At 52.0% G+C, this 258,169-nt stretch overlaps 1 protein-coding gene across 5 annotated transcripts; it reads left to right on the top strand.

Moving 5' to 3' along the window:
* The first annotated feature begins 15,260 nt into the window (after nucleotides 1–15,260).
* LOC140403345 (oncoprotein-induced transcript 3 protein-like) lies at nucleotides 15,261–177,449 on the top strand. Of its 5 annotated transcripts, XM_072491242.1 has the most exons (9): nucleotides 15,261–15,530; nucleotides 62,623–62,702; nucleotides 95,086–95,134; nucleotides 102,975–103,119; nucleotides 120,452–120,528; nucleotides 120,621–120,785; nucleotides 163,100–163,366; nucleotides 167,848–167,937; nucleotides 176,176–177,449. In XM_072491242.1, the coding sequence occupies exons 3-8, from the start codon at nucleotides 95,089–95,091 to the stop codon at nucleotides 167,904–167,906; spliced, it is 759 nt and encodes a 252-aa protein (XP_072347343.1). In that variant the 5' UTR covers nucleotides 15,261–15,530; nucleotides 62,623–62,702; nucleotides 95,086–95,088; the 3' UTR covers nucleotides 167,907–167,937; nucleotides 176,176–177,449. The 5 variants fall into 5 exon arrangements, with proteins under 5 accessions (XP_072347343.1, XP_072347344.1, XP_072347340.1 ...); XM_072491243.1 differs by lacking the exon at nucleotides 62,623–62,702; XM_072491239.1 differs by lacking the exons at nucleotides 15,261–15,530; nucleotides 62,623–62,702 and adding an exon at nucleotides 33,308–33,404.
* The last annotated feature ends 80,720 nt before the right edge of the window (nucleotides 177,450–258,169 follow it).

Genomic DNA, 258,169 nt, shown 5'->3' with positions numbered 1-258,169 from the left:
ACTCTGTATCTAACCCCGTGCTGTACCTGTCCTGGGGGTGTTTGATGGAGACAGTGTAGAGGGAGCTTTACTCTGTATCTAACCCCGTGCTGTACCTGTCCTGGTGGTGTTTGATGGGGACAGTGTCAAGGGAGCTTTACTCTGTATCTAACCCCGTGCTGTACCTGTCCTGGGAGTGTTTGATGGGGACAGTGTAGAGGGAGCTTTACTCTGTATCTAACCCCGTGCTGTACCTGTCCTGGGAGTGTTTGATGGGGACAGTGTAGAGGGAGCTTAGCTCTGTACCTAACCCCGTACTGTACCTGTCCTGGGAGTGTTTGATGGGGACAGTGTAGAGGGAGCTTTATTCTGTATCTAACCCGGTGCTGTATCTGTCCTGGGAGTGTTTGATGGGGACAGTGTAGAGGGAGCTTTACTCTGCATCTAACCCCGTGCTGTACCTGTCCTGGGAGTGTTTCATAGGGACAGTGTACAGGGAGCTTTACTCTGTATCTAAACCCCGTGCTGTACTTGTCCTGGGAGTGTTTGATGGGGACAGTGGAGAGGGAGCTTTACTCTGTATCTAACCCCGTGCTGTACCTGTCCTGGGAGTGTTTGATGGGGACAGTGTAGAGGGAGCTTTACTCTGTAACTAAACCCGTGCTGTACCTTTCCTGGGAGTGTTTGATGGGGAAAGTGTAGAGGGAGCTTTACTCTGTATCTAACCCCGTGCTGTACCTGTCCTGGGGATATTTGATGGGGACAGTGTAGATGGACCTTTAATCTGTATCTAACCCCGTGCTGTACCTGTCCTGGGAGTGTTTGATGGGGACAGTGTAGAGGGAGCTTTACTCTGTAACTAAACCCGTGCTGTACCTTTCCTGGGAGTGTTTGATGGGGAAAGTGTAGAGGGAGCTTTACTCTGTATCTAACCCCGTGCTGTACCAGTCCTGGGGATATTTGATGGGGACAGTGTAGATGGACCTTTAATCTGTATCTAACCCCGTGCTGTACCTGTCCTGGGAGTGTTTGATGGGGACAGTGTAGAGGGAGCTTTACTCTGTAACTAAACCCGTGCTGTACCTTTCCTGGGAGTGTTTGATGGGGAAAGTGTAGAGGGAGCTTTACTCTGTATCTAACCCCGTGCTGTACCTGTCCTGGGGATATTTGATGGGGACAGTGTAGATGGACCTTTAATCTGTATCTATCCCCGTGCTGTACTTATCCTGGGAGTGTTTGATGGGGACAGTGTAGAGGGAGCTTTACTCTGTATCTTACTCGGTGCTCTACCAGTCCTGGGAGTGTTTCATGGGGACAGTGGAGAGGGAGCGTTCGTCTGTATCTAACACCGTGCTGTGTCTGTCCTTGGAGTGTTTAATGGGGACAGTGTAGAGTGAGCTTTTCTCTGTATCTAAACCCTGTGCTGTGCCTGTCCTGGGAGTGTTTGCTGGGGACAGTATAGAGGGTGTCATGATATTCAAACACACACATCATGATAGACACACCAACAGACAAATCAGAACACACAACACCACAACCAATGACAGAAAGATATAAAAGCACAGACACGACCCCCGGTGGTCAGTATTACCTGCAGAGGAGAACCAGGACACATCTATTGCCAAACACACTCAGGGAGACAGCACGTGCAGAGTATCCAGAACGAACTGTATTATAAGAGTTATAATAAAATAGAGTTGTACCACATACAACTGTGTTGGCTCATCTGTGCACCAGAGCACCCAACACCACATGGTACAGGAGTGGATCGATACCTGCCGGCATACCTCAGTGTACAGAGACAACCAGCAGTGCCCAGGCATGATGTACGAGCTCCCGGTTCCGCAGGCGCTCCAGTGCGACGGCGACCTCCACGAAAACTGGCGGCGATTCCGGCAAATGTTCGAGTTGTTCCTGGTGGCAGCTGAACTCAAAGACCTGGATGATAAGGAAAAAATTGAATTTCTCCTCACCGTCGCCGGTGCAAGGGCAAGAGCAATGTTCATAAGGTTCAGGTTCTTCAGGAGGCAGCAAAGGCACGATTACCAGGCAGTCCTGGGCAAATTCTCCAAGTACTGTGAAGAATACGCAATCCAATCGGCACTTAAAGGTAAGAAAAGCTGCAGTACTCACCTCGTGGCTGGGATCCCAGGGGCCGAAATCCCGGGCCTGAGAAAAGGCTGGGTCGAGGTCGGCCGCCATCTTGCTAAAGGTATCACGCTAGCACAGTTGCGCGAGAAGTGCGCAGAACCGGAAGCTTCGTTTGCGCATGCGCGAGATGCTGCGCATGCGCAGTCAAGAAAACGGCCATCGGTAAAGGAACAGCGATCTGAGCATGCGCAGTCGCTTCCTACGTGCTACATACCGAGCGTCAGGATGTCAGAGGCCCCAGACTGCACCAATTTAAAAGGGAAACGTCCCAAATCCAATTTAAAAGGGAAATGTCCCAAATCAAAAAAACAAAAATCTGTTAAAGCTGTAAAACAACCTTCCCTCACCTGGAATGACAGCACAGTGCCGCAAATTGACCCAGGAGATGAATTTGACCTCCGAAGAACCCTGCAACAAGCAGTTACCTACGCACAAGCCGATGATTCCGACCTCGAATACTTCGATGACGATTTTTACAGTGTTTCCGGACCTCGCGAGCCCAATGATAGCTCCGTGGTCCTATATGACTATGACTCGGACGAACCTTTCGTGTTGCACATTGGCGGCCCCCACATTGAATCCGACGCAGATGCGGATTCATTTTTCGGATTTGAGGATCTTCAATCCAGCAGATATGACGTTCCAACTTATCAGTACCGGATGATGCTGCAGCCTGACATTAACAGACAGGGAGCGGTGCAAGCACATGGAGAGTGCCCTGCTGCCACACAGAGCGTGGTCCACGTCCCGCTTAACGTTCCCGACTCTATGAAAGAAGACATGCAAGACTCCAGAGTGCAGTCCTCGCATGAACCAGAAGTGACTCCAGTGTCACAAGCTTCCACAGCAAGCTCGTGGACAGACTCCACAATTGCAGAAATGCAAGACTCCAGAGCGCAGTCCTTGCACGAACAAGAAGTGACTCCAGTGTCACAAGCCTCCACAGAGAGCTCGTGGACAGCCTCCACGATAGAAGCAACGCAAGACTCCAGACCGCAGTCCTTGCACGAACAAGAAGTGACTCCAGTGTCACAAGCCTCCACAGAGAGCTCGTGGACAGCCTCCACGATAGAAGCAACGCAAGACTCCAGAGCGCAGTCCTTGCACGAACAAGAAGTGACTCCAGTGTCACAAGCCTCCACAGAGAGCTCGTGGACGGACTCCACGATGGAAGGAACGCAAGACTCCAAAGCACAGTCCTTGCAGGAACAAGACCATGAGGGTCTAGCAACCTCTCCTGACCAACCAGCGGCAGACGATGCAAGTCTGCCATGCTCACGTGAACAGCAAGAAGGCTATAACAGCCTACCATGCTCCACTACACAGCAGCATGACCATGACGGTCTCTCATGCTACAATGAAGGGCACAGCGCTGAAGACTGCTCAAGCCCAACTGAAGACAAGCCAAAGGAATCGCCTCGTCCAAGCCCGAAGAAAAAAGGTTTATGCGCTGACCTTCAGGATCATTATAGCCGAACAGAGATTAATAATGCTGCACGGCCACAGAAGGATGCTGAGGATTTGCTAACGAAATTAATTGAATGTTTAACTTGCAAGGAGCAGACTGAGAATTGCCAGTGTTTTAGTACGGATCGAAAAAATGGACAAGACATTGATCCTCAGGTAATGGAAATAACACAACCTGAATCATATCTACAGCAGGGACAAATGTCTCCCTTCAACACAACACCGCAAAATCCCAACTTCGGAGACCAGCAGTTAGTCAGTAATGACTCTTCAAACCTTGAGGGGAACATTAATTGCATTGAACCTATACACGCTCCACTGATTATTGAGCAGAACATTGGAGCAAGAATCCTGAGGACACCGACATCGAGTAGCCAGATAACGAATTTAAAACCCACAGCAGTGTCAAGTGAACCAAGTGTGCTTTCCACTAATGGTGAAGATGCAGATAAGGTCGACCCGATTATCCATTGTACCACACTAACCCCAGTGATTAAGCAGTTATGTATGGGGAGTATAAGGTGGGCAATTGAGAACAGTAAAAGAGAGACTGTGACCATGCCAGTCCCAGCAAAATCAGACCCAGAGACCATGAAGGCATGTACATTAGACAAAGGTACACATGAGGCACCTGAGAAGAAAAGTGAAACGGAATGTTCTTTGGAAAATAGTACAATGTCGATAGAAACATTGGATCCTATATTCGAGACCATACCTATGGGAGAATTTGGGGGTAATAAACAAGGTTCTGCAATGTCTGGGGGAAGATTTAAAATTCCAAAGAAGAAAAGCCCAAATGAAGGACAACGGCAAGACAATGACAGTCCACCGACATGGTGTGCACCACCAGATGAAAACTCTGACAATTTACCCAACCCTAGTGAACAGCAAGCTGCTCATGAGGATCTATCCACGGGATGTGAGACGAGTGACGACAGCATCCCACTTCCCATGCAAAAGGTGCAAGGTGACAGACCTCGCCTAGTGCGTACCGAGGCACTCGACGATCACGGTGGGACCACTGACGACTGCGGTGGCAGCGCACCGCTTCCACCCTCGATGGCTCGAGCCTCTCCACTGGTTGGTGCAGTCCTGCATGTTCCGACTCCAGAAGTGCAGCTTCAGGGAATCTCGGCTGCCTCCAGTGAACCTGTTGGGACTCCGGACGGGGGGCATCGACGGAAGGCAGACCGGACTCCAGATGGGGAGCAGCCATGCGCCGACTCTGATTCGCGCATGCCAGACCTTGCTCCGGACGGGCGGTGTCGCGGCCTCGGTGATGGCACGCTCAGGGTGACGGCGGATGCCACGGCGACAGGGAATGGATCGCGTGGCAGTCCCACTGGGTCGGCAGTGGCAACCAGCACCGGCGGTCCAAGATGGACACATCAATTCGCGCCATCGCCAGACGTTGATGCGAGCAACAATTCTCTCTCCAAGGCGACATGCTTCGACGTTTCTCTGCGGAGTCGCCCTTCCGGCACAGCAGGTGGCCGGAACCAGCGTACACGGTCTCGGCCAACTTCCACATCTGGCACAGTCATCGCCTTGCATGATATTAGTGATGGTGCTACTTCGATGGCAACGACCCATCGGCTACAAGATGCCGTCCACCACAAACATAAAAAGAAAAAGACTCCACCTTGTTCCTGGCATGCAGGGCGGATGGATTGGTGCGTAGGCGCAATCAGCGAGCTTTGCGCCGCCTTCCACGCTCGCAACTGAACCGTACGCACACGCCGGATCCTCCACTGGTTCCCAAGGATGACTTCGTGGAGATGCCACGGATCATGCCCCTTCCATCGCCACCAGAACCAAACCACAGCCAGGGCACCACTAACAAAGATGTTGAATGTTATATTTGCAAGAATGAAAAAAACCAAGCACTGCATGAAGTACAACAAATGGTAAAGTAGAGACTTCGGCAACAGCATCACCTCCAACAGTCCAAGGTGAACCAGTGTGACCCCAAATCTCCACAGCTGAACCGGCTTGAGGACCAGCCCATTCTTGAGGCGGTCACCCATTAGACTGGACTTATAACGCTGTTCATACGTTCAAAAAGTCAAACACTTCTGTATTATAACCTGTTGTTGTTTATTGTTCCAGATATCGTCTGACCGGACCAATGTTCAAGTTGTTTTTTTCTCTCGCATCCAAGTTTTGTTATGGTACAACCTTGTTAGTGTGACGCACCCGACATCGCCCCATGTAAATAGTTACGTCATAAACACACGCTGTACACAACACACACACACACTCTTAGATGCACTCACAACACAATTATATTTATAACCACGTAGGCACATATCTTTGTAAAAAGGGGGGATGTCATGATATTCAAACACACACATCAAGATAGACACACCAACAGACAAATCAGAACACACAACACCACAACCAATGACAGAAAGATATAAAAGCACAGACACGACCCCCGGTGGTCAGTATTAGCTGCAGAGGAGAACCAGGACACATCTATTGCCAAACACACTCAGGGAGACAGCACGTGCAGAGTATCCAGAACGAACTGTATTATAAGAGTTATAATAAAATAGAGTTGTACCACATACAACTGTGTTGGCTCATCTGTGCACCAGAGCACCCAACACCACAGAGGGAGCTTTACTCTGTATCTAACCCCGTGCTGTACCTGTCCTTGGAGTGTTTGATGGGGACAGTGTAGAGGGAGCTTTACTCTGTATCTAACCCCGTGCTGTACCTGTCCTGGGAGTGTTTGATGGGGACAGTGTAGAGGGAGCTTTACTCTGTATCTAAAACCCGTGCTGTTCCTGTCCTGGTGATGGGGACAGTGTAGAGGGAGCTTTACTCTGTATCTAACCCCGTGCTGTACCTGTCCTGGGAGTGTTTGATGGGGACAGTGCAGAGGGAGCTTTACTCTGTATCTAAACCCGTGCTGTACCTGTCCTGGGAGTGTTTGATGGGGACAGTGTAGAGGGAGCTTTACTCTGTATCTAACCCCGTGCTGTACCTGTCCTGGGGGTGTTTGATGGGGACAGTGTCAAGGGAGCTTTACTCTGTATCTAACCCCGTACTGTACCTGTCCTGGGAGTGTTTGATGGGGACAGTGTAGATGGTCTTTTAATCTGTATCCAACCCCGTGCTGTACCTGTCCTGGGGGTGTTTGATGGGGACAGTGTAGAGGGAGCTTTACTCTGTATCTTACTCGGTGCTCTACCTGTCCTGGGAGTGTTTGATGGGGACAGTGGAGAGGGAGCTTTACTCTGTATCTAACCCCGTGCTGTACCTGTCCTGGGAGTGTTTGATGGGGAGAGTGTAGAGGGAGCTTTTCTCTGTATCTAAACCCCGTGCTGTGCCTGTCCTGGGAGTGTTTGGTGGGGACAGTGAAGAGGGGGCTTTACTCTGTATCTAACCCCGTGCTGTACCTGTCCTGGGAGTGTTTGTTGGGGACAGTGTAGAGGGAGCTTTACTCTGTATCTTACTCGGTGCTCTACCTGTCCTGGGAGTGTTTGATGGGGACAGTGGAGAGGGAGCTTTACTCTGTATCTAACCCCGTGCTGTACCTGTCCTGGGAGTGTTTGATGGGGACAGTGTCGAGGAAGCTTTTCTCTGTATCTAAACCCCGTGCTGTGCCTGTCCTGGGAGTGTTTGGTGGGGACAGTGAAGAGGGGGCTTTACTCTGTATCTAACCCCGTGCTGTACCTGTCCTGGGAGTGTTTGCTGGGGACAGTAGAGAGGGAGCTTTACTCTGTATCTAACCCCGTGCTGTACCTGTCCTGGGAGTGTTTGATGGGGACAGTGTAGAGGGAGCTTTACTCTGTATCTAACCCCGTGCTGTACCTGTCCTGGGAGTGTTTGATGGGGACAGTGTAGAGGGAGATTTACTCTGTATCTAACCCCGTGCTGTACCTGTCCTGGGAGTGTTTGATGGGGACAGTGCAGATGGAGCTTTACTTGTATCTAACCCAGTACTGTACCTGTCCTGGGGGTGTTTGATGGGGACAGTGTAGAGGGTGCTTTACTCTGTATCTAAACCCGTGCTGTACCTGTCCTGGGAGTATTTGATGGGGACAGTGTAGAGGGAGCTTTTCTCTGTATCTAACACCGTGCTGTACCTGTCCTGGAAGTGTTTGATGGGGACAGTGTAGACGGAACTTTACTCTGTATCTAACCCCGTGCTGTACCTGTCCTGGGAGTGTTTGATGGGGACAGTGTAGAGGGATCTTTACTCTGTATCTAACACCGTGCTGTATTTGTCCTGGGAGTGTTTGATGGGGACAGTGTAGAGGGAGCTTTACTCTGTATCTAACCCCGTGCTGTACCTACCCTGGGAGTGTTTGATGGGGACACTGTAGAGGGAGCTTTTCTCTGTATCTAAACCCCGTGCTGTGCCTGTCCTGGGAGTGTTTGATGGGGACAGTGTAGAGGGAGCATTTCTCTGAATCTAGCCCCGTGCTGTACCTGTCCTGGTGATAGGGACAGTGTAGAGGGAGCTTTACTCTGTATCTAACCCCGTGCTGTACCTGTCCTCGGAGTGTTTGATGGGGACAGTGTAGAGGGGGCTTTTCTCTGTATCTAAACCCCGTGCTGTGCCTTTCCTGGGAGTGTTTGATGGTGACAGTGTAGAGGGAGCATTACTCTGTATCTAACCCCGTGCTGTATCTCTCCTGGGAGTGTTTGATGGGATCAGTGGAGAGGGAGCTTTACTCTGTATCTAACCCCGTGCTGTACCTACCCTGGGAGTGTTTGGTGGGGACAGTGTAGAGGGAGCTTTACTGTGTATCAAACCTCGTGCTGTACTTGTCCTGGGAGTGTTTGATGGGGACAGTGGAGAGGGAGCTTTACTCTGTATCTAACCCCTTGCAGTGCCAGTCCTGGGAGTGTTTGATTGGGACAGTTTAGAGGTAGCTTTACTCTGTATCTAACCCCGTGCTGTACCTGTCCTGGGACTGTTTGATTGGGACAGTATAGAGAGATCTTTATTCTGTGTCTAACCCCGTGCTGTACCTCTCCTGGGAGTGTTTGATGGAGACAGTGTAGATGGAGCTTTAATCTGTGTCTAACCCCGTGCTGTACCTGTCCTGGGAGTGTTTGATGGGGACAGTGTAAAGGGAGCTTTACTCTCTATCTAACCCCGTGCTGTACCTGTCCTGGGAGTGTTTGATGGGCACAGTGTAGAGGGAGCTTTACTCTGTATCTAACCCCGTGCTGTACCTGTCCTGGTGGTGTTTGATGGGGACAGTGTCAAGGGAGCTTTACTCTGTATCTAACCCCGTGCTGTACCTGTCCAGGGAGTGTTTGATGGGGACAGTGTAGAGGGAGCTTTACTCTGTATCGAACCCCGTGCTGTACCTGTCCTGGGAGTGTTTGATGGGAACAGTGGAGAGGGAGCTTTACTCTGTATCTAACCCCGTGCTGTACCTGTCCTGGGGGTGTTTCATAGGGACAGTGTACAGGGAGCTTTACTCTGTATCTAAACCCCGTGCTGTACCTGTCCTGGGAGTGTTTGATGGGGACAGTGGAGAGGGAGCTTTACTCTGTATCTAACCCCGTGCTGTACCTGTCCTGGGAGTGTTTGATGGGGACAGTGTAGAGGGAGCTTTACTCTGCATCTTACCCCGTGCTGTACCTGTCCTGGGAGTGTTTGATGGGGACAGTGTAGAGGGAGATTTACTTTGTATCTAACCCCGTGCTGTACCTGTCCTGGGAGTGTTTGATGGGGACAGTGTAGAGGGAGCTTTACTCTGTAACTAAACCCGTGCTGTACCTTTCCTGGGAGTGTTTGATGGGGACAGTGTAGAGGGAGCTTTACTCTGTATCTAACCCCGTGCTGTACCTGTCCTGGGAGTGTTTGATGGGGACAATGTAGAGAGATCTTTATTCTGTGTCTAACCCCGTGCTGTACCTCTCCTGGGAGTGTTTGATGGGGACAGTGTAGAGGGAGCTTTACTCTGTAACTAAACCCGTGCTGTACCTTTCCTGGGAGTGTTTGATGGGGACAGTGTAGAGGGAGCTTTACTCTGTATCTAACCCCGTGCTGTACCTGTCCTGGGGATATTTGATGGGGACAGTGTAGATGGACCTTTAATCTGTATCTAACCCCGTGCTGTACCTGTCCTGGGAGTGTTTGATGGGGACAGTGTAGAGGGAGCTTTACTCTGTAACTAAACCCGTGCTGTACCTTTCCTGGGAGTGTTTGATGGGGAAAGTGTAGAGGGAGCTTTACTCTGTATCTAACCCCGTGCTGTACCAGTCCTGGGGATATTTGATGGGGACAGTGTAGATGGACCTTTAATCTGTATCTAACCCCGTGCTGTACCTGTCCTGGGAGTGTTTGATGGGGACAGTGTAGAGGGAGCTTTACTCTGTAACTAAACCCGTGCTGTACCTTTCCTGGGAGTGTTTGATGGGGAAAGTGTAGAGGGAGCTTTACTCTGTATCTAACCCCGTGCTGTACCTGTCCTGGGGATATTTGATGGGGACAGTGTAGATGGACCTTTAATCTGTATCTAACCCCGTGCTGTACCTATCCTGGGAGTGTTTGATGGGGACAGTGTAGTGGGAGCTTTACTCTGTATCTTACTCGGTGCTCTACCAGTCCTGGGAGTGTTTCATGGGGACAGTGGAGAGGGAGCGTTCGTCTGTATCTAACACCGTGCTGTGTCTGTCCTTGGAGTGTTTAATGGGGACAGTGTAGAGTGAGCTTTTCTCTGTATCTAAACCCTGTGCTGTGCCTGTCCTGGGAGTGATGCTGGGGACAGTATAGAGGGTGTCATGATATTCAAACACACACATCATGATAGACACACCAACAGACAAATCAGAACACACAACACCACAACCAATGACAGAAAGATATAAAAGCACAGACACGACCCCCGGTGGTCAGTATTAGCTGCAGAGGAGAACCAGGACACATCTATTGCCAAACACACTCAGGGAGACAGCACGTGCAGAGTATCCAGAACGAACTGTATTATAAGAGTTATAATAAAATAGAGTTGTACCACATACAACTGTGTTGGCTCATCTGTGCACCAGAGCACCCAACACCACATGGTACAGGAGTGGATCGATACCTGCCGGCATACCTCCGTGTACACAGACAACCAGCAGTGCCCAGGCATGATGTACGAGCTCCCGGTTCCGCAGGCGCTCCAGTGCGACGGCGACCTCCACGAAAACTGGCGGCGATTCCGGCAAATGTTCGAGTTGTTCCTGGTGGCAGCTGAACTCAAGGACCTGGATGATAGGGAAAAAATTGAATTTCTCCTCACCGTCGCCGGTGCAAGGGCAAGAGAAATATTCACAAGGTTCAGGTTCTTCAGGAGGCAGCAAAGGTACGATTACCAGGCAGTCCTGGGCAAATTCTCCAAGTACTGTGAAGAATACGCAATCCAATGGGCAAATAAAGGTAAGAAAAGCTGCAGTACTCACCTCGTGGCTGGGATCCCAGGGGCCGAAATCCCGGGCCTGAGAAAAGGCTGGGTCGAGGTCGGCGGCCATCTTGCTAAAGGTATAACGCTAGCACAGTTGCGCGAGAAGTGCGCAGAACCGGAAGTTTCGTTTGCGCATGCGCGAGATGCTGCGCATGCGCAGTCAAGAAAACGGCCATCGGTAAAGGAACAGCGATCTGAGCATGCGCAGTCGCTTCCTACGTGCTACATACCGAGCGTCAGGGTGTCAGAGGCCCCAGACTGCACCAATTTAAAAGGGAAACGTCCCAAATCCAATTTAAAAGGGAAATGTCCCAAATCAAAAAAACAAAAATCTGTTAAAGCTATAAAACAACCTTCCCTCACCTGGAATGACAGCACAGTGCCGCAAATTGACCCAGGAGATGAATTTGACCTCCGAAGAACCCTCCGACAAGCAGTTACCTACGCACAAGCCGATGATTCCGACCTTGAATACTTCGATGACGATTTTTACAGTGTTTCCGGACCTCGCGAGCCCAATGATAGCTCCGTGGTCCTATATGACTATGACTCGGACGAACCTTTCGTGTTGCACATTGGCGGCCCCCACATTGAATCCGACGCAGATGCGGATTCATTTTTCGGATTTGAGGATCTTCAATCCAGCAGATATGACGTTCCAACTTATCAGTACCGGATGATGCTGCAGCCTGACATTAACAGACAGGGAGCGGTGCAAGCACACGGAGAGTGCCCTGCTGCCACACAGAGCGTGGTCCACGTCCCGCTCAACGTTCCCGACTCTATGAAAGAAGACATGCAAGACTCCAGAGTGCAGTCCTCGCATGAACCAGAAGTGACTCCAGTGTCACAAGCTTCCACAGCAAGCTCGTGGACAGACTCCACAATTGCAGAAATGCAAGACTCCAGAGCGCAGTCCTTGCACGAACAAGAAGTGACTCCAGTGTCACAAGCCTCCACAGAGAGCTCGTGGACAGCCTCCACGATAGAAGCAACGCAAGACTCCAGACCGCAGTCCTTGCACGAACAAGAAGTGACTCCAGTGTCACAAGCCTCCACAGAGAGCTCGTGGACAGCCTCCACGATAGAAGCAACGCAAGACTCCAGAGCGCAGTCCTTGCACGAACAAGAAGTGACTCCAGTGTCACAAGCCTCCACAGAGAGCTCGTGGACGGACTCCACGATGGAAGGAACGCAAGACTCCAAAGCGCAGTCCTTGCAGGAACAAGACCATGACCATGAGCAACCTCTCCTGACCAACCAGCGGCAGACGATGCAAGTCTGCCATGCTCACGTGAACAGCAAGAAGGCTATAACAGCCTACCATGCTCCACTACACAGCAGCATGACCATGACGGTCTCTCATGCTACAATGAAGGGCACAGCGCTGAAGACTGCTCAAGCCCAACTGAAGACAAGCCAAAGGAATCGCCTCGTCCAAGCCCGAAGAAAAAAGGTTTATGCGCTGACCATCAGGATCATTATAGCCGAACAGAGATTAATAATGCTGCACGGCCACAGAAGGATGCTGAGGATTTGCTAACGAAATTAATTGAATGTTTAACTTGCAAGGAGCAGACTGAGAATTGCCAGTGTTTTAGTACGGATCGAAAAAATGGACAAGACATTGATCCTCAGGTAATGGAAATAACACAACCTGAATCATATCTACAGCAGGGACAAATGTCTCCCTTCAACACAACACCGCAAAATCCCAACTTCGGAGACCAGCAGTTAGTCAGTAATGACTCTTCAAACCTTGAGGGGAACATTAATTGCATTGAACCTATACACGCTCCACTGATTATTGAGCAGAACATTGGAGCAAGAATCCTGAGGACACCGACATCGAGTAGCCAGATAACGAATTTAAAACCCACAGCAGTGTCAAGTGAACCAAGTGTGCTTTCCACTAATGGTGAAGATGCAGATAAGGTCGACCCGATTATCCATTGTACCACACTAACCCCAGTGATTAAGCAGTTATGTATGGGGAGTATAAGGTGGGCAATTGAGAACAGTAAAAGAGAGACTGTGACCATGCCAGTCCCAGCAAAATCAGACCCAGAGACCATGAAGGCATGTACATTAGACAAAGATACACATGAGGCACCTGAGAAGAAAAGTGAAACGGAATGTTCTTTGGAAAATAGTACAATGTCGATAGAAACATTGGATCCTATATTCGAGACCATACCTATGGGAGAATTTGGGGGTAATAAACAAGGTTCTGCAATGTCTGGGGGAAGATTTAAAATTCCAAAGAAGAAAAGCCCAAATGAAGGACAACGGCAAGACAATGACAGTCCACCGACATGGTGTGCACCACCAGATGAAAACTCTGACAATTTACCCAACCCTAGTGAACAGCAAGCTGCTCATGAGGATCTATCCACGGGATATGAGACGAGTGACGACAGCATCCCACTTCCCATGCAAAAGGTACAAGGTGACAGACCTCGCCTAGTGCGTACCGAGGCACTCGACGATCACGGTGGGACCACTGACGACTGCGGTGGCAGCGCACCGCTTCCACCCTCGATGGCTCGACCCTCTCCACTGGTTGGTGCATTCCTGCATGTTCCGACTCCAGAAGTGCAGCTTCAGGGAATCTCGGCTGCCTCCAGTGAACCTGTTGGGACTCCGGACGGGGGGCATCGACGGAAGGCAGACCGGACTCCAGATGGGGAGCAGCCAAGCGCCGACTCTGATTTGCGCACGCCAGACCTTGCTCCGGACGGGCGGTGTCGCGGCCTCGGTGATGGCACGCTCAGGGTGACGGCGGATGCCACGGCGACAGGGAATGGATCGTGTGGCAGTCCCACTGGGTCGGCAGTGGCAACCAGCACCGGCGGTCCAAGATGGACACACAAAATTCGCGCCATCGCCAGACGTTGATGCGAGCAACAATTCTCTCTCCAAGGCGACATGCTTCGACGTTTCTCTGCGGAGTCGCCCTTCCGGCACAGCAGGTGGCCGGAACCAGCGTACACGGTCTTGGCCAACTTCCACATCTGGCACAGTCATCGCCTTGCATGATATTAGTGATGGTGCTACTTCGATGGCAACGACCCATCGGCTACAAGATGCCGTCCGCCACAAACATAAAAAGAAAACAGACTCCACCTTGTTCCTGGCATGCAGGGCGGATGGATTGGTGCGTAGGCGCAATCAGCGGGCTTTGTGCCGCCTTCCATGCTCGCAACTGCACCGTACGCACACGCCGGATCCTCCACTGGTTCCCAAGGATGACTTCGTGGAGATGCCACGGATCATGCCCCTTCCATCGCCACCAGAACCAAACCACAGCCAGGGCACCACTAACAAAGATGTTGAATGTTATATTTGCAAGAATGAAAAAAAACCAAGCACTGCATGAAGTACAACAAATGGTAAAGTAGAGACTTCGGCAACAGCATCACCTCCAACAGTCCAAGGTGAACCAGTGTGACCCCAAATCTCCACAGCTGAACCGGCTTGAGGACCAGCCCATTCTTGAGGCGGTCACCCATTAGACTGGACTTATAACGCTGTTAATACGTTCAAAAAGTCAAACACTTCTGTATTATAACCTGTTGTTGTTTATTGTTCCAGATATCGTCTGACCAGACCAATGTTCAAGTTTTTTTTTCTCTCGCATCCAAGTTTTGTTATGGTACAACCTTGTTAGTGTGACGCACCCGACATCGCCCCATGTAAATAGTTACGTCATAAACACACGCTGTACACAACACAAACGCACACTCTTAGATGCACTCACGACACAATTATATTTATAACCACGTAGGCACTTGTCTTTGTAAAAAGGGGGGATGTCATGATATTCAAACACACACATCATGATAGACACACCAACAGACAAATCAGAACACACAACACCACAACCAATGACAAAGATATAAAAGCACAGACACGACCCCTGGTGGTCAGTAAGAGCTGCAGAGGAGAACCAGGACACATCTATTGCCAAACACACTCAGGGAGACAGCACGTACAGAGTATCCAGAACGAACTGTATTATAAGAGTTATAATAAAATAGAGTTGTACCACATACAACTGTGTTGGCTCATCTGTGCACCAGAGCACCCAACACCACACGCCCTGTCCCCACAACCCCCGACATTCCTTTCTAGATTCTGTCTAACTCAGCCTCGGGTATATTCAATGACACAGTCTCCCACTCTCTCTGGGATAGAGAATTCCAAAGATTCACAATCGTCTGAGAGATGGAATTCCTCCCCATCTCCGTTTGGAACAGGTAGGATTGGACGGAGCCTGGAGTGGACGGACCCATCTGGCCGTGACCATGTGTATCTCCGCTGCGCTCCCTCTGCAGGGTTGCTGAAGTTGCCTCCCTGGAGCAGAATACCCAGTCCGGGGGAACGACAATCGTTTCCTCCTCACCAGATGGATGGCCCGTGGGACCACCAGCTCGACCAGCGTCTGTAGTTGCTGAGGTGCGGAGTGCCACATTCCAGCAGGAACAGTGGGTCAGATTTAACGTTGGTCAGGTAACTCAGGGGAGCGACTCATCGCAAAGTGTCTTTGATGCTTCACACATTAATTGATGCAATTTTAAAACCCATTTTTACACAGGGGACTTGCCAGTGTCAGAGTCCGGAGTGTGGACACGTGCGAGCTCCAGTTGTTGGATGTGCTGCACACAGGCTGGGCTGAGAAAACAGCTCTGGTCAGTATCGGGCCTGTACCCCTGACTGGGAGACAATGGGGGGGGGGGGGGGGGGGGGCCGGGGCCCTGCCCCCATCATTGTACTCAGTGGGTGTTCGGGTCTCAGGACCGTCTTCACCTGGGGTGTCCCGATCCTGGGGCTGAAATGATCAAGTCCCAAACATTAAACTGGTCAAATTGCAAAATAATTAAAGTTGTTGTTTTAGATACACTGTCCTTTCCCCCTCTGGGACTGGGTCACAGTGTGTTAGATACACTGTCCTTTCCCTCTCTGGGACTGGGTGTCACAGTGTGTTAGATACACTGTCCTTTCCCTCTCTGGGACAGGGTGTCACAGTGTGTTAGATACACTGTCCTTTCCCCCTCTGGGACTGTGTCACAGTGTGTTTGATACACTGTCCTTTCCCTCTCTGGGACTGGGTGTCACAGTGTGTTAGATACACTGTCCTCTCCCTGTCTGGGACTGGGTGTGAGTGTGTTAGATACACTGTCATTTCCCTCTCTGGGACTGGGTGTCACAGTGAGTTAGATACACTGTCCTTTCCCTCTCTGGGACTGGGTGTCACAGTGTGTTAGATACACTGTCCTTTCCCTCTCTGGGACTGGGCGTCACAGTGTGTTAGATACACTGTCTTTTCCCTCTCTGGGGCTGGGTGTCACAGTGAGTTAGATACACTGTCCTTTCCCTCTCTGGGTCTGGGTGTCACAGTGTGTTAGATACACTGTCCTTTCCCTCTCTGGGTCTGGGTGTCACTGTGTGTTCAATACACTGTCCTTTCCCTCTCTGGGACTGGGTGTGAGTGTGTTTGATACACTGTCCTTTCCCTCTCTGGGACTGGGTTTGAGTGTGTTAGATACACTGTCCTTTCCCCCTCTGGGACTGGGTGTGAGTGTGTTAGATACACTGTCCTTTCCCTCTCTGGGACTGGGTGTGAGTGTGTTAAATACACTGTCCTTTCCCTCTCTTGGACAAGGTGTCACAGTGTGTTAGATACACTGTCCTTTCCCTCTCTGGGACTGTGTGTCGCCAAAATGAAAGAACCTATAATTTATGGGATCTTAACCTGTCGAACTACGCCAAGTTTGGGGGAAGCTTAGTTGATGAATCAAGTCCTGGCGCAATACGACAAGTTGTAAGATTTGTACTATTTCTGGACTATGCCAAGTTGTTCGATTCCTTGTATTATTCGACTGTGTATAGTTGAAGGAATTTATATTATCTCTGCTATTCGGTTATCAGTAGCACTTTGCGAATACTGGAACTCAGCAGAAATTTGCAGTTAAAACTTCTGAGGTGCCAAAAAGAATTGTTTTATTTGTAGTCGCTTGATTACAATTTGAAAGTCATTTAAAAGGCAATTCGTAGACAATTCGAAGCTTTCAGAGAATTACAGACATTATCTTTCTTTGCTTAGGCAGACAGCTCGAAAGTAACTTTTAAAAGGTCAAAGTCTGGCAATGAAACATGAAGAGAGAGAGAGAGCTAATCTTCAGCTAAACTCAAACTCCAAGTCAAAAGTGGACTAACATCACTGACACAGACTGGTAGACTGACAGAACACCCAAAAGACATCTCATAAGATGGAGACTATTAAGGACAAAACTGACTAAACTAACAGAAAGACAAACTGACAGAATCAAAGATAGAATTAAGGACAGACAACACCAAAAGACAACACAGCACAACACACGAGACAACACAACAACACTAAAATGGCGGGCGGAAACTTTTCAGTTATACACTTTCATATCTGTCTTAAGTCATCTAATTACACCCCAATATAATCCAAATTGGTTTGGGTTAGACTCAAACACATTTGATTTGATGGCAAGCCGTCCATCTTCAATGTGCAACATTAGCTTTTCGGACCCAGCTGTTATCTGCATTGAGAACAATGGTGCCTTCATGTTGCTATGGTATTCAGTCCTTGTCCTTGACAATTAGCACACGCAGTGTCAAATTGTCTTGCAACTATGCTGTTCTAATGTCACACTGACTCTGAAAATATGCATTTGCCAGAACAACGGACCTCAGTAAAAGTGAATTATGCTGTATAAATGGGTATTTAAATCTGGGGCTCAACATTTATGCTTAAACAGCTATCTTTTACCTATACTAGTTGTATTCAAAATACCTGGCTTCTTCAACAGTGCGCTAGATACACTGTCCTTTCCCACTCTGGGACTGGGTGTCACAGTGTGTTAGATACACTGTCCTTTCCCCCTCTGGGACTGGGTGTCACAGTGTGTTAGATACACTGTCCTTTCCCTCTCTGGGACTGGGTGTCACAGTGTGTTAGATACACTGTCCTTTCCCACTCTGGGACTGGGTGTCACAGTGTGTTAGATACACTGTCCTTTCCCTCTCTGGGACTGGGTGTCACACTGTGTTAGATACACTGTCCTTTCCCTCTCTGGGACTGGGTGTCACAGTGTGTTAGATACACTGTCCTTTCCCTCTCTGGGACTGGGTGTCACAGTGTGTTAGATACACTGTCCTTTCCCACTCTGGGACTGGGTGTCACAGTGTGTTAGATACACTGACCTTTCCCTCTCTGGGACTAGGTGTCACAGTGTGTTAGATACACTGTCCTTTCCCTCACTGGGACTGGGTGTCACAGTGTGTTAGATACACTGTCCTTTCCCTCTCTATGACTGGGTGTCACAGTGTGTTTGATACACTGTCTTTTCCCTCTCTGGGACTGGGTGTCACAGTGTGTTAGATACACTGTCCTTTCCCTCTCTGGGACTTGGTGTCACAGTGTGTTAGATACACTGTCTTTTCCCTCTCTGGGACTGGGTGTCACAGTGAGTTAGATACACTGTCTTTTCCCTCTCTGGGACTGGGTGTCACAGTGTGTTAGATACACTGTCCTTTCCCTCTCTGGGACTGGGTGTCACAGTGTGTTTGATACACTGTCTTTTCCCTCTCTCGGACTGGGTGTGAGTGTGTTAGATACTCTGTCCTTTCCCCCTATGGAACTGTGTGTCACAGTGTGTTAGATACACTGTTCTTTCCCCCTCTGGGACTGGGTGTCACAGTGTGTTAGATACACTGTTCTTTCCCCCTCTGGGACTGGGTGTCACAGTGTGTTCAATACACTGTCCTTTCCCTCTCTGGGACTGGGTGTCACAGTGTGTTAGATACACTGTTCTTTCCCCCTCTGGGACTGGGTGTCACAGTGTGTTAGATACACTGTCCTTTCCCACTCTGGGACTGGGTGTCACAGTGTGTTCAATACACTGTTCTTTCCCCCTCTGGGACTGGGTGTCACAGTGCGTTAGATACAGTGTCCATTCCCTCTCTGGGACTGGGTGTCATAGTGTGTTAGATACCCTGTCCTTTCCCCCTCTGGGACTGGGTGTCACAGTGTGTTAGATACACTGTCCTTTCCCTCTCTGGGACTGGGTGTGAGTGTGTTAGATACACTGTCCTTTCCCTCTCTGGGACTGGGTGTCACAGTGTGTTAGATACACTGTCCTTTCCCCCCTCTGGGACTGGGTGTCACAGTGTGTTAGTTACACTGTCCTTTCCCACTCTGGCACTGGGTGTCACAGTGTTTTAGATACACTGTCCTTTCCCTCTCTGGGACTGGGTGTCACAGTGTGTTAGATACACTGTCCTTTCCCTCTCTGGGACTGGGTGTCTGTGGTAATATGTATTGGGGGTCATGTTGGACTGGAAGCCCTAATGTCATTGGCTGACAGATCCCGGGTCCTGGTTGGCCGTTGACCTCTAGCTCCGCCCTGAAGGCGGAGTATAAGAAGCCGGAGTCCTCCCCCGCAGGCCATTCTACTATCGAGCTGCGGGGGAACAGACACGCTTAATAAAGCCTCATCGACTTCACTCTATTCGTCTCACCGAGTCTTTGTGCGCTACAATTTATTAAGCGTGCCTAAAAAGGACTATGGAGCTCAGGATCATTCCGGAATGCCTGAGGATCAGCCCCCACGCAGTGAACGCGGCAGCAGCCTTCAAGCACTGGCAGACTTGCTTCGAGGCCTACCTCAGAACGGCCACCGGCCGGGTCACAGAAGACCAAAAACTACAGGTCCTGCACTCGAGGGTAAGCATGGAGATCTTCTCCCTCATCGAAGACTTGGAGGATTTCCAGACGGCGTTCGCAGCACTGAAAAGTCTCTCTGTCCGCCCAGTTAACCAAATCTACGCTCGCTACCAGCTCGCAACGAGACGGCAAAGTCCCGGAGAATCGATGGACGAATTCTACGCCGCGCTGCTGATTTTGGGACGAGCCTGCAGCTGCCCTTCGGTGAACGCAAATGAACACACGGACATGTTAATGCGCGATGCTTTTGTGGCAGGTATGAATTCCTCCCAAATCCGCCAAAGACTTCTAGAAAGAGAGTTGCTAGGACTCTCAGAGGCCCGGGCCCTAGCAGCCTCCCTAGACGTGGCCGCGCGTAATACCCGTGCTTACTGCCCCGACCGCGCGGCAGCCCATTGGGCTCCGTACGTACCCGTCGCGACAAACCCACCACCACCCCCGGACACCCCACAGGCTTGCGCGGTCCAAACGCCAAGTCGCACCGGGGGTGCCCGCTGCTATTTCTGCGGCCAGGCGAAACAACCCCGGCAGCGCTGCCCGGCCCGCGCAGCGATCTGCAAGAGCTGCGGGAAAAAGGGCCATTTCGCGGTTGTGTGCCGGTCCCGCGAGGTCGCCGCTGTCCCGGGAGACCAGGGAGCCCTGCAAGCCGTTTACGCTCCCCAACCCCCCCCAGCGCATCATGTACGACCCGCAGGCGCAGCCGCTCTGGGTCCCGACCACCGCGGTCCCGGGAGAACAGGGAGACCTACACGCCGCTTACGCTCCCCAACCCCCCCCGGACCCCATGTATGACCCGCCGGCACTACCACTTTGGGTCCCGACCACCACTCCCCACGGAGAAGAGGGAGTTCTGGCCGTCTCTAACGCCCCCCTAACCCCCCCTCCCCCGCACCCCATGTATGACCCGCCGGCGCTACAACTTGGGTCCCGACCACCGCTGTCCCCGGAGATGAGGGAGCCCCGCGCGGTCCTAACGCTCCCCAACCCCCCCAGCGCCCCATGTGCGACCTGCAGACGCCGCCATTTTAGGTCCCGGCCACCACGAGGGGAGGAAGGGCTCCGCCATCTTGGACCACCCCAAACCTCTACGACGCGTGGGGGTGGCCATTTTGTCCACCACCGCCGCCATCTTGTGACCCCCCCAGCCATGTGCGATGCATGGGGGCGGCCATTTTGTTCATCCCCGACTCCATCTTGGACGGCAACAACGGACCCTACTCCACTACTACAACCACGTCTCGCTTCAATTACGCTCGATCAAGCTCAGCCCCGGACACTCCAGACGACGACGACAACGGTGCTAATAAACGGCCACGAGACACCATGCCTAGTCGACTCCGGGAGCACGGAGAGCTTTATCCACCCCGACACGGTAAGACGCTGTTCCTTGACCACCTATCCCAGCGCACAAAAGATTTCCCTAGCTGCAGGATCCCACTCTGTACAGATCCAAGGATTCTGCATAGTTACCCTAACGGTGCAGGGGAGGGAGTTCAAAAACTACAAACTAAACGTCCTTCGCCAACTCTGCGCCCCCACCTTACTGGGATTAGATTTCCAATGCAATCTACAGAGCCTTACGTTCAAATTCGGCGGCCCAATACCCCCACTCACTATCTGCGGCCTCGCAACCCTCAAGGTGCAACCCCCGTCCTTGTTTGCGAACCTCACCCCGGATTGCAAACCCGTCGCCACTAGGAGCAGACGGTACAGCGCCCAGGACCGGACCTTCATTCGGTCCGAAGTCCAGCGGCTACTAAAGGAGGGCATAATCCAGGCCAGCAATAGTCCCTGGAGAGCGCAGGTGGTAGTAGTGAAGACAGGGGAGAAACAAAGGATGGTCATTGACTATAGCCAGACCATCAACAGGTACACACAACTAGACGCGTACCCTCTCCCCCGCATATCCGACATGGTCAATCAGATTGCCCAATATAAAGTCTTCTCCACCGTAGACCTCAAATCCGCCTACCATCAGCTCCCCATCCGCCCAAGTGACCGCAAGTACACAGCCTTCGAGGCAGACGGGCGATTATACCATTTCCTAAGGGTCCCATTTGGCGTCACAAACGGGGTCTCGGTCTTCCAACGGGAGATGGACCGAATGGTTGATCAACATGGGTTGCGGGCCACGTTCCCGTATCTCGACAATGTAACCATCTGCGGCCACGACCAGCAGGACCATGACGCCAACCTCCAAAAATTCCTCCAGACCGCCAAAGCCTTGAACCTCACGTACAACGAGGACAAGTGCGTTTTTAGCACCAATCGGCTAGCAATTCTGGGCTACGTAGTGCGCAATGGGATAATAGGCCCCGACCCCGAACTTATGCGCGCCCTCGTGGAATTCCCCCTCCCGCACTGCCCAAAAGCCCTGAAACGCTGCCTGGGGTTTTTTTCAGACTACACCCAGTGGGTCCCCCAGTACGCAGACAAGGCCCGCCCCCTAATACAGACCACGACCTTCCCTCTGTCGACAGAGGCTTGCCAGGCCTTCAGCCGCATCAAAGCGGATATCGCAAAGGCCACGATGCGCGCTATCGACGAGTCCCTCCCCTTCCAGGTCGAGAGCGACGCCTCCGACGTAGCTCTAGCGGCCACCCTTAACCAAGCGGGCAGACCCGTGGCCTTTTTCTCCCGGACCCTCCACGCCTCAGAAATCCGCCACTCCTCAGTGGAAAAGGAAGCCCAAGCCATAGTGGAAGCTGTGCGACATTGGAGGCATTACCTGGCCGGCAGGAGATTCACTCTCCTCATTGACCAACGGTCGGTAGCTTTCATGTTCGATAATGCACTGCGGGGCAAAATCAAAAACGACAAGATCTTAAGGTGGAGGATCGAGCTCTCCACCTTCAACTACGAGATTTTGTATTGTCCCGGAAAGCTGAACGAGCCGTCCGATGCCCTATCCCGCGGCACATGTGCCAACGCACAAATTAACCGCCTCCAAACCCTCCACGAGGACCTCTGCCACCCGGGGGTCACTCGGCTTTTCCACTTTATCAAGTCCCGCAACCTCCCATACTCCTTAGAGGAGGTCCGTACAGTCACAAGGGACTGCCACATCTGCGCGGAATGCAAACCGCATTTTTTCAGGCCGGTTGGTGCGCACCTGATTAAGGCTTCCCGCCCGTTTGAACGCCTTAGTCTCGATTTCAAAGGGCCCCTCCCCTCCACCGACCGCAACGCATATTTTTTTAATGTGGTGGACGAATACTCCCGCTTCCCATTCGCCATTCCCTGCTCTGACATGACCGTGGCCACAGTCATTAAAGCCCTGAACAGCATCTTCACGCTGTTCGGTTACCCCGCATACGTCCACAGCGACAGGGGGTCCTCTTTCACGAGTGACGAGCTGCGCCAGTTCCTGCTCAGTAAGGGCATAGCCTCAAGCAGGACGACCAGCTACAACCCCCGGGGGAACGGGCAGTAGAGAGGGAGAACGGCACGGTCTGGAAGGCCGTCCTACTGGCCCTACGGTCCAGGGACCTCCCAGTTTCACGGTGGCAGGAGGTCCTCCCGGACGCTCTCCACTCCATCCGGTCGTTATTATGTACGAGCACTAATCTAACGCCTCATGAGCGTCTCCTTGTCTTCCCTAGGAGGTCCTCCTCTGGAACGTCGCTGCCGACCTGGCTGGCGGCCCCAGGACCCATCCTGCTCCGAAAGCATGTGCGGGCACATAAGGCGGACCCGTTGGTCGAAAGGGTTCACCTCCTCCACGCGAACCCGCAGTACACTTACGTGGAGTACCCCGACGGCCGACAGGACACGGTCTCCCTGCGGGATCTGGCGCCCGCCGGCAACACACACACCCCCCCGACACCATCAACCCAACCGCCCCCCCTTCCTGCCACCGCCGCACCCCGTGACCACCCCCTTCCCAGGAGGATCGGTTCCCCTCCCCTCAGGCCCGACCAAGAATAAAGCCCAAGCTGAAACCGTAAGGCTCCCGGAGACGACAACACCTGGGACTGGGTGTCACAGTGTGTTAGATACACTGTCCTTTCCCCCTCTGGGACTGTTGTCACAGTGTGTTAGATATACTGTCCTTTCCCCCTCTGGGACTGGGTGTCAGTGTGTTAGATACAGTGTCCGTTCCCTCTCTGGGACTGGGTGTCACAGTGTGTTAGATTCACTGTCCTTTCCCTCTCTGGGACTGGGTGTCATAGAGTTTTAGATAAACTGAGATTATTTCTCTGCTGTCTCCAATTCTCACATAGAGCAATGAACAATACAGGCCCTTCGGCCCTCCAAGTCTGCGCTGATCACGTGATCCTATCTGGACCAATCGCCTGTATCCTTCTATACCCAGTCTGTTCATGTGCCTATCCAGTTAAGTCTTAAAGGTGGCTAATCTGTCTGCCTCAACCCCCTCACTGGGCCGTGCATTCCAGGCCACCAACACCCTCTGTGTAAAAACTTTCCCCGCACATCTCCACTGAACCTTTTCCCCCCTCACCTTGAGCCTGTGCCCTCTTGTAATTGTCATTTCCACCCTGGGAAAAAGCCTCCAACTGTTACCCCATCTGTACCCCTCATAATTTTATAAACTTCTATCAGGTCGCCCCTCAGTCTCCGTCTCTCTCGGGAGAACAATCCCAGTTTATTCAACCTCTCCTCATAGCTAATACCCTCCATACCAGGCAAAATCCTGGTAAACGTTTCCTGCTCCCTCTGCAAAGCCTCCCCATCCTTCTGGCAATGCGATGACCAGAATTGGACACAGTTTTCCAAATGTGGCCTAACCAACGTTCTACATAATTGTAACATAATTTTTGAGCTTTTGTCCTCTGAAAGCAAGCAGTCCGTATGCTTTCTCCATCACCATTTCACCTGTGCTGCCACTTTGAAGGATTTGTGGACCTGCACGCCCAGATCTCTGTGTCTCTATGCTCCTGATGGTGCTGCCATGTATTTTTTTTCAATAAATAGAGTATCCAATTCATTTCTTCCGATTAAGGGGCAATTTAACGTGGCCAATCCACCTACTCTGCACATCACGGACAGTGACCCAGAGCCGGGATGGAACCTGGGACCTCGGCGTCGTGAGGCAACCGTGCTAATCACTTGCGCCACCGTGGAACTCATACTGCCATGTATTCTGCAGCTCCCACCTGAATTGGACCTGCCAAAAACCCAAACCTTTCATTTGTCCGGGTTAAATTCCATCTGCCATTTCGCTGCCCAATTTTGCAGCCGATCTATATCCTGCTGTATTCTCTGACTATCCGCAACTCCTGCAATCTTAATATCATCGCAAACTTGCTAATCGGACCCGCTACATTTTCTTCCAAGTCGTTTATATATATTACAAAGAACAGAGGTCCCAGAACTGATCCCTGTGGAATTCCATTAGTTACAGATCTCCATTCGGAAAAACACCCTTCCACTGCTACCCTCGGTCTTCTGTGGCCAAGCCCGTTCTGGATCCATCCAGCTAGTTCCCCCATGACCCCATGACCCCATGTGATCTAATCTTTTGCACCAGCCAGCCATGAGGGACCTTATCAAATGCTTTGCTGAAGTCCATGTAGACAACATCCACAGCCCTTCCCTCGTCAATTATTTTTGTCACCGCTTCAAAACATTCAATCAAATTAGTGAGACATGACCTCCCTCGTACTAAACAATACTGTCTGTCGCTAATCAGACCATTTACTCCCAAATGTGCAGCGATGCTGGGCGGGATTCTCCGAGCAGAAATCGCGCTCGGCGCGGGGGCGGAGAATGGAACATCAGATCCGCGATCGGGTCGGAAGCCTTGCCACGATTCTCCACGGTCCGGTGAGTTGCCGCCAGTCGGGCGGCCCAAGTTGATTTGGCGGCGATCGGGGGCCATTGAAAGAGGCCCTCACAGCGATTCTCCGCTGGCAACTGGCCGAGTTCCCGCTGGCGTGGTTCCCTCGTGGCTCCACCTGGCGGGAGCTCGGAGTGGCCACTGCGGGCAGAGTCCGCAGCCGCCCTGGTAGGGGGCGGGGGGATCGGTCACTGGGGGGGGGGGGCCTCCAGGGCGACCAGGCTCACCATCAGGGGCCACCGTCGGCGGGCACACTCGATCTTGGGGGTGGGGGGGGAGGGAGGGAGGGAGGGGGCCTCTATTGTGGGGGCCGGCCCGCTGTATGGGTCCGCCATGTTACGCGGACCCGTGACCGGTCGAGCAGGGATCCGTATCGGCAGCTGTGTGGACTACTCCGGGGCCCTGCGAGCCCACTTCAAAACGCAGAATCCCTCTGGACTGTCACAGAGCGATTGGCGCCCGTTTTCCCGTGGGCGGGTGGTCATTGCCCCATTATCAGTGAATTCCGTCCCCTATCTCTGAGAACCTTTTCCAACATTTTCACTGTCACTGACGTCAAGCTCACTGGCCTATAATTTCCCGGATTATCCTTGCAACCCTTCTTCAATAACGGTACAACATTGGCGACCCTCCAATCGTCGGGGATCTCACCTGTGGCAATCAGGACACAAAGATTTGTGTCAGAGGCCCAGCAATTTCATCTCTTGGCAGACAGGCTGCTTGCATCCTATCCACTTTACAACTGGTTTTCCGTGTTCCAACTTGACTTGTGTCCATTCCTCTGACGTGTTTCGAACACATTCTCCACAATTATCATAAATGAGTGATTAGGAACAGGAAGTGGAATGTTCGGAATTGGGCGTCACGGTGGTTAGCACTGTTGCCTCACAGCGGCAGGACCCGGGTTTGATTCCGACCTCGAGTGACTGTCTGTGTGGAGTTTGTACCTTCTCCCTGTGTCAGCGTGGGTTCCCGCCGGGAGCTCCGGTTTGCTCCCACTGTCCATAGATATGGATTGGCTTTGCCATATTGGCCATAGGTGGCGTTACGGAGCTGGGGTGTGCTGTGGGCCGAGGGAGGGTGCTCTTTCAATGGGTCGGTGCAGATTTGATGGGCCAAATGGCGTCATTCTGCACGGCAGGGATTCTATTGTATTCTTATTGAAATAGCAACACTCCTGGTTCATGAACCGCTCCGTCCCTTTTAACCAGAATCAGTCCGCTCAGAGAGTAGTGGTGGGAGGGAGTGTCTCAAAATGGAGAAAGGTGACTAGTGGTGTTCCACAGGGATCCGTGTTCGGACCACTGTTGTTTGTGATATACATAAATGATCTGGACGCAGGTATAGGTGGTCTGATTAGCAAGTTTGCAGATGATACTAAGATTGGTGGAGTTGCAGATAGCGAGGAGGACTGTCAGAGAATACAGCAAAATATAGATAGATTGGAGAGTTAGAACATAGAACATAGAAAATACAGCACAGAACAGGCCCTTCGGCCCACGATGTTGTGCCGAAGCTTTGTCCTAGATTAATCATAGATTATCATTGGATTTACAGTGCAGAAGGAGGCCATTCGGCCCTTTGAGTCTGCACCGGCTCTTGAAAAGAGCACCCTACCCAAACTCAACACCTCCACCCAACACCAAGGGCAATTTTGGACATTAAGGGCAATTTATCATTGGCCAATTCACCTAACCTGCACATCTTTGGACTGAGGGAGGAAACCGGAGCACCCGGAGGAAACCCACGCAGACACAAACAAGAACAAAGAACAAAGAAATGTACAGCATAGGAACAGGCCCTTCGGCCCTCCAAGCCCGTGCCGACCATACTGCCCGACTAAACTACAATATTCTACAATTCCTGGGTCCGTATCCTTCTATTCCCATCCTATTCATATATTTGTCAAGATGCCCCTTAAATGTCCCTATCGTCCCTGCTTCCACTACCTCCTCCGGTAGTGAGTTCCAGGCACCCACTACCCTCTGCGTAAAAAACTTGCCTCGTACATCTACTCTAAACTTTGCCCCTCTCACCTTAAACCTATGCCCCCTAGTAATTGACCCCTCTACCCTGGGGAAAAGCCTCTGACTATCCACTCTGTCTATGCCCCTCATAATTTTGTATACCTCTATCAGGTCGCCCCTCAACCTCCTTCGTTCCAGTGAGAACAAACCGAGTTTATTCAATCGCTCCTCATAGCTTATGCCCTCCATACCAGGCAACATTCTGGTAAATCTCTTCTGCACCCTCTCTGAAGCCTCCACATCCTTCTGGTAGTGTGGCCACCAGAATTGAACACTATACTCCAAGTGTGGCCTAACTAAGGTTCTATACAGCTGCAACATGACTTGCCAATTCTTATACTCAATGCCCCGGCCAATGAAGGCAAGCATGCCGTATGCCTTCTTGACTACCTTCTCCACCTGTGTTGCCCCTTTCAATGACCTGTGGACCTGTACTCCTAGATCTCTTTGACTTTCAATACTCTTGAGGGTTCTACCATTCACTGTATATTCCCTACCTGCATTAGCCCTTCCAAAATGCAATACCTCACATTTGTCCGGATTAAACTCCATCTGCCATCTCTCCGCCCAAGTCTCCAGACAATCTAAATCCTGCTGTATCCTCAGACAGTCCTCATCGCTTCCGCAATTCCACCAACCTTTGTGTCGTCTGCAAACTTACTAATCAGACCAGTTACATTTTCCTCCAAATCATTTATATATACTACAAAGAGCAAAGGTCCCAGCACTGATCCCTGTGGAACACCACTGGTCACAGCCCTCCAATTAGAAAAGCATCCCTCCATTGCTACTCTCTGCCTTCTATGGCCTAGCCAGTTCTGTATCCACCTTGCCAGTTCACCCCTGATCCCGTGTGACTTCACCTTTTGTACTAGTCTACCATGAGGGACCTTGTCAAAGGCCTTACTGAAGTCCATGTAGACAACATCTACTGCCCTACCTGCATCAATCATCTTAGTGACCTCCTCGAAAAACTCTATCAAGTTAGTGAGACACGACCTCCCCTTCACAAAACCGTGCTGCCTCACATGGGGAGGACGTGCAGACTCCGCACAGACAGTGACCCAAGCCGGAATCGAACCTGGGACCCTGGAGCTGTGAAGCAATTGTGCTATCCACAATGCTACCGTGCTGCCCTTAAGAACAAATAAATCTACACTATATCATTTTACCGTAATCCATGTACCTATCCAATAGCTGCTTGAAGGTCCCTAATGTTTCCGACTCAACTACTTCCACAGGCAGTGCATTCCATGCCCCCACTACTCTCTGGGTAAAGAACCTACCTCTGATATCCTTCCTATATCTTCCACCTTTCACCTTAAATTTATGTCCCCTTGTAATGGTTTGTTCCACCCGGGGAAAAAGTCTCTGACTGTCTACTCTTATCTATTCCCCTGATCATCTTATAAACCTCTATCAAGTCGCCCCTCATCCTTCTCCGTTCTAATGAGAAAAGGCCTAGCACCCGCAACCTTTCCTCGTAAGACCTACTCTCCATTCCAGGCAACATCCTGGTAAATCTTCTTTGCATCTTTTCCAAAGCTTCCACATCCTTCCTAAAATGAGGCGACCAGAACTGTACACAGTACTCCAAATGTGGCCTTACCAAAGTTTTGTACAGCTGCATCATCACCTCACGGCTCTTAAATTCAATCCCTCTGTTAATGAACGCGAGCACACCATAGGCCTTCTTCACAGCTCTATCCACTTGAGTGGCTTCTTTCAAAGATGTATGAACGTAGACCCCAAGATCTCTCTGCTCCTCCACATTGCCAAGAACTCTACCGTTAACCCTGTATTCCGCATTCATATTTGTCCTTCCAAAATGGACAACGTCACACTTTTCAGGGTTAAACTCCGTCTGCCACTTCTCAGCCCAGCTCTGCATCCTATCTATGTCTCTTTGCAGCCGACAACAGCCCTCCTTACTATCCACAACTCCACCAATCTTCGTATCGTCTGCAAATTTACTGACCCACCCTTCAACTCCCTCATCCAAGTCATTAATGAAAATCACAAACAGCAGAGGACCCAGAACTGATATCTGCGGTACGCCACTGGTAACTGGGATCCAGGCTGAATATTTACCATCCACCACCACTCTCTGACTTCTATCGGTTAGCCAGTTCGTTATCCAACTGGCCAAATTTCCCACTATCCCATGCCTCCTTACTTTCTGCAGAAGCCTACCATGGGGAACCTTATCAAATGCCTTACTAAAATCCATGTACACTACATCCACTGCTTTACCTTCATCCACATGCTTGGTCACCTCCTCAAAGAATTCAATAAGACTTGTAAGGCAAGACCTACCCCTCACAAATCCGTGCTAACTATCCCTAATCAAGCAGTGTCTTTCCAGGTGCTCAGAAATCCTATCCTTCAGTACCCTTTCCATTACTTTGCTTAGCACCGAAGTAAGACTAACTGGCCTGTAATTCCCAGGTTTATCCCTATTCCCTTTTTTGAACAGGGGCACGACATTCGCCACTCTCCAATCCCCTGGTACCACCCCTGTTGACAGTGAGGACGAAAAGATCATTGCCAACGGCTCTGCAATTTCATCTCTTGCTTCCCATAGAATCCTTGGATATATCCGGTCAGGCCCGGGGGACTTGTCTATCCTCAAGTTTTTCAAAATGCCCAACACATCTTCCTTCCTAACAAGTATTTCCTCGAGCTTACCAATCTGTTTCACACTGTCCTCTCCAACAATATCGCCCCTCTCATTTGTATATACAGAACAAAAGTACTCGTTCAAGACCTCTCCTATCTACAGGCAGCACGGTAGCATTGTGGATAGCACAAATGCTTCACAGCTCCAGGGTCCTAGGTTCGATTCCGGCTTGGGTCACTGTCTGTGCGGAGTCTGCACATCCTCCCCGTGTGTGCGTGGGTTTCCTCCGGGTGCTCCGGTTTCCTCCCACGGTCCAAAGATGTGCAGGTTAGGTGGATTGGCCATGCTAAAATTGCCCATAGTGGGGTTACTGGGTTATGGGGATAGGGTGGAGGTGTGGACCTTGGGTGGGGTGCTCTTTCCAAGAGCCGGTGCAGACTCGATGGGCCGAATGGCCTCCTTCTGCACTGTAAATTCTATGAAATTCTATGATCTCTTCAGACTCAATACACAATCTCCCGCTACTGTCCTTGATCGGACCTACCCTCGCTCTAGTCATTCTCATATTTCTCACATATGTGTAAAAGGCCTTGGGGTTTTCCTTGATCCTACCCGCCAAAGATTGTTCATGCCCTCTCTTAGCTCTCCTAATCCCTTTCTTCAGTTCCCTCCTGGCTATCTTGTATCCCTCCAATGCCCTGTCTGAACCTTGTTTCCTCAGCCTTACATAAGTCTCCTTTTTCCTCATAACTAGACATTCAACCTCTCTTGTCAACCATGGTTCCCTCACTCGACCGTCTCTTCCCTGCCTGACAGGGACATACATATCAAGGACACGTAGCACCTGTTCCTTGAACAAGTTCCACATTTCACTTGTGTCCTTCCCTGCCAGCCCATGTTCCCAACTTATGCACTTCAATTCTTGTCTGACAACATCGTATTTACCCTTCCCCCAATTGTAAACCTTGCCCTGTTGCATGTACCTATCCCTCTCCATTACTAAAGTGAAAGTCACAGAATTGTGGTCACTATCTCCAAAATGCTCCCCCACTAACAAATCTATCACTTGCCCTGGTTCATTACCAAGTACTAAATCCAATATTGCCCCTCCTCTGGTCGGACAATCTACATACTGTGTTAGAAAAGCTTCCTGGACACACTCACAAACACCACCCCATCCAAACTATTTGATCTAAAGAGTTTCCACTCAATATTTGGGAAGTTAAAGTCGCCCATGACTACTACCCTATGACTTCTGCACCTTTCCAAAATCTGTTTCCCAATCTGTTCCTCCACATCTCTGCTACTATTGGGGGGCCTATAGAAAACTCCTAACAAGGTGACTGCTCCTTTCCTATTTCTGACTTCAACCCATACTACCTCAATAGGGTGATACTCCTCGAACTGCCTTTCTGCAGCTGTTATACTATCTCTAATTAATAATGCCACCCCCCCACCTCTTTTACCACCCTCCCTAATCTTATTGAAACATCTATAACCAGGGACCTCCAACAACCATTTCTGCCCCTCTTCTATCCAAGTTTCCGTGATGGCCACCACATCGTAGTCCCAAGTACCGATCCATGCCTTAAGTTCACCCACCTTCTTCCTGATGCTTCTTGCATTGAAGTATGCACAGTTCAACCCATCTCCGTGCCTGCAAGTACTCTCCTTTGTCAGTGTTCCCTTCCCCACTGCCTCATTACACGCTTTGGCGTCCTGAATATCGGCTACCTTAGTTGGGCAGAGAAATGGCAGGTGGAGTTCAATCCAGGCAAATGAGAGGTGATGCATTTTGAAAGATCTAATTCAAGAGCGGACTATATGGGCAATGGAAGATTCCTGGGGAAAAATTATGTACAGAGAGATCTGGGAGTTCAGGTCCATTGTACCCTGAAGGTGGCAACGCAGGTCAATAGAGTGGTCAAGAAGGCATACAGCATGCTTGCTTTCATCGGACGGGGTATTGAGTGCAAGAGTCGGCAGGTCATGTTACAGTTGTATAGGACTTTAGTTCGGCCACATTTGGAATACTGCGTGCAGTTCTGGTCGCCACATCACCAAAAGGATGTGGATGCTTTAGATAGGGTGCAGAGGAGGTTCACCAGGATGTTGCCTGGTATGGAGGGTGCTAGCTATGAAGAAAGGTTTAGTAGATTAGGATTGTTTTCGTTGGAAAGTCTGAGGTTGAGGGGGGACCTGATTGAGGTTTACAAAATTATGAGAGGGCAGCACGGTAGCACTGTGGATAGCACAATTGCTTCACAGCTCCAGGGTCCCAGGTTCGATTCCGGCTTGGGTCACTGTCTGTGCGGAGTCTGCACGTCCTCCCCGTGTCTGCGTGGGTTTCCTCCGGGTGCTCCGGTTTCCTCCCACAGTCCAAAGATGTGTAGGTTAGGTGGATTGGCCATGAAAAATTGCCCTTAGTGTCCAAAGTTGCCCTTCGTGTTGGGTGGGGTTACTGGGTTCCGGGGATAGGGTGGAGGTGTTGACCGTGCGTAGGGTGCTCTTTCCAAGAGCCGGTACAGACCCGATGGGCCGAATGGCCTCCTTCTGCACTGTAAATTCTATGAAATCTATGTATGGACAGGGTGGATAGCAACAAGCTTTTTCCAAGAGTGGGGGTGTCAATTACAAGGGGTCACGATTTCAAGGTGAGAGGGGGAAAGTTTAAGGGAGATGTGCGTGGAAAGGTTTTTACGCAGAGGGTGGTGGGTGCCTGGAACGCTTTGCCAGCGGAGGTGGTAGAGGCGGGCACGATAGCATCATTCAAGATGTATCTAGACAGATATATGAATGGGCGGGGAACAGAGGGAAGTAGATCCTTGGAAAATAGGTGACACTTTTGATAAAGGATCTGGATCGGCGCAGGCTGGGAGGGCCGAAGGGCCTGTTCCTGTGCTGTACTTTTCTTTGTTCTTTGTTCTCACTTCCTCCATGTTCACTGCACAATATTGCTGATGTAAATCTTTTTTATTCTTTCCCAGGTTGCTGGGATCCCTGGCTGGGCTCATTTACTGCCCATCACTAACTGCCCCTTGTGAAGGTGGTGATGATCTGCTCTCTCCAGCCCCTGTGCTCCATGTGGTGTAGGTACAGCCACCGTGCTATTAGGGAGCGAGCTCCGGGATTTTGACCAAGTGGCAGTGAAGGAACGGCGATGTAATTCCAAGTCAGGATGGTGAGTGACGTGGAGGGGAATTTGCAGGTGGTGGTGTTCCCATGTGTCTGCTGTCCTTGTCCCCCTCGGTGTTCAGCGGCCGTGTGTTCGGAAGGTGCTGTCTGTGAAATCTGATGGAAGAATGTCACTATCTGCTGCATTTTACACTGAACCTGGGATTCTGTTTCAGATATCGTCACTCCAATTTCTGTAAAGACTCAGGCTGCTCAATGACACACACAGGTGTAAAAAAATAAACTCTCTCCACATTGTTATATCGACCTTTCCAGGTAAATCTGAGGAGAGGTATTGAGAATGTCGCCCTTAACACTGTCTCCATCTATCACTCCCAGGACACATACAGCATTGGGTTAGATAGAGAGCAAATCTCCCTTCACACTGTCCCAACCATTCACTCCCAGCGCAGCGACAGTATGAAGTTAGGAACACAGTAAAGCTCCCATTACACTGGATGTCAAAGTTGAAGTTACCCTATTCTTTCCCTCTCTGGGACTGGGTGTCACAGTGAGTTAGATACACTGTCCTTTCCCTCTCTGGGACTGGGTGTCACACTGTGTTAGATACACTCTCCTTTCCCCCTCAGGGACTGGGTGTCACAGTGTGTTAGATACACTGTCTTTTCCCCCTCTGGGACTGGGTGTCACAGTGTGTTAGATACACTGTCCTTTCCCTCTCTGGGACTGGGTGACACAGTGTGTTAGATACACTGTCCTTTCCCTCTCTGGGACTGGGTGTCAGTGTGTTAGATACACTGTCCTTTCCCTCTCGGGGACTGGGTGTCACACTGTGTTAGATATACTGTCCTTTCCCACTCAGGCACTGGGTGTCACAGTGTGTTAGATACACTGTCCTTTCCCCGTCTGGGACTGGGTGTAATAGTGTGTTAGATACACTGTCCTTTACCTCTCTGGGACTGGGTGTCACAGTGAGTTAGATACACTGTCCTTTCCCTCTCTGGGACTGGGTGTCACAGTGTGTTAGATACACTGTCCTTTACCTCTCTGGGACTGGGTGTCAAAGTGTGTTAGATAAACGGTCCTTTCCCTCTCTGGGACTGGGTGTCACAGTGTGTTAGATACACTGTCCTTTCCCTCTTGGGGACTGGGTGTCACACTGTGTTAGATACACTGTCCTTTCCCTCTCGGGGACTGGGTGTCACATTGTGTTAGATACACTGTCCCTTTCCCCCTCTGGGACTGGGTGTAATAGTGTGTTAGATACACTGTCATTTCTCCCTCTGGGACTGGGTGTCACACTGTGTTAGATACACTGTCCTTTCCCTCTCTGGGATTGGGTGTCACAGTGTGTTAGATACACTGTCCTTTCCCTCTCTGGGACTGGGTGTCACACTCTGTTAGATACACTGTCCTTTCCCTCTCTGGGACTGGGTGTCACACTGTGTTAGACACAATGTCCTTTCCCTCTCTGGGACTGGTGTCACAGTGTATTAGATACACTGTCCTTTCCCTCTCTGGGACTGGGTGTCACAGTGTGTTAGATACACTGTCCACTCCCTCTCTGGGACTGGGTGTCACAGTGTGTTAGTTACACTGTCCTTTCCCTCTCTGGGACTGCATGTGAGTGTGTTAGATACACTGTCCTTTCCCTCTCTGGGACTGCATGTGAGTGTGTTAGATACACTGTCCTTTCCCTCTCTGGGACTGGGTGTCACAGTGTGTTAGATACAGTGTCCATTCCCTCTCTGGGACTGGGTGTCACAGTGTGTTAGTTACACTGTCATTTCTCCCTCTGGGACTGGGTGTCACACTGTGTTAGATACACTGTCCTTTCCCTCTCTGGGATTGGGTGTCACAGTGTGTTAGATACACTGTCCTTTCCCTCTCTGGGACTGGGTGTCACACTGTGTTAGATACACTGTCCTTTCCCTCTCTGGGAGTGGGTGTCACACTGTGTTAGATACACTGTCCTTTCCCTCTCTGGGACTGGGTGTCACAGTGTGTTAGATACACTGTCCTTTCCCTCTCTGGGACTGGGTGTGAGGATGTTAAATACACTGTCCATTCCCTCTCTGGGACTGGGTGTCACACTGTGTTAGATGCACTATCCGTTCCATCTCTGGGACTGGGTGTCACAGTGTGTTAGATACGCTGTCCTTTCCCTCTCTGGGACTGGGTGTCACAGTGTGTTAGATACACTGTCCTTTCCCTCTCTGGGACTGGGTGTCACAGTGTGTTAGATACACTGTCCTTTCCCTTTCTGGGACTTTGATTTACCTACTACTGATGTGAGGCTCACCGGCCAATAGTTCCCGGGATTTTCCCTGCTACCTTTCTTAAACATCGGTATAACATTATGTTTTGTCCCGTCCTCTGGGACCTCACCAGTAGCCAATTAGAAGACAAAGATATCAGTCGAGACCCCAGCAATTTCTTCCCTTGCTTCCCTCAGTATTCTGGGGTAAATCCCATCCGGCCCAGGAGACTTATCTCCCTTCCATTTTTTTAAAGACCCAATAACTCCTCCTTTTTGATGTCAACATGACCCAGAATGTCCACACACTCTACCCAAGAATCATCTTCCACAAAGTCCTTTTCTTTGGTGAACACTGATGCAAAGTGCTCATTTAGTACCTCGCCCATTTCCTCTGGCTCAGCACATAGATTCCCCCCACTTTCCGTAAGTGTCCAATCCTTGCTTTTTACATATGAATAAAATGCTTTGGGATTCACATTAACATTGCAAAAGCCTCTTTTTCTTTTTCACAAGGTTCACAATATCACTCGTTATCCAAGGCTCCCTAAAGTTCCCATATATATCCTGCGTTCTCTCAGGAATTTCCTGAATCTTAATCAACTGTCGCTTGAAAGACTCCCACATGTCCAATGCTGATTTACACTCCAACAGCACCCAATCCAAATTCTTCAATTCCTGCCTCATGTTATCGTAATTTGCCTTTCCCCAGTTTCGCTCCCTAACCCGAGGGTTACCCTCATCCCTGTCCAAATGTGCCCTAAAATTACGGAATTGTGGTCACTGTTCCTGAAAGGTACATCTGCTGAGCCTCAACCACCTGTCCAGGCTCAATCCCCAATTCCAAGTCCAGTACCGGCCCTTCCCCAGTTGGACCATCTGCATATTGCATCAAGAAGGCTTCCTGGGTACACCTTACAAACTCTGCCCCATCCAAACCCCGAGCACTAAGAGAGTCCCAGTCAATATCGGGGAAATTAAAATCCCCGACCACAACAACCCTGTTACTTTTGCACCTGTCCAAAATCTCTGCTCCTCTATCTCTCGCTGGAAGTTGGGGGGCCTGTAATAAACCCCCAACATTGTGATTGCCCCCTGCCTGTTCCTCAGCTCTACCCAAATTGCCTCATTGTATGAGCCCTCCAAGGTGTCCTCCCGCAGTATGGCTGTAATCTCCTTAACCAGTAATGCTACTCCCCCACCCCTATTACATCCCCCCTATCTCTCCTGAAGCATCTGTATCCTCCAACGTTCAGCTGCCAATGCTGCCCTTCCTCTAACCACGTTTCTGTGATAGCCACAACATCATAGTTGCCAGTACTAATCAGTGCTCGAAGTCCATCTGCCTTACCTGCTGCACTTCTGGCATTGAAACAAAAACACTTCAGACCACTGGGCAGTACGGTAGCACAGTGCTTAGCACAGATGCTTCACAGCTCCAGGGTCCCAGGTTCGATTCCGGCTTGGGTCACTGTCTGTGCGGAGTCCACTGTCCAAGGGCCGGTGCAGACTCGATGGGCCGAATGGCCTCCTTCTGCACTGTCAATTCTATGATTCTATGATTTGAGCAGACGGTGATATTGTTCTTCTCTATTTTTGTTCTCGATTTGTCAAGTTCATCAGATATTGGAGCGGAATTAGGTCATTCGGCCCATCGAGCTGCTGCACCATTCTCTAATGGCTGATATCTTCCTCATCTGCTCCCTGCAATGTTACAGACCACGAGCTGGATTGTGAAATCAGCCAGAGCATCTCCTCCCGAGATCACATGACCTCGGAACAGGAATAGACAACTTACCCTCCCTCGCCGAAACACCCTCAACCCTCCCTCGCCGAAACACCCTCAACCCTCCCTCGCCAAAACACCCTCAACCCTCCCTCGCCGAAACACCCTCAACCCTCCCTCGCCGAAACACCCTCAACCCTCCCTCGCCGAAACACCCTCAACCCTCCCTCGCCGAAACACCCTCAACCCTCCCTCGCCGAAACACCCTCAACCCTCCCTCGCCGAAACACCCTCAACCCTCCCTCGCCGAAACACCCTCAACCCTCCCTCGCCGAAACACCCTCAACCCTCCCTCGCCGAAACACCCTCAACCCTCCCTCGCCGAAACACCCTCAACCCTCCCCTCGCCGAAACACCCTCAATGTGATCATGGCTGATCCCATCCTGGCCTCAAGTCCACCGTGCTGCCCGTTCTCCATAACCCTTCAACCCGATTAAAAACCTGTCTAACTCCTCCTTAACTTTACTCACTGTCCCTGTATCCACCCCACTCTGGGATAGCGAGTTCCACAGGTTCACAACCCTTTGGCAGAAGTACATTTTCCTCAAATCTGTTTGAACTTTGCTACCTCCTATTCTCAGATTATGACCTCTTGTTCAGAATGCCCCAGAAGAGGAAGCACCAGCTCCACATCTACTTTATCCAGACCTTTTAGCATCTTGTATACTTCAATTTAATCTCCCCTCATTCTTCCAAACTCGAGAGAGTATCGACCTAAACTGTACAATCTCTCCTCATACGACAAACCCCTCATCTCTGGAATCTAGTGAACCTTCTCTGAACTGCCTCCAATGCCGCTACATCTTTCCTCAAATAAGGGACCAATACTGTGCACAATACTCCAGGTGCGGTCTTCCCAATGCCTTGTATAGTTGCAACAACACTCCCTTCATACTCAATTCCTTTTGCTATAAATGCCAACATTCCATTTGCTTTCCTTATTATCTGCTGTACCTGCATGTTTGTTTTCTGTGACTGATGTACGAGGATACCCAGAACCCTCTGCATCGAAGCTCCCCGAAAGTTCTCTCCAATTAGACAAGAAGCTGCCTTTCCACATCTCCGACCAAAATCCATGACCTCACACTTATCCACGATAAACTCCGTCTGCCACATTTTGGCCCACTCTCCATTAGTAAGGTTCTTATTTCCTCATTGCAACTTACTGTCCCACCTATTTTGTGTGATCTGTGGATTTGGCTACAGAACCTTCTATTCCTGTATCCATGTCGTTAATATAGATTGTAAATAGCTGGGACCCAAGGACCGAACCCTGTGGCCCCCCCACTGGTTACATCTTGCCATCCAGAGAAAGAGCCATTTATCCCAAATCTGTCTGCTGTCCATCAGCCAGTCTTCTATACAAGCTAATAAATTACCCCTAATCCCACGTGATCTCACCTCGTTAATTAAACCTTTGGTGTGGCACCGTTTAAACGCTTTGCGGAACTCCAGATGTACAACATTTACAGCATCCCCATTTGCATGTGATATAGAATCATAGAATCACAGAATTTACAGTGTTGAAGGAGGCCATTCGGCCCATCGAGTATGCACCAGCCCTTGGAAAGAGCAACCCACTGAAGCCCACCCTGTCCCCGTAACCCGCTAACTCCAGCTAACCTTTCTTTTGGGACACTAAGGGTAATTTAGAATGGTCCATCCAACTGCACATCTTTGGACTGTGGGCGGAAACCGGAACACCCGGAGGAAATGCAATCAGTCACGGGGAGAACGTGCCGACTCCGCAGTCAGTGACCCAAGTCGGGAATTGAACCTGGGACCCTGGAGCTGTGAAGCAACAGTACGAACCACTGTGCTACCATGTCGCCCTTCAAAGAACTCACGCAAATGAGTCAAACATGATTTGCCCTTCACAAAACCATGCTGACTCTGAGGGATAGAGCTTTCGCTTTCCAAATGTCCTGATATTACATCCTTGATCATTGATTCCAATAATTATCCAACAACAGATGTTGAACCATCTGCTCTGTGATTTCCCACATTCTGCCTCCCTCCCTTTTTGAATAAGGGGGTTACGTTCGCATTTTTCCAATCCACTGGAACGTTTCCCATGTCCATGGAATTTTGGAATGTCATAACCAATGGATCCACTATCTCCACTGCCACTTCCTTTAACATAGAACATAGAACATAGAACATAGAACAATACAGCGCAGTACAGGCCCTTCGGCCCACGATGTTGCACCGAAACAAAAGCCATCTAACCTACACTATGCCATTATAATCCATATGTTTATCCAATAAACTTTTAAATGCCCACAATGTTGGCGAGTTCACTACTGGAGCAGGTAGGGCATTCCACGGCCTCACTACTCTTTGCGTAAAGAACCTACTTCTGACCTCTGTCCTATATCTATTACCCCTCAGTTTAAAGTTATGTCCGCTCGTGCCAGCCATTTCCATCCGCGGGAGAATGCTCTCACTGTCCACCCTATCCAACCCCCTGATCATTTTGTCTGCCTCTATTAAGTCTCCTCTTAACCTTCTTCTCTCCAACGAAAACAACCTCAAGTCCATCAGCCTTTCCTCATAAGATTTTCCCTCCATACCAGGCAACATCCTGGTAAATCTCCTCTGCACCCGCTCCAAAGCCTCCACGTCCTTCCTATAATGCGGTGACCAGAACTGTACGCAATACTCCAAATGCGGCCGTTCCAGAGTTCTGTACAGCTGCAACATGACCTCCTGACTCCGGAACTCAATCCCTCTACCAATAAAGGCCAACACTCCATAGGCCTTCTTCACCACCCTATCAACCTGGGTGGCAACTTTCAGGGATCTATGTACATGGACACCTAGATCCCTCTGCTCATCCACACTTCCAAGAACTTTACCATTAGCCAAATATTCCGCATTCCTGTTATTCCTTCCAAAGTGAATCACCTCACACTTCTCTACATTAAACTCCATTTGCCACCTCTCAGCCCAGCTCTGCAGCTTATCTATGTCCCTCTGTAACCTGCTACTTCCTTCCACACTATCGACAACACCACCGACTTTAGTATCGTCTGCAAATTTACTCACCCACCCTTCTGCGCCTTCCTCTAGGTCATTGATAAAAATGACAAACAGCAACGGCCCCAGAACAGATCCTTGTGGTACTCCACTTGTGACTGAACTCCATTCTGAACATTTCCCATCAACCACCACCACTCTGTCTTCTTTCAGCTAGCCAATTTCTGATCCACATCTCTAAATCACCCTCAATCCCCAGCCTCCGTATTTTCTTCAATAGCCTACCGTGGGGAACCTTATCAAACGCTTTGCTGAAATCCATATACACCACATCAACTGCTCTACCCTCGTCTACCTGTTCAGTCACCTTCTCAAAGAACTCGATAAGGTTTGTGAGGCATGACCTACCCTTCACAAAGCCATGCTGACTATCCCTGATCATATTATTCCTATCTAGATGATTATAATCCCCTCCAAGACTTTACCCACTACAGACGTGAGGCTCACCGGTCTATAGTTGCCGGGGTTGTCTCTGCTCCCCTTTTTGAACAAAGGGACCACATTTGCTATCCTCCAGTCCCCTGGCACTATTCCTGTAGCCAATGATGACATAAAAATCAAAGCCAACGGTCCAGCAATCTCTTTCCTGGCCTCCCAGAGAATCCTAGGATAAATCCTATCAGGTCCCGGGGACTTATCTATTTTCAGCCTGTCCAGAATTGCCAACACCTCTTCCCTACGTACCTCAATGCCATCTAATCTATTTACCTGGAGCTCAGCATTCTCCTCCACAACATTATCTTTTTCCTGAGTGAATACTGACGAAAAATATTCATTTAGTATCTCGCCTATCTCTTCAGACTCTACACACAACTTCCCATCCCTGTCCTTGACTGGTCCTACTCTTTCCCTAGTCATTCGCTTATTCCTGACATACCTATCGAAAGCTTTGGGGTTTTCCTTGATCCTTCCTGCCAAATACTTCTCATGTCCCCTCCTTGCTCGTCTTAGCTCTCTCTTTAGATCCTTCCTCGCTACCTTGTAACTATCCATCGCCACAACTGAAACTTCACATCTCATCTTCACATAGGCCTCCTTCTTCCTCTTAACAAGTGATTCCACTTCTTTGGTAAACCACGGTTCCCTCGCTCGGCACCTTCCTCCCTGCCTGACCGGTACATACTTATCAAGAACACGCAGTAGCTGATCCTTGAACAAGCTCCACTTATCCAGTGTGTCCAACACTTGCAGCCTACTTCTCCACCTTATCCCCCCCAAGTCACGTCTAATGGCATCATAATTTCCCTTCCCCAAGCTATAACTCTTGCCCTGCGGTGTATACTTATCCCTTTCCATCCTTAACGTAAACGTTACCGAATTGTGGTCACTGTCCCCAAAGTGCTCACCTACCTCCAAATCCAACACCTGGCCTGGTTCATTACCCAAAACCAAATCCAATGTGGCCTCGCCTCTTGTTGGCCTGTCAACAAACTGTGTCAGGAAACCCTCCTGCACACACTGTACAAAAAACGACCCATCTAATGTACTCGAACTATATCTTTTCCAGTCAATATTTGGAAAGTTAAAGTCTCCCATAATAACTACCCTGTTACTTTCGCTCTTCTCCAGGATCATCCTCGCCATCCTTTCCTCTACATCCCTAGAACTATTTGGAGGCCTATAGAAAACTCCCAACAGGGTGACCTCTCCTTTCCTGTTTCTAACCTCAGCCCATACTACCTCGGAAGATGAGTCCCCATCTAGCATCCTCTCCGCCACCGTAATACTGCTCTTGACTAGCAGCGCCACACCTCTCCCTCTTTTGCCTCCTTCTCTGAGCTTACTAAAACACCTAAACCCCGGAACCTGCAACATCCATTCCTGTCCCTGCTCTATCCATGTCTCCGAAATGGCCACAACATCGAAGTCCCAGGTACCAACCCATGCTGCCAGTTCCCCTACCTTATTTCGTATACTCCTGGCATTGAAGTAGACACACTTCAAACCACCTACCTGAACACTGGCCCCCTCCTGCGACGTCAAATCTGAGCTCCTGACCTCTATACTCTCATTCTCCCTTACCCTAAAACTACAATCCAGGTTCCCATGCCCCTGCTGCATTAGTTTAAACCCCCCCAAAGAGCACTAACAAATCTCCCCCCCAGGATATTTGTGCCCCGCAGGTTCAGGTGTAGACCATCCTGTCTGTAGAGGGCCCACCTTCCCCAGAAAGAGCCCCAGTTATCCAGAAATCTGAATCCCTCCCGTCTGCACCATCCCTGTAGCCACGTGTTTAAATGCTCTCTCTCCCTATTCCTCATCTCACTATCACGTGGCACGGGCAACAACCCAGAGATAACAACTCTGTTTGTTCTAGTTCTGAGCTTCCATCCTAGCTCCCTGAAAGCCTGCTTGACATCCTTATCCCCTTTCCTACCTATGTCGTTAGTGCCAATGTGGACCACGACTTGGGGCTGCTCCCCCTCCCCCTGAAGGACCCGGAAAACACGATCCGAGACATCACGTACCCTTGCACCTGGGAGGCAACATACCAAACGTGAGTCTCTCACGCTCCCACAAAATCTCCTATCTGTGCCCCAGACTATCGAGTCCCCAATTACTAATGCTCTGCTCCTCTCCCCCCTTCCCTTCTGAGCAACAGGGACAGACTCCGTGCCAGAGGCCCGTACCCCATGGCTTACCCCTGGTAAGTCGTCCCCCCCACAAGTATCCAAAGCGGTATACTTGTTTCTCAGGGGAACGACCGCAGGGGATCCCTGCACTGACTGCTTCTTCCCAGTCCCTCTTACAGTTACCCATCTATCTCCAATCTTTGGTGTAACTAATTCCCTGAAGCTGCTATCTATGACCCCCTCTGCCTCCCGAATGATCCGAAGTTCTTCCAACTCCAGCTCCAGTTCCCTAACTCGGTCTTGGAGGAGCTGGAGATGGCAGCACTTCCTGCAGGTAAAATCAGCAGGGACACTAACGGCATCCCTCACCTCAGACATCCTGCAGGAGGAACATTGCACTCCCGCACTCCCTTCCCTGCCATCCCTCTAACTTTCTACCAAGATCTGGCTAACAACTAAATTACATTTTTTATATTAAAAAAAAATATTAATAACAATAATAAAATATGGTACTTACCTCACACCAAAGGGGTTTATTATTAGGTTAGAGGAGGAGGGCGGGTGGGAGACACTACACGTGTAGTGTCTCGGGTTTCCTCTCCACCGGAATTTATTGGTGAGGGTCTTCCCAGAAGTCCGCGGGTCGACTTCCTGTTCCCACCTTAAACACTAAAATTAAAAAAAAAAAAAATTTAAAGGAGAGACTTACCTCCCAGAAATCACTTCCGCACTGCCCCCGCTGAAATGGACTAGCCTGCTCCGCTCCTGCTGAAATTGACTTGGCCTGCAAGGTAACAGTGACCACAATTCAGTAAGTTTTAAAGTACTGGTGGACAAGGATAAGAGTGGTCCGAGGATGAATGTGCTAAATTGGGGGAAGGCTAATTATAACAATATTAGGCGGGACCTGAAGAACATAGATTGGGGGCGGATGTTTGAGGGCAAATCAACATCTGACATGTGGGAGGCTTTCAAGTGTCAGTTGAAAGGAATACAGGACAGGCATGTTCCTGTGAGGAAGAAAGATAAATACGGCAATTTTCGGGAACCTTGGATGACGAATGATATTGTAGGCCTCGTCAAAAAGAAAAAGGAGGCATTTGTCAGGGCTAAAAGGCTGGGAACAGACGAAGCCTGTGTGGCATATAAGGAAAGTAGGAAGGAACTTAAGCAAGGAGTCAGGAGGGCTAGAAGGGGCCATGAAAAGTCATTGGCATATAGGGTTAAGGAAAATCCCAAGGCTTTTTACACTTACATAAAAAGCAAGAGGGTAGCCAGGGAAAGGGTTGGCCCACTGAAGGATAGGCAAGGGAATCTATGTGTGGAGCCAGAGGAAATGGGCGAGGTACTAAATGAATACTTTGCATCAGTATTCACCAAAGAGAAGGAATTGGTAGATGTTGAGTCTGGAGAAGGGGGTGTAGATAGCCTGGGTCACATTGTGATCCAAAAAGACGAGGTGTTGGGTGTCTTAAAAAATATTAAGGTAGATAAGTCCCCAGGGCCGGATGGGATCTACCCCAGAATACTGAAGGAGGCTGGAGAGGAAATTGCTGAGGCCTTGACAGAAATCTTTGGATCCTCGCTGTCTTCAGGGGATGTCCCGGAGGACTGGAGAATAGCCAATGTTGTTCCTCTGTTTAAGAAGGGTGGCAGGGATAATCCCGGGAACTACAGGCCGGTGAGCCTTACTTCAGTGGTAGGGAAATTACTGGAGAGAATTCTTCGAGACAGGATCTACTCCCATTTGGAAGCAAATGGACGTATTAGTGAGAGGCAGCACGGTTTTGTGAAGGGGAGGTCGTGTCTCACTAACTTGATAGAGTTTTTCGAGGAGGTCACTAAGATGATTGATGCAGGGAGGGCAGTAGATGTTGTCTATATGGACTTCAGTAAGGCCTTTGACAAGGTCCCTCATGGTAGACTAGTACAAAAGGTGAAGTCACACGGGATCAGGGGTGAACTGGCAAGGTGGATACAGAACTGGCTAGGCCATAGAAGGCAGAGGGTAGCAATGGAGGGATGCTTTTCTAATTGGAGGGCTGTGACCAGTGGTGTTCCACAGGGATCAGTGCTGGGACCTTTGCTCTTTGTAGTATATATAAATGATTTGGAGGAAAATGTAACTGGTCTGATTAGTAAGTTTGCAGACGACACAAAGGTTGGTGGAATTGCGGATAGCGATGAGGACTGTCTGAGGATACAGCAGGATTTAGATTGTCTGGAGACTTGGGCGGAGAGATGGCAGATGGAGTTTAACCTGGACAAATGTGAGGTAATGCATTTTGGAAGGGCTAATGCAGGTAGGGAATATACGGTGAATGGTAGAACCCTCAAGAGTATTGAAAGTCAAAGAGATCTAGGAGTACAGGTCCACAGATCACTGAAAGGGGCTACACAGGTGGAGAAGGTAGTCAAGAAGGCATACGGCATGCTTGCCTTCATTGGCCGGGGCATTGAGTATAAGAATTGGCAAGTCATGTTGCAGCTGTATAGAACCTTAGTTAGGCCACACTTGGAGTATAGTGTTCAATTCTGGTCGCCACACTACCAGAAGGATGTGGAGGCTTTAGAGAGGGTGCAGAAGAGATTTACCAGAATGTTGCCTGGTATGGAGGGCATAAGCTATGAGGAGCGATTGAATAAACTCGGTTTGTTCTCACTGGAACGAAGGAGGTTGAGGGGCGACCTGATAGAGGTATACAAAATTATGAGGGGCATAGACAGAGTGGATAGTCAGAGGCTTTTCCCCAGGGTAGAGGGGTCAATTACTAGGGGGCATAGGTTTAAGGTGAGAGGGGCAAAGTTTAGAGTAGATGTACGAGGCAAGTTTTTTACGCAGAGGGTAGTGGGTGCCTGGAACTCACTACCGGAGGAGGTAGTGGAGGCAGGGACGATAGGGACATTTAAGGGGCATCTTGACAAATATATGAATAGGATGGGAATAGAAGGATACGGACCCAGGAAGTGTAGAAGATTGTAGTTTAGTCGGGCAGTATGGTCGGCACGGGCTTGGAGGGCCGAAGGGCCTGTTCCTGTGCTGTACATTTCTTTGTTCTTTGTTCTTTGTAAGTAAGTTGTTAATCAGTACTTACCTCACCCAGGCAGCGACCTTTTAAACTGTCCCCTCTGCCTCGCAGCTCCCGCGCTTTTTCAAATTCCCGCGCTGTTTCTAAGGTCCCGGCTCTCACTCCCGAACTAAACAGCTGACCTGCAAGGTAAGTAAGTTAACACCCTAGGATGTCGGCCATCAGGCCCTGGGGACTTGTCTGCCCTCAATCCCAAGAATTTGTTGAGCACTGTTTCCCTGTTGATGTTGATTGTTCCAAGTTCCACTCTTTCTATTCCCTCTGAAATGCCCGTTCCTATAGGAATGGTAGTAGTGTCCTCCACTGTGAAAACTGAGGCAAAGTATTGATTCAGCATCTCTGTCATTTCTGTGTTCCCCACAATTAACTCACCAGTTTCATCTTCCAAGGGACCAACATTAACCTTAGCGACTCTCTTCCCTTTTATGTACCTGTGGAAGCTTCTGCTGTCCTTTTTGATATTTTGAGGTAGTTTTGTTTTGTAAATTACCTTAGATTCTTTTATTCCTTTTTAGTATCCATTGTTTATGTTTGAAAGTTTCCCAATCTTCCAGCCTGCCACTGGCCTGTGCAATATGATAGAACTTAGTTTTGTCTTTATAATCTCCTTGACCGCCTTGTTCAGACATGGATGTTTTTTCCCCTCTTCCCATCTTTCATCCTCACTGGGATATATTTTAGTTGAGGAATTGACTATCTCCTTAAACAACTGCCACTGCTCCATGGAGCATACCAGAATGACAGGGAGTGGGATAGCTTGATCTTGGTTTCGGACAATGCTCGGCACAACATCGAGGGCCGAAGGGTCTGTTCTGTGCTGTACTGTTCTATGTTCTCTGATCATTCACTGTCCTACCTTTTAGCCATCCTGCCCAGTCTAGCCGGCCCAAATCTGTCTTCAAGCCTAGGTCATATCTTTTGTTTAATTCCAGAACACTAGTGTGGGACTCCACTTTCTCTCTCAAACTGAATCTTGAACTCTACCAGACTATGGTCACTACTTCCCAGTGGATCCTTAACTATGAGCTCATTATGGGTGACATGGTAGCACAGTGGTTAGCACTGTTGCTTCACAGCTCCAGGGTCCCAGGTTCGATTCCCGGCTTGGGTCACTGTCTGTGCGGAGTCTGCACGTTCTCCCTGTGTCTGCGTGGGTTTCCTCCGGGTGCTCCGGTTTCCTTCCACAAGTCCCGAAAGACGTGTTGTTAAGAAATTTGGACATTCTGAATTCTCCCTCTGTGTACCCGAACAGGTGCCGGAATGTGGCGACTAGGGGCCTTTTACTGTAACTTCATTTCGGTGTTAGTGTGAGCTACTTGTGACAATAAAGATTATTCATTAATTAATCCCTCCTCATTACAAAATATCAAATTGCCAGTAGCCTCCTCCCTGGTTGGTTCCCAACGTACTGTTCCAGGAAACAATCTCGGATTCATTCAATGAACTCTATTCAGTTTCCAAATATTTGTCCGTGTTCCAACTTCCTTGTTACATTTCTGAGATGATCATTGAACACATTCTGCACAATTACCACAAATTAATGAATAGTAGAAGAGGAATGGTTGGAATTGGGCGGCACGGCGACAGTGGTTAGCACTGTTGCCACACAGCGCCAGGTCCGGGGTTTGATTCCCACCTCGGCTGACTGACTGCGTGCAGTCTGTACGTTCTCATGTCGGCGTGGGTTTCCTCCGGGTGCTCCGGTTTCCTCCCACAGTCCACAGAGGTGCTGGTTAGGTGGCTGGAGAATCTGAGGAGAGATATTGAGAAAATCTCCCTGAAGACTGTCTCCATCTTTTTTTAAGTGCGGGATTCTCTGAACCTGGGGCTGTGTTGACGCCGTCGTAAACGCCGTCGCGTTTCTCGATGACGTCAACATGGCCTCAGGAGCAGCAATTCTGACCCCGACAGGGGGCCAGCACGGCACTGGAACGACCCACTACCGATCCCGGCGTCAGATGGGCGCCGCTGGTCTGTGCATGCGCAGTGGGGTCGGTGCGATTGCCGCGCATGCGCAGTGGGGCCGGTGCGATTGCCGCGCATGCGCAGTGGGGCCGGTGTGATTGCCGCGCATGCGCAGTGGGGTCGGTGCGATTGCCGCGCATGCGCAGTGGGGCCGGTGCGATTGCCGCGCATGCGCAGTGGGGCCGGTGCGATTGCCGCGCATGCGCAGTGGGGTCGGTGCGATTGCCGTGCATGCGCGGTGGGGCCGGTGCGATTGCCGCGCATGCGCAGTGGGGCCGGTGTGATTGCCGCGCATGTGCAGTGGGGCCGGTGCGATTGCCGCGCATGCGCAGTGGGGCCGGTGTGATTGCCGCGCATGCGCAGTGGTTCCCTCATCTGCACCGGCCCCGACGCAACATGGCGTAGGGCTACAGGGGCTGGCACGGAACAATAGAGGCCCCCAGCCCGAGAGGCTGGCCTGCTGATCGGTAGGCCCCGATTGTGGGCCAGGCCACAGCGGAGGCCCCCACCCCGGTGTCGGACACCCCCCCCCCCCCCCACAAGGTCGTCCCTGGATCCATTCACGCCGAGGTACCAGCGGGTAAGACCAGGTTAGAACGGCGGCAGCGGGACTCAGGTTTTTTTGTGCGGCCGCTCGGCCCATCCCGGGCTGAGAATTGCCAGGAGGGCCCCGTAAAGCGTCCCCCGACCGGCACCGCGCCGACCGCGCCAGCACCAATGGGAGAGATTGTCCGCTCTCTAGAGAATCAGCGGACCGGCGGCGGGGCAACATGGCGCGATTCGCGCCCGTCCCGGCGATACCCGTTCCGGCGCTGGGCTAAGAGAATCCCGCACAGAGTACCCAATTCTTTTTTTTTTCCTGTTAAGGGGCAATTCAGCGTGGCCAATCACCTATCCTGCACATAATAATAATAATAATCTTTATTGTCACAGGTAGGCTCACATTAACACTGCGATGAAGTTACTGTGAAAAGCCCCTAGTCGCCACATTCCAGCGCCTGTTCGGGTACACGGAGGGAGAATTCAGAATGTCCAAATTGCATAACAGCGCGTCTTTCGGGACTTGTGGGAGGAAACCGGAGCACCGGGAGGAAACACCGTGGGTTGTGGGGGTGAGACCCACGCAGACACGGGGAGAATGTGCAAACGCCACACGGAGAGTGACCCGGGACCGGGATTAAACCCGGGCCCTCCATGTTAGACATTTTAGTGGCTGTGAAATGAAGAGTCTAAAGTTCTTTTCCTTTTCACCAAACACCATTTATTTCACTTCCACAGCCTCTGCACAAAACTCTTAACAACGCACCACCTGGCAGAGGCCACCTGAAGCCCCTTTACATATCAGTGTCAATCATTGGCTACTGAACATAAATGAGACAACTAATTGCAATGTCTCTTAACCCATTACTTAACAGTCTCCCCTTCCTTGGAGAAAAAAAAAAATTAGGTGAAAACAAAATTTCAAGAAACTCAAAAACACACACATATGATGTCCCCCTTTTTTTTTTGTTTAGACGAGAAAGAGAAAAAAAAAGTCACAGAAACAAGCGCCCTTCATTAACAACATCCAAAAGTTTCTGTGAACTCGCCCCTCTTTTCGTAAAACAGTCTGACAGTTGATAGCTCCTGTCGACCCATTTAATTTTTGTTATTTCCCCTCTGTCCAACATCTGCTTCAAACTTGCGATGTCTATCCGTAACCTCTTTTCATTGACACTTTTTGTAGAGTGCACATTTTCCCACAGGGATTTATTGTCAATGTGACAGTCAATAGGTATATTACCCAAATCCCCGAATCCCAAAATTTCTGTCAATATCATACTTCTATAAAAAGCCATATCCACCGCCTCTACAAGGCTTCACATCTCAGCAGCCAAAGTGCTTTTTACCACTCTACTTATTTTCTTTGTTTCCCACACAAGTGGGTAACATTTACCATTGTTCCCCAAAAGGAAAATTATAAAACCTCCTGCGCTTGAAACCCCATCACATAAATTTGCTTAGGACGCATCACTATAAACTGAGTTTCAAGTGCTTAAGGTCACCTAAAACCGGGAACTTCAAAACACACTCCTGCATTTTTAGTTTGGCCAACGCTTTATTTGCTCTTATTATGTCTTTCACTTTGGGATCATTCATTTTTGTACTGAACTCTTAAGACATCAAAACTCACATCCGGTCTAGTCTGTCTACCTAACCAGTTCAGTTGCCCAATTAAACTTCGTAGTTGCTCCTTTTCTATCTTTGAAACCATTGCGTCTTTTTGTGAAACTCGGCCACGACTAATTGCTATAGGGGTGATGCTTTCCAAATAAGATTGCTGACATAAAGTTGCCCCTAATTTAGTCTGTCCAATTTCCAGTCCAATATATTTAAATGCTCCGGAAGCCTGACTTCCAACCCTGAATTCTTTCCTCAAACCAGAGATTACAATAGCTTCAAAATCACTAGTCCCACCCCACAAAAAATCATCGACATCCATCATATAAATGCCAGAAAGATTTCCTTTATAGTGCCAGTAAAACATTGCAGGATCTGCTTTCAACTGACCTTACCGGAAAATACCAGACTCTAGATGCATCACTTAATCCATACACACATTTGTTCAACTTCCAGAGTGCCCCTTCTGTGTTAGCTGCTTCTTTAGGAGGATGGAGAAAAATGTCTCTCTGGAGCTGATGCCCCTGCAAAAAGGCAGCTTTTATATCTATAGATTTGCATTCCCATGCCTTTGTGGCTAATAGAGCCAAGAAGATCTTTAAAATAACCTTTCCTGCTGTAGGTGAATCTACCCTTAAATCCTAATCTTCTACGTTTTCTTCAAATTCCCTTGCCACGAGCCTGGCCTTTGCCTTATAAGTTCCATCCGGAAGAACCTTTTCCGTGCAAATCCATCTGTTGGATAGAGCTTTTTGTCCCCTATCCGGTACTTCCGTGTGTACCCCAAATTCACTCCAACTCTGCAATTCTTGCTGTTTAGCTTCTTTAATAGCTTTTTCATCTAATTTATTCGAAACCTCAAAAATCTCACGTGCATGTGGGCTTCTACTCCTCTTAGTATTCGTAGTCTTACTCATGTTCCGAGATCTTGACAAACTACGTCCCCTCTCCCTCCTGGTATCTCGTTCTGTACTGCTACTGCTTGATCTTTCCCTTCTGCTGTGGGATGTCCTTTCAATAGTTCTCGACCTTTGCCTGCGGAGCTGTTCACTATCCGATGTACTATCTGAACTGGCACTGCGTTTGGGTGCCCTCCATTTTTGAACTTGGTTTTCCCAATCCATTGTCTTGACTCCTTCCCCTGAATGCTGTACATTCAACCAATGTTTATACTTTCCAGTGGCCTTCCCTGCTCTACTAATAACAGTTGCATCCTTCCATTGACTAGACCCTTCAGGCAAGCATATCACTTTTGTACCAACTTTTGGCAGTTGCCCTTTCGGAAAAATGGCCTGTTTTAATTCATCAGAAGTGTTGTGTTCCTCCACAGAAACCCTGTCTATATCAGTCAATTGGTCCTCATAGTTCTGTAACACATGCGTACCAGATGACTCTGGTTCCTCGTCATGTCTGTCTGCTCTGTCTAAATTTGAAAATTTGTAATCTGTACCCATTATCCTTGATGAATGGACCCTAACAGTTTGATTACCATGTTGCAAAATAATTGTTTTGCCATCTATGCATATGGTCTTCCCTGGGCCTTTCCATTCATTAGAATTGTCTCTCTTATAGTATACCATGCCTCCTTGCTGAAAAACGGCATCTGATGGCCGTATGTTATGTCTTAAAGCGCTGCGAATTCTTTCAGAGACTTCTGCTTCCAAAAAAGCTTTTCTACTGCTATGTAATGCATTTAAATGTTCAGAAAACCCAGAGCTAATTGTAGTCCCCTCCCAAGCTGGAGGCTGGTCATCCAAAATGGACGGAATTTTAGGATTTCTACCAAACACTAATTGATAAGGACTATAGCCCCCAACCATCTGCAATGAATTCTTTGCATGTACTGCCCATGCTAAAGCTGAATTTAGCCTGCAATTTGGTCCATCTGCCAAAATTTTCCGAAGCATGTTATCGATGACAGCATGATTTCTTTCACAGACACCATTACTAAATGGGCTTTCTGCAGCCGTATTCATAACTCTGATATTCATGTGTCTGATACACACATCCCTAAACTCATCATTAGCAAATTCTCCCCCATTGTCCGTAAGGAATTTTGCCGGTGGACCCATTCCTGTCCCTATCCATTTTTCCACAATTTGATCCCGAATTACTCTCTTTTCTTTACTTCGTACAATCGTTGATTGACTAAATCTGGTTGCTAAATCTACAAAACGCAAAATAAAGATATTATTTGCTTTATCCCAGATCTTAAGGTCCATGGCCAAGATGAATTTAGGTGAATTGGCCAATGATAAATTGCCCTTAATGTCCAAATTGCCCTTGGTGTTGGGTGGAGGTGTTGAGTTTGGGTAGGGTGCTCTTTCCAAGAGCCGGTGCAGACTCAAAGGGCCGAATGACCTCCTTCTGCACTGTAAATTCAATGATAATCTATGATTAATCTAAGACAAAGGTTCGGCACAACATCGTGGGCCGAAGGGCCTGTTCTGTGCTGTATTTTCTATGTTCTATGGCCACAATGTCATTAAAATCTCTGGCCAAAGGTATGGTTACTATCGGTCGTGCTGGTGTCCTTCTGTACTTCCTACAAACTTCACAGCGGTCACTAACCTGTTCTATCAGTTTAGTATAGTTGTCATCCCTTAGCCCTGCATCCTTTAATAAATTTTTCAGCCTCCGATTAGACGGATGTGCAAATTGCCTATGCAGTTTTAATACCACAAGCTTTTTATCAGCTAAAGTCCCATTTTCAACTGCCTTTAACACACCCTTAACCACTCTACTTGAAAATTATTTGTCAGTAATGGAATACAATCGTGTCCCGACTGTGTAAATTGTAAGTCCACAGTCTTTCCAAAAACTGTTGCCTTATCCTGTTCCATATCCAGTTTCATGTGTGCTTTCTTCATCGATGGTCTGCTCAGAAGCAAAGGTATCTCACTTGATACAACATCCGTGCGAATGAAATGATTCACTCCGGCAATATTGCAAGGGATCACCACTCTTTTCAGCGACTTCAGAGTATTATCATCCCCAAACCTGAAACTTGTGGAACTTTCAAATTCCTTAACCTTGTTACGATTTTCAGCATTCAAAGAGTCCAGGTAACATTTTAACCAGTCAATTCCACACACAGTAGATGTGCAGCCACTGTCCAATACAGGACAGTTGAAGGATTCTGCAACCAACACCCTCATTACCGGCGTAAAACTGCTTGTCAATAGGACAATGCCTTCTTTCTGGTCACTATGCTTTTCTTCTTCTGACTCTTCTGTGTCATGTGTCGCTTCAAACACTCTATCATAACGAGTTGGACAGTTGAAAGCATAATGGTATTGACAGTCACATCGAAAACATCGATTTATCATGCCCCGTGCATTTCTGGGGTTCAGCTTCCTATTGTAGGTCCTAACTGGGTTTCTGTCTTCATAATTTCCTTGTTTCGGTCTCTGTCTATAGTCTTGAGCCTGTTCGTAGCCATACAATTTCGCTATCCTGTTACTAGTGTATCTTCCATATTCTGCCTTATTGCAGGCTGACCTACTTGGGTCATCAGAGCCATCGGAATCGAATGTTTCCCCAGAAACGTTTGTCATCTGTTCGAATAAGGTATTCTTATCAGTAAACTGAACTCCTGTCAAAACCAGGAGCCTATCCATGTTGCTCACTCTAGCACAGTCAAGTAATTTAAAGGCCAACACAGACTGTGGAAATTCCAGGTTGTGTTTCTGCAGCCTTTTATATAGTCTGCCAAATTCCACTATATAGTCTTCCATGGAGATATCCTCCATTTTCCGGAACATATCAAAATCCGACCATGCTTCATACGCACTTAACAAGTCATCTTTCTTATAAATCTTATCCATATAATGTAATAAAGTCTCCAAACCTTCTTCTGAGTCTAACTCTTCCAATTCCAGCTCAGAAAGCACTTTGTTTCGGATTTTACTGCCATATGGTAGAGAAAGAGCCAATGCCATACCTTGTTTTCTCTTTCCCAAAGCAGTAACTTTAGTCCACATAACTACTGCACTTCTCCATTGGTCGTACGATTCCCTTTCAGAAAATAAGGGGGGATAGTCATATCCAGCCATCGTTATCCTGCGTTCAGCCATGTCTCTTTTTTTTTCCTTCTCACTCACTCCTTGGTTTGATCAGGAAAAGTTGCATCTTTCAAACCTTCACATTTGCACAGAAACCATCCTCTGCTCCCATTGTTCGACGTTTTAGAATCTGTGAAATGAAGAGTCTAAAGTTCTTGTTCCTTTTCACCAAACACCATTTATTTCACTTCCACAGCCTCTGCACAAAACTCTAACAATGCACCACCTGACACAAGGGCCACCTGAAGCCCCTTTACATATCACTGTCAATCATTGGATACTTAACATAAGTGAGACAACTAATTGCAATGTCCCTTAAACATAATTACTTAATTATAATTTAGAGGGACATCTAAGCCAGAGATCGGAGAGTACTATATTTAGCTTTCACATTTCTATTAGAAATCTAGTGCTAGGAAACAGATAGTTAACAGTAACTTTGAAATTAAAAAAATATATATTCAAAAAAAAATTTTAATTTAAATTTTAATTTTAATTAATTGACGCAATGTCAGTTAGAGGGGTGCTGTGCTCTGACTGTGAGATGTGGCAGGTCCGGGAGGCTTCCAGCGTCCCGGATGGCTTCATCTGCATAAAGTGCACCCAACTGGAGCTCCTCACAGACCGCATGGTTCGGTTGGAGCAGCAATTGGATGCACTTAGGAGCATGCAGGTGGCGGAAAGCGTCATAGATCGCAGTTATGTAAATGTGGTCACACCCAAGGTGCAGGCAGAGAAATGGGTGACCACCAGAAAGGGCAGGCAGTCAGTGCAGGAATCCCCTGTGGTTGTCCCCCTCTCGAACAGATATACCCCTTTGGATACTGTCGGGGGGGATAGCCTATCAGGGGAAAACAGCAGCAGCCAGAGCAGTGGCACTTCAGCCTTACTTCAGTGGTAGGGAAATTACTGGAGAGAATTCTTCGAGACAGGATCTACTCCCATTTGGAAGCAAATGGACGTATTAGTGAGAGGCAGCGTGGTTTTGTGAAGGGGAGGTCGTGTCTCACTAACTTGATAGAGTTTTTCGAGGAGGTCACTAAGATGATTGATGCAGGTAGGGCAGTGGATGTTGTCTATATGGACTTCAGTAAGACCTTTGACAAGGTCCCTCATGGTAGACTAGTACAAAAGGTGAAGTCACACGGGATCAGGGGTGAGCTGGCAAGGTGGATACAGAACTGGCTAGGCCATAGAAGGCAGAGAGTAGCAATGGAAGGATGCTTTTCTCATTGGAGGGCTGTGACCAGTGGTGTTCCACAGGGATCATTGCTGGGGCCTTTGCTCTTTGTAGTATATATAAATGATTTGGAGGAAAATGTAACTGGTCTGATTAGTAAGTTTGCAGACGACACAAAGGTTGGTGGAATTGCGGATAGCGATGAGGACTGTCGGAGGATACAGCAGGATTTAGATTGTTTGGAGATTTGGGCAGAGAGATGGCAGATGGAGTTTAATCCGGACAAATGTGAGGTAATGCATTTTGGAAGGTCTAATGCAGGCAGGGAATATACAGTGAATGGTAGAACCCTCAAGAGTATGGAAAGTCAAAGAGATCTAGGAGTACAGGTCCACAGGTCATTGAAAGGGGCAACACAGGTGGAGAAGGTAGTCAAGAAGGCATACGGCATGCTTGCCTTCATTGGCCGGGGCATTGAGTATAAGAATTGGCAAGTCATGTTGCAGCTGTACAGAACGTTAGTTAGGCCACACTTGGAGTATAGTGTTCAATTCTGGTCGCCACACTACCAGAAGGATGTGGAGGCTTTAGAGAGGGTGCAGAAGAGATTTACCAGAATGTTGCCTGGTATGGAGGGCATTAGCTATGAGGAGCGGTTGAATAAACTCGGTTTGATCTCACTGGAACGAAGGAGGTTGAGGGGAGACCTGATAGAGGTCTACAAAATTAAGAGGGGCATAGACAGAGTGGATAGTCAGAGGCTTTTCCCCAGGGTAGAGGGGTCAATTACTAGCGGGCATAGGTTTAAGGTGAGAGGGGCAAGGTTTAGAGGAGATGTACGAGGCAGGTTTTTTACGCAGAGGGTAGTGGGTGCCTGGAACTCGCTGCCGGAGGAGGTGGTGGAAGCAGGGACGATAGTGACATTTAAGGGGCATCTTGACAAATACATGAATAGGATGGGAATAGAGGGATACGGACCCAGGAATTGTAAAGATTGTAGTTTAGTCGGGCAGCTTGGTCGGCACGGGCTTGGAGGGCCGTAGGGCCTGTTCCTGTGCTGTACATTTCTTTGTTCTTTGTTTGTTCTTGTTTAACCCTTTACTTAACACTCCATGCCGTGAGGCAGCTCTGCGCCACCGCGCCACTCAACACCGTCTCCAAACCCCTCCACAGACGCTCTCTTTATCTTCCCCAGCCTGAGGAACTCTGCCGGGTCCCTCATCCACACCCCCGGTTTCGGGCCCCCGAGTCCCTCCATTCCAATAAGATCCGTCTCCGGGATACCAGGGAAGCAAAGGCTAGGACATCGGCCTCGATCGCCCCCTGGACGCCCGGATCATCCGGCACTCCAGAGATCGCCACTTCCGGACTCGGGACCACCTTCACCTCGAGATCTCCGACAAAACGTCGGCAACCCCCCTGCCAGAACCCCCCAAACTTCAGACAGGCCCAAACCTTGTGGAGATGATTCGCGGCCCAACCACACATCGCCCACACCTGTCCTCCACCCCTTCAAACAACAGCCCATCCTGGCCACAGTCAGGTGTGCCCTGGGGACCACCTTCAACTGAATAAGGCTAAGCCTGGCACACAACGAGGATGCATTCACTCTCCTCCAAGCCTCCTCCCACACCCCAGCCTCCACCTCCCTCCCCAACTCTTCCTCCCACTTCCACTTCACTCCCAGATCGGGGCTCCCTCCCAACCCATCAACTCCTTCTAAATTTCCCACACTTTACCCTCACCTCCCCCTGTTTTTGACACCACCTTGTCCTGTAGCCCCTGGGGTGGCAGGTGAGGAAATGACGGCTCCTGCTTCAGGAAAATGTCCCTCACCTGTAAATACCGGAACACATTCCCGGCGGGCAATGTGAATTCCTGCACCAACCCCTCCAATCTCGAGAGGCTTCACCCATCGAATACGTCCCCAAAACGCTCAATCCCAGCCTGTTTCCACCCCCAAAACCGCCCATCCAGCCCCCCAGAGCAAACCTATAATTCCCACAGATCGGTGCCCAAACTGAGGCCCCAACACCGTCGGCATCAAACACTGTTGCCCGTTGTGTCCTTACTTAATTGGCTCTGTTTTATAACCTTTGCTCTAGAGTTGCCAGGTATCTTTATGATACCACCACGAGGTTCAAGTTCAAGTGCTGATCAATAACTCAATACACCAGTTAGTAAGTTTCAAATCAAAACACATTTATTATACACAGTCAATCACTACTCATGTATAAAACTCTACTTACTAGACTATCTCTAACACTAAAAGGCCTATACTTAGCTTTGGAACTGGCCCACCAGGTCAGGGGAACAAATGGCCTTTCGTTCGAATCTGAGTCTGGTATGGACTGATAGCTAGGATCACCTATCTCGTAGCGGGCGTTGACTGGAGACTTACTTGGTTGGTGCAGCTGCTAGGCAGGTCACGGTCAAGGGTTGTTTCGAGCTGCTGAGAAGCCCTGCCAAGAAGGACGAATTGAACTTGGGGACTCTATTTTATAGTCCCCATGGGGCTCCGCGCCGTTCGGGGCGGATCCCGTACCTGGTTCCAAGTGATTGGACTAGGTTCTGAGCACTTGGATCGATTTATCCAATACTGGAGCTGTTCCCTGATCTCTGGGCGGTTCCTAACTGTCCGTTGGCCTTCCTTTGTCTTGGCTCCTGCTGGCGCCGAGGAGTCTGGCTTGGCTTTTTTTTATCTTAACTGTTTCCAATTGTTCCCGGGGATCGCTCATCAATATGTCGATGGTGATTAGTTTCAGTGCTTTCTGGGTTCCTGCAAGTTCTGATAGACAGGAAACTTTGCACCTGCTTGTTTTCCCTGCGTTTGACTGAATTTCCCATCATTCTTAGCGGATCTCCATTTTAAAGTCGGGAAGTGGACAACCCAGGTGGCTACAGTTAGATACACTCTCCTTTCCCCCTCTGGGACTGGGTCACAGTGCGTTAGATACACTGTCCTTTCCCTCTCTGGGACTGGGTGTCACAGTGTGTTAGATACACTGTCCTTTCCCTCTCTGGGACTGGGTGTCACAGTGTGTTAGATATACTAGGCAAAAGTGTATCTAACACACTGACACCCAGACCCAGAGAGGGAAAGGACAGTGTATCTAACTCACTGTGACACCCAGTCCCAGAAAAGGGAAAAGAAAGTGTATCTAACACACTGTGACACCCAGTCCCAGAGAGAGAAAGGACAGTGTATCTAACACACTGTGACACCCAGTCCCAGAGAGGGAAAGGACAGTGTATCTAACACACTGTGACACCGAGTCCCAGAGGGGGAAAGGACAGTGTATCTAACACACTGTGACACCCAGTCCCAGAGAGGGAAAGGACAGTGTATCTAACACACTGTGACACCCAGTCCCAGAGAGGGAAAGGACAGTATATCTAACTCACTGTGACACCCAGTCCCAGAGAGGGAATGGCTAGTGTATCACACACACTGTGACACCCAGTCCCAGAGAGGGAAAGGACAGTGTATCTAACACACTGTAACACCCAGTCCCAGAAAAGGGAAAAGAAAGTGCATCTAACACACTGTGACACCCAGTCCCAGAAAAGGGAAAAGAAAGTGTATCTAACACACTGTGACACCCAGTCCCAGAGAGGGAAAGGACAATTTCCTTCCCCCCTCTGGGACTGGGTGTTACAGTGTGTTAGATACAGTGTCCTTTTCCTCTCTGGGACTGGGTGTCACAGTGTGTTAGATACATTGTCCTTTCCCTCTCTGGGACTGGGTGTCACAGTGTGTTAGATACACTGTCCTTTTCCTCTCTGGGACTGGGTGTCACAATATGTTACATAAACTGTCCTTTTCCCCCATCTGGGACTGGGTGTCACAGTGTGTTAGATACACTGTCCTTTCCCTCTCTGGGACTGGGTGTCACAGTGTGTTAGATACACTGTCCTTTCCCTCTCTGGGACTGGGTGTCACACTGTGTTAGATACACTGTCCTTTCCCCCCTCTGGGACTGGGTGTCACAGTGTGTTAGATACACTGTCCTTTCCCTCTCTGGGACTGGGTGTGAGTGTGTTAGATACACTGTCCTTTCCCTCTCTGGGACTGGGTGTCACAGTGTGTTAGATACACTGTCCTTTCCCTCTCTGGGACTGGATGTCACAGAGTGTCAGGTATACTGGGCGTAATTCTCCCCCAGCGGTGCTATGTCCGCCGACTGGCGCCAAAAACGGCGCTAATCAGACGGGCATCGCGCCGGCCCAAAGGTGCGCAATGCTCCGCATCTTTGGGGGCCGAGCCCCAACCTTGAGCGGCTAGGCCGGCGCCGGAGGGATTTCCGCCCGGCTAGCTGGCGGAAATGGCGTTTGTTGCCCCGCCAGCTGGCGCGGAAATGCGGCGCATGCGCGGGAGCATCAGCGGCCGCCGACAGTTTCCCGCGCATGCGCAGTGGGGAGAGTCTCTTCCGCCTCCGCCATGGTGGAGGCCGTGGCGGAGGCGGAAGGGAAAGAGTGCCCCCACGGCACAGGCCCGCCCGCGGATCGGTGGGCCCCGATTGTGGGCCAGGCCACCGTGGGGGCTCCCCCCGGGGTCAGATCGCCCCGCGCCCCCCCCAGGACCCCGGAGCCCGCCCACGCCGCCTTTTCCCGCCGGTAAATACCAGCTTTGATTTACGCCGGCGGGACAGGCAATTTCTGGGCGGGACTTCGGCCCATCCGGGCCGGAGAATTGAGTGGGGGGTCCCGCCAACCGGCACGGCCCGATTCCCGCCCCCGCCCAATCTCCGGTTCCGGAGACTTCGGCGCGGGCGGGGGCGGGATTCACGGTGGCCAACGGCCATTCTCCGACCCGGCGGGGGGTCGGAGAATGACACCCCCTGTCTTTCCTCACAATGTTCTAGTCGGCAGCACAGCAGCGCAATGTTTAGCACTGTTGCTTCACAGGTCCAGGTTCCCGGGTTCCATTACCACTTGGAACACGGTCTGTGCGGAGTCTGCACGTTCTCCACGTGTCTGTGTGGGTTTCCTCCGGGTGCTCCGGTTTCCTGCCACAAGTCCCGAAAGACGTGCTTGTTCGGTGAATTGGACATTCTGAATTCTCCCTCAGTTTACCCAAACAGGCGCCGGAATGTGGCGACTAGGGGATTTTCACAGTAACTTCATTGCAGTGATAATGCAAGCCTATTTTTGACACTGATAAAGATTATTCTTATTATATATCTCTTCTCTCTGCGAGCTCTCTTTCCTTGTTTCTGGTATACAAACATTTATTCTGTGTTCCAACTTCCTTGTGTACATTCCCCTGTGGTGATTATTGAACACATTCTGCACAATTACCACTCGTTAGTGAATAGCAGTGGGAAGTGGAACGGTCGGAATTTATCGGAACAAAACACTCCTGGTATTGAAAAGGATGGACTGTCGGAAAAGGGCTATTCAGCCATGGATAACTATGGAAACCAAGGAGGGAATCAAATTGAAAGAAAATGCAAACAAAGTGGCAAAGCTTAGTGGGAACAAGAGGATTGGGAAATCTTTAAAGATCAACAAAAAGCCAAGAAAAAAGCTATAAAGAAAAGGAAGTTAGAATCTGAGAGCAGACTCGCTCCGAATATAAAAACTGATAACAAAAGTTTCTCAAATATATTGAATGTAAAGATGTGAAGGTGATCATTGGTCCATTAGAGGATGAGAAGGGAGATTTAATAATGGGATAATAATGAGGAAACAGCTGCGGCATTGAACAGTGGAAGACACAAATACCATGCCAATAATTGATGGCAAGGAGGCTACAGCAGGCTAGGACTGAGAAACCATCATTATCACATAAGGTAGACAAGTCTCCTGGCCCTGATGGAATACATCCCAGGATACTAAAAGAGATGGCGGGGGAAATAGCAAATACGTTCGTGGTGATTTACCAAACTTCGCTGGATTATGAGGCGGTTCCAGGAGATTGGAAAATAGCAAATGTGACGCCCCTGTTTAAAAAAGGAGGCAAACAAAAGGTGAATAACTATAGGCCGGTTAGCTTAACCTCTGGTGGGGACAATGCTTGAATCTATCATCAGGGATGAAATAGTGAGACATCCGGACAGAAATTGTCCCATTGCCCCTGGTCACTGTCTGCGTGGAGTTTGCACATTCTCCCCGTGTCTGCGGGGGTCTCACCCCCACAACCCAAAGATGTGCAGCTTGTGTAGACTTCCCACACTAAATTGCCCCTTCATTGGGAAAAAACCTAATTGGTACTCAAAATTATCTTCTTTTAAATTGTCCCTTTGGGCAGACGCAGTGTGAGATCATGAAAGGCGGGGCCTATTTAATTAATTTACAAGAACTCTTTGTGGACATTACGAGCGGGGTGGATTGTGGGGACCGGTGGATGTGATGTACCTGGATTTCCAGAAGGTATTCGACAAGCTGCTGCGTAAGATAAAGGTGCTCGGCATTACGGGTAAGTTATTAGCCCGGATAGAGGATTGGTTAACAAACAAAGCAAAGAGTGGGGCTAAATGGGCGTTTTTCTAATTGGCGATCAGCGGCCTCAGGGATCAGTGTTGGGACTGCAATTGTTTACAATTTACATCGATGATTTGTAATTGGGGACCAATTGTAATTTGTCAAAGTTGGCAGATGACACGAAGATGAGTGGTAGAGCAAAGTGTGCAGTGGACACTGAAAGTCTGCAGAGGGATCTCGATGGTTTAAGCAAGTGGGCAAGGGTCTGGCCGATGGAATTCATTGTTGGGAAATGTAACGTCATCCATTCTGGTGGGAATAATAACCAAATGGGCTGTTATTTAAACGGTAGCGAATTGCAGCATGCTGCTGTGCAGAGGGACCTGGGTGTCCTTGTGCATGAATCGCAACAAGTTTAATACACTGGCCTTTCCCTCTCTGGGACTAGAAGCCAAGGACACAATCTCAAACTAAAGGGACGATCCTTTAAAACAGAGATGAGGGAATTTCTTCAGCCAGAGGGTGGTGAAACTGTGGAACTCTTTGCCGCAGAAGGCTGCGGAGGTCAAATCGCTGAGTGTCTTTAAGACAGAGATAGATCGATGGGCTGAATGGCTTCCTTCTCCACTGTCGCGATCTGATGACTCTGTGGATCTCACTCACTTTGCTGTCAATTTTGTCCATTTTGTGCTTCAATAAATCTTTGCTTAATCCTTTCCTTCAGCACCCATCAGAAAGCCCCTCCCCCCAGCTCCACACCCACAGTAACCACGGAGACCCTGAAGACCAACAACGAGACCTCAGGTAAAATACAAGCAACAACATTTCCTGCTGATGAATTGGGTGGATGTATATTTTTGGAAAGGAAGAGTTTATTTTGATGATTTGTGTCATGTTTAGTTTAATTGTGTCTTCACTGGAGTCAGTGAGTGGGACTTCCCGGACATTCAAAAGAACAAAGAAAAGTACAGCACAGGAACAGGCCCTTCGGCCCTCCCAGCCTGCGCCAATCCAGATCCTTTATCGAAACCTGTCGCCTATTTTCCAAGGATCTACTTCCCTCTGTTCCCCACCCGTTCATATATCTGTCTAGATGCATCTTAAATGATGCTATCGTGCCCGCCTCTACCACTGGTGTGATTGCGGTGCCACTGACTGAGCCCCCTCCCCCTGCCGTGGGGCGGAGGGTGTAAACACCGGGAAGCCCCATTGACAGCGATGGGACTGAAAGATCCTGCCGCTGGCCAATGGCCTCAGGAGCCACAAAACAGGCTGTGGGATGGCCGGGAAAATCACCCCGTGTCCCGCAGATTCTCTGTCAGGTTTCCACAGTTGCACAGATCACCAGACATTTATCAGGGCTGGGTTATCCCCCAATCCACATCAACTCACAAACAACAGGGGACAATTCCAAAAAGGTTTTGATTGGTGGTTGGAATGTGTGAGGGTTGGTGGTTTAACTGGGCGTGGATTCTGGTGTCAAATGGTGATTCACATTTTGGAATCCAGGACTGTGAGTGACAGGGGCTGGATTACATTACCCAATGCAGAGCACATGCCACAGGACACAGTCACATTTCCCCCTCCAGCCAGACTATTGGGTAAGCTTTGTTCTCCAGGGAGCAAATCAGAATTCTGGTCCAGTCCGTTTCCCTTATAAGTAGTCAGAGGCTGCCATGAATAGCATTCAACACTGAGCAACAGGCAAGCTTACAGAACCTCCTCCAGCTCACACGGGAACACCTCCTGAGGCTCCGGTAAGCAGTCAGGTATGAATTAGTATTTAGACTGTGCTGAGAGGTGTATCACTGTTTTTAAACATGGGCTCAGGTCTGTGTGTGTTCTCCAGTCCCAATACAGAGCTGCTGAATGACCTGAGTCATTGAGGAGACTAGAGATGGATCTGGATGATGAATACAGCAAGTCACAAACAAACGTGGTTTAACCATGGATGGTGGTGGGGGACAGGAGGGCAGTGCGGTGCTGGATTCAAACAAGAAACATGAACATATTGCGGTTAGAGTGTAATATTTATAAAGGATATAAAATGACAGGAAGCTCAAATGTTTGTGGTAATACTTTGAGTCACAGAGACAGAGATAAACCCACTCCCAGAGAGAGACTTTACTCACAATAGATAGGTGAACTTAATAGGATTCATTTTGGGAGAAAAAATTTGAATGCGGATCACAGGGTCAACGGCAGGGTTCTGAGGAATGTGGAGGAACAGAGAGATCTTGGGGTTCATGTCCACAGATCTCTGAAGGTTGCCACTCAAGTGGATAGAGGCGTGAAGAAGGCCTATAGTGTGTTAGCGTTTATAGTGTGTTAGCATTTATTAACAGGGGGCGTGAGTTTAAGAGCCGTGGGGTTATGCTGCAACTGTACTTGACCCTGGTGAGACCACATTTGGAGTATTGTGTGCAGTTCTGGTCACCTCACTATAGGAAGGATGTGGAAGCATTGGAAAGGGTGCAAAGGAGATTTACCAGGATGCTGCCTGATTTGCAGGATAGGTCTTATGAGGAAAGGTTGAGGGAGCTAGGGCTTTTCTCTTTGGAGCGGGGGAGGATGAGAAGCGACTTAATTGATGTTTATAAGATAATGAGGGGGATAGATAGAGTGGACGTTCAGAGACTATTTCCTCGGGTGGATGTAGCTGTTACAAGGGGGCATAACTATAAGGTTAAGGGTGGGAGATATAGGAGGGATGTCCGAGGTAGGTTCTTTACTCAGAGAGTGGTTAGGGTGTGGAATGAACTGCCTGCTGTGATAGTGGAGTCGGGCACTTTAGGAACTTTCAAGCGGTTATTGGATAGGCACATGGAGCACACCAGAATGACAGGGAGTGGGATAGCTTGATCTCAGTTTCGGACAATGCTCGGCACAACATCGAGGGCTGAAGGGTCTGTTCTGTGCTGTACTGTTCTATGTTCCATGTCTACAAACCCACTCCCAGAGAGATAAACTCATTGTTTACTGTCCTACTATAAGGATCTGATTAGGTTCTCGAGGGTTACAAGGCAGCCAGGAAGGAACTCAAAAATGGACTGAGGAGAGCTAGAAGGGGGCATGAAAATCCCTGGCGGGAAGGGTTAGGGAAACCCCAAGGCATTCTACACTTATGTGAGAAATAAGAGGGTGATCAGAGTGAGAGTAGGGCCGATCAGGGATAGTGGAGGGAACTTGTGCCGAGAGTCTGAAGAGATGGGGGAGGCCCTCAATGAATACTTTGCTTCAGTATTCAATAGAGAGAGGGACCTTGTTGCTCATGAGAACAGTGTGAACCAGGTTAATAGACTTAAACAGGTTGATATTAAGAAGGAGGATGTGCTGGAAATTTTGAAAAGCATCAGGATAGGTAAATCCCCTGGGCCTGACGGGATATCCCCAAGGTTACTACGGGAAGCGAGGGAGGAGATTGCTGCGCCGTTAGCGATGATCTTTGCGTCCTCACTCTCACTGGAGTAGTACCGGATGATTGGAGGGAGGCAAATGTTTTTCCCCTATTCAAGAAAGGGAACAGGGAAATCCCTGGGTATTACAGACCAGTCAGTCTGTGGTGAGCAAAATTTAGGAAAGGATTCTTATAGATAGGATTTATGATTATTAGAAAAACATAGTTTGATTAAAGATAGTCAGCATGGCTTTGTGAGGGGCAGGTCATGCCTCACAAGCCTCATTGAATTCTTTGAGGATGTGACGAGACACATTGATGAAGGTCGGGCAGTGGATGTGGTGTATATGGATTTCAGTAAGGCATTTGATAAGGTTCCCCATGGTAGGCTCATTCAGAAAGTTAGGGGGCATGGGATACAGGGAAATTTGGTTGTCTGGATACAGAATTGGCTGTCGGAAAGAAGACAGCGAGTGGTAGTGGATGGAAAGTATTCCGCCTGGAGGTCGGTGACCAGTGGTGTCCCGCAAGGATCGATCTGGGACCTCAACTCTTTGTGGATTTTATAAATGACTTGGATGAGGAAGTGGAAGGGGGCTGAGTAAGTTTGCCGATGGCACAAAGGTTGGGGTAGTTGTAGATAGTGTTGAGGATTGTTACAGGTTACAACAGGACATTGACAGGATGCAGAGCTGGGCTGAGAAGTAGCAGATTGAGTTCAACTTTGATAAATGTGAAGTGATTCATTTTGGAAGGTCGAATTTGAATGCTGAAAACAGGATTAAAGGCAGGATTCTTGGAAGCGTGGAGGAACAGAGGGATCTTGGGGTCCATGTACATAGATCCCTCCAAGTTGCCACCCAGGTTGATAGGGTTGTTAAGAAGGCGTATGGTGTGTTGGCTTTCATTAACAGGGGGATTGAGTAGAGCCGCGAGGTTTTGCTGCAGCTTTATAAAACCCTGCTTAGACCACACTTGGAATATTGTGTCCAGTTCTGATTGCCTCATTATAGGAAGGATGTGGATGCTTTGGAGAGGGTGCAGAGGAGATTTACCAGGATTCTGCCTGGACTGGAGGACATGTCTTATGAAGAGAGGTTGAGGGAGCTAGGGCTTTTCCCACTGGAGCGAAGAAGACAGAGAGGTGTACAAGGTGAGGAGAGGCATGGATCGAGTGGATAGCCAGAGACTTTTCCCCAGATGAAATGGCTGTCACGAGGGGACATCATTTGAAGGTGATTGGAGGAAGGTACAGGAGAGATGTCAGAGGTTCTTTACACAGAGAGTGGTGGGTGTGAGGAATGCACTGCCAGCAGAGGTGGTGGAGTCAGAGTCATTCGGGACATTGAAGCGACTCTTGGACAGGCACATGGACAGCAGTAAATTGAAGGGGTGGAGGTTAGGTTGATCTTGGATTAGGATAAATGGTCAGCACAACATGGTGGGCTGAAGGGCCTGTACTGTGCTGGACTGTTCTATGTTCTATCAAAGAGAGACTTCACTCACTATAGATAGACAAACTCAATATTCACTATCCCACACCCAGAGAGAGAATTCACTCACTATAGATAGATAAACTCAATGTTAACTACACCAATCCCAGAGAGAGACTTCACTCACGAGAGAGATAAACTCAATGTTTACTGTCCCACTCCCAGAGAGACTTCACTCAATATAGATAGATAAACTCAATGTTTACTGTCCCACTCCCAGAGAAAGACTTCACTCACTAAAGATCGATAACCTGAATGTTTACTATCCCACTCCCAGAGAGAGACTTAACTCACTATCGATAGATAAACTAAATGTTTACTATCCCACTCCCAGAGAGAGAGTTCATTCACTGTAGGTAGATAAACTCAATGTTTACTATCCCACTCCCAGAGAGAGACTTCACTCACTTAAGATCAGTGATAGTCAGCATGGCTTTGTGAAGGGTAGGTCATGCCTCACAAACCTTATTGAGTTCTTTGAGAAGGTGACTGAACAGGTAGACGAGGGTAGAGCAGTTGATGTGGTGTATATGGATTTCAGCAAAGCGTTTGATAAGGTTCCCCACGGTAGGCTATTGCAAAAAATACGGAGGCTGGGGATTGAGGGTGATTTAGAGATGTGGATCAGAAATTGGCTAGCTGAAAGAAGACAGAGGGTGGTGGTTGATGGGAAATGTTCAGAATGGAGTACAGTCACAAGTGGAGTACCACAAGGATCTGTTCTGGGGCCGTTGCTGTTTGTCATTTTTATCAATGACCTAGAGGAAGGCGCAGAAGGGTGGGTGAGTAAATTTGCAGACGATACTAAAGTCGGTGGTGTTGTCGATAGTGTGGAAGGATGTAGCAGGTTACAGAGGGATATAGATAAGCTGCAGAGCTGGGCTGAGAGGTGGCAAATGGAGTTTAATGTAGAGAAGTGTGAGGTGATTCACTTTGGAAGGAATAACAGGAATGCGGAATATTTGGCTAATGGTAAAGTTCTTGAAAGTGTGGCTGAGCAGAGGGATCTAGGTGTCCATGTACATAGATCCCTGAAAGTTGCCACCCAGGTTGATAGGGTTGTGAAGAAGGCCTATGGAGTGTTGGCCTTTATTGGTAGAGGGATTGAGTCGGGAGTCGGGAGGTCATGTTGCAGCTGTACAGAACTCTGGTCCGGCCGCATTTGGAGTATTGCGTACAGTTCTGGTCACCGCATTATAGGAAGGACGTGGAGGCTTTGGAGCGGGTGCAGAGGAGATTTACCAGGATGTTGCCTGGTATGGAGGGAAAATCTTATGAGGAAAGGCTGACGGACTTGAGGTTGTTTTCGTTGGAGAGAAGAAGGTTAAGAGGAGACTTAATAGAGGCATACAAAATGATCAGGGGGTTGGATAGGGTGGACAGTGAGAGCCTTCTCCCGCGGATGGATATGGCTGGCACGAGGGGAAATAACTTTAAACTGAGGGGTAAGAGATATAGGACAGAGGTCAGAGGTAGGTTCTTTACGCAAAGAGTAGTGAGGCCGTGGAATGCCCTACCTGCTACAGTAGTGAACTCGCCAACATTGAGGGCATTTAAAAGTTTATTGGATAAACATATGGATGATAATGGCATAGTGTAGGTTAGATGGCTTTTGTTTCGGTGCAACATCGTGGGCCGAAAGGCCTGTACTGCGCTGTATTGTTCTATGTTCTATGTTCTAAGATCGATAACCTCAATCTTTACTATCCCACTCCCAGAGAGAGACTTCACTCACTATAGATAGATAAACTCAATGTTTACTGCCCCACTGCCAGAGAGAGAGACTTCACTCACTATAGATAGATAGACTCAATGTTTACTATCCCACTCCCAGAGAGACTTCACTCACTATAGATAGATAAAGTCAATGTTTACTATCCCACTCCCAGAGAGAGAGGCTTCAATCACGATGGATAGATAAACTCAATGTTTACTATCCCACTCCCAGAGAGACTTCACTCACTATAGATAGATCAACTCAATGTTTACTATCCCACTCCCAGAGAGACTTCACTCACTTTAGATAGATAAACTCAATGTTTACTATCCCACTCCCAGAGAGAGACTTCACTCACTATCGGTAGATAAACTCAATGTTTACTATCCCACTCCCAGAGAGACTTCACTCACTTTAGATAGATAAACTCAATGTTTACTATCCCACTCCCAGAGAGAGACTTCACTCACTATAGATAGATAACCTCAATGTTTACTATCCCACTCCCAGAGAGACTTCACTCACTATAGATAGATAAACTCAATGTTAACTATCCCAATCCCAGCGAGAGACTTCACTCACTATAGATAGATAAACTCAATGTTTACTATTCCACTCCCAGAGAGAGAGGCTTCACTCACTATAGATAGATAAACTCATTGTTTACTATCCCACTCCCAGAGAGAGTTCAGTCAATATAGATAGATAAACTCAATGTTTACGATCCCACTCCCAGAGAGAGACTTCATTCACTATAGTTGGATAAACTCAATGTGTACTATCCCACTCCCAGAGAGAGAGGCTTCACTCACGATAGATAGATAAACTCAATGTTTACTATCCCACTCCCAGAGAGACTTCACTCACTATCGATAGATAAACTCAATGTTTACTATCCCACTCCCAGAGAGAGACTTCACTCACTATAGATAGATAAACTCAATGTTTACTATCCCACTCCCAGAGAGACTTCACTCACTGTAGATAGATAAACTCAATGTTTACTACCCCCCTCCCAGAGAGACTTCACTCACCATAGATAGATAAACTCAATGTTTACTATCCCACTCCCAGAGAGACTTCACTCACTATAGATAGATTAACTCAATGTTTACTATCCCACTCCCAAAGAGAGACTTCACTCACTATAGATAGATAAACTCAATGTTTACTATCCCACTCCCAGAGAGACTTCACTCACTATAGTCGATTTTGGCGTGAGAACAGCTGGTGAGTCAGTTTCAGTGGGAGCATTGCGGAAGTGGTTGCTGGGAGGTAAGTCTGTCCTTTAAAAGCACTTGTCTTTGCAGGGGCAGGCCAGTCGATTTTGGCGGGAGAACAGCTGGTGAGTCAGTTTCAGCGGGAGCATTGCGGAAGTGGCTGCTGGGAGGTAAGTCTGTCCTTTAAAAGCACTTGTCTTTGCAGGGCCAGGCCAGTCGATTTTGGCGGGAGTGGAGCTGGCTGGTTAGTCAATTTCAGCAGGAGCTGAGAATTTTTCTTTCTTTTTTTTTTAAATTAGTGTTTTAGGCGGGAACAGGAAGTCGACCCGCGGACGTCTGGGAAGACCCTCACCAATAAATTCTGGTGGAGAGGAAACCCGAGACACTACACGTGTAATGTCTCCCACCCGCCCTCCTCCTCTAACCTAATAATAAAACCCATTGGTGTGAGGTAAGTACCATATTTTATTATATTATTATTATTTTTTATAAAAAATGTAATTTAGTTGTTAGCCAGATCTTGGTAGAAAGTTAGAGGAATGGCAGGGAAGGGAGTGCAATGTTCCTCCTGCAGGATGTTTGAGGTGAGGGATGCAGTTAGTGTCCCTGCTGATTTTACCTGCAGGAAGTGCTGCCATCTCCAGCTCCTCCAAGACCGAGTTAGGGAACTGGAGCTGGAGTTGGAAGAACTTCGGATCATTCGGGAGGCAGAAGGGGTCATAGATAGCAGTTTCAGGGAATTAGTTACACCAAAGATTGGAGATAGGTGGGTAACTGTAAGAGGGACTGGGAAAAAGCAGTCAGTGCAGGGATCCCCTGCGGTTGTTCCCCTGAGAAACAAGTATACCGCTTTGGATACTTGTGGGGGGGAAGACTTACCAGGGGTAAGCCATGGGGTACGGGCCTCTGGCACGGAGTCTGTCCCTGTTGCGCAGAAGGGAAGGGGGGAGAGGAGCAGAGCATTAGTAATTGGGGACTATATAGTCAGGGGCACAGATAGGAGATTTTGTGGGAGCGTGAGAGACTCACGTTTGGTATGTTGCCTCCCAGGTGCAAGGGTACGTGATGTCTCGGATCGTGTTTTCCGGGTCCTTAGGGGGGAGGGGGAGCAGCCCCAAGTCGTGGTCCACATTGGCACTAACGACATAGGTAGGAAAGGGGACAAGGATGTCAGGCAGGCTTTCAGGGAGCTAGGATGGAAGCTCAGAACTAGAACAAACAGAGTTGTTATCTCTGGGTTGTTGCCCGTGCCACGTGATAGTGAGATGAGGAATAGGGAGAGAGAGCATTTAAACACGTGGCTACAGGGATGGTGCAGGGGGGAGGGATTCAGATTTCTGGATAACTGGGGCTCTTTCTGGGGAAGGTGGGACCTCTACAGACAGGATGGTCTACATCTGAACCTGAGGGGCACAAATATCCTGGGGGGGAGATTTGTTAGTGCTCTTTGGGGGGGTTTAAACTAATGCAGCAGGGGCATGGGAACCTGGATTGTAGTTTTAGGGTAAGGGAGAATGAGAGTATAGAGGTCAGGAGCACAGATTTGACGTCGCAGGCGGGGGCCAGTGTTCAGGTAGGTGGTTTGAAGTGTGTCTACTTCAATGCCAGGAGTATACGAAACAAGGTAGGGGAACTGGCAGCATGGGTTGGTACCTGAGACTTCGATGTTGTGGCCATTTCGGAGACATGGATAGAGCAGGGACAGGAATGGATGTTGCAGGTTCCGGGGTTTAGGTGTTTTAATAAGCTCAGAGAAGGAGGCAAAAGAGGGGGAGATGTGGCGCTGCTAGTCAAGAGCAGTATTACGGTGGCGGAGAGGATGCTAGATGGGGACTCTTCTTCCGAGGTAGTATGGGCTGAAGTTAGAAACAGGAAAGGAGAGGTCACCCTGTTGAGAGTTTTTTATAGGCCTCCTAATAGTTCTAGGAATGTAGAGGAAAGGATGGCGAAGATGATTCTGGATAAGAGCGAAATTAACAGGGTAGTTATTATGGGAGACTTTAGCTTTCCAAATATTGACTGGAAAAGATATAGTTCGAGGACAATAGATGGGTCGTTTTTTGTACAGTGTGTGCAGGAGGGTTTCCTGAAACAATATGTTGACAGGCCAACAAGAGGCGAGGCCACGTTGGATTTGGTTTTGGGTAATGAACCAGGCCAGGTGTTGGATTTGGAGGTAGGAGAGCACTTTGGGGACAGTGACCACAATTCGGTGACGTTTACGTTAATGATGGAAAGGGATAAGTATACACCGCAGGGCAAGAGTTATAGCTGGGGGAAGGGCAATTATGATACCATTAGACGTGACTTGGGGGGGATAATGTGGAGAAGTAGGCTGCAAGTGTTGGGCACACTGGATAAGTGGGGCTTGTTCAAGGATCAGCTACTGCGTGTTCTTGATAAGTATGTACCGGTCAGACAGGGAGGAAGGTGCCGAGCGAGGGAACCGTGGTTTACCAAGGAAGTGGAATCTCTTGTTAAGAGGAAGAAGGAGGCCTATGTGAAGATGAAGTGTGAAGTTTCAGTTGGGGCGATGGATAGTTACAAGGTAGCGAGGAAGGAACTAAAGAGAGAGCTAAGACGAGCAAGGAGGGGACATGAGGAGTATTTGGCAGGAAGGATCAAGGAAAACCCAAAAGCTTTCTATAGGTATGTCAGGAATAACGAATGACTAGGGAAAGAGTAGGACCAGTCAAGGACAGGGATGGGAAATTGTGTGTGGAGTCTGAAGAGATAGGCGAGATACTAAATGAATATTTTTCTTCAGTATTCACTCAGGAAAAAGATAATGTTGTGGAGGAGAATGCTGAGCCCCAGGCTAATAGAATAGATGGCATTGAGGTACGTAGGGAAGAGGTGTTGGCCATTCTGGACAGGCTGAAAATAGATAAGTCCCCGGGACCTGATGGGATTTATCCTAGGATTCTCTGGGAGGCCAGGGAAGAGATTGCTGGACCTTTGGCTTTGATTTTTATGTCATCATTGGCTACAGGAATAGTGCCAGAGGACTGGAGGACAGCAAATGTGGTCCCTTTGTTCAAAAAGGGGAGCAGAGACAACCCCGGCAACTATAGACCGGTGAGCCTCACGTCTGTAGTGGGTAAAGTCTTGGAGGGGATTATAAGAGACAAGATTTATAATCATCTAGATAGGAATGATATGATCAGGGATAGTCAGCATGGCTTTGTGAAGGATAGGTCATGCCTCACAAACCTTATTGAGTTCTTTGAGAAGGTGACTGAACAGGTATACGAGGGTAGAGCAGTTGATGTGGTGTATATGGATTTCAGCAAAGCGTTTGATAAGGTTCCCCATGGTAGGCTATTGCAAAAAATACGGAGGCTGGAGATTGAGGGTGATTTAAAGATGTGGATCAGAAATTGGCTAGCTGAAAGAAGACAGAGGGTGGTGGTTGATGGGAAATGTTCAGAATGGAGTACAGTCACAAGTGGAGTACCACAAGGATCTGTTCTGGGGCCGTTGCTGTTTGTCATTTTTATCAATGACCTAGAGGAAGGCGCAGAAGGGTGGGTGAGTAAATTTGCAGACGATAATAAAGTCGGTGGTGTTGTCGATAGTGTGGAAGGATGTAGCAGGTTACAGAGGGATATAGATAAGCTGCAGAGCTGTGCTGAGAGGTGGCAAATGGAGTTTAATGTAGAGAAGTGTGAGGTGATTCACTTTGGAAGGAATAACAGGAATGCGGAATATTTGGCTAATGGTAAAGTTCTTGAAAGTGTGGATGAGCAGAGGGATCTAGGTGTCCATGTACATAGATCCCTGAAAGTTGCCACCCAGGTTGATAGGGTTGTGAAGAAGGCCTATGGAGTGTTGGCCTTTGTTGGTAGAGGGATTGAGTCGGGAGTCCGGAGTCGGGAGGTCATGTTGCAGCTGTACAGAACTCTGGTACGGCCTAATTTGGAGTATTGCGTACAGTTCTGGTCACCGCATTATAGGAAGGATGTGGAGGCTTTCGAGCGGGTGCAGAGGAGATTTACCAGGATGTTGCCTGGTATGGAGGGAAAATCTTATGAGGAAAGGCTGATGGACTTGAGGTTGTTTTCGTTGGAGAGAAGAAGGTTAAGAGGAGACTTAATAGAGGCATACAAAATGATCAGGGGGTTGGATAGGGTGGACAGTGAGAGCCTTCTCCCACGGATGGATATGGCTGGCACGAGGGGACATAACTTTAAACTGAGGGGTAATAGATATAGGACAGAGGTCAGAGGTAGGTTCTTTACGCAAAGAGTAGTGAGGCCGTGGAATGCCCTACCTGCTACAGTAGTGAACTCGCCAACATTGAGGGCATTTAAAAGTTTATTGGATAAACATATGGATGATAATGGCATAGTGTAGGTTAAGATGGCTTTTGTTTCGGTGCAACATCGTGGGCCGAAGGGCCTGTACTGCGCTGTATTGTTCTATGTGCTATCCACAATGCTACCGTGCTGCCTTTTCTTTTGGGTTTTGTATGGATTGGTTTTGTACCAAGTTTTGGGCCATTGCTCAGAGTTGTCTGTGGGTTAACTTTGTTTTAATTGGGGGATGGTGAGTGGAATTTTCTTCTTTGGGTTTGTTGGGGATTGTAATTTGCTTATGTATGTTCGAACGGCGGGGGGCGGGGGGGGGGGGGGGAGATCAGTGGGGGGTAGAATGCTTGGCGCCATGGCCAGGGGCTACCAGGCTAGCTGGGCGGGCTGGCTCACGGAATCGCAGTGGGGGGCGAGCAAGTAATTTGTTTGTTACGGGGGGTCGGGATTGTTGTTTTGTTCTGAGAACTGTTCTGCTGACAGGGGAGGGACTGGCGCGTGGAGACAAAGAGGAGGTCGATGATGGTGGACACCCGAGGGCGGGCTGGAGGCTGGCCTAAGAAGGGTGATGGTTGATCGGCGGTGGGGGGGGGGGGGGGGGGGCGGGGGGGGGGGGTTATTTGATAAAATTTAACAGGAAAAAAATGCAGAAAATGAATATGTTATCATCCTCTAGAAATTGGAGGCTCACCACATTTCACCCAAACATTACAATTAAAAATGTTAAAAAATATAAGACACTTAAAAATCAATTAATTGACAAAGCTTCCAAATACGACCTGCAGGCACTTTGTTTTGGAATGTTTAAAAACCAAGGTGAGGAAAGTTGCCACCTCTTGGTTGAAGTTAAAGCTGTAAGAGACTTCCACTTCATCAGCATCAAAGTTCAGAACACAACCAATCACATCATTCTCCCCCAACTTATGCTTTTAACAATGGCGGCTGCTGCAGCCTCAAAAAGGCTCCAAGCAGATTTTTGACAATGGGGCCGCACTGTGCAGGCGTGCCCGCTCAACGGGTGGGGGAGGGCTGATTCTGAGTCACAGGGTCCGTGTGTTATCCGTGTTCTAACTTGCTTCTTTACATTCCTCTGCGATGGTTAGACAACATTCCGCACAATTACCATCAATTAGATCTGTTGAGCCGCTCGCAGAAAAATACTTTTCACTGTACCTCGGTACACGTGACAACAAACAAATCCAATCCAAATTTATGAACAGGAACTGGACACGTTGGAATTTATTTAATCAACAACATTCCTGGATTATTAACCTCACTTTGTCTTTTAACCAGAAGCAACATCTTCCCTGCTTGTTCACCTCCTATATGCTCCCTTTTTAAAAAATTCTCTCCTTTGTCCATCAAACGCTCCCAGGACAGGTACAGCACAGGGTTAGATACAGAGTAAAGCTCCCTCTACACTGTCCCCATCAAACACCCCCAGGACAGATACAGCACGGGGTTAGATACAGAGTAAATCTCCCTCTACACTGTCCCCATCAAACACTCCCAGGACAGGGACAGCACGGGGTTAGATCCAGAGTAAAGCTCCCTCTACACTGTCCCCATCAAACACTCCCAGGACAGGTACAGCAGGGGGATAGATACAGAATAAAGCTCCCTCTACACTGTCGCATCAAACACTCCCAGGACAGGGACTGCACGGGGTTAGATACAGAGTAAAGCTCCCTCTACACTGTCCCCATCAAACACTCCCAGGACAGGGACAGCACGGGGTTAGATCCAGAGTAAAGCTCCCTCTACACTGCCCCCATCAAACACTCCCAGGACAGGTACAGCACAGGGTTAGATTTAGAGTAAAGCTCCCTCTACACTGTCCCCATCAAACACTCCCAGAAAAGGTACAGCACAGGGTTAGACACAGAATAAAGATCTCTCTACACTGTCCCCATCAAACACTCCCAGGACAGGTACAGCACAGGGTTAGACACAGAATAAAGATCTCTCTACACTGTCCCCATCAAACACTCCCAGGACAGGTACAGCACGGGGTTAGATACAGAATAAAGCTCCCTCTACACTGTCCCCATCAAACACTCCCAGAAAAGGTACAGCACAGGGTTAGACACAGAATAAAGATCTCTCTACACTGTCCCAACCAAAAACTCTCAGGACAGGGACAGCACAGGGTTAGATACAGAGTAAAGCTCCCTCTACACTGTCCCCATCAAACACTCCCAGGACAGGTACAGCGCGGGGTTAGATATAGAGTAAAGCTCCCTCTACACTGTCCCCATCAAACACTCCCAGGACAGGGACAGCACGGGGTTAGATCCAGAGTAACGCTCCCTCTACACTGTCCCCATCAAACACTCCCAGGACAGGTACAGCAGGGGGATAGATACAGAATAAAGCTCCCTCTACACTGTCGTATCAAACACTCCCAGGACAGGGACTGCACGGGGTTAGATACAGAGTAAAGCTCCCTCTACACTGCCCCCATCAAACACTCCCAGGACAGGTACAGCACGGGGTTAGATATAGAGTAAAGCTCCCTCTACACTGTCCCCATCAAACACTCCCAGAACAGGTACAGCACAGGGTTAGACACAGAGTAAAGATCTCTCTACACTGTCGCCATCAAACACTCCCAGGACAGGTACAGCACGGGGTTAGATACAGAATAAAGCTCCCTCTACACTGTCCCCATCAAACACTCCCAGGACAGGTACAGCACGGGGTTAGATACAGAGTAAAGCTCCCTCTACACTGTCCCCATCAAACACTCCCAGGACAGGTACAGCACGGGGTTAGATACAGAATAAAGCTCCCTCTACACTGTCCCAATCAAACACTCCCAGAACAGGTACAGCACAGGGTTAGACACAGAATAAAGATCTCTCTACACTGTCCCAATCAAACACTCCCAGGACAGGTAAAGCACGGGGTTAGATACAGAGTAAAGCTCCCTCTACACTGTCCCCATCAAACACTCCCAGGACAGGTACAGCACGGGGTTAGATACAGAGTAAAGCTCCCTCGACACTGTCCCCATCAAACACCCCCAGCACAGGATTAGAATATAGAGCATAGAACATTACAGCGCAGTACAGGCCCTTCGGCCCTCGATGTTGCGCCGACCTGTGAAAGCACTCTAAAGCGAATCTACACTATTCCCTTATTGTCCATATGTCTATCCAATGACCATTTTAATGCCCTTAGTGTTGGTGAGTCCACTACCTTTGCAGGCAGGGCATTCTACACCCTTACTACTCTCTGAGTATAGAACCTACCACTGACATCTGTCCTATATCTATCTCCCCTCAATTTAAAGCTATGTCCCCTCGTGCTCGACATCACCATCCGAGGAAAAAGGCTCTCACTGTCCACCCTATCTAATCCTCTGAGCAACTTGTATGCCTCAATTAAGTCACCTCTTACCCTTCTCCTCTCTAACGAAAACAGCCTCAAGTCCCTCAGTCTTTCCTTATAAGATCTTTCCTCCATACCAGGCAACATTCTGGTAAATCTCCTCTGCACCCTTTCCAATGCTTCCACATTCCTTCCTATAATGCGGCGACCAGAATTGCACGCAATACACCAAATGCGGCCGCACCAGAGTTTTGTACAGCTGCAACATGACCTCATGGCTCCGAAACTCAATCCCTCTACCAATAAAAGCTAACACACCGTATGCCTTCATAATAACCCTTTCAACCTGGGTGGCAACTTTCAGGGATCTATGTACATGGACACCGAGATCTCTCTGCTCATCCACACTGCCAAGAATCTTACCATTAGCACAGTACTCAGTCTTCCTGTTATTCTTCCAAAAAGAATCACCTCACACTTTTCTGCATTAAACTCCATTTGCCACCTCTCAGCCCAGCGCTGCAGCTTATCTATGTCCCTCTGTAACTTGTAACCTCCTTCCGCACTGTCCACAACTCCCACCGACTTTAGTGTAATCTGCAAATTTACTCACCCATCCTTCTACGCCCTCCTCCAGGTCATTTATAAAAATGAAAAACAGCAGTTTTCCCAAAACAGATTCTTGTGGTATACCACTAGTAACTGGACTCCAGTCTGAACATTTCCCATCAACCACCACCCTTTGTCTTCTTCCAGCTAGCCAATTTCTGATCCAAACTGCTAAATCACCCTAAATCCCATGCCTCCGTATTTTCTGCAATAGCCTACCGTGGGGGACCTTATCAAACGCCTTACTGAAATCCATGTACACCACATCAACTGCTTTACCCTCATCCACCTGTTTAGTCACCTTCTCAAAGAACTCAATAAGGTTTGTGAGGCACGACCTACTCTTCACAAAACAGCGTTGACTATCTCTAATCAAATTATTCCTTTCCAGATGATTATACACCCTATCTCTTATAAACCTTTCCAAGATTTTGCCCACCACAGAAGTAAGGCTCACTGGTCTATAGTTACTGGGGTTGTCCCTACTCCCCTTCTTGAACAAGGGGACAACATTTGTGATTCTCCAGTCTTCTGGCACTATTCCTGTAGACATAGATGACTTAAAGATCAAAGCCAAAGGCTCAGCAATCTCCTCCCTAGCTTCCCAAAGAATCCAAGGATAGATCCCATCCGGCACAGGGGACTTATCAATTTTCACATTTTCCAGAATTGCTAACACCTCCTCATGAACCACAAGCCCTTCTAGTCTAGTAGCCTGAATCTCAGTATTCTCCTCGAGAACATTGTCTTTTTCCTGTGTGAATACTGACAAAAAATATTCATTTAGCACCTCTCCTATCTCCTCGGACTCCAAGCACAACTTCTCACTACTGTCCTTGACTGGCCCTACTCTTACCCTAATCATTCATTTATTCCTGACATATCTATAGAAAGCTTTAGGGTTATCCTTGATCCTACCTGCCAAAGACTTCTCATGTCCCCTCCTGGCTCTTCTTAGCTCTCTCTTTAGGTCCTTCCTAGCTAACTTGTAACTCTCGAGCGCCCTAACTGAACCTTCATGTCTCATCTTTACATAAGCCTCCTTCTTCCTCTTGACAAGTGTTTCGACTGCTTTAGTAAACGGCGGTTCCCTTGCTCGACCACTTCCTCCCTGCCTGACAGGTACATATTTATCAAGGACATGCAGTAGCTGTTCCTTGAACAAGCTCCACATTTCCATTGAGCCCATCTCCTGCAGGTTTCCTCTCCATCCGATGCATCCTAAGTCTCACCTCATCGCATCATAATTGCCTTTTAATAGAACATAGAACATAGAACGATACAGCGCAGTACAGGCCCTTCGGCCCACGATGTTGCACCGAAACAAAAGCCATCTAACCTACACTATGCCATTATCATCCATATGTTTATCCAATAAACTTTTAAATGCCCTCAATGTTGGCGAGTTCACTACTGTTGCAGGTAGGGCATTCCACGGCCTCACTACTCTTTGCGTAAAGAACCTACCTCTGACCTCTGTCCTATATCTATTACCCCTCAGTTTAAAGCTATGTCCTCTCGTGCCAGCCATTTCCATCCACGGGAGAAGGCTCTCACTGTCCACCCTATCTAACCCCCTGATCATTTTGTCTGCCTCTATTAAGTCTCCTCTTAACCTTCTTCTCTCCAACGAAAACAACCTCACGTCCATCAGCCTTTCCTCATAAGATTTTCCCTCCATACCAGGCAACATCCTGGTAAATCTCCTCTGCACCCGCTCCAAAGCCTCCACGTCCTTCCTATAGAACTGTACGCAATACTCCAAATGTGGCCGGACCAGAGTTTTGTACAGCTGCAATATGACCTCCTGACTCCGGAACTCAATCCCTCTACCAATAAGGGCCAACACTCCATAGGCCTTCTTCACAACCCTATCAACCTGGGTGGCAACTTTCCCCCCAGATATAACTCTTGCCCTGCGGTATATACCTATCCCTTTCCATCACTAAAGTAAACGTAATCGAATTGTGGTCACTAACACCAAAGTGCTCACCTACCTCCAAATCTAACAATTGTCCTGGTTCATTACCCAGTACCAAATGTAATATGGCCTCGCCTCTCGTTGGCCTATATACAAACTGTGTCAGGAAACCCTCCTGCACACATTGGACAAAAACAGACCCATCAAAAGTGCTCTAACTATAGCGTTTCCAGTCAATATTTGGAAAGTTAAAGTCCCCCATAACAACTACCCTGTTTCTTTCGCTCCTATCCAGAATCATCTTTGCAATCCTTTCCTCTACATCTCTGGAACTTTTCAGAGGCCTATAGAAAACCCCTAACAGGGTGACCTCTCCTTTCCTGTTTCTAACCTCAGCCCATACTACCTCAGTAGACGAGTCCTCATCAAACGTCCTTTCTGCCATCGTAATACTGTCCTTGACTAACAATGCCACCCCTCCCCCTCTTTTACCACCTTCCCTGAGCTTACTGAAATATCTAAACCCCGGCACCTGCAACAACCATTCCTGTCCCTGCTCTATCCATGTCTCCGAAATGGCCACAACATCGAAATCCCGGGTACCAACCCATGCCGCAAGTTCACCCACCTTATTCCGGATGCTCCTGGCAGTGAAGAAGACACATTTTAAACCACCTTCCTGCCTGCCGGTACACTCCTGCAACTTTAAAACCTTACTCATGACATCACTACTCTCAACCCCCTGTATACTGGAGCTACAATTCAGGTTCCCAAGCCCCTGCTGAACTAGTTTAAACCCTCCTGAAGAGCATTAGCAAATTTGCCCCCCAGGATATTGGTACCCCTCTGGTCCAGGTGTAGACCATCCCGTTTGTAGAGGTCCCACCGACCCCAGAATGAGCCCCAATTATCCAGAAATCTGAAACCCTCCCTCCTGCACCATCCCTGTAGCCACATGTTCAACTCCTCTCCCTCCTATTCCTCGTCTTGCTATCACGTGGCACGGGTAACAACCCAGAGACAATAACTCTGTTTGTCCTGGATCTAAGTTTCCACCCTAGCTCCCTGAATTCCTGCCTTACATCCCTATCCCTTTTCCTACCTATGTCGTTGGTACCTATGTGGACCACGACTTGGGGCAGCTCCCCCTTAAGGATCCCAAAAACACGATCCGAGACATCACGCACCCTGGCACCTGGGAGGCAACACACCAACCGCGAGTCTCTCTCGTTCCCACAGAATCTCCTATCTATCCGCCTAACTATGGAGTCTCCAATGACTAATGCTCTACTCCTCTCCCCCCTTCCCTTCTGAGCAACAAGGACAGACTCTGTGCAGGGACCTGTACCCCATGGCTTACCCCTGGTAAGTCGTCCCCTGGTAAAGTTGGCCAGGGAGCAGGAAGGGGTTAAATGACAAGCTGATCATGCTATTATGTATTTTCTTTTATTCCCTTTTCTTCTCATGTACTTAATGATCTGTTGAGCTGCTCGCAGAAAAATACTTTTCACTGTACCTCGGTACACGTGACAACAAACAAATCCAATCCAATCCAATCCAATCCAACAATTCAGCTTGCTGTGCTGAAAGATTATCTGGAAGAGTGTCTGCCTCTCTGGTTCCATGGGGGGGGACACAATAGCATAGCCAGAGCAGCATTTCCCTTTGTGATTTCTGAGCGCTGACCCACTCTGGGTTGGTCAGGGAGACCTGACTGAGGTCTGCGCGTTACTAGGTGGGTAACCGTCTCACAACAGTGTGCCATCTTCAGTGTTGGGTAGTAAGGTACCAGGGTTAAGGGTTGTACATTGTTTAATAGATAGGTTAGTGTTTGTCACAAGTTCTACTTGGGACCTAATTGTCCGTGCTGGAGTCAGGTGCTGGGTTGCGCATTTAGTGAGGGGAATTTCCAGTGAGTGGGGCACATGTAGAGCGGCCTGGGTCATTCAGGGTGATCACCTGGGCTTGTTGTCCTGCATAATCTGCAGCGGCTAGGGCTGACAAGCAGCCGGGCAGGCCTCTCGCCATGGCCTCTAATTGAATGCTAAAATAAGCGACTGGTCTCTGTTTGCCTCCGTGATCCTGGGTGAGCGCAGATTGGGCGAACCCGGATTTGGGTTGTACGAAAAGATGACAGTGTCTGGCGTAGTCTCGGAGGCCGAAAGCGGGGCAGAGGTCAGTGTCGAGTTGGGTGTTCTGGTCTACAAACAGGCCAACACGCTGGAGATGGGGGTAACACTATTTTATTAACTACTCAACTGTAATAACATACTGTAAACGTGGGGATCTGCATTACCAGCTTACCTGTGGACCCTGTCCTATCACTAGCTGGGTGAGGCACTCAGCACAGGGTGAATGTCTGTGATGCAGGCTGTGAGCTCTGTGCTCTGTGCTGGCTGCTGCTGGAATGAGCGGGAACTCTCCTGTCCCCCGTCTATATAGTGCGTGTGCTCTCACTGGTGATTGGCTGCGATGTTGTGTATGCTGCTTGGTCCGACTGCATGTCCATCAGTGTGTGTGTGATTGCACCATGATATGCTGATGTATATCATGACAGTCAGAGTCTGTTTCAACGCCAGAAAGGAATTGTGTGTCTTTGGTCCACGTTAAGGCTTCAGGTCGCGCTGTCAGGACAAGATCCAAGAGAGGAGTGAAACTGACTATCCACTGGCGACAGTGACTTTTCATCCCAAGGAAATGTTTAATTTCCCTGTTAGTCGCCGGGAATGGGGCTGAGCACATGGCTCCAATCTATCTTGGGATAGCCGGCTGGTGTCCTGGAAAAGCTCACGGCCCAGGTATCGGCCCTTTCTGATACGAATTGCAATTTTGCTTTTGATACTTTATGTCCCTTTCTTGTGAGGGCGCGTAATAGAACTACCAAACCGTGTTTCACAAGCCTTTTTACTGGGTGACGCTATGGGTAGTTCATCGACATGTTGAATTCGGGTGGACCCTGCGGGTATATCTTCCAAATCTCTTTTTAGGCATTGGGAGAATGTTGTCGGACTTTCAATGTATCCTTGGGGTAATCTAGTCCAGGTACACTGCTGGCCACGGTAGGTAAAAGCAGACAGAAATTGCGAGTCCTGATGTGTGGGGACCGGGAAGAATGCCGGGCACAGATCAACAACAGTATAGTAGCCTGACCCTCCGGGAATACTGGTCAGCAAGGTCACTGGGTTTGGCACTAGATTTTTTTTAAGTCTTCTGGATGTTAAAAGGAGAGCTTACAGATGACTTAGTGTTATATTGTTTGGGGGTTGCATTTGAATTAATGGTTGCTACGATGTTCACTGTTTGTTTCAAAAAGGTTAACTTGAATTCATTTTGCTTAAAAAATCATTTCCCATTTCTGCTGTACACCTGTAGAGTGGGCCGTGTGCGCCCCATACCACAATCTATTAAAAGTTGTGGGTCAGGTGAACTCCATGATACAGTCCATAATACACCAGCAGCAGTGCACACCTCCCTGATAAACTCAATTAATTCAATGCTCGGTTCGAGCAGGAAACCATCAAACCGCTGTCAACTGCCCGAGCAGCCCTGGACACACCCATACTCACCATCACAGCTTCCGAAGTCAGATCGGCCTTCTTGAAAGTGAACTCTCGGAAGGCGTGCACTCAGACCTGTGCAGGCCAGCTGGCAGATGGGTTCACAGATCTTCAACCTGTCCCTACCCCGTTCCGAGGTCCCCACCTGCTTCAAGAAGACCACCATCATACCGGTGCCAAAGAAGAACCAGGCAACGTGCCTCAATGACTACTGTCCAGCGGCCTTTACATTGATCGTAATGAAGTGTTTCGCGAGGTTGGTCATGAGGTACATCAACTCCATACTCCCAGAATGCCTAGATCCACTGTAATTCACATACCGCCACAACAGGTCCACAGCAGACACCATCTCCCTGGCCCTACACTCATCCCTGGAGCATCTCGACAACAAGGACTCCTACATCAGACACCTATTCATTGACTACAACTCCACCTTCACCACCATAATCCCAGCCAAGCTCAAATCAAAATTCCAAAACCTAGGATATGGCTCCTCATTCTGCAACTGGATCCTCAACGTTCTGATCCATAGACATCAATCGGTAAGAATAAACAACAACACCTCCTCCGTGTTCCCAATACCAGGGCCCCACCTCCCATTCATTGACTCTGTCTACACCTCCCGCTGCCTGGGGAAAGCGGGCAGCATAATGAAAGACCCCTCCCACCCAGCTTACTCACTCTTCCATAAGACCACACAACATCGGAGCAGAATTAGGGCACTTGGTCAATCGAGTCTGCTCCACCATTACAATATAAATATAATCCAAATATAATCCAACTTCTTCCATCTGGCAGCAGATACAAAACTCTGAGAACACGCACTAACAGCTTCAAAAACAGATTCTTCCCCGCTGTAACCAGACTCCTAAATGACCCTCTTATGGACTGACCTGATCTCTCCACACATCTTCTCTACTGAGCAGTCCTACACTCCGTGTGCTTCACCCGATGCCTGTGTCTCTGTATTTACATTGGGTATTTGTGTCTGCCCGATGTGTTTTATTTTCATGTACGGAATGATGTGTCTGAGCTGCATAGGAGGCAGGATGTGCCTCGCTAGTGAGTCTGCGAACATGTCCCGTAGGTGTGGGGGGTTCGGACGTGTACAGCCCTCGGTAAAACGTCTCGACCTCACGCCACACAAGACGCCAGGCACACGGACTAGCAATGGGGACCAAATTCGCACCTCAATACGCCAACATCTTCACGCACAAGTTCGAACAAGACTTCTTCTGCGCACAGAGAACCTTCAACCGACTTTATACACCAGATACATCGATGACATTTTTTTCCTTTGTACCCATGGCGAAAACTCACTGAAACGACGACACAGTGAGTTCAATAAGTTCCATTCCACCATCAGACTCACCATGGACTAATCTCCAGATGTTCAAGACATTTATCAGGGCTGGGTTATCCCCAATCCACATCAACAATAGGTTGTCATGATATCCACATTAACATATCATGGTGCAATCACACACACACTGATGGACAGGTAGATGGACCAACCAACACACACACAACATCGCAGCCAATCACCAGTGAGAGCACACGCACTATAAAACAGGGAACACCACAGTTCCCGCTCATTCTACCAGGAGATAGCTCAGAGCACAGAGCTCACAGCGCGCCACTCAGACATACACCATGTGCTGAGTGCCCCTCTAAGATAGTGCTAGGGCTGGGTCCACAGGTTAGCTGGTGAAGTACGAACCACAGCCAGAAGTTAACAGTTATTATTGAACAAGTTTGTTTGTGTATCGGAACACCCAACACGACATGATACCAGGTCTGGAAACTCGCCAGCGACTGTGAGACCTACCTGCACCTCTTCAGAGATCCGCCATCCTGCGCCATGGACATCATCAGCCCGCCGCAGCCGCTCCGAATCGCTGGAAATCTTGGCGTCAACTGGAAGCTGTTTAAACAGCGCTTCCAGCTCTTCCTAGAAGCCACAGACAGGGAGAATGCATCGGACACCAGGAAGATGGCCCTCCTCCTCTCCACGGCAGGGCAACACGCCATCCTCATCTACAACTCCCTGGCATTCGCGGAAGGCGAGGACAAGACAAAATACAAGACGGTCCTTCTAAAATTTGAGGAACACTTCAGCGTTGAAGTTAATGAGAGCTTCGAGAGGTACCTCTTCCAGCAGCGCCTGCAGGGTAAGGCTGAGCCTTTTCCATCTTATCTAACACACCTCCGTATCCTCGTGCAGTCCTGCGGCTATGAGGCCACCTCCAACTCCATGATTCGGGATCAGATAGTTTTTGGGACACCTCGGACACCCTACGCCAGCAGCTCCTCAAAATAAAGCGCCTCACCCTAGCCACCGTCATCGAAACCTGCGTCCTCCACGAAAACGCGACCAGCCGGTACTCCCAATTCCAGGCGGCCGAATCGGCGCGGCAGGGGTCCTACGAGGCCGAGCGGGTCCAGTCGATCGCGTTCCTCCCGGCCCGCGGCCCGGACGAGGGCAGCCATTTTGCGCGCTTTCCAAGGCCTCCCGCGCTTGTACGCCCCAGAAGAGGGGACGTCGACGCAGAGGGAAGTGATGCGCAGTCGCGCTCTACACAGGACCGCACCGCGCATGCAGGGTAGCGCAACGAACGACATGACATCACGACGTGCGCCAACTGTGGATCTGCACACTTAAAGCGGCAATGTCCAGCCAAAGCGCGACAATGCCTCCGCTGTGGCAGGATGGGCCACTACGCTGCCTGCTGTCGAGCAGCTCAACCTGCCAACTCTCCGCAATTCCGCCAGCCTCGCAGGGACGTGCGGGCCATTCAGCCCCCATACACCGAGTCTACCCTGACGACGTGCAGACCGGTGATACCGACGACCGGGAACCCTTCCGCGTCGTGGTAATAGACAGGAACCGGATGTCCCCAAGTCGGACCCACCAGCCGATGCCAGTGCACAGCATTAATCCGGGCGATGAATGGTGTGCCACCCTGACGGTCAACCCGAATTTGTCGCCCACCTAATAGACTGGACTTAGGAGCCTGTTTGCACATTGGACTCACTGCATTGTTGTGCAATACTGTTAATGTGTTTCTTTCTTGTCGTTTCAGGAGTTCTCTTTTGATATTTGATGATTGCATTTGTTTTGTTCGTGGTACAACCTCGTTGCTCTGTTGCACCCGACACCTTCCTATGTATATAGTTTAGCCTCATGTACATGTTGTAAATATTGCACACACATACTCAGCCGCACTCAGTACACACCAATATTCATTACCATATAGGCACATATCCTTGTGAAAAGGGGGGATGTCATGATATCCACATTAACATATCATGGTGCAATCACACACACACTGATGGACAGGTAGTTGGACCAACCAACACACACACAACATCGCAGCCAATTACCAGTGAGAGCACACGCACTATAAAACAGGGAACACCACAGTTCCCGCTCATTCTACCAGGAGATAGTTCAGGGCACAGAGCTCACAGCGCGCCACTCAGACATACACCATGTGCTGAGTGCCCCTCTAAGATAGTGCTAGGGCTGGGTCCACAGGTTAGCTGGTGAAGCACGAACCACAGCCAGAAGTTAATAGTTATTATTGTACAGAATAATAAAACAGCGTTGTACCATCTACAACTGTGTTGGTTCGTTTGTGTGTCGGAACACCCAACACGACATAGGTGACAATTAAAAACTTGTTTTGATCAGGTTTAGATTTGTGGTTGGAATCTATGTCGGGCCGGTTGGTTCAATGAATGTGAAGAATGTTGCGAAACAGGACAAGCACTTTGCCAGAAACTGGGACTGTGAGTGACAGGGGCTGGATTACATTACCCAATGCAGAGCACATGACACAAGCACAATCACATTTCCCCCTCCAGCCAGACTATTGGGTAAGCTTTGTTCTCCAGGGAGCAAATCAGAATTCTGGTCCAGTCCGTTTCCCTTATAAGTAGTCAGAGGCTGCCATGAATAGCATTCAACACTGAGCAACAGGCAAGCTTACAGAACCTCCTCCAGCTCACACGGGAACACCTCCTGAGGCTCCGGTAAGCAGTCAGGTATGAATTAGTATTTAGACTGTGCTGAGAGGTGTATCACTGTTTTTAAACATGGGCTCAGGTCTGTGTATGTTCTCCAGTCCCAATACAGAGCTGCTGAATGACCTGAGTCATTGAGGAGACTGGAGATGGATCTGGATGATGAATACAGCAAGTCACAAACAAACGTGGTTTAACCATGGATGGTGGTGGGGGACAGGAGGGCAGTGCGGTGCTGGATTCAAACAAGAAAGATTAATATTGGGGTCAAAGCATAATCTGTGGGATTCGGCGTTGGCGGGATCCTCCGGCTCGCGGGCAGCGCGCCGACAAGCGCGAGTTTACCGATGGTGTGACCACAATGGCCGGCTGCGGGAATGGAGAATCCCAAACAATGTTAATCAAGGATATAACCAAGAGATGCTCATTCCAAAAGAGAGAGAGACTTTAGCACTATCGATAGATAAACTCAATGTTTACTATTCCACTCCCAGAGAGACTTCACTCACTATCGATAGATAAACTCAATGTTTACTATCCCACTCCCAGAGAAACTTCACTCACTATCGATAGATAATCTCAATGTTTACTATCCCACTCCCAGAGAGACTTCACTCACTATAGATAGATAAACTCAATGTTTACTATCCCACTCCCAGTGAGACTTCACTCACTATAGATACATAAAGTCAATGTTTACTATCCCACTCCCAGAGAGACTTCACTCACTATAGATAGATAAACTCAATGTTTACTATCCCACTCCCACAGAGACTTCACTCACTATAGATAGAGAAACTCAGTGTTTACTATCCCACTCCCAGAGAGTGACTTCACTCACTATGGATAGATAAACTCAATGTTTACTATCCCACTCCCAGAGAGAGAGACTTCACTCACTATAGATAGAGAAACTCAATGTTTACTATCCCACTCCCAGAGAGTGACTTCACTCACTATGGATAGATAAACTCAATGTTTACTATCCCACTCCCAGAGAGAGAGACTTCACTCACTATAGATAGATACATTCAATGTTTACTATCCCACTCCCAGAGAGACTTCACCCACTATAGATAGATAAACTCAATGTTTACTTTCCCACTCCCAAAGAGACTTCACTCACTATAGATAGAGAAACTCAATGTTTACTATCCCACTCCCAGAGAGTGACTTCACTCACTATGGATAGATAAACTCAATGTTTACTATCCCACTCCCAGAGAGAGAGACTTCACTCACTATAGATAGATACATTCAATGTTTACTATCCCACTCCCAGAGAGACTTCACCCACTATAGATAGATAAACTCAATGTTTACTATCCCACTCCCAGAGAGAGAGACTTCACTCACTATAGATAGAGAAACTCAATGTTTACTATCCCAGTCCCAGAGAGACTTCACTCACTATAGATAGAGAAACTCAATGTTTACCATCCCAGTCCCAGAGAGACTTCACTCACTATAGGTAGATAAACTCAATGTGTACGATCCCAGTCCCAGAGAGACTTCACTCACTATAAATAGATAAACTCAATGTTTACTACCCCACTCCCAGAGAGAGAGACTTCACTCACTATAAATAGATAAACATAATGTTTACTATCCCACTCCCAGAGAGAGAGTTCACTCACTATAGATAGATAAACTCAATGTTTACGATCCCAGTTCCAGAGAGACTTCACTCACTATAAATAGATAAACTCAATGTTTACTACCCCACTCCCAGAGAGACTTCACTCACTATAAATAGATAAACATAATGTTTACTATCCCACTCCCAGAGAGAGAGTTCACTCACTATAGATAGATAAACTCAATGTTTACTGTCCCACTCCCAGAGAGAGACTTCACTCAATATAGATAGATAAACTCAATGTTTACTATCCCACTCCCAGGGAGACTTCACTCACTATCGATAGATAAACTCAATGTCTACTATCCCACTGCCAGAGAGAGACTTCACTCACTATAGATAGACAAACTCAATGTTTACTAGCTCACTCCCAGAGAGAGAGACTTCACTCACTACAGATAGATAAACTCAATGTCTACTATCCCACTCCCAGAGAGACTTCACTCACTATAGATAGATAAACTCATTGTTCACTATCCCACGCCCCGAGAGACTATACTCATGATAGATAGATAAATTCAATGTTTACTATCCCACTCCCAGAGAGAGACTTCACTCACTATAGATAGATAAACTCAATGTTTACTATCCCACTCCCAGAGAGAGACTTCACTCACTATAGATAGATAAACTCAATGTTTACTATCCCACTCCCAGAGAGACTTCACTCACTATAGATAGATAAACTCAATGTTTACTATCCCACTCCCAGAGAGACTTCACTCACTATCGATAGATAAACTCAATGTTTACTATCCCACTCCCAGAGAGAGAGACTTCACTCAATAGAGATAGATAAACTCAATGTTTTCTATCCCTCTCCCAGAGAGAGACTTCACTCACTATAGATAGATAAACTCAATGTTTACTATCCCACTCCCAGAGAGACTTCACTCACTATCGATAGATAAACTCAATGTTTACTATCCCACTCCCAGAGAGAGAGACTTCACTCAATAGAGATAGATAAACTCAATGTTTTCTACCCTCTCCCAGAGAGAGACTTCACTCACTATAGATAGATAAACTCAATGTTTACAATCCTGCTCCCAGAGAGAGACTTCACTCACTATTGATAGATAAACTCAATGTTTAATATCCCACTCCCAGAGACAGACTTTACTCTCTATAAATAGATAAACTCAATGTTTATTATCCCACTCCCAGAGAGACTTCACTCACTATAAATAGATAAACTCAATGTTTTCTATCCCACTCCCAGAGAGACTATACTCACGATAGATAGATAAACTGAATGTTTACTATCCCAGTCCCAGGGAGACTTCACTCACTATAGATAGATAAACTCAATGTTTACTATCCCACTCGCAGAGAGAGACTTCACTCACTATAGATTGATAAACTCAATGTTTACTATCCCACTCCCAGAGAAACTTCACTCACGAGAGGTAGATAAACTCAGTGTTTACTATCCCACTCCCAGAGTGACTTCACTCACTATAGATAGATAAACTCAATGTTTGCTATCCCACTCCAAGAGAGACTTCACTCACTTTCGATAGATAAACTCAATGTTTACTATCCCACTACCAGAGAGACTTCACTCACGAGAGGTAGATAAACTCAGTGTTTACTATCCCACTCCCAGAGAGACTTCACTCACTATAGATACATTAAGTCAATGTTTACTCTCCCACTCCCAGAGAGACTTCACTCACCAGAGATAGATAAACTCAGTGTTTACTATCCCACTCCCAGAGTGACTTCACTCACTGTAGATAGATAAACTCAATGTTTACTATACAACTACCAGAGAGAGACTTCACTCACTAGAGACAGATAAATTCAATGTTTACAATCCCGCTCCCAGAGAGAGACTTCACTCACTATTGATGGATATACTCAATGTTTTCTATCCCACTCCCAGAGACAGACTTCACTCACTATAAATAGATAAACTCAATGTTTTCTATCCCACGTCCCAAGAGACTATACTCACTATAGATCGATAAACTCAATGCTTACTATCCCACTTCCAGAGAGACTTCACTCACTTTCGATAGGTAAACGCAATGTTTCTACCCCACTCCCAGAGAGACTTCACTCACTATAGATTGATAAACTCAGTGTTTACTCTCCCACTCCCAGAGAGAGACTTCACTCAATATAGATAGATAAACTCAATGTCTACTATCCCTCTGCCAGAGAGACTTCACTCACATGAGATCGATGAACTCAATGTTTACGATCCCACTCCCAGAGAGTTCACTCACGATAGATAGATAAACTCAATGTTTACTATCCGAATCCCAGAGAGACTTCACTCACAATAGATAGATCAACTCAATGTTTACTATCCCACTCAGAGAGAGATACTTCACTCACTATAGATAGATAAACTCAATGTTTACTATCCCACTCAGAGAGAGAGACTTCACTCATTATAGATAGATAAACTCAATGTTAACTATCCCACTCCCAGAGAGAGACTTCACTCTCTATAGATAGATAAACTCAATGTTTACTATTCCACTCCCAGAGAGACTTCACTCACGAGAGGTAGATAAAATCAGTGTTTACTATCCCACTCCCAGAGTGACTTCACTCACTACAGATACATAAAGTCAAAGTTTACTATCCCTCTCGCAGAGAGACTTCACTCACCAGAGATAGATAAACTCAGTGTTTACTATCCCACTCCCAGAGTGACTTCACTCACTATAGATAGATAAACTCAATGTTTACTATCCAACTCCCAGAGAGAGACTTAACTCACTAGAGACAGATAAACTCAATGTTTACAATCCCGCTCCCAGAGAGAGACTTCACTCACTAGAGATAGATAAACTCAATGTTTACTATCCTACTCCCAGAGAGACTTCACTCACTATAAATAGATAAACGCAATGTTTTCTATCCCACGTCCCAAGAGACTATACTCACTATAGATAGATAAACTCAATGTTTACTATCCCACTCGCAGAGAGACTTCACTCACTATAGATAGATAAACTCAATGTTTACTATCCCACTCTGTAGAGGGTGCCATCTCTGCTACTCCACTACTGGGCCGATATCTGGGGTTTGAATATCTGTGTGTGTCTCTCTCCAGCTGGCACTGAAACTTCAGAGGCCAGGGGATGTCGCAGTGGGACACTTCCACTGAAGAGAGCACTGATTCAAGCCTGCCGTTTATTCCTAACCGACAGCCTGAGACTTATAGCACACAGATCTCCAGACCCCTACCAATACCCAGGTGATTCTCTCTCTTTCCGGTGGTACAACACCCACCCGGTTCCTACTCCACTAGAGTAGCTTTCCCAAGAGAGAGAATAGGACACTGCTGTTTATTTCCTAACCAGCAGTCTGTCCTGAGTGAATCGCTCAAGATGACCCTCGATTCTTGAACCCGGAATTAAGGTGAGGAGTATTTTAACAATGACTTGGTCAGAGATCGCTGGTGAAAGATTGAAGAATTTAAACGACTCCAATTATCATCAAATCAAGGTTTATTACAAAACCCAGGTCAAAATCATCAACAGAAGAAACACAATAAAATCTTATGCTCTAATACACACTAAGTCTATTCAAAGGTAATATAGCGGACACAACGAAAATTCTTATGATTACACAGTTTTTAGCAATAGCACAAAGCACAAAACAAGTTCCCTTCCCCAAAGCCTCAACCACTATTAAAGTCAAGGGAGTTTCGCAAGCTGCTGCAGGATACTTACGGTCACAGGCTGCAGAGGTCAAGTCAGGGGTGCAGAGGTCGAGCCAAGAACGAAGAGCCCCCCAATTGAAAACACAGCCCCTTTTATATTGTTATACCTGGCTTTGTTCTGTGATCGGCCAGCCCCTTTTGCATTGAAAAAGGTAAGTTTTAAAGTTCCCGCTGGTCCCGCCCCCTTTGAGCCGGTCAGAGCTGTATGTTTCCGGGTATTCCTCGCAGGTCCGCCCCTTCCAGCTAGGCAGACCTGCGCGATTTGAATTTGGCGCTGGCTCCGCCCCTCCTTCAGGTCAGTTTCTGCCGGTAGCTTCTGTCAAGCTTGGAGTACCTCCCCCAGGTCCGCCTCCAACTTGGTTTTTTTCAGACCTGCGCGATTTGAATTTGGCGCTGGCTCCGCCCCCCTCCTCCCAGTGAGTTTCTGCCGGTAGCTTCTGTCAAGATTGGAGTACCTCCCCCAGGTCCGCCTCCAACTTGGTTTTTCTCTACCGCTGATTTTCTAGGGGCTTTTCCAGCGCAATATGCTGGACTCAGACAGTCTGATTTCTAGGATAACGAGGTTAGGCTCTTTTGTGGAGAATTTCAGTGTCTTCCAGCTGCTCCGGAGATGGCTGCTATTCTCACCTCGCTATGTTGATGGGGTGTTAATTGGATTCTGCTCTGGTGGAGGCCAGGTCATTTACATTTGCATGGGGCTATGACCATCCCATTGTCCTGCTTGCATGCAAGCCTCCTGTGTATTCCCGTGCCCCTTTGTCTGTGTTTTGATGTTATCTTGTTGTCTGGCTCCTTCTTCCTTGTAGCTCCTAGGGGGGTGTTTGTAAATATTTATGTGCTTATGTCCCCACTCAGCTCAGCGGACCAAGCCTGCTGGGAAAACTGGTTCTGTTCTCTTGGCTGAAAAGTCAGTTTACAGTCTCTGGGTTTCTCCAAAAGGGCCGAATTGCCCGAAAACCTTACAACTCCCAGAGAGAGACTTCACTCTCTATAGATAGATAAACTCAATGTTTACTATTCCACTCCCAGAGAGAATTCACTCAGTATAGATTGATAAACTCAATGTTTACTATCCCACTCCCAGAGAGACTTCACTCACTATAGATAGATAAACTCAATGTTTACTATCCCACTCCCAGAGAGACTTCACTCACTATAGATAGATAAACCCAATGTTTACTATCGCACTCCCAGAGAGACTTCACTCACTATTGATAGATAAACTCAATGTTTACTATCCCACTCCCAGAGAGACTTCACTCACTATAGATAGATAAACTCAATGTTTACTATCCCACTCCCAGAGAGACTTCACTCACTGTAGATAGATAAACTCAATGTTTTCTATCCCACACAGAGAGAGAGACTTCACTCACTATAGATAGATAAACTCAATGTTTACTATCCCACTCCCAGAGAGAGACTTCACTCTCTATAGATAGATAAACTCAATGTTTACTATTCCACTCCCAGAGAGACTTCACTCACTATAGATTGATAAACTCAATGTTTACTATCCCACTCCCAGAGAGACTTCACTCACTATAGATAGATAAACTCAATGTTTACTATCCCACTCCCAGAGAGACTTCACTCACTATAGATAGATAAACTCAATGTTTACTATCCCACTCCCAGAGAGAGAGACTTCACTCACTATAAATAGATAAACTCAATGTTTACTATCTCACTCCCAGAGAGACTTCACTCACTATAGATAGATAAACTCAATGTTTACTATCTCACTTCCAGAGAGAGAGACTTCACTCACTTTAGATAGATAAACTCAATGTTTACTGTCCCACACCCAGAGAGACTTCACTCACTATAGACAGATAAATTCAATGTTTTCTATCCCACTCCCAGAGAGAGACTTCAGTCACTATAGCTAGATAAACTCAATGTTTACTATCCCACTCCCAGAGAGAGAGACTTCACTCACTATAGATAGATAAACTCAATGTTTACTCTCCCACTCCCAGAGAGAGACTTCACTCACTATCGATAGATAAACTCAATGTTTACTATCCCGCTCCCAGAGAGACTTCACTCACTATAGATAGATAAACTCAATGTTTACTATCCCACTCCCAGAGAGAGACTTCACTCACTATAGATAGATAAACTCAATGTTTACTGCCCCACTCCCAGAGAGAGAGACTTCACTCACTCTAGGTAGATAAACTCAATGTTTACTATCCCACCCACAATTTAACATTCTCTCTAATTTTCCCATTGCCGGAATTCTCTCCCATACGGATTGTCTCTTTTCCTTTGCAGGATATGCCGAGTGAGATGAAGACGTTGTTGCTGATTCTGGGATGTCTGAGTGAGTAACATTCATTCAGGACGGTCGGCCATTGTACAACAAATACAATTGTCTACGTTCAGTATCTTCCCCTCAAAACCTCGAGAGGTTCTTCCTGACCAAAGAATTGGTTTGAAAGATAGAAGGTGGTTTTTGGAGAGGTTTTATTGAAGGGTGTGTATTTAGGAGGGAGTTCGGGACGAGAGGAAGGTGGAGAGACTGAGAGCTTTCGGGAAGACAGTTCCCAGCTTGGAATGTTGGGATGAGGTTGTGGCCTTCACTGATTGGGTGACGGGTGTGGATGATGTGATGGGGTGGATGGGTGACATTTGAGGCTCAGGCATCTGGATTATACAGCAAGAGGAGATAATGAGAAGTCTGGGATGATTTGATTTTGTGGATAATTGGGAAAGTTTGCACAATTACCTCAGTTCGAGAATTTGCCTGGGGAGGTGAGGCATTAGAAATAATTGAGGCACTGGAGAGAAGTGAGGCCCTGGATGCAAGTGAGGCTTTGGAGGGAGGAGAGGTGCTGAAGGAATTTGAGGTAGTGGAGGGAGTTGAGACCCTGGAGGAATATTGGGCACTGGAGGGTGGTGAGCTGCTGGAGGGAATCATGGCATTGGAGGGAGATGAGGAGCTGGGTGGAGGTGACATACAGGAGGTAGGTTGGGAGCTGGAGGGAGAACAAAGAACAGCCTGGACCAGGCCCTTCGGCCCACCAAGCCTGCACCAATCCAGATTCCTTATTTAGACCGACTACATATTGTCCAAATGATCTGTGGCCTCCATTCCCGCCTATTCAAGTGAATATCGAAATACATGTTTTTTTTTTTAAATTTAGTGTACCCAATTCTTTTTTTTTCCCAATTAAGGGGCAATTTAGCGTGGCCAATCCACCTAGCCTGCACATCTTTGAGTTGCGGGGCGAAACCCACGCAAACACGGGGAGAATGTGCAAACTTCACACAGACAGTGACCACGTGCCAGGATCGAACCTGGGACCTCGGAGCCGTGAGGCAGCAGAGCTAACCCACTGCGCTACCGCGCTGCCTATATCGAAGTACATCTTAAATGTTACCATCGTGCCTGCATCCAAACCTCCACTGGCAACGCATTCCAGGCATCGACCACCCTTTCCCCGCACATCGCACATCGCCCCTGAACTGATCCCTTCTCACCTGGAACCTGTGCCCCCTTGTCATTGAGTCTTCCAGCCTGGGACAAAGCTTCCGACTATTCACCCTGTCTATACCTCGCGATAGTTTGTTGACCTCAATCAGGTGTCTCCACAGCCTCTGTCTTTCCAACGAAAATAATCCGAGTTTATTCCTGATGGCACCTGATAGCTAATAGGCAACATTCTGGGTAAACCTTCTTTGCACCCTCTCCACAGGATCCACGTCCTTCTGGTAGTGTGGTGACCAGAATTGCACGCAATATCCCAAATGTGGCCTAACTAAAGTTTTATACAACTGTAACATCACCTGATAACTCTTGTACTCAAAGAAGGCCGATGAAGACAAGCATGCCATATCCTTTCTTGCCCATGTGATCCACCTGTATTGCCACTTTCATGGAACTATGGACCTGAATGCCCAGATCCCTCTGTATGTCAATGCTACTAAGGTTCTGCCATTTACTGTACAATTCACACTTGAATTTGATCTTCCAAAATGCATCACCTCGCATTTGTCCAGATTGAACTCTATCTGCCATTTCCCTGCCCAACTCTCCAATCTATCTGTATTACAAAGAACAAAGAACAAAGAAACGTACAGCACAGGAATAGGCCCTTCGGCCCTCCAAGCCCGTGCCGACCATGCTGCCCGACTAAACTACAATCTTCTACACTTCCTGGGTCCGTATCCCTCTATTCCCATCCTATTCATGTATTTGTCAAGATGCCCCTTAAATGTCACTATCGTCCCTGCTTCCACCACCTCCTCCGGTAGCGAGTTCCAGGCACTACACTACACTACACTCTGCGTAAAAAACTTGCCTCGTACATCTACTCTAAACCTTGCCCCTCTCACCTTAAACCTATGCCCCCTAGGACTTATCCACTCTGTCCATGCCCCTCATAATTTTGTATACCTCTATCAGGTCTCCCCTCAACCTCCTTCGTTCCTGTGAGAACAAACCGAGTTTATTCAACCGCTCCTCATAGCTAATGCCCTCCATACCAGGCAACATTCTGGTAAATCTCTTCTGCACCCTCTCTAAAGCCTCCACATCCTTCTGGTAGTGTGGCGACCAGAATTGAACACTATACTCCAAGTGTGGCCTAACTAAGATTCTATACAGCTGCAACATGACTTGCCAATTCTTATACTCAATGCCCCAGCCAATGAAGGCAAGCATGCCGTATGCCTTCTTGACTACCTTCTCCACCTGTGTTGCCCCTTTCAATGATCTGTGGACCTGTACTCCTAGATCTCTTTGACTTTCAATACTCTTGAGGGTTCTACCATTCACTGTATATTCCCTACCTGCATTAGACCTTCCAAAATGCATTACCTCACATTTGTCCGGATTAAACTCCATCTGCCATCTCTCCGCCCAAGTCTCCAAACAATCTAAATCCTGCTGTATCCTCCGACAGTCCTCATCGCTATCCGCAATTCCACCAACCTTTGTGTCGTCTGCAAACTTACTAATCAGACCAGTTATATTTTCCTCCAAATCATTTATATATACTCCAAAGAGCAAAGGTCCCAGCACTGATCCCTGTGGAACACCACTGGTCACAGCCCTCCAATTAGAAAAGCATCCTTCCATTGCTACTCTCTGCCTTCTATGGCCTAGCCAGTTCTGTATCCACCTTGCCAGCTCACCCCTGATCCCGTGTGACTTCACCTTTTGTACTAGTCTACCATGAGGGGCCTTGTCAAAGGCCTTACTGAAGTCCATATAGACAACATCCACTGCCCTACCTGCATCAATCATCTTAGTGACCTCCTCGAAAAACTCGATCAAGTTGGTGAGACACGACCTTCCCTTCACAAAACCGTGCTGCCTCTCACTAATACGTCTATTTGCTTCCAAATGGGAGTAGATCATGTCTCGAAGAATTCTCTCCAGTAATTTCCCTACCACTGAAGTAAGGCTCACCGGCCTGTAGTTCCCGGGATTATCCTTGCTACCCTTCTTAAACAGAGGAACAACATTGGCTATTCTCCAGTCCTCCGGGACATCCCCTGAAGACAGCGAGGATCCAAAGATTTCTGTCAAGGCCTCAGCAATTTCCTCTCCAGCCTCCTTCAGTATTCTCGGGTAGATCCCATCAGGCCCTGGGGACTTATCTACCCAACACCTCTTCTTTTTGGATCTCAATGTGACCCAGGCTATCTACACACCCTTCTCCAGACTCAACATCTACCAATTTCTTCTCTTTGGTGAATACTGATGCAAAGTATTCATTTAGTACCTCACCCATTTCCTCTGGTTCCACACATAGATTCCCTTGCCTATCCTTCAGTGGGCCAACCCTTTCCCTGGCTACCCTCTTGCTTTTTATGTACGTGTAAAAATCCTTGGGATTTTCCTTAACCCTATTTGCTAATGACTTTTCGTGACCCCTTCTAGCCCTCCTGACTCCTTGCTTAAGTTCCTTCCTACTTTCCTTATATTCCACGCAGGCTTCGTCTGTTCCCAGCCTTTTAGCCCTGACAGCCTTTAGCCCTCCGGCCTATAATTATCAGGATTATCCCTGGTTCCATTACATGGATCAGAGGATTTACAGCGCAGAAGGAGGCCATTTGGCCCATCAAGTCTGCACCGGCCTTTGGAAAGACCACCGCACTTAAGCCCTCACTTCCACCCTATTCCCATAACCCAGAAACCCCTCCTAACCTTTTTGGACACTAAAGGCAATTTAGTGGCCAATCCACCTAACCTGCACATCTTTGGACTGTGGGAGGAAACCGGGGCACCCGGAGGAAACCCACACAGACACGTGTTTCCAAAGATGTGCAGGGTCCATTCTTAAGCAAAGGGGCAATATTGGCTATTCTCCAGCCATCGAAAAGGCTGAAGTCTGCAGGGAGTTGTGCGGTGGAGTTTGAAGGGTTTATTGCTGATTCAAGACTTCTGCACAGATGAGTTACTCCAAGATATGGGTGCGCTGGAGGGAGATGAGGAGCTGGAGGGAGGTGAGGCGCTGGAGGGAGGTGAGGAGCTGGAGGGAGGTGAGGAGCTGGAGGGAGGTGAGGAGCTGGAGGCAGGTGAGGTGTTGGAGGGAGGTGAGGTGTTGGAGGGAGGTGAGGAGCTGGAGGGCGGTGAGGTGTTTGAGGGAGGTGAGGTGTTGGAGGGAGGTAAGGTGTTGGAGGGAGGTGAGGTGTTGGAGGTGGGTGAGGAGCTGGAGGGAGGTGAGGTGTTGGAGGGAGGTGAGGTGTTGGAGGGAGGTGAGGAGCTGGAGGGAGGTAAGGCATTGGAGGGAGGTGAGGAGCTGGAGGGAGGTGAGGTGAGATATTGTAGGGAGGTAAGGTGTTGGAGAGAGGTGAGGCGCTGGAGGGCGGAGAGGTGTTGGAGGGAGGTGACCAACTGGAGGGAGGTGAGGTATTGTAGGGAGGTGAGGTGTTCGAGGGAGGTGAGGTGCTGGAGGGAGGTGAGGTGTTGGAGGGAGGTGAGGTGTTGGAGGGAGGTGAGGTGTTGGAGGTGGGTGAGGAGCTGGAGGGAGGTGAGGTGTTGGATGGAGGTGACGTGTTGGAGGGAGGTGAGGTGTTGGAGGTGGGTGAGGAGCTGGAGGGAGGTGAGGTGTCGGAGGGAGGTGAGGTGTTGGAGGCAGGTGAGGAGCTGGAGGGAGGTAAGGCATTGGAGGGAGGTGAGGAGCTGGAGGGAGGTGAGGAGCTGGAGGGAGGTGAGGTATTGTAGGGAGGTAAGGTGTTGGAGAGAGGTGAGGCGCTGGAGGGAGGTGAGGTGTTGGAGGGAGGTGACCAACTGGAGGGAGGTGAGGTATTGTAGGGAGGTGAGGTGTTCGAGGGAGGTGAGGCGCTGGAGGGAGGTGAGGTGTTGGAGGGAGGTAAGGTGTTGGAGGTTGGTGAGGCGCTGGAGGGAGGTGAGGTGTTGGAGGGAGGTGAGGTGTTGGAGGGAGGTGAGGTGTTGGAGGTTGGTGAGGAGCTGGAGGGAGGTGAGGTGTTGGACGGAGGTGAGGTGTTGGAGGGAGGTGAGGTGTTGGAGGTGGGTGAGGAGCTGGAGGGAGGTGAGGTGTTGGAGGGAGGTGAGGTGTTGGAGGGAGGTGAGGAGCTGGAGGGAGGTAAGGCATTGGAGGGAGGTGAGGAGCTGGAGGGAGGTGAGGAGCTGGAGGGAGGTGAGGAATTGTAGGGAGGTAAGGTGTTGGAGAGAGGTGAGGCGCTGGAGGGAGGTGAGGTGTTGGAGGGAGGTGACCAACTGGAGGGAGGTGAGGTATTGTAGGGAGGTGAGGTGTTCGAGGGAGGTGAGGCGCTGGAGGGAGGTGAGGTGTTGGAGGGAGGTGACCAACTGGAGGGAGGTGAGGTATTGTAGGGAGGTGAGGTGTTGGAGGGAGGTGAGGTGTTGGAGGGAGGTGAGTAGCTGGAGGGAGGTGAGGAGCTGGAGGGAGGTGAGGTGTTGGAGGGAGGTAAGGTGTTGGAGGGAGCTGATGTGTTGGAGGTGGGTGAGGAGCTGGAGGGAGTTGAGGTGTTGGAGGGAGGTGAGGTGTTGGAGGGAGGTGAGGTGTTGGAGGGAGGTGAGGTGCTGGAGGGAAGTGAGGTGTTGGAGGTGGGTGAGGAGCTGGAGGGAGGTGAGGTGTTGGAGGTAGGTTAGTTGTTGGAGGAAGTTGAGGTTTTGGAGGGAGGTGAAGTGCTGGAGGCAAGTGAGGTGTTGGAGGGAGGTGAGGTGTTGGAGGGAAGTGTGGTGTTGGAGGTGGGTGAGGAGCTGGAGGGAGGTGAGGTGTTGGAGGGAGGTTAGGTGTTGGAGGAAGTTGAGGTTTTGGAGGGAGGTGAGGAGCTGGAGGGAGGTGAGGTGTTGGAGGGAGCTGAGGTGTTGGAGGGAGGTGAGGTGTTGGAGGGAGGTGAGTTGTTGGAGGTGGGTGATGAGCTGGAGGGAGCTGAGGTGTTGGAGGGAGCTGAGGTGTTGGAGGGAGTTGAGGTGTTGGAGGGAGGTGAGGTGTTGGAGGGAGCTGAGGTGTTGGAGGGAGTTGAGGTGTTGGAGGGAGGTGAGGTATTGGAGGTGGGTGAGGTGCTGGAGGGAGGTTAGGTGTTGGAGGGAGTTGAGGCAGTGGAAGGAGGAGCTCGAGGGAGGCAAGGTGGTGGAGGGGGTGAGGTCGTTCAGGAGACGTTTGGGGGGAGGGAGGGGTTCAGAGGGAGTGTTTTGGGAGGGAGGGTTTGGGTGGAGGGAGGGGTCGGCCGGAGAGTGCCACCCAAGAACCCTGGCAATGCCACCTTGTCCTTTCCCCGATCACCCTGGGAAATTCTCCCCCCCCCATCCCCTCAGGAGTCATTACGTGTGCTCCATGCGTGTGTGGGCCAGGACTAACGGCACCCTGGCGAGGTCTCCCGGTCACGGCCTTTCCCTGGGCACCGGGAGAATCCGGCATCGGGGCATTGAAATCAGCCAGTGGGGGTGAGATCCAGATCATGATGCCTGCCGAGGCTCGCTTGAATCTCACAAGACATTTTGACCGTTGCGTATTTCTGGAGATTCAACAGCCTCGTCCTGACACCAAGTCGCGTGCGATTGGCCACTAAATCTCACCCTCTGCTCCTCTGTCCACAGGTGCTGCCAGACCTGCTGAGTTTACCCAGCATCCTCTGTAATGAAAATTAATCTTTCTAACTCAACCTGGAGTAAACTCAATTAGCCAATCTCCGGTTTGCTCCCACAGACCCAAGTTGTGCCGGTTCGGTGGGATTAGGGGGACAGGGCCCTGGAGGGAGGGAGCTTTTGGCACGTTTACGAGTGCATTCCGGCGCTCACAGCGCTGAGAAAGACCACGCTATCGACCGGGACTCTGCTGTAATCCTGGGCCTCAGTGAGAACACCCCACCGAGGCCGAACTTAATCCCTTTTCCGACACGGAAGAACTCCGCTCGCCAGAACTCCTCAGTGTAAGAGGAGATCGCGACGTCATTTTAAAATGGAGGCCGATCTTTGGACCCTCTGAGTCGGCCCTGGACTGAGCTGCACTTGTCTAAGGATCCAAGGCGGGGAGGTTACATCCTAAAGCCTCGATAGATCAAGTGAGCTGCATATTCGACGGAGGTTAGCTGCCTCACTAATATGCTGACTTGACAAATACTCATCCTGCCCACAATGGGCGGGATGCAGATGGTGATGTTTCGCCAGATCCCGTTAGATCTTGTGAGGTTTTGTGAGCTGGGTAAATCCCGGAAGAGGCCTCTCCTGACATCTACCCTGTTTGTGTGGGACACGGGATCACAGCCGTGTCTGAGATCCGCTTTCACTGAGGAGAATCCCAGTGGATTTGGAATGATGTCAGCACATCCTGATCATTAGTCAGACCAATGGGCCAGGGATTAAATCCAGGGAAAGGGAGGATGTGGATCCGACAGAGTGAAACATGGGGAATATCGGGAGATTCCCAGGGGAAGTGAGGTAAAGATCCTGGAAAGTATCGAGGAATCTTGGGTGGGAAATTTAGTGGAACAAGGAGTTGAGGTTTTCAGGTTGAAAGAATGAAAGGAGTCTGCAGTTTGTTGGAGCTGGGGGTCGGGGGTGAGGGTGGGGGGTTCCGGGTACTGGTCTCGGGAAGGAGCAGAGATTCCCGCTTTCATTTCAGGGATTTGATAGCAGAGCAGTGGGTGAAAGGGAGGTTTTTAATGTTTCAATGGAGACGAGTCAGTGTGGAACATTTCCTAAACTTTATCTTTACAATCAACAGATTGCTGCCATTTCCTGTCTGCCGACCCGTGTAAGAATCACAAGGTCCTGGAGCAGCCATGGAGGAGCACAAACTGTGCTAACACTGACTGTTCTAGTCTTCAATGTGACGACAACCTTCTCACTGGATGGTACAGATTCAACGGGTAAGTCCACGGGAAACTCAATTAAACTCACCAGTGAAACTTCAGAGAAACTGGGATCATTATTCGGAGCAATGGGGCTGGGAGTGAATCCTGGGAAAGGGAAGATGTAGAGCGGGACTCTCCACTCCCGCGCCGAAGTGGCCGCGCCGTTGTGATCGCCGTCGAGGTTCACGACGCCACGAAACGGCCCCGATCCCGACCGATTCAGGCCCTGACAATGGGCCAGGATCGGGGCCGCGTCATCTACCCGCGCCAGGCCTTGTCGCCCGCGTAAAGGCGGCGCCGCATAACTGGCGTCACCCGCGCATGCGCGGTTGCCGTTCTCTCTCAGAGGAGCATAACACGGGTCTGGGATCTCCTGCCATTTTTACACTTTACCTTAACTGATTACAAATATAATATCAAATAATGAGTAAGCGAAAGGAATAAAGAGTTTATTTACCAATCACAATGCTTACCAACACACGAAGAGTTAAATTTCTCCCAGCTACTGCTAATTGGAGCACTTTCCCTACCAGCCAATCAGGTGACTGCTTTGCTGTGATGTCACTCTTCAAGGTAAGTTTTTAAAGTTTAAATCCCCCCTTAGCCTCTGTTGAAAGGTCAACAATTCCAGCCAATCCAATCTCTCCTCCTGACTACAGTTTCTCATTCATAATAATATAAAATAGAATCTTTATTATTGTCACAAGTAGGCTGACACACTGCAATGGTGTTACTGTGAAAATCCCTGTGAAAATCCGGCACCTGTTCAGGTACTCAGGGAGAATTCAGAATGTCCAATTCACCGAACAGCACGTCTTTTGGGACGTGTGGGAGGAAACCGGAGCACCCGGAGGAAACCCACACAGACACGGGGAGAACGTGCAGACTCCGCACAGACAGTGACCCAAGCCGGGAATCGAACCTGGGACCCTGGAGCTGTGAGGCGACAGTGCTAACCACTGTGCCACCGTGCTGCCCATGGCAATATCCTCATTAATAATCTCTGTACGTTCTCAAGTCTGATCGCATTCTTCCAAATGCTTCCGCTGGACTTTCCCCTGAATCCTAACGTGTTGGAGGCCGGTCCTGTTCTCTCCAGCACGACACCTGGGAGTCAGCGCCTTGTCTCCAAGGTTACAACAGAGACCGTGTCCCCGAGTGAAACTGCCGCCCTGCTGTCCTCTGTTAATGATGTCACTGCGGGGCCTCCTGCTGAACCTCCACTTTCACACCGAGGTTCAGTAACATGAGGCTCAACCGATCGAAGCCTTCAGCCCAACAGCAGTTCTTCATGGGCTACCCCTGTAGTTAAAAAGGAACCGTGCCAGTCCCGTGTTCATGGAGCTCGTGGTTTGTTATTTTATGTCCCCTTTGGACCGCCCTTTCTGCCGGGCCGATGGATGAGGAGCGGTAAGGACGGTTCTGATGTTAGATGTGTTCCGTTTTTGCAAACTCCTCACTCGTGGAGGGCGTCCTGTTGTCTGTCACCAGAACCTCAGGGATCCCACGGGTGCTGAGCGAGCACCCGAGCTTTTGTACCGTGGCCCTGGATGTCGTCGAGGCCATGTTGTACACGTTACGCTACTTTGAGTGAGCGTCCGCGATGGCAAGAAACATGGACCCCATGGAATGTCTGCGTGCATAGAACATAGAACATAGAACTGTACAGCACAGCACAGGCCCTTCGGCCCACAATGTTGTGCCGAACTAGTCTGAAACTAAGATCAAATCAACCTACTCCCAATCATTCTAGTGCACTCCATATGCCGATCCAATAACCGCTTGAAAGTTCCGAAAGTGTCCGACTCCACCACCATAGCTGGGAGTGCGTTCCACGCCCCAACCACTCTCGGAGTAAAGAACCTACCTCGGACATCCCTCCTATGTCTTCCACCATGAACCTAATAGTTATGCCCCCTTGTAACAGCTACATCCACCCGAGGAAAAAGCCACTGAACGTCCATTCTATCTATCCCTCTCATCATCTTATACACCTCAATTAAGTCACCTCTCATCCTCCTTCGCTCCAATGAGAAAAGCCCTAGCTCCCTCAACCTTTCCTCATAAGACCTACCCTCCAATCCAGGCAGCATCCTGGTAAATCTCCTTTGCACCCTTTCCAATGCTTCCACATCCTTCCTATAATGAGGTGACCAGAACTGCACACAATACTCCAAATATGGTCTAACCAAGGTCTTGTACAGTTGCAGCTTAACCTCACGGCTCTTAAACTCAATCCCCCTGTTAATAAACGCTAACACACTTTCTTCACGGCTCTATCCACTTGGGTGGCAACTTTCAGAGATCTATGGACATGAACTCCGTGATCTCTCTGCTCCTCCACATTCTTCAGAACCCTGCCGTTAACCCTGTAATCCAAATTCATATTTGTCTGACCAAAATGAATCATCTCACACTTATCAGGGTTAAACTCCACCTGCCACTTTTCAGCCCAGCTCTGCATCCTATCAATGTCTCTTTGCAGCCTACAACAGCCCTCCACCTCATCCACTACTCCACCAATCTTGGTGTCATCAGCAAATTCCTTCAACTCCATCATAGAACATAGAACATAGAACAATACAGCGCAGTACAGGCCCTTCGGCCCACGATGTTGCACCGAAACAAAAGCCATCTAAGCTACACTATGCCATTATCATCCATATGTTTATCCAATAAACTTTTAAATGCCCTCAATGTTGGCGAGTTCACTACTGTAGCAGGTAGGGCATTCCACGGCCTCACTACTCTTTGCGTAAAGAACCTACCTCTGACCTCTGTCCTATATCTATTACCCCTCAGTTTAAAGTTATGTCCCCTCGTGCCAGCCATATCCATCCACGGGAGAAGGCTCTCACTGTCCACCCTATCCAACCCCCTGATCATTTTGTATGCCTCTATTAAGTCTCCTCTTAACCTTCTTCTCTCCAACGAAAACAACCTCACGTCCATCAGCCTTTCCTCATAAGATTTTCCCTCCATACCAGGCAACATCCTGGTAAATCTCCTCTGCACCCGCTCCAAAGCCTCCACGTCCTTCCTATAATGCGGTGACCAGAACTGTACGCAATACTCCAAATGCGGCCGTACCAGAGTTCTGTACAGCTGCAACATGACCTCCCGACTCCGGAACTCAATCCCTCTACCAATAAAGGCCAACACTCTATAGGCCTTCTTCACAAACCTATCAACCTGGGTGGCAACTTTCAGGGATCTATGTACATGGACACCTAGATCCCTCTGCTCATCCACACTCTCAAGAACTTTACCATTAACCAAATATTCCACATTCCTGTTATTCCTTCCAAAGTAAATCACCTCACACTTCTCTACATTAAACTCCATTTGCCACCTCTCAGCCCAGCTCTGCAGCTTATCTATATCCCTCTGTAACCTGCTACATCCTTCCACACTATCGACAACACCAACGACTTTAGTATCGTCGGCAAATTTACTCACCCACCCTTCTGCGCCTTCCTCTAGGTCATTGATAAAAATGACAAACAGCAACGGCCCCAGAACAGATCCTTGTGGTACTCCACTTGTGACTGTACTCCATTCTGAACATTTCCCATCAACCACCACCCTCTGTCTTCTTTCAGCTAGCCATTTTCTGATCCACATCTCTAAATCACCCTCAATCCCCAGCCTCCGTATTTTTTGCAATAGCCTACCGTGGGGAACCTTATCAAACGCTTTGCTGAAATCCATATACACCACATCAACTGCTCTACCCTCGTCTACCTGTTCAGTCACCTTCTCAAAGAACTCGATAAGGTTTGTGAGGCATGACCTACCCTTCACAAAGCCATGCTGACTATCCCTGATCATATTATTCCTATCTAGATGATTATAAATCTTGTCTCTTATAATCCCCTCCAAGACTTTACCCACTATAGACGTGAGGCTTACCGGTCTATAGTTGCCGGGGTTGTCTCTGCTCCCCTTTTTGAACAAAGTGACCACATTTGCTGTCCTCCAGTCCTCTGGCACTATTCCTGTAGCCAATGATGACATAAAAATCAAAGCCAAAGGTCCAGCAATCTCTTCCCTGGCCTCCCAGAGAATCCTAGGATAAATCCCATCAGGTCCCGGGGACTTATCTATTTTCAGCCTGTCCAGAATTGCCAACACCTCTTCCCTACGTACCTCAATGCCATCTATTCTATGAGCCTGGGGCTCAGCATTCTCCTCCACAACATTATCTTTTTCCTGAGTGAAGCCTGACGAAAAATATTCATTTAGTATCTCGCCTATCTCTTCAGACTCCACACACAATTTCCCATCCCTGTCCTTGACTGGTCCTACTCTTTCCCTAGTCATTCGCTTATTCCTGACATACCTATAGAAAGCTTTTGGGTTTTCCTTGATCCTTCCTGCCAAATACTTCTCATGTCCCCTCCTTGCTCATCTTAGCTCTCTCTTTAGATCCTTCCTCGCTACCTTGTAACTATCCATCGCCCCAACCGAAACTTCACACCTCATCTTCACATAGGCCTCCTTCTTCCTCTTAACAAGAGATTCCACTTCCTTGGTAAACCACGGTTCCCTCGCTCGACGCCTTCCTCCCTGTCTGACCGGTACATACTTATCAAGAACACGCAGTAGCTGATCCTTGAACAAGCCCCACTTATCCAGTGTGCCCAACACTTGCAGCCTACTTCTCCACCTTATCCCCCCCAAGTCACGTCTAATGGCGTCATAATTGCCCTTCCCCCAGCTATAACTCTTGCCCTGCGGTGTATACTTATCCCTTTCCATCATTAACGTAAACGTCACCGAATTGTGGTCACTGTCCCCAAAGTGCTCTCCTACCTCCAAATCCAACACCTGGCCTGGTTCATTACCCAAAACCAAATCCAACGTGGCCTCGCCTCTTGTTGGCCTGTCAACATATTGTTTCAGGAAACCCTCCTGCACACACTGTACAAAAAAACGACCCATCTATTGTACTCGAACTATATCTTTTCCAGTCAATATTTGGAAAGTTAAAGTCTCCCATAATAACTACCCTGTTACTTTCGCTCTTATCCAGAATCATCTTCGCCATCCTTTCCTCTACATCCCTAGAACTATTCGGAAGCCTATAAAAAACTCCCAACAGGGTGACCTCTCCTTTCCTGTTTCTAACTTCAGCCCATACTACCTCAGAAGAAGAGTCCCCATCTAGCATCCTCTCCGCCACCGTAATACTGCTCTTGACTAGCAGCGCCACACCTCCCCCTCTTTTGCCTCCTTCTCTGAGCTTACTAAAACACCTAAACCCCGGAACCTGCAACATCCATTCCTGTCCCTGCTCTATCCATGTCTCCGAAATGGCCACAACATCGAAGTCCCAGGTACCAACCCATGCTGCCAGTTCCCCTACCTTGTTTCGTATACTCCTGGCATTGAAGTAGACACACTTCAAACCACCTACCTGAACACTGGCCCCCTCCTGCGACGTCAAATCTGTGCTCCTGACCTCTATACTCTCATTCTCCCTTACCCTAAAACTACAATCCAGGTTCCCATGCCCCTGCTGCATTAGTTTAAACCCCCCCAAAGAGCACTAACAAATCTCCCCCCCAGGATATTTGTGCCCCTCAGGTTCAGATGTGGACCATCCTGTCTGTAGAGGTCCCACCTTCCCCAGAAAGAGCCCCAGTTATCCAGAAATCTGAATCCCTCCCGCCTGCACCATCCCTGTAGCCACGTGTTTAAATGCTCTCTCTCCCTATTCCTCATCTCACTATCACGTGGCACGGGCAACAACCCAGAAATAACAACTCTGTTTGTTCTAGTTCTGAGCTTCCATCCTAGCTCCCTGAAAGCCTGCCTGACAACCTTGTCCCCTTTCCTACCTATGTCGTTAGTGCCAATGTGGACCACGACTTGGGGCTGCTCCCCTCCCACCTAAGGACCCGGAAAACACGATCCGAGACATCACGTACCCTTGCACCTGGGAGGCAACATACCAAACGTGAGTCTCTCACGCTCCAACAAAATCTCCTATCTGTGCCCCTGACTATAGAGTCCCCAATTACTAATGCTCTGCTCCTCTCCCCCCTTCCCTTCTGAGCAACAGGGACAGACTCCGTGCCAGAGGCCCGTACCCCATGGCTTACCCCGGTAAGTCGTCCCCCCCACAAGTATCCAAAGCGGTATACTTGTTTCTCAGGGGAACGCCCGCAGGGATCCCTGCACTGACTGCTTCTTCCCAGTCCCTCTTACAGTTACCCACCTATCTCCAATCTTTGGTGTAACTAATTCCCTGAAGCTGCTATCTATGACCCCTTCTGCCTCCCGAATGATCCGAAGTTCTTCCAACTCCAGCTCCAGTTCCCTAACTCGGTCTTGGAGGAGCTGGAGATGGCAGCACTTCCTGCAGGTAAAATCAGCAGGGACACTAACTGCATCCCTCACCTCAAACATCCTGCAGGAGGAACATTGCACTCCCTTCCCTGCCATTCCTCTAACTTTCTACCAAGATCTGGCTAACACCTAAATTAAATTTTTTATAAAAAATAATAATATAATAAAATATGGTACTTACCTCAGACCAATGGGTTTTATTATTCGGTTAGAGGAGGAGGGAGGGTGGGAGACACTACACGTGTAGTGTCTCGGGTTTCCTCTCCACCAGAATTTATTGGTGAGGATCTTCCCAGACGTCCGCGGGTCGACTTCCTGTTCCCACCTAAAACACTAATTAAAAAAAAAAAAAAAAATTCTCAGCTCCTGCTGAAATTGACTAACCAGCCAGCTCCACTCCCGCCGAAATCGACTGGCCTGCCCCTGCAACGACAAGTGCTTTTAAAGGACAGACTTACCTCCCAGCAACCACTTCCGCACTGCTATGAGGAGAGGTTGAATAAACTCGGTTTGTTCTCACTGGAACGAAGGAGGTTGAGGGGCGATCTGATAGAGGTATACACAATTATGAGGGGCATAGACAGAGTGGATAGTCAGAGGCTTTTCCCCAGGGTAGAGGGGTCAATTACTAGGGGGCATAGGTTTAAGGTGAGAGGGGCAAGGTTTAGAGTAGATGCACGAGGCAAGTTCTTTACGCAGAGGGTAGTGGGTGCCTGGAACTCACTACCGGAGGAGGTAGTGGAAGCAGGGACGATAGGGACATTTAAGGGGCATCTTGACAAATATATGAATAGGATGGGAATAGAGGGATACGGACCCAGGAAGTGTAGAAGATTGTAGTTTAGTCGGGCAACATGGTCGGCACGGGCTTGGAGGGCCGAAGGGCCTGTTCCTGTGCTGTACATTTCTTTGTTCTTTGTTCTTTGCTCCCGCTGAAACTGACTCGCCAGCTGTTCTCATGCCGAAATCGACTGGCCTGCCCCTGCAAAGACAAGTGCTTTTAAAGGACAGACTTACCTCCCAGCAACCACTTCCCCACTGCTCCCGCTGAAACTGACTCACCAGCTGTTCTCCCGCTGAAATCGACTGGCCTGCCCCTGCAAAGACAAGTGCTTTTAAAGGACAGACTTACCTCCCAGCAACCACTTCCGCACTGCTCCCGCTGAAACTGACTCACCAGCTGTTCTCACGCCGAAATCGACTGGCATGCCCCTGCAAAGACAAGTGCTTTTAAAGGACAGACTTACCTCCCAGCAACCACTTCCGCACTGCTCCCGCTGAAACTGACTCGCCAGCTGTTCTCACGCCGAAATCGACTGGCATGCCCCTGCAAAGACAAGTGCTTTTAAAGGACAGACTTATTTCCCAGCAGCCACTTCCGCACTGCTCCCGCTGAAACGAAATCATCCAAGTCATTGATAAAAATCACAAATAGCAGAGGACCCAGCACTGATCCCTGTGGTACACCGCTGGTAACTGGGCTCCAGGATGGAAATTTACCACCCACCACCACCCTCTGTCTTCTCGGTGATCGCCAGTTACTGATCCAATCAACCAAATTTCCCTCTATGCCATGCCTCCTTGCTGCATGAGCCGACCATGGGGCACCTTATCAAACGCCGTACTAAAATCCATGTGTACGACATCAACTGCTCGACCTTCATCTACACACTTAGTTACCTCCTCAAAGAATACAATCAAACTTGTGAGGCAAGACTGACCCCTCACAAATCCGTGCTGACTATCCTGGATTAAGCTGAATCTTTCCAAATGATCATAAATCCTATCCCTCAAGACCCTTGCCAATAATTTACCTGTGACCGAAGTGAGACTAATCGGCCTATAATTCCCAGGGTTATACCTATTCCCTTTCTTGAACAAGGGACAACATTTGCCTCTCTCCATTCTTCTGGCAGTGAGGACATAAAGATCAAAGCCAAAGGCTCTGCAATTTAGCGTAGCCAATCCACCTAACCTGCACATCTTTGGGCTGTGGGAGGAAACCGGAGCACCCGGAGGAAACCCACGCAGACACGGGGAGAACGTGCAGACTCCACAGGCAGGAATTGTCCCTGGCGTTGTGAGGCAGCAGTGCTAACTGTGCCACCGTGCTGCCCTTAATCAAACTGGACTCAGCCTGAACAAATCTGTCCTGATGCCCTTTGATTAATTTATGTCTTCCTAGACGATGATTTATATCATTTCACACAATTATTTCCCATAATTTAACCACCACAGACGTTAGGCGGAGTGGTCTGTAATTAGTCACACTGGTCTCTCCATCCTGTTTTTATCAATGTTATTAGACCATAAGACCATAAGATATAGGAGCAGAATTAAGCCCATCAGGTCTGCTCCATCATTCAATCATGGCTGATATATTCTCATCCCCATTCTCCTGCCTTCTCCCCAGAACCCCTGACCCCCTTACTGATCAAAAACCTATCTATCTCTGTCTTAAAGACACTCAGTGATTTGGCCTCCACAGCCTTCTGCGGCAAAGAGTTCCACAGATTCACCACCCTCTGGCTGGAGAAATTCCTCCTCATCTCTGTTTTAAAGGATCGTCCCTTTAGTCTGAGATTGTGTCCTCTGGTTCTAGTGTTTCCTACAAGTCATTTCCTACAAGAATTGGCAAGTCATGTTGCAGCTGTGTATAGAACCTTAGTTAGGCCACACTTGGAGTATAGTGTTCAATTCTGGTCGCCACACTACCAGAAGGCTTTAGAGAGGGTGCAGAAGAGATTTACCAGGATGTTGCCTGGTATGGAGGGCATTAGCTATGAGGAGCGGTTGAATAAACTTGGTTTGTTCTCACTGGAACGAAGGAGGTTGAGGGGCGACCTGATAGAGGTCTACAAAATTATGAGGGGCATAGACAGAGTGGATAGTCAGAGGCTTTTCCCCGGGATAGAGTGGTCAATTACTAGGGGCCACAGTAATTTAAGGTGAGAGGGGCAAGGTTTAGAGTAGATGTACGAGGCAAGTTTTTTACGCAGAGGGTAGTGTGTGCCTGGAGGAGGTGCTGGAGCAGGTGGTGGAAGCAGGGACGATAGTAACATTTAAGGGGCATCTTGACAAATACATGAATAGGATGGGAATAGAGGGATACGGACCCAGGAATGTAGAAGATTTTAGCTTAGACGGGCAGCAGGGTCGGCACAGGCTTGGAGGGCCGAAGGGCCTGTTCCTGTGCTGTCCTTTTCTTTGTTCTTTGTTCTAAGTGGAAACATCCTCTCCACGTCCACTCTATCCGGGCCTCGCAGTATCCTGTAAGTTTCAATAAGATCCACCCTCGTCGTCCTAAACTCCAACAGACCCAGAGTCCTCAACCGTTCCTCATACGACAAGCTCTTCATTCCAGGGATCATTCTTGTGAACCTCCTCTAGACCCTTTCCAAGGCCAGCACATCCTTCCTTGGGTACGGGGCCCAGAACTGCTCCCAATACTCCAAATGGGGTCTGACCAGAGCCTTTTCCAGCCTCACAAGTACAACCCTGCTCTTGTATTGTAGCCCTCTGGCCATGAACGCTAACATTGCATTTGCCTTCCTAACTGCCGACTGAACCTGCACGTTAACCTTAAGAGAATCTTGAACAAGGACTCCCAAGTCCCTTTGTGCTTCCTCAGCATTTCCCCATTTAGAAAATAGTCTATGCCTCCATTCCTCCTTTCAAAACGCAGAACCTCACACTTTTCCACATTGTATTCCATCTGCCACTTCTTTGCCCACTCTCCTAGCCTGTCCAAATCCTTCTGCAGCCCCCCCGTCCCCCCCCCCGTCCCCCCTGCTTCCTCATTCTACAGATCTTTGTATCATCTACAAACGTAGCAACAGTACCTTCAGTTCCTTCCCCCAGATCATTTATGTATATTGTGAAAAGTTGTGGTCCCAGCACAGACCCCTGAGGCACATAACTAGATACCGGCTGCCATCCTGAAAAAGACCCCTTTATCCCCACTCTCTGCATTCTGCCAGTCAGCCAATCCTCTATCCATGCCAGTCTCTCGCCCTGAAAACCATGGCACCTTAACTTATTTAACAGACTCCTCTATGGCACCTATGGGCAGCACGGTAGCATTGTGGATAGCACAACTGCTTCACAGCTCCAGGGTCCCAGGTTCGATTCCGGCTTGAGTCACTGTCTGTGCGGAGTCTGCACATCCTCCCCGTGTGTGCGAGGGTTTCCTCCGGGTGCTCCGGTTTCCTCCCACAGTCCAAAGATGTGCAGGTTAGGTAGATTGGCCGTGATAAATTGCCCTTAGTGTCCAAAATTGCCCTTTGTGTTGGGTGGGGTTACTGGGTTACGGGGATAGGGTGGAGGTGTTGACCTTGGGTAGGGTGCTCTTTCCAAGAGCTGGTGCAGACTTGATGGGCTGAATGGCCTCCTTCTGCACTGTAAATTCTATGATTGTCAACGACCTTCTGGAAATCTAAATAGACCATGTCCACTGGTTCCCCTTTCTCTATCTTCCTTGTTATTCTCAAAGAACTCTAACAGATTTGTCAGACATGATCTCCCTTTGACGAAGCCGTGCTGACTCAGTCCTATTTTACCATGCACTTCCAAGTACTCCGCAATCTCATCTTTAATAATGGACTCTCAAATCTTACCTATGACCGAAGTCAGGGTAACCGGCCTATAATTTCCCATCTTCTGCCTCCCTCCCTTCTTAAACAGCGGTGTTACATTAGCCACTTTCCAGTCCTCTGGGACCCTCCCTGCCTCCAGTGATTCCTGAAAGATCGTCACTAATGCCTCCACAATATCCTCCGCTATCTCCTTTAGAACGCTGGGGTGTAGTCCATCCGGTCCAGGTGGTTTATCCACCTTCAGACCTTTCAGTTTCCCCAGAACCTTCTCCTTAGTGATGGCCACTACACTCACCCCTGCCCCCTGGTTCTCCTGGTGTTCGGTCATCCCACTGGTGTCTACCACTGTGGAGACTGATGCAAAACTATTCAGTTTGTCTGCCATTTCTTTGTTTTATTATGGGCCAGGGTTCAGAGAACCCCAAAGTGTATCATGGAGTTCACCTGACCCACAACTTTTACTAGATTGTGGTATGGGGAGCACACGGCTCACTTTACAGATGTGGGACAGCAGAAAATGGACCAGTTGTTTTTAAAACAAAACAATGTTTTCTACAACAAACAGTGAACATCTTAGCAACCAGTAAATCAAATACACCCCCCCCAAAGAATACAACACTAAATAACCTGTATGCTGTCCTTTTACCATCCAAAATACTTAGCAAACCTCCAAACAGGAGCACATCAGGGTTTACATTGAAGACTGAAAACATTTATACTTCTTCTGAATTCACCAAATGATCCATAGATAGTCTTTGGATGGCAGAGATCAACAGCAGTGCAGCTCACAGACACACCCAAGCTTTCTCCAACTGAAACCCAAAAAGCAGAAGTAGAGCTTAGCCCCACCCACACTCTGACATCACTCCAGTAACATGAGCAGCTCCATTTCTTAAAGGTATATTTCTTAAACACCCATTTCTTAAAGGGTACTCTCACATGACAGTTTCCTATTATTCTCCAGCCTCATTTTCCAGTTATATGTTCATTCTTGCCTCTCCCTTAACTTTTATATATTGAAAGAAACTCTTGCAATCTTCTTTTATATTACTAGCTAGCTTACACTCATATTTCATCTTCGCCCCCCCCTTACTGCTTTTTTAGTTGTCCTCTGCTCACTTTTAAAGGCTTCCCAATCCACTGGCTTTCCACGAATGCTCGCCAGTTTGTATGTTTTTTCTTTTGCTTTCATGCTGTCTTTGACTTCTCTAGTCCGCCATGGTTGCCTCGTCCTCCCCCTTAGCATGTTTCCTCCTCCTTGGGATTAATTTCTTTTGTGCCTCCTGTCATGTAAGTGTCCCTTTAAGAAAGTTGTGACCTCTTATCATGTGACTTGTAGCATGGCTTCAGTGATGTCATTTGTGGGTGGAGCTAGGCTGTGGCTGTCAGGTGAGAGGATTTTTCTTTAGGTTTTTAAGTTCTATTGCGTGTTCTGGAAACTTTACTGACCTCTCCTGAGCCCTTGCCGCCCTGAGCTTGTTTAAAGTCCTCATCATTAACCTGCATTTCTGCCTTCTCCTTTAACCTTGATTTTCTAATTCTCTATTCAACTGAAACCCCCTCCCCTCCACTATCAGTCTTCCAGATTTCGAGCTCCACACCTACAGCCGTGGTCGATGGGTGAAGGTGATTTGTTACACCTTCCCTTTGTAGTGATCTCTGTATATCAATATACATAATCAATATATGTAATGCTAGTGCAGGCAACTGAACACTAGATGTCTCACTGTCAGGACCTATATTAATAGTTTTCCCACTCTTTCTGAAGGAATGTGTATCAGGAATGCAGAGAGAACAGAGATAGGAAAGCTGGAGAGAGAAGAAGTTATTAGTTATCAAAGCATTGTATTGCATAATTTAATTAATTATCTCTACAATTGTTTCTTTGTTTGACTCATTGAGTATTGAGTAAAAAGGACTCACAATATTTATTTATATCACTCAATAAATTAGTTTATCTTTACAAGAAGACTACTGCTCATTTCAACAACTTGGCTGGTTCAAAAGAGTAATATATGTATTACGCAAAGTAATATAACACCCTTGGTTTCCTCAGCAGCCTGGGATACATTTGGATTGGATTGGATTTGTTTATTGTCACGTGTACCGAGGGACAGTGAAAAGTATTTTTCTGCGAGCAGCTCAACAGATCATTAAGTACATGGGAAGAAAAGGGAATTTAAAAAATACATAATAGGGCAACACAACATATCCAATGTAACTACACAAGCACTGGCATCGGATGAAGCATACAGGGTGTAGTGTTAATGAGGTCAGTCCATAAGAGGGTCATTTAGGAGTGGTGACAGTGGGGAAGAAGCTGTTTTTGAGTCTGTTCGTGCGTGTTCTCAGACTTCTGTATCTCCTGCCCGATGGAAGAAGTTGGAAGAGTGAGTAAGCCGGGTGGGAGGGATCTTTGATTATGCTGCCCGCTTTCCCCAGGCAACGGGAGGCGTAGATGGAGTCAATGGATGGGAGGCAGGTTCGTGTGATGGACTGGGCGGTGTTCACGACTCTCTGAAGTTTCTTGCGGTCCTGGGCCGAGCAGTTGCCATACCAGGCTGTGATGCAGCCCGATAGGATGCTTTCTATGGTGCATCTGTAAAAGCTGGTAAGAGTCAATGTGGACATGCCGAATTTCCTTAGTTTCCTGAGGAAGTATAGGCGCTGTTGTGCTTTCTTGGTGGTAGCGTCGACGTGGGTGGACCAGGACAGATTTTTGGAGATGTGCACCCCTAGGAATTTGAAACTACTAACCATCTCCACCTCGGCCCCGTTGATGCTGACGGGTGTGTACAGTACTTTGCTTCCTGAAGACAATTACCAGCTCTTTAGTTTTGCTGGCATTGAGGGAGAGATTGTTATCGCTACACCACTCCACTAGGTTCTCTATCTCCCTCCTGTATTCGGACTCATCGTTATTCGAGATCCGGCCCACTATGGTCGTATCGTCAGCAAACTTGTAGATGGAGTTGGAACCAAGTTTTGCCACACAGTCGTGTGTGTACAGGGAGTAGAGTAGGGGGCTAAGTACGCAGCCTTGCGGGGCGCCGGTGTTGAGGACTATTGTGGAGGAGGTGTTGTTGTTCATTCTTACTGATTGTGGTCTGTTGGTCAGAAAATCGAGGATCCAGTTGCAGAGTGGGGAGCCAAGTCCTAGGTTTTGGAGCTTTGATATGAGCTTGGCTGGGATTATGGTGTTGAAGGCGGAGCTGTAGTCAATAAATAGGAATCTGATGTAGGAGTTCTTGTTTTTGAGATGCACTAGGGATGAGTGTAGGGCCAGGGAAATGGTGTCTGATGTGGACCGGTTGCAGCGGTATGCGAATTGCAGTGGATCAAGGTGTTCTGGGAGTATGTAGGTGATGTGCTTCATGATCAACCTCTCGAAGCACTTCATTACGACTGAAGTCAGGGCCACTGGTCGGTAGTCATTGAGGCACGTTGCCTGGTTCTTCTTTGGTACCGGTATGATGGTGGTCTTCTTGAAGCAGATGGGGACCTCGGAGAGGAGTAGGGACAGGTTAAAGATGTCCGTGAATACCTCTGCCAGCTGGTCCGCGCAGGCTCTGAGTGCACGACCAGGGATCCCGTCTGGGCCCGTCGCCTTCCGAGGGTTCACTTTCAGAAAGGCCAATCTGACTTCGGAAGCTGTGATGGTGGGTATGGGTGAATTATGGGCTGCTGGGGCACTCACCAGCGGATTGTTGGTTACCTGCTCGAACCGAGCACAGAATGCATTGAGTTCATCGGGGAGGGGTGCGCTGCTGCCAGAGATACTGTTCGGCTTCGCTTTGTAGCCCGTTATGTTGTTTAGTCCTTGCCACAACCGCCGAGAGTCTGTCTGTGACTCTAGCTTGGTTTGATATTCTCTCTTGGCATCTCGGATGGCTTTGCAGAGGTCGTGCCTGGATTTCTTGTATAGGTCAGGGTCGTCTGCCTTGAACGCCTCAGATCTGTCCTTCAGTAGGGAGTCAATCTCGCGATTGAGCTATGGTTTCCGGTTGGGGAACGCACGTACTGCTTTCTTTGGCACGCAGTCGTCCACAGGTTTGCTGATGAAGTCTGTGACGGTGGTGGCATACTCATTTAAGTTGGTCGCTGAGTTCTTAAATATGGACCAGTCCACTGTCTCTAAGCAGTCACGTAAGAGCTCTTCTGTCTCCTCGGACCAGCACTGCACAACCTTCTTAGCTAGATTCTCCCGCTTGAGTTTCTGCTTGTATGCCGGGAGAAGGAGCACCGTCTTATGGTCTGATTTCCCAAAGTGCGGTCGGGGGATGGAACGGTAGGCGCCCTTGATTTTTGAGTAGCAGTGGTCAAGAGTGTTGTCGCCTCTGGTGGGACAGGAGATGTACTGGTGGAATTTTGGCAGTACACTCTTGAGGTTGGCCTTGTTGAAGTCTCCGGCCACGATGAACAAGGCCTCCGGGTGTTCTGATTCGTAGTTGTTTATTACTGAGGATAGTTCGTCCAGCGCCTTCCTCACTACTGCCTGGGGTGGGATGTAGACCGCTGTGATAATGGCTGAAGTGAACTCACGTGGAAGATAATATGGGCGGCACTTCACGGTCAGGTATTCCAGGTCTGGGAGCAGTGGGTCGCCAGGGTCGACACATCCAAGCACCAGGAGGAGTTGATGAGGAGGCAAACCCCTCCACCCTTCACTTTGCCTGATGATGCCGTGCGGTCCGCCCGGTGAATTGAGAAGCCGTCAGGTTGTATGGCACAGTCCGGTGAGGCAGGGGTGAGCCATGTCTCTGTGAAACAGAGCACACAGCGGTCTCTTACTTCCCTCTGGGAGGTACGTCTGGCGTAAAGTTCATCCAGCTTGTTTTCGATCGCTTGGACGTTTGCCAGGAGTATGCTGGGGAGAGGGGTCTTGAAACCGCGTTGCTTCAGTCTAACCTGCAGACCGCCGCGTTTCCCTCGCTTCCTCGGTCGGCGGCTGCTGCTGGATGATCCTGGGATCCGATGGGAGAAGTCTGACCTTGTGGAAGGTAGGTGGTCGCGTCTGGCGGGGTCCAGGGCGCTGGCGGGTCCAGGGCGTTCGTTACGTATCTGGGGTCGCGTCTGGCAGGGTCCCGGGCGCTGGTTGAGGTAGAGGGGTTGCTAGGGGGACATGTTTGCGGTCTCGATGGGTCCCGGCGTTCTGTGGGCGCGGGAATACCTTGCAGCGCGTTCAGGTCCTCGCACGGGGTCTCTGCCGTTTCGGGGGTCCTGGGTCGTGGGCAGGGGCTTCCTGAGGCAGGTTGGGCTGGGTCCCGTGGTCTGTTCCCTCCCTGAGCGCTCCTGGGGTCGGGTCTTGAAGTAGGCCCGGTCGGGCCTCCACGTGGATTTTTCTTTCTTCCATCACCAGGTAGGTCGGGTCACTGGGCGGACCTCTCCGGGTCGGGTCGCTGGGCAGGTCTCTCGGGGTCGGGTGGCTGGGCGGGTCTCTCGGGGTCGCTGGGCGGGTCTCTCGGGGTCGCTGGGCAGGTCTCTCGGGGTCGCTGGGCGGGTCTCTCGGGGTCGGGTCACTGGGCGGGCCTCTCGGGGTCGCTGGGCAGGTCTCTCGGGGTCGCTGGACGGGGCCTCTCGGGGTCGGGCCTCTCGGGGTCGGGTCTCTCGGGGTCGGGTCGCTGGGCGGGCTTCTCGGGGTCGCTGGGCGGGCCTCTCGGGGTCGCGTTGCGCCGGGTCTTGCCGTCGGGGGTCGGGTCGGGAGCTCCTGGGACTGGGCCGGGCGATCCGGGGGCTGGCGTCGGGAGTGAGGTCGGGTTTGGAGCTCCGAGGTCCGGGTCGCTCCAAATCGAGGTCGGGGCTTCACTTCCGGTTCGGGCCCGATCTTCTCGCAGGTCGCGGAGGTCAGGTCGGGTCGGGTCAAAAGGTCTCCAAGGACCTCGGAGGATGTTCAAGCTGCAAGAGAGGCTACAAGAGAGAGGCTCGGAATCATGTTCGGGTCAGAATTAAATTTTAAAAGATGAGAAGGAGTATAAGTTAAGTAAAAAGTGGATCTGTTTGTGAGAGCTCGCAGAGAGTCGCCTCGCTCCGGCGTCAGCGCGGGAACATTTTGTCTCTTTCAGGGAATAGGGCCACTTTCCAGAATGCTGAACACGGTAATATTCCCTCCCCTGCTGAGTTTATCCCACTGCACATTTCACACACGTCCTCCTGAATACAACGTGAAATGGAAACACAACATGCTGCAAATACTCAGCAGCTCAGTCAGCTTCTGTGGAGAGAATCAGAGTTACTGTTTGGAGTTGTGATAACTCCTCTGTCCTGACGAAGGGTCATCACAAACAGAAAGGTTAATTCTGTTTCTCTCCACACAGGCTGCCTGACCAGCTGAGTAATTCCTGCTTCATTTTATTGTGATTTCCCCAGTCCAGCGACTGACTCTGTGATTGTTCTTTCAGTCCTGGTGGATCGACCATTCCTGAGGCTGTTGTTCCAGTCAATCACTGCTCCACACAGGCCCCGGGCTCGTTAAACGGTAATTTCAGACTCTATTATCTCAGATTTCCATTGACTGTCCAACATATTTACACTGGATACACTTTTCACTCTTTCTGTCCCTCGTTTCAGGTAGTCATCCCACTCCGGGTGATGGGGAGGTGAATAGGACAGTTTGTTTTCACTGGAATGGAAATCCCTGCGCCTGGAATGTGGAAATAAAGATCAAACACTGCAGCGATTACTTTGTTTATTACTTGAAGAAGTCTCCTATCTGTCGCCTCGCTTACTGCACAGGTACATTGGGGTTTTTAAATGGAGTAAACGGGTAATTCTGGGATGTCCCAGGTCAGCAGCAGCAATGACAAAGTTACATCAGAGCCTCGCTGCTGGAAGGGACTGAAACCCAAAGTGTAATTTCCAGCGTCGGGAACTGAATCAGACACTCTGATAGCTCCTTTGTAACCCTTTCCCAACTCACTCACCTTGCTGCAGTCGGAGGGGAAACGTTCAAATCAATTCGGAAGGATGTGAGAACTGGACACTTGGATAATGATGATCTGATTGGACACAGTCGACATGGGTTAATGTGGGGAAAGATGTTGGACGAACATGTTGGGGGTTTTGAGGATGTTACAGACAGAATAGATAAAGGGGAATGTCGAGTTCCCGGGCGGGATTCTCCGTGAATCGGCGCGATGACCCGAACAACTCGCCAAAAACAGCGCAAATCACTCCGGCCCGCAATGGGCTAGCAGCGGCGTGATGCCATTCGCGACGGCACTAACCTGCACTCACCCACCCAGCACCCACCCAGCACACACCCACCCAGCACCCACCCACCCAGCACCCACCCACCCAGCACCCACCCAGCACACACCCACCCAGCACCCACCCAGCCAGCACACACCCACCCAGCACCCACCCAGCACCCACCCACCCACCCAGCACCCACCCAGCACACACCCACCCAGCACCCACACACCCAGCCAGCACCCACCCAGCACCCACCCACCCAGCACCCACCCAGCACCCACCCACCCACCCAGCACCCACCCAGCACACACCCACCCAGGACACACCCACCCAGCACCCACCCACCCAGCACCCACCCACCCAGGACACACCCACCCAGCACCCACCCACCCAGCACACACCCACCCAGCACACACCCACCCAGCACCCACCCACCCAGCACCCACCCACCCAGGACACACCCACCCAGCACCCAACCACCCAGCACCCACCCACCCAGCACCCACCCACCCAGCACCCACCAACCCAGCACCCACCCACCCAGGACACACACACCCAGCACAAACCCACCCAGCACCCACCCACCCAGTACCCACCCACCCAGCACACACACACCCAGGACACACACACCCAGCACCCACCCACCCAGCACCAACCCACCCAGTACCCACCCACCCAGCACACACACACCCAGGACACACACACCCAGCACCGACCCACCCAGCACCCACACACCCAGGACACCCACACCCAGGACATACACACCCAGCACCCACCCACCCAGGACACACCTACTCAGCACCCACACACCCAGTACACACACACCCAGGACACACCTTCTCAGCACCCACACACCCAGTACACACACACCCAGCACTCACCCACCCAGGACACACACACCCAGGACACACACACCCAGCACACACACACCCAGCACACACACCCAGCACCCACACACCCACAACACACCTACCCAGGACACACCTACCCAGCACCCACCCACCCAGCACACACCTACCCAGGACACATCTACCCAGGACACACACACCCAGCACACACCTACCCAGCACACACCCACCAGCACCCACACACCCAGCACACACCTACCCAGCACACACCCACCCAGCACACACCCACCCAGCACACTCCTACCCAGCACACACCTACCCAGCACACATCCACCCAGGACACACATACCCAGGACGAGCACACCCAGGACACACCCACCCAGGACACACCCACCCAGCACACACACACCCACCCAGGACGGACATATCCAGCACACACCTACCCAGGACACACCCACCCAGGACGGACACACCCAGCACACACCTACCCAGGACACACCCACCCAGGACACACACACCCAGCACACACGCACCCAGCACACACACACCCAGCACACACCTACCCAGGACACACACAGCACACACACACCCATCACACACACACCCAGCACACACCCACGCAGCACACACACACCCAGGGCACACCCACCCAGCACCCACCCACCCAGGACACACACACCCAGCAAACAAACACCCAGCACACACCCACCCAGCACACACCCACCCAGCACACACCTACCCAGCACCCACACACCCAGGACACACACGCCCAGCACCCACCCACCAAGGACACACCTACCCAGGACACCCACACCCAGCACCCACACACCCAGGACACCCACACCCAGGACATACACACCCAGCACCCACCCACCCAGGACACACCTACTCAGCACCCACACACCCAGTACACACACACCCAGCATCCACCCACCCATGACACACACACCCAGGACACACCTTCTCAGCACCCACACACCCAGTACACACACACCCAGCACTCACCCACCCAGGACACACACACCCAGGACACACACACCCAGCACACACACACCCAGCACACACACCCAGCACCCACACACCCACAACACACCTACCCAGGACACACCTACCCAGCACCCACCCACCCAGCACACACCTACCCAGGACACATCTACCCAGGACACACACACCCAGCACACACCTACCCAGCACCCACACACCCAGCACACACACACCCAGCACACACCTACCCAGCACACACCCACCAGCACCCACACACCCAGCACACACCTACCCAGCACACACCCACCCAGCACACACCCACCCAGCACACTCCTACCCAGCACACACCTACCCAGCACACACACACCCAGCACACACCTTCCCAGCACACACACACCCAGCACACACACACCCAGGACGGACACACCCAGCACACTCCTACCCAGCACACACCTACCCAGGACACACCCACCCAGGACGGACACACCCAGCGCACACCTACCCAGGACATACACACCCAGGACACACACACCCAGCACACACGCACCCAGCACACACACACCCAGCACACACCTACCCAGGACACACACAGCACACACACACCCATCACACACACACCCAGCACACACCCAACCAGCACACACACACCCAGGGCACACCCACCCAGCACCCACCCACCCAGGACACACACACCCAGCAAACAAACACCCAGCACACACACACCCAGCACACACCCACCCAGGACACACACACCCAGCACACACACACCCAGCACACACCCACCCAGCACACACCTACCCAGCACCCACACACCCAGGACACACACGCCCAGCACCCACCCACCAAGGACACACCTACCCAGGACACCCACACCCAGCACCCACACACCCAGGACACCCACACCCAGGACATACACACCCAGCACCCACCCACCCAGGACACACCTACTCAGCACCCACACACCCAGTACACACACACCCAGCACCCACCCACCCAGGACACACACACCCAGGACACACCTTCTCAGCACCCACACACCCAGTACACACACACCCAGCACTCACCCACCCAGGACACACACACCCAGGACACACACACCCAGCACACACACACCCAGCACACACACCCAGCACCCACACACCCACAACACACCTACCCAGGACACACCTACCCAGCACCCACCCACCCAGCACACACCTACCCAGGACACATCTACCCAGGACACACACACCCAGCACACGCCTACCCAGCACCCACACACCCAGCACACACACACCCAGCACACACCTACCCAGCACACACCCACCAGCACCCACACACCCAGCACATACCTACCCAGCACACACCCACCCAGCACACACCCACCCAGCACACTCCTACCCAGCACACACCTACCCAGCACACATCCACCCAGGACACACATACCCAGGACGAGCACACCCAGGACACACCCACCCAGGACACACCCACCCAGCACACACACACCCACCCAGGACGGACATATCCAGCACACACCTACCCAGGACACACCCACCCAGGACGGACACACACCTACCCAGCACACACCCACCAGCACCCACACACCCAGCACATACCTACCCAGCACACACCCACCCAGCACACACCCACCCAGGACGGACACACCCAGCACACTCCTACCCAGCACACACCTACCCAGGACACACCCACCCAGGATGGACACACCCAGCACACACCTACCCAGGACACACCCACCCAGGACACACCCACCCAGGACACACACACCCAGCACACGCCCCCCAGCACACACCCACCCAGCACACACACAGCACACACACACCCAGCACACACACACCCAGCACACACACAGCACACACACACCCATCACACACACACCCATCACACACACACCCAGCACACACACACCCAGCACACACCCACCCAGCACACACACAGCACACACACACCCAGCACACACCCACCCAGCACACACCTACCCAGCACACACCCACCCTGCACACACACACCCAGCACAAACCCACCCAGCAAACACACACCCAGCACACACCCACCCAGCACACACACACTCAGCACACACCTTCCCAGCACACACACACCCAGCACACACACACCCAGGACGGACACACCCAGCACACACATACCCAGGACGGGCACACCCAGGACACACCCACCCAGGACACACCCACCCAGGACGGACACACCCAGCACCCACCCACCCAGCACACACCTTCCCAGCACACACACACCCAGCACACACCCACACAGCACACACACACCTACCCAGGACACACCTACCCAGGACGGACACACCCAGGACGGACACACCCAGGACACACCCACCCAGCACACGCCCCCCCCAGCACACACCCACCCAGCACACACACAGCACACACACCCATCACACACACACCCAGCACACACCTACCCAGCACACACCTACCCAGGACACACCTACCCAGGACACACCCACCCAGGACACACCCACCCAGGACACACCCACCCAGCACAAACCCACCCAGCACACACACACCCAGCACACACACACCCAGGACGGACACACCCAGCACACTCCTACCCAGCACACACCTACCCAGGACACACCCACCCAGGACGGACACACCCAACACACACCTACCCAGGACACACCCACCCAGGACACACACACCCAGCACACGCCCCCCCAGCACACACACACCCAGCACACACCCAGCACACACACACCCATCACACACACACCCAGCACACACACACCCAGCACACACACAGCACACACACACCCAGCACACACCCACCCAGCACACACCTACCCAGGACCCACACATCCAGCACAAACCCACCCAGCACACACACACACCCAGCACACACCTACCCAGGACACACCTACCCAGGACGGACACAACCAGCACACACCTTCCCAGGACGGACACACCCAGCACACACCTACCCAGGACACACCCACCCAGGACAGACACACCCAGCACACACTTACCCAGCACACACACACCCAGGACGGACACACCCAGCACACACCTTCCCAGGATGGACACACCCAGCACACTCCTACCCAGGACACACCCACCCAGGACGGACACACCCAGCACACACCCACCCAGCATGCACACACCCAGGTCACACCTACCCAGCACACACACACACACACAGCTCACACCTACACAGCACACACCTACCCAGCTCACACACACCCATCACACACACACCCAGCTCACACCTACACAGCACACACCCACCCAGCTCACACACACCCAGCACACACCTACCCAGCACACACCCACCCAGCACACACCCACCCAGCACACACCCACCCAGCACACACCCACCCAGCACACACCTACCCAGCACACACCAACCCAGCACACACACACCCAGCACACACCCACCCAGCACACACACACCCAGCACCCACCCACCCAGTACCCACACAACTACCCAGCACACACCCACACAGCACACACCTACCCAGCACACACCTACCCAGCACACACCTACCCAGGACACACCCACCCAGCACAAACCCACCCAGCACAAACCCACCCAGCGCACACCTACCCAGCACACACCTACCCAGCACACACCCACCCAGCACACACACACCCAGCGCACACCTACCCAGCACACACCTACCCAGCACACACCCACCCAGGACACACCCACCCAGCACATACCCACCCAGCACACACCCACCCAGCACACACTCACCCAGGACACACCCACCCAGCACACACACACCCAGCGCACACCTACCCAGCACACACCCACCCAGGACACACCCACCCAGCACACACCCACCCAGCACACACACACCCAGCGCACACCTACCCAGCACACACCCACCCAGGACACACCCACCCAGCACACACCCACCCAGCACACACACACCCAGCGCACACCCACTCAGCACACACCTACCCAGCACACACCCACCCAGCACACACCCACCCAGCACACACCCACCCAGCACACACCCACCCAGGACACACCCACCCAGCACACACCTACCCAGGACCCACACACCCAGCACAAACCCACACAGCACACACACACACCCAGCACACACACACCCAGCACACACCCAGCACACACACACCCAGCACACACCTACCCAGGACACACACACCCAGCACACACCCACCCAGCACACACCCACCCAGGACACACACACCCAGCACACACCCACCCAGCACACACACACCCAGCACACACACACCCAGCACGCACACACCCAGCACACACCCACCCAGCACACACACACCCAGCACACACCTACCCAGGAAACACCCACCCAGCACACACACACCCAGCACACACCCACCCAGCACACACCTACCTAGCACACACACACCCAGCACACACACACCCAGCACTCACCTACCCAGCACACACACACCCAGCTCACACCCACCCAGCACTAACCCACCCAGCACACACACACCCAGCACACACCCACCCAGCCAGCACACACCCAGCACACACCCAGCACACACCCACCCAGCACACACCTACCCAGGACACACACACCCAGCACACACACACCCAGCACACACCCAGCACACACACACCCAGCACACACCTACCCAGGACGCACACACCCAGCACACACCCACCCAGCACACACCCACCCAGGACACACACACCCAGCACACACCCACCCAGCACACACCCACCCAGCACACACACACCCAGCACACACACACCCAGCTCACACCTACCCAGCACTCACCTACCCAGCACACACACACCCAGCTCACACCCACCCAGCACTAACCCACCCAGCACACACACACCCAGCACACACACACCCAGCACACACCTACCCAGCACAAACCCACCCAGGACACACATACCCAGCACACACACACACAGCTCACACCTACACAGCACACACACACCCAGCACACACCCACCCAGGACACACACACCCAGCACACACCCACCCAGGACACACACACCCAGCACACACCCACCCAGCGAGCACACACACACCCAGCACCCACCCACCCAGCACACACACACCCAGCTCACACCCACCCAGCACGAACCCACCCAGCACACACACACCCAGCACACACACACCCAGCACACACACACCCAGCACACACCCACCCAGCACACACACACCCATCACACACCCACCAAGGGCAGACACACCCAGCACATACACACCCAGCACACACCTACCCAGCACACACCTACCCAGCACACACACACCCAGGACGGACACACCCAGCACACACCCACCCAGGACACACCCACCTTGGACGGACACACCCACAACACACCCACCCATCACACACACACCCAGCACACACACACCCAGCACACACACACCCAGCACACACCTACCCAGCACAAACCCACCTAGCACACACACACCCAGGACACACCCACCTAGGACTGACACACCCAGCACACACACACCCAGCACACACCTACCCAGCACACACACACCCAGCACACACACACACACAGCACACACCCACCTAGCACACACACACCCAGCACACACCTACCCAGGACACACCCACCCAGGACGGACACACCCAGCACACACCTTCCCAGCACACACACAGCCAGCACACACACACCCAGGACGGACACATCCAGCACACACCTACCCAGGACACACCCACACAGGACGGACACACCCAGCACTCACCTACCCAGGACACACCCACCCAGGACACACACACCCAGCACACACGCACCCAGCACACACACACCCAGCACACACCTACCCAGGACACACACAGCACACACACACCCATCACACACACACCCAGCACACACCCACGCAGCACACACACACCCAGGGCACACCCACCCAGCACCCACCCACCCAGGACACACACACCCAGCAAACAAACACCCAGCACACACCCACCCAGCACACACCCACCCAGCACACACCTACCCAGCACCCACACACCCAGGACACACACGCCCAGCACCCACCCACCAAGGACACACCTACCCAGGACACCCACACCCAGCACCCACACACCCAGGACACCCACACCCAGGACATACACACCCAGCACCCACCCACCCAGGACACACCTACTCAGCACCCACACACCCAGTACACACACACCCAGCATCCACCCACCCATGACACACACACCCAGGACACACCTTCTCAGCACCCACACACCCAGTACACACACACCCAGCACTCACCCACCCAGGACACACACACCCAGGACACACACACCCAGCACACACACACCCAGCACACACACCCAGCACCCACACACCCACAACACACCTACCCAGGACACACCTACCCAGCACCCACCCACCCAGCACACACCTACCCAGGACACATCTACCCAGGACACACACACCCAGCACACACCTACCCAGCACCCACACACCCAGCACACACACACCCAGCACACACCTACCCAGCACACACCCACCAGCACCCACACACCCAGCACACACCTACCCAGCACACACCCACCCAGCACACACCCACCCAGCACACTCCTACCCAGCACACACCTACCCAGCACACACACACCCAGCACACACCTTCCCAGCACACACACACCCAGCACACACACACCCAGGACGGACACACCCAGCACACTCCTACCCAGCACACACCTACCCAGGACACACCCACCCAGGACGGACACACCCAGCGCACACCTACCCAGGACATACACACCCAGGACACACACACCCAGCACACACGCACCCAGCACACACACACCCAGCACACACCTACCCAGGACACACACAGCACACACACACCCATCACACACACACCCAGCACACACCCAACCAGCACACACACACCCAGGGCACACCCACCCAGCACCCACCCACCCAGGACACACACACCCAGCAAACAAACACCCAGCACACACACACCCAGCACACACCCACCCAGGACACACACACCCAGCACACACACACCCAGCACACACCCACCCAGCACACACCTACCCAGCACCCACACACCCAGGACACACACGCCCAGCACCCACCCACCAAGGACACACCTACCCAGGACACCCACACCCAGCACCCACACACCCAGGACACCCACACCCAGGACATACACACCCAGCACCCACCCACCCAGGACACACCTACTCAGCACCCACACACCCAGTACACACACACCCAGCACCCACCCACCCAGGACACACACACCCAGGACACACCTTCTCAGCACCCACACACCCAGTACACACACACCCAGCACTCACCCACCCAGGACACACACACCCAGGACACACACACCCAGCACACACACACCCAGCACACACACCCAGCACCCACACACCCACAACACACCTACCCAGGACACACCTACCCAGCACCCACCCACCCAGCACACACCTACCCAGGACACATCTACCCAGGACACACACACCCAGCACACGCCTACCCAGCACCCACACACCCAGCACACACACACCCAGCACACACCTACCCAGCACACACCCACCAGCACCCACACACCCAGCACATACCTACCCAGCACACACCCACCCAGCACACACCCACCCAGCACACTCCTACCCAGCACACACCTACCCAGCACACATCCACCCAGGACACACATACCCAGGACGAGCACACCCAGGACACACCCACCCAGGACACACCCACCCAGCACACACACACCCACCCAGGACGGACATATCCAGCACACACCTACCCAGGACACACCCACCCAGGACGGACACACACCTACCCAGCACACACCCACCAGCACCCACACACCCAGCACATACCTACCCAGCACACACCCACCCAGCACACACCCACCCAGGACGGACACACCCAGCACACTCCTACCCAGCACACACCTACCCAGGACACACCCACCCAGGATGGACACACCCAGCACACACCTACCCAGGACACACCCACCCAGGACACACCCACCCAGGACACACACACCCAGCACACGCCCCCCAGCACACACCCACCCAGCACACACACAGCACACACACACCCAGCACACACACACCCAGCACACACACAGCACACACACACCCATCACACACACACCCATCACACACACACCCAGCACACACACACCCAGCACACACACACCCAGCACACACCCACCCAGCACACACACAGCACACACACACCCAGCACACACCCACCCAGCACACACCTACCCAGCACACACCCACCCTGCACACACACACCCAGCACAAACCCACCCAGCAAACACACACCCAGCACACACCCACCCAGCACACACACACTCAGCACACACCTTCCCAGCACACACACACCCAGCACACACACACCCAGGACGGACACACCCAGCACACACATACCCAGGACGGGCACACCCAGGACACACCCACCCAGGACACACCCACCCAGGACGGACACACCCAGCACCCACCCACCCAGCACACACCTTCCCAGCACACACACACCCAGCACACACCCACACAGCACACACACACCTACCCAGGACACACCTACCCAGGACGGACACACCCAGGACGGACACACCCAGGACACACCCACCCAGCACACGCCCCCCCCAGCACACACCCACCCAGCACACACACAGCACGCACACCCATCACACACACACCCAGCACACACCTACCCAGCACACACCTACCCAGGACACACCTACCCAGGACACACCCACCCAGGACACACCCACCCAGGACACACCCACCCAGCACAAACCCACCCAGCACACACACACCCAGCACACACACACCCAGGACGGACACACCCAGCACACTCCTACCCAGCACACACCTACCCAGGACACACCCACCCAGGACGGACACACCCAACACACACCTACCCAGGACACACCCACCCAGGACACACACACCCAGCACACGCCCCCCCAGCACACACACACCCAGCACACACCCAGCACACACACACCCATCACACACACACCCAGCACACACACACCCAGCACACACACAGCACACACACACCCAGCACACACCCACCCAGCACACACCTACCCAGGACCCACACATCCAGCACAAACCCACCCAGCACACACACACACCCAGCACACACCTACCCAGGACACACCTACCCAGGACGGACACAACCAGCACACACCTTCCCAGGACGGACACACCCAGCACACACCTACCCAGGACACACCCACCCAGGACAGACACACCCAGCACACACTTACCCAGCACACACACACCCAGGACGGACACACCCAGCACACACCTTCCCAGGATGGACACACCCAGCACACTCCTACCCAGGACACACCCACCCAGGACGGACACACCCAGCACACACCCACCCAGCATGCACACACCCAGGTCACACCTACCCAGCACACACACACACACACAGCTCACACCTACACAGCACACACCTACCCAGCTCACACACACCCATCACACACACACCCAGCTCACACCTACACAGCACACACCCACCCAGCTCACACACACCCAGCACACACCTACCCAGCACACACCCACCCAGCACACACCCACCCAGCACACACCCACCCAGCACACACCCACCCAGCACACACCTACCCAGCACACACCAACCCAGCACACACACACCCAGCACACACCCACCCAGCACACACACACCCAGCACCCACCCACCCAGTACCCACACAACTACCCAGCACACACCCACACAGCACACACCTACCCAGCACACACCTACCCAGCACACACCTACCCAGGACACACCCACCCAGCACAAACCCACCCAGCACAAACCCACCCAGCGCACACCTACCCAGCACACACCTACCCAGCACACACCCACCCAGCACACACACACCCAGCGCACACCTACCCAGCACACACCTACCCAGCACACACCCACCCAGGACACACCCACCCAGCACATACCCACCCAGCACACACCCACCCAGCACACACTCACCCAGGACACACCCACCCAGCACACACACACCCAGCGCACACCTACCCAGCACACACCCACCCAGGACACACCCACCCAGCACACACCCACCCAGCACACACACACCCAGCGCACACCTACCCAGCACACACCCACCCAGGACACACCCACCCAGCACACACCCACCCAGCACACACACACCCAGCGCACACCTACCCAGCACACACCTACCCAGCACACACCCACCCAGCACACACCCACCCAGCACACACCCACCCAGCACACACCCACCCAGGACACACCCACCCAGCACACACCTACCCAGGACCCACACACCCAGCACAAACCCACACAGCACACACACACACCCAGCACACACACACCCAGCACACACCCAGCACACACACACCCAGCACACACCTACCCAGGACACACACACCCAGCACACACCCACCCAGCACACACCCACCCAGGACACACACACCCAGCACACACCCACCCAGCACACACACACCCAGCACACACACACCCAGCACGCACACACCCAGCACACACCCACCCAGCACACACACACCCAGCACACACCTACCCAGGAAACACCCACCCAGCACACACACACCCAGCACACACCCACCCAGCACACACCTACCTAGCACACACACACCCAGCACACACACACCCAGCACTCACCTACCCAGCACACACACACCCAGCTCACACCCACCCAGCACTAACCCACCCAGCACACACACACCCAGCACACACCCACCCAGCCAGCACACACCCAGCACACACCCAGCACACACCCACCCAGCACACACCTACCCAGGACACACACACCCAGCACACACACACCCAGCACACACCCAGCACACACACACCCAGCACACACCTACCCAGGACGCACACACCCAGCACACACCCACCCAGCACACACCCACCCAGGACACACACACCCAGCACACACCCACCCAGCACACACCCACCCAGCACACACACACCCAGCACACACACACCCAGCTCACACCTACCCAGCACTCACCTACCCAGCACACACACACCCAGCTCACACCCACCCAGCACTAACCCACCCAGCACACACACACCCAGCACACACACACCCAGCACACACCTACCCAGCACAAACCCACCCAGGACACACATACCCAGCACACACACACACAGCTCACACCTACACAGCACACACACACCCAGCACACACCCACCCAGGACACACACACCCAGCACACACCCACCCAGGACACACACACCCAGCACACACCCACCCAGCGAGCACACACACACCCAGCACCCACCCACCCAGCACACACACACCCAGCTCACACCCACCCAGCACGAACCCACCCAGCACACACACACCCAGCACACACACACCCAGCACACACACACCCAGCACACACCCACCCAGCACACACACACCCATCACACACCCACCAAGGGCAGACACACCCAGCACATACACACCCAGCACACACCTACCCAGCACACACCTACCCAGCACACACACACCCAGGACGGACACACCCAGCACACACCCACCCAGGACACACCCACCTTGGACGGACACACCCACAACACACCCACCCATCACACACACACCCAGCACACACACACCCAGCACACACACACCCAGCACACACCTACCCAGCACAAACCCACCTAGCACACACACACCCAGGACACACCCACCTAGGACTGACACACCCAGCACACACACACCCAGCACACACCTACCCAGCACACACACACCCAGCACACACACACACACAGCACACACCCACCTAGCACACACACACCCAGCACACACCTACCCAGGACACACCCACCCAGGACGGACACACCCAGCACACACCTTCCCAGCACACACACAGCCAGCACACACACACCCAGGACGGACACATCCAGCACACACCTACCCAGGACACACCCACACAGGACGGACACACCCAGCACTCACCTACCCAGCACACACACACCCAGGTCACACCTACCCAGCACACACACACACACACAGCTCACACCTACACAGCACACACCTACCCAGCTCTCACACACCCATCACACACACACCCAGCTCACACTTACACAGCACACACCCACCCAGCACACACACACCCAACACACACCTACCCAGCACACACAGACACACATAGCTCACACCTACACAGCACACACCTACCCAGCTCACACACACACACAGCTCACACCTACACAGCACACACCCACCCAGCACACACACACCCAGCACACACCTACCCAGCACACACACACCCAGCACACACACACCCAGCACACACACACCCAGCACACACCTACCCAGCACACACCTACCCAGCACACACACCCATCACACACTCACCCAGCACATACGTACGCAGGACACACCTACCCAGCTCACACCTACACAGCACACACCCACCCAGCACACACTCACCCAGGACACACCCACCCAGCACACACACACCCAGCGCACACCTACCCAGCACACACCCACCCAGGACACACCCACCCAGCACACACCCACCCAGCACACACACACCCAGCGCACACCTACCCAGCACACACCCACCCAGGACACACCCACCCAGCACACACCCACCCAGCACACACACACCCAGCGCACACCCACTCAGCACACACCTACCCAGCACACACCCACCCAGCACACACCCACCCAGCACACACCCACCCAGCACACACCCACCCAGGACACACCCACCCAGCACACACCTACCCAGGACCCACACACCCAGCACAAACCCACACAGCACACACACACACCCAGCACACACACACCCAGCACACACCCAGCACACACCCACCCAGCACACACCTACCCAGGACACACACACCCAGCACACACCCACCCAGCACACACCCACCCAGGACACACACACCCAGCACACACCCACCCAGCACACACACACCCAGCACACACACACCCAGCACGCACACACCCAGCACACACCCACCCAGCACACACACACCCAGCACACACCTACCCAGGAAACACCCACCCAGCACACACACACCCAGCACACACCCACCCAGCACACACCTACCCAGCACACACACACCCAGCACACACACACCCAGCACTCACCTACCCAGCACACACACACCCAGCTCACACTCACCCAGCACTAACCCACCCAGCACACACACACCCAGCACACACCCACCCAGCCAGCACACACCCAGCACACACCCAGCACACACACACCCAGCACACACCTACCCAGGACACACACACCCAGCACACACACACCCAGCACACACCCAGCACACACCCACCCAGCACACACCTACCCAGGACGCACACACCCAGCACACACCCACCCAGCACACACCCACCCAGGACACACACACCCAGCACACACCCACCCAGCACACACCCACCCAGCACACACACACCCAGCACACACACACCCAGCTCACACCTACCCAGCACTCACCTACCCAGCACACACACACCCAGCTCACACCCACCCAGCACTAACCCACCCAGCACACACACACCCAGCACACACACACCCAGCACACACACACCCAGCACACACCCACCCAGCACACACACACCCATCACACACCCACCCAGGGCAGACACACCCAGCACATACACACCCAGCACACACCTACCCAGCACACACCTACCCAGCACACACACACCCAGGACGGACACACCCAGCACACACCCACCCAGGACACACCCACCTTGGACGGACACACACACAACACACCCACCCATCACACACACACCCAGCACACACACCCAGCACACACACACCCAGCACACACCTACCCAGCACAAACCCACCCAGGACACACATACCCAGCACACACACACACAGCTCACACCTACACAGCACACACACACCCAGCACACACCCACCCAGGACACACACACCCAGCACACACCCACCCAGGACACACACACCCAGCACACACCCACCCAGCGAGCACACACACACCCAGCACCCACCCACCCAGCACACACACACCCAGCTCACACCCACCCAGCACGAACCCACCCAGCACACACACACCCAGCACACACACACCCAGCACACACACACCCAGCACACACCCACCCAGCACACACACACCCATCACACACCCACCAAGGGCAGACACACCCAGCACATACACACCCAGCACACACCTACCCAGCACACACCTACCCAGCACACACACACCCAGGACGGACACACCCAGCACACACCCACCCAGGACACACCCACCTTGGACGGACACACCCACAACACACCCACCCATCACACACACACCCAGCACACACACACCCAGCACACACACACCCAGCACACACCTACCCAGCACAAACCCACCTAGCACACACACACCCAGGACACACCCACCTAGGACTGACACACCCAGCACACACACACCCAGCACACACCTACCCAGCACACACACACCCAGCACACACACACACACAGCACACACCCACCTAGCACACACACACCCAGCACACACCTACCCAGGACACACCCACCCAGGACGGACACACCCAGCACACACCTTCCCAGCACACACACAGCCAGCACACACACACCCAGGACGGACACATCCAGCACACACCTACCCAGGACACACCCACACAGGACGGACACACCCAGCACTCACCTACCCAGCACACACACACCCAGGTCACACCTACCCAGCACACACACACACACACAGCTCACACCTACACAGCACACACCTACCCAGCTCTCACACACCCATCACACACACACCCATCACACACACACCCAGCTCACACTTACACAGCAAACACCCACCCAGCACACACACACCCAACACACACCTACCCAGCACACACAGACACACATAGCTCACACCTACACAGCACACACCTACCCAGCTCACACACACACACAGCTCACACCTACACAGCACACACCCACCCAGCACACACACACCCAGCACACACCTACCCAGCACACACACACCCAGCACACACACACCCAGCACACACACACCCAGCACACACCTACCCAGCACACACCTACCCAGCACACACACCCATCACACACTCACCCAGCACATACGTACGCAGGACACACCTACCCAGCTCACACCTACACAGCACACACCCAACCAGCACACACCTACCCAGCACCCACACACCCAGGACACACACACCCAGCACACACCCACCCAGGACACACACACACAGCACCTACCCACCAAGGACATACCTACCCAGGACACCCACACCCAGCACCCACACACCCAGGACACACACACCCAGCACCCACCCACCCAGGACAGACTTACTCAGCACCCACACACCCAATACACACACACCCAGCACCCACCCACCCAGGACACACACATCCAGTACACACACAACCAGCACCCACACACCCAGCACACACACCCAGCACCCACACACCCACAACACACCTACCCAGGACACACCTACCCAGCACCCACCCACCCAGCACACACCTACCCAGGACACACACACCCAGGACACACACACCCAGCACACACCTACCCAGCACCCACACACCCAGCACACACCTACCCAGCACACACCCACCAGCACCCACACACCCAGCACACACCTACCCAGCACACACCTACCCAGCACACACACACCCAGGACACACCTACCCAGGACGGGCACACCCAGGACACACCCACCCAGGACACACCCAACCAGCACACACACACCCAGCACACACACACCCAGCACACACACACCCAGCACACACCCACCCAGCACACACCTACCCAGCACACACCTACCCAGCACACACCCACCCAGGACACGCCCACCTAGGACGGACATACCCAGCACACACCTACCCAGCACACACCCACCCAGGACACACCCACCCAGGACGGACACACCCAGCACACACCTACCCAGCACACACAGACCCAGCACACACCTTCCCAGCACACACACACCCAGGACGGACACACCCAGCACACACCCACCCAGGACGGACACACCCAGCACACACCTACCCAGCACACACCTACCCAGGACACACACACCCAGGACGGACACACCCAGCACACACCTACCCAGCACACACCTACCCAGCACACACCCACCCAGGACACACCCACCCAGGCCGGACATACCCAGCACACACCTACCCAGGACATCCCACCCAGGACAGACACACCCAGCACCCACCCACCCAGCACACACCCACCCAGCACACACCCACCCAGCACACACCCACCCAGCACACACACACCCAGGACACACCCACCCAGGACACACACACCCAGGATGGACACACCCAGCACACACCTACACAGCACACACCTACCCAGGACACACACACCCAGGACACACACACCCAGAACGGACACACCCAGCACACACCTACACAGCACACACCTACCCAGGACACACACACCCAGGACACACACACCCAGCACACACACACCCAGGACACACACACCCATCACACACACACCCAGCACACACACACCCAGCACACACACACCCAGCACCCACCCACCCAGCACACACCCACCCAGCACAAACCCACCCAGCAAACACACACCCAGCACACACACACCCAGCACACACACACCCAGCACACATCCACCCAGCACCCACACACCCAGCACCCACCTACCCAGCACACACCCACCCAGCACACACACACCCAGCACACACACACCCAGCACCAACACATCCAGGACACACCTACCCAGGACACACCCACCCAGGACACACCCACCCAGCACACACCTACCCAGGACACACCCACCCAGGACACACCCACCCAGAACACACCTACCCAGCACACACCTACCCAGCACACACACACCCAGCACACACCCACCCAGCACACACACACCCAGCACCCACCCACCCAGCACACACCTACCCAGGACACACCTACCCAGGACACACCCACCCAGCACACACCTACCCAGCACACACCTACCCAGCACACACCTACCCAGCACACACACACCCAGCACACACCTACCCAGCACACACACACCCAGCACACACCTACCCAGCACACACACACCCAGCACACACCTACCCAGGACACACCTACGAAGGACACACCTACCCAGCACGGACACACCCAGGACACACCCACCCAGGACGGACACACCCAGCACACACCTTCCCAGGACGGACACACCCAGCACACACCTACCCAGGACACACCCACACAGGACGGACACACCCAGCACACACCTACCCAGCACACACACACCCAGGTCACACCTACCCAGCACACACACACACACGTCTCACACCTACACAGCACACACCTACCCAGCTCACACACACCCATCACACACACACCCAGCTCACACCTACACAGCACACACCAAACCAGCACACACACACCCAGCACACACCTACCCAGCACACACCCACCCAGCACACACACACCCAGCACACACCTACCCAGCACACACCTACCCAGCACACACACCCAGCACACACACACCCAGCACACACACACCCAGCACACACACACCCAGCACACACACACCCAGCACACAGACACTCAGCACAAACCCACCCAGCACACACCCTCCCAGCACACACCTACCCAGCACACACCTACCCAGCACACACCTACCCAGGACACACCTACCCAGGACACACCCACCCAGGACACACCCACCCAGCACAAACCCACCCAGCAAACACACACCCAGAGCACACCTACCCAGCACACACCCACCCAGCACACACCCACCCAGCACACACCCTCCCAGCACACACCTACCCAGCACACACCTACCCAGCACACACCTACCCAGGACACACCTACCCAGGACACACCCACCCAGGACACACCCACCCAGCACAAACCCACCCAGCAAACACACACCCAGAGCACACCTACCCAGCACACACCCACCCAGCACACACCCACCCAGCACACACACACCCAGCGCACACCCACTCAGCACACACCTACCCAGCACACACCCACCCAGCACACACCCACCCAGCACCCACCCACCCAGCACAAACCCACCCAGCTCACACCTACCCAGGACCCACACACCCAGCACAAACCCACACAGCACACACCCAGCACACACCCACCCAGCACACACCCACCCAGCACACACACACCCAGCACACACACACCCAGCACACACCTACCCAGCACACACCTACCCAGCACACACACACCCAGCTCACACCCACCCAGCACTAACCCACCCAGCACACACACACCCAGCACACACCCACCCAGCCAGCACACACACACCCAGCACACACACACCCAGCACCCACCCACCCAGCACACACACACCCAGCACACACACACCCAGCACACACACACCTAAGCACACACCCACCCAGCACACACACACCCAGCACACACCCACCCAGGACGGACACACCCAGCACATACACACCCAGCACACACACACCCAGCACACACACACCCAGCACCCACACATCCAGCACCCACCCACCCAGCACACACCTACCCAGGACACACCCACCCAGGACGGACACACCCAGCACCAACACACCCAGGACACACCCACCTTGGACGGACACACCCACAACACACCCACCCATCACACACACACCCAGCACACACACACCCAGCACACACACACCCAGCACAAACCCACCCAGGACACACACACCCAGCACACACCTACCCAGCACACACCCACCCAGCATACACACACCCATCACACACACACACAGCTCACACCTACACAGCACACATCCACCCAGCACACACACACCCAGCACACACCTACCCAGCACACACCCACCCAGCACACACACACCCAGCACACACCTACACAGCACACACACACCCAGCACACACCCACCCAGCTTCACACCTGTGGTGTTGGGTGTTCTGACACACAGATGAGCCAACACGGTTGTATATGGTACAACGCTATTTTATTCAAACTTACTATGTACAGTTTTGTCTTTGCACTCTGCACGTGGGGGTTCCCTGCTTGTGATGTTGTAACAGCTCTTCTCTGTTTCTTTATCCCCAGACCTACTGACTACCAGGTGTCGTGCTCGTGCTTTTTATGTGGTTTGTGTTCTTGTCTGTGATTGGTTGTGGTGTTGTGTGCTCTGATTTGCCTGTTGGTGTGTCCATCATGATGTGTGTGTTTGAATATCATGACATCCCCCCTTTTTACAAAGATATGTGCCTACGTGGTAATAAATATGATCGTGTCGTGAGTGCATCTAAGAGTGTGTGTGTGTCGTGTGCAGCATGTGCATATGACGGAACTATGTACATGGGGCGATGTCGGGTGCGTCACATGAACCAAGTTGTACCATAACATAACATAAATGCGAACGAGAGAAGAAGAAAAAAAAAACTTGAACAGTTGTCCAGTCAGACGACATCTGGAACGATAAACAACAACAGGTTATCATGTAAAATTGTGCAACTCGTTAAACATATGAACTGTATTATAAGTCCAGTCTAATGGGCTTGCGACGAGTTCGGGTTGACCGCCTCAAGGGTGGATCAAGAACCACCGGCTGCTGTGCAGGCATGGCCATGGGTGGCGATGGAAAGGGCGTGATGTGCGGCAGCTCCACAAAGTTATCCTCGGAAGCCTGTTGAGGATCTGGCGTGTGCGTGCTGTGTGGCTGCGAGCGTGGAAGTCGGCGAAGGGCGCGCCGATTGCGGCGACGCACTGAACCATCCGGCATGCGAACCAGGAACGAGCGGGGAGCCACTTGTCGGAGGACTTCGGCCGGTGCTGACCAGCCACCATACGGTTGATGGACGCGTACTTTGTCTCCGGAGGACAGGGGGGGCAGGTCCGTCGCTCGTGTGTCGTACCGACCTTTCTGGCGATCACGCTGCATTTGCATGTTCCGAAGAACCGTCTCATGGTCTGTTGTTGGTGCCAGGATGGATGGTACCGTCGTCCTGAGGGAGCGACCCATTAGTAGCTGCGCTGGCGAGAGACCCGTGGATAGCGGGGCCGATCGATAGGCCAGCAAGGCAAGGTTAAAGTCCGATCCGGCAGCAGCCGCCTTGCACAGGAGCCGCTTGGCGATGTGGACACCCTTTTCAGCCTTCCCGTTCGATTGTGGATGTAGAGGGCTGGATGTCACATGAGTGAAACCATATGCTGCGGCAAAGGACGACCATTCACGGCTGGCGAAACAAGGTCCATTGTCTGACATGACAGTCCTTGGAATGCCATAGCGAGCAAATGTTTCCCTGCAGGCCCCAATGACTGCGGACGACGTCAGATCATGGAGAGGCATGACTTCCGGGTAGTTTGAGAAGTAGTCTATAATAACGATGTAATCTCTGCCGAGCGCGTGAAATAGGTCAACACCCACCTTCGCCCAGGGGGACGTCACCATCTCGTGTGGTAGAAGTGGTTCCGGAGGTTGCGCCGGCTGAAACCTCTGACAGGTTGTGCAGTTGAGCACCATGTTGGCTATGTCTTCATTAATACCCGGCCAATATACCGCCTCCCGGGCCCTTCGTCTGCATTTTTCGACGCCCAAGTGGCCTTCGTGTAGTTGATGAAGAATCATCTGGCGCACGCTGTGCGGAATAACGATCCTGTCTGATTTCATAAGGACCCCGTCTATGTTGGTAAGATCATCTCGCACATTATAAAACTGGGGGCACTGCCCTTTGAGCCACCCTTCCGTCATGTGGCGCATCACTCGCTGCAGAAGGGGGTCAGTCGCCGTCTCTGCGCGTATGTGGGCCAGACTAGGATCATCAGCTGGCAGATTTGCTGCTGTCAGAGTTACGTGTGCCTCAATTTGACGCACGAACCCCTCCGCATCTGGTGGTGTGCTCACTGCTCGGGAAAGAGTGTCCGCCACGATGAGATCCTTCCCCGGAGTGTAGATCAGTTCGAAATCGTACCTCCTGAGTTTAAGTAAGATGCGCTGGAGGCGAGGAGTCATGTCGTTCAGGTCTTTGTTAATGATGTTGACCAGGGGGCGGTGGTCAGTTTCGACCGTAAATCGTGGCAGGCCATACACATAGTCGTGGAACTTGTCCAGTCCAGTTAACAAGCCCAGGCATTCTTTTTCGATTTGCGCGTAGCGCTGTTCGGTAGGGGTCATGGCTCGTGAGGCATATGCAACCGGGGCCCATGACGACGTGCTGTCTTTTTGCAGGAGTACCGCTCCAATACCAGATTGGCTGGCGTCTGTTGAGATCTTTGTAGGGCGAGTCGTGTCAAAGAAGGCCAGCACTGGTGCCGTGACCAGTTTGTGCTTGAGCTCCTCCCATTCCTGCTGATGCGATTGGTGCCAGTTGAATTCTGTCGATTTTTTTACGAGATGGCGCATATTTGTTGTATGAGAAGCCAGGTTGGGAATGAACTTCCCAAGGAAGTTGACCATGCCCAGGAATCTTAGGACAGCCTTCTTGTCAGCCGGTCGTGGCATGGCTGTGATGGCGCTAACCTTGTCTGCATCGGGACGGACCCCTGACCTTGAGATGTGGTCCCCGAGGAATTTCAGCTCCGTCTGGCCGAAGGCACTCTTCGCACGGTTGAGACGCAGGCCATTTTGTCGTATGCGGGTGAAGACACGTCGTAGACGATGCATGTGTTCCTGCGGAGTGGTGGACCAAATGATGATATCGTCCACATATACACGTACCCCTTCGATGCCTTCCATCATCTGCTCCATAATGCGGTGGAAAACTTCAGATGCTGAAATGATGCCGAATGGCATCCGGTTGTAGCAGAATCTGCCAAAAGGGGTGTTGAATGTGCATAGTCTTCGGCTGGCCGGGTCCAGTTGGATCTGCCAAAATCCTTTGGACGCATCCAATTTGGTGAATATTTTGGCTCGCGCCATCTCGCTGGTGAGGTCCTCTCGTTTCGGGATGGGATAGTGTTCCCGCATGATGTTGTTATTCAGATCTTTAGGATCTATACATATACGGAGCTCGCCAGAGGGCTTCTTTACACAGACCATGGAGCTGACCCATGGCGTGGGCTCCGTGACCCTGGATAGGACCCCTTGGTCCTGAAGAACCTGCAGTTGTACCTTGAGGCGGTCTTTGAGTGGCGCAGGAACCCTGCGAGGTGCGTGAACGACAGGGATGGCGTCCGGTCTGAGTCGAATCTTGTACGTGTATGGCAATGTCCCCATGCCTTCAAAAACCTCCTGGTTGTGAGCAAGGAGGGAATGGAGATTTGCGTGGAACTCAGCATCCGGGAAGTCGGATATCTCATCTGGAGAGAGAGACATAATGCGCTGTACCAGGTGAAGGACCTTACACGCCTGTGCGCCCAGTAACGAGTCCTTTGATGAGCCGACAACTTCGAAGGGGAGTGTGGCCGTGTGCATCTTGTGAGTTACCTGTAGCTGGCAAGATCCTATGGACGGGATGACGTTCCCGTTATAGTCAACCATCTTGAGCCGGGATGGCGTGATGGGTGGTTTGACCTTCATGGCCTGGACTGCAGAATATGCAATCAGGTTGGCGGATGCGCCGGTGTCCAGACGGAAGGCGACGCGCGATCGGTTGACCGTCAGGGTGGCACACCACTCATCGGCTGGATTGATGGCATTGACCTTGTTGACATCGATGACGGAAACGCGGAAGGCATCCTGGTCATCTGCATCACTTAACTGGAAGTCTTGATGCGTGGGCTGGACGGTCCTGACTTGTCTGCGAGATTGTCGAGGATGCGCCGGATCCATGGGTTGAGCCGAACGACAGTGGGCTGCGTAGTGGCCCATCTTGCCACATCTGAGGCACTGTCGGTTTTTAGCAGGACATTGCCCTTTTAAATGTAGAGCTCCACAATTGCCGCACGTCATGACGTCACGGCGTTCGTTGCGCCACTGCGCATGCGCAGTGCGATCTTGCGGTGGGCGCGCCTGCGCAGTGCGTCCCTCGTTGTGGCCGTTATTTTTGGCGCGCACCTGCGCGGGAGACCGCGAAAAGCGCGGGAAGCGGCCGCTGTCGTCCGGGCCGTGGGTCGGGAAGTAATCGACGGCCTGAATGCGTTCGACGTCGTGGGTGGCCTGGCTTGCCGATTCGACGGCTGGGGACCCCCTCCGTGCCAACTCGGACGCCTGAAATCGGGCAAAACGGCAGGTAGCATTTTCGTGGAGGACACAGGCTTCCACAGCAGACGCTAAGGTGAGGCTTTTCATTTTAAGAAGCTGCTGGCGTAGGCCACTAGAGGCAACGCCAAAAACAATCTGGTCCCTGATCATGGACTCTGTGGTGGTGCCGTAACCGCAGGACTGCGCTAGAATCCGGAGGTGCGTCAAGAAGGGTTGAAAAAGCTCCTCCTTACCTTGCAGGCGTTGCTGAAAGAGGTATCTTTCAAAACTTTCATTTACTTCAACTTGAAAGTGCTGGTCCAGTTTGAGGATGACCGTGTCATATTTGGATTGGTTTTCGCCTTCTTCGAACACCAGTGAGTTGAAGACGTCGGTGGCGTGCTGACCTGCGTAGAAGAGGAGCATTGCAATCTTCGTTTCATCCGAGGCACTCTGTTTTTCGGTGGCACGGATGTACAGGTCAAATAGCTGCCTGTAGAGCTTCCAATTGGTACCTAGGTTCCCCGCGACTTGCAACGGCTGCGGTTTGTCGGTGCGGTCCATGTCCAGAATGGCAGGTTAGTAGGCAGGTATCGATCCACTCCTGTACCATGTGGTGTTGGGTGTTCTGACACACAGATGAGCCAACACGGTTGTATATGGTACAACGCTATTTTATTCAAACTTACTATGTACAGTTTTGTCTTTGCACTCTGCACGTGGGGGTTCCCTGCTTGTGATGTTGTAACAGCTCTTCCCTGTTTCTTTATCCCCAGACCTACTGACTACCAGGTGTCGTGCTCGTGCTTTTTATGTGGTTGGTGTTCTTGTCTGTGATTGGTTGTGGTGTTGTGTGCTCTGATTTGCCTGTTGGTGTGTCCATCATGATGTGTGTGTTTGAATATCATGACAACACCCACCAAGGACACACACACCCAGCACACACACACCCAGCACCCACCCACCCAGCACACACCTACCCAGGACGGACACACACAGGACGGACACACCCAGCACACACCTACCCAGCACACTGCTACCTAGCACACACACACACAGCACACACCCACCTAGGACTGACACACCCAGCACACACCCACCCAGCACACACACACCCATGCAGCACACACCTACCCAGCACACACCGTCCAAGAACACACCTACCCAGCACACACACACCCAGCACAAACCCACCCATCACACACCCACCCAGCACACACCTACCCAGCACACACACACCCAGCACACACACACACACACAGCACACACACACCCAGGTCACACCTACCCAGCACACACCTACCCAGCACACACACACCCATCACACACACACCCAGCACACACCTACCCAGGACACACCCACCCAGGACGGACACACCCAGCACACACCTTCCCAGCACACACACACCCAGCACACACCCACCCAGGACGGACACAAATAGCACACACCTACCCAGGACACACCCACACAGGACGGACACACCCAGCACTCACCTACCCAGCACACACACACCCAGGTCACACCTACCCAGCACACACACACACACACAGCTCACACCTACACAGCACACACCTACCCAGCTCTCACACACCGATCACACACACACCCAGCTCACACTTACACAGCACACACCCACCCAGCACACACACACCCAACACACACCTACCCAGCACACACACACACATAGCTCACACCTACACAGCACACACCTACCCAGCTCACACACACACACAGCTCACACCTACACAGCACACACCCACCCAGCACACACACACCCAGCACACACCTACCCAGCACACACACACCCAGCACACACACACCCAGCACACACCTACCCAGCACACACCTACCCAGCACACACACCCATCACACACTCACCCAGCACATACGTACGCAGGACACACCTACCCAGCTCACACCGACACAGCACACACCCAACCAGCACACACCTAACCAGCACCCACACACCCAGGACACACACACCCAGCACACACCCACCCAGGACACACACGCACAGCACCCACCCACCAAGGACACACCTACCCAGGACACCCACACCCAGCACCCACACACCCAGGACACACACACCCAGCACCCACCCACCCAGGACACACCTACTCAGCACCCACACACCCAATACACACACACCCAGCACCCACCCAACCAGGACACACACACCCAGGACACACACAACCAGCACCCACACACCCAGCACACACACCCAGCACCCACACACCCACAACACAGCTACCCAGCACACACCTACCCAGCACACACCTACCCAGAACACACCTACCCAGCACACACCCACCCAGCACACACCTACCCAGCACACACACACCCAGCACACACACACACACAGCACACACCTACCCAGGACACACCTACCCAGCACACACCTACACAGCACACACACACCCATCACACACACACCCAGCACACACCTACCCAGGACACACCCACCCAGGACGGACACACCCAGCACACACCTTCCCAGCACACACACACCCAGCACACACCCACCCAGGACAGACACATCCAGCACACACCTACCCAGGACACACCCACACAGGACGGACACACCCAGCACTCACCTACCCAGCACACACACACCCAGGTCACACCTACACAGCACACACACACACACACAGCTCACACCTACACAGCACACACCTACCCAGCTCTCACACACCGATCACACACACACCCAGCTCACACTTACACAGCACACACCCACCCAGCACACACACACCCAACACACACCTACCCAGCACACACACACACACACACAGCTCACACCTACACAGCACACACCTACCCAGCTCACACACACACACAGCTCACACCTACACAGCACACACCCACCCAGCACACACAACACCCAGCACACACCTACCCAGCACACACACACCCAGCACACACACACCCAGCACACACCTACCCAGCACACACCTACCCAGCACACACACCCATCACACACTCACCCAGCACATACATACGCAGGACACACCTACCCAGCTCACACCGACACAGCACACACCCAACCAGCACACACCTACCCAGCACCCACACACCCAGGACACACACACCCAGCACACACCCACCCAGGACACACACGCACAGCACCCACCCACCAAGGACACACCTACCCAGGACACCCACACCCAGCACCCACACACCCAGGACACACACACCCAGCACCCACCCACCCAGGACACACCTACTCAGCACCCACACACCCAATACACACACACCCAGCACCCACCCACCCAGGACACACATACCCAGGACACACACAACCAGCACCCACACACCCAGCACACACCTACCCAGCACCCACCCACCCAGCACACACCTACCCAGGACACACACACCCAGGACACACACACCCAGCAAACACCTACCCAGCACACACACACCCAGCACAAACCCACCCATCACACACCCACCCAGCACACACCTACCCAGCACACACACACCCAGGACACACACACCCAGCAAACACCTACCCAGCACACACCCACCAGCACCCACACACCCAGCACACACCTACCCAGCACCCACCCACCCAGCACACACCTACCCAGGACACACACACCCAGGACACACACACCAGGCACACACCTACCCAGCACCCACCCACCCAGCACACACCTACCCAGGACACACACACCCAGGACACACACACCCAGCAAACACCTACCCAGCACACACCCACCAGCACCCACACACCCAGCACACACCTACCCAGCACACACCTACCCAGCACACACCCACCCAGGACACACCTACCCAGGACGGGCACACCCAGGACACACCCACCCAGGACACACCCAACCAGCACACACACACCCAGCACACACACACCCAGCACACACACACCCAGCACACACCTACCCAGCACACACCTACCCAGCACACACCCACCCAGGACACGCCCACCCAGGACGGACATACCCAGCACACACCTACCCAGCACACACCCACCCAGGACACACCCACCCAGGACGGGTATACCCAGCACACACCTACCCAGCACCCACACACCCAGGACGGACACACCCAGCACACACCTACCCAGCACACACCTACCCAGCACACACCCACCCAGGACACACCTACCCAGGACACACACACCCAGGACACACCCACCCAGGACACACCCACCCAGGACACACCCAACCAGCACACACACACCCAGCACACACACAGCACACACACACCCATCACACACACACCCAGCACCCACCCACCCAGCACACACCCACCCAGCACACACACATCCAGCACACACTTACCCAGCACACACCCACCCAGCACACACACAGCACACACACACCCAGCACACACACACCCAACACACACACACCCAGCACACACCCACCCAGCACACACACACCCAGCACCCACCCACCCAGCACACACCTACCCAGGACACACCTACCCAGGACACACCCACCCAGCACAAACCCACCCAGCAAACACACACCCAGCACACATACACCCAGCACACACCCACCCAGCACCCACACACCCAGCACCCTCCTACCCAGCACACACCCACCCAGCACACACCCACCCAGCACACACCTACCCAGGACACACCCACCCAGGACACACCCACCCAGCACAAACCCACCCAGCACACACCTACCCAGGACACACCCACCCAGCACACACCCACCCAGGACACACCTACCCAGGACACACCTACCCAGGACACACCCACCCAGCACCCACCCACCCAGCACCCACCCACCCAGCACACATCTATCCAGGACACACCCACCCAGCACACAACCACCCAGCACACACCCACCCAGCACACACACACCCAGCACAAACCCACCCAGCACACACCTACCCAGCACACACACACCCAGCACACACATACCCGGCACACACACCCCCAGCACAAACCCACCCAGCACACACACACCCAGCACACACCTACCCAGCACACACCCACCCAGCACACACCCACCCAGGACACACCCTCCTTGGACGGACACACCCCCAGCACAAACCCACCCATCACACACACACCCAGCACACACACACCCAGCACACACCTACCCAGCACAAACCCACCCAGGACACACACACCCAGCATACACACACCCATCACACACACACCCAGCTCACACCTACACAGCACACGCCTACCCAGGACGGACACACACAGGACGGACACACCCAGCACACACACACCCAGCTCACACCTACACAGCACACATCCACCCTGCACACACACACCCAGCACACACCTACCCAGCACACACACACCCAGCACACACCCACCCAGCACACACCCACCCAGCACACACACACCCAGCACACACACACCCAGCATACACACACCCATCACACACACACCCAGCTCACACCTACACAGCACACGCCTACCCAGGACGGACACACACAGGACGGACACACCCAGCACACACACACCCAGCTCACACCTACACAGCACACATCCACCCTGCACACACACACCCAGCACACACCTACCCAGCACACACACACCCAGCACACACCCACCCAGCACACACCCACCCAGCACACACACACCCAGCACACACACACCCAGCACACACACACCCAGCACACACCTACCCAGGACGGACACACACAGGAAGGACACACCCAGCACACACAAACCCAGCACACACCCGCCCAGCACACACACACCCAGCACACACCCACCGAGCACACACACACCCAGCACACACACACACAGCACACACCTACCCAGTACACACCCACATAGCACCCACCCACCCAGCACACACCGACCCAGCACACACACACACAGCACACACCCACCCAGCACACACACACCCAGCACACACCCACCCAGCACACACCCACCCAGCACACACACACCCAGCACACAAACACTCAGCACACAAACACTCAGCACACACCCACCCAGCACACACCTATCCAGGACACACCCACCCAGCACATACCTACCCAGCACACACACACCCAGGACACATCCACCCAGGAGGGACACACCCAGCACACACCCACCCAGCACACACACGCCCAGCACACACCCACCCAGCACACACACACCCAGCACACACCCACCCAAGAAGGACACACCCAGCACACACCCACCCAGCACACACCCACCCAGCACACACACACCCAGGACACATCCACCCAGGACACACCCACCCAGCACACACCCACCCAAGACGGACACACCCAGCACACACACACCCAGCACACACACACCCAGCACACACCCACCCAGCACCCACACACCCAGCACACACACACCCAGGACACACCTACCCAGCACACACACACCCAGGACACATCCAACCAGGACACACCCACCCAGCACACACACACCCAGCACACACACACCCAGGACACACCTACCCAGCACACACACACCCAGGACACACGTACCCAGCACACACCTACCCAGCACACACCTACCCTGCACACACACACCCAGCACACACCCACCCAGCACACACACACCCAGCAAACACCCACCCAGCACACACACACGCAGCACACACCTACCCAGCACACACCTACCCTGCACACACACACACAGCACACACACACCCATCACACACCTACCCAGCACACACCTACCCTGCACACACACACCAAGCACACACCCACCCATCACACACACACCCAGCACACACCTACCCAGCACACACCCACACAGCACACACCTACCCATCACACACCAACCCAGGACATACACACCCAGCACACACCCACCAGGACACCCCCACCCAGCACACACCTACACAGGACACACCTACACAGGACACACCCACCTAGCACCCACCCACCAAGGACAAACACACCCAGCACACACACACCCACGCAGGACACACATACCCAGCACACACCCACCCAGCACACACCCACCCAGGGTACACCCACCCAGGTTGGACACACCCAGCACACACACACCGAGCACACACCCACGCAGCACACACACGCCCAGGACACACCTACACAGGACACACCTACCCTGCACACACCCACCCAGCACACACCCACCCAGCACACACCCACCCAGCACACACCTGCCCAGCACACACACACCCAGCACACACACACCCAGGACACACCTACACAGGATACACCTACCCTGCACACACCCACCCAGCACACACACACCCAGCACACACCCAGCCAGCACACACCTACCCAGCACAGACACACCCAGCACACACCTACCCAGCACACACCTACCCAGGACACACCTACCCAGCACACACCTACCCAGCACACACCCACACAGCACACACCTACCCATGACACACCCACCCAGGTCGGACACACCCAGCACACACACACCGAGCACACACCCACGCAGCACACACACGCCCAGGACACACCCACGCAGCACACACCCACCAGCACACACCCACCCAGCACACACCTACCCAGCACACACACACCCAGCACACACACACCCAGCACACACCTACCCAGCACACACCTACCCAGCACAAACCCACACAGCACACACCTACCCAGCACACATCCACCCAGCACCCACACACCCAGCACACACCCACCCAGCACACACGCACCCAGCACACACCTACCTAGGACACACCCACCCAGCACACACCTACCCAGCACAAACCGACACACACACCCAACACACACCTACACAGCACACACCTACCCAGCACAAACCCACACACACACCCAGCACACACCTACCCAGCACACACCCACACAGCACCAACCCACCCAGCACACACCCACCCAGCACACACGCACCCAGCACACACCTACCTAGGACACACCCACCCAGCACACACCTACCCAGCACAAACCGACACACACACCCAACACACACCTACCCAGCACCCACACACCCAGCACACACACACCCAGCAAACACCTACCCAGCACACACCCACCAGCACCCACACACCCAGCACACACCTACCCAGCACACACCTACCCAGCACACACCCACCCAGGACACACCTACCCAGGACGGGCACACCCAGGACACACCCACCCAGGACACACCCAACCAGCACACACACACCCAGCACACACACACCCAGCACACACCCACCCAGCACACACCTACCGAGCACACACCTACCCAGCACACACACACCCAGGACACGCCCACCCAGGACGGACATACCCAGCACACACCTACCCAGCACACACCCACCCAGGACACACCCACCCAGGACGGACACACCCAGCACACACCTACCCAGCACACACAGACCCAGCACACACCTTCCCAGCACACACACACCCAGGACGGACACACCCAGCACACACCTACCCAGCACACACCCACCCAGGACACACCCACCCAGGACGGACATACCCAGCACACACCTACCCAGGACACACCCACCCAGGACGGACACACCCAGCACACACACACCCAGGTCACACCTACCCAGCACACACCTACCCAGCACACACCTACCCAGGACACACCCACCCAGGACACACACACCCAGGATGGACACACCCAGCACACACCTACACAGCACACACCTACCCAGCACACACCTACCCAGCACATACCTACCCAGCATACAACTACCCAGGACACACACACCCAGGACACACCCACCCAGGACGGACACACCCAGCACACACACACCCAGGTCACACCTACCCAGCACACACCTACCCAGCACACACCTACACAGGACACACACACCCAGGACACACACACCCAGGACGGACACACCCAGCACACACCTACACAGCACACACACACCCAGGACACACCTACCCAGGACACACACCCCCAGCACCCACCCACCCAGCACACACCCAGCACACACCCACCCAGCACACACACATCCAGCACACACTTACCCAGCACACACACACCCAGCACACACACACCCAGCACACACCCACCCAGCACACACACACCCAGCACCCACCCACCCAGCACACACCTACCCAGGACACACCTACCCAGGACACACCCACCCAGGACACACCCACCCAGCACAAACCCACCCAGCAAACACACACCCAGCACACTCACACCCAGCACACACCCACCCAGCACACACACACCCAGCACACACCTACCCAGCACACACCCACCCAGCACACACACACCCAGCGCACACCCACTCAGCACACACCTACCCAGCACACACCCACCCAGGACACACCCACCCAGCACCCACCCACCCAGCACCCACCCACCCAGCACACACCTATCCAGGACACACCCACCCAGCACACAACCACCCAGCACACACCTACCCAGCACACTCCTACCCAGCACACACACACCCAGCACACACACACCCAGCACACACCCACCCAGGACACACCTACCCAGGACACACCTACCCAGGACACACCCACCCAGCACCCACCCACCCAGCACCCACCCACCCAGCACACACCTATCCAGGACACACCCACCCAGCACACAACCACCCAGCACACACCTACCCAGCACACTCCTACCCAGCACACACACACCCAGCACACACACACCCAGCACACACCCACCCAGCACACACCCACCCAGCACACACACACCCAGCACACACCCACCCAGTACCCACCCACCCAGCACACACACACACCCAGCACACACACACCCAGCACACACACACCCAGCACACACCTACCCAGCACACACCCACCCAGCACACACACACCCAGCACACACACACCCAGCACACACACACCCAGCACACACACACCCAGCACACACACACCCAGCACACACCCACCCAGCGCACACACACCCAGCACACACACACCCAGCACACACACACCCAGCACACACACACCCAGCACATACCCACCCAGCACACACCCACCCAGGACACACCCTCCTTGGACTGACACACCCACAACACACCCACCCATCACACACACACCCAGCACACACACACCCAGCACACACACACCCAGCACACACCCACCCAGCACACACACACCCAGCACACACACACCCAGCACACACACACCCAGCACACATCTACCCAGCACACACCCACCCAGCGCACACACACCCAGCGCACACCCACCCAGCACACACACACCCAGCACACACACACCCAGCACATACCCACCCAGCACACACCCACCCAGGACACACCCTCCTTGGACTGACACACCCACAACACACCCACCCATCACACACACACCCAGCACACACACACCCTGCACACACACACCCATCACACACACACCCAGCACACACACACCCAGCACACACACACCCAGCACACACCTACCCAGCACAAACCCACCCAGGACACACATACCCAGCATACACACACCCATCACACACACACCCAGCTCACACCTACACAGCACACACCTACCCAGGACGGACACCCACAGGACGGACACACCCAGCACACACACACCCAGCACACACACACCCAGCACACACACACCCAGTACACACACACCCAGCACACACCCGCCCAGCACACACACACCCAGCACACACCTACCCAGCACAAACCCACCCAGGACACACATACCCAGCATTCACACACCCATCACACACACACCCAGCTCACACCTACACAGCACACACCTACCCAGGACGGACACACCCAGCACACACACACCCAGCACACACACACCCAGCTCACACCTACACAGCACACATCCACCCTGCACACACACACCCAGCACACACCTACCCAGCACACACACACCCAGCACACACCCACCCAGGACACACCTACCCAGCACACACCTAACCAGCACACATCCACACAGCACACACCTACACAGCACACACGTACCCATCACACAGACACCAGCTCAAACCTACACAGCACACACACACCCAGGTCACACCTACCCAGCACACACCTACCCAGCACACACACCCATCACACACACACCCAGCTCACACCTACACAGCACACACCCACCTAGCACACACACACTCAGCACACACCTACCCAGCACACACACACCCATGTCACACCTACCCAGCACACACCCACCCAGCACACACACACCCAGCACACACATACCCAGCACACACCCACCCAGCACACACCTACGCAGCACACACACACCCAGCACACACCCACCCAGCACACACCCACCCAGCACACACACACCCAGCTCACACCCACCCAGCACACACACACCCAGCACACACACACCCAGCACACACACACCCAGCACACACCCACCCAGCACACACACACCCTGCACACACCCACCCAGCACACACCCACTCAGCACACACTAACCCAGGACACACCCACCCAGGACACAACCACCCAGGACGGACACACCCAGCACACACCCACCCCGGCACTCGCTCCCCCCCACCCCGGCTCTCCCCCCCCCCCCCCTCCCCGGCATTCGCCCTCTCCTCCCCGGCACTCTCCCTCTCCTCCCCCGGCACTCGCCCTCTCCTCCCCTGCACTCGCCCTCTCCTCCCCGGCACTCGCTCTCTCCTCCCCGGCACTCGCCCTCTCCTCCCCGGCACTCGCCCCCTCCTCCCCGGCACTCGCCCCCTCCTCCCCGGCACTCGCCCTCTCCTCCCCGGCACTCGCCCTCTTTCCTCCCGGCACTCGCCCTCTCCGCCCCGACACTCGCCCTCTCCTCCCCGGCACTCGCCCTCTCCGCCCCGACACTCGCCATCTCCTCCCTGGCACTCGCCCTCTCCTCCCCGGCACTCGCCCTCTCCTCCCCGGCACTCGCCCTCTTTCCTCCCGGCACTCGCCCTCTCCTCCCCGGCACTCGCCCTCTCCTCCCCGGCACTCGCCCTCTCCGCCCCGACACTCGCCATCTCCTCCCTGGCACTCGCCCTCTCCTCCCCGGCACTCGCCCTCTCCTCCCCGGCACTCGCCCTCTCCTCCCCGGCACTCGCCCTCTTTCCTCCCGGCACTCGCCCTCTCCGCCCCGGCACTCGCCCTCTCCGCCCCGGCACTCGCCCTCTCCTCCCCGGCACTCGACCTCTTTCCTCCCGGAACTCGCCCTCTCCGCCCCGGCACTCGCCCTCTCCGCCCCGACACTCGCCCTCCCCTCCCCGGCACTCGCCCTCTCCTCCCCGGCACTCACCCTCTCCCCTCCCGGCACTCGCCCTCTCCTCCCCGGCACTCGCCCCTCCTCCCCGGCACTCGCCCTCTCCCACCCGGCACTCGCCCTCTACACCCCTGCACTCGCCCCCTCCTCCCCGGCACTCGCCCTCTCCTCCCCGGCACTCGCCCTCTCCTCCCCGGGATTTTTAGGGGGCCGGAGAATTCGGCAGCAGCCGGGGGCGGGATTCACTCCTGTCCCCGGCAATTCTCCGACTCGGCGGGGGCTCGGAGAATCCCGTCCCCTGTATTTTCATAAAGCTTTTGATGAACTCACCAACAGGAGGTTGGTCACAAACTATAGCAATGGGATAGGAGACAAGATACTGACACAGGCTCAGGACTGGTTAACAGGCAGAAAACAGAGAGCGGGAATAAAGGGCCCATTCTGACAGTGACAGCCTCTGACGAGTGGGGCCCACAAGGATCAGTACTCAGGGCCCCAGCTGTTCACAATATAGATCAATGTCACCTTTCCAAGATTGTGGAAGGCACAACGTGAGTGGGAATGTGAGTTGTGAGGAAGATGCAAAACTGTTTCAAGGGGATTTGGGCAGATTTGGTGAGTTGGCAAGAACATGGGAGATGGAATATATCGTAGAAAATGTGAGGCGACCATTTTGTGGGAGGAACAGGTGTGTGGGTTATTTCTCAAATGGTGAGAGATTAGAAAGTGTAGCTGGACAAAGGGACCTGGGAGTCCTCGTCAATAAGGCACTGAGAGCTAGCGTGCATTTACAGGGAGCAATTAGGAAGGTAAAGGAATGTTAGACATTATGACCAGAGAATTTGAGTGCAGGAGTCGCAAAGTCTTGCTCCAAATTTCTGGAACTCTGGTTTGACCACACCTGGAGCAGTGTGTGTAGTTTTGGTTCCCTTACCTGAGGAAGGATTTTATTCCCAGAGCTGGAGTTTACCGAAGGTTCACCAGACTTGTTCCCGGGATGTCGGGACTGTCCCTTATGAAGAGAGATTGAGGAAACTGGACATGAATTCGTGACAGTTTTGAAGAATGAGAGAAGGTATCTATAGGTATGTCAGGAATAAGCGAATGACTAGGGTAAGAGTAGGACCAGTCAAGGACAGGGATGGGAAATTGTGTGTGGAGTCTGAAGAGATAGGCGAGATACTAAATGAATATTTTTCGTCAGTATTCATTCAGGAAAAAGATAATGTTGTGGAGGAGAATGCTAAGACCCAGGCTATTAGAATAGATGGCATTGAGGTACGTAGGGAAGAGGTGTTGGCAATTCTGGACAGGCTGAAAATAGATAAGTCCCCGGGGCCTGATGGGATTTATCCGAGGATTCTCTGGGAGGCCAGGGAAGAGATTGCTGGATCTTTGGCTTTGATTTTTATGTCATCATTGGCTACAGGAATAGTGCCAGAGGACTGGAGGACAGCAAATGTGGTCCCTTTATTCAAAAAGGGGAGTAGAGACAACCCCGGCAACTATAGACAGGTGAGCCTCACGTCTGTAGTGGGTAAAGACTTGGAGGGGATTATAAGAGACAAGATTTATAATCATCTAGATAGGAATAATATGATCAGGGATAGTCAGCATGGCTTTGTGAAGGGTAGGTCATGCCTCACAAACCTGATTGAGTTCTTTGAGAAGGTGACTGAACAGGTAGATGAGGGTAGAGCAGTTGATGTGGTGTATATGGATTTCAGCAAAGCGTTTGATAAGGTTCCCCACGGTAGGCTATTGCAGAAAATACGGAGGCTGGGGATTGAGGGTGATTTAGAGAAGTGGATCAGAAATTGGCTAGCTGAAAGAAGACAGAGGGTGGTGGTTGATGGGAAATGTTCAGAATGGAGTACAGTCACAAGTGGAGTACCACAAGGATCTGTTCTGGGGCCGTTGCTGTTTGTCATTTTTATCAATGACCTAGAGGAAGGCGCAGAAGGGTGGGTGAGTAAATTTGCAGACGATACTAAAGTCGGTGGTGTTGTCGATAGTGTGGAAGGATGTAGCAGGTTACAGAGGGATATAGATAAGCTGCAGAGCTGAGCTGAGAGGTGGCAAATGGAGTTTAATGTAGAGAAGTGTGAGGTGATTCACTTTGGAAGGAATAACAGGAATGCGGAATATTTGGTTAATGGTAAAGTTCTTGAAAGTGTGGATGAGCAGAGGGATCTAGGTGTCCATGTACATAGATCCCTGAAAGTTGCCACCCAGGTTGATAGGGTTGTGAAGAAGGCCTATGGAGTGTTGGCCTTTATTGGTAGAGGGATTGAGTTCCGGAGTCGGGAGGTCATGTTGCAGCTGTACAGAACTCTGGTACGGCCGCATTTGGAGTATTGCGTGCAGTTCTGGTCACCGCATTATAGGAAGGACGTGGAGGCTTTGGAGCGGGTGCAGAGGAGATTTACCAGGATGTTTCCTGGTATGGAGGGAAAATCTTATGAGGAAAGGCTGATGGACTTGAGGTTGTTTTCGTTGGAGAGAAGAAGGTTAAGAGGAGACTTAATAGAGGCATACAAAATGATCAGGGGGTTGGATAGGGTGGACAGTGAGAGCCTTCTCCCGCGGATGGAAATGGCTGGCACGAGGGGACATAACTTTAAACTGAGGGGTAATAGATATAGGACAGAGGTCAGAGGTAGGTTCTTTACGCAAAGAGTAGTGAGGCCGTGGAATGCCCTACCTGCTACAGTAGTGAACTCGCCAACATTGAGGACATTTAAAAGTTTATTGGATAAACATATGGATGATAATGGCATAGTGTAGGTTAGATGGCTTTTGTTTCGGTGCAACATCGTGGGCCGAAGGGCCTGTACTGCGCTGTATTGTTCTATGTTCTATGTTCTAAGAAAGCCTTAGATTACAAGACCATATAGATGAGCTGGTCAAAGAAACCTGGAAAATAGGAGCAGGAGGAGGCCATTCGGCCCCTCGAGCTGCTCTGCCCGTCATTATGATGGTGGCTGATCACCCAACTCAATAGCCTAATCCCGCTTCCCCCCCATGTCCTTTGATCCCCTTCGGCATCAGAGCGATATCGAGCTGCTTCTTGAAAACATCAATGTTTTGGCCTCAACTACTTCCTGTGGTAACGGATTCCACAGGCCGACCACTCTCCGGGCGAAGGTATTTCTCCTCATCTCTGTCCAAAATGGTCGATGCCGCAGGACCAGGATGTGCTGAGGGTTTTGGCCAAGGATGGTATCATGACCAGTATCGGCTTGGAGGGCTGAAGGGCCTGTTCCTGTGCTATGTTGTTCTTTGTATCCTCAGACTGTGACCCCTGGTTCACCCCCACCATCGGGAACATCCTTCCTGCATCTACCCTGTCCAGTCCTGGTTGAATTTTATCGGTTTCTATGAGGTCTCCCCTCATTCTTCTGCACTCCAGCGAAGACAATCCTAACCGACTCAATCCTCCTCATACGCCCATCCTGCTAGGCCAGGGGACAGTCTGGTTAGATGGGCAGAACAGCGGCAAATGGAATTTAACCCTGAAAAGTGCGAGGTGATGCCTATTGGGAGGACTAAGCTGGGAAGGGAACATACAATGAATGGGAAGACCTCAGGAAGTACAGAGGGATCTGGGTGTGCAGGTCTATAAGTCCCTGAAGGCAGCAGGATGGTACAAGGTGGTTTACAAGGTCTATGGGATACCTGCCGTTATTAACCCAGGCACTGAATACAAGAGCGGGGAGGTTATGCTGGGACTGTATAAAACGCTGGTTAGGTCACAGCTAGAGGATTGTGTACAGTTCTGGTCACCACACTATAGCAGTGAGTGCATTAGAGAGGGTGCAGGGGAGACTGACCAGGATGTTGCCCAGGCTGCAATGTTTCAGCTATCGAGAGAGACTGGAGCGGCTGGGAATGTTTCCTCTGGAGCAGAGAGGGCTGAGGAGGGAGCTGAGCGATTTGGACAGAATTATGAGGGACAGGGACAGGGTGGATAGGGAGGTACTTTTCCCCTTAGTTGAGGGGTAACCAGGGGGCAGCGATTTAAGGTAAGGGGCCGGAGATTTAGAGGGGATTTGAGGGAAAACCTTTTCATCCAGGTGGGAATTTGACTGAGCTCTCACTGCAATCTAAACCAGACTGAAATGGAGAGACAGGGTCGATGCGGCGGAGCTCGTTCCCCTGGTCGGCAAATTCTGAACCACGGGGCAAAAACCCCAAATAAGGAGAAGCCAATTAGGGCCGAGGGGGAGAGAGGTTTTAAAAATGATAAAACCCCAGGGTTGTGACTGTTTGGAATTCTCGATCCCAGAGGCCTGTGGAAGCTGAGTCACTGAGGATATTTCAGAAACATGGAGAGAGGGACTCGGATGAAGGGGCTGAATGTCTGCTCACTAACTTTGCTGACGACACAATGATAGGAAGGACAGTAAATTGTGAAGAGAACGTAAGGAGGGTGTAAAGGGACATCGAGAGGGTAAATGTGGGGAAAATGGATATAACTTGGGAAAGTGGGAAAGTGTCCAGTTTGGCAGGAAGAATAAAAGGGAAGCTGATTTTGGAAACGGTGCGAGATTGCAGAGCTCTGAGGTACAGAGGGATCTGGGGGTCCCAGTGCATGGATCACAAAAGAGGCCCTGGGGGTCGGGTTTGGGGAATACCATGTTGGGGGGCTTACTGAGGGGTCAGGAGGATGTGGACTGTCACGTGTGGGGACCTGGGTAGGGGTCACATTTAAATGATAGCGGAGGCTGTTTTACCTCCTCTCTCTCATTTGCTGAATTCTAGTTCGGGTTTGAAGTGGAGTTTGGTGTTTGTGGAGAAGAATATAAAATACTCAGCATGTCTGGCAGTGTCTGTGGACAGGAACAGAGCTAACCTTGTCGGCTTCTGGCCCTCGGATGACAACAGTTCCTCAATCTGCAAGGCTCTCTGTTCCTCACTCCACAGATGCTCCCAGATGTACTGAGTCTTTCCAGAAGCTTCTGCAATGACTTCAGATTCCCGGCACTTTCTTTATTTTGCTTTGATGTTGGGATTTTGTCCTCACTCATTCTCCCACCTTTGTGTCTCTTATTTCCAGTTAAAGCTGTCATACCAACTCTGCCACCCATGCCAGAGACCACTGTGCCAACCACACCAGAGAGCACTGTGCCAACCACGCCAGAGACCACTGTGCCAACCACGCCAGAGACCACTGTGCCACCCATGCCAGAGACCACTGTGCCACCCATGCCAGAGAGCACTGTGCCAACCACGCCAGAGAGCACTGTGTCACCCATGCCAGAGACCACTCTGCCTCAAATTGCATCTTCAATGATTGTCCCAAATCCAACATCACCAGCGCCAGGTATCAGCATCCGGAGGGGTTTTAAACTCAAACTTCACCCGGAAAACTCCCGGAGCAATCATCAAATCTCCAACTGAGAGAGTGGCTTTTATTACTCTGCAGGGAGTGAGTGAGGGAATGGGATGGAGTGAGTGAGGGAGGGGAGTGGGATGGAGTGAGTGAGTGAGGGGAGTGGGATGGAGTGAGTGAGTGAGGGGAGTGGGATGGAGTGAGGGGAGTGGGATGGAATGAGTGAAGGAGGGGGACTGGGCTGGAGTGAGTGAGTGAGGGGAGTGGGATGGAGTGAGTGAGGGGAGTGGGATGGAGTGAGTGAGTGAGGGAATGGGATGGAGTGAGTGAAGGAGGGGGACTGGGATGGAATGAGTGAGGGAGGGCAGTGGGATGGAGTGAGTGAGGGAGGGGAGTGGGATGGAGTGAGTGAGGGGAGTGGGGTGGAGTGAGTGAGGGGAGTGTGGTGGAGTGAGTGAGGGAATGGGATGGAGTGAGTGAGGGAATAGGATGGAGTGAGTGAGGGAGGGGAGTGGGATGGAGTGAGTGAGGGAGTGGGATGGAGTGAGTGAGGGGAGTGGGATGGAGTGAGTGAGTGAGGGGAGTGGGATGGAGTGAGTGAGTGAGGGGAGTGGGATGGAGTGAGTGAGGGGAGTGTGGTGGAGTGAGTGAGGAAATGGGATGGAGTGAGTGAGGGAGGGGAGTGGGATGGAGTGAGTGAAGGAGGCGGACTGGGATGGAGTGAGTGAGTGAGGGGAGTGGGATGGAGTGAGTGAGTGAGGGAATGGGATGGAGTGAGTGAAGGAGGGGGAGTGGGATGGAGTGAGTGAGGGGAGTGGGATGGAGTGAGTGAGTGAGGGGAGTGGGATGGAGTGAGTGAGGGGAGTGGGATGGAGTGAGTGAGGGGAGTGGGAAGGAGTGAGTGAGGGGAGTGTGGTGGAGTGAGTGAGGGAATGGGATGGAGTGAGTGAGGGAGGGGAGTGGGATGGAGTGAGTGAGGGGAGTGTGGTGGAGTGAGTGAGGGGAGTGTGGTGGAGTGAGTGAGGGGAGTGTGGTGGAGTGAGTGAGGGAATGGGATGGAGTGAGTGAGGGAATGGGATGGAGTGAGTGAAGGAGGGGGACTGGGATGGAGTGAGTGAGTGAGGGGAGTGGGATGGAGTGAGTGAGGGAATGGGATGGAGTGAGTGAGGGGAGTGGGAAGGAGTGAGTGAGTGAGGGGAGTGGGATGGAGTGAGTGAGGGGAGTGGGATGGAGTGAGTGAGGAAATGGGATGGAGTGAGTGAGGGAGGGGAGTGGGATGGAGTGAGTGAGGGGAGTGGGATGGAGTGAGTGAGTGAGGGAGTGGGATGGAGTGAGTGAAGGAGGGGGACTGGGATGGAGTGAGTGAGTGAGGGGAGTGGGATGGAGTGAGTGAGGGAATGGGATGGAGTGAGTGAGGGGAGTGGGAAGGAGTGAGTGAGTGAGGGGAGTGGGATGGAGTGAGTGAGGGGAGTGGGATGGAGTGAGTGAGGGGAGTGTGGTGGAGTGAGTGAGGGAATGGGATGGAGTGAGTGAGGGAATGGGATGGAGTGAGTGAGGGGAGTGGGAAGGAGTGAGTGAGTGAGGGGAGTGGGATGGAGTGAGTGAGTGAGGGGAGTGGGATGGAGTGAGTGAGGGGAGTGGGATGGAGTGAGTGAGTGAGGGGAGTGGGATGGAGTGAGTGAGGGGAGTGGGATGGAGTGAGTGAGGGGAGTGTGGTGGAGTGAGTGAGGGAATGGGATGGAGTGAGTGAGGGAGGGGAGTGGGATGGAGTGAGTGAGGGAGGGGGAGTGGGATGGAATATCTCTCACTCTCACACACACATTCTCTCTATCTTGCTGTATGTCTCTCGCACATTCTCTCTATCTTGCTGTGTCTCTCTCTCACACATTCTCTCTATCTTGCTGTATCTCTCTCTCACACACATTCTCTCTATCTTGCTGTATTTCTCTCTCTCTCACATTCTCTCTATCTTGCTGTATCTCTCTCTCTCACACATTCTCTCTATCTTGCAGCATCTCTCTCTCTCTCTCACACATTCTCTCTATCTTGCTGTCTCTCTCTCTCTCACACATTCTCTCTATCTTGCTGTATCTCTCTCACACATTCTCTCTATCTTGCTGCATCTCTCTCTCTCTCTCACACATTCTCTCTATCTTGCTGTATCTCTCTCTCACACATTCTCTCTATCTTGCTGTATCCCTCTCTCTCACACATTCTCTCTATCTTGCTGTATTTCTCTCTCACACACACATTCTCTCTATCTTGCTGTATCTCTCTCTCTCTCTCACACATTCTCTCTATCTTGCTGTATCTCTCTCTCTCACACATTCTCTCTATCTTGCTGTATCTCTCTCTCTCTCACACACATTCTCTCTATCTTGCTGTATCTCTCTCTCTCTCACATATTCTCTCTATCTTGCTGTATCTCTCTCTCTCACACATTCTCTCTATCTTGCTGTCTCTCTCTCTCTCACACATTCTCACTATCTTGCTGTATTTCTCTCTTTCACACATTCTCTCTATCTTGCTGTATCTCTCTCTCTCTCACACATTCTCTCCACCTTGCTGTATCTCTCTCTCACACATTCTCTCTATCTTGCTGTATCTCTCTCTCACACACATTCTCTCTATCTTGCTGTATCTCTCTCTCACACACATTCTCTCCATCTTGCTGTATATCTCTCTCTCTCACACACATTCTCTCTATCTTGCTGTATCCCTCTCTCACGCATTCTCTCTATCTTGCTGTCGCTCTCTCTCACACATTCTCTCTATCTTGCTGTATCTCTCTCTCTCACACATTCTCTCTATCTTGCTGTATCTCTCTCTCTCGCACATTCTCTCTATCTTGCTGTATCTCTCTCTCACACATTCTCTCTATCTTGCTGTATTTCTCTCACACACATTCTCTCTATCTTGCTGTATCTCTCTCTCTCACACACATTCTCTCTATCTTGCTGTATCCCTCTCTCACGCATTCTCTCTATCTTGCTGTCGCTCTCTCTCACACATTCTCTCTATCTTGCTGTATCTCTCTCTCTCACACATTCTCTCTATCTTGCTGTATCTCTCTCTCTCACACATTCTCTCTATCTTGCTGAATCTCTCTCTCTCACACATTCTCTCTATCTTGCTGTATCTCTCTCTCTCTCACACATTCTCTCTATCTTGATGCATCTCTCTCTCTCTCTCACACATTCTCTCTATCTTGCTGTATTTCTCTCTCTCACTCACATTCTCTCTATCTTGCTGTATTTCTCTCTCTCTCTCTCTCACACACATTCTCTCTATCTTGCTGTATCTCTCACACACATTCTCTCTATCTTGCTGTATTTCTCTCTCTTTCTCTCTCTCACACATTCTCTCTATCTTGCTGTATCTCTCACACACATTCTCTCTATCTTGCTGTATCTCTCTCTCTCTCTCTCACACATCCTCTCTATCTTGCTGTATCTCTCTCTCTCTCTCACACATTCTCTCTATCTTGCTGTATCTCTCTCACACATTCTCTCTATCTTGCTGTCTCTCTCTCTCTCACATTCTCTCTATCTTGCTGTATCTCTCTCTCACACACATTCTCTCTATCTTGCTGTATCTCTCTCTCACACATTCTCTCTATCTTGCTGTATCTCTCTCTCACACATTCTCTCTATCTTGCTGCATCTCTCTCTCTCTCTCACACATTCTCTCTATCTTGCTGTATTTCTCTCTCTCACTCACATTCTCTCTATCTTGCTGTATTTCTCTCTCTCTCTCTCACACATTCTCTCTATCTTGCTATATTTCTCTCTCTTTCTCTCTCACACACATTCTCTCTATCTTGCTGTATCTCGCACACACATTCTCTCTGTCTTGCTGTATCTCTCTCTCTCTCACACATTCTCTCTATCTTGCTGTATCTCTCTCACACATTCCCTCTATCTTGCTGCATCTCTCTCTCTCCTGTGACAGGGAGGAGGGCGAGAGCAACAGCAATTGAAGGAGGAACAAAGAGTGACAGGCGAGGTACAGATTTTGGATTGACGAGGATTATCGGGAAGACAGGAAAGTGGTGTTAGATCCACAATGACCAGCCCTGATTAGGCAGAGCCGTCCTGATGGACTCGATGATCTCGCTCATATTCCTGATGTTTTTATTAGTTTGGACAGGAGTTGGGAGGATGTGACACAGAGAGTAGAAAGTAGAAACTATATCGAGATAGAGAGAGTGTGAACCAGATATGGAGTGAAATGAAAAAATGAAATGAAAATCGCTTATTGTGACAAGTAGGCTTCAAATGAAGTTACTGTGAAAAGCCCCTAGTCGCCACATCCCGGCGCCTGCTCCGGGAGGCTGGTACGGGAGAGGAAAGAGGCAATGGTAACATTGAGGGGGAAACATGAAATAGAGGGAAGAATGGCCAGGCCCCAGTGCCTCCTGGGAGCTGGGCTCAGTGAGTTTAACCTTTTAAAGCTGTGATTGTTGTCTTTAGGAATGGGTGGCAAACAGTTTCAACTGGTGATCATATTGCTCATTGCTGGGAGACTTTGATCCTGACTCGATGCAGAAAATCATTCTGGAGGTGAGAAACTGTTTCGAGATTCAATATTGACACCAACACCTGCCTCTCACTGTCTGGATTCAGAGATCAGGAGCCGTCACCTCACATACAGCAGCTCCACCCCCCCTCTGGCCACCCTCCTATCACCCAGACAACCCTCCTGTCCCACGGAACAGGTTCGATGGGCTGAATGGCCTCCTCCTGTTCCTGTCTTGGTGTCTGAGCCTCGACAGTGTCGCTGAAGCAGGGGCTTTGTCACAGTCCAGTCCCATTGGGCCGATCTCCTCACACAAGGGGCAGACTCACATTGCACTGCTGTCCCCGAGATCACCTCTCTCTGTATCTTTCCCTCTCTCTCTCTCTCTCTCTGTATCTTTCCCTCGCTCTCTGTCTCTGTATCTTTCCCTCGCTCTCTCCCTCTGTCTCTATCTTTCCTCGCTCTCTCTCTGTCTCTGTACCTTTCCCTCGCTCTCTCCCTCTGTCTCTGTGTCTTTCCCTCCCTCTCTCTCTGTCTCTGTATCTTTCCCTCGCTCTCTCTCTCTCTGTCTCTGTATCTTTCCCTCCCTCTCTCTCTGTCTCTGTATCTTTCCCTTGCTCTCTCTCTGTCTCTGTATCTTTCCCTCGCTCTCTCTCTGTCTCTGTATCTTTCCCTCGCTCTCTCTCCGTCTCTGTATCTTTCCCTCTCCCTCTCCCTCTTTCTCTGTCTCTTTCCCTCGTTCTCTCTCTCTGTATCTTTCCCTCGCTCTCTCTCTCTGTCTCTGTATCTTTCCCTCTCCCTCTCCCTCTTTCTCTGTCTCCTTCCCTTGTTCTCTCTCTCTGTATCTTTCTCTGGCTCTCTCTCTCTCTGTCTCTGTATCTTTCCCTCGCTCTCTCTGTCTCTGTATCTTTCCCTCCCCCTCTCTCTCTGTATCATTCCCTCACTCTCTGTTTCTGTATCTATCCCTCACTCTCTCTCTCTCTGTATCTTTCACTCGCTCTCTCTTTGTATCTTTCCCTCGCTCTCTCTCTCTCTGTATCTTTCCCTCGCTCTCTCTCTGTCTCTGATCTTTCCCTCGCTCTCTCTCTCTGTCACTGCATCTTTCCCTCATTCTCTCTCTCTGCCTCTGTATCTTTCCCGCCCTCTCTCTCTCTGTCTCAGCATCTTTCCCTCTCCCTCTCTCTCTCTGTCTCTGTATCTTTCCCTCGCTCTCTCTCTCTCTCTCTGTATCTTTCCCTCGTTCCCTCTCTCTCTCTGCATCTTTCCCCATCCCTCTCTCTCTGGTCTCTTTAGCTTTCCCTCGTTCTCTCTCTCTGCCTCTGTATCTTTCCCTCCCTCTCTCTCTGTATCTTTCCCTCGCTCTCTCTCTGCCTCTGTATCTTTCTCTCGCTCTCTCTCTCTCTGTATCTTTCCCTCACTCTCTCTCTGCCTCTGTATCTTTCCCTTTCCCTCTCTCTCTGTCTCTGTATCTTTCCCTCGCTCTCTCTCTCCCTCTGTCCCTGTATCTTTCCCTCGCTCTCTCTCTCTCCCTCTGCCCCTGTATCTTTCCCTCACTCTCTCTCCCTATCCCTGTATCTTTCCCTCACTCTCTCTCTCTGCCTCTGTGTCTTTCCCTCTCCCTCTCTCTCTCTCTCTCCCTCTGTCCCTGTATCTTTCCCTCGCTCTCTCTCTGTCTCCCTCTGTCCATCTCTGTTGCTGCCTCAACCTGTCTGTCCTCTGTCTCCCTCTCAATCTCTCGCTCTTTCTCACACTCTCGCTCCCTCTAACCTTCAATGTTTCTCTCTCTCTCTCTCTCACGCTTTGTCTCCATCTGCCCCTCTTTTACTTTCTGTTCTGTATCAGAGTAACACCATTGGCTGGTGTAATAGAACCTCAGAAATCCATCGAATCCCAATGTTGCAGAAGGAGGCCATTCAGCCCATCGAGTCTGCGCCGACCCTCTGAAAGAGCACCCTGCCGAGGTCCCCGTCCCCGTTACCCCCATAACACCCCCTAACCGGCAAACCTTTGGACAGTGGGAGGAAACCGGAGCACCCGGAGGAAACCCACGCAGACACGGGGAGAAAGTGTAAACTCCGCTCAGTCACCCGAGGTCGGAATTGGACCCGGGACCCTGGCGCTGTGAGGCAGCCGTGTTAACCACTCAGCCACCGAGCCGCCCGCGTGTTATTGTCACGTGTTCCGCAATGACATAATCGGAGCGTTTCACGGGCTTTTGTGGAGTTCATCATTGTGCCCTGTTTGAGCTGCATTTTGTAAATAAACCCCGTCCTCAATGTGATACCAACTCGACGTGTGTCGCCTCTGAGCCCTTCTCTTTGGAACTACAAGAAAAAATAAAACCCCTTTTCTCTCTCTCTCGCCTCTGCCCCATTCTCTCTCTCTTTCTCTCTGCCTCCTGTCTGCCCCACTCTCTCTTTCTTTCTGTCTCGTGCCTGTCCCACTCTCTCATCCCTCTCTCTCTCGCCTCTGCCCCACTCTCTCCATTTCTGTCCCACTCTCTCTTTCTGCCTCGTGTAGGTCCCACTCAATTCCTGTTTCTTTCTATCCCACTCCCTCTCTTTCTATCCCACACTCTATCTCTTTCTATCCCACTCTCTCTCTTTCTACTCCACTCTCTCTCTCTTTCTATCCCACTCCCTCTCTTTCTATTCCACTCTCTCTCTCTTTCTATCCCACTCTCTCTCTCTCTATTTCTATCCCACTCTCTATTTCTATCTAACTCTCTCTCTCTTTCTATCCCACTCTCTCGCTATTTCTATCCCACTCTCTCTGTTTCTATCCAACTCTCTCTCTCTCTTTCTATCCCACACTCTCTCTTTCTATCCCACTCTCTCTTTCTATCCCACTCTCTCTCTTTCTTTCTATCCCACTCTCTCTCTCTTTCTATCCCACTCTCTCTCTCTATCTATTTCCATCCCACTCTCTCTCTATTTCTATCCCACTCTCTCTCTCTCTATTTCTATCCCACTCTCTCTCTATTTCTATCCCACTCTCTCTCTCTCTTTCTAGCCCACTCTCTCTCTCTTCCTATCCCACTCTCTCTCTCTCTCTGCCTCATCCTGTCTCCCTCTTTCTCTGTTCCTCTCACACCCTCTTCCACTCTGTCTCTCACTAAGTTCATTTCTCCCTCTTATCTCTCCATTACACATATTGGCAGCAAATTCCCGCGTTCCTCACACCCTGAGCCGTTCCAGCCAGTGATTGGCAGTGAAGGTGACTTTTTGTCCCCAAACTCTACCCCCCTCGCCCCATCACTGCAACATTAACCATTTCTCCCCCCCGCTCACTGCAATATTAACCATCCCACCCTCACTGCAATATTAACCATGTCTCCCCCCCCCTCACTGCAATATTAACCATTTCTCCCCCCCTCACTGCAATATTAACCATTTCTCCCCCCCCCCTCACTGCAATATTAACCATGTCTCCCCCCTCACTGCAATATTAGCCATGCCCCCCCTCACTGCAATATTAACCATGTCTCCCCCCCCCTCACTGCAATATTAACCATGTCTCCCCCCCTCACTTCAATATTAACCATGTCTCCCCCCCCGCTGCAATATTAACCATTTCTCCCCCCCTCACTGCAATATTAACCATGTCTCCCCCCTTCACTGCGATATTAACCATGTCTCCCCCCCTCACTGCAATATTAACCATGTCCCCCCCTCACTGCAATATTAACCATTTTCCCCCCCTCACTGCAATATTAACCATGCCCCCCCTCACTGCAATATTAACCATTTCTCCCCCCCACTCACTGCAATATTAACCATGTCCCCCCCTCACTGCAATATTAACCATTTCTCCCCCCCTCACTGCAATATTAACCATTTCTCCCCCCCTCACTGCAATATTAACCATGTCTCCCCCCTCACTGCAATATTAACCATGTCTCCCCCCTCACTGCAATATTAACCATTTCTCCCCCCCCTCACTGCAATATTAACCATTTCTCCCCCCCTCACTGCAATATTAACCATGTCCCCCCCCTCACTGCAATATTAACCATGCCCCCCCCCTCACTGTAATATTAACCATGTCCCCCCCCCACACTGCAATATTAACCATGTCCCCCCCTCACTGCAATATTAACCATGTCTCCCCCCTCACTGCAATATTAACCATTTCTCCCCCCCTCACTGCAATATTAACCATGTCTCCCCCCCTCACTGCAATATTAACCATTTCTCCCCCCCCTCACTGCAATATTAACTATGTCTCCCCCCTCACTGCAATATTAACCATGTCCCCCCCTTACTGCAATATTAACCATGTCTCCCCCCCTCACTGCAATATTAACCATGTCTTCCCCCCCTCACTGCAATATTAACCATGTCTCCCCCCCCCCACTGCAATATTAACCATGTCTCCCCCCTCACTGCAATATTAACCATTTCTCCCCCCCCCTCACTGCAATATTAACCATTTCTCCCCCCCTCACTGCAATATTAACCATTTCCCCCCCTCACTGCAATATTAACCATGTCCCCCCCCTCACTGCAATATTAACCATTTCCCCCCCCTCACTGCAATATTAACCATGTCCCCCCCCCCCTCACTGCAATATTAACCATTTCCCCCCCCTCACTGCAATATTAACCATGTCTCCCCCCCCTCACTGCAATATTAACCATTTCTCCCCCCCCTCACTGCAATATTAACCATTTCCCCCCCCTCACTGCAATATTAACCATGTCCCCCCCCCCTCACTGCAATATTAACCATTTCCCCCCCTCACTGCAATATTAACCATGTCTCCCCCCCTCATTGCAATATTAACCATGCCCCCCCCTCACTGCAATATTAACCATGTCTCCCCCCTCACTGCAATATTAACCATTTCTCCCCCCTCACTGCAATATGAACCATGTCTCCCCCCCTCACTGCAATATTAACCATGTCTCTCCCCCCCCCTCACTGCAATATTAACCATGTCTCCCCCCTCACTGCAATATTAACCATGTCTCCCCCCCCTCACTGCAATATTAACCATGTCTCCCCCCTCACTACAATATTAACCATTTCTCCCCCCCCCTCACTGCAATATTAACCATGTCTCCCCCCCTCACTGCAATATTAACCATTTCTCCCCCCCTCACTGCAATATTAACCATTTCTCCCCCCCTCACTGCAATATTAACCATGTCTCCCCCCCTCACTGCAATATTAACCATTTCTCCCCCCCCACTGCAATATTAACCATGTCTCCCCCCCTCACTGCAATATTAACCATTTCTCCCCCCTCACTGCAATATTAACCATGTCTCCCCCCCCTCACTGCAATATTAACCATGTCTCCCCCACCCTCACTGCAATATTAACCATTTCTCCCCCCCCTCACTGCAATATTAACCATGTCTCCCCCCCTCACTGCAATATTAACCATTTCCCCCCCCTCACTGCAATATTAACCATGTCTCCCCCCTCACTGCAATATTAACCATGTCTCCCCCCCTCACTGCAATATTAACCATGTCTCCCCCCCTCACTGCAATATTAACCATTTCTCCCCCCTCACTGCAATATTAACCATGTCTCCCCCCCTCACTGCAATATTAACCATGTCTCCCCCACCCTCACTGCAATATTAACCATTTCTCCCCCCCCACTGCAATATTAACCATGTCTCCCCCTCACTGCAATATTAACCATGTCTCCCCCACCCTCACTGCAATATTAACCATGCCCCCCCCTCACTGCAATATTAACCATGTCTCCCCCCCCACTGCAATATTAACCATGTCTCCCCCCCCACTGCAATATTAACCATGTCTCCCCCCCTCACTGCAATATTAATCATTTCTCCCCCCCTCACTGCAATATTAATCATTTCTCCCCCCCTCCCCTCACTGCAATATTAACCATGTCCCCTCCCCTCACTGCAATATTAACCATGCCCCCCCTGTCACTGCAATATTAAACATGTCTCCCCCCCCTCACTGCAATATTAACCATGTCTCCCCCCTCACTGCAATATTAACCATGTCTCCCCCCCCACTGCAATATTAACCATGTCTCCCCCCCCTCACTGCAATATTAATCATTTTCTCCCCCCCTCCCCTCACTGCAATATTAACCATGTCCCCTCCCCTCACTGCAATATTAACCATATCTCCCCCCTCACTGCAATATTAACCATGTCTCCCCCCCCCACTGCAATATTAACCATGTCTCCCCCCCCTCACTGCAATATTCATCATTTCTCCCCCCCCTCACTGCAATATTAATCATTTCTCCCCCCCCTCCCCTCACTGCAATATTAACCATGTCCCCCCCCGTCACTGCAATATTAACCATGTCTCCCCCCCTCACTGCAATATTAACCATGTCTCCCCCCTCACTGCAATATTAACCATGTCTCCCCCCTCACTGCAATATTAACCATTTCTCCCCCCCCTCACTGCAATATTAACCATGTCTCCCCACTCACTGCAATATTAACCATGTCTCCCCCCCTCACTGCAATATTAACCATGTCTCCCCCCTCACTGCAATATTAACCATGTCTCCCCCCCCTCACTGCAATATTAACCATGTCTCCCCCCCCTCACTGCAATATTAACCATGTCTCCCCCCTCACTGCAATATTAACCATTTCTCCCCCCCCCTCACTGCAATATTAACCATGTCTCCCCCCCTCTCACTGCAATATTAACCATTTCTCCCCCCCCTCACTGCAATATTAACCATTTCTCCCCCCCCCTCACTGCAATATTAACCATGTCTCCCCCCTCACTGCAATATTAACCATGTCTCCCCCCTCTCACTGCAATATTAACCATTTCTCTCCCACCCTCATTGCAATATTAACCATTTCCCCCCCTCACAGCAATATTAACCATGTCTCCCCCCCCTCACTGCAATATTAACAATTTCTCCCTTCCCTCACTGCAATATTAACCATGTCTCCCCCCCCTCACTTCAATATTAACCATGTCCCCCCCCCCTCGCTGCAATATTAACCGTTTCTCCCCCCGTCACTGCAATATTAACCATGTCCCCCCCCCCTCACTGCAATATTAACCATGTCTCCCCCCCTCTCTGCAATATTAACCATGTCTCCCCCCCCTCACTGCAATATTAACCATGTCTCCTCCCCTCACTGCAATATTAACCATGTCTCCCCCCCTCACTGCAATATTAACCATTTCCCCCCCTCACTGCAATATTAACCATTTCTCCCCCCCTCACTGCAATATTAACCATTTCTCCCCCCCCCTCACTGCAATATTAACCATTTCTCCCCCCTCACTGCAATATTAACCATGTCTCCCCCCCCCTCACTGCAATATTAACCATTTCTCCCCCCCCTCACTGCAATATTAACCATTTCTCCCCCCCTCACTGCAATATTAACCATTTCTCCCCCCCTCACTGCAATATTAACCATTTCCCCCCCCTCACTGCAATATTAACCATGTCTCCCCCCCCTCACTGCAATATTAACCATGTCTCCCCCCCCTCACTGCAATATTAACCATGTCTCCCCCCTCACTGCAATATTAACCATGTCTCCCCCACCTCACTGCAATATTAACCATGTCTCCCCCCCCCTCACTGCAATATTAACCATTTCTCCCCCCCCCTCACTGCAATATTAACCATTTCTCCCCCCCCCCCCACTGCAATATTAACCATGTCTCCCCCCCCCTCACTGCAATATTAACCATGTCTCCCCCCCTCACTGCAATATTAACCATTTCTCCCCCCCCCCTCACTGCAATATTAACCATTTCTCCCCCCCCCCTCACTGCAATATTAACCATGTCTCCCCCCCCCTCACTGCAATATTAACCATGTCTCCCCCCCCTCACTGCAATATTAACCATGTCTCCCCCCCTCACTGCGATAGTAACCATGTCTCCCCCCCCCCTCACTGCAATATTAACCATGTCTCCCCCCCCCTCACTGCAATATTAACCATGTCTCCCCCCCTCACTGCAATATTAACCATTTCTCTCCCCCCCCCCCCTCACTGCAATATTAACCATTTCTCCCCCCCCTCACTGCAATATTAACCATGTCTCCCCCCCCCCCTCACTGCAATATTAACCATGTCTCCCCCCCCCCTCACTGCAATATTAACCATGTCTCCCCCCCCTCACTGCAATATTAACCATGTCTCCCCCCCCCCCCCTCACTGCAATATTAACCATGTCTCCCCCCCCCTCACTGCAATATTAACCATGTCTCCCCCCCCCCCCCATCACTGCAATATTAACCATGTCTCCCCCCCCTCACTGCAATATTAACCATGTCTCCTGTCTGTGATGTAGCTGCAGCTGTCGTTCAGGGAACGATTCCCGGACCTGAAGCTTCATTTGAGTCTGGGAGAAAGTTAGCTCTGGGCTGTGGCTGCTCCAGAAGATTGACGGTGATGGATCGTACCAGTGAGCACCTGGTCACCTGTGTGTTTACAGCTTCGCTCAGTAATAGCCCTGCCTTACAGCGTGACGCAGCGAGCAAAGGGTTAATCGCTCGCTGTGTGTTAATCTTACATTGCGATTGATTCTTCTTCATATTAGGGAATGTGGGAGCTTTTAGTTTTGGCTTTGTGGAATAGGGAAGTATAACCTCCATTTGGAAGTCCTGACCACTGGGCTGTGGGACAGAGACTGACCCCAAATGACCCTTTTTAACCTTCTGCTTAAGGAGAGGATTTTATAAAGATCTGTGTCCAGTTGCTGAATTCCGAGATTTGTCAGCACCGGGAATGGGTGTCCAGACAACAGTGAATCCCAGCACAATCTCTGGGTAGAGATCATCCATTCCCTCAGGGTTCCTCGACAATGGTGTTGTTGGGACAGAATAAAATCCAGCGTTCTTGTTTCCTTCACAGAAACACATTCTGTTGAGCAAAGTGAAATATTTGATAACTGATCCCAGGAGCTCAATGAAACAAGGGAGGGAATCAGCTTTTCCGATATGTGGTGGGTCCAATCAGATGCTCCTTATCTGGAGGAGCGATATTCCTGATGGAGCAGAGAGCAATGTGTTCCCACCTTCACTCGTGTCAACCAATAGACCCGGTGAAAATGTCCTGTTGGTCACAACTCTGCAGCGTGAAGCTGGCAAAACGCTGGTGTGAGCGAGACATGGTCAGGACTAATATCAGGGAAACTCCTGCAGACACTGAACTCTCAGCTAGTCAGGCAGCGGCTGTGGAGAAACCCCAGATCATGTTTCAGCTCAATGCTTTGGCTCCTGACCCTGAAAGAGTAACTGGGATTCTCTCCACAGTTACTGCCTGACCGGCTCTGCATTTACAGCTCGCTGGGTTTTCTCTTGTTTCTGTCACACAATCAGGTCTGTGAGCTTCCCATTAATGGACTTTCACAGCCACAAACCTGGGGTCAAAAAGGTCTCGAATGAAGCAGTCGACTGTCCTGAGGATCTGGATTGTGGAGAGTTTGTTTCACTGAATATTCAGCTGGGAAGTGTAACATGTCGGAGTTCCTCACCATCACATGTGGGCTGATCGGTTCAGCGGGTGTTTCAATGTTATTGCATGAAGTGTGTGCTCAATAAATCTGTAACTGCTTGACCACAATGTGTGAAAGGTGTTTCTTTTGGAGAAATGTGCAGATGATCTGATTCAGAGTGAAAACCATCCTGGTCCAGATTGAAACTCATTCTGACGCTGAGACTGATGTTTGGCTTGTTTCTCTGAGTGGGATCTTTCTGTTCCTCTGGCCTCCACCCGCTTCACCTTCCTCTCTCTGCTTCACTCTGACCACGTCCACAGTCCCTGGCTCCTTCACGTGCAAGAAGTGTGTCCAGTTGCAGCTCCTGTTAGGCCGCTTGACGGCTCTGGAGCTGCGGATGGACTCACTTTGGACCATCCGTGATGCTGAGGACGTCGTGGATAGCACGTTTAGCGAGTTGGTCACACCGCAGGTGAAAGGTACTGAGGGAGATAGTAAATGGGTGACCAAAAGACAGAGCAAGAGTAGGAAGGCAGTGCAGGTGTCCTCTGCGGTCATCTCCCTGCAAAACAGATATACCGCTTTGGATACTGTTGGGGGAGATGGCTCACCAGGGGAAGGCAGCAGCAGCCAGGTTCATGGCACCGTGGCTGGCTCTGCTGCGCAGCTGGGCAGGAAGAAGAATGGCAGGGCTGTAGTGATAGGGGACTCAATTGTAAGGGGAATAGACAGGCGGTTCTGCGGACGCAATCGAGACTCCAGGATGGTATGTTGCCTCCCTGGTGCAAGGGTCAAGGATGTCTCGGAGCGGCTGCAGGACATTCTGGGGGGGGGGGGTAAACAGCCAGCTGTCGTGGTGCACATAGGCACCAACGATATAGGTAAAAAACGGGACGAGGTCCTACAAGCTGAATTTTGGGAGCTAGGAGTTAAACTAAAAGGTAGGACCTCAAAGGTAGTAATCTCAGGATTGCTACCAGTGCCACGAGCTAGTCAGAGTAGCAATGTCAGGATAGATAGGATGAATGAATGGCTCGGGAGATGGTGCAAGAGGGAGGGATTCAAATTTATGGGGCATTGGAACCGGTTCTGGAGGAGGGGGACCAGTACAAACCGGACGGTCTGCACCTGGGCAGGACTGGAACCGATGTCCTAGGGGGGGTGTTTGCTCGGGCTGTTGGGGAGAGTTTAAACTAATGTGGCAGGGGGATGGGAACCGATGCAGGAAGTTGGAAGGTAGTAAAACAGGGACAGAAACAAAAGGCAGTAAGGGGGAAGGTGTAAGGCAGAGAAGCCATAGTCAAAAATCAAAAAGGGCGACAGCACCAGGTACAGTGACTGAGGGGAGCTCAGTGAATAGGACCAGGAATACTAAAAGGATTAAAACGGGAAGTGAAAACATTAATGGTAAGTGACGCGGCAGGTTGTTACAGGAAGATGTGGGTTCGACGGCAAGGAAAATTAGGAGAAAGGTTAAGAGGAAATATAACTTAGGAGAGATTACTGATCGAGGTGTTAAGATTCAGAACAGAGGTAAAAAAGCCAACATAAGTGTACTTTACCTGAATGCTCGTAGTATTCGGAATAAGGTAAATGAGTTGATGGCGCAAATTATCGTGAATGACTATGATTTAGTGGCCATTACTGAAACATGGTTAAGATGGTCACGACTGGGAGTTAAATATCCCAGGGTGTCAAACTATTCGGAAGGACAGAGTGGATGGTAAGGGAGGTGGTGTAGCTCTGTTATTTAAGGATGACATACGGGCAACAGTAAGGGATGACATCGGTGCTATGGAGGATAAGGTTGAATCCATTTGGGTGGAAATCAGGAATAGTAAGGCGAAAAAGTCACTGATAGGAGTAGTCTATAGGCCACCAAATAGTAACATTATGGTGGGGCAGGCAATAAACAAAGAAATAACAGATGCATGTAGAAATGGTACTGCAGTTATCATGGGGGATTTTAATCTGCATGTCGATTGGTTTAACCAGGTCGGTCAAGGCAGCCTTGAGGAGGAGTTTATAGAATGTATCCACAATAGTTTCCTAGAACAGTATTTAATGGAACCTACGAGGGAACAAGCGGTCCTAGATCTGGTCCTGTGTAATGAGACAGGATTGATTCAGGATCTCATAGTTAGGGATCCTCTCGGAAGGAGCGATCACAATATGGTGGAATTTAAAATACAGATAGAGGGTGAGAAGGTAAAATCAAGCACTAGTGTTTTGTGCTTAAACAAAGGAGATTACAATGGGATGAGAGAAGAACTAGCTAAGGTAGACTGGGAGCAAAGACTTTATGGTGAAACAGTTGAGGAACAGTGGAGAACCTTCCAAGCGATTTTTCACAGTGCTCAGCAAAGGTTTATACCAACAAAAAGGAAGGACGGTAGAAAGAGGGAAAATCGGCCGTGAATATCGAAGGAAATAGGGGAGAATATCAAATTGAAGGAAAAAGCATACAAAGTAGCAAAGATTAGTGGGAGACTAGAGGACTGGGAAATCTTTAGGGGGCAACAGAAAGCTGCTAAAAATGCTATAAAGAAGAGTAAGATAGATTATGAGAGTAAACTTGCTCAGAATATAAAAGGAGATAGTAAAAGTTTCTACAAATATATAAAACAAAAAAGAGTGGCTCAGGTAAATATTGGTCCTCTAGAGGAGGAGAAGGGAGATTTAATAATGGGAGATGAGGAAATGGCTGAGGAACTGAACAGGATTTTTGGGTCGGTCTTCACAGTGGAAGACACAAATAACATGCCAGTGACTGATGGAAATGAGGCTATGACAGGTGAGGACCTTGAGAGGATTGTTTTTTTAAAAATATATTTTATTCAAGATTTTTTGGCCAAACATAACAGTACGTAGTGTTTCTTTTACACAACAATAAAGCAATATAAATAACAGTGGCCAGTTTTAAACAAATAAATAAATAATATACAAACAGAAACAAAAACCAAACTAAATGGCAACTGCCTTGTCAAAAATAAATACTCTCCAAAGATACAATCCAACAGTCCAATATACATTACCTAAAACAAATACCTATACATATTATACATATACAATAACATCCCTGAGAGTCCGTCCGATTCCTCCCCCCACCCCCCCGGGTTGCTGCTGTTGTCTTCTTCTTTTCCAATCCCTCTATCTTTCTGTGAGGTAGTTGACGAACGGTTGCCACCGCCTGGTGAACCCCTGAGCCGAACCCCTTAGTACGAACTTAATCCGTTCTTACTTTATAAACCCTGCCATGTCGTTTATCCAGGTCTCCACGCCCGGGGGTTTGGCTTCCTTCCACATTAACAATATCCTGCGCCGGGCTACTAGGGACGCAAAGGCCAAAACATCAGCCTCTCTCGCCTCCTGCACTCCCGGCTCTTCTGCAACCCCAAATATAGCCAACCCCCAGCTTGGTTCGACCTGGACCCCCACCACCTTCGAAAGCACCTTTGCCACCCCCACCCAGAACCCCTGTAGTGCTGGACATGACCAGAACATGTGGGTGTGATTTGCTGGGCTTCTCGAGCATCTCGCACACCTATCCTCTATTCCAAAAAATTTACTGAGCCGTGCTCCAGTCACATGCGCCCTGTGTAACACCTTAAATTGTATCAGGCTTAGCCTGGCACACGAGGACGATGAGTTTACCCTACGTAGGGCATCAGCCCACAGCCCCTCCTCAATCTCCTCCCCCAGCTCTTCTTCCCATTTCCCTTTCAGCTCATCTACCATGATCTCCCCCTCGTCCCTCATTTCCCTATATATGTCCGACACCTTACCATCCCCCACCCCTGTCTCTGAGATCACTCTATCCTGCACCTCCTGCGTCGGGAGCTGCGGGAATTCCCTCACCTGTTGCCTCGCAAAAGCCCTCAGTTGCATATACCGAAATGCATTCCCTTGGGGCAACTCATATTTTTCCGTCAGCGCTCCCAGACTCGCAAACGTCCCATCTACGAACAGATCTCTCAATTGTGCTACCCCTGCTCTTTGCCATGCTCCAAATCCCCCATCCATTCTCCCCGGAACAAACCTATGGTTATTTCTTATCGGGGACCGCACCGAGGCTCCCGTCTTTCCCCTATGCCGTCTCCACTGCCCCCAAATTTTCAATGTAGCCACCACCACCGGGCTTGTGGTGTATTTCTTCGGTGAGAACGGCAACGGTGCCGTCACCATAGCTTGTAGGCTAGTCCCCCTGCAGGACGCCCTCTCCAATCTCTTCCACGCCGCTCCCTCCTCTTCTCCCATCCACTTACACACCATTGAAATATTGGCAGCCCAGTAGTACTCACTTAGGCTCGGTAGTGCCAGCCCCCCCCTGTCCCTACTACGCTGCAAAAATCCCCTCCTCACTCTCGGGGTCTTCCCGGCCCACACAAAACTCATAATACTCTTCTCGATTCTTTTGAAAAAAGTCTTCGTGACCACCACCGGGAGGCACTGAAACACAAAGGAATCTCGGGAGGACCACCATTTTATCCGCCTGCACCCTCCCTGCCAGTGACAGGGACACCATGTCCCATCTCTTAAAGTCCTCCTCCATCTGTTCCACCAACCGCGTTAAATTAAGCCTATGTAATGTACCCCAATTCTTGGCTATCTGGATCCCCAAGTACCGAAAGCCCCTTGTTACCTTCAACGGCAAATCCTCTATTTCTCTGCTCTGCTCCCCTGGATGCACCACAAACAAATCACTTTTCCCCATGTTCAATTTATACCCTGAAAAATCCCCAAACTCCCCAAGTATCCGCATTATCTCTGGCATCCCCTCCGCCGGGTCCGCCACATATAGCAACAAATCATCCGCATACAGTGATACCCGGTGTTCTTCTCCTCCCCTGAGTACTCCCCTCCACTTCCTGGAACCCCTCAATGCTATGGCCGGGGGCTCAATCACCAGTGCAAACAATAACGGGGACAGAGGACATCCCTGCCTCGTCCCTCTATGGAGCCGAAAATAATCAGACCCCCGTCCATTCGTGACCACGCTCGCCATCGGGGCCCTATACAGCAACTGTACCCATCTGATATACCCATCTCTGTCATGATATTCAAACATACACATCATGATGGACACACCAACAGACAAATCAGAGCACACAACACCACAACCAATCACACACAAAGACAGGAACCATATAAAAGCACGAACACGACACCTGGTGGACAGTAGGTCTGGGGACAAGGACACGGACACGACCTGTTTTAACATCGCAAACAGGGAATCCCCACGTGCAGAGTATCAAGACAAAACTGTACAGAGAAAGCTTAAATAAAATAGCGTTGCACCATATACAACCGTGTTGGCTCATCTGTGTGTCAGAACGCCCAACACCACATGGTACAGGAGTGGATCGATACCTGCCAACTAACCTGCCATTCTGGACGTGGACCGCACCAAACAAACCGCAGCCGTTGCAAGTCGCGGGGAACATTGGTACCAATTGGAAGCTCTTCAGGCAGCGATGTGACCTGTACATCCGAGCCAACGAGAAACAGAGTGCCTCGGATGAAACGAAGATTGCACTGCTCCTCTTCTATGCAGGGCAGCACGCCCTCGACGTCTTCAACTCACTGGTGTTCGAAGAAGGGGAAAACCAATCCCAGTATGACACGGTCATCCTCAAACTGGACCAGCACTTTAATGTTGAAGTGAATGAAAGTTTTGAAAGATACCTCTTTCAGCAACGCCTGCAAGGTAAGGAGGAGCTTTTTCAACCCTTTTTGATGCACCTCCGAATTCTAGCGCAGTCCTGTGGTTACGGCAGCACCACAGAGTCCATGATCAGGGACCAGATTATTTTTGGCGTTGCCTCCAGTGGCTTACGCCAGCAGCTTCTTAAAATAAAAGGCCTCACCTTAGCGTCTGCTGTGGAAGCCTGTGTCCTCCACGAGAATGCAACCAGCCGTTTTGCCCGATTTCAGGCGTCCGAGTTGGCACGGAGGGGGTCCCCTGCCGTCGAATCGGCAAGCCAGGCCGCCCACGGCGCCGAACGCATCCAGGCCGTCGATTGCTTCCCGACCCGCGGCCCCGACGAGAGCGGCCGCTTCCCGCGCTTTTCGCGGTCTCCCGCGCTGGTGCGCGCCAAAAATAACGGCCACATCGAGGGACGCACTGCGCAGGCGCGCCCACCGCAAGATCGCACTGCGCATGCGCAGTGGCGCAACGAACGCCGTGACGTCATGACGTGCGGCAATTGTGGAGCTGTACACTTAAAAGGGCAACGTCCTGCTAAAAACCGACAGTGCCTCAGATGTGGCAAGGTGGGCCACTATGCTGCCCACTGTCGTGCGGCTCAACACATGGATCCTGCACATCCCCGACAATCTCGCAGACAAGTCAGGACCGTCCAGCCCACGCATCAAGACTTCCAGTTGAGTGATGCAGATGACCAGGATGCCTTCCGCGTTTCCATCATCGATGTCAACAAGGTCAATGCCATCAATCCAGCCGATGAGTGGTGTGCCACCCTGACGGTCAACCCGAACTCGTCGCAAGCCCATTAGACTGGACTTATAACACCGTTCATATGTTCAAAAAGTTACACACTTCTGTATTATAACCTGTTGTTGTTTATCGTTCCAGATATCGTCTGACTGGATCACTGTTCAAGTTTTGTTTCTCGTTCGCATTCATGTTCTGTTATGGTACAACCTTGTTCATGTGACGCACCCGACATCGCCCCATGTAAATAGTTACATCATATGCACATGCTGTACACAACACACGCACACTCTTCGATGCACTCACGACACGATTATATTTATTACCACGTAGGCACATATCTTTGTAAAAAGGGGGGGATGTCATGATATTCAAACACACACATCATGATGGACACACCAACAGACAAATCAGAACACACAACACCACAACCAATCACACACAAAGACAGGAACCATATAAAAGCACAAACACGACACCTGGTGGACAGTAGGTCTGGGGACAAGGACACGGACACGACATGTTTTAACATCACAAACAGGGAATCCCCACGTGCAGAGTATCAAGACAAAACTGTACATAGAAAGTTTAAATAAAATAGCGTTGTACCATATACAACTGTGTTGGCTCATCTGTGTGTCAGAACGCCCAACACCACAATCTCCAAAGCCAAATCTCCTCAGCACCTCCCACAAATAATCCCACTCCACTCTATCAAATGCTTTCTCGGCATCCATCGCCACCACTATCTCCGCTTCCCCCTCTGGTGGGGGCATCATCATTACCCCTAGCAGCCTCCGTATATTTGTACTCAGCTGTCTCCCCTTCACAAACCCAGTTTGGTCCTCATGGACCACCCCCGGGACACAATCCTCTATCCTCGTCGCCATTACCTTGGCCAGAATCTTAGCGTCCACATTCAGGAGGGAAATAGGCCTATAAGACCCGCATTGCAGCGGGTCTTTTTCCTTCTTTAGGAGGAGCGATATCGTTGCCTCTGACATCGTCGGGGGCAGCTGCCCCCTTTCCCTCGCCTCATTAAAGGTTCTCATCAGTAGCGAGGCCAGCAAGTCCATATATTTCCGATAGAATTCAACTGGGAATCCGTCTGGTCCCGGGGCCTTCCCCGCCTGCATGCTCCCAATCCCTTTCACTACTTCCCCTGTCTCAATCTGTGCTCCCAGTCCCGCCCTCTCCTGCTCCTCCACCTTAGGAAATTCCAGCTGATCCAGAAAGCACATCATTCTCGCCTTCCCATCTGGGGGCTGAGCTTCATATAATCTTTCATAAAATGCCTTGAACACCCCATTCACTCTCTCCGCTCCATCCCTCCCTCCTCATCTCTCACCCCCCCTATCTCCCTCGCTGCTCCCCTTTTCCTCAGTTGGTGGGCCAGCAACCTGCTCGCCTTCTCCCCATATTCGTACTGTACACCCTGTGCCTTCCTCCATTGTGCCTCTGCATTACCCGTAGTCAACAAGTCAAATTCTACATATAGCCTTTGCCTTTCCCTGTACAGTCCCTCCTCCGGTGCCTCCGCATATTGCCTGTCCACCCTCAGAAGTTCTTTCAACAACTGCTCCCTTTCCCTACCCTCCTGCTTTCCTTTATGTGCCCTAATAGATATCAGCTCCCCTCTAACCACTGCCTTCAGCGCCTCCCAGACCACTCCCACCTGGACCTCCCCATTATCATTGAGTTCGAAGTACCTTTCAATACACCCCCTCCCCCTTAAACATACCCCCTCATCTGCCAATAATCCCATGTCCATTCTCCAGGGTGGACTCTGTTCTTTTTCCTCCCCTATCTTCAGGTCCACCCAATGTGGAGCGTGATCCGAAATAGCTATAGCCGTGTACTCCGTCCCTGTCACCTTCGGGATCAGTGCCCTTCCCAAAACAAAAAAGTCTATCCGTGAATAAACTTTGTGGACATAGGAGAAAAACGAAAACTCCTTACTCCTAGGTCTACTAAATCTCCAGGGGTCTACTCCTCCCATCTGCTCCATAAAGTCCTTAAGCACCCTAGCTGCAGCCGGCCTCCTTCCGGTCCTGGACCTCGATCTGTCCAGCCCTGGGTCCAGCACCGTATTAAAATCTCCCCCCATTACCAACTTCCCCACCTCTAGGTCCGGGATACATCCTAACATACGCCTCATAAAGTAGACATCATCCCAGTTCGGGGCATACACGTTCACTAAGACCACCGCCTCCCCTTGCAATTTACCACTCACCATCACGTATCTGCCCCCACTATCCGCCACTATGGTCTTTGCCTCAAACATTACCCGCTTCCCCACTAGTATAGCCACCCCCCTGTTTTTTGCATCTAGCCCCGAATGAAACACCTGCCCCACCCATCCTTTGCGTAGTCTGACCTGGTCTATCAGTTTCAGATGCGTCTCCTGCAGCATAACCACATCTGCCTTAAGTTTCTTTAGGTGTGCAAGTACCCGTGCCCTCTTTATCGGCCCATTCAGCCCTCTCACATTCCACGTGATCAGCCAGGTTGGGGGGCTCTTTACCCCCCCCCCCCCCTTGTCGATTATCCATCTCCTTTTTCAATCCAGCTCCTCACCGGGTTCCCACGTAGCCGTATCTCCCCCCAATGGCGCCCTCCCGCCCCGACCACCCCACCCCATACCAGCTCCCCCTTCTCCCCAGCAGCAGCAACCCAGTTAACCCCCCCCCGCCCCCCGCTAAATCCCTCACTAGCGTAATTACACCATGTTGCTCCCAGAAGTCAACAAACTCTGGCCGACCTCGGCTTCCCCCCTGTGACCTCGGCTCCCACTGTGCGAGGCCCCCTCCTTCCTGCTTCCCTGTTCCCGCCATGATTACCATAGCGCGGGAACAAAGCCCGCGCTTCCCATTTGGCCCCGCCCCCAATGGCCGGCGCCCCCAGCTCCTCATCCTCCCTCCCCCCCTCCCTCACGACACGGGGAAGAGAGAAAAGTTACAGGGTCGCAGGATTAACAACTTGGGAAATCATCTCTTCCCCCTTTTCCCCCTCTTCACCCCACATATTCGCCCCACCACTTTGTCCCAAACGTTCTTTTCTAGCCCGCTTATTCCAGTTTCTCCTCGACAATAAACGTCCACGCCTCTTCTGCCGTCTCAAAGTAGTGGTGTTTCCCTTGATGTGTGACCCACAGTCTTGCCGGCTGCAGAATTCCAAATTTAACCTTCCTTTTGTGCAGCACCGCCTTGGCCCGATTAAAGCTTGCCCTCCTTCTCGCCACCTCCGCACTTCAATCTTGATATACGCGGATCACCGCGTTCTCCCACCTACTGCTCCGAGTTTTCTTTGCCCATCTGAGGACCATCTCTCTGTCCTTATATCGGAGAAATCTCACCACTATGGCTCGAGGAATTTCTCCAGCCCTCGGTCTTCGCGCCATAACTCGATAGGCTCCCTCCACCTCCAACGGGCCCGTCGGGGCCTCCGATCCCATTAACGAGTGCAGCATCGTGCTCACATATGCCCCAACGCCCGCCCCTTCTGCACCTTTGGGAAGACCAAGAATCCTTAAATTCTTCCTCCTCGCATTATTCTCCAGCACCTCCAGCCTTTCCACACACCTTTTGTGTTGTGCCTCGTGCATCTCTGTCTTCACCACCAGGCCCTGTATGTCGTCCTCATTCTCAGCAGCCTTTGCCTTCAAGACCAGAAGCTCCTGTTCCTGGGTCTTTTGCTCCTCCTTTAGCCCTTCAATCGCCTGTAATATCGGGGCCAACAGCTCCTTCTTCAACTCCTTTTTAAGTTCTTCCACGCAACGCCGCAGGAACTCGTGTTGGTCAGGGCCCCATATTACACTGCCTCCTTCCGACGCCATCTTGCTTTGTGCCTGCCTTCCTGGCCGCTGCTCTAGAGGATCCACCGCAATCCGGCTCCTTCCTCTCCTTTTTCCATCCGTGTCCAGGGGGGATTCCCTTCTGGTTTACCGCACAGTGTTTTTAGCCGTTAAAATTGCCGTTGGGGCTCCTATTAAGAGCCCAAAAGGCCTTTCCACCGGGAGCTGCCGAAACGTACGACTTAGCTGGTCATCGCCGCACCCGGAACCTTGAGAGGATTGTTATCACCAAGGAGGTAGTGATGGGCAAGCTAATGGGGCTAAAGGTAGACAAGTCTCCTGGCCCTGAATGAATGCATCCCAGAGTGCTAAAAGAGATGGCTAGGGAAATTGCAAAGGCACTAGTGATAATTTACCAAAATTCACTAGACTTTGGGGTGGTCCCGGCGGATTGGAAATTAGCAAACGTGACACCACTGTTTAATAAAGGAGGTAGGCAGAAAGCGGGTAATTATAGGCCAGTGAGCTTAACTTCGGTAGTAGGGAAGATGCTGGAATCTGTCATCAAGGAAGAAATATCTGGATGGAAATTGTCCCATTGGGCAGATGCAGCATAGGTTCATAAAGGGCAGATTGTGCCTAACTAATTTAGTGGAATTTTTTGAGGACTTTACCAGTGCGGTAGATAATGGGGAGCCAATGGATGTGGTATGTCTGGATTTCCAGAAAGCCTTTGACAAGGTGCCACACAAAAGGTTGCTGCATAAGATAAAGATGCATGGCATTGAGGGGAAAGCATGGATAGAGGATTGGTTAATTAATAGAAAGCAAAGAGTGGGGATTAATGGGTATTTCTCTGGTTGGCAATCAGTAGCTAGTGGTGTCCCTCAGGGATCAGTGTTGGGCCCACAACTCTTCACAATTTACATAGATGATTTGGAGTTGGGGAGCAAGGGCAATGTGTCCAAGTTTTCAGACGACACTAGGATAAGTGGTAAAGCAAAAAGTGCAGAGGATACTGGAAGTCTGCAGAGGGATTTGGATAGGCTAAGTGAATGGGCTAGGGTCTGGCAGATGGAATACAATGTTGACAAATGTGAGGTTATACATTTTGGTAGGAATAACAGCAAAAGGGATTATTAGTTAAATGATAAAATATTAAAACATGCTGCTGTGGAGAGAGACCTGGGTGTGCTAGTGCATGAGTCGCAAAAAGTTGGTTTACAGGTGCAACAGGTGATTAAGAAGGCAAATGGAATTTTTACTTCATTGCTAGAGGGATGGAGTTTAAGACTAGGGAGGTTCTGCTGCAATTGTATAAGGTGTTAGTGAGGCCACACCTGGAGTATTGTGTTCAGTTTTGGTCTCCTTACTTGAGAAAGGACGTACTGGCACTGGAGGGTGTGAAGAGGAGATTCACGAGGTTAATCCCAGAGCTGAAGTTGGATTACGAGGAGAGGTTGAGTAGACTGGGCCTGTACTCGTTGGAATTTAGAAGGATGAGGGGGGACCTTATAGAAACATATAAAATTATGAAGGGAATAGATAGGATAGATGCGGGCAGGTTGTTTCCACTGGCGGATGAAAGCAGAACTAGGGGGCATAGCCTCAAAATAAGGGGAAGTAGATTTAGGACTGAGTTTAGGAGGAACTTCTTCACCTAAAGGGTTGTGAATCTATGGAATTCCTTGCCCAGTGAAGCAGTTGAGGATCCTTCATTAAATGTTTTTAAGATAAAGATAGATAATTTTTTGAAGAATAAAGGGATTAAGGGTTATGGTGTTCGGGCCGGAAAGTGGAGCTGAGTCCACAAAAGATCAGCCATGATCTCATTGAATGGCGGAGCAGGCTCGAGGGGCCCGATGGCCGACTCCTGCTCCTAGTTCTTATATTGCAGGTTTTCTGCTGATGAAAGCTCGCTGTTCACAATACCGAATAAGACAAGGGATAGGAGCAGGAGACCAATCGGCCCCTCGAGCCTGTTCTACCATTCAAAGCCATCATGGGTGACCTTGGGCTTCATCTCCACTTTCCCGGCCACTCCCCACATCCCGAATTCCCCGAGACCAACAACCTGCCTCTCCCAGCCTGAAATATATTCCGCGATGGAGCTTCCGCACCCTCTGCAGTGAGAACTCCAAACATTCCCAACCCTTTGAGTGAAGAACTTTCTCCTCATCTCAGTCCTCAGTGATCCTGAGACTGTGTCCCGTGGTTTAGATTCCTGGGCCAATGGAAACAAACCCTCCGTGTCCCCCCGTCACAGCTCCTCGGAATCTTGTATCTTTCCCTCTCTGAACTCGAGAGAAGATCGACACAACTTTACTCAGCCTCTCATCCCAGGGACCAATCTACTCAACCTTCACTGTTCCACCTCCAATACAACTAAACCCTTCCTTAAATATGGAGACTGAGGCCGGGATTTCCCCAGAATGTGGCCGAGTGCGACAGTGGACAGGAAAAGCAGCGTTTACCCCACTCATAGAAACACGGGGCGGGATTCTCCGTTGCCTGATGCTGAAATCGGGAAACACGATTGGGCGGAGAATAGTTTCCGACCCGAAATCGTGGGGGGCGCCGTTTCGGGGGATTTGACACCAAATCACAATTCTCCGTCACCTCGACACGGAAAGCGGGGCCAACATCGCCACGGTCTCCTGACAGCTGTGCCGCTGGCCGGGGGCTTCTGCCAGGGCAGGGGGGAGTAGCGGGGGGGGGGGGGGGAGTAGCGGGGGGGGGGGGGTGGCCAGCTGGGCTGTGGGATGGGGGTGGACGGGCACCAAACTCCATTGCCGCGGCTGGCAAGGCAGCCATGCAGCTGCGCATGCCGCTGACAGCCCCACTGGGAACTTAGTGCCCCCAAGCCACCCCCTAGGTGCCCTCTGGCCCCAGACAACCCAACAGCTGGATGGGCTCCAGCACAACCAGTGCCATCTTGTTGGCTGGGATGGTGTGTGTGGGGAGTGTAATGTGTACAGGCAGCTGCAGCTTGTCAGCCTCCCGAGTGTCAATCACGGACCCGGTCAATCCTGCACCGTTTCCCATTGGGATCGATTGTGTTCCACGTGACGCCGGTTCGAACCCCTCCACAGTCGCTGGATCGGTCCAGGGTCAGCGACAGTTTGGATGTTGTGAAAGTTCACGAATCCTGACCCGACGTCAGCTCTTCGTCTCAGAAACGGAAAATCCAGCCCATAGAATTCCTACGATGCAGAAGGAGGCCATTCAGCCCATCGAGTCTGCAGAATCACAGAATAACACAGCACAGAGGGCCCTTCGGCCCATCGAGTCTGCACCGACACGAGAAACGCCCGACCTGCCGACCCAGTCCCATTCCCAGCACTTGGCCCCGGGCCTGGAATGTTGGGACGCGTTAACTGCTGATCCAGGTACTTTTTAAAGGATGCGAGGCGACCCGCCTCTCCCCCCCTCCCAGGCCGTGCGTTCCAGACCCTCACCACCCTCTGGGGAAAAAGCTTTTCCCTCAAATCCCCCCTAAACCTCCCGCCCCTCACCTGGAGCTTGTGTCCCCCTCGTAACCGACCCTTCAACTCAGGGGAAGAGCTGCTCCCTCTCCACCCTGTCCATGCCCCTCAGAATCTTGTCCACCTCGATCAGGCCGCCCCTCAGTCTTCTCTCCTCCAGCGAAAACAACCCCAGCCGATCGAAACTCTCTTCATAACTGAAATGTTCCATCCCAGGCAACTTGAAAATGTTTCCACGGGATGTGGGGGTCGCTGCTCAGCATTTATTGCCCGTCCCTAATTGCCCTTCAGAAGCTGGGGGTGAGCTGCCTTCTTGAACCGCTGCAGTCTCTGAGGTGCAGGTACATCCACTGTGCTGTTAGGGAGGGAATTGCAGGATGTTGCTCCAGCGACTGTGAAGGAACGGCGATATATTTCCAAGTCGGGATGGTGAGTGACAGAACATTGTGCAGTCATCCGCAAACATCCCCACTTCTGACCTGATGGAAGGGAGGTGACTGAGGAAGCAGCTGGAGGTGGCTGGGCCGAGGACACCACCCTGAGCAACTCCTGCAGTGATGTCCTGGAGCTGAGATGATTGACCTCCAACCACCACAACCATCTTCCTTTGTGCCGGGTCTGACTCCAACCAGGGGAGAGTTTTCCCCGGATTCCCATTTAGCTCGGGCTCCGTGATGTCATACTCGGTCAAATGCTGCTTTGATGTCTAGGGCAGTCACTCTCACCTCACCTCTGACATTCACCTCTTTGTCCATGTTTGAACCGAGGCTGTAATGGGGTCAGGAGCTGAGTGACCCTGGCAGATCCCAAACTGAGTGTCTGTGAGCAGGTTATAGCTGAGTAAGTGCTGCTGGATAGTAATCTCGGACCACGTTCCACACCACGTGGATAGTAATCTCAACCACGCTCCACACCCCGTGGATAGTAATCTCAACCACGCTCCACACCACGTGTATACTAATCTCGGACCACGCTCCACACCACGGGGATAGTAATCTCGGACCACGCTCCACACCACGTGTATAGTAATCTGGGACCACGCTCCACACCACGGGGATAGTAATCTCGGACCACGCTCCACACCACGTGGATAGTAATCTCAACCACGCTCCACACCACGTGTATAGTAATCTCGGACCACGCTCCACACCACGTGGATAGTAATCTCGGACCACTCTCCACACCACGTGAATAGTAATCTCAGACAACGCTCCACACCACGTGGATAGTAATCTCGGACCACGCTCCACACCACGGGGATAGTAATCTCGGACCACGCTCCACACCACGGGGATAGTAATCTCGGACCACGCGCCACACCATGTGGATAGTAATCTCGGACCACGCTCCCCACCACGGGGATAGTAATCTCGGACCACGCACCACACCACGTGGACAGTAATCACGGACCACGCTCCACACTCCGTGGATAGTAATCTTCTTGAAGAAAGGGACCACATTTGCTATCCTCCAGTCCTCTGGCACTATTCCTGTAGCCAATGATGACATAAAAATCAAAGCCAAAGGCCCAGCAATCTCTTCCCTGGCTTCCCAGAGAATCCTAGGATAAATCCCATCAGGCCCCGGGGACTTATCTATTTTCAGCCTGTCCAGAATTGCCAACACCTCTTCCCTACGTACCTCAATGCCATCTATTCTAATAGCCTGGGTCTCAGCATTGTCCTCCACAACATTATCTTTTATCTTTTTCCTGAGTGAATACTGACGAAAAATATTCATTTAGTATCTCGCCTGTCTCTTCAGACCCCACACACAACTTTCCATCCCTGTCCTTGACTGGCCCTACTCTTACCCTAGTCATTCTTTTATTCCTGACATAACTATAGAAAGCTTTTGTGTTTTCCTTGATCCTACCTGACAAATACTTCTCATGTCCCCTCCTTGCTCGTCTTAGCTCTCTCTTTAGATCCTTCCTCGCTACCTTGTAACTATCAAGCGCCCCAACTGAAACTTCACTCCTCATCTTCACATAGGCCTCCTTCTTCCTCTTAACAAGAGATTCCACTTCTTTGGTAAACCACGGTTCCCTCGCTCGACGCCTTCCTCCCTGCCTGACCGGTACGTACTTATCAAGAACACGTAGTAGCTGTTCCTTAAACAAGCTCCACATATCCAGTGTGCCCAACACTTGCAGCCTACTAACCCCGGCAACTATAGACCGGTGAGCCTCATGTCTGTTGTGGGTAAAGTCTTGGAGGGGATTATAAGAGACAAGATTTATAATCATCTAGATAGGAATAATATGATTAGGGATAGTCAGCATGGCTTTGTGAAGGGTAGGTCATGCCTCACAAACCTTATCGAGTTCTTTGAGAAGGTGACTGAACAGGTAGACGAGGGTAGAGCAGTTGATGTGGTGTATATGGATTTCAGCAAAGCGTTTGATAAGGTTCCCCACGGTAGGCTATTGCAGAAAATACGGAGGCTGGGGATTGAAGGTGATTTAGAGATGTGGATCAGAAATTGGCTAGCTGAAAGAAGACAGAGGGTGGTGGTTGATGGGAAATGTTCAGAATGGAGTTCAGTTACAAGTGGCGTACCACAAGGATCTGTTCTGGGGCCGTTGCTGTTTGTCATTTTTATCAATGACCTAGAGGAGGGCGCAGAAGGGTGGGTGAGTAAATTTGCAGACGATACTAAAGTCGGTGGTGTTGTCGACAGTGCGGAAGGATGTAGCAGGTTACAGAGGGACATAGATAAGCTGCAGAGCTGGGCTGAGAGGTGGCAAATGGAGTTTAATGTAGAGAAGTGTGAGGTGATTCACTTTGGAAGGAATAACAGGAATGCGGAATATTTAGCTAATGGTAAAATTCTTGGAAGTGTGGATGAGCAGAGAGATCTCGGTGTCCATGTACATAGATCCCTGAAAGTTGCCACCCAGGTTGATAGGGTTGTGAAGAAGGCCTATGGAGTGTTGGCCTTTATTGGTAGAGGGATTGAGTTCCAGAGTCATGAGGTCATGTTGCAGCTGTACAAAACTCTGGTACGGCCGCATTTGGAGTATTGCGTACAGTTCTGGTCACCGCATTATAGGAGGGATGTGGAAGCTTTGGAGCGGGTGCAGAGGAGATTTACCAGGATGTTGCCTGGTATGGAGGGAAAATCTTATGAGGAAAGACTGATGGACTTGAGGTTGTTTTCGTTGGAGAGAAGAAGGTTAAGAGGAGACTTAATAGAGGCATACAAAATGATCAGGGGGTTAGATAGGGTGGACAGTGAGAGCCTTCTCCTGCGGATGGAAATGGCTAGCATGAGGGGACATAGCCTTAAACTGAGGGGTAATAGATATAGGACAGAGGTCAGAGGTAGGTTCTTTACGCAGAGAGTGGTCAGGCCGTGGAATGCCCTACCTGCAATAGTAGTGAACTCGCATTGAGGGCATTTAAAAGTTTATTGGATTAGCATATGGATGATAATGGCATAGTGTAAGTTAGATGGCTTTTGTTTTTTGACTTCCCATGTCGGTGCAACATCGTGGGCCGAAGGGCCTGTACTGTGCTGTATTGTTCTATGTTCCATGTTCTATGATATCCCTAAAGCTTTCTATAGATATGTCAGGAGTAAAAGAATGACAAGGGTAAGAGTAGGACCAGTCAAGGACAGTAGTGGGAAGTTGTGTGTGGAATCCGAGGAGATAGGAGAGGTGCAAAATGAATATTTTTTGTCAGTATTCACACAGGAAAAAGACAATGTTCTCAAGGAGAATACTGAGATTCAGGCTACTAGACTAGAAGGGCTTGAGGTTCATAAGGAGGTGTTAGCAATTCTGGAAAGTGTGAAAATAGATAAGTCCCCTGGGTCGGATGGGATTTATCCTAGGATTCTCTGGGAAGCTAGGGAGGAGATTGCTGAGCCTTTGGCTTTGATCTTTAAGTCATCTTTGTCTACAGGAATAGTGCCAGAAGACTGGAGGATAGCAAATGTTGTCCCCTTGTTCAAGAAGGGGAGTAGAGACAACCCCGGTAACTATAGACCAGTGAGCCTTACTTCTGTCTGACTTACAGGTCGGCGCAACATCGAGGGCCGAAGGGCCTGTACTGCGCTGTAATGTTCTATGTTCTATGTTCTTTGTGCCCTGTTATTACAGACAAAATATACCCCAATATAAGGAGTGAAACGGCAATGTCTTCTGAGAACCATAGATCTGAAAATGTGGAATTACTCGTGAGATTCAGTCAGCCTGTCAATGAGGAGGAATGAATAAGTCTCTGCGATGGGAATGAATTACATTTGTAAACTGAACTTACATCAAAATAATGGGAACAATTACTATATCCCAACCTAACCCCTTCTGGGTGATTGCTAACCAGGCTTATGGATCCATTCGGAATAACAGTAGGCAGGAGGTGAATTTGGAAAGGGTGTTTGTTTGCGTCATATTTATGTTGATACCATTCTCTAAAAGTATTCCATGCATAACCTGCAGATTCCCAATGTTGGACGTAATCAGTAAAATTAATTTGCCATTCGGAGTTCCAACATGTCTGCTCCTGCACGGATATGGGAAGAGCGTCTGCACTCTGAGAAACATACCAGGCAGCAGTTTCTGAAACGCTAAAAGGAAGGGGAATGAAAGGGATACCTCCCTCTGAGTGGGTAGGGATTGCAGTACATTCCCAGCACCCGGAAATATTAAACCTTTCAGCATAAATGTCAGACATTTGAAGAAAAGAATTGTCATGTAACCGTTTAGTCAGGCCTGCTAAGCAGACCATGCAACTGAAAATCAATAATGTGGCAAACACTTTTACGGATAATTATTCTGATGCGCTTCACATGCGACGTGTGAATCCAGTTTTTCTTTCCTTGGAGTCTCACGGCCAATTGTGTAGTCGGAAGAATTTGGTAGGGACCCTCCCACTTGGCCCCGAGAGGGTCCCTTTGCAATTTCTTTCAATAATCCGCTTCGCCAGGCACTATATTATGTCCACCTTCCAAAAGATCGCCCCAGCTGCAGAAACCTGTTCAGAAGCAGAACTAACAGCATTTGTTAGATTTTGACAATAACTAAGTCATGCATCACTCATTAAATGACAGTCTGCCTTTCGTAAGTCAATAGTTCCTGGCAGGGACATGGGTTTGCCTGTGATGACCTCAACTGGGCTTAGGCCTGTTGTTCTGTTTGAGGTTGCTCTCATACTGCACAGTACGAGGGGCAAAGCTTAAATCGAAATCATGCCTTCTTGGCTGTATTTGCACAGTCGTTCTTTTAAAGTCCGGTTCATGCCTTCCACTAGTCCGGATGATTCTGGATGATAAGGACAATGCAAATTCCAATCAATGTTCAGTAATCTGCACACCTCCTGGCATACAGCACCCGTAAAGTGGGTTCCATTATCTGAATCAATGCTAGCTGGTACTCCCCATCTGGGAATATAATCTTTGCATAGGACTTTGGCTATATTGGTGGAAGTAGCCTTTCTGGCTGGAGCAGCTTCTACCCATCTATAAAATGTATCTACTAGCACCAGGACCTCAGTGTATCTTTGGAACGGAGGAAGGGAGATGTAATCGACCTGTATGTGCTGAAATAGTCCTGGAGGGGCAGGAGCTCTTAGTGGAGGCATCTTTGTGACAGGTCCTAAGTTGTTCTTTTGACATATAACACGGCGGTCTGATACCAATTGTGCATGTTTTTTGAATCCTTTGCCACACCAACTCCTGTGGAATCGATCCATCATCTGTTGAGGGGCTAAATGCCCCCAGGAATGGATTTGTTGTGCCAGGAATGGCACTGCTGATCCAAGACGAGGCCTGCTGTAAGCATCACAGCTCAACATGTGGCTTCCATGGCTGTGAGGCAGCTGCCATATGCCAGTGCAACATTGTTGAGTTTGGCAGAGTAAATATCCGACAGGTCTTAACTGGTCACCATGTTCTTGGGATGGTGCTGCTGTCATGTAGCTGTCTTTAGCTGGTTTAGCTCACTGGGCTAAATCGCTGGCTTTTAAAGCAGACCAAGGCAGGCCTCCCGTACCAGCCTCCCCGAACAGGCGCCGGAATGTGGCGACTAGGGGCTTTTCACAGTAACTTCATTGAAGCCTACTCGTGACAAGAAGCGATTTTCATTTCATTTCATTTTCATTTCATTTCATTTCATTCATTTCATTTCATTTCTCATGAACAAACGTAGTGAAAGATCTTCTATTGTGTTGTAGCCACCTAAAATGGCTGATTCCCGATTAATTTGGCCAAAACCCGATGTAAAATGGCTCACCGAAAAGGCTGATGGGAAAAGCAGCCAACAGGACACAAACGGACAGCTGCAGACAGAACAGCGTATTCGGCTCTGGGGAAGTCGGCCCAGACCGATACCTGCGACCATTAGCAGCACATCAACCCAGACATCTGCAGTTTAATCGGCTAGCCCCGGGAACAATTGCAACATATTAGCAATTGAATGCCGGGCCAGACCTCTCGGCGCCAGCAGTGGCCGAAACAAAGAAAGGTGAACGACCACCCCCCCGATCGGGGAATCGCCCCGTTATTGGAGCATATCGAACCCAGTGATTGGGAACAAGTCCAATCACTTGGGACCAGGGTCAAGGTCCGCCCCGAGAGGCGGGAGGCCCCTGGGAACTATAAGAGTAAGGGGCCAAGTTCAGATCGGCCCTTCTCTCCCTTCTTCTCCTCGCAACCTTCGCAAGAACCATCAACAAGAAACCGTAAGTTTGGCTCCAGCGATCGCTACCCGATAGAGACTCCTAGCCATCGCCCTGTATCAGCCTTTTGAATCCCGCAGGCCAGACCCAATTCGATAGGCCATTCGTTCCCTGACCTGGTGGGCCATTCCCAAAGTTAAGTATTGGCCAGTAGTGGTAGGTAGTAGTCTAGAAAGTAGGATTATTGTATAAGTATTTATTTCTGTATATAGTAAATGACCGTTGATTTTAATCTTACTAAGCGGTGTGCTGACTTATTAATCATAACTCGAGCTTGAACCACGTGGCGGTATCAGAAAGATACCTGGCGACTCGTGAGCAAAGGTGACAGAATTAGTGCTAATAAAACGAAGGCTAATAAGAGCAACATTTTGGCGACATCCTGACGGGACCCGATCTAGAACCACTCCGGGAGAACCCAAGAAATTTGAATAGAATCCAATTGGAAACAACAAAAAAAAACCCACAAGTGTTCAAGCGGTTCTGGTTAATAATTCACAATTCGGAAGTGTGTGCATGCATGCGAAACTAACAGGGCTATAAGGTAAAACTGATAGATTTTTGTTGCGTCAAAACTGTCGGAAGTCTGTATTTTCGGAAATTAGCGCAAGCCGTACCCGCATCTACGACACCACCTTAGCCCCCTGTTCCAAATTTAACCGAAGCAAGCAGATAGGAGAGATAGCCATGCAGGCAATGCAACGCCTCATGAATCCCGAGGAATTTGCGGTCGCAGCGTCCAGCAGCAGTAGAGTGGGACAGTGTCCCATTTGGGAAGAGGAAATTCGGAAATACCTCAAGGGCAAAGGATGGCCCATGTGGAATGATTTCTGTAATAATGACGACTCAGGTCCCGGAAGTATAGGGCATACTTGGTGGGAGAACATGAGTGAAATCCACAAAAAGAACTTAACAAAAGCTAGCAAGCCGATGGCAATCGTGTCCTGTCTGGCACAATTGCGAGGCACAGAGGAGGTCGTCAGGACGCTCCGCAAAGAAGTAGAGGGCATACATCGCATGAGTAAAGTCGATGTATGTGAGGTGGAGAAAGAGAATTTAGAGTTAAGGAGAAAATTGGCAGCAAAGGATGAAGAGGTGGCTGACCCCAAACGGGGTCACCAGTCTTGTCTGGCGCATTTAAGCAGTTTCCAATCCCAGTACGAAAAGGCTTATCAGGACACGCAGCGTGCAGTCCTGGTAAAGAACGAAACAGAGAAGCAGGTGGAGACGATACAGAAACAATGTAGTGATCTCCAGGCAGCCTTGAGAGCGCTCCACGCTGCAACCATAGAACAAAGACAGAGCACCTTAGACCATGCGAAGTGCCGGAAGCAAATTGCAGACCTGTAGTCACTGCTTTCTGTCCAAAAGGGATTCCAAGAAACCTTTGGGGAAAGTTTAGAACAGGGAGACGGCCCTGATTGGGAAGAATTGCAGGAAACAGCGCAGAGATATGTTCAGGGAACATGTGCGCAGGGAAAGCCCCAAAGGAGAAAAGCACCCCCACCCCCCACACAGCAGGTAGTTCAGGCTCCAATGAACCCTGTAACAACCCACCGCACAGCCACATCAGAAGAGGCGGAATTCCTATATTCCACCCCCCTCACAGTGACCCAATTACGGGACGCGTGTGCGAAAATCCCACCGTTCCTCCCCGCTTCAGACCCACACCATTTCTTTGCCACCGTCAAACACCAGGTGACCATGTACGGCCTGGATGAGAGAGAGCATGTAAAGCTCATGATTCTAAGCTTAGACCCATCGGTAGCAGCAGCCCTTCCCAACCCACAGAACATAGGAGGAGGCACCCTTGCAGAAATGCATACCGCGATCCTGGATGCGATTGGGTATAACCGGGGTGACCCGTAGATGGCCTAAATAAGTGCAGGCAGAAGAAGTCTGAACACCCCACAGCAAACAACAAAGAACAAAGAAATGTACAGCAGAGGAACAGGCCCTTCGGCACTCCAAGCCCGTGCCAACCATGCTGCCCGACTAAACTACAATCTTCTACACTTCCTGGGTCCGTATCCCTCTATTCCCATCCTATTCATGTATTTGTCAAGATGCCCCTTAAATGTCACTATCGTCCCTGCTTCCACCACCTCCTCCGGCAGCGAGTTCCAGGCACCCTCTACCCTCTGCGTAAAAAACTTGCCTCGTACATCTACTCTAAACCTTGCCCCTCTCACCTTAAACCTATGCCCCCTAGTAATTGCCCCCTCTAACCTGGGGAAAAGCCTCTGACTATCCACTCTGTCTATGCCCCTCATAATTTTGTAGACCTCTATCAGGTCTCCCCTCAACCTCCTTCGTTCCAGTGAGAACAAACCAAGTTTATTCAACCGCTCCTCATAGCTAATGCCCTCCCTACCAGGCAACATTCTGGTAAATCTCTTCTGCACCCTCTCTAAAGCCTCCACATCCTTCTGGCAGTGTGGCGACCAGAATTGAACACTATACTCCAAGTGTGGCCTAACTAAGGTTCTATACAGCTGCAACATGACTTGCCAATTCTTATACTCAATGCCCCGGCCAATGAAGGCAAGCATGCCGTATGCCTTCTTGACTACCTTCTCCACCTGTGTTGCCCCTTTCAATGACAGCGTTTGCAGGATGCATATGGATTCACTTTGAAGCCGTTTTCGGAAACGTAGACCGTGCCCATTTGTCCGCAGACAATATGGCCAAATGGACCCGCACCCTTATCTCCCATGCCACAGAAGCAGGACAGAATGCCTGTAGTAGTTATGATCCCTCGGAGGAGGCTGATAACGAGAAGTGGGTGATTAAAAGATTGTCCCGCGTTTGGGAACAGACTGCTCACAATCGACCCGCCGCTAAAACCACCGAGGAAAAGCAAGCCGCCGCAGACATGCAGGCAGTAAAAGCCACACCTCACAACCCCGCCTGGGTAAATGAGGGAAAGAACAGCCCCCCAACAAAACCGCAAGAATGCTACAATTGTGGACAGTTGGGACATTTTGCCAAAGAGTGCAATGCCCCGAAAAAGCCAACGAGAGCCCAACAGACAGGCACTCTCAGTAAGAAAAAGGCAGAGCCCATACATAGTGTTAGTGCCCGTTCGGATCAGACGGACTTGACCGGAACGGACTGACGGTGTACAGGCTCCCCCAGTTGGGTCTGCGATACCCTTTGGGATAGGACAGGACGACCCGTAGTCGCAGCGAAAATTCGGGGACAGCCTATCGAATTTCTTTGGGACACAGGAGGGTCCCGCACCACCTTAAATTCCTCCACCCTTGGTCAGGACATGTGGCCCACCACAGCCACTATCACCCTCAGCGGCTTCACAGGCCACTCACAGCAGGGACACAGCCCCTGTACCCATCCAAATAGGAAACATTACCACAAAACAACCCGTAGTGTTAGTCGACCTGCCCCACACAGCAGAACACATTCTGGGAATCGACTTTATGAATTCCCACCACCTATCCTTCGATCCAGTCAACCAGTGTGTCTGGAAGATGGCGAAATCCGCTAGAGCCCCCGCAACGCTCAACATAGGGGACTGAATGAACAAAATTAGCGCAGTGGGCGAGTTTTGGTTCAACCCCACCACACTCAGCATGGACCGACAGGTTAGGGCAGTCCTGCAAAAAAACAGGGCAGCATTCGCGACCCACAAGCACGACTGTGGACGGATGACTGGCTCCGTACAAATAACAGGACCGGAGCCTAGACCCCAAAAACAGTACGGATTCCCCCTAGAAGCAGAGGGAGAAATCCTTAAGGTTATAGAGAGCTTATTAGAGCAGGGCGTACTAAGATCGGTAGCCTCAACTAATAGTTCCCCGATTTGGCCAGTAAGGAAGCCTGACGGATCATGGCGCTTGACCATTGATTATCGGGAACTGAATAAAATCACCCCCGCAGCAGCCCCCACCGTAGCAACAAGTCCCGAGACCATGCTCAAACAGGGACTCCATGCCCGATATTTCACGGTTCTGGGCGTCAGTAATGGATTCTGGTCCATTCCATTGGCAAAGGCGTGCCAGTATAAATTTTCCTTCACTTTCCGAGCGCAGCAGTACACGTGGACATGCCTGCCACAAGGCTTCCACAACTCCCCCTCCATTTTCCACCGACAGCTGGCAAATGGTTTAGCTAAATTGTCTCGCCCCGAATGTCTGGTACAGTATGTAGATGATCTACTGCTGCAGACAGACACTAAGGAAGAGCACATTGAGCTTCTGTCCGAACTCCTGGAATTACTACATTCCATTGGTTGTAAAGTCAACCCCAAAAAAGGCCCAGATATTGGAAGAAAAAGTGATATATTTGGGAACTATTATCACACACGGCAAACGCGAGATCGAGCACAAAAAAATTGACTCGATCGCTAAACTGCCCCTTCCCCAACACGTTCCCGCCCTCCGGTCGTTTTTAGGACTGGTTGGCTACTGCCGAAACCACATTGACGGTTTCGCCAGCAAGGCAGCGCCCCTCTTAGACCTCCTAAAGAAAGGAGCCCCCTGGGAGTGGCTTCCGCAGGATACGGATGCTGTGGAATCATTAAAACAGGCGCTCATAGCCGCCCCCAGCACGACAAGTTCCAGACTCGCTTTCCCCTTACGCCATAGAGGTAGCGACCACAGACCGCACCCTTTCGGCCGTGCTCCTGCAGGAACGGCACGACCAGCTAAGACCCGTGGCTTATGCCTCCCGGATTTCAGATGCTGTGGAGCAGGGATTCTCAGCCTGGGAGAGGCACCTGCTCGCAGTTTTCTGGGCAGTCCAGTACTTTTCATACATTACCGGACTGAACCCCATCACCATTTTGACCACACCCCCCCCACCCAACTTTTACTGGACGGACGACTCAAGGACGGTACCGTCAGCCAAATCCGCGCTGCTAGGTGGACCCTTCTCTTACAAGGACGGGACATCACAGTAAAACGGACAAAGACTCACACATACTTAGCGGACAATTTACAATACCCCGGAACCCCCCATGAGTGTGAAATCATCTCGCCCCACCATAATACAGGCCCCTTTGTAGCTAAAACACCCCCCAGAAAATTAGCAAATCCATCTCGGAGCCCCCCTCACCCGGACACGTGTGACCCCATTAGGATTTATGTGGATGGATCTTCCACAGTCCTGGATGGGCAACGCATAACAGGTTGTGGGATTTATGTTGAGGACGCGCAGGGACGCGCCCTCGAGAAAATCGCAGTAAAGTTCCCCGGACACTGAGGCGCGCAGGCGGCAGAGCTCGCGGCCGTCGCGTACATTGTAGACCACCCAGATTCCTTCCCCAGCCCGCAGACATATACTCAGACAGTCTATACGTCTGCAACAGCCTCACTGAATTTCTGCCCCTCTGAGAAACAAGAGGATTTGTTTCCGCGGATGGGAAACCCCTCCCCTCAGCCCCATTACTCCGCCATATTTTGCAAAAAGCCCAGAGCAGGACTTTTGGCGTTATAAAAGTCCGCAGCCACCATCGTTCCTCCCCCCCTGGAAATGTAAAAGCCGACGCGCTGGTTAAGGCAGGATCCAGGCATGGGTATTTTTGGAAGCCCCCTGAGTGTGCCCCAGTGAGTGCGCCAGTGAGTGCAGTTCAGGTCACGCAGACTAGGATCGAGGATCTAGTGGAGGCCCAGAAGCAGGATAGTGCTCTCACTGAGATTGCGAAAGGGAAGTTTCCAGCCTCATACGGGAGGTACAGAAAGACAATAACCACACATGACAGTGTGGTGTTAAAGGACACCCTTTATGTAGTTCCTGAGCAGGATAGGAACCAATTAATTTGTTTATTCCATGATGGTCATGGACACCAGGGAATCGATCCCACCACAGCCCACCTCAAACAGCTTTGTTGGTGGCCAAATCTCAAGGAAGATGTAAGCCATTACATTGAGAATTGCCTCATCTGCGCACAGAACAAACCAGATAGATATGCCAAAAAGGCACATCTCAGCCACACCCGACCCGTTAACGGCCCCTGGACTAACCTCCAGATCGATTTTATAGGTCCATTGCCCCCTTGCAGGAATGGCTCGCAATACGTTCTGGTGGTCATAGACACTTTTACAAAGTGGGTGGAAGCATTTCCAGCCCGCACCAACACCGCGAAAACCACCGCCAAAATCCTAACCCACCACATCTTTAGCTAGGAAACAGATAGTTAACAGTAACTTTGAAAACATTTTAAAATATATTTTTAAAACATTTTTTAATAAAATTTTAATTTTAATTAATTGACGCAATGTCAGTTAGAGGGGTGCAGTGCTCTGACTGTGAGGTGTGGCAGGTCCGGATGGCTTCATCTGCAGAAAGTGCACCCAACTGGATCTCCTCACAGACCGCATGGTTCGGTTGGAGCAGCAATTGGATGCACTTAGGAGCATGCAGGTGGCGGAAAGCGTCATAGATCGCAGTTATGTAAATGTGGTCACACCCAAGGTGCAGGCAGAGAAATGGGTGACCACCAGAAAGGGCAGGCAGTCAGTGCAGGAATCCCTTGTGGTTGTCCCCCTCTCGAACAGATATACCCCTTTGGATACTGTCGGGGGAGATAGCCTATCAGGGGAAAACAGCAGCAGCCAGAGCAGTGGCACCACGGCTGGCGCTGATGTTCAGAAGGGAGGGTCAAAGCGCAGAAGAGTAATAGTAATAGGGGACTCTATAGTCAGGGGCACAGATAGGCGCTTTTGTGGACGTGAAAGAGACTCCAGGATGGTATGTTGCCTCCCTGGTGCCAGGGTCCAGGATGTCTCCGAACGAGTAGAGGGCATCCTGAAGGGGGAGGGCAAACAGGCAGAGGTCGTTGTACATATTGGTACTAACGACATAGGCAGGAAGGGGCATGAGGTCCTGCAGCAGGAGTTCAGGGAGCTAGGCAGAAAGTTAAAAGACAGGACCTCGAGGGTTGTAATCTCGGGATTACTCCCTGTGCCATGTGCCAGTGAGGCTAGAAATAGGAAGATAGAGCAGCTAAACATGTGGCTAAACAGCTGGTGTACGAGGGAGGGTTTCCATTATCTGGACCATTGGGAGCTCTTCCGGGGCAGGTGTGACCTATATAAGAAGGACGGGTTGCATCTAAACCGGAGAGGCATAAGTATCCTGGCCGCGAGGTTTGCTAGTGTCACACGGGAGGGTTTAAACTAGTATGGCAGGGGTGTGGGCACGGGAGCAATAGGTCAGAAGGTGAGAGCATTGAGGGAGAACTAGGGAATAGGGACAGTGTGGCTCTGAGGCAGAGCAGACAGGGAGAAGTTGCTGAACACAGCGGGTCTGGTGGCCTGAAGTGCATATGTTTTAATGCAAGGAGCATTACGGGTAAGGCAGATGAACTTAGAGCTTGGATTAGTACTTGGAACTATGATGCTGTTGCCATTACAGAGACCTGGTTGAGGGAAGGGCAGGATTGGCAGCTAAACGTTCCAGGATTTAGATGTTACAGGCGGGATAGAGGGAGATGTAAAAGGGGTGGCGGAGTTGCGCTACTGGTTAGGGAGAATATCACAGCTGTACTGCGGGAGGACACCTCAGAGGGCAGTGAGGCTATATGGGTAGAGATCAGGAATAAGAAGGGTGCAGTCACAATGTTGGGGGTTTACTACAGGCCTCCCAACAGCCAGCGGGAGATAGAGGAGCAGATAGGTAGACAGATTTTGGAAAAGAGTAAAAACAACAGGATTGTGGTGATGGGAGACTTCAACTTCCCCAATATTGACTGGGACTCACTTAGTGCCAGGGGCTTAGACGGGGCGGAGTTTGTAAGGAGCATCCAGGAGGTCTTCTTAAAACAATATGTAGACAGTCCAACTAGGGAAGGGGCGGTACTGGACCTGGTATTGGGGAATGAGCCCGGCCAGGTGGTAGATGTTTCAGTAGGGGAGCATTTCGGTAACAGTGACCACAATTCAGTAAGTTTTAAAGTACTGGTGGACAAGGATAAGAGTGGTCCTAGGATGAATGTGCTAAATTGGGGGAAGGCTAATCATAACAATATTAGGCGGGAACTGAAGAACATAGATTGGGGGCGGATGTTTGAGGGAAAATCAACATCTGACATGTGGGAGGCTTTAAAGTACCAGTTGAAAGGAATTCAGGACCGGCATGTTCCTGTGAGGAAGAAGGATAAATACGGCAATTTTCGGGAACCTTGGATAACGAGAGATATTGTAGGCCTCGTCAAAAAGAAAAAGGAGGCATTTGTCAGGGCTAAAAGGCTGGGAACAGACGAAGCCTGCGTGGAATATAAGGAAAGTAGGAAGGAACCTAAGCAAGGAGTCAGGAGGGCTAGAAGGGGTCACGAAATGTCATTGGCAAATAGGGTTAAGGAAAATCCCAAGGCTTTTTACACGTACATAAAAAGCAAGAGGGTAGCCAGGGAAAGGGTTGGCCCACTGAAGGATAGGCAAGGGAATCTATGTGTGGAGCCAGAGGAAATGGGCGAAGTCAGAGAGTGGTGGTGGATGGCAAATATTCAGCCTGGATCCCAGTTACCAGTGGCGTACCGCAGGGATCAGTTCTGGGTCCTCTGATGTTTGTGATTTTCATTAATGACTTGGATGAGGGAGTTGAAGGGTGGGTCAGTAAATTTGCAGACGATACGAAGGTTGGTGGAGTTGTGGATAGTAAGGAGGGCTGTTGTCGGCTGCAAAGAGACATAGATAGGATGCAGAGCTGGGCTGAGAAGTGGCAGATGGAGTTTAACCCTGAAAAGTGTGAGGATGTCCATTTTGGAAGGACAAATATGAATGCGGAATACAGGGTTAACGGTAGAGTTCTTGGCAATGTGGAGGAGCAGAGAGATCTTGGGGTCTATGTTCATACATCTTTGAAAGTTGCCACTCAAGTGGATAGAGCTGTGAAGAAGGCCTATGGTGTGCTCGCGTTCATTAACAGAGGGATTGAATTTAAGAGCCGTGAGGTGATGATGCAGCTGTACAAAACTTTGGTAAGGCCACATTTGGAGTACTGTGTACAGTTCTGGTCGCCTCATTTTAGGAAGGATGTGGAAGCTTTGGAAAAGGTGCAAAGAAGATTTACCAGGATGTTGCCTGGAATGGAGAGTAGGTCTTACGAGGAAAGGTTGAGGGTGCTAGGCCGTTTCTCATTAGAACGGAGAAGGATGAGGGGCGACTTGATAGAGGTTTATAAGATGATCAGGGGAATAGATAGAGTAGACAGTCAGAGACTTTTTCCCCGGGTGGAACAAACCATTACAAGGGGACATAAATTTAAGGTGAAAGGTGGAAGATATAGGAGGGATATCAGAGGTAGGTTCTTTACCCAGAGAGTAGTGGGGGCATGGAATGCACTGCCTGTGGAAGAAGTTGAGTCGGAAACATTAGGGACCTTCAAGCAGCTATTGGATAGGTACATGGATTACGGTAAAATGATATAGTGTAGATTTATTTGTTCTCAAGGGCAGCACGGTAGCATTGTGGATAGCACAATTGCTTCACAGCTCCAGGGTCCCAGGTTCGATTCCAGCTTGGGTCACTGTCTGTGCGGAGTCTGCACGTCCTCCCCGTGTCTGCGTGGGTTTCCTCCGGGTGCTCCGGTTTCCTCCCACAGTCCAAAGATGTGCGGGTTAGGTGAATTGGCCAATGATAAATTGCCCTTAATGTCCAAATTGCCCTTGGTGTTGGGTGGAGGTGTTGAGTTGGTGCTCTTTCCAAGAGCCGGTGCAGACTCAAAGGGCCGAATGGCCTCCTTCTGCACTGTAAATTCAATGATAATCTATGATTAATCCAGGACAAAGGTTCGGCACAACATCGTGGGCCGAAGGGTCTGTTTTGTGCTGTATTTTCTATGTTCTATGTACTAAATGAATACTTTGCATCAGTATTCACCAAAGAGAAGAAATTGGTAGATGTTGAGTCTGGAGAAGGGTGTGTAGATAGCGTGGGTCACATTGAGATCCAAAAAGACGAGGTGTTGGGTGTCTTAAAAAATATTAAGGTAGATAAGTCCCCAGGGCCTGATGGGATCTACCCCAGAATACTGAAGGAGGCTGGAGAGGAAATTGCTGAGGCCTTGACAGAAATCTTTGGATCCTCACTGTCTTCAGGGGATGTCCCGGAGGACTGGAGAATAGCTAATGCTGTTCCTCTGTTTAAGAAGGGTAGCAAGGATAATCCCGGGAACTACAGGCCGGTGAGCCTTACTTCAGTGGTAGGGAAGTTACTGGAGAGAATTCTTCGAGACAGGATCTACTCCCATTTGAAAGCAAATGGACGTATTAGTGAGAGGCAGCATGGTTTTGTGAAGGGGAGGTCGTGTCTCACTAACTTGATAGAGTTTTTCGAGGAGGTCACTAAGCTGATTGATGCAGGTAGGGCAGTGGATGTTGTCTATATGGACTTCAGTAAGGCCTTTGACAAGGTCCCTCATGGTAGACTAGTACAAAAGGTGAAGTCACACGGGATCCGGGGTGAGCTGGCAAGGTGGATACAGAACTGGCTAGGTCATAGAAGGCAGAGAGTAGCAATGGAAGGATGCTTTTCTAATTGGAGGGCTGTGACCAGTGGTGTTCCACAGGGATCAGTGCTGGGACCTTTGCTCTTTGTAGTATATATAAATGATTTGGAGGAAAATGTAACTGGTCTGATTAGTAAGTTTGCAGACGACACAAAGGTTGGTGGAATTGCGGATAGCGATGAGGACTGTCAGAGGATACAGCAGGATTTAGATTGTTTGGACACTTGGGCGGAGAGATGGCAGATGGAGTTTAATCCGGACAAATGTGAGGTAATGCATTTTGGAAGGTCTAATGCAGGTAGGGAATATACAGTGAAAGGTAGAACCCTCAAGAGTATCGAAAGTCAAAGAGATCTAGGAGTACAGGTCCACAGGTCATTGAAAGGGGCAACACAGGTGGAGAAGGTAGTCAAGAAGGCATACGGCATGCTTGCCTTCATTGGCCGGGGCATTGAGTATAAGAATTGGCAAGTCATGTTGCAGCTGTATAGAATCTTAGTTAGGCCACACTTGGAGTATAGTGTTCAATTCTGGTCGCCACACTACCAGAAGGATGTGGAGGCTTTAGAGGGGGTGCAGAAGAGATTTACCAGAATGTTGCCTGGTATGGAGGGCATTAGCTATGAGGAGCGGTTGAATAAACTCGGTTTGTTCTCACTGGAATGAAGAAGGTTGAGGGGAGACCTGATAGAGGTCTACAAAATTATGAGGGGCATAGACAGAATGGATAGTCAGAGGCTTTTCCCCAGGGTCGAGGGGTCAATTACTAGGAGGAGTAGAGGGTTCCACCTCTGCTACTCCACTACTGGGCCGATGTCTGAGCTTTGTATATCTGTGTGTGTCTCCCTCCAGCTGGCACTGAAACTTCAGAGACCAGGGGATGCCGCACTGGGACACCTCCACGGGAGAGAGCACTGAATCAAGCCTGCCGTTTATCCCTAACCGGAAGCCTGAGGCTTATATCGCACAGATATCCAGACCCCCACCAATGCCCAGGTGACTCTCTCTCTTGCCGGTGGTACAACACCCACCCGGTTCCTACTTCGCTGGAGTAGCTTTCCCAAGAGAGAGAATAGGACACTGCTGTTTATTACCTAACCAGCAGTCTGTCCTGAGTGAACGGGTTTGAATCGTTCAAGATGACCCCAGATTCTCGACCCCGGAATTGAGGTGAGGAATATCTTAATAATGACTTGGTCAGAGATGGCTGGTGAGAGATTGAAGAATTTAAACGACTCCAATTATCAGCAAATCGAGGTTTATTGCAAAACCCAGGTGAAAATCATCAAACAGAAGAAATTATAATAAAATCTTAAACTCTAACACAAACTATGTCTATTCAGGAAGTACTATAACGGACACAACGTAAAATCTTATTGTTACACAGTTTTAGCAATGGCACAAAACACAAATCAAGCCCCCTGCCCCAAAGCCTCAACCACTATCAAAGTCCCGGGAGTTTCGCTCGCTGCTGCAGGGTACTTACAGTCCAGGGCTGCAGCTGGAGCAGGAGGTCAAGTCGTAGGTGGAGAGGTCAAGCCAAGAGCCCCTCAATCGAAACACAGCCCCTTTTATATCCGTTTACCTGGCTTTTTCCTGTGTTCGGCAAGCCCCTTTTGCATTGAATCGGTAAGGTTTAAAGTTCCTGCTGGTCCCGCCCCCTTTGAGCCGGGCAGACCTGTCGACTTCCGGGTTTTCCTCGCAGGTCCGCTCCTTCCATCCAGGCAGACCTGTCCTGACTTGAATTTGGCGCCGACTCCGCCCCCTCCACCCAGTGAGTTCCTGCCGGTGGCTTCTGTCAAGATTGGAGTACCTCCCCCAGGTCCGCCTCCAACTTGGGTTTTCTACCGTTTATCTTCAAGGGGCTTTTCCAGCGCAATATACTGAGCCCAGGCAGTCTGCTTTTTGGGATAACGAGGTTAAGCTCTCTTGTGAAGATTTTCAAAGTCTTCCATCTGCTCCGGAGATCGCTGCTATTCTCACCTCGCTATGTTGATGGGGTGTTGATTGGATTCTGCTCTGGTGGAGGCCAAGTCATTTACATCTGCATGGGGGCTATGACCATCACATTGTCCTGCTTGCAGGCAGGCCCCTCACACCATTCCCATTCCCCTTTGTCTCTGTGTTTAATCCTATTTCGTTGTCTGGCTTCTTCTTCCTTGTAGCTCCGGGGGCGGGGGGGGGGGGGGGGGGGGGGGGGATTTGATTACGTTCCTTTGGCTGAAAAGTGTCCAGTTTATTGTCTCTGGGTTTTATTCTTGGGCAGTCCAAAAAGGGCCGAATTGCCCGAAAACCTTACAGATGCCCCTTCGATACGTCCCTACCTGCTTGGACCGTATCGACACAGATGAAGGGCAATCATTTCCTTTTGTGTGGACCGTAGGCGCCCCCTCAACAACATGTGAAACTACAAGTCCCAAGACAGTTCCCTTAATCTAGGCTACCCCTAATTTCATTGAAAGGGACAGACAAGACCATACTTAATTTAAACACACAGTAACATACACACATTTCACCGGAACCCCAAACGTAAGGGTCCCTGTACATATATCACAATCAAATAACTGAACCCCGCGAATCCATACAACTATTTACATTTGAATCTCTTTATTACACTAAGGATCCTCTTTTCTGGGCTGCACTTCGCTTCTTCCCAAAAGCCCGTTGAAGGCTCTTCATTTTCCTCCGTCGTAGATACCTGCAGCTGAGAGATTCAGTACAACTGAGGCGACAGCATAATGTACCCCCTGGTACAACATTCTCTTTGTGGGGACAAACACTAAACCATTCTCAGGCCCCCTGGTGGTGATCGGACAGTTGTGAGGGTCGATTGGTTGGGCTGTGGTCAGGGGTCTCTTTACCTGAACCAGCAGTTCGGTAGCTTTAACAGTCATCCGTTCCCTGGGCATTACACATCCCTCCCCACTGCGGTCAATTCATCTCGTTCCCTGGGTTCTGCCACCACCTTACAAAAGTGATGATTGCCCATTGTGGACATGCCTTGGCAGACCCCCATAAACACAAATAAATGCCCTGGTCAGAAGCTGATTACTGTCCACGTGGTGTGGAGCGTGATCCAAGATTACTATCCACGTGGTGTGGAGCATGATCCAAGATTACTATCCACGTGGTGTGGAGCATGGTCCAAGATTACTATCCACGTGGTGTGGAGCGTGGTCCGGGATTACTATCCACGTGGTGTGGAGCGTGGTCCGAGCTTACTATCCACGTGGAGTGGAGCGTGGTCCGAGATTACTGTCCACGTGGTGCGGAGCGTGGTCCGAGATTACTATCCCCGTGGTGTGGAGCGTGGTCCGAGATTACTGTCCACGTGCTGTGGAGCGTGGTCCGAGATTACTATCCACAGTGTGGAGCGTGGTCCGAGATTACTATCCCCGTGGTGTGGAGTGTGGTCCGAGATTACTATCCACGTGGTGTAGAGTGTGGTCCGAGATTACTATCCACGTGGTGTGGTGCGTGGTCCGAGATTATAATCCACGTGGTGTGGAGCGTGGTCCGAGATTACTATCCCCGTGGTGTGGAGCGTGGTCCGAGATTACTATCCCCGTGGTGTGGAGCGTGGTCCGAGATTACTATCCACGTGGTGTGGAGCGTGGTCCGAGATTACTACCCACAGTGTGGAGCGTGGTCCGAGATTACTATCCACGTGGTGTAGAGCGTGGTCCGAGATTACTATCCACAGTGTGGAGCGTGGTCCGAGATTACTATCCACGTGGTGTGGAGCGTGGTCCGAGATTACTATCCACGTGGTGTGGTGCGTGGTCCAAGATTATTATCCACGTGGTGTGGAGCGTGGTCCAAGATTACTATCCACGTGGTGTGGAGCGTGGTCCGAGATTACTATCCAAGTGGTGTGGAGCGTGGTCCGAGATTACTATCCACGTGGTGTGGAGCGTTGTCCGAGATGACTATCCACGTGGTGTGGAGCGTGGTCCGAGATTACTATCCACGTGGTGTGGAGCGTGGTCCGAGATGACTATCCACGTTGTGTGGAGCGTGGTCCGAGATTACTATCCACGTGGTGTGGAGCGTTGACCGAGATGACTATCCACGGAGTGTGGAGCGTGGTCCGAGATTACTATCCACGTGGTGTGGAGCGTGGTCCGAGATTACTATCCACGTGGTGCGTGGTCCGAGATTACTATCTACGTGGTGCGTGGTCCGAGATTACTATCCACGTGGTGTGGAGCGTGGTCCGAGATTACTATCCACGTGGTGTGTAGCGTGGTCCGAGATTACTATCCACGTGGTGTGGAGCGTGGTCCGAGATTACTCTCCACCTGGTGTGGAGCGTGGTCCGAGATTACTCTCCACGTGGTGTGGAGCGTGGTCCGAGATTACTATCCACGTGGTGTGGAGCGTGGTCCGAGATTACTATCCACGTGGTGTGGAGCGTGGTCCGAGATTACTATCCACGTGGTGTGGAGCATGGTCCAAGATTACTATCCACGTGGTGTGGAGCGTGGTCCGAGATTACTATCCACGTGGTGTGGAGCATGGTCCAAGATTACTATCCACGTGGTGTGGAGCGTGGTCCCAGATCACTCTTCCCGTGGTGTGGAGCGTGGTCCGAGATTACTATCCACGTGGCGTGGAGCGTGGTCCCAGGTTACTCTCCCCGTGGTGTGGAGCGTGGTCCGAGATTACTATCCACGTGGCGTGGAGCGTGGTCCGAGATTATTATCCATGTGGCGTGGAGCGTGGTCCACGATTACTATCCATGTGTTGTGGAGCGTGGTCCGAGATTACTATCCACGTGGTGTGGAGCGTGGTCCGAGATGACTATCCACGTGGTGTGGAGCGTGGTCCGAAATTACTATCCACGTGGTGTGGAGCGCGGTCCGAGATTACGATCCACGTGGTGTAGAGCGTGGTCCAAGATTACTATCCACGTGGTGTGGAGCGTGGTCCGAGATTACTATCCACGTGGTGTAGAGCGTGGTCCAAGATTACTATCCACGTGGTGTGGAGCGTGGTCCGAGATTACAATCCACGTGGTGTGGAGCGTGCTCCGAGATTACTATCCACGTGGTGTGGAGCGTGGTCCGAGATTACTATCCACGGAGCGTGGTGCGTGGTCCAAGATTCCTATCCACGTGGTTTGGTGCGTGGTCCGAGATTACTATCCACGTCGTGTGGAGCGTGCTCCGAGATTACTATCCACGTGGTGTGTAGCGTGGTCCGAGATTACTATCCACGTGGTGTGGAGCGTGGTCCGAGATTACTATCCACGTTGTGTGGAGCGTGGTCCGAGATTACTATCCACGTGGTGTGGAGCGTGGTCCGAGATTACTATCCCCTTGGTATGGAGCGTGGTCCGAGATTACTATCCACGTGGTGTGGAGCGTGGTTCGAGATTACTATCCCCGTGGTGTGGAATGTGGTCCAAGATTACTATCCACGTGGTGTGGAGCGTGGTCCAAGATTACTATCCACGTGGTGAGGAGCGTGGTCCGAGATTACTATCCATGTGGTGTGGAGCGTGGTCCGAGATTACTATCCACGTGGTGCGTGGTCCGAGATTACTATCCACGTGGTGCGTGGTCCGAAATTACTATCCACGTGGTATGGAGCATGGTCCGAGATGACTATCCACGTGGTGCGTGGTCCGAGATGACTATCCACGTGGTGTGGAGCGTGGTCCGAGATTACTATCCACGTGGTGTGGAGCGTGGTCCGAGATTACTATCCACGTGGTGTGGAGCGTGGTCCGAGATTACTCTCCACGTGGTGTGGAGCGTGGTCCAAGATTACTATCCACGTGGTGTGGAGCGTGGTCCGAGATTACTCTCCACGTGGTGTGGAGCGTGGTCCGAGATTACTATCCACGTGGTGTGGAGCGTGGTCCGAGATTATTATCCACGTGGTGTGGAGCGTGGTCCGAGATTACTATCCACGTGGTGTGGAGCGTGGTCCGAGATTACTATCCACGTGGTGTGGAGCGTGGTCCGAGATTACTATCCACGTGGTGTGGAGCGTGGTCCGAGATTACTATCCACGTGGTGTGGAGCATGGTCCAAGATTACTATCCACGTGGTGTGGAGCATGGTCCAAGATTACTATCCACGTGGTGTGGAGCGTGGTCCGAGATTACTATCCACGTGATGTGGAGAGTTGTCCGAGATGACTATCCAAGTTGTGGGGAGCGTGGTCCGAGATTACTATCCACGTGGTATGGAGCGTGGTCCGAGATGACTATCCACGTGGTGTGGAGCGTGGTCCGAGAATACTATCCACGTGGTGTGGAGCGTTGTCTGAGATGAGTATCCACGTGGTGTGGAGCGTGGTCCGAGATTATTATCCACGTGGTGTGGAGCGTGGTCCGAGATTACTATCCACGTGGTGTGGAGCGTGGTCCGAGATTACTATCCACGTGGTGTGGAGCGTGGTCCGAGATTACTATCCACGTGGTGTGGAGCGTGGTCCGAGATTACTATCCACGTGGTGTGGAGCATGGTCCAAGATTACTATCCACGTGGTGTGGAGCATGGTCCGAGATGACTATCCACGTGGTGTGGAGCGTGGTCCGAGATTACTATCCACGTGGTATGGAGCGTGGTCCGAGATGACTATCCACGTGGTGTGGAGCGTGGTCCGAGAATACTATCCACGTGGTGTGGAGCGTGGTCCGAGATTACTATCCACGTGGTGTGGAGCGTGGTCCGAGGTTACTATCCACGTGGTGCGTGGTCCGAGATTACTACCCACGTGGTGCGCGGTCCGAGATTACTATCCACGTGGTGTAGAGCGTGGTCCGAGATTACTATCCACGGGGTGCATAGTCCGAGATTACTATCCACGTGGTGTAGAGCGTGTCCGAGACTACTATCCACGGAGTGTGGAGCGTGGTCCGAGATTGCAATCCACGTGGTGTGGAGCGTGGTCCGAGAGTACTATCCACTTGGTGTGGAGCGTGGTCCGAGATTACAATCCACATGGTGTGGAGCGTGGTCCGAGATTACAATCCACGTGGTGTGGAGCGTGGTCCGAGATTACTATCCACGTGGTGTGGAGCGTGGTCCAAGATTACAATCGACGTGGTTTGGAGCGTGGTCCGAGATTACTATCCACGTGGTGTGGAGCGTGGTCCAAGATTAGTATCCACGTGGTGTGGAACGTGGTCCAAGATTACTATCCACGTGGTGTGGAGCGTGGTCCGAGATTACTATCCATGTGGCGTGGAGCGTGGTCCAAGATTACTCTCCACGTGGTGTGGAGCGTGGTCCGAGATTACTATCAACGTGGTTTGGAGCGTGGTCCGAGATTACTATCCACGTGGTGTGGAGCGTGGTCCGAGATTACTCTCCACGTTGTGTGGAGCATGGTCCAAGATTACTATCGACGTGGTGTGGAGCGTGGTCCAAGATTACTATCCACGTGGTTTGGAGCGTGGTCCAAGATTACTCTCCACGTGGCGTGGAGCGTGGTCCGAGATTACTATCCACGTCGTGTGGAGCGTGCTCCGAGATTACTATCCATGTGGTGTGTAGCGTGGTCCGAGATTACTATCCACGTGGTGTGGAGCGTGGTACGAGATTACTATCCACGTTATGTGGAGCGTGGTCCGAGATTACTATCCACGTGGTGTGGACCGTGGTCCGAGATTACTGTCCACGTGGTGTGGAGCGTGGTCCGCGATTACTATCCCCGTGGTATGGAGCGTGGTCCGAGATTACTATCCACGTGGTGTGGAGCGTGGTTCGAGATTACTATCCCCGTGGTGTGGAATGTGGTCCAAGATTACTATCCACGTGGTGTGGAGCGTGGTTCAAGATTACTATCCACGTGGTGAGGAGCGTGGTCCGAGATTACTATCCATGTGGTGTGGAGCGTGGTCCTAGATTACTATCCACGTGGTGCGTGGTCCGAGATTACTATCCACGTGGTGCGTGGTCCGAGATTACTATCCACGTGGTGAGGAGCGTGGTCCGAGATTACTATCCATGTGGTGTGGAGCGTGGTCCTAGATTACTATCCACGTGGTGCGTGGTCCGAGATTACTATCCACGTGGTGCGTGGTCCAAGATTACTATCCATGTGGTGTGGAGCGTGGTCCGAGATTACTATCCACGTGGTGCGTGGTCCGAGATTACTATCCACGTGGTGTGGAGCGTGGTCCGAGATTACTATCCACGTGGTGTGTAGCGTGGTCCGAGATTACTATCCACGTGGTGTGGAGCGTGGTCCGAGATTACTATCCACCTGGTGTGGAGCGTGGTCCGAGATTACTATCCACGTGGTGTGGAGCGTGGTCCGAGATTACTGTCCACGTGGTGTGGAACGTGGTCCGAGATTACTATCCACAGTGTGGATGGTGGTCCGAGATTACTATCCCCGTGGTGTGGAGCGTGGTCCGAGATTTCTGTCCACGTGGTGTGGAGCGTGGTCCGAGATTACTATCCATGCAGTGTGGAGCGTGGTCCGAGATTACTATCCACGTGTTGTGGAGCGTGGTCCGAGATTACTATCCACGTGGTGTGGAGCGTGGTCTGAGATTACTGTCCACGTGGTGTGGAGCGTGGTCCGAGATTACTCTCCCCGTGGTGTGGAGCGTGGTCCGAGATTACTATCCACGTGGTGTGGAGCGTGGTCCGAGATTACTATCCACGTGGTGTGGAGCGTGGTCCGAGATTACTATCCACGTGGTGTGGAGCGTGGTCTGAGATTACTGTCCACGTGGTGTGGAGCGTGGTCCGAGATTACTCTCCCCGTGGTGTGGGGCGTGGTCCGAGATTACTGTCCACGTGGTGTGGAGCGTGGTCCGAGATTACTATCCACAGTGTGGAGCGTAGTCCATGATTACTATCCACGTGGTGTGGTGCGTGGACCGAGATTACTATCCACGTGGTGTGGAGCGTGGTCCGAGATTACTCTCCACGTGGTGTGGAGCGTGGTCCAAGATTACTATCCACGTGGTGTGGAGCGTGGTCCGAGATTACTCTCCACGTGGTGTGGAGCGTGGTCCGAGATTACTATCCACGTGGTGTGGAGCGTGGTCCGAGATTATTATCCACGTGGTGTGGAGCGTGGTCCGAGATTACTATCCACGTGGAGTGGAGCGTGGTCCGAGATTACTATCCACGTGGTGTGGAGCGTGGTCCGAGATTACTATCCACGTGGTGTGGAGCGTGGTCCGAGATTACTATCCACGTGGTGTGGAGCATGGTCCAAGATTACTATCCACGTGGTGTGGAGCATGGTCCAAGATTACTATCCACGTGGTGTGGAGCGTGGTCCGAGATTACTATCCACGTGATGTGGAGAGTTGTCCGAGATGACTATCCAAGTTGTGGGGAGCGTGGTCCGAGATTACTATCCACGTGGTATGGAGCGTGGTCCGAGATGACTATCCACGTGGTGTGGAGCGTGGTCCGAGAATACTATCCACGTGGTGTGGAGCGTTGTCTGAGATGAGTATCCACGTGGTGTGGAGCGTGGTCCGAGATTATTATCCACGTGGTGTGGAGCGTGGTCCGAGATTACTATCCACGTGGTGTGGAGCGTGGTCCGAGATTACTATCCACGTGGTGTGGAGCGTGGTCCGAGATTACTATCCACGTGGTGTGGAGCGTGGTCCGAGATTACTATCCACGTGGTGTGGAGCATGGTCCAAGATTACTATCCACGTGGTGTGGAGCATGGTCCGAGATGACTATCCACGTGGTGTGGAGCGTGGTCCGAGATTACTATCCACGTGGTATGGAGCGTGGTCCGAGATGACTATCCACGTGGTGTGGAGCGTGGTCCGAGAATACTATCCACGTGGTGTGGAGCGTGGTCCGAGATTACTATCCACGTGGTGTGGAGCGTGGTCCGAGGTTACTATCCACGTGGTGCGCGGTCCGAGATTACTATCCACGTGGTGTAGAGCGTGGTCCGAGATTACTATCCACGGGGTGCATAGTCCGAGATTACTATCCACGTGGTGTAGAGCGTGTCCGAGACTACTATCCACGGAGTGTGGAGCGTGGTCCGAGATTGCAATCCACGTGGTGTGGAGCGTGGTCCGAGAGTACTATCCACTTGGTGTGGAGCGTGGTCCGAGATTACAATCCACATGGTGTGGAGCGTGGTCCGAGATTACAATCCACGTGGTGTGGAGCGTGGTCCGAGATTACTATCCACGTGGTGTGGAGCGTGGTCCAAGATTACAATCGACGTGGTTTGGAGCGTGGTCCGAGATTACTATCCACGTGGTGTGGAGCGTGGTCCAAGATTACTATCCATGTGGTGTGGAACGTGGTCCAAGATTACTATCCACGTGGTGTGGAGCGTGGTCCGAGATTACTATCCATGTGGCGTGGAGCGTGGTCCAAGATTACTCTCCACGTGGTGTGGAGCGTGGTCCGAGATTACTATCAACGTGGTTTGCAGCGTGGTCCGAGATTACTATCCACGTGGTGTGGAGCGTGGTCCGAGATTACTCTCCACGTTGTGTGGAGCATGGTCCAAGATTACTATCGACGTGGTGTGGAGCGTGGTCCAAGATTACTATCCACGTGGTTTGGAGCGTGGTCCAAGATTACTCTCCACGTGGCGTGGAGCGTGGTCCGAGATTACTATCCACGTCGTGTGGAGCGTGCTCCGAGATTACTATCCATGTGGTGTGTAGCGTGGTCCGAGATTACTATCCACGTGGTGTGGAGCGTGGTACGAGATTACTATCCACGTTGTGTGGAGCGTGGTCCGAGATTACTATCCACGTGGTGTGGACCGTGGTCCGAGATTACTGTCCACGTGGTGTGGAGCGTGGTCCGCGATTACTATCCCCGTGGTATGGAGCGTGGTCCGAGATTACTATCCACGTGGTGTGGAGCGTGGTTCGAGATTACTATCCCCGTGGTGTGGAATGTGGTCCAAGATTACTATCCACGTGGTGTGGAGCGTGGTTCAAGATTACTATCCACGTGGTGAGGAGCGTGGTCCGAGATTACTATCCATGTGGTGTGGAGCGTGGTCCTAGATTACTATCCACGTGGTGCGTGGTCCGAGATTACTATCCACGTGGTGCGTGGTCCGAGATTACTATCCACGTGGTGAGGAGCGTGGTCCGAGATTACTATCCATGTGGTGTGGAGCGTGGTCCTAGATTACTATCCACGTGGTGCGTGGTCCGAGATTACTATCCACATGGTGCGTGGTCCAAGATTACTATCCATGTGGTGTGGAGCGTGGTCCGAGATTACTATCCACGTGGTGCGTGGTCCGAGATTACTATCCACGTGGTGTGGAGCGTGGTCCGAGATTACTATCCACGTGGTGTGTAGCGTGGTCCGAGATTACTATCCACGTGGTGTGGAGCGTGGTCCGAGATTACTATCCACCTGGTGTGGAGCGTGGTCCGAGATTACTATCCACGTGGTGTGGAGCGTGGTCCGAGATTACTGTCCACGTGGTGTGGAACGTGGTCCGAGATTACTATCCACAGTGTGGATGGTGGTCCGAGATTACTATCCCCGTGGTGTGGAGCGTGGTCCGAGATTTCTGTCCACGTGGTGTGGAGCGTGGTCCGAGATTACTATCCATGCAGTGTGGAGCGTGGTCCGAGATTACTATCCACGTGTTGTGGAGCGTGGTCCGAGATTACTATCCACGTGGTGTGGAGCGTGGTCTGAGATTACTGTCCACGTGGTGTGGAGCGTGGTCCGAGATTACTCTCCCCGTGGTGTGGAGCGTGGTCCGAGATTACTATCCACGTGGTGTGGAGCGTGGTCCGAGATTACTATCCACGTGGTGTGGAGCGTGGTCCGAGATTACTATCCACGTGGTGTGGAGCGTGGTCTGAGATTACTGTCCACGTGGTGTGGAGCGTGGTCCGAGATTACTCTCCCCGTGGTGTGGGGCGTGGTCCGAGATTACTGTCCACGTGGTGTGGAGCGTGGTCCGAGATTACTATCCACAGTGTGGAGCGTAGTCCATGATTACTATCCACGTGGTGTGGTGCGTGGACCGAGGTTATTATCCACGTGGAGTGGAGCGTGGTCCGAGATTACTGTCCACGTGTTGTGGAGCGTGGTCCGAGATTACTATCCACAGTGTGGAGCTTGGTCCGAAATTACTATCCACGTGCTGTGGTGCGTGGTCCGAGATTACTATCCACATGGTGTGGAGCGTGGTCCGAGATTACTATCCACGTGGTGTGGAGCGTGGTCCGAGATTACTATCCCCGTGGTGTGGAGCGTGGTCCGACATTACTCTCCAAGTGGTTTGGATCGTGGTCCGAGATTACTATCCCCGTGGTATGGAGCGTGGTCCGAGATCACTCTCCACGTGGTGTGGAGCGTGGTCCGAGATTACTATCCACAGTGTGGAGCGTGGTCCGAGATTACTATCCACGTGGTGTGGAGCGTTGTCCAAGATTATTATCCACGTGGTGTGGAGCGTGGTCCACGATTAATATCCACGTGCTGTGGTGCGTGGTCCGAGATTACTATCCACATGGTGTGGAGCATGGTCCGAGATTACTATCCACGTGGTGTGGAGCGTGGTCCGAGATTACTATCCACGTGGTGTGGAGCGTGGTCCGAGATTACCATCCACGTGGTGTGGAGCGTGGTCCGAGATTACTATCCACGTGGTGTGGAGCGTGGTCCGAGATTACTATCCACGTGGTGTGGAGAGTGGTCCGAGATTACTATCCACGTGGTGTGGAGCGTGGTCCGAGATTAATAACCACGTGGTGTGGAGCGTGGTCTGAGATTATGTCCACGTGGTGTGGAGCGTGGTCCGAGATTACTCTCCCCGTGGTGTGAAGCGTGGTCCGAGATTACTGTCCACCTGGTGTGGAGCGTAGTCCGAGATTACCATCCAGAGTGTGGAGCGTACTCCGTGATTACTATCCACGTGGTTTGGTGCGTGGTCCGAGATTATTATCCACGTGGTGTGGAGCATGGTCCGAGATTACTGTCCACGTGGTGTGGAGCGTGGTCCGAGATTACTATCCACAATGTGGAGCGTGGTCCGAGATTACTATCCACGTGCTGTGGTGCATGGTCTGAGATTACTATCCACATGGTGTGGAGCGTGGTCCGAGATTACTATCCACGTGGTGTGGAGCGTGGTCCGAGATTACTATCCCCGTGGTGTGGAGCGTGGTCCGACATTACTCTCCAAGCGGTTTGGAGCGTGGTCCGAGATTACTATCCCCTTGGTGTGGAGCGTGGTCCGAGATCACTCTCCACGTGGTGTGGAGCGTGGTCCGAGATTACTATCCACAGTGTGGAGCGTGGTCCGAGATTACTATCCACGTGGTGTGGAGTGTTGTCCAAGATTATTATCCACGTGGTGTGGAGCGTGGTCCACGATTACTATCCACGTGCTGTGGTGCGTGTTCCGAGATTACTATCCACATGGTGTGGAGTGTGGTCCGAGATTACTATCCACGTGGTGTGGAGCGTGGTCCGAGATTACTATCCCCGTGGTGTGGAGCGTGGTCCGACATTACTCTCCAAGTGGTTTGGAGCGTGGTCCGACATTACTATCCACAGTGTTGAGCGTGGTCCGAGATTACTATCCACGTGGTGTGGAGCGTTGTCCAAGATTATTATCCATGTGGTGTGGGGCGTGGTCCGAGATTACTATCCACGTGGTGTGGTGCGTGGTCCGAGATTACTATCAACGTGGTGTGGAGCGTGGTCCGAGATTACTATCCACGTGGTGTGGAGCGTGGTCTGAGATTACTGTCCACGTGGTGTGGTGCGTCGTCCGAGATTACTCTCCCCGTGGTGTGGAGCGTGGTCCGAGATTACTGTCCACGTGGTGTGGAGATTGGTCCGAGATTACTATCCACAGTGTGGAGCGTGGTCCGTGATTACTATCCACGCGGTATGGTGCGTGGTCCGAGATTATTATCCACGTGGTGTGGAGCGTGGTCCGAGATTACTGTCCACGTGGTGTGGAGCGTGGTCCGAGATTACTATCCACAGTGTGGAGCGTGGTCCGAGATTACTATCCACGTGCTGTGGTGCGTGGTCCGAGATTACTATCCACATGGTGTGGCGCGTGGTCCGAGATTACTATCCACGTGGTGTGGAGCGTGGTCCGAGATTACTATCCCCGTGGTGTGGAGCGTGGTCCGACATTACTCTCCAAGTGGATTGGAGCGTGGTCCGAGATTACTATCCCCGTGGTGTGGAGCGTGGTCCGAGATCACTCTCCACGTGGTGTGGAGCGTGGTCCGAGATTACTATCGACAGTGTGGAGCGTGGTCCGAGATTACTATCCACGTGGTGTGGAGCGTTGTCCAAGATTATTATCCACGTGGTGTCGAGCGTGGTCCACGATTACTAGCCACGTGGTGTGGAGCGTGGTCCGAGATTACTATCCACGTGGTGTGGTGCGTGGTCCGAGATTTCTATCCACGTGGTGTGGAGCGTGGTCCGAGATTACTATCCACGTGGAGTGGAGCATGGTCCAAGATTACTATCCACGTGGTGTGGAGCATGGTCCAAGATTACTATCCACGTGGTGTGGAGCGTGGTCCAAGATTACTATCCACGTGGTGTGGAGCGTGGTCCAAGATTACTATCCACGTGGTGTGGAGCGTGGTCCAAGATTAGTATCCACGTGGTGTGGAGCGTGGTCCGAGATGACTATATACGTGGTGTGGAGCGTGGTCCGAGATTACTATCCACGTGTTGAGGAGCGTTGTCCGAGATGACTATCCACGGAGTGTGGAGCGTGGTCCGAGATTATTATCCACGTGGCGTGGAGCGTGGTCCGAGATTACTGTCCACGTGCTGTGGAGCGTGGTCCGAGATTACTATCCACAGTGTGGAGCGTGGTCCGAAATTACTATCCACGTGCTGTGGTGCGTGGTCCGAGATTACTATCCACATGGTGTGGAGCGTGGTCCGAGATTACTATCCACGTGGTGTCGAGCGTGGTCCGAGATTACTATCCCCGTGGTGTGGAGCGTGGTCCGACATTACTCTCCAAGTGGTTTGGATCGTGGTCCGAGATTACGATCCCCGTGGTGTGGAGCGTGGTCCGAGATCACTCTCCACGTGGTGTGGAGAGTGGTCCGAGATTACTATCCACAGTGTGGAGCGTGGTCCGAGATTACTATCCACGTGGTGTGGAGAGTGGTCCGAGATTACTATCCACAGTGTGGTGCCTGGTCCGAGATTACTATCCACATGGTGTGGAGCGTGGTCCAAGATTACTATCCACGTGGTGTGGAGCGTGGTCCGAGATTACTATCCACGTGGTGTAGAGCGTGGTCCGAGATTACTATCCACGTGGTGTGGAGCGTGGAACGAGATTACTATCCACGTGGTGTGGAGCGTGGTCCGAGATTACTATCCACGGCGTGTGAAGCGTGGAACGAGATTACTATCACGTGGTGTGGAGCGTGGTCCGAGATTACTATCCACGTGGTGTGGAGCGTGGTCCGAGATTACTTTCCACGTGGTGTGGAGCGTGGTCCGAGATTACCATCCACGTGGTGTGGAGCGTGGTCCGAGATTACTATCCACGTGGTGTGGAGCGTGGTCCGAGATTACTATCCACGTGGTGTGGAGCGTGGTCCGAGATTACTATCTACGTGGTGTGGAGCGTGGTTCGAGATTAATATCCACGTGGTGTGGAGCGTGGTCTGAGATTACTGTCCACGTGGTGTGGAGCGTGGTCCGAGATTACTCTCCCCGTGGTGTGGAGCGTGGTCCGAGATTACTGTCCACGTGGTGTGGAGCGTAGTCCGAGATTACTATCCACAGTGTGGAGCGTACTCCGTGATTACTATCCACGTGGTTTGGTGCGTGGTCCGAGATTATTATCCACGTGGTGTGGAGCGTGGTCCGAGATTACTGTCCACGTGGTGTGGAGCGTGGTCCGAGATTACTATCCACAGTGTGGAGCGTGGTCCGAGATTACTATCCACGTGCTGTGGTGCATGGTCCGAGATTACTATCCACATGGTGTGGAGCGTGGTCCGAGATTACTATCGCCGTGGTGTGGAGCGTGGTCCGAGATTACTATCCCCGTGGTGTGGAGCGTGGTCCGACATTACTCTCCAAGCGGTTTGGAGCGTGGTCCGAGATTACTATCCCCGTGGTATGGAGCGTGGTCCGAGATCACTCTCCACGTGGTGTGGAGCGTGGTCCGAGATTACTATCCCCGTGGTGTTGAGCGTGGTCCGGGATCACTCTCCACGTGGTGTGGAGCGTGGTCCGAGATTACTATCCACAGTGTTGAGCGTGGTCCGAGATTACTATCCACGTGGTGTGGAGCGTTGTCCAAGATTATTATCCATGTGGTGTGGGGCGTGGTCCACGATTACTATCCACGTGGTGTGGAGCGTGGTCCGAGATTACTATCCACGTGGTGTGGTGCGTGGTCCGAGATTACTATCCACGTGGTGTGGAGCGTGGTCCGAGATTACTATCAACGTGGTGTGGAGCGTGGTCCGAGATTACTATCCACGTGGTGTGGAGCGTGGTCTGAGATTACTGTCCACGTGATGTGGTGCGTCGTCCGAGATTACTCTCCCCGTGGTGTGGAGCGTGGTCCGAGATTACTGTCCACGTGGTGTGGAGATTGGTCCGAGATTACTATCCACAGTGTGGAGCGTGGTCCGTGATTACTATCCACGCGGTATGGTGCGTGGTCCGAGATTATTATCCACGTGGTGTGGAGCGTGGTCCGAGATTACTGTCCACGTGGTGTGGAGCGTGGTCCGAGATTACTATCCACAGTGTGGAGCGTGGTCCGAGATTACTATCCACGTGCTGTGGTGCGTGGTCCGAGATTACTATCCACATGGTGTGGCGCGTGGTCCGAGATTACTATCCACGTGGTGTGGAGCGTGGTCCGAGATTACTATCCCCGTGGTGTGGAGCGTGGTCCGACATTACTCTCCAAGTGGATTGGAGCGTGGTCCGAGATTACTATCCCCGTGGTGTGGAGCGTGGTCCGAGATCACTCTCCACGTGGTGTGGAGCGTGGTCCGAGATTACTATCGACAGTGTGGAGCGTGGTCCGAGATTACTATCCACGTGGTGTGGAGCGTTGTCCAAGATTATTATCCACGTGGTGTCGAGCGTGGTCCACGATTACTAGCCACGTGGTGTGGAGCGTGGTCCGAGATTACTATCCACGTGGTGTGGTGCGTGGTCCGAGATTTCTATCCACGTGGTGTGGAGCGTGGTCCGAGATTACTATCCACGTGGAGTGGAGCATGGTCCAAGATTACTATCCACGTGGTGTGGAGCATGGTCCAAGATTACTATCCACGTGGTGTGGAGCGTGGTCCAAGATTACTATCCACGTGGTGTGGAGCGTGGTCCAAGATTACTATCCACGTGGTGTGGAGCGTGGTCCAAGATTAGTATCCACGTGGTGTGGAGCGTGGTCCGAGATGACTATATACGTGGTGTGGAGCGTGGTCCGAGATTACTATCCACGTGTTGAGAAGCGTTGTCCGAGATGACTATCCACGGAGTGTGGAGCGTGGTCCGAGATTATTATCCACGTGGCGTGGAGCGTGGTCCGAGATTACTGTCCACGTGCTGTGGAGCGTGGTCCGAGATTACTATCCACAGTGTGGAGCGTGGTCCGAAATTACTATCCACGTGCTGTGGTGCGTGGTCCGAGATTACTATCCACATGGTGTGGAGCGTGGTCCGAGATTACTATCCACGTGGTGTCGAGCGTGGTCCGAGATTACTATCCCCGTGGTGTGGAGCGTTGTCCAAGATTATTATCCACGTGGTGTCGAGCGTGGTCCACGATTACTAGCCACGTGGTGTGGAGCGTGGTCCGAGATTACTATCCACGTGGTGTGGTGCGTGGTCCGAGATTTCTATCCACGTGGTGTGGAGCGTGGTCCGAGATTACTATCCACGTGGAGTGGAGCATGGTCCAAGATTACTATCCACGTGGTGTGGAGCATGGTCCAAGATTACTATCCACGTGGTGTGGAGCGTGGTCCAAGATTACTATCCACGTGGTGTGGAGCGTGGTCCAAGATTACTATCCACGTGGTGTGGAGCGTGGTCCAAGATTAGTATCCACGTGGTGTGGAGCGTGGTCCGAGATGACTATATACGTGGTGTGGAGCGTGGTCCGAGATTACTATCCACGTGTTGAGGAGCGTTGTCCGAGATGACTATCCACGGAGTGTGGAGCGTGGTCCGAGATTATTATCCACGTGGCGTGGAGCGTGGTCCGAGATTACTGTCCACGTGCTGTGGAGCGTGGTCCGAGATTACTATCCACAGTGTGGAGCGTGGTCCGAAATTACTATCCACGTGCTGTGGTGCGTGGTCCGAGATTACTATCCACATGGTGTGGAGCGTGGTCCGAGATTACTATCCACGTGGTGTCGAGCGTGGTCCGAGATTACTATCCCCGTGGTGTGGAGCGTGGTCCGACATTACTCTCCAAGTGGTTTGGATCGTGGTCCGAGATTACGATCCCCGTGGTGTGGAGCGTGGTCCGAGATCACTCTCCACGTGGTGTGGAGAGTGGTCCGTGATTACTATCCACAGTGTGGAGCGTGATCCGAGATTACTATCCACGTGGTGTGGAGAGTGGTCCGAGATTACTATCCACAGTGTGGTGCCTGGTCCGAGATTACTATCCACATGGTGTGGAGCGTGGTCCAAGATTACTATCCACGTGGTGTGGAGCGTGGTCCGAGATTACTATCCACGTGGTGTAGAGCGTGGTCCGAGATTACTATCCACGTGGTGTGGAGCGTGGAACGAGATTACTATCCACGTGGTGTGGAGCGTGGTCCGAGATTACTATCCACGGCGTGTGAAGCGTGGAACGAGATTACTATCACGTGGTGTGGAGCGTGGTCCGAGATTACTATCCACGTGGTGTGGAGCGTGGTCCGAGATTACTTTCCACGTGGTGTTGAGCGTGGTCCGAGATTACCATCCACGTGGTGTGGAGCGTGGTCCTAGATTACTATCCACGTGGTGTGGAGCGTGGTCCGAGATTACTATCCACGTGGTGTGGAGCGTGGTCCGAGATTACTATCTACGTGGTGTGGAGCGTGGTTCGAGATTAATATCCACGTGGTGTGGAGCGTGGTCTGAGATTACTGTCCACGTGGTGTGGAGCGTGGTCCGAGATTACTCTCCCCGTGGTGTGGAGCGTGGTCCGAGATTACTGTCCACGTGGTGTGGAGCGTAGTCCGAGATTACTATCCACAGTGTGGAGCGTACTCCGTGATTACTATCCACGTGGTTTGGTGCGTGGTCCGAGATTATTATCCACGTGGTGTGGAGCGTGGTCCGAGATTACTGTCCACGTGGTGTGGAGCGTGGTCCGAGATTGCTATCCACAGTGTGGAGCGTGGTCCAAGATTACTATCCACGTGCTGTGGTGCATGGTCCGAGATTACTATCCACATGGTGTGGAGCGTGGTCCGAGATTACTATCGCCGTGGTGTGGAGCGTGGTCCGAGATTACTATCCCCGTGGTGTGGAGCGTGGTCCGACATTACTCTCCAAGCGGTTTGGAGCGTGGTCCGAGATTACTATCCCCGTGGTATGGAGCGTGGTCCGAGATCACTCTCCACGTGGTGTGGAGCGTGGTCCGAGATTACTATCCCCGTGGTGTGGAGCGTGGTCCGGGATCACTCTCCACGTGGTGTGGAGCGTGGTCCGAGATTACTATCCCCGTGGTGTGGAGCGTGGTCCGAGATCACTCTCCACGTGGTGTGGAGCGTGGTCCGAGATTACTATCCACAGTTTTGAGCGTGGTCCGAGATTACTATCCACGTGGTGTGGAGCGTTGTCCAAGATTATTATCCATGTGGTGTGGGGCGTGGTCCACGATTACTATCCACGTGGTGTGGAGCGTGGTCCGAGATTACTATCCACGTGGTGTGGTGCGTGGTCCGAGATTACTATCCACGTGGTGTGGAGCGTGGTCCGAGATTACTATCAACGTGGTGTGGAGCGTGGTCCGAGATTACTATCCACGTGGTGTGGAGCGTGGTCTGAGATTACTGTCCACGTGATGTGGTGCGTCGTCCGAGATTACTCTCCCCGTGGTGTGGAGCGTGGTCCGAGATTACTGTCCACGTGGTGTGGAGATTGGTCCGAGATTACTATCCACAGTGTGGAGCGTGGTCCGTGATTACTATCCACGCGGTATGGTGCGTGGTCCGAGGTTATTATCCACGTGGTGTGGAGCGTGGTCCGAGATTACTGTCCACGTGGTGTGGAGCGTGGTCCGAGATTACTATCCACAGTGTGGAGCGTGGTCCGAGATTACTATCCACGTGCTGTGGTGCGTGGTCCGAGATTACTATCCACATGGTGTGGCGCGTGGTCCGAGATTACTATCCACGTGGTGTGGAGCGTGGTCCGAGATTACTATCCCCGTGGTGTGGAGCGTGGTCCGACATTACTCTCCAAGTGGATTGGAGCGTGGTCCGAGATTACTATCCCCGTGGTGTGGAGCGTGGTCCGAGATCACTCTCCACGTGGTGTGGAGCGTGGTCCGAGATTACTATCGACAGTGTGGAGCGTGGTCCGAGATTACTATCCACGTGGTGTGGAGCGTTGTCCAAGATTATTATCCACGTGGTGTCGAGCGTGGTCCACGATTACTAGCCACGTGGTGTGGAGCGTGGTCCGAGATTACTATCCACGTGGTGTGGTGCGTGGTCCGAGATTTCTATCCACGTGGTGTGGAGCGTGGTCCGAGATTACTATCCACGTGGAGTGGAGCATGGTCCAAGATTACTATCCACGTGGTGTGGAGCATGGTCCAAGATTACTATCCACGTGGTGTGGAGCGTGGTCCAAGATTACTATCCACGTGGTGTGGAGCGTGGTCCAAGATTACTATCCACGTGGTGTGGAGCGTGGTCCAAGATTAGTATCCACGTGGTGTGGAGCGTGGTCCGAGATGACTATATACGTGGTGTGGAGCGTGGTCCGAGATTACTATCCACGTGTTGAGGAGCGTTGTCCGAGATGACTATCCACGGAGTGTGGAGCGTGGTCCGAGATTATTATCCACGTGGCGTGGAGCGTGGTCCGAGATTACTGTCCACGTGCTGTGGAGCGTGGTCCGAGATTACTATCCACAGTGTGGAGCGTGGTCCGAATTTACTATCCACGTGCTGTGGTGCGTGGTCCGAGATTACTATCCACATGGTGTGGAGCGTGGTCCGAGATTACTATCCACGTGGTGTCGAGCGTGGTCCGAGATTACTATCCCCGTGGTGTGGAGCGTGGTCCGACATTACTCTCCAAGTGGTTTGGATCGTGGTCCGAGATTACGATCCCCGTGGTGTGGAGCGTGGTCCGAGATCACTCTCCACGTGGTGTGGAGAGTGGTCCGAGATTACTATCCACAGTGTGGAGCGTGGTCCGAGATTACTATCCACGTGGTGTGGAGCGTTGTTCAAGATTATTATCCACGAGGTGTGGAACGTGGTCCACGATTAATATCCACGTGCTGTGGTGCCTGGTCCGAGATTACTATCCACATGGTGTGGAGCGTGGTCCAAGATTACTATCCACGTGGTGTGGAGCGTGGTCCGAGATTACTATCCACGTGGTGTAGAGCGTGGTCCGAGATTACTATCCACGTGGTGTGGAGCGTGGAACGAGATTACTATCCACGTGGTGTGGAGCGTGGTCCGAGATTACTATCCACGGAGTGTGGAGCGTGGTCCGAGATTACTATCCACGTGGTGTGGAGCGTGGTCCGAGATGACTTTCCACGTGGTGTGGAGCGTGGTCCGAGATTACCATCCACGTGGTGTGGAGCGTGATCCTAGATTACTATCCACGTGGTGTGGAGCGTGGTCCGAGATTACTATCCACGTGGTGTGGAGCGTGGTCCGAGATTACTATCTACGTGGTGTGGAGCGTGGTTCGAGATTAATATCCACGTGGTGTGGAGCGTGGTCTGAGATTACTGTCCACGTGGTGTGGAGCGTGGTCCGAGATTACTCTCCCCGTGGTGTGGAGCGTGGTCCGAGATTACTGTCCACGTGGTGTGGAGCGTAGTCCGAGATTACTATCCACAGTGTGGAGCGTACTCCGTGATTACTATCCACGTGGTTTGGTGCGTGGTCCGAGATTATTATCCACGTGGTGTGGAGCGTGGTCCGAGATTACTGTCCACGTGGTGTGGAGCGTGGTCCGAGATTACTATCCACAGTGTGGAGCGTGGTCCGAGATTACTATCCACGTGCTGTGGTGCATGGTCCGAGATTACTATCCACATGGTGTGGAGCGTGGTCCGAGATTACTATCGCCGTGGTGTGGAGCGTGGTCCGAGATTACTATCCCCGTGGTGTGGAGCGTGGTCCGACATTACTCTCCAAGCGGTTTGGAGCGTGGTCCGAGATTACTATCCCCGTGGTATGGAGCGTGGTCCGAGATCACTCTCCACGTGGTGTGGAGCGTGGTCCGAGATTACTATCCACAGTGTGGAGCGTGGTCCGAGATTACTATCCACGTGGTGTGGAGTGTTGTCCAAGATTATTATCCACGTGGTGTGGAGCGTGGTCCACGATTACTATCCACGTGCTGTGGTGCGTGTTCCGAGATTACTATCCACATGGTGTGGAGTGTGGTCCGAGATTACTATCCACGTGGTGTGGAGCGTGGTCCGAGATTACTATCCCCGTGGTGTGGAGCGTGGTCCGACATTACACTCCAAGTGGTTTGGAGCGTGGTCCGAGATTACTATCCCCGTGGTGTGGAGCGTGGTCCGGGATCACTCTCCACGTGGTGTGGAGCGTGGTCCGAGATTACTATCCACAGTGTTGAGCGTGGTCCGAGATTACTATCCACGTGGTGTGGAGCGTTGTCCAAGATTATTATCCATGTGGTGTGGGGCGTGGTCCACGATTACTATCCACGTGGTGTGGAGCGTGGTCCGAGATTACTATCCACGTGGTGTGGTGCGTGGTCCGAGATTACTATCCACGTGGTGTGGAGCGTGGTCCGAGATTACTATCAACGTGGTGTGGAGCGTGGTCCGAGATTACTATCCACGTGGTGTGGAGCGTGGTCTGAGATTACTGTCCACGTGGTGTGGTGCGTCGTCCGAGATTACTCTCCCCGTGGTGTGGAGCGTGGTCCGAGATTACTGTCCACGTGGTGTGGAGATTGGTCCGAGATTACTATCCACAGTGTGGAGCGTGGTCCGTGATTACTATCCACGCGGTATGGTGCGTGGTCCGAGATTATTATCCACGTGGTGTGGAGCGTGGTCCGAGATTACTGTCCACGTGGTGTGGAGCGTGGTCCGAGATTACTATCCACAGTGTGGAGCGTGGTCCGAGATTACTATCCACGTGCTGTGGTGCGTGGTCCGAGATTACTATCCACATGGTGTGGCGCGTGGTCCGAGATTACTATCCACGTGGTGTGGAGCGTGGTCCGAGATTACTATCCCCGTGGTGTGGAGCGTGGTCCGACATTACTCTCCAAGTGGATTGGAGCGTGGTCCGAGATTACTATCCCCGTGGTGTGGAGCGTGGTCCGAGATCACTCTCCACGTGGTGTGGAGCGTGGTCCGAGATTACTATCGACAGTGTGGAGCGTGGTCCGAGATTACTATCCACGTGGTGTGGAGCGTTGTCCAAGATTATTATCCACGTGGTGTCGAGCGTGGTCCACGATTACTATCCACGTGGTGTGGAGCGTGGTCCGAGATTACTATCCACGTGGTGTGGTGCGTGGTCCGAGATTTCTATCCACGTGGTGTGGAGCGTGGTCCGAGATTACTATCCACGTGGAGTGGAGCATGGTCCAAGATTACTATCCACGTGGTGTGGAGCATGGTCCAAGATTACTATCCACGTGGTGTGGAGCGTGGTCCAAGATTACTATCCACGTGGTGTGGAGCGTGGTCCAAGATTACTATCCACGTGGTGTGGAGCGTGGTCCAAGATTACTATCCACGTGGTGTGGAGCGTGGTCCGAGATGACTATATACGTGGTGTGGAGCGTGGTCCGAGATTACTATCCACGTGTTGAGGAGCGTTGTCCGAGATGACTATCCACGGAGTGTGGAGCGTGGTCCGAGATTATTATCCACGTGGCGTGGAGCGTGGTCCGAGATTACTGTCCACGTGCTGTGGAGCGTGGTCCGAGATTACTATCCACAGTGTGGAGCGTGGTCCGAAATTACTATCCACGTGCTGTGGTGCGTGGTCCGAGATTACTATCCACATGGTGTGGAGCGTGGTCCGAGATTACTATCCACGTGGTGTCGAGCGTGGTCCGAGATTACTATCCCCGTGGTGTGGAGCGTGGTCCGACATTACTCTCCAAGTGGTTTGGATCGTGGTCCGAGATTACGATCCCCGTGGTGTGGAGCGTGGTCCGAGATCACTCTCCACGTGGTGTGGAGAGTGGTCCGAGATTACTATCCACAGTGTGGAGCGTGGTCCGAGATTACTATCCACGTGGTGTGGAGCGTTGTCCAAGATTATTATCCACGAGGTGTGGAACGTGGTCCACGATTAATATCCACGTGCTGTGGTGCGTGGTCCGAGATTACTATCCACATGGTGTGGAGCGTGGTCCGAGATTACTATCCACGTGGTGTGGAGCGTGGTCCGAGATTACTATCCACGTGGTGTAGAGCGTGGTCCGAGATTACTATCCACGTGGTGTGGAGCGTGGAACGAGATTACTATCCACGTGGTGTGGAGCGTGGTCCGAGATTACTTTCCACGTGGTGTGGAGCGTGGTCCGAGATTACCATCCACGTGGTGTGGAGCGTGGTCCGAGATTACTATCCACGTGGTGTGGAGCGTGGTCCGAGATTACTATCCACGTGGTGTGGAGCGTGGTCCGAGATTACTATCTACGTGGTGTGGAGCGTGGTTCGAGATTAATATCCACATGGTGTGGAGCGTGGTCTGAGATTACTGTCCACGTGGTGTGGAGTGTGGTCCGAGATTACTCTCCCCGTGGTGTGGAGCGTGGTCCGAGATTACTGTCCACGTGGTGTGGAGCGTAGTCCGAGATTACTATCCACAGTGTGGAGCGTACTCCGTGATTACTATCCACGTGGTTTGGTGCGTGGTCCGAGATTATTATCCACGTGGTGTGGAGCGTGGTCCGAGATTACTGTCCACGTGGTGTGGAGCGTGGTCCGAGATTACTATCCACAGTGTGGAGCGTGGTCCGAGATTACTATCCACGTGCTGTGGTGCATGGTCCGAGATTACTATCCACATGGTGTGGAGCGTGGTCCGAGATTACTATCGCCGTGGTGTGGAGCGTGGTCCGAGATTACTATCCCCGTGGTGTGGAGCGTGGTCCGACATTACTCTCCAAGCGGTTTGGAGCCTGGTCCGAGATTACTATCCCCGTGGTTTGGTGCGTGGTCCGAGATTATTATCCACGTGGTGTGGAGCGTGGTCCGAGATTACTGTCCACGTGGTGTGGAGCGTGGTCCGAGATTACTATCCACAGTGTGGAGCGTGGTCCGACATTACTATCCCCGTCGTGTGGAGCGTGGTCCGAGATTACTATCCACGTGGTGTGGAGCGTGGTCTGAGATTACTATCCACGTGGTGTGGAGAGTTGTCCAAGATTATTATCCATGTGGTGTGGAGCGTGGTCCACGATTACTACCCACGTGGTGTGGAGCGTGGTCCGAGATTACTATACACGTGGTGTGGTGTGTGGTGCGAGATTACTATCCACGTGGTGTGGAGCGTGGTCCGAGATTACTATCAACATGGTGTGGAGCGTGGTCCGAGATTACTATCCACGTGGTGTGGAGCGTGGTCTGAGATTACTGGCCACGTGGTGTGGTGCGTGGTCCGAGATTACTCTCCCCGTGGTGTGGAGCGTGGTCCGAGATTACTGTCCACGTGGTGTGGAGCGTGGTCCGAGATTACTATCCACAGTGTGGAGCGTGGTCCGTGATTACTATCCACGTGGTGTGGTGCGTGGTCCGAGATTATTATCCACGTGGTGTGGAGCGTGGTCCGAGATTACTGTCCACGTGGTGTGGAGCGTGGTCCGAGATTACTATCCACAGTTGTGAGCGTGGTCCGAGATTACTATCCACGTGCTGTGGTGCGTGGTCCGAGATTACTATCCACATGGTGTGGCGCGTGGTCCGAGATTACTATCCACGTGGTGTGGAGCGTGGTCCGAGATTACTATCCCCGTGGTTTGGAGCGTGGTCCGACATTACTCTCCAAGTGGTTTGGAGCGTGGTCCGAGATCACTCTCCACGTGGTGTGGAGCGTGGTCCGAGATTACTATCGACAGTGTGGAGCGTGTTCCGAGATTACTATCCACGTGGTGTGGAGCGTTGTCCAAGATTATTATCCACGTGGCGTCGAGCGTGGTCCACGATTACTATCCACGTGGTGTGGAGCGTGGTCCAAGAATACTATCCACGTGGTGTGGTGCGTGGTCCGAGATTACTATCCACGTGGTGTGGAGCGTGGTCCGAGATTACTATCCACGTGGAGTGGAGCATGGTCCAAGATTACTATCCACGTGATGTGGATCATGGTCCAAGATTACTATCCACGTGGTGTGGAGCGTGGTCCAAGATTACTATCCACGTGGTGTGGAGCATGGTCCAAGATTACTATCCACGTGGTGTGGAGCGTGGTCCGAGATGACTATCCACGTGGTGTGGAGCTTGGTCCGAGATAACTATCCACGTGGTGAGGAGCGTTGTCCGAGATGACTATCCACGGAGTGTGGAGCGTGGTCCGAGATGACTATCCACGTGGTGTGGAGCGTGGTCCAAGATTACTATCCACGTGGTGCGTGGTCCGAGATTACTATCCACGTGGTGCGTGGTCCAAGATTACTATCCACGTGGTGTAGAGCGTGGACCGAGATTACTATCCACGTGGCGCGTGGTCCGAGATTACTATCCACGTGTTGTAGAGCGTGGTCCAAGATTACTATCGACGTGGTGTGGAGCGTGGTGCGAGATTACTATCCACGTGGTGTGGAGCGTGGTCCAAGATTACTATCCACGTAGTGTGGAGCGTGCTCCGAGATTACTATCCACGTGAGGTGGAGCGTGGTCCGAGATTACTATCCACGGTATGTGGAGCGTGGTCCAAGATTCCTATCCACGTGGTGTGGAGCGTGGTCCGAGATTACTATCCACGTGGTGTGGAGCGTGTTCCGAGATTACTTTCCACGTGGTGTGTAGCGTGGTCCGAGATTACTGTCCACGTGGTATGGAGCGTAGTCCGAGATTACTATCCACGTTGTGTGGAGCGTGGTCCGAGATTACTATCCACGTGGTGTGGAGCGTGGTCCGAGATTACTATCCACGTGCTGTGGTGTGTGGTCCGAGATTATTATCCACGTGGTGTGGAGCGTGGTCCACGATTACTATCCACGTGGTGTGGAGCGTGGTCCGAGATTACTATCCACGCGGTGTGGAGCGCGGTCCGAGATTACTGTCCACGTGGTGTGGAGCGTGGTCCGAGATTACTATCCAGGTGGTGCGGAGCGTGGTCCGAGATTACTATCCACATGGTGAGGAGCATGGTCCAAGATTACTATCGACGTGGTGTGGAGCGTGGTCCGAGATTACTATCCACGGAGTGTGGAGCTTGCTCCGAGATTACTATCCACGTGGGGTGGAGCGTGGTCCAAGATTACTATCCACGTGGTGTGGAGCGTGCTCCGAGATTACTATCCACGTGGGGTGGAATGTGGTCCGAGATTACTATCCACGTGGTGTGGAGCGTGGTCCGAGATTACTATCCACGGAGTGTGGAGCTTGCTCCGAGATTACTATCCACGTGGGGTGGAATGTGGTCCGAGATTACTATCCACGGAGTGTGGAGCGTGGTCCGAGATTAATATCTATGTGGTGTGGAGCGTGGTCCAAGATTACTATCCACGTGGTGTGGAGCGTGGTCCGAGATTACTGTCCACGTGGTGTGAAGCGTGGTCCGAGATTACTATCCACGTGGTGTGGAGCGTGCTCCGAGATTACTATCCACGTGGTGTGTAGCGTTGTCCAAGATTATTATCCACGTGGTGTAGAGCGTGGTCCACGATTACTATCCACGTGCTGTGGTCCGAGATTACTATCCACATGGTGTGGAGCGTGAACATAGATTACTATCCACGTGGTGTGGAGCGTGGTCCGAGATTACTATCCCCGTGGTGTGGAGCGTAGTCCGACATTACTATCCAAGTGGTTTGGAGCGTGGTCCGAGATTACTATCCCCGTGGTGTGGAGCGTGGTCCGAGATCACTCTCCACGTGGTGTGGAGCGTGGACCGAGATTACTATCCACGTGGTGTGGTGCGTGGTCAGAGATTACTATCCACGTGGTGTGGAGCGTGGTCCGAGATTACTATCCACGTGGTGTGGAGCGTGGTCTGAGATTACTGTCCACGTGGTGTGGAGCGTGGTTCGAGATTACTCTCTCCGTGGTGTGGAGCGTGGTCTGAGATTACTGTCCACGTGGTGTGGAGCGTGGTCCGAGATTACTATCCACAGTGTGGAGCGCAGTCCGTGATTACTATCCACGTGGTGTGGTGCGTGGTCCGAGATTATTATCCACGTGGTGTGGAGCGTGGTCCGAGATTACTGTCCACGTGGTGTGGAGCGTGGTCCGAGATTACTCTCCACAGTGTGGAGCGCAGTCCGTGATTACTATCCACGTGGTGTGGTGCGTGGTCCGAGATTATTATCCACGTGGTGTGGAGCGTGGTCCGAGATTACTGTCCACGTGGTGTGGAGCGTGGTCCGAGATTACTGTCCACGTGGTGTGGAGCGTGGTCCGAGATTACTATCCACGTGGTGTGGAGCGTGGTCCGAGATTACTATCCACAGTGTGGAGCGTGGTCCAAGATTACTATCCACGTGCTGTGGTGCGTGGTCCGAGATTACTATCCACATGGTGTGGCTCGTGGTCCGAGATTACTATCCAGGTGGTGTGGAGCGTGGTCCGAGATTACTATCCCCGTGGTGTGGAGCGTGGTCCGACATTACTCTCCAAGTGGCTTGGAGCGTGGTCCGAGATTACTATCCCCGTGGTGTGGTGCGTGGTCCGAGATCACTCTCCACGTGGTGTGGACCGTGGTCCGAGATTCCTATCCACATTGTGGAGCGTGGTCCGAGATTTCTATCCACGTGGTGTGGAGCGTTGTCCAAGATTATTTTCCACGTGGTGTCGAGCGTGGTCCACGATTACTATCCACGTGGTGTGGAGCGTGGTCCGAGATTACAATCCACGTGGTGTGGTGCGTGGTCCGAGATTACTATCCACGTGGTGTGGAGCGTGGTCCGAGATTACTATCCACGTGGAGTGGAGCATGGTACAAGATTACTATCCACGTGGTGTGGTGCATGGTCCAAGATTACTATCCACGTGGTGTGGAGCGTGGTCCAAGATTACTATCCACGTGGTGTGAAGCGTGGTCCAAGATTACTATGCACGTGGTGTGGAGCGTGGTCCAAGATTACTATCCACGTTGTGTGGAGCGTGTTACGAGATTACTATCCACGTGGTGTGGTGCGTGGTCCGAGATTACTATCCACGTGGTGTGGAGCGTGGTCCGAGATTACTCTCCACGTGGTGTGGAGCATGGTCCAAGATTACTATCCACGTGGTGTGGAGCGTGGTCCGAGATTACTATCCACGTGGTGTGGAGCGTGGTCCGAGATTACTACCCACGTGGTGTGGAGCGTGGTCCGAGATGACTATCCACGTGGTGTGGAGCGTGGTCCGAGATTACTATCCACGTGGTGTGGAGGGTTGTCCGAGATGACTATCCACGGAGTGTGGAGCGTGGTCCGAGATGACTATCCACGTGGTGTGGAGCGTGGTCCGAGATTACTATCCACGTGGTGCGTTGTCCGAGATTACTATCCACGTGGTGCGTGGTCCGAGATTACTATCCACGTGGTGTAGAGCGTGGACCGAGATTATTATCCACGTGGTGCGTGGTCCGAGTTTACTATCCACGTGGTGTAGAGCGTGGTCCAAGATTACTATCGACATGGTGTGGAGCGTGGTCCGAGATTACTATGCACGTGGTGTGAAGCGTGGTCCAAGATTACTATCCACGTGGTGTGGAGCGTGCTCCGAGATTACTATCCACGTGGGGTGGAGCGTGGTCCGAGATTACTATCCACGGTGTGTGGAGCGTGGTCCAAGATTCCTATCCACGTCGTGTGGAGCGTGGTCCGAGATTACTATCCACGTGGTGTGGTGCGTGGTCCGAGATTACTATCCACGTGGTGTGGAGCGTGGTCCGAGATTACTATCCACGTGCTGTGGTGCGTGGTCCGAGATTGTTATCCACGTGGTGTGGAGCGTGGTCCACGATTACTAACCACGTGGTGTGGAGCGTGGTCCGAGATTACAATCCACGCGGTGTGGAGCGCGGTCCGAGATTACTGTCCACGTGGTGTGTAGCGTGGTCCGAGATTACTATCCACGTGGTGTGGAACGTGGTCCGAGATTACTCTCCACGTGGTGTGGAGCATGGTCCAAGATTACTATCCACGTGGTGTGGAGCGTGGTCCGAGATTACTATCCACGTGGTGTGGAGCGTGGTCCGAGATTACTACCCACGTGGTGTGGAGCGTGGTCCGAGATGACTATCCACGTGGTGTGGAGCGTGGTCCGAGATTACTATCCACGTGGTGTGGAGGGTTGTCCGAGATGACTATCCACGGAGTGTGGAGCGTGGTCCGAGATGACTATCCACGTGGTGTGGAGCGTGGTCCGAGATTACAATCCACGCGGTGTGGAGCGCGGTCCGAGATTACTGTCCACGTGGTGTGGAGCGTGGTCCGAGATTACTCTCCACAGTGTGGAGCGCAGTCCGTGATTACTATCCACGTGGTGTGGTGCGTGGTCCGAGATTATTATCCACGTGGTGTGGAGCGTGGTCCGAGATTACTGTCCACGTGGTGTGGAGCGTGGTCCGAGATTACTGTCCACGTGGTGTGGAGCGTGGTCCGAGATTACTATCCACGTGGTGTGGAGCGTGGTCCGAGATTACTATCCACAGTGTGGAGCGTGGTCCAAGATTACTATCCACGTGCTGTGGTGCGTGGTCCGAGATTACTATCCACATGGTGTGGCTCGTGGTCCGAGATTACTATCCAGGTGGTGTGGAGCGTGGTCCGAGATTACTATCCCCGTGGTGTGGAGCGTGGTCCGACATTACTCTCCAAGTGGCTTGGAGCGTGGTCCGAGATTACTATCCCCGTGGTGTGGTGCGTGGTCCGAGATCACTCTCCACGTGGTGTGGACCGTGGTCCGAGATTCCTATCCACATTGTGGAGCGTGGTCCGAGATTTCTATCCACGTGGTGTGGAGCGTTGTCCAAGATTATTTTCCACGTGGTGTCGAGCGTGGTCCACGATTACTATCCACATGGTGTGGCGCGTGGTCCGAGATTACTATCCACGTGGTGTGGAGCGTGGTCCGAGATTACTATCCCCGTGGTTTGGAGCGTGGTCCGACATTACTCTCCAAGTGGTTTGGAGCGTGGTCCGAGATCACTCTCCACGTGGTGTGGAGCGTGGTCCGAGATTACTATCGACAGTGTGGAGCGTGTTCCGAGATTACTATCCACGTGGTGTGGAGCGTTGTCCAAGATTATTATCCACGTGGCGTCGAGCGTGGTCCACGATTACTATCCACGTGGTGTGGAGCGTGGTCCAAGAATACTATCCACGTGGTGTGGTGCGTGGTCCGAGATTACTATCCACGTGGTGTGGAGCGTGGTCCGAGATTACTATCCACGTGGAGTGGAGCATGGTCCAAGATTACTATCCACGTGATGTGGATCATGGTCCAAGATTACTATCCAGGTGGTGTGGAGCGTGGTCCAAGATTACTATCCACGTGGTGTGGAGCATGGTCCAAGATTACTATCCACGTGGTGTGGAGCGTGGTCCGAGATGACTATCCACGTGGTGTGGAGCTTGGTCCGAGATAACTATCCACGTGGTGAGGAGCGTTGTCCGAGATGACTATCCACGGAGTGTGGAGCGTGGTCCGAGATGACTATCCACGTGGTGTGGAGCGTGGTCCAAGATTACTATCCACGTGGTGCGTGGTCCGAGATTACTATCCACGTGGTGCGTGGTCCAAGATTACTATCCACGTGGTGTAGAGCGTGGACCGAGATTACTATCCACGTGGCGCGTGGTCCGAGATTACTATCCACGTGTTGTAGAGCGTGGTCCAAGATTACTATCGACGTGGTGTGGAGCGTGGTGCGAGATTACTATCCACGTGGTGTGGAGCGTGGTCCAAGATTACTATCCACGTAGTGTGGAGCGTGCTCCGAGATTACTATCCACGTGAGGTGGAGCGTGGTCCGAGATTACTATCCACGGTATGTGGAGCGTGGTCCAAGATTCCTATCCACGTGGTGTGGAGCGTGGTCCGAGATTACTATCCACGTGGTGTGGAGCGTGTTCCGAGATTACTTTCCACGTGGTGTGTAGCGTGGTCCGAGATTACTGTCCACGTGGTATGGAGCGTAGTCCGAGATTACTATCCACGTTGTGTGGAGCGTGGTCCGAGATTACTATCCACGTGGTGTGGAGCGTGGTCCGAGATTACTATCCACGTGCTGTGGTGTGTGGTCCGAGATTATTATCCACGTGGTGTGGAGCGTGGTCCACGATTACTATCCACGTGGTGTGGAGCGTGGTCCGAGATTACTATCCACGCGGTGTGGAGCGCGGTCCGAGATTACTGTCCACGTGGTGTGGAGCGTGGTCCGAGATTACTATCCAGGTGGTGCGGAGCGTGGTCCGAGATTACTATCCACATGGTGAGGAGCATGGTCCAAGATTACTATCGACGTGGTGTGGAGCGTGGTCCGAGATTACTATCCACGGAGTGTGGAGCTTGCTCCGAGATTACTATCCACGTGGGGTGGAGCGTGGTCCAAGATTACTATCCACGTGGTGTGGAGCGTGCTCCGAGATTACTATCCACGTGGGGTGGAATGTGGTCCGAGATTACTATCCACGTGGTGTGGAGCGTGGTCCGAGATTACTATCCACGGAGTGTGGAGCTTGCTCCGAGATTACTATCCACGTGGGGTGGAATGTGGTCCGAGATTACTATCCACGGAGTGTGGAGCGTGGTCCGAGATTAATATCTATGTGGTGTGGAGCGTGGTCCAAGATTACTATCCACGTGGTGTGGAGCGTGGTCCGAGATTACTGTCCACGTGGTGTGAAGCGTGGTCCGAGATTACTATCCACGTGGTGTGGAGCGTGCTCCGAGATTACTATCCACGTGGTGTGTAGCGTTGTCCAAGATTATTATCCACGTGGTGTAGAGCGTGGTCCACGATTACTATCCACGTGCTGTGGTCCGAGATTACTATCCACATGGTGTGGAGCGTGAACATAGATTACTATCCACGTGGTGTGGAGCGTGGTCCGAGATTACTATCCCCGTGGTGTGGAGCGTAGTCCGACATTACTATCCAAGTGGTTTGGAGCGTGGTCCGAGATTACTATCCCCGTGGTGTGGAGCGTGGTCCGAGATCACTCTCCACGTGGTGTGGAGCGTGGACCGAGATTACTATCCACGTGGTGTGGTGCGTGGTCAGAGATTACTATCCACGTGGTGTGGAGCGTGGTCCGAGATTACTATCCACGTGGTGTGGAGCGTGGTCTGAGATTACTGTCCACGTGGTGTGGAGCGTGGTTCGAGATTACTCTCTCCGTGGTGTGGAGCGTGGTCTGAGATTACTGTCCACGTGGTGTGGAGCGTGGTCCGAGATTACTATCCACAGTGTGGAGCGCAGTCCGTGATTACTATCCACGTGGTGTGGTGCGTGGTCCGAGATTATTATCCACGTGGTGTGGAGCGTGGTCCGAGATTACTGTCCACGTGGTGTGGAGCGTGGTCCGAGATTACTCTCCACAGTGTGGAGCGCAGTCCGTGATTACTATCCACGTGGTGTGGTGCGTGGTCCGAGATTATTATCCACGTGGTGTGGAGCGTGGTCCGAGATTACTGTCCACGTGGTGTGGAGCGTGGTCCGAGATTACTGTCCACGTGGTGTGGAGCGTGGTCCGAGATTACTATCCACGTGGTGTGGAGCGTGGTCCGAGATTACTATCCACAGTGTGGAGCGTGGTCCAAGATTACTATCCACGTGCTGTGGTGCGTGGTCCGAGATTACTATCCACATGGTGTGGCTCGTGGTCCGAGATTACTATCCAGGTGGTGTGGAGCGTGGTCCGAGATTACTATCCCCGTGGTGTGGAGCGTGGTCCGACATTACTCTCCAAGTGGCTTGGAGCGTGGTCCGAGATTACTATCCCCGTGGTGTGGTGCGTGGTCCGAGATCCCTCTCCACGTGGTGTGGACCGTGGTCCGAGATTCCTATCCACATTGTGGAGCGTGGTCCGAGATTTCTATCCACGTGGTGTGGAGCGTTGTCCAAGATTATTTTCCACGTGGTGTCGAGCGTGGTCCACGATTACTATCCACGTGGTGTGGAGCGTGGTCCGAGATTACAATCCACGTGGTGTGGTGCGTGGTCCGAGATTACTATCCACGTGGTGTGGAGCGTGGTCCGAGATTACTATCCACGTGGAGTGGAGCATGGTACAAGATTACTATCCACGTGGTGTGGTGCATGGTCCAAGATTACTATCCACGTGGTGTGGAGCGTGGTCCAAGATTACTATCCACGTGGTGTGAAGCGTGGTCCAAGATTACTATGCACGTGGTGTGGAGCGTGGTCCAAGATTACTATCCACGTTGTGTGGAGCGTGTTACGAGATTACTATCCACGTGGTGTGGTGCGTGGTCCGAGATTACTATCCACGTGGTGTGGAGCGTGGTCCGAGATTACTCTCCACGTGGTGTGGAGCATGGTCCAAGATTACTATCCACGTGGTGTGGAGCGTGGTCCGAGATTACTATCCACGTGGTGTGGAGCGTGGTCCGAGATTACTACCCACGTGGTGTGGAGCGTGGTCCGAGATGACTATCCACGTGGTGTGGAGCGTGGTCCGAGATTACTATCCACGTGGTGTGGAGGGTTGTCCGAGATGACTATCCACGGAGTGTGGAGCGTGGTCCGAGATGACTATCCACGTGGTGTGGAGCGTGGTCCGAGATTACTATCCACGTGGTGCGTTGTCCGAGATTACTATCCACGTGGTGCGTGGTCCGAGATTACTATCCACGTGGTGTAGAGCGTGGACCGAGATTATTATCCACGTGGTGCGTGGTCCGAGTTTACTATCCACGTGGTGTAGAGCGTGGTCCAAGATTACTATCGACATGGTGTGGAGCGTGGTCCGAGATTACTATGCACGTGGTGTGAAGCGTGGTCCAAGATTACTATCCACGTGGTGTGGAGCGTGCTCCGAGATTACTATCCACGTGGGGTGGAGCGTGGTCCGAGATTACTATCCACGGTGTGTGGAGCGTGGTCCAAGATTCCTATCCACGTCGTGTGGAGCGTGGTCCGAGATTACTATCCACGTGGTGTGGTGCGTGGTCCGAGATTACTATCCACGTGGTGTGGAGCGTGGTCCGAGATTACTATCCACGTGCTGTGGTGCGTGGTCCGAGATTGTTATCCACGTGGTGTGGAGCGTGGTCCACGATTACTAACCACGTGGTGTGGAGCGTGGTCCGAGATTACAATCCACGCGGTGTGGAGCGCGGTCCGAGATTACTGTCCACGTGGTGTGTAGCGTGGTCCGAGATTACTATCCACGTGGTGCGGAACGTGGTCCGAGATTACTCTCCACGTGGTGTGGAGCATGGTCCAAGATTACTATCCACGTGGTGTGGAGCGTGGTCCGAGATTACTATCCACGTGGTGTGGAGCGTGGTCCGAGATTACTACCCACGTGGTGTGGAGCGTGGTCCGAGATGACTATCCACGTGGTGTGGAGCGTGGTCCGAGATTACTATCCACGTGGTGTGGAGGGTTGTCCGAGATGACTATCCACGGAGTGTGGAGCGTGGTCCGAGATGACTATCCACGTGGTGTGGAGCGTGGTCCGAGATTACAATCCACGCGGTGTGGAGCGCGGTCCGAGATTACTGTCCACGTGGTGTGGAGCGTGGTCCGAGATTACTCTCCACAGTGTGGAGCGCAGTCCGTGATTACTATCCACGTGGTGTGGTGCGTGGTCCGAGATTATTATCCACGTGGTGTGGAGCGTGGTCCGAGATTACTGTCCACGTGGTGTGGAGCGTGGTCCGAGATTACTGTCCACGTGGTGTGGAGCGTGGTCCGAGATTACTATCCACGTGGTGTGGAGCGTGGTCCGAGATTACTATCCACAGTGTGGAGCGTGGTCCAAGATTACTATCCACGTGCTGTGGTGCGTGGTCCGAGATTACTATCCACATGGTGTGGCTCGTGGTCCGAGATTACTATCCAGGTGGTGTGGAGCGTGGTCCGAGATTACTATCCCCGTGGTGTGGAGCGTGGTCCGACATTACTCTCCAAGTGGCTTGGAGCGTGGTCCGAGATTACTATCCCCGTGGTGTGGTGCGTGGTCCGAGATCACTCTCCACGTGGTGTGGACCGTGGTCCGAGATTCCTATCCACATTGTGGAGCGTGGTCCGAGATTTCTATCCACGTGGTGTGGAGCGTTGTCCAAGATTATTTTCCACGTGGTGTCGAGCGTGGTCCACGATTACTATCCACGTGGTGTGGAGCGTGGTCCGAGATTACAATCCACGTGGTGTGGTGCGTGGTCCGAGATTACTATCCACGTGGTGTGGAGCGTGGTCCGAGATTACTATCCACGTGGAGTGGAGCATGGTACAAGATTACTATCCACGTGGTGTGGTGCATGGTCCAAGATTACTATCCACGTGGTGTGGAGCGTGGTCCAAGATTACTATCCACGTGGTGTGAAGCGTGGTCCAAGATTACTATGCACGTGGTGTGGAGCGTGGTCCAAGATTACTATCCACGTTGTGTGGAGCGTGTTACGAGATTACTATCCACGTGGTGTGGTGCGTGGTCCGAGATTACTATCCACGTGGTGTGGAGCGTGGTCCGAGATTACTCTCCACGTGGTGTGGAGCATGGTCCAAGATTACTATCCACGTGGTGTGGAGCGTGGTCCGAGATTACTATCCACGTGGTGTGGAGCGTGGTCCGAGATTACTACCCACGTGGTGTGGAGCGTGGTCCGAGATGACTATCCACGTGGTGTGGAGCGTGGTCCGAGATTACTATCCACGTGGTGTGGAGGGTTGTCCGAGATGACTATCCACGGAGTGTGGAGCGTGGTCCGAGATGACTATCCACGTGGTGTGGAGCGTGGTCCGAGATTACTATCCACGTGGTGCGTTGTCCGAGATTACTATCCACGTGGTGCGTGGTCCGAGATTACTATCCACGTGGTGTAGAGCGTGGACCGAGATTATTATCCACGTGGTGCGTGGTCCGAGTTTACTATCCACGTGGTGTAGAGCGTGGTCCAAGATTACTATCGACATGGTGTGGAGCGTGGTCCGAGATTACTATGCACGTGGTGTGAAGCGTGGTCCAAGATTACTATCCACGTGGTGTGGAGCGTGCTCCGAGATTACTATCCACGTGGGGTGGAGCGTGGTCCGAGATTACTATCCACGGTGTGTGGAGCGTGGTCCAAGATTCCTATCCACGTCGTGTGGAGCGTGGTCCGAGATTACTATCCACGTGGTGTGGTGCGTGGTCCGAGATTACTATCCACGTGGTGTGGAGCGTGGTCCGAGATTACTATCCACGTGCTGTGGTGCGTGGTCCGAGATTGTTATCCACGTGGTGTGGAGCGTGGTCCACGATTACTAACCACGTGGTGTGGAGCGTGGTCCGAGATTACAATCCACGCGGTGTGGAGCGCGGTCCGAGATTACTGTCCACGTGGTGTGTAGCGTGGTCCGAGATTACTATCCACGTGGTGCGGAACGTGGTCCGAGATTACTATCCACGTGGTGAGGAGCATGGTCCAAGATTACTATCCACGTGGTGTAGAGCGTGGTCCAAGATTACTATCGACGTGGTGTGGAGCGTGGTCCGAGATTACTACCCACGTGGTGTGGAGCGTGGTGTGGAGGATCCAGCGCCCACACTAACCCTAACCACTGGATCCAGTGCCCACACTAACCCAAACCACTGGACCCAGCGCCCAAAGTAACCCTAACCACTGGATCCAGCGCCCACACTAACCCTAACCACTGGACCCAGCGCCCACACTTACCCTGACCACTGGACCCAGCGCCCACACTAACCCTAACCACTGGACCCAGCGCCCACACTAATCCTAACCACTGGACCCAGCACCAACTGTAACCCTAACCACTGGACCCAGTGCCCACACTAACACTAACCACTGGACCCAGTGCCCACACTAACCCTAACCACTGGACCCAGTGCCCACACTAACCCTAACCACTGGACACAGCGCCAACACTAACCCTGACCACTGGACCCAGTACCCACACTAACGCTAACCACTGGACCCAGCGCCCACACTAACCCTAACCACTGGACCCAGCGCCCACACTAACCCTAACCACTGGACCCAGCGCCAACACTAACCCTGACCACTGGATCCAGCGCCCACACTACCCCTAACCACTGGACACAGCGCCCACACTAACCCAAACCACTGGATCCAGCGCCCAGACTACCCCTGACCACTGGACCCAGCGCCCACAGTAACCCTAACCACTGGACCCAGCGCCCACACTAACCCTAACCACTGGACCCAGCGCCCACACTAACCCTGACCACTGGACCCAACGCCCACACTAACCCTGACCACTGGACCCAGCGCCCACCGTAACCCTAACCACTGGACCCAGTGCCCACAATAACCCAAACCACTGGACCCAGCGCCCACATTAGCCCTAACCACTGGACCAAGCGCCCACACCAACCCTAACCACTGAGCCCAGCGCCCACACTAACCCTAACCACTGGACCCAGCGCCCACATTAGCCCTAACCTCTGGACCCAGCACCCATACTAACCCTAACCACTGCACCCAGTGCCCACACTAACCCTGACCACTGGACCCAGCACCCACACTAACCCTAACGACTGGACCCAGCACCCATACTAACCCTAACCACTGCACCCAGTGCCCACAATAACCCAAACCACTGGACCCAGCGCCCACACTAACACTAACCACTGGACCCAGTGCCCACACTAACCCTAACCACTGGACCCAGCGCCCACACTAACCCTGACCACTGGACCCAGTGCCCACAATAACCCAAACCACTGGATCCAGCGCCCACACTAAACCTAACCACTGGACCCAGCGCCCACACTAACCCTAACCACTGCACCCAGTGCCCACACTAACCCTGACCACTGGACCCAGCGCCCACACTAACCCTGACCACTGGACCCAGCACCCACACTAACCCTAACTACTGGACCCAGCGCCCGCACTAACCCTGACCACTGGACCCAGCGCCCACACTAACCCTAAACACTGGACCCAGCGCCCACACTAACCCTAACCACTGGATCCAGCGCCCACACTAACCCTAACCACTGGATCCAGCGCCCACACTAACCCTAAACACTGGACCCAGCGCCCACACTAACCCTAACCACTGGACCCAGCGCCCGCACTAGCCTTAACCACTGGACCCAGCACCCACACTAACCCTAACCACTGGATCCAGCGCCCACACTAACCCTAAACACTGGACCCAGCGCCCACACTAACCCTAAACACTGGATCCAGCGCCCACACTAACACTAACCACTGGACCCAGCGCCCACACTAACACTAACCACTGGACCCAGTGCCCACACTAACCCAAACCACTGGACCCGGCGCCCACACTAACCCTAACCACTGGATCCAGCGCCCACACTAACCCTAAACACTGGACCCAGCGCCCACACTAACCCTAACCACTGGATCCAGCGCCCACACTAACACTAACCACTGGACCCAGCGTCCACACTAACACTAACCACTGGACCCAGCGCCCACACTAACCCAAACCACTGGATCCAGCGCCCACACTAACACTAACCACTGAACCCAGCGCCCACACTAACAGTAACCACTGGACCCAGCACCGACAGTAACCCTAACCACTGGATCCAGCGCCCACACTAACCCAAACCACTGGACTCAGTGCCCACACTAACCCTAACCACTGGACCCAGCGCCCACACTAATCCTAACCACTGGACCCAGCGCCCACACTAACCCAAACCACTGGACCCAGCGCCCACACTAATCCTAACCACTGGACCCAGCGCCCACACCAACCCTAACGACTGGACCCAGCGCCCACACCAACCCTAACCACTGGATCCAGCGCCCACACTAACCCTAAACACTGGACACAGCGCGCACACCAACCCTAACCACTGGACCCAGCGCCCACACCAACCCTAAACACTGGACCCAGCGCCCACACTAACCCTAACCACTGGACCCAGCGCCCACACTAACCCTAACCACTGGACCCAGCGCCCACACTAACCCTAACCACTGGACACAGCGCCCACACTAACCCTAACCACTGGACCCAGCGCCCACACTAACCCTAAACACTGGACCCAGCGCCCACACCAACCCTAACCACTGGACCCAGCGTCCACACTTACCCTAACCACTGGACACAGCGCCCAAACCAACCCTGACCACTGGACCCAGCGCCCACAGTAACCCTGACCACTGGATCCAGCGCCCACACTAACCCTAACCACTGGACACAGCGCCCACAACAACCCTGACGACGGGACCCAGCGCCCACACTAACCCTAACCACTGGACCCAGCGCCCACACTAAACCTAAACACTGGACCCAGCGCCCACACCAACCCTAACCACTGGACCCAGCGCCCACACTAACCCAAACCACTGGACCCAGCACCCACACTAACCCTAATACTGGACCCAGTGCCCACACTAACCCTAACCACTGGATCCAGCGCCCACACCAACCCTAACCACTGGACCCAGCGCCCACACTAACCCAAACCACTGGACCCAGCGCCCACACTAACCCTGACCACTGGACCCAGCGCCCACACTAACCCTAACCACTGGATCCAGCGCCCACACTAAACCTAAACACTGGACCCAGCGCCCACACTAACCCAAACCACTGGACCCAGCACCAACAGTAACCCTAATACTGGACCCAGTGCCCACACTAACCCTAACCACTGGATCCAGCGCCCACACTAACCCTAACCACTGGATCCAGTGCCCACACTAACCCTAACCACTGGATCCAGCGCCCACACTAACCCTAAACACTGGACCCAGCGCCCACACTAACCCTAACCACTGGATCCAGCGCCCACACTAACCCTAACCACTGGATCCAGCGCCCACACTAACCCTAAACACTGGACCCAGCGCCCACACTAACCCTAACCACTGGACCCAGCGCCCGCACTAGCCTTAACCACTGGACCCAGCACCCACACTAACCCTAACCACTGGATCCAGCGCCCACACTAACCCTAAACACTGGACCCAGCGCCCACACTAACCCTAAACACTGGATCCAGCGCCCACACTAACACTAACCACTGGACCCAGCGCCCACACTAACACTAACCACTGGACCCAGTGCCCACACTAACCCAAACCACTGGACCCGGCGCCCACACTAACCCTAACCACTGGATCCAGCGCCCACACTAACCCTAAACACTTGACCCAGCGCCCACACTAACCCTAACCACTGGATCCAGCGCCCACACTAACACTAACCACTGGACCCAGCGTCCACACTAACACTAACCACTGGACCCAGCGCCCACACTAACCCAAACCACTGGATCCAGCGCCCACACTAACACTAACCACTGGACCCAGCGCCCACACTAACAGTAACCACTGGACCCAGCACCGACAGTAACCCTAACCACTGGATCCAGCGCCCACACTAACCCAAACCACTGGACTCAGTGCCCACACTAACCCTAACCACTGGACCCAGCGCCCACACTAATCCTAACCACTGGACCCAGCGCCCACACTAACCCAAACCACTGGACCCAGCGCCCACACTAATCCTAACCACTGGACCCAGCGCCCACACCAACCCTAACGACTGGACCCAGCGCCCACACCAACCCTAACCACTGGATCCAGCGCCCACACTAACCCTAAACACTGGACACAGCGCGCACACCAACCCTAACCACTGGACCCAGCGCCCACACCAACCCTAAACACTGGACCCAGCGCCCACACTAACCCTAACCACTGGACCCAGCGCCCACACTAACCCTAACCACTGGACCCAGCGCCCACACTAACCCTAACCACTGGACACAGCGCCCACACTAACCCTAACCACTGGACCCAGCGCCCACACTAACCCTAAACACTGGACCCAGCGCCCACACCAACCCTAACCACTGGACCCAGCGTCCACACTTACCCTAACCACTGGACACAGCGCCCACACCAACCCTGACCACTGGACCCAGCGCCCACAGTAACCCTGACCACTGGATCCAGCGCCCACACTAACCCTAACCACTGGACACAGCGCCCACAACAACCCTGACGACGGGACCCAGCGCCCACACTAACCCTAACCACTGGACCCAGCGCCCACACTAAACCTAAACACTGGACCCAGCGCCCACACCAACCCTAACCACTGGACCCAGCGCCCACACTAACCCAAACCACTGGACCCAGCACCCACACTAACCCTAATACTGGACCCAGTGCCCACACTAACCCTAACTACTGGATCCAGCGCCCACACCAACCCTAACCACTGGACCCAGCGCCCACACTAACCCAAACCACTGGACCCAGCGCCCACACTAACCCTGACCACTGGACCCAGCGCCCACACTAACCCTAACCACTGGATCCAGCGCCCACACTAAACCTAAACACTGGACCCAGCGCCCACACTAACCCAAACCACTGGACCCAGCACCAACAGTAACCCTAATACTGGACCCAGTGCCCACACTAACCCTAACCACTGGATCCAGCGCCCACACCAACCCTAACCACTGGACCCAGCGTCCACACTAACCCAAACCACTGGACCCAGTGCCCACACTAACCCTAACCACTGGACCCAGCGCCCACACCAACCCTAACCACTGGACCCAGCGCCCACACTAACCCTGACCACTGGATCCAGCGCCCACACTAACCCTGACCACTGGACCCAGCGCCCACACTAATCCTAACCACTGGACCCAGCACCCACAGTAACCCTAACCACTGGACCCAGCGCCCACAGTAACCCTAACCACTGGACCCAGCGCCCAGACTAACCCTAACCACTGGATCCAGCGCCCACACTAACCCTGACCACTGGGCCCAGCGCCCACACTAATCCTAACCACTGGACCCAGCACCCACACTAACCCTAACCACTGGACCCAGCGCCCACACTAAACCTAACCACTGGACCCAGCGCCAACACTAATCCTAACCACTGGACCCAGCGCCCACGCTAACCCTGACCACTGGACCCAGCACCCACACTAACCCTAACCACTGAACCCAGCGCCCACGCTAACCCTGACCACTGGATCCAGCGACCACACTAACCCTGACCACTGGACCCAACGCCCGCACTAACCCAAACCACTGGACCCAGCACACACAGTAACCCTAACCACTGGACCCAGCACACACAGTAACCCTGACCACTGGACCCAGCGCACACACAAACCTAACCACTGGAACCAGCTCCCGCACTAACCCTAACCACTGGACCCAGCGCACACACAAACCTAACCACTGGACCCAGCGCCCACACCAACCCTAACCACTGGACCCAGTGCCCACACTAAACCTAACCACTGGACCCAGCGCCCACACTAACCCTAACCACTGGACCCAGCGCCCACACTAAACCTAACCACCGGACCCAACGCCCACACTAACACTAACCACTGGATCCAGCGCCCACACTAACCCTAACCACTGGACCCAGCGCCCACACTAAACCTAACCACTGGACCCAGCGCCCACACTAACCCTAACCACTGGACCCAGCGCCCACACTAAACCGAACCACTGGACCCAGTGCCCACACTAAACCTAACCACTGGACCCAGCGCCCACACTAACCCAAACCACTGGACCCAGTGCCCACACTAAACCTAACCACTGGACCCAGTGCCCACACTAACCCTAACCACTGGACCCAGTGCCCACACTAAACCTAACCACTGGACCCAGCGCCCACACTAACCCTAACCACTGGACCCAGTGCCCACACTAAACCTAACCACTGGACCCAGCGCCCACACTAACCCTAACCACTGGACCCAGTGCCCACACTAACCCTAACCACTGGACCCAGTGCCCACACTAAACCTAACCACTGGACCCAGCGCCCACACTAACCCTAACCACTGGACCCAGCGCCCACATTAGACCTAACCACTGGACCCAGCGCCCACAGTAACCCAAACCACTGGACCCAGCGCCCACACCAACCCTAACCACTGGATCCAGCGCCCACACCAACCCTAACCACTGGACCCAGCACCCACAGTAACCCTAACCACTGGACCCATCGCCCACAGTAACCCTAACCACTGGACCCAGCGCCCACACTAACCCTAACCACTGGACCCATCGCCCACAGTAACCCTAACCACTGGACCCAGCGCCCACACTAACCCTAACCACTGGACCCAGTGCCGACACTAACCCAAACCACTGGACCCAGCGCCCACACTAACCCTGACCACTGGACCCAGCACCCACACTAACCCTAACCACTGGACCCAGCGCCCACACTAACCCTGACCACTGGACCCAGCGCCCACAGTAACCCAAACCACTGGACCCAGCGCTCACACTAACCCTAACCACTGGATCCAGCGCCCACACTAACCCTAACCACTGGACCCAGCGCCCACACTAACCCTGACCACTGGACCCAGCACCCACACTAACCCTAACCACTGGATCCAGCGCCCACACTAACCCTAACCACTGGACCCAGCACCCACACTAACCCTAACCACTGGACCCAGCGTCCACACTAACCCTAACCACTGGACCCAGCGCCCACACTAACCCTAACCACTGGATCCAGCGCCCACACTAACCCTAACCACTGGACCCAGCGCCCACACTAACCCTAACCACTGGACCCAGCGCCCACACTAACCCTAACCACTGGATCCAGCGCCCACACTAACCCTAAACACTGGACCCAGCGCCCACACTAACCCTAACCACTGGATCCAGCGCCCACACTAACCCTAACCACTGGATCCAGCGCCCACACTAACCCTAAACACTGGACCCAGCGCCCACACTAACCCGAACCACTGGACCCAGCGCCCACACTAGCCTTAACCACTGGACCCAGCACCCACACTAACCCTAACCACTGGATCCAGCGCCCACACTAACCCTAAACACTGGACCCAGCGCCCACACTAACCCTAACCACTGGATCCAGCGCCCACACTAACAATAACCACTGGACCCAGCGCCCACACTAACACTAACCACTGGACCCAGTGCCCACACTAACCCAAACCACTGGACCCGGCGCCCACACTAACCCTAACCACTGGATCCAGCGCCCACACTAACACTAACCACTGGACCCAGCGTCCACACTAACACTAACCACTGGACCCAGCGCCCACACTAACCCAAACCACTGGATCCAGCGCCCACACTAACACTAACAACTGGACCCATCGCCCACACTAACCCTAACCACTGGACCCAGCGCCCACACTAACACTAACCACTGGACCCAGCACCGACAGTAACCCTAACCACTGGACCCAGCGCCCACACTAACCCAAACCACTGGACCCAGTGCCCACACTAACCCTGACGACGGAACCCAGCGCCCACACAACCCTTACCACTGGATCCAGTGCCCACACTAAACCTAAACACTGGACCCAGCGCCCACAGTAACCCTAACCACTGGACCCAGCGCCCACACAAACCTAACCACTGGACCCAGCGCCCACACTAAACCTAACCACTGGACCCAGTGCCCACACTAAACCTAACCACTGGACCCAGCGCCCACACTAACCCAAACCACTGGACCCAGTGCCCACACTAAACCTAACCACTGGACCCAGTGCCCACACTAACCCTAACCACTGGACCCAGTGCCCACACTAAACCTAACCACTGGACCCAGCGCCCACACTAACCCTAACCACTGGACCCAGTGCCCACACTAAACCTAACCACTGGACCCAGCGCCCACACTCACCCTAACCACTGGACCCAGTGCCCACACTAACCCTAACCACTGGACCCAGTGCCCACACTAAACCTAACCACTGGACCCAGCGCCCACACTAACCCTAACCACTGGATCCAGCGCCCACATTAGACCTAACCACTGGACCAAGCGCCCACACCAACCCTAACCACTGGATCCAGCGCCCACACCAACCCTAACCACTGGACCCAGCACCCACAGTAACCCTAACCACTGGACCCATCGCCCACAGTAACCCTAACCACTGGACCCAGCGCCCACACTAACCCTAACCACTGGACCCATCGCCCACAGTAACCCTAACCACTGGACCCAGCGCCCACACTAACCCTAACCACTGGACCCAGTGCCGACACTAACCCAAACCACTGGACCCAGCGCCCACACTAACCCTGACCACTGGACCCAGCACCCACACTAACCCTAACCACTGGACCCAGCGCCCACACTAACCCTGACCACTGGACCCAGCGCCCACAGCAACCCAAACCACTGGACCCAGCGCCCACACTAACCCTAACCACTGGATCCAGCGCCCACACTAACCCTAACCACTGGACCCAGCGCCCACACTAATCCTAACCACTGGACCCAGCGCCCACACTAACCCAAACCACTGGACCCAGCGCCCACACTAACCCTGACCACTGGATCCAGCGCCCACACTAACCCTGACCACTGGACCCAGCGCCCACACTAATCCTAACCACTGGACCCAGCACCCACAGTAACCCTAACCACTGGACCCAGCGCCCACAGTAACCCTAACCACTGGACCCAGCGCCCAGACTAACCCTAACCACTGGATCCAGCGCCCACACTAACCCTGACCACTGGGCCCAGCGCCCACACTAATCCTAACCACTGGACCCAGCACCCACACTAACCCTAACCACTGGACCCAGCGCCCACACTAAACCTAACCACTGGACCCAGCGCCAACACTAATCCTAACCACTGGACCCAGCGCCCACGCTAACCCTGACCACTGGACCCAGCACCCACACTAACCCTAACCACTGAACCCAGCGCCCACGCTAACCCTGACCACTGGATCCAGCGACCACACTAACCCTGACCACTGGACCCAACGCCCGCACTAACCCAAACCACTGGACCCAGCACACACAGTAACCCTAACCACTGGACCCAGCACACACAGTAACCCTGACCACTGGACCCAGCGCACACACAAACCTAACCACTGGAACCAGCTCCCGCACTAACCCTAACCACTGGACCCAGCGCACACACAAACCTAACCACTGGACCCAGCGCCCACACCAACCCTAACCACTGGACCCAGTGCCCACACTAAACCTAACCACTGGACCCAGCGCCCACACTAACCCTAACCACTGGACCCAGCGCCCACACTAAACCTAACCACTGGACCCAGCGCCCACACTAACACTAACCACTGGATCCAGCGCCCACACTAACCCTAACCACTGGACCCAGCGCCCACACTAAACCTAACCACTGGACCCAGCGCCCACACTAACCCTAACCACTGGACCCAGCGCCCACACTAAACCGAACCACTGGACCCAGTGCCCACACTAAACCTAACCACTGGACCCAGCGCCCACACTAACCCAAACCACTGGACCCAGTGCCCACACTAAACCTAACCACTGGACCCAGTGCCCACACTAACCCTAACCACTGGACCCAGTGCCCACACTAAACCTAACCACTGGACCCAGCGCCCACACTAACCCTAACCACTGGACCCAGTGCCCACACTAAACCTAACCACTGGACCCAGCGCCCACACTAACCCTAACCACTGGACCCAGTGCCCACACTAACCCTAACCACTGGACCCAGTGCCCACACTAAACCTAACCACTGGACCCAGCGCCCACACTAACCCTAACCACTGGACCCAGCGCCCACATTAGACCTAACCACTGGACCCAGCGCCCACAGTAACCCAAACCACTGGACCCAGCGCCCACACCAACCCTAACCACTGGATCCAGCGCCCACACCAACCCTAACCACTGGACCCAGCACCCACAGTAACCCTAACCACTGGACCCATCGCCCACACTAACCCAAACCACTGGACCCAGCGCCCACACTAACCCTGACCACTGGACCCAGCACCCACACTAACCCTAACCACTGGACCCAGCGCCCACACTAACCCTGACCACTGGACCCAGCGCCCACAGCAACCCAAACCACTGGACCCAGCGCCCACACTAACCCTAACCACTGGATCCAGCGCCCACACTAACCCTAACCACTGGACCCAGCGCCCACACTAATCCTAACCACTGGACCCAGCGCCCACACTAACCCAAACCACTGGACCCAGCGCCCACACTAACCCTGACCACTGGATCCAGCGCCCACACTAACCCTGACCACTGGACCCAGCGCCCACACTAATCCTAACCACTGGACCCAGCACCCACAGTAACCCTAACCACTGGACCCAGCGCCCACAGTAACCCTAACCACTGGACCCAGCGCCCAGACTAACCCTAACCACTGGATCCAGCGCCCACACTAACCCTGACCACTGGGCCCAGCGCCCACACTAATCCTAACCACTGGACCCAGCACCCACACTAACCCTAACCACTGGACCCAGCGCCCACACTAAACCTAACCACTGGACCCAGCGCCAACACTAATCCTAACCACTGGACCCAGCGCCCACGCTAACCCTGACCACTGGACCCAGCACCCACACTAACCCTAACCACTGAACCCAGCGCCCACGCTAACCCTGACCACTGGATCCAGCGACCACACTAACCCTGACCACTGGACCCAACGCCCGCACTAACCCAAACCACTGGACCCAGCACACACAGTAACCCTAACCACTGGACCCAGCACACACAGTAACCCTGACCACTGGACCCAGCGCACACACAAACCTAACCACTGGAACCAGCTCCCGCACTAACCCTAACCACTGGACCCAGCGCACACACAAACCTAACCACTGGACCCAGCGCCCACACCAACCCTAACCACTGGACCCAGTGCCCACACTAAACCTAACCACTGGACCCAGCGCCCACACTAACCCTAACCACTGGACCCAGCGCCCACACTAAACCTAACCACTGGACCCAGCGCCCACACTAACACTAACCACTGGATCCAGCGCCCACACTAACCCTAACCACTGGACCCAGCGCCCACACTAAACCTAACCACTGGACCCAGCGCCCACACTAACCCTAACCACTGGACCCAGCGCCCACACTAAACCGAACCACTGGACCCAGTGCCCACACTAAACCTAACCACTGGACCCAGCGCCCACACTAACCCAAACCACTGGACCCAGTGCCCACACTAAACCTAACCACTGGACCCAGTGCCCACACTAACCCTAACCACTGGACCCAGTGCCCACACTAAACCTAACCACTGGACCCAGCGCCCACACTAACCCTAACCACTGGACCCAGTGCCCACACTAAACCTAACCACTGGACCCAGCGCCCACACTAACCCTAACCACTGGACCCAGTGCCCACACTAACCCTAACCACTGGACCCAGTGCCCACACTAAACCTAACCACTGGACCCAGCGCCCACACTAACCCTAACCACTGGACCCAGCGCCCACATTAGACCTAACCACTGGACCCAGCGCCCACAGTAACCCAAACCACTGGACCCAGCGCCCACACCAACCCTAACCACTGGATCCAGCGCCCACACCAACCCTAACCACTGGACCCAGCACCCACAGTAACCCTAACCACTGGACCCATCGCCCACAGTAACCCTAA

Source organism: Scyliorhinus torazame, chromosome 27, assembly GCF_047496885.1.
Source record: "Scyliorhinus torazame isolate Kashiwa2021f chromosome 27, sScyTor2.1, whole genome shotgun sequence".
Classification (NCBI taxonomy): domain Eukaryota; kingdom Metazoa; phylum Chordata; class Chondrichthyes; order Carcharhiniformes; family Scyliorhinidae; genus Scyliorhinus; species Scyliorhinus torazame.
This window is presented reverse-complemented; position numbering and strand designations above follow the sequence as displayed.

Coding starts and splice junctions, on each gene's coding strand:
- LOC140403345 (XM_072491239.1), top strand. Junction 120,529..120,620: donor GGCCCCGGGCTCGTTAAACG/GTAATTTCAGAC, acceptor CCCTCGTTTCAG/GTAGTCATCCCACTCCGGGT. Junction 163,367..167,847: donor TCCAACATCACCAGCGCCAG/GTATCAGCATCC, acceptor TGTTGTCTTTAG/GAATGGGTGGCAAACAGTTT.